The sequence below is a fragment of the Antechinus flavipes genome, chromosome 1, assembly GCF_016432865.1.
Source record: "Antechinus flavipes isolate AdamAnt ecotype Samford, QLD, Australia chromosome 1, AdamAnt_v2, whole genome shotgun sequence".
Lineage (NCBI taxonomy): Eukaryota > Metazoa > Chordata > Mammalia > Dasyuromorphia > Dasyuridae > Antechinus > Antechinus flavipes.
The window spans coordinates 437,929,961-438,218,318 of NC_067398.1; the positions used below are offsets into that span (position 1 = coordinate 437,929,961).

The window sequence follows — 288,358 nt, forward strand, 5'->3', positions numbered from 1 at the left end:
CCTGCTTCACTCTGAGTGTGTTGCTATGCAGACTCCCAGCTTAGAAGGTCTCCTACTTTGAACGTTCATGTACAGATATATTTTTTCAAATCTTGGTAGCCATAAACTGTACGCTCTGAAAATCAGGTTCAGTTATGAAGTCCAAAAGATCATTCAAATTCTTGACTGGTAACTATGATTTTGTGAATCCTATATTATTTTAAATGAGTAGAATAAGTTTGTAGCCTGAAATAGATTTGTTACAGAGAGGTTTTGGTAGTGATGTGTCTTGTAATGTGGTTCAAGCTAAAGGAGCAAGTACTTTTCTTGCTCTCTTTTTAAATTATGTATACTATCAAAGGAATATATATATGTGTGTGTGTGTGTGTGTAAAATATATTACATATGTGTTATTTACTTGTAATTTCCCTTGATGAATGTTGAAAAATCTGTTTTTTTTCTATGTTTTGAATTATTGAATCTCCAAATTTAAAAGATCACTAATATGATCTCCTCCCTTTAAATGTGAAAAAAAAAATCTGAAACCCAGAAAGATTCAATAATTCTACCATTTTAATGATAGTAAACAACAAAGGTGGGATTCCAATCCAGGTCCATGCTTTCCCCACTCTACTACTGTATAAATACTTCAAGATGCTACAAGGCAAATAGCAAGGAAGAATACTTCAAATTGGCTTTTCTTAAGGCACAGGTTAAATAATTAACCCCATCACAGAAAGTCCCTCATTGTGAATTTCCATAGTCTAACTAGTAGCTCTACAACTGGAAGAGGTATAAAATAACATGATAATATAATATATTTTTATAAAGCACTAACTCTGTGCCAGCTATTGGGGTAAGCATTTTTGCAAATGTTATCTTATTTGATTTTCACAATAATAGATAAAATTATTATCTCTGTTTTATAGATGACAAATTTGAAACAAAGAGAGGTTAAGTAAATGACTTGCCTAGAATCACACAGCTAGCAAATGTCTGAGACCACATTTGAATTTAGGCCTTCCTGACTCCAGACTCAGTTTTCTGTGCTACCTAGCTGCTTCTAAGGACATTAGACAGTCATTTTAATAAGTTGCAAAAAAAATGGAATGATGAAATCTTTCCATTGCATCTGATTTGGCCAGAGAGAGAGAGAGAGAGAAAGAGAGAGAGAGAGAGAGAGAGAGAGAGAGAGAGAGAGAGAGAGAGAGAGAGAGAGAGAGAGAAAGGGAGGAGGAGGGGAGTCTTAGATTACAAAAACTGAACGTATCCTATATTCTATAGTCACTATCTATTATCTTTGGATAAATTGTATACTTTGTGGTTTTTCTACAGAGAACATATATGTGTACTAATAAATGTATATGTGTTGTGTGTATAATAATAATATTCCTTTGATACTGTACATTATTTTAAAAGAGAATAAGAAAAGGACCTAGTCTTTTAGCATAAATGACATTACAACATACATTACTACCAAAAGAGAAAGAGAGCAAAAAAGAGAGGGAGAGAAAAAGGAAAAGAGAGAGAAAGGAAAGCAAAAGAGAGGCAGAGAGAGAGAGAGAGAGGATAGCATATATACATATATGTATATAGATATATGCATAGATAATAATATTCCTTTGATATTGTATATAATTTAAAGAAAGCAAAAAAAGAATCTGCTCTTTTAGCATGAAACACATTGTAACACATCAGTACCAAAAGAGAAGGGGGAGTGAGGGGAGAGAAAGAAAGACAGAGACAGAGAGAGACAGAGAGAGAGAGAAAGACAGAGGAAAGAGGCTTAAAACACAAAGTAAATGTATCCTATATTCTCTTGCAGTCACTATCGATCATATTTGGATAGATTACATACTTTGTAGATTTTCTACAGAGCATTTTTTATTCAGATCAGCTCTCTCTGACCACCAAGCATGTTTTTGCTCTGCTTCCCCTGCCACTCAGATGTTGTGTCCCCAAGGAATAGAAACTATTTAAATATTATCTTAAACAAATGAATTAGAAAGGCAAATCTCCTGGGAGGGAGATTAGATAAAGCATTCAAACTTAATAACTTTTTGAGTCTACTATTTGGGACTACATGAGAAAATGCAAAGAACACTAGGCAAATGAGACATTAGATCTGTCTGGGTTCTAGTTCAGATCTTAAATTAACTCAAGGGATTTTCAAGAGAGCTTGGGATAGTCTACCAATTTAATTAAAAAGGTTGGTAGGATGTTTAACCTATATCAGATTGTTTGCTGTTTTAGGAGGGAGAACCTAAAGGCAGAAGGATAAAAATCGTACAAAAATGAATGTTGAAAACCATATGTATTTGGAAAAACAAAATGCTATAGGAAAAAAAAAAAAACCATGGTGGGAGGAACACATGGTATCATGGGAACCAGTCAAGGGAATCTTTTGTATATGAAAAGCCCAGAGCCAGATGATGATGGTTTAAGATAATAAAAATCATGGGAAGAAGTTTTATTCAAACTCCAGTGTTAATAGAGTTTTATCAGAAAACTTTTGGTTTTTAGTTGACAATTTTTAAAATGTCTTCCTTAAATCCTAATTCTTGTAGGTTCATTAGTATTGAACCAATATTTTTTCTCATGTCTCAATTCTTTGATTATGCATTTTTAGACATATTAAACAATAACAACAGCAAAATCCTCAAGAAAAAATTAGTTCAAGGAAGTCTCTTTTATTTTTGTGAATCATAGTTTCATCATCTGAAAAAAAAAAAAAATGAGTGAGCCAATTCAGTAGTTCCCAAACTTCATCCAATACAAGTCCCCTTTTTAAGATAAAAATAATTATGACCACACACACCCCTAGGTACATGATAGGCTACGAAACCCTCATAATAGCTCCTTGGCTCTTCAGCCATTCAAAACTCTTAAATTGGGAAGGAAATAGACTCCATGATCTGTAAGGTGCCTTCCAGCTCTAACATTCTGTAATTTTATGGAGTAAACATACTTCTCTTTTTTTCTATATATGTGGAAAATAAAGGTAGAGAAGATAGTCTGTGCATGTGGTAAGGAAGAGGGATGACATCTGTACGGCTAGAGTGTTCCATAGCTGCCCTTACAATATCAGGAGAAATCAAGAAAGGCCTCTTTGTATTGGGTGGTTGAACATCTGGAAGGAATAAGAGAAGAACAGATTGGCCTGGCATGGATGGCTTACTATCTGTGTCACTGGAGAGAACTCCCAAATAAATAGATTACAGAACATTTAAGCAATATCAAACATAGTATGTCTTCCTCTTTTACAGTGTGCTCATATACACATGTGCATATGATATGGTATAGTTTCTAGGGAAAAATAGCAGTGATTTTGGGGTCCTCTGACCTTGGGGGGGCTTCTGGTCTAACAAATAAATCAGTAGTCCTACATCTTCTGGTTTTCAAAGTCTAATCTATTGGATTCTGACCACTCTTTAAGTCAGATAGCTTCTGGCTTCAGGAAACTCCCATACCCAATCTGCCTGATTCTGGAGACCACCCCTCAATTCATTGCTAATCAATAATCTGGTCAACTCCTAACCCGACCCTTAAGCCACAGAATTAGTATATCTATGATAGAAGCTGGATAAAATGACTCTCCTTGTTTCTGTTTTTTTACTGAATTCCCTTACAATTCAGTCCACTTGTAATGGCATTACAATTACTTTCAATAAACTTTGCCCCTTGAGTAGGAGACATATTCAAGCCCACAAATTCTTTTGAGACATCTCACGACACCAGTCTGGGACTCCAAACCTCAACACATATACATATGTATTACTCACTTAATATCTTATCTAGCTTCTGTTTCTTTTGAACTAGATCTATGATATCTATTGATATAGGAATCTCCTGTGTTATGTACACATAAAGAGAGAGAAAGATAGAAAAAGAGACAGAGACAAAGACAGAGAGACAGAGATAGAAAAGGAGACAGAGACAGAGACAAGATAATGGAAAGAACACTGTGTTTAAGTCTTTCCTCTGCTACTTATTACCTATGTGATTTTGGGCAAATAGTTTCAGTTTCCTCATATATAAAATAGAGATAACAGACTCCAAAATTCAATATAATTTGTAAAACTTAATATCCTACACCAACAGAAATAATTATCATTCTGTTTCTTAAGGCTACTTAGCTGTTATTCATTCATTTTCAGTCATGTTCTATTCTTTGTGAGCCCATTTGGGGTTTTCTTGGCAAAGATACTGCCATTTCCTTCTTCAAATTCATTTTACAAAAGGGGAAAATGAACTAAACTTGTCCAGCTGGCAAGTTTCTAATACTGGATTTGAATTCAGGCCCTCCTGGCCCACTAGTCACTGAGCCACCTAGCTACCTGACTTAGTATTTAGCCTTTTATTTATTATAAATCTAATAAGCAAAAGTTTTCTGATTGTGTTCATCTCAGAATGCAAATGAAAATGCTTTCTTTAACATTTAAATTTTACTTTGCTTGGATACTGAATATTTTAATAAAATGGAAAAAAATTAATTTTCTCAGCACTTTGGGAAAATTAAAATGCTACTCAAGTGATCTTTTTTGGTAGATTCATATGTGAACGGAATTTTTATTTATGTCTGCCACAGATAGTCTACCTGTAAATAAGGAAGGACAGAGTACTCTTTTATAACCATCATAAAGCACTTGTAATTCTTTAATGGTTTCTTTAAGAGAGAGCTGTTGTTTAGCATGTCTATCAGCAAACAGTTCCCTAGGGCACCAAGCGCTTTTGTCTGCTACATGTTGATCATATATTTTCCAGTCCTACCTAGGATGAAAGAAAAAAGAAATACATCCTTAAAACAATGACCCTTCTGCATCCATGCTCTACATTCCTCTCCCTTCACCCCCAACCTTTTTTCTGCTTTGAAATCCTTGTTGACATCTACTACCAGTAACCTCAGTAGCTGTCAGAAAGATGGCAGCTGCACAGAAGCCAATTCTGTGTCAGACCCCAATGACAGTCCTATGTCCCCAGGGGTCATACTGTAAATGTAAAATCTTCTCTTCTTGTAGTTCAAAGAAAGCTGATCCAATATAAAATTGTCAGAACATCTCGTTTGGAAATAACCTGATAGAGTGTGAAATGATGTTATTTTTTTCTATACAGAAATCCTTCAAGAGTATGAATCACTTTTATAGCTAGAAGCACAGAGTTCTAGATAGTGGTTGACTGGAAGAGAAGAGAAAATCCTATTAACATTAAATAATGCTTACCATATGTCAGACATTATGTAAAGCGCTTTACTAATATTATCTCTTTTGATCCTCACTAAGTGGTAATAAGTAGGTGTTGTTATTATCCTTATTTTATAGACTTAGAAACTGAGGAAAACAGAGGTTAAATGATTTGTTCAGGGTCACACAACTAGTAGGTGTCAGAAGCTATATTTGGATGTAGATCTTCTAATTCTAAGTCTACACTTCTATCTATCCATTGTGCCATCTCACTACCATAACTCCAAATTCAGTGGCCCTTTCCTTTTAGAAAGAAGAAATCATCCAGTCCAAATTCATCATCTTACAAGCAAGAAAAATTAAGCCCAGAAATTTTGTGACTTATTCAAGATCTCACAGCACATTTGTAGCAGAAACAGTAGAACGCATGTGTCCTGATTCCCAAAGAATTAGAAGTGACTGATACTTTAGCAGAGACTAGATTAGATTAGAAAAGTAGTAAGAATGAATTGTATTTCACAACGAAGCTGGCTTTTTTCCATCTGTTACTTATACGGGTTTTTCTCTTGCCCCAGCGTTGTAGAGTCAAACTATCAAAGGAGAAAAGTAACAGCATGTTATGTAAGTAGACACCATAGTTTCACATTCTCATCTCAGCTGCCAGTTTCCTGTTTCCCTTTGTCTTCTCTAGAAATAGCTTCCTATACTTACTACAAAGTTAAGTGAACTTAACTGTTCTTTCTGTTTCTAAGGATGTCTATAATTTCATCTGCAATTTTGGCAGGGTCTAAACTGATGATTTAGGGAAATTCTGGTGAAGCACCAATGCACAAATACAGATCTGTACCTCAGCTTTAACATAGTCTCTGGAGAGTTGCCTGGGACAGACACCAAGAGGTTAAATGACTGACATTACCATAAGCAGTGACAGGACTTCACCCAGGATTTCCTGACCATGAGCACAACCCTGCATCCATTAGGTAACATAGCCCCTTTTTGCCTACATCACAAGACAAGAAAAAAGTGGAATTAATTATGGCAGTACATTGCCAAATGAGATAATGTGTTAAAGTGATTTGCAAACCTTAAAGGATATGGCCTAGGGATTATACCTAAGGTTTCATTAGTATAAAGAATTCTCAGGTGAGGAAACTCCCTCCTCTGCAACTCATACTGGGCAGTTAAATGACTTGCCCAGGATAACACAATTTGCATGTCAGTCAACAAGCATTTATTAAGTCCATCCTACATAGCGGGTATAGTGCCAAGCACTGGCAATAGAAAGATAAGAATACAGTCCTGAGAGGGAGAGGGAGAAGGAGAACAAGAGGGAAAGGGAGAGGGAGAGAGGAGATCTACATCTAGATCTATTTGTAGGGAAAGAGAGTAAATAACATATAATCTGAAAGCAAAGGCCCTAGCAGTATGGAGAAACAGGAAAGGTCTCTATAAAAGGTGAGATTTAAAGGAAGACAGGAAGGACAGAAGATGGAGATGAGGAGAAACAACCAGGGAAGAGGCACAGACCTAAGCAATGGAATGTCTTGTGTAAGGAAAAACCAAGTAAAATAGTTTCTCTGGATTAGAGAGTTCATAAAGAATCAAGTATAAAAAGCCTGAAGGGGTAACAAGAGGCCAGGTTTGTGAAAGACTTTAAAAATTAAACAGAATAATATTTATTTAATCCTGAAGATAAGAGGGAGCCACTGAAATTTATTGAGTGTGGGGTATGGAGGAGAAAAATAATAGTGCACTTTAGTAAGCTCACTTTGGCAGCCAAGTAAAGGATGAATTGGAGAAGAACTTAAAACAGAGAGACCCAAAGGAAAATTAGTGCCATTGTCCAGAACTGGCTGAACCAGGCAAAAGCTCCATGAATGAAAGAAGGATTCATGCGAAAATAGAAATGACAAGATTTGTCAATAGACCAGATGTGTGAGGTAAATAAAAGGGAGGAGTTGAGGATGACACTGAAGTTGTGAGCCTGGGTGACTGTGTGAATAGGGGTGTCCTGATGACTTATAGGGAAATGGATAGAAGTTACAAGGAAAGATAATGAGTTCTGTTTGGGATGTGTTAAGGTTGAGAAGCCTACAGAATATCCAGTTTGAGATGTCCAATAGGCAAGTGGTGATATGAAACTGTAGGTCAAGAGAAATTATGATTACATAAATTGATCTGAAAATCTTCTGCAGAGAAATGATAATTGAACCCTAGGGAGTTAATGAGCTCACTAAATGCTGTAATATAGGAGGAAAAAAGAAGATGGTTCAGGACAGAGCCTTGGGGAATCCCACAGTTAGTGAGCATGACCTGAATTAAGATCTGGCAAGGGAATAAAGAAGTGGTCACACAGGGAGAAGGAAAAAATAGAAAAGAATAGTACCACAGAAGAGAGTACCCAGGAGAAGAGAGTGATTGACACTGTCAAAGCCTGCAGAGAGATGAAGGATGAGAATTGAGATGAAGCTACAAGAATTGGCAATTTTCAGTTGAATGACAAGATAGGAAACAAAAGTGGGAGATGAAGAAGGAAAGTAGAGGAAAGGGAGTGAAGATACCAATTACAGATGGCTTCCTCAGGGAGTTAGATATGAAAGGGCGGAGACATTTATGATAGATTTAGGGTTGCTTGGATCAAGTAAGGATTGTTTGTTTCCTAAGTTAGAGAAGATATGGAACTATTTGTGGATAGCAGAGAAAGCATCCAGGAGATAAGAAGAAACTGAAGAATTAGTGAGAGTATGTAAATAATAGAAGGGGTAATCTACCAGAGAAACTCAGATGGAATGCGATAAAGGATGCATGTAATGGAGTTTGTGCTGGCAAAGATAAGGGCTATCTTTTCATATGAGACAAGGGTAAAATACAACATAGTGGGGGAAGAAGTAGGGAGAAGAAAGAGCTCTTGTTAAATGACCTCAAGTTGTTTTTTTGTTTGTTTGTTTTTGTTTTTGTTTGTTTTTTCATCAAAAGATAAAGCAAAATTCTCAGCTAAGGGCATGAAGCAAAGTTTGAGAATGGATGAAAACATTTGAAGTAGCCATTCTGAGAAGGATAATAACTATATTAGGTAGATATAAAAGGATTGCCTTGCTGAAGTGAGGGCCCAGTTGAGATTGTCACATAAATATGTCAGAGGTGGTACTTGAATCCAGATATTCCTGGTTATAAGACTAACTCCTTTTTCCACTGCACCATTAAGCACACCTAAAAGTGCCATATAAATAAGTTATCATTATTATTTGACTTTTATTATTACTACCATAGCTTAAAGTTTTTTCATAAATTAAAGAGGTTTTATCATGCTCCCATGTCTTTGTCTCTTCAGATCCCTTCTTTTTCTCAAGGAGGATGATGGAGAGAAAAAAATCAAGTCACCCATTTAAATTCTCATTTGCTGACCTATAAGAAAATTCGGAGTGGGGATAAGGTGGGGGTCTCATGGCAGTGCCAGCTTGCTACGGAAGATGATAAAGGGCACTTGCATAATGGCTCTGACACTGAATGACTGACTAGATATTTCTCATCTCTAATTACTGTGATTCATTGGCTGTTAATTCTGACAGAAGACCAACACATCAGAGACAAAACTGAATAAATTAATTCTAGTTCTTCAAGCCTGAATTATTAACAAAGAAACTAATCTGATTGGGAGGAGGGAGAGAGGGAAAGCATTACAGCTGCACAATTTCATGTTGTAATCACTGCTGTTATCTTCTGGGGTTTATAGTCAATAGTTCTCTGAGAATTCTCTGTGCTGAGGACTGCATATTGATTTGGGGAAGAGTGAATGAGTTTCTAAATACATAAAGCATTTGGGGTACACTGAGAACAATTCACTTCCCTTTTTCTTTTCTTACTTATTCTTCTCCCATCAACTCTCATGTGACAGCAGTGGCTTATTTTTAGCTTTTTATTAAGACGTATTTATCAAGCAGACTACTTGTTTGTCAGTATAAATGTTTAAATAATTAAATCAGAAATAAGTTTCTCCAAAGTAAGAGTTGAATCTGATTCTAACATATATAAATTCTCAGCCATAATGAAGTAGTCATTCATGGGGAGACCCCCCCACTTAGAAAACAAATCTAAATGTATAATGGGTGTTTAAATTATTATTATAATTTGATAATAATAGCATAATTATATGCAAATATAATTATAATACAAATTATAAGTAAAATGTATACATATAAAATGTTAATATTATTTTTAATGGCAATATTTGAACTCATATGCATGGCTTTTCAGATAACAGAAACCTCAACATGAGTTTTGATTTTATAGTTGTGTATCTGCTTTGAAAGTATAGGTGTCCTTTCTCTTGATTCCTACTGTGGAATCTTCTGCCCCAGCTCTCATATGTGAGATTGAGGATGTCTGGCATTCGAATACTCTTTCAGGAGGGACTTATACTCTTCAAAAGAAGTCTTCTCTAAGAATTTGAAACTGGACCAAGATAGAAGCAGGAGAGGGTACCCCTGCATAGGGCCCCAGAAGAGTTACTTCCCGTTTTTTGCTCCCAGTCTCACTCACTATAGCAAGAACTGATGAACAGTCATTTCTAACTTCAGCCCTTTCTCTTCTAATTTAGGAAAGGCTAAATTGATTAAAATTCTATTCTATAAAGCTCACATGCAGTGTTCTTAATATTGGGCTTGAAAATAGCCTGAGTAAAATACTGGATAATTATCTGCTTACATTTATGTGGCCCATTACTTTGCAATACGAGATACTTTATATATAAGAATTTTGACATACAATCCTTACATACTTCACATGGGAAGTAGGTAGCAAAAATATCTAGTCCCCATCTTACAAAGCTCCCTCAGTCTAATAGCCAATAAGTGGCAGAGATGATAATGGAGGCCCAGATCTCCTGACTTCCAATTTAGAGCGTTTTCAGCCAGTATTACATTGCCTTGTAAGAGATCCTGGAATCTCAAATAGTCACCTATAGTCAATCTCAACTATCCTCAGGCAGATTGGCCTTATTTTGGCTTACCTAGCAAATCTTACTATCCAGGTCATTGACAATTAGGAAAAAAAAAAAAAACCCTCCTGTCCACCCATATAAATTTCTACCTTATGAAAAGGAAAGTCCAGTTTCTCCTATGAAGCTTTATTTAAGCATTTCAGCTTACAATCATCTCTCTTCCAAAGAATTCCTAGTTTTTCATTCAATGACTATTAAGAATTTACAATCTGCATTTACTATAAAAGCATTACTGGGTACTGAAGGGAACTACAAAAAACAAATGGATACAATCTCTGCTTTTGAAGAGATTTAGTATTTACTGAATATCCTTCTCTCTAAGTATTTAATCTTGTATTGTATTTAATTTTGCATATGAGCATATATTGTTACCCTAACTAAACTTCTTAACTAAAGTTCCTCAAAGGCAAGAATAATATTGTGTATTTTTTTGTCTGCTCCATGATGCTATGGACTTTTACATTGAATGAACAAATAAATCTCCAGGGAAAGCCTGAGAGAGAACAATCCTTTCATGAGAGAGTTATCCTTAATGTAGCACATGGGCTCTGAGACTTAATTTATCTCAATCCCCACTCTCCCTTATAGATAAAGTCCATAACACCTTCCTATTTCTTCTTTCCTTGGGATTCTGAGGGGCTGGGAAATGTTCTGATATTATTGTTCATGAGCTCCCATCTTATATATTTCCCCCTACATATCAATTGCTACTTAATATCTCCCCAATTTAATTTTTGACAATTAATATCAATTAGTGTTTATAAAGGAATATTTACTCAGAGGGAATCATGAGTACTTATATATAACAATATCACAGATAATATTCATCCTAGATAGGAATATCTTTGCCTCTCTCACTTCAGTCACTGAGAAGAGTGGGTTCAAACTTAAAATGGTTTTTATACAGAATCCCTCCCCCTCCTAATCCGCATCAAATTCACTTCTGGATGTAGGTGATAGACAAGTCACTCTCTTGATTGCAGGATACAATGTGTAGAAATCCAGAGCAATTCACTCCTGGATTTGGTCAAGCAGGCTTTTTACTAGATTCAACTACAATGGCTCCTAGAAGAATCTAACACTGATTATTGTTATTAGACACTAAAAACTAGTACATTCTTTTAAATTTTACCTCTGGTAATCAATTATCTAGAACTAGGAAATAATAATAAATACAGAAAGGCAAATGAAACAGTTGTGCTATGTGTTCAGGATCACATGGCTGTTGGGGATAGGGTAGAAAGGAGGTTACTCTCCTACCCAGAGGCCAACAATTGCTCTTCCCTTGTTGTGGTGTTTTTCTTCTTTAAAATATAATATGATGGTTCTCTCTGGGAGCAGGTTTCTTGGGGAGGTTTCTGGAGGCAGCCTTAGTATCAGTTCAGATCAATAATTACCCCAAACGCAGCCAGGTGCTAAAAGTTCTGATCTTTTATTGTCTCCAATATAGCCCGGTTAGTTTTCTTAGAGGCCTCTCTCTCTCTCCTTGGTTCTAAGAGCTCTTGCAGCTTTGTCCTTTGCTTCTGCCTCTGCTTTCTTCAGCCTCCAGCCAGCACCAAGGTGAAAGTTGTAATGAATCTTTCTTTTTTTTTTTTTTAAATAACTTTTTATTGATAGAACACATGCCAGGGTAATTTTTTACAGCATTATCCCTTGCATTCACTTCTGTTCCGATTTTTCCCCTTCCTCCCTCCACCCCCTCTCCCAGATGGCAAGCAGTCCTTTACATGTTGAATAGGTTACAGTATATCTTAGATACAATATATGTGTGCAGAACCGAACAGTTTTCTTGTTGCACAGGGAGAATTGAATTTAGAAGATAGAAATAACCCGGGAAGAAAAACAAAAATGCAAGCAGTTTATATTCATGTAATGAATCTTTCTTGCCTCCAAGAGAGGGCTTCTGGCTGAACTCACTTGACACTCCCCTCTCAATCTAATTCAGCTGGACTCCCTTGACTGGCTCAATGAATCTCTATTTATGCTCCTTCTCGGACAGAGTGGGATTATGGGTTTCCTCCCAGAGTGCTCTCTGGCCCTAAGAGCTTCTTGCTTATATGAGCTCTCTAAAGGTGTGAACACAAACATTATTTTTATCAGTTCTACTTAGTACCTTATTTCTTCTGGCCCATAACATCTCCTTGTAAGATCAGATCAATCATACTGAACCATGCTAAATTAGATAATTATTGTCTATATTAACTCTAATGACTTAACAGTTTGTAAAGATTCCAACACCTTATTCATAAGGGAAGAGACAGATTTCATTTGTTTGAGCATTTTATACACATATTCAAGTCCAGTTTAATAGCCAATTAAAAGACCTTTTTTTTTTTTCTCCAAAAACCCAATAAGTCAGCAGGGAAGTCAGAAAATGCCTACAATTAGTCTGAAACAAGGAAAGAAGGGGATCTTCCATCATGTGTTTCCAGAAGCAGACTCTCTAAATCTTCATGGGTATTGTCAGCAGGTTAGAATACTGAGAATGTTCTCAGTACTAGGAATTGGCCAATCTCTCCCTCACATTGATATGGAATCAATGAGTCACTGGGTTACTGAAGAGATTACATTGTGAACCTAAGGAAAAAAACAAAACTAAACTATCTTTTGACTCTTTTTTGTATTCCTAGGATTTAGCATGGGGTAAGCACTTTAAAAATGTTTGTTGACTTAATAAATGAAAGGCATTCCTTCCATCCTCCTGTATTAGAAGAATACAGTGTTTCCCCATTATTTGTTTTAAAGTAAAGACACATATCTAAATATTAATTTGAAGATCTGCTGATTTTCAGCCACTTCTTACCTATAATTGCTTCATTCTATCACTATTTTGGCACTATATAATATGACCCTCGTGAGAGATTGAGAAGTAGAACAGTGTAGGGGGCAAAATGCTCAACTTGAATCCAAGAAGACCTGGATCCAAATCCTATCTCAAGTACTTAATAAATGTGTGTGACCCAGGATAAGCCACTTAGGTTTCAAAATCTCTATTTATAAAACATGAGGTGTAGAGAGGGTGAAGGCTTGGGGGAAAGGGGTGAGCTTAATCATCCTTATGCCAAAAAAGCCATTTGGTCACATACAGCACCATCCTGGTTATAATTTCTACTTTAGGAATATTTCATATGAAAAAAAAGCACAACATTTCATTGACAAACAAATACAGGTTAGATACAAAAAACATCCATAGAAATGGCAAGTCCAGATTAGTATGAAACAGAGCTGTGTAGTCTCTACTGGATAGTTTTTTGATACATTTTTAATTGCCTGCTACATTATTATTGTTATTACTATATTACTGTGCTCTTTTCCCTCATAAATAAATCCTAGCAAAGTACATGTGGTCTGGAGACTGGAAGAAGGGAAAGAGGGACTAGATGCTGAGATCAGGATGTCCAGCTACAGTAACAGAGCTGCAGAAAAGGGACAGATAATTAGAGATCCTGGTCTGGCAAGTCTTTGAATTCAAGATGCCTGACTAGCTCAGTGACTGGATAGTCACATGAATCGGTAACTTACTTTCCATAGAAAATAGTGATTGTTAAAATTATTCATGAAGAATCTGATCTGACCTATAAATAAGAAGACTTTCAGGCAAATAAAAGGATTTTACTTTATACTTTTTAGAGCACCTTCTTCATAATCCTCCAAAAAAGGAAAGTATTATTATTCCCATTTTGTAGAAAAGGAAATTATGGGATAGAGAAGTAGATTTCCTAAATTCATATGATATGAAAAACAGAGCCAGGATTTAAATCCACATCACCTCTCTCTATATTTTTTCTGCTACACTGTAGTTGATTTTTAAGAACTCTCTATTTTTTATCTTTCCAATACCAGAAACTAATAGATGCTTTATACAAAATAAGTGCCTAATAAATGTCTGTTAAGTTGATTTAAATTGAATAAATAATTCATTGTTTGGTAGGAGGAATATCTATCCGAGTCCCCTTTCATTTAGGCTAATATAATTATTTTTCCTTAAAAGGTATTAAAACCTTCCTGAGATTGTAAGTAGCTCAAAGACAAAAACTCTTGCCACAGGTATTGTTTCCTGGTCACCTGAGCACAAATTAAGCAAAAGAAAATTCAGCTTCTCCTTCATGCTTGATCTACAGATCATCAGGGAAAGTGAATTCAACTAGAGCAGCACAGTGTCTTCAATGAATATGATTGTTGAATATCTTTCTCCTTCTGTCATTAGATAAATCTTTTGCTAACTGTCATTTTCTATGAGTATTTTATTTCATTTTAGTATTAAACCTAAACTATCAAGAAACTGGCTTAAGTCCTTCCTTTTCCATAATATTGGCCTTCTTGCCCCTTTGCAGACCCTTTATTTCATTTGGAAGATTCCTCCCTTATCTCCTTTCTGTAATATATAGTCTCTCAAATTTCTGTTTCATTCTCTTTTTCCTCAGTGCAGCTTTCCCATACTCAATCTACCTTCTAAAAGCCACTGTAATCAGGTATAATAGACCATCTTCTTTCCCTCTATTATAGACTATGTAGTATACACACATTGGCCTTTTGTCAGGAATGTATCTGTCATGTATTTATTTGCATCACTCTTTTTTTTCTCACATTAGATAGTAAATTTCTTTAAGAACACTCCTATAAACAATAGATGATCATACCTTGTATCATGCTCAGCACTGACCATTTTTATCCTATTCCAAGCTGCCACTAGAATATAATTATGAAGAAATATCTACCTGTGGAATTTTAGATCTCAGAAACCTGAAAGCTGAATAATGTAGTTAAGAAAGCACCGAGTAATAGAAAGAGAGAACTTGGATTTTAGGCTACATTCATGCTCCAATGTGAGTATATATCGTATTTATTATCTTCTCTGTTAGAAGATAAGATTCTCAAGGACTATTTGATGTATGTCTTTATTTCCCTAATACTTAGCACAGTATCTGGACACACAGTAGCAATTAATGTTTATTGATTGACAGATAGATGAATGGATTTCATTAATGTGAATAGATAGATAGATAGATGTAAATAAATAGATAGCAGGCTTTATAAAATGTATACGTGTGTGTGTGTGTGTGTGTGTGTGTGTGTGTGTGTGTATCAATCACCAGGGTACATCATAACGCCTCATCACCTCATCTTATGAGAGCTTTGTCTATGATCTTTACTAAGTCCTCCAAGAAAGAATGTTTTCAACACACCAAAAGATTTTACCCATGTCTGTATGATTGTGTGACCCCTAGTGAAATGTTCAGTTCCTTTAGCTGTTATTGTTCATCCTCAGTGCATGATCAACCAGTTTCTTTTCCTGGTCCTATATATCTTTAACATATCATTTTCACAAATTCTTTTGGAAAATCCTTGTAGACAACATGTTGTAGCTTTCATCTACTCTTTTGGGTGTCCTGCAATTTGAATTCTTCTGAACTTGTGACATTTTAAAATTCATAAACATACAACATCACTGATGGCTTTTTAGTGTTTATATCTATTTATATAACATACATAAAAATGTTTATTTCATTTGTACATATAACATATATCAATAAAATATATTTAATTTCTAAATTAAAATATATATGCTACATATGAATAAACTATGTTTTTTTATTTTATTCATAAACAACTTGTAATCATAAAAAGTGTTATGTAATTTCCTAAATGTAATCCAATCTGTCTCCTCAAGGTCCTTTCAGTGACCTAGATCATTAACCAGCTACAGTACCTGTCCAAGATATAAATACTGATGAAATAACTCAATGATTACTAAATTGGTAATCATGGGCCAACCAGTTCAACTCTCTGGGAGCTCTCATCTGTGAAATGAAAGATCAGACAGAATAGAAGAGAAGAGCTGAAAGAGATTTTAGAGTTTATCTACTTCAACCCCACCTTCATTTTTAGACAAGGACTGCATAGTCTGAAGGAGTGAAGTGATTATATCACAGCCACATAGCTAGTTAGTGGTAGTCAGCATTAGGACCCAAATCTATAAATTGCCAAAAAAAGTTAAGTAAGCATAATGAATCAAATGCTAGATTTGGATTCAGGAAGTCCTATGTTCTAATTATCTATCCACCACTCTTATACCCATGTGGTATCATGGGCCAGTCACTTAACATGTCTCATCCTTAGTTTCTTCATTTGTAAAATGGTTTTGTTATGAAGATTAAATAGGATAACACAAGGTAAAATTAGTATGCTTTATAAATGCTAAGTATTATTCTTACTTTTCCACTATACCATGATTTCGCCAAATCACAAATCATAGAATATGAGTGAAAAGCACAAGGAAACTAAAGGAAAAGCTTAACCAGCTCCAAAAATCTCCTCTACAATATCTGACAATTAGCTATTTGGCCTCTGCAATGGAATCTCCTGGCCTTCTTGAGCTTTTAGAAAAGCCTTACTTATTAGGAAGTGATTTCTTCTATCAAACTTAAATCTACCTCTACAGCTCCTAGTTCTCACCTAAGGTACCAAGAAGAACAAGTCTAGTCCCTGGTCAACATGACAATCCTTCAGGCAATTGAAAATATCTATAGTGGCTTCCCTAAATCTTTCCTTCTCCTTGCTAAATGCCTCCAATTTCTTCAATCCCTCCTCATCCTGTAGATCTTACCCTAATCCTTTCTTCTGCCCCTAGAAAATGTCTTTTCTAAAATGTAACACATAACACCTAACAAAATATCTGAGACTCGGTCTACAGCAAGCAGAATAGATGAGAGTAAGTCTGTAATTTCTTGCTTTACATAATCTGCTTCCTGTATCTATTTGCCATCAAATCCTGAATCAGATATTTATTAGCTATGTGACTCTCAGTAAGTCATCAACCTCAGTTTCCTCATCTTTAAAAGGAATTAATTCATTATTATTATTATTATTATTATTATAGCTTTTTATTGATAGAACATTTGCCTGGGTAATTTTTCAGTACTGAGCCTTGCACTCACTTCTGTTCCAACTTTTCCCCTCCTTTCCCCCCACCACCTCCCCTAGATTACAGGCAATCTCATACATGTTAAACATGTTAAAGTATATCTTAAATACAATATATGTGTACATATTTATACAGTTCTCTTGTTGCACAAGAAAAATCAGATATAAAAAGGTAAAAATAACCTGGGAAGAAAAACAAAAATGCAAGCAGTCCACACTCATTTCCCAGTGTTCTTTCACTGCATATAGCTGATTGTGTTCATCACTGATCAATCACTGAATTGGATCTTTCATTGCCGAAAATAGTCACTTCCATCAGAATTGATTCTCATATAGTGTTGTGTTGAAGTGTATAATGATCTCCTGGTTGTGCTCATTTCACTCAGCATCAGTTCGTGTAAGTCTCTCCAAGCCTCTCTGTATTCATCCTGCTGGTCATTTCTTACAAAACAATTTCCATAACATTCATATACCATAATTTACTTAGCCAATCTTCAATTGGTAGGCATCCATTCAATTTCCAGTTTCTAACCACTATGAAAAGGGCTGCCACAAACATAAAATGGAGTTAATAACACCAGTGAGTTAATAACTCATAAGATTAGCATGAAAATCAAATGAGACAACACATGTAAAGTGCTTTGCATATTAATGTTGGCTATTGTGCTAGCTATTTCACTGCAACCTATTATTGAATTAACTTAGTCTTCTATTTCACATTGTTGACTCATTTCAAACTTACCATCAACAGAATCTTCAGATCATGTGAATCATCACTCTATCTCTTCTCTTTTAAACCAAAAATGGAACCGAATATTTAACATGTCATCTTATTAAAGTCAATCATAGTGTTATAGATTTAGAGCTTAAGATAAGCTAGTTCAACTCCTATATTTAATTAATAAGGTTTTCATGATACTTTTCTTACCCTTCTCCTATCATCTGACCACTACTTCTCAGTCTTCTTCCTTGAATCTTCATCCATGTCATGTCCACTAACTGTGCGCATATCCCAGACTTTGTCCTGGGCCCTCTTCTCTTTTCTCTCTCCATTCTTTTATGTGATAGTCTCAATAGCTCCTATTATGAGAGATTAACCAATGAGCCAAACCTTATGAGCCTTCTCATTGTGCCTTGTTGATACAATTCCTACATGGATTTTGGTGCAGCCATAGACATCTCATAACCAGTTGTGGTCTAATATATACATAGTAAAAAAGCTTTTCTTAAATTGCCTGTATCTGTATATTTAGAAAACTTGAGATGCTGTCTTCCTTCATAATAATGTTCCTGAGAGAGAAGACAGAGAGAGAAGAAACAAGCTGTGTAAAGAGAAGTCTCAAGCCTTCATCATTCAAAATATATTGCAAGTTATGGTCTGTGAATATAAGTGTTAGATTCTTTAGATGAAGGAGATTAGAGATTACCATCTTGTGAGATTCAAAAAATCAGGAAACTGAGCCACCATATGATTTGGGAATAGATTCCATGTTGGGAAACCAGATGGTCCAGGTTTAGGGCTCCCAGGAGCAAAGAATACTCCTTGGGACCAAGCCAAGCAATAGCTGAGACTTGCATTTTCCAGCAACTTTTCCAGAATCTTGATGGAAATAATAATGCTGTGTAAAAAGTGTATTGTCTGATTTGACTCTTTTAAGAAGCAAGGGGAAGAATGTATCTCCAAAGTGTAGGAGGTTGAAATAGTTGTATTGAACAATGTTTAAAATAAGCATCCCTTTGTGAAAGCAAATTGATATTCATCGCTTAACTGAAATTGGGTATTAATCTCTGTAGATTAACAGTGGTAGGACTACACCGGAAAGAGGAATCAGCCAATAACATTAAAGAAAAACACTAGAACCTCTTAGAAGGACTCTATAATCCTGAGGGGGGAAAGTAACCTGTATTGCTCTGGGAGAATGAGAGTAAAGTACTTACTAAACTCCCCTGGGCTTCATTATCAGTTTTATACAGATGATTCCCCCAATTTATCACTCCTGCCTTCATTTCTCCCCTGAGCTCCAGTCTAGCATCACAAACTGCCTATTAAACATTTTGAATTGGATATCCTGTAAGCATCTGAAACTCCACATATCTAAAATTAAACTCATTATCTGTCTCTTACAAACCCACTCCTCTTTAGAACTCCCTTTTTACTTAGGGGTCACCATTTTCTTTCTAGTCATCCAGATTCATAATATTGGTATCACCTTTAAGTCTTTACTCTCCATCATCCCATATAATCAATTGTTAAATTTCTGTGGCTATCATCTCTTGTTTCTATCTCTTTCTCATGCTGCTGCCACCCCAGCCTAGGTATATTGCAATAACCTGCTAATTTGATCTATGTCTTATCTCTCTCCATTTCAACACACAAGCACCATAGTGATTTTCCTAAACATTGTACATACATGTTATATACATACTTTCTCTCACCATATAGACACTCAGTGAACTCCAATGGTTACCTATTATTTCTGAGATAGATATCTCCTGAATTTGGCCTTCAAAGCTCTTTATCATCATCTCCCTTCTTACTTTCTCATTCTACTTTGATTCTCCCCCATACTCTTTAGAGATCACACACTCCATCTCCCATCCTTTGTGCTGTTCTCAATGACTGGAAGGCTCTACTGACCACCTTTTGTCTCTTCAAGTTCAGTTCAAGAACCATTTCTAGATCCACCCAGCTACTTGTGTCTTTACTTCCAAGCTTTAACAAAGGGATATTTACTTTGAACAAATGGAAAAAATATGAGCACAAACATTTTCTCCCTAACCCCAACACTTTGGGAATACCTATGGCTTGTATATGCACATTTTATCTCCTCTTTAAAATGTAAGCTCTTTGGGTACAGAGATTCTCATCATTTTTATCATTTTATTTTCAGTCTTCTCATACCTTACTCTAACATATATTCTTCAATCCATTGACACCAACCACCTGGCTATCCATGAAGGCATTCTATCTCTAGATAAGTTCCAGGCATTTTCTCTGACTGTCCCTAAGCTGGGATCTCCCTCCTTTGTTCCAACTACTGATTCTCCTAACTTCCTTAATATCTCATGTAAAATCCCATCTTCTACAGAGAGCCTTGCCCATTTCCTCTTAATTCTAGTGTTTCCTCTCTGTTCTTTATTTCCTATTTATCCTTGGTTTACTTTGTATATATTTGTTTGCATGTTGTCTCCCCCATTCTCCTTGAGATTCCTTGAAGTCTGAAAAAGTCTTTTGCCTCTTTTTGTATCCTAGTACTTAGTCCAGTGCCTGGCCCATAGTAGTTGCTTAATAAATGTTGATTGATTGATTGAAAGTTCCTGGAACATAGTAATTTCTTAATATTGGTTGTTGCTTTTTTTTTTTTTCCTTAGGAAACTGTATCCCAAAGAAATGAAGAGATGAAGTGATTTGCTCAAGGTGGTTGTTGTTTGTCTTTCATTCTTAATGAGGACCATGACATCAGGGAGATGATACCATGACATGCAGCAAATTGGATTTAAGTGAAGGAGGGCTTTGCACAGTCATCTGCCTCACTTTTCCCTCCAGAGCCATCTGGATTCAGTGGCAAGCTATAGAACAGGATGACTGGAGATGGTCCAGGATGCAGAAGAAGACCTTTAAGGTTACTAATGAATGGCAGAACCTGGATTGAAACACAAGGCCTATATTCTTCACACTTTCCATATTTACCTCTCTTCACAAAGGAAATACTGTACCAACCTTTGAATTTTTTTTTTCCTGACCATTATCCAATATAGAAATTTCATGTCATCTCTAGACTTTTATAAGTTCAGGATTTCAAATCATTGTTAAAAAAAAATTGCTAAATATTACAAAGCAAAAGACAGCCACCTGGCCACTCCACTTAACATATGTTTCTTTTCTAAAAATATTTTTTAAATTGAAGCTTTTTATTTTCTAAACATATTCATGGATAATTTTTCGACAGTGACCCTTGCAAAACCTTGTGTTCTAATTTTCTCTCCTCTTACCCCCACCCCCTCCTCTAAATGGCAAATAATCCAATATATATTAAACATGGTAAAAAATAAACATATTTCCAAATTGAGAGTTGTCCATTATTTCTGCTAGTTTCCAGTCCTGTGCACCAATATAGAACAGGTACTACAATGGAGTTATGAGGGGGAAAAATGTTTGGGGGGAGGGGAGGATCAGACCCTGCAATTTTGTGTTATGTGACAGCAATCATTAACAATCTGTGAAGCTAAACTTCAGGGTCAGTGCTGAGTATTTTTAATGTTTGGGCATATTCATTCTCTTTTTTTTTCTTTTTTGCCCACAATCTAATTTAGAGTTTGGCCCAATTTCTTTTAGACTACAGTCTGAGTTTGTTAATTTGCCCAATTAGAATAACATAATGTGCATTTGTGCACATAATACAACAGCAGAATACACAAGATATAGTAATTCAGGTTCTTTTGTCACAGAAAGAACAATCATAGAGTATAAAAGTAGATGTTGTAATTCTAATCTGGGTCTTGGGCACCTTGCCACACACACATCATGGCCAGTTTTCCTTTTACTGTAATGTATTTTGTTTCTTCGTGTCTGTGAAATGATACTATGCAGCTCTCTGCAGATTTCCCAGTTAGGGATGAGCTAACTGTGTAGTTGAATATTAGAAGCAATAAAAGAGAACCCAAGCTCTTTTCCCTCTGGCTCTGGCATTGCATACACACTATGTCTAAAGGAACTGTAGATAAGGAAAATAATGGAGTGGGGTTAGGTGAGTGAGTGCATCTACAGGAAGGAGATTAAGAAAAATAGTCTGGGGGGAAGAGGTCTGAGTACAGATAAAGGGATAGAATTACTTTCACTATGGTCCATTTCTTTATTAAGTACATCTCTTGATCACCCAAAGACAAAAGGAAAAAAAAAAGTGAGCCTGTTGTTCATTGAAAGAGAATTGCTGCATCAAATGACTATTGTTTGGTGACAGTGAAGATGAAGAAATGTCTGTGGTATTTCTACACCAGAACTATACCAGAGAAAAATGGGACTTCTTTATACAAAGTTGAATACTTTTTTCTCCATCAGCTCAGTTTACACTGACAATTTAGGGTTTTTGATGTGACACTTGTCACCTTACCTTTTGTTGTGAAACTTCAGAGTTACTTTCCCTAAATCTACTGAGAAACAGCATATCAGTTAACCAGTGCCTGCTCCAAATAAACCTTTTTTTTAAAAGGCTACAATGGTTCAGCTGGTCACCATTGGTCAATGAGCCTAAAATGCCTAGGTTACTCCCTCCCTCCCCCACTAAACCTAAAATGGGATGAGGGCACAAAACCTGCTTTGATTAACTCTGATGAAATGGAATCTTGCTCAACATATGAAAATATGAAATCCTCTGTCTTTTTAACTCAGAGACCCATCAGGGTTCTGCTCTCCCAGTGCCCACTGCATTTTTAGATTCATATACTATATATACTATGATCACATAATTTGTTACATACAGAAAAGAAAATAGGCCATCTTCTATGGAAATATTCACTTCCAACCATCTTTCAACACTCTGCCCCTTCTCCTGCCTCCTCATCCTTTAGATATAACTGGCTATATATACATCTGAGATATGAAATAAGAATGGGAAGAGGAGTATTTAATTGGGATCAAATTTCATATTATGTTAAGTCAGATTTTCTCATTTTACAAGTGAAGATACTAAATAACTTGTCCAAAGTCACTCTGGCAGGAAATATCAATGGTGGGATTTGAATCCAGCTCTGATTCCAAAGTCCAATTTCCTCTCCACTATACTCTGCTGCCAGTGAGTAAGACTCACAGACTAAAAGGAAAATCAGCTTCTCAGATTCCTAAGACAAATGAAATTCAGAATAGTTGATAGGTACATTCCTGAGAGATATATTCTTTTTCTCTGTTTTAGAATCAGATCTTCTCCAATTATTCCTCAACTATATTATACTGACTTTTAGTTATTTTTATGGAACCTGACCAGTATCTGTATTATCCATTATTTTAGAATTACAATCTTCAGTAAAATTCCAATCTTCAGAAGCAAAGGGAGGCAAAAAGGGAGACTGTAGAAATATGATCCCCTTATCCTACTGAGTTACTTCTGATCTCAACAAGGACAAAAGTGGGTGAGGCAATAAATTTACCATGTCACGATCATCAAAAACTGCTCTTCTACTCTCTTTCTCCATGAATCATCTTCTTCAGTACAGAGGAAAACAATTAGATTAGAAAAATAGGTAAATAAGGGTCTCAGTTGTACTAAGCTAAGGATTTCCCACTTCTCATCTTATCAAAAACCTTTCCTAATTAAAATGTGTGTATGCTATAAATGTTCAGGAAGAGAGGTTACAGGGAACCATAATATGGAAGTAGCAAACCATAGTGAAAAGTTTTCTGAATTCAGAAGTCAAAGAACTTTGAAATCTAGGTCTGCCTTCTATTAGCTGTATAATGTTGGGCAAATTACTTAATCTTTCTAGGTCTCAATTTGCTAACCTATAAAATCAAATTAAATAAAGTGTTTTTTTTTTTCCTTCTTGCTTCAAATCATTTTCTCTTTTTTTAATCAGCCATTTTCTCTCTCTTTTTTTCTATTTCATAACATTTTGGTTTGTTTATTTTTTGTTGATCTCCAATGATAAATAGCTCCTAAAAGTCAGCATCAATTGAGCAACTGTGATCCAACTATATGGAAAAAGCATGTCACGATGGACAAATACCAACTGCTAATACTCCTACTCCAAATTTGTATTTATTTTGCATATATTTTGTATATATTATAGATAACTCAAATTGTGCATGTTATACATGCTAACTCTCCCTTTATAATCTAAGCTCCATGGAAGCAAGAATAGATTTATTTTTCTTCTTATATCTTCAATGTCTAGCATGCCAGGCTTATGAGAAATATACAATAAATTCTTGCTTGTTTGATTAATAAAATAAAAATTAATGCATTTATATAGCCATAAGGCAAACTCAGTGGGAGAAACGTTTGCCTACTGTGTTTTAACCACCCTTTAAATGTCATCTCAAATACTACTTCCTCAATAAAGTTTCTGAACTCCTTGGCATTTTAGAAGCAACTGGTGATACATTAGTCACAGTTCTGGACCTGCAGTGAGGAGTATCAAAGTTCAACTATAGCCTCAGACAATTAGTAGTTCAATGACTCTGGACAAGACATTTAGCCTCAGTTTGCTCAACTACAAAATAGGAATAATAATTGCATCTACTTTTCAGAGTTATTGTGAAAAATCAAATGACATAATTGTAAAAGGGCTTAGCCCAATACCTGGCACATGGTAGATATAAAAGATATGCTTATTCCCTTCCCTCATTGGACAATAGACTTTACATATTTCTTTATTTATGCATCCCTCTAGGACAATCATGTAATAGTGTGTCATAAAATAATATGTATTTACCTTTTATTTTCCTATGAAAATGCAGACTTCACCAGGACAGGAATTGTTTCTTATCATCCATAATACCTTAGAATGCTGTTCTGCATACAGTCAAAGTATATAATAAATGATTGATGGTGACTAAGTGAGTGAGAATGAATGAAAATCATTCCACAAATACATAGCAACCTGGTCCCTCATGACAATCCAATATCAGCAAAGTCATCAGCAATGTGACTGGCTGCTATAGGATTTTCTGGAATGCCCAGAAGATAATGTTTCCATTATTTACTGGTACCTAACTAGTTATCTTACCTAGTCATCATCTTGTTTGTACTAGTTTTGAAAGAAAATCTTTAAGGGTAAACGCTGTTGTTGGGGAATTTTCTATCTATTATACAGTTTTAATTACTACAGGTGTTAGAAATAAGCTTTTCTTCTGCAGCCAATTATTCTAGTGATTCTTCAGCTTAGACAGGCCTGCACACATGCAAAATAAAAGCTGAATCAGAATGGAATGGGATGTTTTGACAAAAGTATTTAGCCAAAGGTTGGGCTGCTATTATAAAGCATATGAGCATATCAAGTGATTTATGAATGGCTGAAGCAGTAGCAGCACAGCCTTGAATTACAATGAGGAGAGCAAGCTAGCCATTAAAAATGTAGACTGGTTAATAAAATTGCATTTGATTAGAGGAAGATTTGGGGATCATCCCTAATGGATAATGGATAATGGTTTTAATGCAGACAGGTTTTGATTTTGATTTATAGTACCCACCCTTCATATGAGTCTCAAAATTCAAATAAGCAATTGTCAGATGTTCTTATATATAGTCTTATCAGGCTGATCCTGATTTAATAAATGGGCTTTGTATTATTCCTGAAGGAAAGACATTTTAGATTTTGTTGAATAAGGAAAAAGCAAAATTCCCCAAAATCTGTATCTTTTTAAATAAAACACTAGCCTACAATCTGAAAAATCCTTAAGTATAGCTGTTTTAAAATTCTTTGGAATCCTGTCGGAAACAGTTCCTGTGACACAAAAATCAAAATGAATAAAATCTGAACTAGCAGAGATGCCACTTATCATTATTAAAAAACCAAAAATGGAAAAAAAAGTCTCCAAATTTAATTTGTTCCTAATGTGTTGACATATTTAGGAGCACAGAGTTAGAGTTAAATTGATATCAAATACTAATGAGTCTAAACCCTTCATTATTAGAGATGAGGAAGTGACCCCTATGTTACAATAGTAGTAAGCTTCAGAAGTATAATTCGAATACAGGTCTTCTGACTTCAGATTCAGAGTTTTCTATGAATGATGTCATAGTGAATTTATGAAGGGACCAGGGTCCACTCACATGCCATCACCCTAGTTCAGGTCCCCATCACTTCTGATACTTCAACCTGGACTAATGAAATAGCATTTTAGTTAGACTTTCTAGCTTTTAATCTCCCACCCCATGCATGTCGAACTGTTTTTTCTCAAAAGAAAGGTCTGAATATGTAACTCTCCTCCTCAAGAAGTTGTAATGATTCCCCTTGCCACTGTTAAAATGTAAATAGTTTAAAACCCAAGCTGTATTCAAAATATCATTCCAAATTGATTTCATGTTACTTTTCTTCACACATTCTCTATCATTACAAACAAATCTAATTGCTCTTCCCCAAGCATGGCATACTATCCCCTGCCTTCATGCCTAGACACAAGGGTTAAGCTCCCTGCTTCTTCACTGCAGACTCAAGAATCCCCAGTTTCTTTTTTGACTTTATTCATTCATTCATTCATTTATTTAAAACTTTTTTTCAAAAACATATGCAGGATAATTTTTCGACATTGACCCTTCCAAAACTTTGTGTTCTAATTCTCTCCCCCTTCTCCTCATACCCTCCCCTAGATGGCAAATAATCCAATATATGTTAAACATGGGAAAATATATGTTAAATCCAACATATGTATACATATTTATATAATTATTTTGCTGCCCAAGAAAAATCAGATCAAAAAGGAAAAAAGTGAGAAAGAAAATAAAATGCAAGCAAACAACAACAAAAAGTGAAGATGCTATGTTGTGATCCATTATACACTTTGCAGCCAGAAGTGACAAAAGTCTATATAGTGAGTTAAAAGAAGATCATGAGCTTCTTGTTGCCAAAGTTAGACATAAATTGAAGGAAAACCATCAGACCACATAGGCATGACCTAATTTATATCCCTAATGAATATGAAATAAAGGTGACAAATAGATTTAAGAGATTAGATCTGGTAGAGACCTAAAGAACTATGGATAACAACAACTCGATACTGTACAGACAGCAGCAATAACAACAATAACAACAAATCATAAAGTAAAAGAAGAGCAAAAAACCAAAATGATTAACAAGGTTTTCCAAACAATTGAGGAAAGAAAGAAAGCAAGAGAAAGGAGAGAATGAAAGATAATCAATTGAATGATGAATTTCAAAATATAGCAAGGAGACAGTTTTCTTAAATGACAAATGCAAACCAATAGAATAAAACAAAACTATATGGAAGACAAGAGATCTCTTCAAGGAAATTAGAGATACCAAGGGAATATTTCATGCAAAATGGACGTAACAAAAGATAAAAATGGTAGGATTTAATAGAAATATAAGAGAGTAAGAAGGGGCAAAAATATACAGAAGAATTATACAAGAAAGATCTTAACATCATCAATAAATACAATGTTCTGAAGTCAGACATCCTGTAAAAAGAAATCTAAGAAACAAAAAGACAGATGACAGAATTGTACCTAAGCTATTTAAATCTTAAAAGGTGAGGTTATTAAAGTGCTTCACACAATATGGCAGCAAATCTGTAAAATTTAACAGTGGCCACTGGATTGAAAAAGATCAGTTTAGGTCCTAATATTAAAGAAGCCCAATGCCAAAGACTGTTCAAATTACTGAGCCTTTGCCAGAAAGTTTATACTTAAGATTCTGCAAGGTAGTCTGCAACAATATGTGATTCCAGAATTTTGAGAAGAACAGGAAGGATTTTTTTTAAATAATGGTTTTTTTTTTAATTTTCAAAATACATGCAAAGATAATTTTCAATGTTTACTCTTACAAAACCTTGTGTTCCAAATTTTTCTCCCTCCTCCACTAGGCAGCAAGTAAACCAATATATGTTAAACATGTGCAATTTTATACATATTTCTACATTTATCATGCTACACAAGAAAAATCAGATTTAAAAAAAAGAGCAAAAGAAAGGGAAAAAAGCAAGCAAACAATAACAAAAAAGGTGAAAAAAACTGTTGTGATCCATATCCAGTCTCTAAAGTCCTCTTTTGGATGCAGATAATCTCTCCATCATAAGCCTATTGGAACTGGCCTGAATCACCTCATTGTTAAAAAGAATCAAGCTCATCACAGTTGGTCATCACATAATCTTGTTTCTAAGGAATAATGTTCTCTTGGTTTTACAAACTTCACTTAGCATCAATTCATGTAAATCTCTATTGAAAATAGAAATCTGAGCAGGATGGCTTTTGAAGAGGCAGAGGAACTAGAGACCAAATTGTCAACATTTCTTGGATTATGGAGAAAGCAAAGGAGTTCCAGAAAAAAAAAAAAAATCTACTTCTGCTTTATTGACTACACTAAACCCTTTGTGTGGATCAAAATAAAATGTGTCAAGTATTCAAAGAGTACCAGATCATCTTGTCTCCTGAACAATCTTTATGCAGGTCAAGAAACAACAGTTAGAACTGAATATGGAACAATTGATTGTTTTAAGATTAGGAAAGGAATACAATTAGACCATATATCCTCACTACTATGGACATCCCTGGAAAGAATATTGCCAAAGTATCCACTTCCATTTTAGCTTGTAGCCTTTTCGAGTTATAGAGTTTACTATCAGTGAGGTAAGTTGCTGTCTTTGATTCTATGTTTGTCATCATTGAAGGCATTTGGCAACATGCCTGAAAACATCATGCTAAAAAGTATGGGAGCAAGCACAAAGCCTTGTATCACTCCATTGGATACTGAAGTCCTTTTCTCAAACTAAATTGTCAAGCATTCTAACTCTACTGCAGAGAGCACAATTCCTTGAGCTGGTCACATTATTTGAATGCCAAATGTATGTATGCTTGCCAAAAAGATTATTTTTATAAAGAATTCACACAGGGCAACCACTCACAAGGTGATGATACAAGGACACTCTCAAGTCTCTCTTAAGAACCTTAGAAGTGGTTGTATTATGTAGGAGACACTAGCACAGGATTGTCCAGCATAGCGTGCCTTTAATCCTTAATTCTAATGCCTTCTCTATTATTTCTTATTTATTCTCTATAAAGATTGTATATTTGATTGCATGTTGTCTCCCCTATTAATTGGAAGTTTCTTGAGGATGGGCATTGTTTTTTGAATCTTTCTATCCCCAACACATAGTCCATGCTTAATAAATGTGAATGAGGCAATTATACCATTAGATTAATTTGGAACTGGTTGAAAGACCAGAACCAAAGAATAACAATTAGTAGTACATTAAAACGTGTCAAGACTTCCCCAAAATGATGCCACACAGATCTGAGAGAGCCCTGTACTAACATTAAAAAAAATATATGACAAGAATTAATGACAAAGATGGTATGCTTTTTGTAATTGACATGAAGCTGGTAATGATGGTTAAAGAAATTATATATAAGAATTAGGATTTGAGTGATTGACAAACTAGAGCATTAGGATGAACAGAATGCAATGGATAATTATAAAGTCTTGTAATTGTATTAAAAAAAAAACAACTTCGTGATAAAAAAATGAAGATAGTGTACAAACAAAACAAATGCAGACAAGCTTAGAAGGGAAACAATAAACTGGGAAAACATTTTTACAATCAAAGGTTCTGATAAAGTCCTCATTTCCAAATATATAGAGAATTGACTCTAATTTATAAGAAATCAAACCATTCTCCAATTGATAAATGGTCAAAGGATATGAACAGACAATTCTCAGACAAAGAAATTGAAACTATTTATAGACATATGAAAATATGCTCCAAATCATTATTAATCAGAGAAATGCAAATTAAGACAATTCTGAGATACCACTACACACCTGTCAGATTGGCTAGAGTGACAGGGAAAGATAATGTGGAATGTTGGAGGGGATGTGGGAAAACAGGGCCACTGATACATTGTTGGTGGAATTGTGAACACATCCAGCCATTCTGGAGAGCAATTTGGAACTATGCTCAAAAAGCTATCAAACTGTGCATACCCTTTGATCCAGCAGTATTTCTACTGGGCTTATACTCCAAAGAGATACTAAAGAAGGGAAAGGGACCTGTATGTGCCAAAATGTTTGTGGCAGCCCTGTTTGTAGTGGCGAGAAGCTGGAAAATGAAAGGATGCCCATCAATTGGAGAATGGTTGAGTAAATTGTGGTATATGAACGTTATGGAATATTATTGCTCTGTAAGGAATGACCAGCAGGATGAATACAGAGAGGACTGGCGAGACTTACATGAACTGATGCTAAGTGAAATGAGCAGAACCAGGAGATCATTATTTACCTCAACAATGATACTGTTTGAGGATGTATTCTGATGGAAGTGGATCTCTTCGATAAAGAGAGCTAATTCAGTTTCAATTGATCAAAGATGGGCAGAAGCAGCTACACCCAAAGAAAGAACACTGGGAGATGAATATAAACTGCTTGCATTCTTGTTTTTCTTCCCGGATTATTTATACCTTCTGAATTCAATTCTCCCTGTGCAACAAGAAAACTGTTCGGTTCTGCACACGTATATTGTATCCAGGATATACTGTAACCTATTCAACATGTAAAGGATTGCTTGCCATCTGGGGGAGGGGGTGGAGGGAGGGAGGGGAAAAATCGGAACAGAAGTGAATGCAAGGGATAATGTTGTAAAAAATTACCCTGGCATGGGTTCTGTCAATAAAAAGTTATTTAAAATAAATAAATAAACAAACAAATAAATAAATAAATAAATAAATGAAAGTTCAGAGATGCTCATTTAAAAAAATGAAGAAGATAGGACATGATTAGATTTCAACTTAATCTGAAAAAAGATATGTAAGTTTTATTAGACTGTGAGCTCAAAATGAATCATCAGGGTAGCATTAGATTTTTTCTGCTTCATTCCAGAGATCAGAAACAGGAGTAAATAAGGAAAACTTGCTGAGAAGTAAATTTAGGATTGATGCCAAGAAAAGTTCCCTAACTATTACAGTAGAATAAAGAAACCAAGTAATTATTCTAAGGCAACAATTTATTTAGTAATGCATGTGATTGCAGAAATAAACCCAAACCAAGGTCTTTAGTAGTTTAGGAAAAAGGACTTTGGTTTTTACATAATGTAAAAATTCTCCTAGCTCTTTTTGATTCCAGGCAAGAGTCATAGTTAACAGTCAAACACACAACAAAGTTCTACATTATTCACAGGGTATCATAGCCAGGCTCAGAATTAACAAGGTAGAACTTTTCCTGTTCAGAAAGAAAAATAGTACAAAAGAGAAACTGAGTCAAGAGGCGTCTATTTTTACCTATGCAAGATTGTGTCCTCAACTCTCCCAGACACAGACATCCATCTATAAACTTATTAGATTGCACTTCCTTTGAGCACCACATATCATTCCTCTTGAATAGCTTACTGGCATTTCAGACCACTGTATCTAAAATAAAAAATTAAAACAAATCAAATTATAATTCCATGAGAATTTACCTCAAATAGATAACTTTCAATGATTAAATCTTAGGGCTGGGTTATTCTTCTTATGTTGCAATATATGTGATAATGAGCACATATAAGAATATTTTATTTTTATTTGTCCTTCATTAATAACTTCAGAATAATTATATTCTGGAATTTCACAAATACAGTGAATACATTATGGTTGACTCCAAATCCTAGAAAAATGTTGACTATAGTAAGTTTCCAATCTGTATTGAGAATTTATCCTTAAGGCAAAACTGAAATCTTTGAATCTAATATGGCTCAAAAATGTAAATCCAATTCAGACTATTTATTAGAGGCGCAATTTTGTACTTTTTAAAAATAAATGGTAGGCAAATGATCTATCAGATAAAACTCTGGGTTGTTTTTTTTTTTTTTTTTACTATAAGCAGACTCAAATTTTTTCACTTTGGCTGGGAGTTGATTCTAGATTCTCAAATTTTATCATGCACTGTCAACAGAGCTAATAAGATCTTGTGAACTCAACCAAGCAGAAAGTGCCAAGATACTTCACAGAAAAGGATAACTTGAAGAACACTTTGCTATTTTCTCTCAACAGTAAATTGTTGTTGTTCTTGTTGTTGTTACTACCCATTTAAAGTAAATATACCCTTCATTAAATACTTAAAAGTTTTCAAACATTTTTATCACATTCTTTTAACAACTCAATTCACAATCTAACAGCATCCAAATTAAGAGAGAAGTTCCTTTTCTAACAGCATTTTTGATATAATGGTTTCCCAAATTTCGTGATATAAGAAAATAATTAGAAACACAATAATAATATACACAATATTATGTACTTAAAACATTAGACTTATTACATGTACTTCAATTCAGTCCAAATTATTTTAAATTAAAAACTATTCATTTCATCATTTTTGACATTCTGTATTGATCACATTCAAGAATATTTATATTTATTAACATTTATATAGTGTTCTCCACTAACTATTTTACAATCATGTGATTTTCACAACAATAATGAGAGATAGGTGCTATTATTATTATGCCATTTATAAAAAAAGGATAAAGAGGTAAACAGAGGCAGAGTAAGTTGTTTAAAGGCATACAGAGTTTATAATAGGTTCTAATTATCCTAATAGGAAATGAGTCTCACTGTAAATAGTATCACATTATGATTTCATTTCTTTTTTTTAAAATATTTTATTTTATTTTATTTTATAATAACTTTATATTGACAGAATCCATGCCAGGGTAATATTTTTTTTTTTTACAACATTATCCCTTGCACTCGTTTCTGTTCCGATTTTTCCCTTCCCTCCCTCCACCCCCTCCCCTAGATGGCAAGCAGTCCTATATATGTTAGATATGTTGCAGTATATCCTAGATACAATATATGTTTGCAGAACTGAACAGTTCTCTTGTTGCACAGGGAGAATTGGATTCAGAATGATTTCATTTCAAAACAAAATTTCAACCAAATCAAATATATATTCATAATTATTAGTGGTAGTATTTAAATCTCAATTTCCTCAAAGATTCTGCCAGAATTTAAAATGTCAGCCTCTACTGTTTTCAGTTAGTTTATGTTCAGACAGAAAAAAAAAAAAGTTCATGGTGGTACTCACACCTTCCCATAACTTTTCTTTCTTTTACTTTAAAATCATTCAGTGTTTCAATTTCCATCTGGATAAACCTAATCCTACCTGGCTATATTTCTCTAATCTTTATTTCCCAAGCATATATCTGACTATAGATATAGGAATAATCTTCACTCCACTGAATTATCCTCTACAATTTGGCACAGGTTTTTATTATACAAAATTAATGGAAAAGCAAAACCAATTAATTATAAAACATTGCTTTTAGGATGCAAAAAAATTTACAAACACAGTCTATTCTAATATGTTTTGATAATTTTGCTTCTAGCTTACCTAAACAGTTCAATTCTGTTATATCATTGCAGAATAAATACAGTAGTAACACAAAATAATGTCCCAAATTAAATTTTATTTACTCTGTAGCTGTTCCATGATGTAAACAAGCTTCTCTCTTTTCATAGTCAAGGAAGAGTTAACAATAGATAGTTCTTAAAAACTGAAAACAGTTTTTTTTCCTTTTCTCTAATCAGTAAAATGTCTTTCTTTCCTTGTACTAAAATAATAAATCTATCCCCTTCCAGGATAAAAAATAATAAAAGGTCTAAATACTCTTTTCATGTAAATTTTACAGAGTTTGATTTTTATTTTTCTTAAAACAATTCTATAGTTTGTCCCAAAACTCATTAAAAACACTTCAGCATTTACAGAAATATTCAAACCTCAATATGAAAATTCACAGCAAAGTCATTTTAGTCCATTAATTAAGATCTATTTAAATTTATAATATTTTAGATCCCTGAAGACTGGGAACAAAGATTCTTTGCCTTCTTATCTGTTTCTTGTCTGACTCTCCAACTTGACTAGAGTTAAAAATGTAGAGAGAGGATATTTTTCTGAAAATTTTGAAAGTTCCTCAGAAAGTTTTCTCTTTTTGCACTTTTTTCTTTATTTTATCAGGCCACATAATATTACAAGACAAATACATAGAAGCTAAGTTTTACATCTTATCTTCCACTGAAAGTTTTTTTAAAAGTCTGTGAGAAAAGTCCCTGTTTGATATGATTGATAATTGGGAGAGCTATTTTGAAATGAGAAGTTCTGTAAACCATCTGGAGAAAGACCTTTACATATAAAGAAAAGACTATTCTAATCCACAAGAAAACATAAGAGGCAATGGAATAATGTATTCCAAAGAGCAATGGAACTCAGCAGGAGCCCAGGTAATCTATCCTACAAATCTGAACTTAACCATACATGAAAATAGATGAACATTCATTGCCATTAGGACTAGGAGAATTGAGTCACTTGAATCTCTGACCACTTTACATACCAGTGTGTCATAAATTCCAGGTGCATTATCTTGATCCTTGCTAGGATAATTTCCCCTCTGTTTGAGTATTGCCCCTCACCTCACTATCTCCTGTCCTCAACTTTCTTATCTTAACCCCTATCCTGTCAGGACTAAGTTATGATCCTTTCCTGGAATTATTGCTTATCCAATTACCCAGTGACCTTGTCCCCCCATATCTGTCTTTGATTCCTCTATAAGATTGTATACTCAGGTTACGTATTCTGTTTGCAAACCTAAGTAGCTAAAACCCTATATAAGTTCCCTCCCTCAATTCCTCAGGACCGGAATGATTTTGGGACATGAGTCCCATCTGGTCTGCTAATCTAAAACTCTCCACATTAAAAGATTAAAAATCAATGTTTGTCTTGCCTCAGTTTCTCTGGCATTATACCTTTCTTTCTTTCCCATACCTTCCCTCTGTCCACGTAGCAGTGATTCTCAAACTTTTGTTTTCAATATCTTTATCCTATTAAAAATTATTGAGGATATCTCCAAAGCATTTTTGTTTATCTGGATTATATTTATAGACATTTACCATATTGGAAATAAAAACTATTTTTGAATTTGTAGACCCTCTAAAAGGGTTTCAGGGATTCCCAGGATTCTCTAGACCATACTTTGAGAACCACTGACATAGGGTATCTTACCCTTATCTGAAGATGCTCCAGCCAAAGTAAAATAAAGTTTGATCATTGAAAGCTCTGAAGATATCTTGGGGATTAACCAATAGGTTTCTTTTTTAAGGATCATGCCTTAAACCTAAGTCAATCTGATTCTCATTGATTGGCCAACAAACGGTACCAGGCCCTACTGTGTCTTTGTGTAGGCCCTCAGTTGGCTCAGAGTAAACTTAAATAATAGTTGTTTCTGTTTCAGCCAGATACTCAGAGAGTTTTCCCCTCCCAGAATGGGTTTTTGTTTGTTTGTTTATTTGTTTTTTTGCTGACTAAAACTAGTCATTCTTTTCCTTAATTCTTACTTAGTCTTAGTCACCTAAAACTGAGACCTATTAAAGATGTTAGCTTAAAAAGGCCAAGATTTCCTATAGCATGTAAGCCATCTCCAGTCATTCTGATCTATATCTTGCCACTGGACACAGATGGTTCTGGAGAAGAAAGTGAATCTGGTGATTTTGCATAGCCCACTATCACTTAAATTCAACTCAATTGTACCTCATAGTATCACCTCCCTGATGTCATAGTTCTCTGAGGACTAGTGACAAACAACAAGGAGATGGAGTGAAGGCAGAAATTTAGTAGAGGTAAAGTGAAGTGATGGACAGAAGGTATTGTTCACAAATTCTGGCAATAACCTAGAAAATCAATGTTTACTTTTTTTTTTGTACTACACTATACTACAATATGGGAAGTTACGTGAAATGGGAAAAAGGGAATAGGGAATAGAAAGAAGTGTGTGATATGCTGAGGTCAAAGACTAGCACAACTAACAAACACAACTCAGGAAAGCTAGCACTGAGAGGAGGGTAACCTGTGATCTTGGAAAGAAAAGAACCTACACGTAAGTGGGTGAAGAAGAGGGAAGAAGGATTGAAAAATGGAGAGTGGGAGGAAAGAAGCCTTTTGGTCATAAGGCTCCTATGATGGTAAGGCTCCTGCACAAGGAGATGGAGACCTCAAATCGAGTGTGATCTAGGAGATTTGGTACTTGAAAAATTTGCTCCTCCTGGGGGCAGGAGGTGGGGAGAGTTGGAACTTTTATGGATAATTGATACCTGGTGAAGTGGAAGAGCATGAACAAAGGGAGGAGATTTCCAGGCACTGTATTTTGCCTTTCTTTGTATTCCTAGAACTTAGCACAAAACTTAGCCTGACACATAGTAGTCACTTAATATTGATTGACTTACTATATGGCATGGTCTCTGATTTCTTTACCATTTTAGTCACTCCCCTCTAGGTAAACTAATTTATCAATGTTCTTCTTATGTATTTAATAACCAAGAAATATAGGAAAATGTTTTTTTCTTTTTTGTTCTTTCTTTTTCTCTTCCTTTTTTTTTTCTTTTTTAACAATTTCCATAACTATTTCCAAACAATTAGATAAACATTTATTAAGTGCCTACTGTGTTTAGGAAACTGGGAAATGCCAAATTTGCATAAAAATACCTGACATTTATAAGTTCTTTAACTTTCACATAAAGTTTGATTTGTATTATTTCTTCTGAATCTCACAGCTACCTTATGAAATAGATATTTAGTTTTATTTTACAGATGGTGAAACTAGAGATTGAAGATTAATCCATGGACACATAGCTAGTAAATGTTGGAGGAAGGATTTGAATCCAGGTCTTCCTGGTTTCTTAATTTAGAGTTGCTGAACTTTCTAAAAAATTTGATAACTATATTTCAATATAATTGTTATCCTATATGTTTCCTTTTATTTTAATACTTTAAAATATTGGTCTGAAAATTCTTAGGCTTCATCAGACTACCAGATGAATTCATGACATACAAAAAATGTGTGAATCCCAAAACTAAAGATGGGTTACAAAACTATCAAGTAAATAGAATAAGAGATGATACTTTACATTTTAAACATAAGAAACAGTGTGAGCCAAAGCATCCAGATAGTAAAGGACTGCTTATATTTGTAGGTTATTTGACAAGGATTAAGTCTTTACTTTATACAGAGTACTGTGCTAGATACTAGGAAAGTTTACCTTCTAATGAAGAACCCAATTGGTTGGAGTATGACTCCCAGATTTGTATACCTAATCTGAGTTTCTCTCCTGAGCTCTAAATTGTTAAAATTTCATAAGCCAAATTCTCTAATATCATCTTAACATAAGATGATGTAGCCCCATAAAGAGTTCAACCCTTTTTCAAATCCTTGATTTTTTCCAGATCAAAAAGAGTGTATCTTCTCCTTTGTTGATATGAAGAGTCAAACTCTTCAATAACAGAGTATGCATTTATCAAATCATATATAACCTGTCCTTCTTTTTTAGCTTTAACTGGTTTCTTTTGTAATTGTGTCATTGGCTGCTTCATAGGTGGTGTTGATTGTATTACTGCCCCTCCCTCTCCTCCTTCTCCCTTGACCCATGAAGGACTAATTGAGGGGAGGTGGGGTTCATGACATGGGGAATGCCCCAATGGCTCCTGCTGTGAAGTACCACACTCCTTAATTTCAACAGAATTATACTTAACTCCATCCTTGTCTAATTCTTCATCCTTTTCACCTAGTTTGTCAGTATCCTCCCCCTCCTGTTCTTTCTTCTTTTTTCTTATTCTAAATACTTATATAATTCCTTAAAGCCAGTTGTATTAAGTTATATGTATAAAATGTTTCTTTAGGAATTGAATCAAGGCCATTATTATGATTGTAATATTCACTTAGTTGCTTTCCTACTAGTTTCCACTCCTCTGGATCTAGTTGTTTTTCTTTTGAGAACCAAGGAGATATGTATTGTAATGTTTCTAAAAGTTCAATGATCTGCTCCCAAGGGTTACAATCAAACCCTGTTTTTTAAAATCAGTTTAACTAAGCTTTCAACACATTTTCCTTGAGATGGAAAAGGTTCCTTTCTAAACATTTATCCCATTTCATCCGAAACATTAGTTTAGCTCTTAACAAAGTTTCCTTCTTGTCGGTTTTTGTACTCACCCTAATTTCTGGGTCATAAATATAGGTCCTTAGTCCCATGTATAGACGCCAAAATGTAGTGTTCTTGATTGATTTTCTGGAGGTCTTGGAGCAGCCTTGCTGTTCCTTGCTAGGCTCAAGAGCCTAACTCTTGTTTCAGCAGAGTAATCACCACGAGAATAGCCAGGTATTAAAGTCCAATTCTTTATTATCTCCTTCACAGTCTAGTTTCCTTGTCTGGAGCTGGGCTAACTTTCTTAGAGGCTTTCAGGAATCTTGGTTTCAGTGGAGAAGCTAAGTAGGACAGGCCTGCCACCATGGTAGTATGAAATGGAGTGAATGAATCTGGCTCTGAGTCTGAGGGCTTGTGCTTCAGACTCCAGCCACTACAAAGGTGGATGATGGAATGAATCTGTCTCTCAGACCCACCCTGGCTGAGTATCCATTCATCATACTGAGTATAAGCCAATCATATCACTAGGGAACCATTATTTATTGTAAAATTAAATCAATCATACTGAACTAGAGAACTGTTAATCACTATTAATGCTAAACTAGATAACCATTGTCTCATCAATTCCACTGAGTTAACACCTTGTAAGAATCCTTGTTTCAAATACAGAGTTCTGGCCCATAACAATCACCAACTTCCTACTAGACATTTTGGACTAGATGTCCTGTAGACATCTCAAATTCAACAAGGCTGTGTGAACTGTGTTCTCAAAAACAAAACTTATTACTTGTCCTCTTTCACCCCTAACCTATTCTTCTTACAGACTTCCCTATTTCTATAAATAACTACCATTCATTCAGTGTAACCCTCAGCTCCTCATTCTCCCTCAGACCACATAGAGGATCAGTTGTTAAATCTTGCTATTTCTACCTCTGAAACATATTTTGCATATTTCCTTCTCTACTTAATCATCTTTGACTTGATTTGTTAAAATAGATTTCAAATTAATCGCCTACTTTTTCTCTCTTTCCTGTGGAATCTATTCTCCAAATGGCTTCCAGAGAGACATAAATGAGTAAATAAAAAGCATTTAACTGTTTACTTTTGCCAGAAACTGTGCTAAGCACCAGAGATACAAATGAAAATGTGAAGATCACCCATGCCCTTAAGTAGCCTTCATTCTAACAGGAAGAAATAAGCCATATATAGGAATAGAGGTTAGAGAAGGGTATTTTGGTTTGCAAAATTATTGGCTAGTGAATAGAGCAGTAGCAGAATAGAATAAAGTACTCTTTCTACTAGGAAGTACAGGATTGATTTGATCATAGCTCCAGAACTAGAAAACAAATGAATTTGGAAGGCGAATGTTGAAAACTATCTTTGCATGTATTTGGAAAAATAAAAAGCTATTGTTTTTAAAAATCTCTTTTAGGATAAAGATGGTGTCCCTAGCACTTAGCATAAAGTCTGGCAAATAATAGGCACTTAATGAATGTCTACTAAAATCCCAGCCTGTGATGGGGTTTGACCTTCTGCCTCCTCTGGACTCTATCACTTCCTATACCATATCATAAACTGTTATTCTAATGAAAGCACATTATCTCTCTTCTTTTGATCATTATCACCAAATTTTACCTTTCAAGGAGAAGATCCACCAGATGAAAGAGATCTTTTTTGGTTGGTGCAGAGGAGGTATCAACCAGGGTTTGAACAGATTGATGGCAACCATCTGAGACCTGCTGGCAAACATCCAGTTCTAGCACTCTCTGACAGAAGATAACCCTGATGGGAATGGAGACTGGAGCATCCAGAATCCCAGTGATAAGCTGTATAATTATGTTCATGATGTTTTTCAGTTGTAAATCTAATAGTTCCCTAAAATAAAAAAGTACATACTACAAAACAAACAAACAAACAAAAAAGCCTACTGATTGATTAAAGTTATGAATACCTAAAAAAATGCAGTTGGAAAAGGGTGTGGAGGGTAAGCATACACTGGCAAGTCAGCTAACAAGAATGACCAAGGTGAATATCAACATGAGACATTGATCATAATAGCAGCTGCAGGGCAAGAAAAGTTCCAGGACTGAAAGGGTTAAATCCACCAGGACAGTTTCTGGTCCAAATAAGAAAGCTGGCCAAGAAAAATGGCAAGTGAGAGTGTCACATATCCCATTCCATCTGCCCTCTCTGCTTTTTTCACTGAGTCTCCCATATTCAGAATTTCACTAACATCTCACTTCCTACATTTTTTCTTCAAGGCTCAACCATCACTTTCTGCAAAAGACTTTCCTGATTTTCCCTCAGCTGCTAGTGCTTTCTTCTTTAAAATCATCTTATACTTATTTTGCATTCTTAAAACGAACCTACACATGTCCATTTTGTCTCCCCCAATAGGAAGCAATCTGTCCAAGGATAGAAACCTTTACACTTTTGCCTTTGGATCCTTGCCAACTAACATAGTATTTGACACAGAATAGGAATTAATAATTGCTTGTCAATTGTTGATTAAATGAGGTAGCCTAGTGAAAGCTTAGTAGGCACCAATGATATAGCTGATGCAGACACCAGATGATGGTGGGCACCAACCAAAAATTGAGGTTTGGTCATGTGAAGAATTCATAGTGGCCATTTCTCTTTGGCAAAAAGTAGATTTATATCGGGGAATAAAATGAAGACAAAATGAAGGGATGCAATAGACACCAGGAATAGTAAATATGAAACAGAATTGGGAGAGCATAGAAAAGGGTTTTACCAGGAGAAAAGGAGTATCCCATGAGGTTGTAGCATGTCCTTAGTTGGAAGGCTAAATCCTAAAAGAATTAGCTGTAAGGAGGAAAAATAGGGATGAGAAATAAAGTAGAGTTAGGAGAGATATTGTAATGCTGGAGAAACTGAGGCATGATAGAGATTAGAGAGATTTTAACGTTTTATTTAAAAGGGAGAGATGGGAACAAATGGATTCATGGTTTGATCCCAGGGCTGAAAGAGACTATCTTCTCCAAGAATCCAGCCTCGAATGTCAGATACAAGATTCTTTTACAGGGTAACAAGAATGATGACATAATGGGGATAGACACCTGGGATAGGGATGACATAATGGAGGAAGGCACCTGGGATGACATAATAGAGGGAGGTATTGGAGATGGGGAGAGACTCCTGATATTCTAAAGATGTCTAAGATATAAGACTTTTATCCTATCAAATATTCTAATGATTAAGAGGGAATAGTTATAACCAGAGAGAGTAACTGAGGTAGGACAATTAGGGAAACTGGGTCAGGAGAATTAGGGAAACTGAATCAGGACAATAAATGGGAACTGTGGCAGAATAATATCACGTGGCAAGGGGAGGGACAGAGTGCCGTGGCAGACTGACCCAAAGAAGGACAGTGGCCAAAAGTAAAATTATAGGGGGAATTTAACCTCAGGGACATAACTGAGATTTTTGACAGGACATAGCTAGGACATAATGACAAAGCATACATCGGTCTTTGCCCTCAAGAAGCCCATATTCTACTGGAGGAATATAAAAAACATAGTCAATTGGTAATAAATATCTATTAAGTGTCCACAAAGTGTAGGCACAGTGTGTTGGCTCTTAGGGAATAGGCAAAAGACAATGCCTGTGTACCAAGGACTCATCTAAAAAGGAAAAATAACACATGCAAAGACATTGAAAAGAGATAGGAAGAGGGTCCCCAACTATGATGAAGTCTTAAATTCAGAGGAGTGCCACTAGATTGGAAATGAAGAGATGACTGAACCCTTAAGTGGGAGGTTCTGGGAACTCCTCTCTATCTTCAGTAATCAGAGGGAGGGAAGAGCCTCAGAAGCTGGAGTCCTGAGGAGGTGTGAGTTCTGACTGTCGTGTTCAGGCAAGGTGAAGATGAAATCCAGAGGAATATACTATTTTGAGAAATAAATAAGGAAGGATCTCTGAAGTAATCTAGGGATTCTGCTGGGCATCTAGGTGGCTCACTGGAAATGGAAAAGACCCTGATGCTAAAAAAGATTTAAGGCAAAAGAAGGGCATGGCAGAAGATGAGATGAATAGATAGTATAATAGAAACAAGGAACATAAACTTGGACAGACTGAGAGACAGTGAGAGACAGAAGACCTGGCATACCATAATCCCTGGAGGTTATAAAAAGTAGGACACAACCAAGTGATTGAACAACAGAGATTCTCCTAAGTGAAGAGGAGGAGAGAAAGCATTCAAGATATGGGAAAACGTGTAAAGGCACCAAAATGAATGATGAAATGTGAGATGTAAGGTACAGTTAGCAAGCCAGATTAAGGCAAATTTAGACTATAAGAAGAGAGTGCTAGAAAGCAAGGCTGGAAAGCAACATGGTTTCATATTGTGCAGTCTCAAATACCAATTTAAAGATTTTGTATTTTATCTTAGAAATAGAAATTTATTTTTTTTTAAATATAGGTTTAAGGGTGCCAGGTAAGATTTCAGTGAAAACTGACTCTTACTGAGGCTAAAAGAAACAGACATTGAAGACAGCAAAGCCTTTAGAGGAAAAATATATATTCTCCACCCTAGGAGGGTGGGACTGAGAATAACTCAATTGCAAATGAATCCAGTTTGACAGGAGTATGCCTCCAGGCCATAAACTGCATTCACACCTTAGTCTTCAACTATTCATCTACATAAGATTCCCAAAGGAAGTGAAAATGACTAAATTAAAAGGAATAACCCTAAGGCAAAATGGAGTGGTTGAAGAGAGAAGGGTGTTTTGAGGGAAGGAAAATTTGTTGAAAGGAGAGGCAAGTCTCTCTTTTCTTGCCAAAAGATGACAAATAACTTCAGAGCTGAGATGAGAGTTAAAAAAAAAAAAAAATTCTGACTCCCTAAACCTCAGTTAGTCATTGCTCTAGCTGAAAGAGTCTAGAAACTCTTAGCTGAAGACAGAACTGTACCAGCTCTGTTAAACCCTGCCAGACCAGATGGTTACTGAAGATGGAAAAGACTGCAACTGCCCATTGAAGAACTAACAGCCCAGGAGACCTGAAGATGAACATGTCTGCAGGCACATCTTGCTCTGAGAAGATCTCAGCCAGGCTCATCCACCTGATGAGTAGGAGCTTAATACTGTTGATCCAGTCTTGAAACAGACTGACCCCTCCAACCTTTAGGATAAGAATGGAAAGAGAAAGTGAAATTGAAGAGTAGAAGAAAGATTTTTTTTTCCTTTTAGTAAAATTCATGAACTTAACATTAAGGAAAGGGAGATAATAATGATTCATGAGAGAGAAGATCTTACCCAAGACCAATTACCTCTAATCACTGACATACATAAACATTATTAAAGGGATTTTTGCAACATTTTGTTAAGACTTACTGATTTCATCAGTGTAGTGATGTAAACTGTCTCCCTGACCTTTCGGGAGAAAGGGATCGAAAGCCCTGCTGTAAACTGTGTTCCCAGTAATATTTGAGGGAAGGGTGGTCCTGGATCTCAAACCCTCCTGGCCTCTGGGAGGGCCCCCACCTATTCATTGGGGAAACTCCCAGATAAGTAATCTCATTCAATTGGAAATCTCAGCTTGGGACGTGATCAAGGCTCTCTATTGAATTGAAAATTAGTCCCTATCTCAGAACAGCAAAAAAACTCAATAAAATCGAATGATATGTTCCCAGACTTTTGCAAAAGTCCTAACAGGATTTTGCCCACTGAAAAAGCTATTTCTTAGTGTAATAAACCTATTCTTGCCACAAACCTCAAGCCTGTATTCACTGGATTTTGCGAATTCTTTTGCGAAGTCTGCGGACCAGCCAGGGGATGCCCTTGCTGTCAGGGGATCTCTCAACCCTCATTTCTCAAACCTCAACATAGGGACCTTTCCAACTGGGAAACTCCTCATACCAAAGTAAAGCAAAACCTATTCTGTAACGCATAGCCTTTTGTACACGTACTGAGATGTTAAAGAATTTGTTCAGAGGCAGAACTGAAGCCAGGTATTCTTGAATCAGAGATCAGCTTTCCATTCATTACCTTATGCTGCTTCTCTCCTCAAGGGTAGATGGGGATGGAAGATGAGGGATGGGGAAGGGGGGAGGGGGGGGAACCGTAGTCTGACCATAGAATTTTCAGGTATAAATATGAAATGGATGGCATGTTATAAGATTTTCTTACACTCGTGACCTAGGAACAGCAGTTTATTCAGAAAACATTTGTCATAGATCTACCATGTGAAAGACATTATGCTGCTGTTAAGGGGAATATAATCCAATCATCATTATCACACACAAATAATTTTCTTATAAAGGAGAACGAGAGAACACAAAGATGAGAAATCTGAGGAAGGACTTTTCTTCACTCCACTTTCCAAATGCAGTCAATCCTTCAAGATTTAGCAAAATTCTCTCCTCCAAGGAACCTTCCCAAATTATTTCATTTTACTGTAATCTCTCATTCTTTGATTTCCCATAGCAATGATTGACTATATCACTTTCAGCTGAGGAAATTCAACAATGTTTAATGATTAAATATCATTAATATCTTCAGGACACTATTAGTAAAGATGAAGCTGGGGAGAGTACAATGTCCATTTCAGAAATGAAGGAAGAGATTTCACTCCAAAAAAAATTTTTTTAAAGTAGTACAAGATGATAAATGGAGATAATAGTTTATTTGGCAGGAATATAAAGCAGGATAGGAAAGTTTATGAATAGGCCTGGTAAAATTTTAAAGCTCTGCAAACTGGTGATGAGAATCAATGTGCATATATAAATAAATACATGTATATTTACTATTTACTTCTGTAAAGATTCTCTATTGTGTACAAGATTGAATTCTCTGTTACTCCAGGTTCTTTATAATCAGTCATATATGCTAGCTTTCAAAGTTTATTGCATGTTACTGTGGAATTGTGTATAGCAGCCAGACCACTTTCTTCACTTTGATCCAAGCATGTCTTAATCATTCATTCTCAAGTTAGAGGCTTTCCTTATATAATTCTCAGACTTGGAATGGATTCTGCCTTTCTCTATGCCTTTTAAATCCCATTGATCCTTTAGGGCCTTCCTTAATTCACCATCTGTGAAACTTTCCCAAGTTACTGCATTCCAGGGGTGATCTCTATGTAAAAACTTAGTGTAGCACTTACTATCCATATCATGACTTCCAGTTTTTAAATGTAGAATTTTGAAATCAAAGGACTTTCAAAATCATATTTTCCAACTCCAGGGAGTTAAGAACTGAACTGGTTAGAAGCAAGCATGTTTAATGTGCATGCTTGGAAAGTTCAAGGGAGAATTCACCAATTGGAGGAGGAAGAAGTCGAGAAAATAAAGTAGTCTGAAATATTATACTTTTCTTTCCAAAATAAACTAAAAATATAGGTAAAGATGAGGATATATATATATAAAAGAGTGTGGGGGACAGAGTACTAGACCTCCCCTTACCCAAATTGACTTCTCAGAGGTGTCTCCTGGTACAAACAGAAATCTCTTAATTGTTTCTTGCAAGAAGTGGGGCCATCGCACTAACTGGGCAGTCCAGCAAGCTATGGCACAGTACAGAAGAAGCTGGGTATATATAGCCAAAAAACCATGGGACCCCCTCCTGATTTTCTGCCATTTCTGCTTATATTCATTTCTATATTTTCCTTAAAAATTGTCCTATATTATGGTCTAATAATAATAATAAGTTAACATTTATATAGCTCTTACCATATGTCAGATACTGTGCTACTAAGTACTTTACCATTATTATTTTATTTAAACCTTGCAACAGCCCTGGAAGGTAGAGCTATTATTATACCCATTTTACAACTAAGAAAACTGATTATAATCTAAATTAAATGTCTTGCTCTGGATCAGAGAGCTAATATGTGAGGTCAGATTTGGACTCAATTATTCCTGACTCTAAACTCAGAATTCTCTCAGCAGCTGGCTGATTTCTAATTTATTCTTCCAATGTTATTGGATGAATAATCCTGGATTTAAAAAAGACACTAGAAGAGTAAGATGAAGAGTTGATTATCTTCCCTATATCTGAGAAGGTTGTATGCGCCAAATGGATACAAAGCAGAAGATCCCCATTTCCTCTGTCCCTAGTTTCTAAGAATTCCTAGTCCTTGCTTTTTTGTAGATAGGAAAGTGATTAGCTAATATAGAGTTAAATATGTCTCTCCTAAGGAAATATAAAAGAAACTATAAAAGAAAATAAATAATCTGGTAGATTAGTCTACTATTTTTCTTCTCTCCTTTCTCCCTCAATTCTTCTTGTCCTCAATCTGGGATGTGCCCCTTTGAGAGATAAAGTTCCAGAGTAACACAGTATTTCAGAATAAACTGATGCATGGAATTAATATTAGGAAAAATAGAAGAAGGGATAATGAAAAGGTGGGGGAATAAAGAAAGAGAATTTGTTTAGAAGAATGGGACTTACTATTTTTAAGTGGCATAATCAATATTTACTCTATCAGTAGTTTCTGATCAAAATTCTAAACTTTCATCCATATGCTCTGGGGCATGATTTTGAATAGCATATATTCTGAGCTGAGTTAGGCTAGTGATATTGTTATTTATTTCTATTTCTAAGTTTAAAACAAAGCCAAATACTTAGTCACTGTAATGACTGATTTGGGGCCTGGAGAAGATATTAGGAAGCCTTGCAATAGAGAGGTCAGATGACTATGTGTGAGGAATTATGTGCCATCCTTGTATCACCTGTCATAATTGTTTTTTGTGGTTACAAGGGAGATGCTCAGAGCATTATGACTGGGTTGGCTACAACATCCAGTCTGAGTTTCTGGATTTCTGGGATCCCAAGAGTCATGCTGTTGGGCCACATCAGAAACTCTGCTCCTTGTACTTTGAAAACAAAAAATAAGACAAAACAAATGAGTCTTTAGCGTATAGGAAATAATTGTGATGAAGCAAAAAGCATCAGGAAACTTACTTTAACAAAAATAAAAATATTTCTAAATTACAATTGTCTTAAGAAAATTTTGTGCCAAACCCCCCAACTTTAATAGTCCATTTAGAACAATATTTCCTCTTTCCCCTGTACCACCATGCCTTTAAAAAAATTAGAACAGTGTTGCTTGGAAATTAGAAGACTTACTGATATCATGCTAGTTGTCCTCAAGCATTAAAAAAGCTTTTATGTTAAAAAAAAAAAAAAGGATTAGATATGATCTAATTGACTACAGAGTGAACAACTAAAATAAGTAAGTGGAAGTTACAGAAAGGAAAACTTGCTAACAGTCAGAATAGCCAAATGTGCAATAGGCCACCTTAGGAAAGTAGGTTTCTTTCTGGAGGTCTTCAAGCAAAGGCTGAACACTACTTGTCGACCATATCGTAGAATTTTTTTTGGCATGTTGTATTTTTCTATTCAGTCATTTAGACAAATGACTTTGATTTAACACTTGCCCACAGTTTTGCTGTATTAAAGCCTAAGAGTAGTCTTACAATCCATGAGACTTTATAAAAGGGGAAGGGCCCTGAAGATTGTCTTCTCACTGCCCACCTCAAGTTATATGCACAGAGAAAGAGACCTAGGTCTTTGACTCTTTTTTTTTTTTTTTTTTTTTTTTTTTTCCATTTTTTCTCTTCAAGGTACAGGGAGTGAGTCTCTGATATGGCCAAATAGCATGACCCATGGGTACCCAGGAATCCAAGAAATCAGACTGGATGTTGTAGCCAGGTCAGCCATTATGCCTTGAGGACCATGGATCTGAAACATCAGCTCAGCAGAAGTCAATATTGTCAGCCTCGGAGTCAAATGTTGTAGGAAGAGTGCTATTTGGGACTGACCCACATTGTCAGCCTAATCTTCATTTAATTTCTAAGGACTCAGATGGTATAGAAAAATTATGGCCCTGAAGAATTAGGGGGATAAAAATAGTAGTAGTAATGTTAATAACTATATATATATATATATATATATTTCAGAGAGAGAAAGATACTTTAAGATTTGCAAAGTACTTTACAAATAACTCTTTTTTTCCTCATGACCATCCTATTTCTTTGAAACAAATTAGGCTTTTGAAGAAGCTAATCTGTATGTCACCAATGCTGTTGATAGAGTTCTGAACTGATCCAACCATTCTAGAAAGTAATTTGGATCCATGCCCAAAGGGCTATAAAATTGTGCATATCCTTTGATCCAGTAATATCACTACTAGGTCTGTGAGACACAAAGAGATTTTTTTTTAAAAGGAGGAGAGGTTGGGGGGGTTGAAGGAAAGAATCTATTTGTACAAAAATATTTATAGCAGCTCTTTTTGTGAAATTGAGGGGATGCCATCAATTGGGAAATGGCTGAACAAGTTGTAGTATGTGATTGCAATGGAATATTACTCTGTTAAAAAAAATAAATATGATGAGCAGTATGGTTATATAAAACTCTAAAAAGACTTACATGGATTTATGCAAAGTGAAATGAGCAGAACCAGGAGACCATTGTATATATTAACAGCAATATTATACCATGATCAACTGTGAATGACAACTACTTTCAGCAGTACAATGATCCAAGAAAATTCTTAAAGACTCATGATGAAAAATGCTATCCACCTCCAGAGAAAAGAATTGATGGAAGTTTAATACAGTTCAAAGCATACTATTTTTCATTTTATTTATTTATTTGTGGGTTTTTTCCTTTGGGTCTGTGTTTTCTTTCACAACATGACTAATATGGTAAGATGTTTGCATGATTGAACATGTATAACATCAAATTGCTTACTGTTGGTATGGGGAAAAGTTGAAGGGAGAAAATTCGGAATTCAAAAACAAAAATGAATGTTAAAAATTGTCTTTACATGTTATGGGGGAAAATATATACATATACATATATGTGTGTTTAAATATATATATATGTATGCATATGTATATATACATATACATATGCTTTTTTTTTAAGAAACAGCTCATTTGATATTAAATGGCTGGATGGAATTGGGGTACCATCTATGAGCCTCTCAGTAGGGAAAAACAATCTATGGAGAATTGTGCCAAAAGCAGGAAAAAAAAAAAAGAACTTCTACCCTCAAACCAAATTATTGGTCCCTGAGAATCATGAGGAAGTAAAATATAAAATATTGCCTGAAAGATGTCTTGTGCAACTTTTATGTTCCTTCATGGTTTGTAGCAGGTAAAAACTGGTTTTGTAGCTAACTTCTTTTGCTTTCTACATCCTAAATATTGCTATTTTTGAGTTTCCCTTTGAAGTAAATGAAAACTCTGCAGATTAAAGCATTAAGCAAGGAGAAAAGCAACCTTTTAATATTTAAAAGTAAATAAGGAAAGCTTTTACAGACTACAGAAATGAAAATTGTGGGGTATTTCAGTTATTCTGAAGTAATTTACCCCACAACAAGAGAATCAATTGTTTTGAAAAATCAAAGAATACACAAATAAATGTTCAATAAACTTATATTACTAGAAAAAATTGTGATTATAGGAATTACCTTTACCAAAATAGATTATGACCTATCTACAATCTTGTAGGGTTGTCCAAGGGGGTGCAAAAGCTCTAAGAAGTTAAATGTCTTTTCTAGGAGTAGCCAGGCAATGAAAAATAGAGATGAGATCTGAATCCAGGTCTCCCTAATTCCAAATCCTTTTATCCACTCTACCAGATTGTTTCCTTACTTAATAAGAATTTAATACTAATTTAATTGAATTAAATTATTCTAGTAGCATTGTACTTTGCCTCTATAAATCTTGATTATGTAACATAAATATAACTCCCATATCTTCTATTCTTTAATTAAAAGTTGGCAATCACCCATAACTCATTAATCATTTCTCTAAATCACAGGCATTCAACCTCTTCAGTATTAGGATACCCTTTTAAATGTCAAAAAACTTCCAGGCTCCCACAGTTTAGTATTGTACTATTAATATCCATTTACAAAACGCATAATAACAAAAAGCTATTAACAATTCTATAAGGTTTTTCATTCTGTTAATCACATCAGCACCTAGAAATATTTTGAAAAAAAGCTGAGAGGATGGAAAGCTGTCTTGGGTTTAAGCCCTGCTTCTAACACATACAGGCTATGGGATCCTGGACAAATCATTTAATATCTCAGTATTCCCTTGACAATTCTCAGTTAAGTTTCAGAATAGCTGCCAATTTGCATTTCCTCTGCAGATGAGGGGAGAGAAGAGAGAGAGGAAATAAGCATGTATATAGTTCCTACTATAAACCAGGAACTGTACTAAGCACTTTACAAATATTATTTCTTTTTTTTTTTTAAATTGTTTTATTTTTTCCTGGTTATACATGTACATTCATTTTTTCATTCATTTTTAAAAATTCACATTTCTTTATGAATAATAATTGGGAGATAAAAATCAAAATAAGAGGGAAAAATCACAAGAGAAAAAAAACAGAATAAAAAGAAAAAAAATGAACATAGCATGTATTGATTTACATTCTGTCTCCATAATTCTTTCTCTGGATGCAGATGGCATTTTCTATCCAAAGTTTATTGGGATTGCTTTGAATTACTGAACCACTGAGAAGAACCAAGTCTTTCATAGTTGATTATTGTACAATTTTGTTGTTACTGTGTACTATGTATTCTTGGTTCTACTTGTTTCATGTAAATCTTTCCAGGCCTTTCTAAAGTCAGATTGTTCGTATTTTTTATAGACTCATAATATTCCATTAGCTTCATATACTATAACTTACTCAGCCACTCCCCAATTGATGGGCATCTACTCATTTTCCAATTCTTTACTACCATAAAAAAGAGGTATCAGAAATATTTTTGCACATGTGGGTTCTTTTCCCTCCTTTTTGACTTTTTGGGGATACAGAACATTATTATCTCATCTTAATAAGATAATAGAGGCAAAAGATAGAATTCTGAGCTTGGACTCAGAAAAATCTATTTTCAAATCCAACCCAAACACTTATTAACTGTACCACCCTGAACAAGTCACTTAATCTTTGCCTATCTCAGTTTCCTCAACTATGAAAATGAAGAAAATAACAGTACTTATCTTCCAGAATTATATTGATTAAATAAGATGGAAAAATAAAATCACAGATAAGATTTTTAAAAATCCATATAGGGGATGAAATATTACCTCTTGAAGATAGTTACATTTTTTAGTTTTCACAAATTCAGAAGTCTGTCTAAAATATTTCTCAAGTCCATTTTTAGTTCAATTTCTCAATAAAGTATCTTGATTCAAAGCATGTATCTTTCAATTATGTACAAGTTTGTTCATTTTTTCTAACTTCTTTATATTGATGAAAATAAATTAAACACTTCCCAGAAGTGCTTTTCAAATTATTGTTCAAAGTTTATTAGTAACTTCCAAAGAGTTTGTACTTAAAATTTTCTACAGAAAAAAATCCAATATACTATTCTAAATACTGGGATTAAATTATTTTTAAAATAATACTCCATGTTCTTTAGAAGCTTAAAATTCAGTATGGATTAGGGAAGGAGACTTAATAATAACAATAATAATAATAGCTAGCATTTATATAGTGCTTTAAGGTTTGCAAAGCACTTTATAGTGTCATCTCATCAGATTTTCACAACCACCTGTGAGGTAAATTCTATTTTTACCCTCATTTTACAAATGGGGAAACTGAGGCAGAAAGCCTTTTTTTTTTTTTTTTTTTTTTTTTTTTTTTTTTAGCATCTTACCCAAAATCATACAACTAGAATCTTTCTGAGCCTGGATTTCAATTTAAATCTTCTAACACCAATCTATCCATTGCACCATGTAACTGTCTCAATATGACATAAATCCAGTATTTATTGACTATTTACTGTGTGCTAAACTTTGGGGATAGAAAATAAAAATGAGACGGTCATTGATTTCAAAATATTTACCTCCCAATGAGAAAAACAACCCGTATATGGCCTGGGAAATTGGAAAGTTCATTGAGTTAACATACTTTTTCCAGAGGCAAGGTAGTGGTGATTTGATTATCTTTCTGAATTCTGAAGGGATGTTAAGAAATCCAGGCTCTCAGGGCCTGGCCAGCTGAGTAAAGATCAGGTCAGAGAAAAGTGACTTAATTCCTTCCAGGAATATAATGGTTCATTTTAGAGAGTAGAATAACAACAGAAGCATTAGGGACAAGGACTTTTTACCTTGGCAGCAGGAATTGGGGCAATTTCACTGGTTCCACTCCTCCCTCTCTACTCTTACTAAGTGGATTTAACATGGCTTATTCAACAATCAAAGGAACTGGCACTAGCTGCCTGTGAAATAAGTTAAATTCCCTCCTCTCAACTATATTTCCTCTTGCCCAAAATGCTAAGTTTTGAAGATTAGGACTATTTTTCATAGTAGGCAATCAGCAATTTCTTATGGGATGTTTGAATTGGGACAACTGGTCACAGTCAAGTTATAAGAATATGATCGACTCAAAACATGAATGGATTGCCTTGAGAAACTATTGAGCTTCCTTTCATTGAAAGTCCTCAAGATGATTTCAGAAAGGCCTGGAGATACTTACATGAACTGATGGTAAATGAAGTGAGTAGAATCAAGGAAACATTGTACACAACAAACAAAATTATGTGATGATCATCTTTGATGAACTTGGCTCTTTTCAACAATGAGGTGATTAAGACCAATTCCAATAGACTTGTGATGGAGAGAGTGCATCAAGAGAGAGAACATATCAAGAGACTGAATGTGGATCACAACATAGTATTTTCACCTTTTTTATTGTTGTTTGCTTGCTTTTTTTCTTTCTAATTTTTTTGATCTGATTTTTCTTGTGCAATATTATAAATGTAAAAATATGTTTAGAAGAACTGTACATGTTTAACCTATATTGGATTACTTATCTCTACTAGGGGAAGGAGTTAGGGAGAAGGGAGGGAGAAAAATTTGGAACACAAGTTTTTGCAAGCGTGAATGTTGAAAGCTATTTTTGCATGTATTTTGAAAAATAAAAAGCTATTACAAAATGTTTTTAAAAATAGAAAGAAAGAAAGTCCTCAAGCAGAGGCCCCTTGTCAACATCCTGAAGAAGAAAATTCTACATGGGATGAGAGATTGTACTAGATGAATTCAAAGTCATTTTCAACTCTATGATTCTTCAGTAGAATAAAAGAATAAGAGGTTTAAGCTACACCCAATAAAGAACTCTGGGAGATGACTATGAACCACTACATAGAATTCTCAATCCCTCTATTTTTGTCTGCCTGCATTTTTGATTTCCTTCACAGGCTAATTGCACACTATTTCAAAGTCCGATTCTTTTTGTACAGTAAAATAACTATTTGGACATGTATACTTATATTGCATTTAACTTACACTTTAACATATTTAACATGTATTAGTCTAACTGCCATCTCGGGGAAGGGTGGGAGGAAGGAGGGGAAAAATTGAAAGAAAAGGTTTTGCAATTGTCAATGCTGAAAAAGTACCCATGCATATATCTTGTAAGTAAAAAGCCATAATAAAAAAATAATAAAAAGTTTGTATTCAGAGGGCTCAGATTCAAATTTGGGGTTATAGCTGTGGCCAAATCACTTTATGCTTTTGGGTTTCAATTTCCTCATTTGTAACATGAGGGGTTCAACTAAATGACTTCCAAAGTTCCTTGTAGTTCTCGTAGTACTGTCTATAATATGAGTTTAAATATGGTTTGTGGCTTGTCTCATTGCTTTCTAACCCTGCATGTGCTCAGACAAATAGCTCTGTTCTTTATCATTCTATCCATGCTTTTAAACCCCTGGAATTTTAGAATGTAAACTCCTACACAACAGGCACACTGTTGGATTATCTCCCTGGCCCCCTTACTTTTCATGAGAGTTGGCCGGAAAGTAGTGTGTGAGCTCGTTTCTTAATCATTACCAGCTGCTCAACTGTCTATGTATTCCCTGTAATCTCACAGATAGACTTTCTATGGCAGTAACTCAGAATGACTCCACCATGGTTGATGAATACAGGTCCATTTGAGAAACCTGCTTTTGCTTACCCACAATCAATGTGTGTGGGCTCCTCAAAAGAATGTATTTCTCATAGTCTCTGACAACAACTCCTGAAAAGAAGATCTAAAATAGTTTGAAGAATTCTTGGGATCAGGGAAAAGCTTTCTAAGGTGTCTGCTCTGGAGGGAAAAGGCTGCTTTGGGATGTGTGTGTTGCATGTTGTACATCCATGAGGATGTAGATCCAAGTGTGAATCCATGTGTTTCTGCCAGAAGTGAGAAACTGCAATGGGATATGGGACTTTTCAAAATGGGAATTCTAGATAAGAAATATTAAAACTTCAGGATATTAGGCTACTTGAAGGTTTAAGCGAAAGTCTAACAAATCAATAGTCATGAATCTGCATTTTCCACTAATGAGCAGTTTAAATAACCTTACGAGCAATTTAGTTTTCTCCCATTTAATTTTTCTCACATATAAAAAGGAGAATGCTAACGTGACGCAGGGGGATAGGATGAAAGAAGTTACATTTTAATTTATGAATATATAATTTGTTTTTCCTCAGCTGTCTGTAATTTCAATTTATTATTATAAATATTATTAATTATTATGAAATAATGTCTTTTTCTGACTTGGTTAAATGAGTGGAACTAATGCAGCATGAGAAGATATCAATTGCTCTTGTTAGGATGCCTAAGATGGCAGCAGAAGTTCTTGCAGCTTTAGGGCTGAGGAAAGATGTAGTAGACAAATAAATCCCTGGCATCTGGGCTTCATTCCTCTAGTCATCTCTCATGAGTAAGAATGGTACAGAATAATGCTTTGACTTCTACCTAGGAAAATGGGGTAAAGGAGAGAGGAGAAAGGAAATTAAAGAAGGAATTGGCAATAGACACAGAATCCCCTAGTTATGGCTTACTTTTTCCTGCACAGAATACTTTGATGATATGAATCTCTATTACACTGTTTGTCCCTATTTCAATGGAACCCTGCTTCCCTAACCCCTCTCTTTCCCGCCCTTCATAAAATAATATAATTTCTAGAACCACTTTCAAAATTTAAGATGGTTTAAAAATGGTTTGATAAAGTTCAGACCCCTGACATCCACTCTTAGACAAAACAGATTTGACCTGAACTCTCAGGACAACCTTAGAAGCTTACCAATAATTCTGGAAGCTAATGAGAATTAACCCGAGGTCCGATCATATCACTAAGGCCTAAAACTAACAAACTCAAACAACCTACATGAATACCGACTTGCAAAACCGGAGTATTCTTTGGAACCTCTATGTGATCTCTATGAGCAAAAGATGAGTCCTATTTGTCCAGGTAGCCACTGGACACATACACTGCTAAGAGTTGCAAGGATAGTGGCAGATAGCTTCCATCGACAAGGACAATACCAGATGATAAGACCAAATAAGTCAGAGATTGCTGCTACCTGATATCAAGAATCTGAGCAGAAGGCTCATCTCTTGGTATATGGTCTCTCTGAATCAAGTAACAGCCTTTCACATTAATGTTTGCCAAGTTACTTAATCTACTGGGAGCCTGAATCAATCAATTCCTTGGGGAATTCATTACTAAGGGGTATGAAATAATCAATCTGCAGTTATTTATTGAGTCTATTATATGCTCAGCACAGGGCTAAATAAGCTTTCATGTTTCCAATCAACACAGGAAAAGATTTAAAGGTCTTTAAAAATTATTCCTGTGGTCCAGCAAAAGTAATAAGCATTCCCTAAAATAAAGTATACCAGGAGATGGGCTAGTGAAAGCATATATAGCACTTAGATAGAACTCTCTTTGTGGACTATGGAATACAACTCCTTTTGTGGATTTTGGAGTACAGGTATTATGTTTCTTATTTACTTATATGACAAAGAGAGACTTTTCTGATTGGTCACTGAATCAGAACTGGATATATATACACATACATACAATAGCAAAATTCATTAACCAAATAGATCTCTCTTTTTTGTGATCAAGGAAAGACAAAGTATAAGCCTTTGAGCAAGGAAAAAGGCTCTAGATTTTTATTTCCTATCTGCTAGAAGGTATCCAAGACAATGTGCCCTCTAATAGGAAAATGTATTTAAAAGTGAACTTGGGGACAGAAGCTTTATAGCAACCACTTTAACTCTGAACCTACTATTTTCAGGGGCAGAGATGATATAGGAGAGAATATGGCCCCGGATTAGATTTCTGTTCTTGTTTTACCTTCTCAACGATTATTTCTTTGTAAAAAATAAATAGTTTTTCATTGGCTAAATGATAATGGGTGGGACTAATCACTGGGTGAATCAATGATTTAAGATAACTATAACTGATAGTGGAAAAAATACAATAACAGGGAAAAAAAATAACTTGAGCCAATAGCTTTAAGTAAAGATATCCCCTCCTCCCCCCCCCCCCCCTTCAAGTTTAATTCTAGATTACTAAGGGAGAAGATGTAGCTAGCCCTCTAGAGATCTTATTTGACAGTACATGTAGGAATTGGGATAAGAACCTTTAGATTCATAGTCAGTAAAGCAATCACTGTATCTATTTAGATATGTACCTAATAATTTCTGATATGTTTAGAGGATTCATACCTATAGTGTTTGACATGAGCTAAAGAGCCCTAAGTTCAAATTCTATCCCTTGGCACTGATTTTGTAACCATAGGCAAATCATTTAACTTTTCTGGGCTAAAGTTTCTTTATCTGAAATATTTTAAATAGATGATAAACTTTCATTTGCCAAATAAATGTCATATAATATTTAATTAGAAAAGCTATCTTGTGCATCCTGTTGCCTTCTTCTAAAATGATTTGTTATATAGGGAACTGAGTCAAATTTATAAAAATAAGAGCCATTCACCTACTGATAAATGGTCAAAAGATATGAACAGGCAGAATTCAGAAGTAATCAAAGTTATTTATAATCATATGAAAAAATAATTTAAATCATGATTGATGAGAGAAATGCAACTTAGAACAATTCTGAGGTAGTACCTCATACCTATTAGAAACGACAAATGCCACAGGGGATCTAACTATTCTAAAGAACAATTTGGAACTATGTCCAAAGGAATATAAAACTGTATATAGCTGATTTAGCAATACCACTACTATGTCTGTAGCCCAAAGACATTAAAGATTGTATACTCTAGGAACCGTCTAAACTAGATAACAGATTCATGGGCCTGTTTTCTTAAGCAAGCAGGTTTTACATATCTGGAAATGTTAAACTATAACCAAAGATTGAAATTCCTCTTTTTTTTTTTTTATTCATTCATTTACTTATTGGGCAAGGTATTCTGTGAGGACCTTAAAAATATACACAAATAACTGCAATATAATACGGCTTGTGATACATGAAAATTAGTACAACAGGCAAGTACTATATAAGGGTACAAAGCATGATCAGGGAAGTCTTCATGAAGGAGATGAGAATAGAGCTGAATATTGAAAAATGGAAATGGAAAATTGGGATCATTGAAATTTGGAGAATGGAATGAGCAAATTACAAAATTAGGAAAAGATAAAGTATGTTTAGTCATTCATGAGTAATCCAGTTTGGCTGGATCAAATGTTTTATGTAGGAGTGTAACAAAAGACAGGTCTTGCTTGTTTGTCATTAATTTCAAATTTTGAAAATATGTTTCCATTGAAATGTATAATTTTACCTTTTCTAGAAAACATTTTCATGCTCCAACATTTTTATTGTAAATATAGACAAAACAATTTTTTGTGGATTTTCCTATTAATTTTAATAATAGATATCCTTTTACTGGACTGATTGTCAGACAAATCTGAAAGTCAAGGTATTCTATAAGGAAACCGCAGGGTGATGCATCAAAGGATTGACTTGGATAAAGAATATCTGAGTTTGAAGCCCACCTCTCTTTGACTAGCTGGGTAACCATGTCATGTCATTTAATAGCTCTGAGTTTCAGTTTTCTCATCCATAAAGTTGGCACACAGTATGTACCTCAAAGGTTATTTTGAGGCTCAAATAAGATAATCAACTAGCAATTTATTAAGTACCTACCATGTGTCAGAAACTATAGTAAATACTGGAAATATAAAGGACAAAGAAAGTCCTTGATATCACTGAGTTCACAGTCTAATGGAGGAAACAACATGCAAACTATGTACAAATAAGATATAGAAAGAATAAATTGGGGGTAATCTCAGAGAAAAAGTGCTAAGATTAAAAACTGGGCAAAGATTTTTATAAAAGATAGGACTTCAGCCTGAGACTCAAAGGAATTTGAGAGAAAGAGATGAGGAAGAATAAAATTCCAGGAATGGGGAGCAGCCAATGAAAATGCCAAGAACTGGGAAATGGAAGTATAGCAAGAAGGCCAGTGCATCTATATCACAAAGTTTGTGGAGAAGTGTAAGATGTAAAATTACTGGGAAAATGGCAAAAGGTCAAGTCATGACGAGGTTTAAAAACCAGAGGATTTAATCTTTGATCCCAGAGATGATAAAAGGCCACTGGATTTTATTGAATAGGAAGAGATGATATGGTCAGATAGGAAGATTAAATAGACTAGTTAATGGAGAATGGATGACTGACATGGGAAAAATTTGAGATAGGTAGATAAAACAGCTTTCCCATACAATATTTCAGGTATAAGGTGATGAGAGCTTGTACCACATAGTGTCATAAGAGAGAAAGGAATCTTGTACTAAGAGATTTTTCATAAGTCTGGTCATCTGATTAGATATAGGGTAAATCTTCACCTTATAGATGTCATTATTATTGTTATTCAGTTGTTTCCAACTCTTTTTGACCCCATTTGAAGGTTTTCTGGCATATACTGGAGTGGTTTGCCATTTCTTTCTCTAACTCATTTTACAGATGAGGAAACTGAGGCAAACAAGGTTAAGTGACTTGGTGAGAATCATACATCTATTAATTGTCTAAGGTCACATTTGAACTCAGGTCTTCCTGACTCTAAACCCAGAGTTCTATCTGTACCCCCTAGATGCCCATATAGATGTTGTCTATGATTATTATCAGAATCACACTTTGAGATAGTGATTTGAAATATGTACCAGGAAAGACTGCAATTCTGAGATGCTATTATTGGTTCCATCTACCAAAATGCTAATTTTCTGGCACTACTACCATTTGTATATGTAAACCAAAAGAATCTTGCTTTGTTCTTTTATAGCCAAGAGAAATTATGTTCCCATGGCTTCAGACAGTTGTTATGACTTTTTCTGACTTCTGCCACTTATATATTAGGCTCCTTCAGATTATTACCAATATCAACATCTGGCTCTGCTTGCTTTCCTGTCAAATGAAGTGCTTCAATTTCCTCTATTTCTTCAGTAACAGGAAATACCATTTGTGCTTTGGTGGGATTTAGGATTAAACATTTCTGAAAGCAACTGTTGTTTTTATAAGACATCTTGAAGTGATGATTTATTTTGTATGCTCTTTTGCCTGTAAATTCTTCTCTCCATCTGAACTGAACCAACCCCCACTCTCCACCCCCGGCCTTCACATCCTGCCATTAGATTGCTCTGTTTTTGTTTCTTCCATCCAGTCCTATTTCATAAGTAACTAATTTATATAAGGCATCCTACTGGGTGAAAAATCATCTCTAACACCCAAATGCCAATGGTTTCTGGCTACTGTTCATCTGGGACAGGAGGTATTGTCAAGTATATAGGAGAGACCAGCTAGCCTCTCAAATCATATTATTATTACTTCTCTTTTCCCTAATAGTTATGTTCCATTTGTTAAAAATGACTCTGTTCAAGTAAGAATTTAATGGTCATTGATTTGAGTTGATGATCTTTCTATGTGAAGGCAAAAATATAATGATTAGGGGACAATATGATGGAGTTCAAAGAGTATGGGATTCACGATCATAGGAGTTAGATTCAAATCCTGCCATTACTACTCATATAAACTTCTCTGGGGTTCAGTTCCCTTATCTAAAAAATAAGGGGTGGGGTTGGCTTAATCAGTGAATCAATAACAATTCATTAAATGACTTCTATATGACAATACAGGGCTGTGTTGATAATACAAAAAGAAGTAAATCGCTGCCCTCAAGAAGTTCACAATCTAATAAGGGAGACAAGAAACAAAAACATATTCAAAGCAATCTATATATAGGATAAATAGGAAACAATTAAAGAGGGAAGGCACTAAAACTAGGAGGGATTGAGTAAGACTTTCTGTAGAAGATGGGATTTCCTTTTTGGCTTAAAGGAAGCCAGGGAGGGAAGCCGGTAGACAAGGATGAAAAGGTAGAACATTTTAGGCTTGGCAGACAGCCAGAGGAAAATGTTTGGAGCTGAGACAAGGAATGCAGGGTTCATGGAACAGTGTCACTGTCTCAAAGAGAATATAGTGAAGAGTAAGGTGTAAGAAAACCAGAAAAGTAGGAGCAGGCTAGCTTATGAAAGGATCTGAACGCCAAGCAGACAGAGCATTTTTGTATTTGTTTTTGAAGGCAATAGGGAACCACTGAAGTTTATTGAGTGTGGGGGGAGGGAATAAAAAGTAATATAATCAGATCTGTGCTTTAGGAAATCTTTAGTGTTTGAATAGAGGATGCATTGGAGTAGGGAGAGGCAGGCAGACCTATGCAGCAGACTGTTGGAATAATTCAGACATAACAAGATGAGAATCTGCACCTTAGTCATAGCAATGTCAGAAAAAAAAGAAGAGGATCTGTTTGAGAGGTATTGCGAAGATAAAATCAAGAGGCTTTAGCTACAGATTAGATATTGGGGAGTTAGAGATAATGAAGAGTCCAAGATGACTCCTAAATTGCAAGCTTGAGACACTTAAGAGATGGTATTGCCCTTTCCAGTAATAATAGGGAAAGTATATATGAGAGGGGAATTGGGTTTAGAAAGAAAGATAATGGGCTTCATTTTGGACTTATTAAGTTCAACATGTCTACTAGTCATCCAGTTCCAATTGGAGATGAAAGATTAAAGGTCAGCTTTAATTGAGAAATTGGGGAAGGAAAGGTAGATTTGAAAATCATTAGCATAAATTTGGAACTGTGCTCAAAAAGTTATCAAACTGTGCATACTCTTTGATCTAGCAGTGTTTCTACTGGGCTTATACCCCAAAGAGATACTAAAGAAGGGAAAGGGACCTGTATGGGCCAAAATGTTTGTGGCAGCCCTGTTTGTAGTGGCCAGAAACTGGAAATTGAGTAGATGCCCATCAATTGGAGAATGGCTGGGTAAACTGTGGAATATGATTGTTATGGAATATTATTGTTCGGTAAGAAATAACCAGCAGGATGAATACAGAGAGGCTTGAAGAGACTTACACGAACTGATGTTGAGTGAAATGAGCAGGACCAGAAGATCATTATATACTTCAACAACAATACTATATGATGATCAATTCTGATGTACGTGGCCATCTTCAGCAATGAGATGAACCAAATCAATTCTAATAACTGAACCAAGTACACCCAGTGAAAGAACTCTGGAGATGACTATGAACTAATAACATAAAATTCCCAATCCCTCTATTTTTGCCTGCCTTCATTTTTTATTTCCTTCACAGGCTAACAGTACACTATTTCAAAGTCTGATTCTTTTTGTACAGCAAAATAACTGTTAGGACATGTATGCTTATATTGTATTTAATTTATACTTTAACATATTTAACATGTATTGGTCAACCTTCTATCTGGGGGAGGAGGTGGAGGGAAAGAGGGGAACAATTGGAACAAAATATTTGGCATTTGTTAATGCTGAAAAATTACCCATACATATAACTTGTAAATAAAAAGCTATAATAATAAAAAAGAAAGAAAGAAAGAAAAAAAGAAAAGCAAAATAAATAAATTTTTAAAAAAAGTTTGATTAAAAAAAAAAAAAGAAAAGAAAATCATCAGCATAAGGATGGTAATTAAATCAAAGGGAGTTAATGAGATGACCAAGTGAAATAGTATAGAGGAAGAAGAGGGCTCAGAACAGAATCCAATTATAGGACATGATAGGGAAGAGATCCAAAAAAGGCAACTTAGAAGGAGTGGTCAGAAAAATGAAAGGAGAACCAGAAGATAGTAGTGTCCTGAAAATTTTAATGTGAAGAGTATCAAGGAAGAGAAGATGAAAAAAGAGATCAAGGAGAATGAGAATTAAGAAAAGGTCATTGGATTTTACCTTTAAGATTTTTGTCCTCTAATTTTGGGGAGGTTGTTTCTAGAAAAAGAACTGGTTACTATTTATATACTATTTAAAATTTATATTTTATATATAATAAAATTCTTCCTTCTTACAAGTACACTGTAGTGATGGATATTACATATATTATTTCTACTCATATGGTTGCTATTATTCTAGTTATAAAATAAGATAATTTATAGAAAGCATTCTGAAATGAATGTATCAATTATTGATATTATTATTAGTTATGACAATAATGCTCACTGCTGAATACAAACATAGAAATTCTGTCTTCCATTATTCAGTATATCAATAAGCATTTATCAGGCATGTCGTTAGGCACTGTGTTAAGTGCTGGGTATACAAATATAAAGAATAAAACTGCTTCCTACTCTCAAGGAGTTAACAATCTAATGGAAAAGGTTACACCAAGAAATGTCCCAATTTTCAAAAAGACACCAGTATTTTTTTCAGAGAGTAATAATAGGATTTTGAACTGGAAGGAACCTTAGACATTTCCAAATCCTTTCATCCTTAGCCCATTCTCTCTCTGTCATATTAAGGGACATTTTCTGAAAAGTAGGTAATAAAAGGAGGAAGGCTCTAGATGATCATGTCCAGGAAAATATCTATTTACAGGCATACTCATTTTATTGTGCTTTTCTTTATTGCATTTCTCAGGTATTGAGTTTTGTTTGTTTGTTTGTTTTTAGCAAATTGAAGGTTTGTGATAATCCTGTGTGGAGCCAATTTCTTGGCACAACTTTCTCAACAGCAAGGGCTCACATAATATCTCTGTCACATTCTTATAATTCTCACAATATTCCAAATATTTTCATCATTATTATATGTTATGACAATCTATGATCAGTAATCTTTGATATTAAATTATTTTGGGAGTACACACACATATAAGGCAGCAAACTTAATCAATAAATAAGTGTGTTCTGATTGTTCCATAAAGCAGTTATTCCCCATCTCTATTTCTCTCCTAAGGCCTCCCTATTTCCTGAGACACAACAATATTGAAATTAGGTTATTTAATAACCCTACAATGGTCTCTAAGTATTCAAGTGAAAAGAGTCCACTGATATGATAAGCTTCATTTTAGTGTTATTTTAAGAAATTGCTACTACCATCCCAGTTTTCAGCAGCCATCATACTGATCACTCAGCAGCCATCAACATTGAGGCAAGATACTCCATCTGCAAAAGAGCTATGATTCATTGAAGCAGATGATGGTTAGCATGTTTTAGCAATGAATTATTTTTAAAAAAAAAACATGCAATTTAAAATTATATTTAATTAAGGAACGTATATTTTTATTTGTTTTTTAATGTAAATACTATGGCATACAATAGACTACAGCATAGTGTAAACATAACTATTACATAGACTGAGAACCAAATAATTCATGTGACTAGATTTATTGTGATATTCATCTTATTACGTAGTCTGGAACCAAACTTGCCATATCTATGAAACATGACTATACTTTTAAGAGGCATAAGGAGGTAGAAGAAAGAAATGAGTAAGCAACATAGAAAAGTCACAACTGTCTTTATTTCTAAAGATCAGTGGCACAAAAATATGGCATGTTACTGGAAGAATAATGTCAATCATATTAATATTTAGAATGAGTGAAGGCAAAGAAAAGTATGAACAACTAAAAAAGGATAAAGAGGAGATTCAAAGAATGGGACATTTCTCAGGTGAATGGGATGATTATAATGGATAATAGATAATTCAATTCAATAAACTTTTATCAAGCACCTACTATGTGACAGTTCTAGGCAGATAGTTGATGCAATGAATAGAACACTATACATGGAGTCAGAATGATCAGAGTTCAAATCTGACCTCAAACCCTTACTAGCTGTGTGAATTTAATTATGTCACTTAACCTCTATATGACAGTTCCTCATCTATAAAATGGGGACATACTGGAGAATGAAATTGCAGACCATTTCAGCATCTTTGACAACAAAACACTATGAAAAAAAGTCCATGAGGTTGTATGGACATGACTCAACAATAGCAGCAGCAGCAAAATGTGCTAAGTAAAGCTAAAACAAAGAAAAACAGTTCCTCCACTAGAGGACCTTACCATCTATTGGGAGGAGACAATATATAAAAGAAAGGGAAAAGGGAAAAGGGGAATGATGTTACATGGTGTCAAAACCCTGTAGTTTTATTGATAAAAGTGGAAAGTTACCTAGAAAGTTGAGATCCTAAGCCATCTGTAAAGAAAGGTTTTAGGAGTTTAGTATTCCATCCTCTACCCAACCCCCCAATCAGAGGAAAAAGGAGATGAGAAACTATTGAATGTCAAAAACTGAGTCAATCAGCATGGTGAGATTTGAAGTGATCAGCTTATCCTGGGTGAGACATGATGTTTCATGGATAAATAAACAGATGAATCAGAGTGGCTACACTTTTTTTGCAGCTGCTTTTCCCCCTGTCAAATAGAAGTATGTTTGGAATGGAAAAGACAGAACAAAGTAGCTAATAATAGTGTTAATATCCAAGATAAATAAGGAGAAACACAGCACTGGCTGTCCTTTATGAGTTCAAGTCACTGGTCCAGATGAACTCCATTCTAGGCTACTGAAAGACCTTGAAGATATGTTGACTGAGTTGTTTTCAATAATCTTTGGAAAATTATATGGAATGAAAGAAATACTCCAGAGTCAAAGAAGGGCAGATATTCTATATAAATGAAAGAATGAAGTTTCCTAAATGTAGCATTGATATGCTTCTTTGATTTCTAGTAAAGCTGCAAAATGAATTACTAATGAGCTAGTTAGTGAATGACTAGAAAAGGAAGCATTATTCACAAAGATAAATGTGGCTTCATTAAAAATAAGTCACTGAAAGCTTTTAGGTCCCCTGCCTGAGAAGTCCCTAAGATCCTGGAATAATATAATACTCACTATCCCCAGAAAGCAGTCAGAAGACCAACCCAGACATTCTCTGTAGTGAAGAGCCCAACCCTAACCTAAAGCTTGAAAGGAACAACTAACCTGGAAGGATGAGCAAACCAAAAAAAAAAAAAAAGAATGCCATACAAAGCTATTATGATGACAGGGACATTAAAGACAAATCTCAAAGAATAAAATAATCCCCAAAATAGCTTATGAGCAAAACAAACAGTTTGGATACAAATTACCTAGAGTTACCGAAATAGATAAAGCAAGAGGTTTTTGTTTGTTTTTGTTTTGTTTTGCTGTTATGTAAAGTTTTTTTTATTAAAAAAAATAAGAATGTTTGAGGGGGAGAGGAATGGAAAAGAACTGAAAGCTATGGAAGAAAGGATTGGAAAGGGAATCTCAAAAGGTTCAAGACTTTGCCCAAGCAATAAACTACCTTAAAAAATGGAATGAACATTTCAAGAGAATGACAATAAGAAATATTAAAGTCAAAAGACTTAAAAATAGAAGAAAATGTAAAGCCTTTCCTAGCAAATCAACCAACCTGGAAAATAGATCTATAATGCCTAGAAAGCATAACCAAACAAAAGAACTTAAACATCTTAAGGAAAAAATTGCCCAAATCTTTTAGAATCAAAGGAGAAAGTGGAAATAGGAAAAAAAAAAAAGTCATTTCCTGAAAGAAATTTTAAAACGAAAACTCCTAGGAGAATTATAACCAAATTTCAGAGTTTTGAGACAAAGACAAAAACAATTGAAACATCCCAAAACAAAGAATTCAAGTACCAAGGAGCTACAAATCAGGATCATATAATATTTTAATAGTCACCATCAAAAAAAAAAAAAAAAAAGAGTGAACAGTTTATAATTTAGAGGACAAAGGATATAGGCTTATCCAAAAAGAACAACTTAACCAGAAAAACCGAGCATAATACAATTTTAATGAAATATAAGGGCTTTAAATCTTCCTGATGAAAAGACCAGAGCTGCATAGACATTTTCAAATTCATAAACAGGAGTCAAAAGAAATTTAATAAAAGAAAATATACTTATTTTCTAGTTCAAGGGAGATGACCATTGTATCCCCTCTGAACATTATCATCATCAGGCACCACAAGAATCTAATTAGAATACCTGGAAGTGGTGATCTTAAGAACAGAAAAGGAGGGGAAGAGGAAAGTGGGAAGGAGAGAAGAAGGATGGAGAAAATTATTTCAGGTAGTGAAGGTGCTGAGCTTTGAACTTTATTTTCATCTGTTTTGGTCAAAGGAAGAAAGAGTACACATACTTGGTTAGGTACAGAAATATATTATGGAGAAAATTATTTCAGGTAGTGAAGGTGCTGAGCTTTGAACTTTATTTTCATCTGTTTTGGTCAAAGGAAGAAAGAGTACACATACTTGGTTAGGTACAGAAATATATTTCACTAAACAAGGAAAAAGGAGGGAAAGGGGACAAAAGCAAGAGTAGAATATGTGGTAAAAGAGATTAACTAAGAAATTATTCCTAAGAAAAACAAACTAAGAATACATAAAAATATTTAGAGCAATCTTTTTGTGGGTTTTGTGGGGTTGTTTTGTGTGGCAAAGAACTAAAATTGGAGGGAATACCCATTACTCAGGAAATGACTGAACAAGTTATATAAATGTGATGAAATACTGTTATGTCATAAAAACAATGGAGACAATTTCAGAGAAATTTGGGATGAACTTGTATGTATTGATGCACAATGCAGAATGAAGTGAGCAGAAATTTATGTAATGACAATATTATAAAGACAAATATTTTTGTAAGACTTTGGAATTTTAATCAGTCTAATTCCAGATTACTCATGTTCCTGATAGGACTTAGAGTGCAGATGGAGCCATATTTCTTTTGGACATGGAGAATGAGGGAGTTTGTTTTCCTTGACTACAAATGTTTGTAACAAGTATTTTGTTTTTCTTTCCTACTTAGAGAGGGGGAGGTAGAAGGGAGAAAAGGTAAGGTTTTGCTGACTGAAAAAAAAATTAATTACAGAAAATCTAATATTAGATTTTTAAAAACAAGATTGATAGATCTTATAACTCAGTTAAATGATATAGACTACTTTGCTTTCAGTTCTGTATGTGACTAAATTTCTTAAGTTACTTTTGTGAATAAAATGAGGAAATCTTAACTAAGTAATAGGATAGTCAAACATATTAAGGCACTGGTTGAATAGCTAAACTCAAGAAGTAGTCAATAATAGTGTGATGTCACCTTGGAAATAGTCTCATATGGAGTAGCCCAGGAATGTGTGCTTGGCCATATGCCAAAATAATATTTTTTATCAGTGACTTGGATAAATGCACAGATGGAATGCTAGTCAAATTTTAAGAAGATATAGAGCTGGAAAGAATAGCCAAAACATTGGATGACATGGTCAGCTTTGAAAAAAATCTGGAATCTGATTCTTAGAAAAGATCTTCTGTGTTCCCCGAATTACCTTACCCAATATTCTATTATAGTTTTTTAAAGCAATCTTCAGGAATTGGTATGCAATGCAGAACCATAATTGTCTTTAGAATTTTCCTCATGTTTAGGAAGACTCCTAAGAAAATCTCAGTATTCCCTAATCCTAAGGAACCCTTTCTCTGAATGGGGAGGGTAGAAGGAAGACATCAGATATGTTCTCCCAGATCCTCTTTTTAAGGAGAGGGCCCAGGGCAGTCACTTGTCATTTCTCACCAGGTTATAATTCTTCATCATGTCTCTGTGCCAAGTAATCTCCCTATCTTTTTCAGCTCCTTTTTTTATTTGTTATCTTTCTTTATATCCCAGTACTCAGAAAATTGCCTGGACACAATAGGCAGCTAAAGGTTTATTATTGACCGTTGACTATTATTTATTGACTAATATAGGATTTAATAAGGATAAATGCAAAGTCTCCATAGGTTTCACAAGTCCAAGTTGGAGTAGGAGTATAGATAGACAGCAATTTATATGAAAGAAATTGTAGGTTTTTAAAGGACTTTTCGAAGACTGTTCAATAGAAATGAACAGCATGATATGGCCATTTAAAAAGTAATGATATCTACTTGGTTTGTATCCCAAAAAGATCCAAAAAAAAGAAAAAAGGACATATTTGTACGAAAATATTTATGGCAACTCTTTTTATGGTGGCAAAGAATAGTAATTTGAGAATATGCCCATCAATCAGGGAATGGCTGAACAAGCTGTGATGTATGAATGTAATGGAATATTGTTGTGCTATAAGAAATAATGAGCAGGATGCTTTCAGAAAAACCTGGAAAGATTTATATAAACTAATGCTGAATGAAATGAGCAGAACCAGAACACTTACACAGTAATATCAATATTGTACCATGACAACTGTGAATGACTTGACTGTTCTTAGCCATTCAATGATTCAAGAAAATTAAAAAGGACACATGATGAAAAATGTTATCCTCTTGCAGGGAAAAAAGTGATGGAATCTAAATGCAGATTAAAGTATTCTATTTTTCAATTGTGTGTGTGTGTATGTTTGTTCATGTGTATATGTAAATGATTTCTTGGTTGATGTTTTCTTCTGCAACATGGCTAACATGGAAATATGTTTTGTATGATTATATATGTATAATTATATCAAATTGTTGTCTCAGGGAAGGGAAGGAAAAGAAAGGAGGAAAGGAAAGAATTTGGAACTCAAAATTCTTAAAGAATGAATGTTAAAATTGTTTTTACTTGCAATTAGGAAGGAAATAAAATATTCTGTGAGAGAGAGAGAAGGGAGAGAAAAGAAAAAAAAAGGAAGGAAGGAAAGAAGAAAAGAAAAAAAGGAAGGAAGGAAGGAAGGAAGGAAGGAAGGAAGAAAGGAAGGAAGGAAAAAAGGAAGGAAGGAAAGAAAAAGAAAGCCATCTAGTCCAATCCCTTCATTTTCTAGATTATGCAACTGTGGTCTAAAGTAGGAAGATACTATGCCCTAAGGTATACCCAGAGTAAGTAGCAGAGCCAGAATGTGACTTGACCTCAATCTAGTGAATCTGTTTTACTACTTTACCTCCCTTCATGCTATCTCAGGATTAGCTGATGGTAAAGGGAATGTTTAACTTTGCGGGAAGAAGACTAGAGGTACATGACAGGCTAACATTAAGTGTTTGATGAGCTGTGGGGCATAATTAATTTGTTCTGTTTGGCCCCAGAGAGCAGAAGCAATAGGTAGAATTTTGCAAGAAAAACTCCTTAACAGTTAACAATTATGCAAAAATGAAATGAGTTGGTTTGGGAGTAGTGAATTCCTTTTTCACAGAAAGTTTTCAAAGGTTGAATGACTGGTTGTTATATATGTTATATTCAGGTACAAATATACCTGATTTGGCTTCCTAGGTCCCTTCTGCTTCAGATTCTTTGATTTTTTGGTGATTCAAAGATGCTAGCACCCACTAGCATTCTCACTCAAATCTCCTTCTCCATCAGCTTCTTTACCTCAATCTCAGCACTTTTCTCACTCCCTGATCTTTTCCCATCTGCTACTTAGGACTACAAATGGTGTTTGATTAACAGAGCATAGCATTTTCTCTGATTACCATTTAAAGGACAAGTTTATATTAATGGTGTTATTGTGTGAAATGGCAAAACTAGAAGAATTAAAATTGAATTTAAAAAGAACTCTCCCCACAGCTTCAGGAGAAATATTCCCTTTCCACTACTTCTTTTTAAAAAGAAACTTCATATTTCAAGAATCCATGATTTTAGTGACTGGCCATTACCTCCATTCATGCAAATTGCCAACCTTTACTATTTTAGTAGCTATTCTTTATGAGTTGTTAGGGCCACAAACATTAATCCCCTGCTAACCAAGTGATAAGACTCTCTTCCCTAAACTAGAATATCAGAGGGATCAAATTCAGGGCTTACAAAAACTCCAATGTGCCTAGAGAAAACTCCAGAGTGTAGCTTGAAACAGATTTAAAATGGTTTACACAGCCATGTCAAACTGGAAACAGATCCCTGCCAGATGCATATTGACTTAGAAAACCACAATTTAAGATTATGTTCTATTGTATTTTTATTTATTTTGTTAAATGTTTCCCAATAACAATTCAATCTCATTCCAGGCCTCAGAGAGGCAACTTGTTTGACATTCCTGGTCTGCAAGAGATATACCAGATACCAGGTAGTGTAGGATTTAACCCTTTCAATTCTTGAATTCCCATCTTGGAATCTTGATTGGGGAATGCTTCATTTCTAGCCAACCCCAGCCATACTTCAGTTCCAAGACAGAGACATTTTTGCCTCACTGTATATACTCATTTCCCTCCATCTTGCTTTCCAGTTTTCAAATTATAATCAAATCAATATAGTTTCCTTCACTATGCTGGCAATTTTTCAAACCAAGTTACTCATTTTAAAAAACTTTCTCCACTAGAATACAAGCTCAATAAAGGCAAGGACTTCCTGGCTTTTGAATTTTTATACCCAATGTTTAACACACTTTTTAGTGCATTGTAAACTGTGAGAACTATTTCACTCTTCCATGTAGACATGCATTTGTTGTTGCACCTATTTTCAAAACCTTCCAAAGGTGGGAGTATACTGGTATCTTTAATAACTCACCTTCAGACCACGATGAAATACTGATATAGGGTTTTCACAAAAAAAATCTTTTAAAATGGATGTGGGAGAGATCTTATTCTGAACATTCCTATCTTGAATGATGGCAAGACATATGGGGTTAATAGGGCAATGGACAAGGGCAATTTTCACACTTTAATCTGCAGTACAAAGGTACCACCTCTTTCCACTTTTACAATTGCTCTATCCCAGCAACTATAATTTTTTTCTCTCTGTTGGAGGCTCCTGAACTGTCAGGTTCTGAAGCCCTGATTTTTCATTTCAGTGCACTATATGGTCACAGAACATTAGGAAGCTTTACCTTGATCTCTCCAAAATGCCTTCTCCACATGCCATCCTCCCAAGGGAGTACCAACAACTGAATCTTGACAGAGAAGGAAAGCACTCCTTCCTACCCTTTTAAAAACTAGAACCAAGAATGCTTTATACTAAAAACAGTAGCATACTTCAAATTATAAATTTTAACTTTAAATAGCCTCTTGATATACCCCTATTGCCAGATACCAGTTAGAAAATCCCTGAAGATGTTATGAAACAAAAATTAGAAGCCTATGAGGTTGGGTGGGGCATGTGATTTCATTAGTATGAAAAGCTCCAAAATGAAGAAATTACCTCCACAAATGTTAGTCAGCATCTTTTCTTCATTTCATCATCTTATTGCCTAGACATACTGAGAGTATGTGGGTAGATGAAACATATATAAAATTTTTAAAAAATTCCTATGAGTTCATTAGTTTCTATTGCATTATATTTTGGTACTGATAGATTCCCCATATATACATAGGACAGTCTTGTGGTACAGTGGATCGAGCTCAGGTCCTTGAGTCAGGAATACTTGATTCAAATGTAACCATAGAAATTTAATTTGCCTCAGTTTCCTCATCTGTAAAATGAACTGGAGAAGAAAAGAGCAAACTATCTTTATCAAGAAAATCCCATGAGGTCATGAAAGGTCAGACACAATTGAAATAATGAACAACAAATAAACCAACAGTTCCCAACTTAGAAATATTTGACCTAAGAATAATTCATACATATACATATATATTTACATACATGTATGTATGTATGTGTGTATTATATATATGTGTGTGTCAAAAGTCTTTATTAAGTAGGTTGTTTTTTTTTGTTTTTTGAACTGCTGACACTTGAGTCCAAATCCATCCTTAACTTTACTATCTACCAAGACTGCTTTTCCCAAAGGTGCTGCCACCAGAGCTCTTTACCTGATTCAAATTTATTTATCCACCTCCCTGCCACTGGAAGCTTCTTCCAATATAACCTGGAAGCCAGAGCCAGTATTTATAAAAAGAACTTGAGATGGAGATGAGGCTTAAAGTTTTTGTGGGATAGTGCGTGTCCATCATTAATAACCATATTTTTATAGGAAAGTGCAGTCCAATTAGTCACTTTACAAATAAATTTTTAGAATACAAGCCATTCATAAATTGTAGGCTGTATTCGTATAAGAGGAATTGTGTTTTCTGCCTGTTTCAAAGAATTATCTCTTAAAGATTAAAGATCACATTTTTTTCAGGCATAGCTTTCACTCTAAGCTCAAATGAAAATAGAATTTGAATAATTTTTTTCCCTAAAAAACAAGTTGAAACTATAATTTTAAATGCCTTTACATATTTACGAATTTTCTTTCTGAACCTTCTCCTCCCATATCTGTTTTTGGATCTCTTCATATGTTCAGTAAAAAATGGCCTCAGTAAAAAATGGGCATAGAACTCAGAGATTTTCAGATGAAAGAAAATTTCTAAGTGAAAAGCCTGCACAAATTATATAACTAACAATTTCAAAGAAAAATAGTGGGATAAATACTTTTAAATTTAGTAATAATTCTACCATTCTCTGCTGAAATTAAAAAAGTTTAATATGAATCCATCTTTTATTTGGCCTTTATTGAATAGTCATGGAACAGTAAATGAAGACACAACACATGGATAATTGAAAACATCACAAACAAGACTTTTAAAGAATTGAATACAAGTAGAATCCCAATTTAAGAAATAAACCTGCTTTGCAACTTATAAGGAATACAGACCAGAGGGAAAACTGTGGATATTATCCCTGCCTCTCTGTAGCGTAAACTTATAATAATCATAATAAGAAAAATATATTCATAATAACAGCTTTCATCTCTACAGTGTTTCATGGTTACAAAGCACTTTCACACACATTAGATTCAACTGCACTCTAAGGCAAAAGGTGAATGAGTTAATACCGGTATTTTGCAGATAATAAAACTGAAGATCAAAGAGGTCGTGGAATCACAAATAGATTCAGAACTGGAAAGGTTCTTTGAGGTCATTGAGTCCAATTAATTACCTCATTTTACAGATGAGGAAAGGGAGTCTCACAGAGGTTAAATTATTTGCTCAAGGTCACATTGGTAGAAGACCCAATATTTGAATCTGAGTCTTCAGGCACCAAATTCAGAGCACTAGTATTCACTTCAAGATCACATGGATAAGTAGGCCACGACTGTCTCCAGAAGTTCCAGATATAGGACTAGATAAAATTTTAGTGATCTTGAAAGGGCTCAGTTGAGATAGCTAGATAATGCCATGGACAGAGTGTTGGGTTTAGAATAAGGAAGACTCATTTTCCTGAGTTCAAATCTGCCTCAGACACTTATTAGCTGTGTGACTCTGGACAAATTACTTAACTCTGTTTGTTTCAGTTTCCTCATCAGTGAAATGAGCTAGAGAAGGAAATGATAAACCACTCCAATAACTTTGCCAAGAATACTCCAAATGGAATCAAGAATGAACCAAAAAATACCTCATTTTACAAATGAAGAAACTGTAACACAAATATGTTAGATGATTTTCCCAGAATAGGAAAAAAGGTAGCCAAGATTTAGAGTACTATAACATAAGCAGCAATTTTTAGAGTTGTCCCTTTTCTGGATGTGATCAAACTTCAAAACAATCTATAATGTATTTTGTGAGTTTAGTGTCCATGATATTGGTTTAAAATGTAATTACACTAGGCTGCCATAATTATGTTTTATATAATTTGAGGCTGGTATTCCTGAATTTTAATATTCAATTTAATTTAATTAAACCAACATTTGCTAAATGCATTTATTTTTATGACACTGTTGGTACTGAGAACCTTGAGAAAAGAAACTATGTGCTGCAGTGGAAAAAAACATATTTGGTATCCACAAGTTCTAGGTTTAAATCCCAATTCTTCCACTTGTTTTTCTATTAGTACATCCTTGGGCAAATCACTAGACCTCATTTTCCTCAACTATAAAATCAGAGGGTTGGACTAGATGACTTTTAAATTCTCTGTAATCCTATGATTATTGTTCCTACCATCCAGTAATTTACACTCTACTAGGGAAGGAGATATTATGTAAACAGATCAGTAAAATGGTCTAGGGTGAATAGGTAAAAGGAGGCTTTGAAGATAGGGAAAACATTTTCAGTTGGGACAATAAGGGAAAGTTTCATGGAGAGGGATTTTATCAGCAGATTGATTGGAGATCTTGGATGTCCCCTCTAGATTCTGAAGAAGGAAATGTTTTGTAAATTCTAGAAGACTATACAATGGGAGTTAATTTATTTGATATCAATTGTTTCTATATTATTTCTGCTAGGTAATGGGCCTCACAGGTATTTTTTGGGTCTAGCCTGGGAAGCTAGCCATCACTTAATTTTTTTTTTCTCATTTCTTTTTTCCCCTCACTTAATGGTATATTTTTTTGGCATTGCCTTTGTATGCAAAGACAGTTTTCAACATTCAATCTATAAAGATTTTGCATTCCAAACTGTTCTCCCTTCTTCCTTTTCCTCTTAAATCAGCAATCTGACATGTCATACCAACATATTAATCATTTTTCCATATTAGTAATATTTCAAAAGAAAAATCAAAACAAAAGGGAAAACCATGAAAAAGAAAAAAAAAAGTGAAAATAGTGTACTTTGATCTGCATTCACACTCCACAGTTCTTTCTCTGAATGTATATACTATTTTCCACCACAAGTCTTTTGGAATAATCTTGGATTATTGTAGTGATGTAAAGAGCCAAATCTGTCATCATTGGTCTTTTCACAACATTTTTTATTGTGTACAATGGTCATCTGGTTCTGTATACTTCCCTCAGCATCAGTTCCTGTAAATCTTTTCAGTTTTTTCTGAAATCTGCTTGTTCACTATTTCTTATAGCAGAATAGTATCCCCTTACAATTATATACACAGCATGCTCAGCGAATCCCCAATTGATGAGTATCCCCTCTATTTCCAATTCTTTGCCATCTCAAAAGGAACTGCTATAAATATTTTTGTACGTAAGGGTCTTTCCCCCTTATTTTAATGATCTCTTTGGGATTCATTCCTAGTAGTGATATTTGCCATCACTTTAAACGTATTTTTCTGGGAAAAAAATGTAAACAAAAGAACTTTGGGACGTAGTCTTGGGTGGAAGGTGTCTTCCAGCAGGGCTCGGATCTTCCACAGCACCCCGCCCTCTAGCCTCCTTTCCCTCCCTCCTCCCTCCCTCCTCCGCTCCGTGACGTGCCGCAATGGCCTCTATCACAGGCTCTGGGGGAACATGCGCACTGCCGCCACTTGTTTCTCTGCTAGCCCGAGCTCGCCGCCGCTCTAGTCAGTCTCCGCTGTGCGGGTCAGCGTGCGGACTGCGAGGGCTGCAGTGCCCCCTCGGGAATGTGACTGACCCGTGCCTGGGAAGCTTGGCGGCTTGGCTGTGCGTCTTCCACACCTCTACCTGTCCTCTTCTCCCTTTCCTTTAAAAAAGAAGGAAAGAAAGAAAAGAAAACCCAGCAAGTTCCATCAGACACACTCCAGAGGCTCCCCTTAACCGTGCAGCTTCTTTGCGAGGCAGCGGCGGCGGCACCAGTAGGAGTCGCCGGGAGCTGCTCCGGGTCGCGCGCCGGTCCGGCGGAGCCCCCAAGCCCTAGCCGCCGCTTGCCGCCCCACTGTAGGCTGTGACTCCGGAGCCCTTGCCCCAAGCCGAGGCTTAGTGCGGACCGCGCCAGCCGTCTTCTTCTACCATCTCCAGTACAACCACTGTCTCCTCCTGCGCTCCTGCTCCAGCTTCTGCTCCGATACAGCCGGGCTGGGCTGAGGCCAGGCTCCGCAATCCCAGCTGCCACCCTCGAGCCTAGGCTGGGGCCGCTGCTGCAGCCAAAGGCTGCTGGATCCCAGTAAGTTGAATACAGTTTTTCTGAAGTTGAATAAGGGGGCGGGAGACTGGGGGAGAAGAAACTAAGAAGCTGTGCTGATTTTGCATTAGCGTTTGTTTTTGAAAGGGGGGTGGGAGGGACGGGCGGAGAGAATTGTGATGGGTGCTTGGAATTGGCTTGTGGCCCCCCTCTCTCCTCTCCAGCAGTGTTTCTGCGCTTAGCTGCAGCTTGGGGCTGAGGGGTGGAAAGCGAGCCCCTTCCTTCAGGCTTCCCATGGAAAGGGGGTAGGGTGTCGGGTGACTGGTTGGAGTGGGTGGGCTACTTACTGCGTGACCACCCCAGAACCTTTGACGAAGGCACCAGTTGGAAGCGTGCTTCGGGAGGACAGGTGCTCTGATGGTATTTTGCCTCTTGCTAACCGCACATTCCAAACATCTTGAGTATGTGGGTTTGTGTGTGTGTATGTGAGTGTGTGTGTCCTAGGCTGATGTTGTGTCTCATGTCAAGTCTGCACTGGAGTTAATTCTGCGGGTTTCCGTCAGGCTAGGACTGCAATAGACCCATGTCTTTTGCGTGAAGAGAGCCAAGAGGAAAAGCTGTTTTTTTCCAGGTCACTGGTCTGCATATCTATCTCAGTTCTCAGTACTGAGGGGCAGAAGTTAGCGTTCCTGCAATCGGGAACAGAACCCTTTGGGGGAAAATAGATTTACATACAAACCCTGCACTTTACGTTGGAGATGGCTTAGGAAGAAATATTAAATGAAGAAGCAGCTCTAGACACATGTTTTCGTTATCTTTGGAAATGCAGGGGAAATTGACAAAGGGCAAGGATTCAAATTAAGAGGACTCAATGACTTTACCTTAGCTGTCATTTTTTATGTAAGAACAGTGAAGTCGCTCTGAGCGCGTGTAATAACTCCATCTCTCACTGCAGTGTCTGCAGCTTTGGGGCTCCCTTCTATTTGGTTAACATCCAACTTCATCAGTATTTAATGCAAATGCTGACATGCTATAGGAACCTGCAGTTTGAATCACAGAGCACTTTTCAAATTGAAAAGCCTTCTCTTAATAGAATAGCACAGAAGGAAGAGCTGAGTCTATTTTTCAAAACACAAGCACAAGGAATCAGATGCATAAATCACTTTTGAAAATCAGATAGATGCATTAAGTACATAGCCTGTGGTAGCCTGCCTTTGAAGACGGTCCCTTATGTTGTTGTTGTTGTTGTTGTTTTGCAAAAAGTGAAAAACATACTTGCCAGACAGTTGTTGAGCCTGAAAGTTAAGTGTACTGATGGGCCTAATTAACTTAATAAACAGAGAGAATGATTTATAGGTAACTGAACTGTACTACTCTGAAGGATAGAACTCTTTAACCTTTCTTTCTCATCAGTTCTCCAGAGGATTTCTTTTAAACATAGCAATTTATCATTGTTGGTGTTTAATTCTTGAGTTGATTAAATTTATAAGAGAAATAGATTTTGAGATTCAGTATTACTATGAAATTATTAGACAGTGACTGGAAAAAGATTAAAGAAACTATTTTAGTATGTATCTGATGTAGAAGGCATACTGTGCAGAACTGATCTCATTCCAATGTCAGAATTTTTTTCTTAATTTGGACTTAAGATAAAAGGAATTAATTTCATTATAAGCCTAGGTAGGTGCTAAGACACATTCATCTCAGAGAAAAGTATATTTAAAGTATTTCATCACACAAAACTCTTGTTCTGGATTCTGTGTATGCACGTTATTTAATAGTGTAAATTTTCCTAATACCTTAAGGCAAATTATCAATTTCTTTTTTTTTTTTTAATAAAGCATGAAATACGTTATTTTAAAAAGTGTTATTGACCCTGGCAATTTATTTGAAAATATCCTGGGCTCTCTTTTAAATATCTACTTAATTTACTTTCTTAAGATATTTAATATTAATGGAGTGTAAGGACTTGTAGTGTATGATAGAGTATATCCTTTTTAAATTAAAAAATTACATGTGTGAGTATCACAGTTCTAGGAAATGTGTTTATAAATGGAATATGTTTTGAGCCGTTGAGACTGGTGGTCATTCAGAGATAGCGAGAATTGTTGAGCAAATTGTTATTTTTCCTTTGTAGGCATCGATATTTTCTCCACCTTTCTAGATACAGCCCCACGCCACAAAAATCCATCAAATTTACCCATCTAACTTAAAATTATTTCTAATACATAATCCTATTTTTTTGTATGTTGCATTATAGAGTTAGTTAAGTAAGAATTATTTCTCCTTCACATAAAGTAACAATCTGTCACATTTTATTTGCACTCTAATGTTTCTTCGAGAATGTATAATTCTCTTGCTATATTTTGCTAAAAGCCTTCATCCTCTAGTAAACTTCATTAAGCAGTCTTCTAGATTCAGGTTGAAAATGAGTTATGTGTATACTGCTTGTAATGTGTATCTAAAACTATCTCCAGGACACCAATAGTTAATGAAGACTACATCTTCATTCACTGAGCCTGGACTCAATAGTTGAATTACTTCAGTTGTGTCTGATTGTTTGTGACCCCATTTGGAGTTTTCTCAGCAAAGATACTGAAGTGGTTTGTGGTTTCCTTCTTCAGCTCATTTTTACAAATGAGGAACTGAGGCAAACAGTTGAGAAAACTGAGGCCAATAGGCTAATACATATTTGTTTCTTTCCTTCTACTGACATAAGGACAGGGCCAATTGAGTCTGCCTTATTCATTAAGATATTCTACCAAATAGAATCAAGGCATCCTAAGCCTATGTTTATCTTCATATTCCTAGAAAAAACATGGTCTTTACCTTCAAGGAGCTTACAATCTACTATTTCAGGAGATAAAAGAAAAGTAAATGTCACTTTCTCAGCACAGTGGATGGAGTGCTGAAGGGCACTCCTTTTCCTGAGTTCAGTTTGGCCTCAGACATTTACTAATTGTGTGACCCTGAGCAAGTCACTTAACTCTGTTTGCCTCAGTTTCTTCAACTGTAAATTGAGCTGGAGAAGGAAATGGAAAACTATTCCAATATCTCTGCCAAACTGCTGTTCTCCTCTTCCCCGAATACAAATAGCGGACATGGCTGAAAAAAAACTGACAACAAAAAATATCATACCTTTTGAAGGTAGATGAGATTGCCTTTAGTGGACAGAAATCATCAAAAACTTTGTGAAGGTAGCATTTGACCTGGGTTTCAAGGACTGACTGATTTTGTCAAGCAGAAAAAGGAGAGTGTCATGAGTCAAATGAATAACAGCATAAGTGAAGATCGGAATTAAGAAAATGTAAGGGGTATAACCTAACATGTCTGAAAGATAGGATACATATAGGAAATAAGTAGAGATTAATTATGCAATATAACTTGGAAGGGCCTTGGAATTAAATGTTTTTGTGAAGAGCAATGACCTGACCAGGCCCATGCTTTAAGAAAAATAACATGGAAATGGTTTAGTGGAGAGCCCAATGGAGATGGTTGCAGTAGTCCTGGAGAGATACAGTGAGAGCTGTGAGATTGGAAGGGAGAGATTTGCCAGATGATTCCCTGACTGGATGGGTATGGATAGAGAGGGAAAAGCTGAGGATTTTGAGTCTGAGTACTGAGAATGATTATGATGTTACCAGAAACAGGGAAGTGGAACAAGGGTGGAAAAGCCTTTTTGATGGGAGAAGATAACAAAGTCATTTTTGCATATATTTACCTTGAGGTCTTGAGATATCCAGATGATGGGCAATTGAAAATGAAGGAGCTTCACAGAGAGATATGAGATAACACAGATTTAGGGTTTCATTCATATAAGAATGATAATTAAGGTCATGAGAATTGAGAGTTTGGAAAAAAGGTGAAATTGTATTTAATTCAGTATGTATTTAAGCGCCTAATATGTGTTAGACATTGTAGTTAGTAGCTCTTAGAGATTCAAAAACAAAATCATTCCTTCCCTCATGAAACTTATTTGCACATCGATATTACATATAACAAGTACAAAATAGTTTTGAGATGGAAGGGATGAGAAGCGCTATTGGGGGTATCCTAGGGGGAAGCAGCCCTTGACAGAAAATATATGGGGCAACTAGATAGTACAGTGGTTAGATAATGCACAAGGCCTGGAGTCAAGAAGATCTGAGTTTAAATTGGACCTCAGATACCTACGAGTAATATGATTGAAGGCAAATCATTTAATCCCTATCTGCCTTTTGTGTAAAATGGGGATGCACTGGAGAAGGAATTGCTAAATACTCTGGTATATTTGCCAAGAAGAAAGCACTAACATCTCAGGGATATTAAGAAAAGCTTCAGATAGGCTCTGGAACTGATCTCTCAAGTCCTATCTGAGAAGGGAGAGCATTCTAGGAAAGCTGGCTAAGAACAGTTTTGGGAATGACTAAACTTATGGGCTAGAAGGAGGAAGAGGAGCCAGTGAAAGACAGTAGAGAAATCCAATAAAAATGAAGGTACCATAAGGACATCTAGATAGTGCAGAGGATAGAATACCCACCTTGGAGTCAGAAAGACCTGAGTTCCAATGTGGCCGCAGTCACTTATTAGCTGTGAAACCATGGGTAGGTCACTGTTATGGGTCAGAACAAGGTACTAAATGGAATAGAGGAGACAATGTTTAAATCTAGTTTAGAATTGATTTAATCCTATGACAAATAATGGTTTCCCAGTGATATAATGATTGGTGTGTACTCAGTCACAGCATATAAGCAAGAAGCTCTCAGGGCCAAAGAGCACTCTGGGAGATACAGAAGCCCACTCTTGGAGGTGGAGTCAGATTCATTCCATCTTCCACCTTTGTGCTGGCTGGAGACTGAAGGACAAACCTTTGGAGACATTCGGTGGGAGCTCTTAGAACCAAGAAGAGAGATAGGTCTCTAAGAAAGCCAACTGGGCCCAAGGAAAGAGAAAGACTTGGAAGGAGAAAATAAACTTTTGGATTTTATCAGCTGGCTGTATTTGAAGTGATTATTACTCTGAACTGAAACTAAGGCTGCCTCTGAAAACCTACCTCCCCGAGAAACCTGCTCCCCAAAAGAACCATCATATATTATATAAAAGAAGAAGAACACTACAGGTCACAACCCCAATTGCCTCCATAAAAATAAAAATAAAAAAAAGAAAGGAAAAAAAATCAAGGTAATATGGTTCCAGGGAAGTCTAAAAGAAAGAGTTTTAAGAAGGGAATGGTTCATCCCCTTGTCATTGAAAGGGTGATGATGAGGACCTAGAAAAGGCTGTTGGATTTAGGTGTAAGATATCAGTCAAATAGTGGAACAAAAGAAGCCAGAATGCAAAGGTTTAAGAAATAAGACTCCTGAAGTGTGAAAGAGTGATTGATATATATATAAAATGGGTAAGTAACATTAAAGAAAGTTTGTTTTTCCTAGTTACAAATTATCCAGAGTAGGATGAATATGCACCTAGAAGCACAGGGTAGAGATCTGCCACCTAGCATACGGGGCCCAGACAAATTGGGGGAAAAAAAAAGAGTTATGGAAAATTTTCTGAATTTCCTTTGACTAAAGAAAGTCAAAAGTCTTCTGGTCTGTAAAGTCTTGAGATACCTTAATTCTCTAAAATCATCACTTTTGGTGACTTTGCTGTCAAGGAAGACCTAGTCCTTTTAAATGCATAATTTATATATTTCAAAACATTTTTAGTTTATTATCTCACCTTACCTTAACAGTATAACCCTATAAGTTATCCTTGAATAAGTGGTTTTATCTTTATTTTGCAAATTAAAAATCAGAACAGAGATAAGTGATGGCACCTCTAGGGCTGATTCTGAGGGAAGCCAGGAAGAACTCGGGCAAAGTCCTGTCTACTATCTACCATCTTGACTCTGTGGTGATGATACATCTAAAATTAAGTAGCTGATTAGGGACAGAGCTGGCTGTAGAATTTGGTACCAATGAAACCTGAGTGAGTAAACTTAGGTCATTTTCTTTTCTATAAAATGGAGATAATATCTACCCACAGGATTATTGTGAGAATCAAATTATATAATTTATATGAATCACTTTGCAAAAACTTAGAGCACTATGTTAAGTACTTTACAGCCTAGTGACCAGACAAACAGGAAATTTGGGTTTTGGATGTTGCTGTGTTGGGCAATGGAAGACAAGTTGATTAGAGAAGTTTAGTGATTGCAGAGCTTGGACTGTGTATCTCTATGTCTTAAGCAAGTTCTGAAAATCACTCTCCTAACCTTCCCCATTTCTGTAGTGTTTTAATGGCTAATAGTTTTAAAAAAGGAATTTTTCAGCCTTCATTATAACACATTTGACTTGATTAACAACAAATTTATAAATGCAATGAACATGAAATTTATTGTTATTAATTTTTTTACTCATAAATTTTCTTTTACCTTCTCCTCACCCTTAACCTCCTTTATTTTTATATAGAGTGTCTTAAACTGTTGCCCACTTTGTGTACCACTAGATCCAACTCCGGATGGTAATATGACAAGTTTCCTGTCTACAAACAGCAGTTGGTACCCACTGTACAAAAACTTAATATCTACATCTTTTGGGGGAAGAAGATAATAAGATTAGGAGGCCCAACCAACTTAAAAAAGGAAACCACATGCTAGTTTTGTGAAACAGGAAATATAAATCCTTCAAATGATAGTAGAGCCATAGGGTATTTATCTTTATGAGAGCAAATGTTTGCCTCATGGTAATATATTTGTAAAGGAAATGAGAAATATGGAAATCTGATTTTTCTTAGATGATTAAAACAGTTTTATTTTAAAACTTTTTAAAAAGTCAATAATAAATATTGAGAAAATCACTTTTCCCCTCACTCTGTTCTTCCTTTGCTTCAGAGAATAGCATGTTATTAACAACAAAGTCATCTGTCATTTCCAAGGAGAATATCTTTTTTTAAAGAAAATTTAATGTATAAATCTGAAAGAATGATCAATGATGATCATTTGTTTTCTCTTTTCTGTATTCTCCCAATCTCCCCCATTTCTAATTCCCATCTCAACAATAATCACTAAAGGATTTAAAAAGCCTTGTTATAAACCTCTCCAAAATATATATTCTAATTTTTTTCTCCTAATATCTAATGACTGACAAAATATGTTGATTTTAGTGACATTGCATTTAGACGTCTTAATGGCATCTTCATTTTATGGGAACTCTTTGATAATGTTGTTTTAAATAATCCAAAGTTGTAAATGAATTAAGTTCAGAGAATTGAACTTTAGATGTGGTATTTAAGGCATGTTAAATAAACATTTAAGGTGTTTTATATGAGTTGGACTAAAAGTAAATTCTTTCTGAAACCCTTTCAGTGCTATAAAGGGACCAATTCTTTTTTTTTTTTCAATAATAATAATAATAATAATAATAATAATAATAAGCTTTTTATTTTTCAAAATACATGCAAAGATAGTTTTTAGCATTCATCCCTGCAAAACTTGTGTTCCAAATTTTTATCCCTCCTTCCTCTCTCTCCCCTCCCCTAGACAGCAAGCAATCCAATATAGGTTAAACATGTGCAATTTTTCTATATACATTTCCACATTTATCATTCTATACAAGAAAAATAAGATCAAAAAGAAAAAAAAAATGAGGGGCAGCTAGGTGGCATAGTGGATAGAACAACAGTCTTGAAGTCAGGAGGACCTGAGTTCAAATGTGGCTGCAGACACTTTTAACACTTCCTGACTGTGTGACTCTGGGCAAGTCACTTAACTCCAATTGCCTCAGCAAAAAAAAAAAAAAGAGAGAGAGAGAGAGAGGAGGGGGTGGGGGGAACAAGTAAATAACATAAAAGTTGAAAAAACTGTGATCTACATTCAGTCCCCATAGTCCTCACTCTAAAGGCAGATGGCTCTCCACCACAGGTCCATTGGAATAGGCCTGAATTACCTCATTGTTGAAGAGAGCCACGTTCATCAGAATTGATCATTGTATACAATGATCTCCTGGTCCTACTCATTTCACTCAGCATCAGTTCATGTAAGTCTCTCCAGGTCTCTGAAATCATCCTGCTGATCATTTCTTACAGAACAATAATATTTCATAATAGTCATATATCACAATTTATTCAGCCATTCTCCAATTGATGGGCATCCACTAAAGTTTCCAGTTCCTTGCCATTACAAAAAGAGTGCCACAAACATTTTTGTATATGTGAGTCCCGTTTCCCTTTTTTAGTATCTCTTTGGGATACAGACTCAGTAGAGACACTGCTGGATCAAAAGGTATGCACATCTTGATAGCCCTTTGAGCATAGTTCCAAATTGCTCTCCAGAATGGCTGGATCCGTTCATAGTTCCACCAATGATGTATCAGTGTCCCAGTTTTCCCACATCCCCTCCAACATTCATCATTGTCTTTTCCTGTCATCTTAGACAATCTGAGAGGTGTACAGTGGTATCTCAGGGTTGTCTTAAATTGCATTTCTCTGATCAATAGTGATTTAGAGCAGTTTTTCATATGATTAGAAATGGGACCAATTCTTTTTAAAAGAAAGTTTCTGAGTATTAAATTGCCAACTTTTTATTTTCATTCTCCCCTCTTGCCTTTCATCTGTTGTTTCATGACCTACTTGCCATACCTAGTGTTCTTTTGCATTTGACTGGCACCTTCCTTTTAGTTTGCTTAAAATGTCAAAGGGAGAATTACCACTGACATTTATACCAATTTAATTAATTTGTATCAAAGTAAGACCCAACTTTGCTTGAAATAAACTTCATTGATTTGTGTGGTATGTGTACTGCACACCATAAGAGGTACAACATGTTTTGTTTTGTTTTTTCATTTTGGTCTACTCTTTCTTGCTCAACCCAACAAAGATGGAAATATGTTTTAAAAGATTGTACATGTGCAACTTTTTCATATTGCTTTCTTTCTTGGGGAGAAGAGAGATAAGTAAAAGAGGAAGACAAATTTGGAATTAAATCTTACAAAAATGAATGTTGAAAACTCTCTTTACATATATTGGGAAGAATAAAATATTATTGAGAAAACAAACAAACAAAAAAGAACATGAGAGCTGGAAGAAATCTTGAAGGACATCTTGTTGAACTTCACATTTTACAAAGAAGGAAAATGACCTAAAAAGTCAATGTAAACTGCCTAAGTAACACAGTATGACAAAGTGATAGGATTCTGTCTTCATTACATAATTAACTCTTGAATTGGGTCTGAAGTGACTTTATTGATAAAATGAGGGAGTTGAATTTGATAATCTTTCAACCCTTCCAGTTCTAAGTTACATGATGCTAAGAGTCAGATGCTGAATTCATATCCATATCTTCTTACTCCAAATCAATTATTCTTTCAACCAAAGCATACATTGCTTTCTAGCAATTAGAGCTCTCCAAAAATAGTTATCATCTGGGTAGGAGTCAGTTTATTTGTGGGCAGCTAGGTAAATGCCCACTTGTTGGGTAGGTATTTATGCAGGAAGTAGGGTTGGATGAGAAGTTTTTTCCAATTCTGAGGCTCTGGGCTTCCTTTTGCAAGCTCTTTAAGAATAGGGACTGTTTTATCTTCCTCTGTATCCCTAGCATTTAGCACAGTGTCTTAGGCACTTAATAAGGGTTTATTGAATGATTATTTGATTGCTCCTGGCATCTTAGCTAAAAGCCATGGGAAAAACAATCACAACTAAACTAAAACAGGTCATTAAGATAGTTGGATGACTGACACAGGAAACAGCTGATAGTTTGTACAATTAGTAGCTGTGATTTGAGGTGTATGAGAGAGATCAGGAAATAATAGCTTTAAATGAAAATAAATTTACTTGAAAGCCAAGCAAAAAAAAGAATATGAATATGAAGTAAGTAGGAGCAGTTGGAGAGAGGTAAATTTGAAGACCTAGAAAGATAGCAAAAGAAGAATTTTAGAAATCATGATTTTGGTGTCCGTATAGATTATGCAGTCCTATTAAGACCAGCATTAGAAAAATTATTTATCATTATGTATGACATTATAATTATATAATGAAATTGTAAATTGTGGGATTTTGTTTTTTCCTTGATGATGGTGGAAATTACTAGAGATAGGAGAAAAACAAGAAGACCACCTGGAGCCTCACTCAGCAACAGATGGCCTGTGGCTTTTGAATATACTGAATAAAATCTTTAATGTCATAGCATTTGTGTAGCATCTCTAAAAGGGACTTCATGAATGGTTGTTTAAAAATATGATTTTTATCACAATTATTAAAATGAATAAGCTTTGATTTTGCTATCTGGGATATCCAAATAGCCATAAAGTAGTTATAAAATGGTGATTTTTGTTGTATAGTAACCAATCATTGCTGTATGACTACATCATTACTCTTTTAAGACAAAGAAATTACGATTACTTTTATGAACTATGCACATATACATAGAGAGGATGAAGGTAAAATTTTGTATATGTGGTGGGGGGTTTTGTTGTTTTTACTGGTCAAGTTAAAATACCATATTTTAGAAATTAAGTGTTGGCAAGGATTCAAATACCAGTATTGTGCAACAAGTCATTTATGCAAATATCAGTGATTACATTTCTATAGCACTCATCCACACATTTACACAAGTAATTGTTGGTAAGTTTACTATAATAAGAAGTCTTAGGTATTCAGAAATATTGCCTCTTTACATGCAAAGTTTAAAAAAATCACTTTGATTTATAAGCCAAGTGAATAAAATAATCATGAAAAAATGTGATGGAATAACTTTATGTTCCTTTAGATACGTTACCTAGATTAATGAGTCTGGAGGGAGTATAATGGAAGTAGTAGGACTTGATACTTGATACTGATTTGAAAAGGATTGGGAAGTGACATGGAAGCCTGGTTTTAGGTAAAGACAAAATAAAAGCTTTCAGAGTCCAGGTCCCCAGCAATAGGATCTAGGTAGTTAAGTGGGAGGGTGTTGAGGACTGGATGGAGGCAGTAGGATCTGGAAATGGTAGGGTTTCCCATCAATGTAGGTAATCCCTTCAATGACGCTGATCTCTACCCATCCATGATGTTAGTATAACTCTTGCCTAAGTCCTGTCATAAATCTGCCACTAAGAATCCACTCAATATTCTTCAGGCCTTTCTCTAGTTCTTTTGACATTGTAGGGATACCAATGGATATTTAAAAGCAGGTATAGCATTCCTACAAGTCACTGCATGGGAGAGTCTGGAGGGAGCATTACAGGCAAGACAAACCACCATTTCCATTATCTTGGACACCCATCTTCTCTTAAACTGTGATGGATACAAACCATCAAAACCATTCAAAATTGAAATATCGATTTTTCCATTTCAGTATCTACAACATTTTGGCGCACAACTCATTGGGAAATGCAAGCTGATAAACACTCCTACAGTAACTACAATCACATCTGTTAAGACTGAGAAAAGAGAATTCTTGTCACAAAAGTCTGCATTATCAAATGTTCAACATTAGAAACTTAGATGATTTTATCAGTGGAAATGACATTAAAGAAGAGGTATTGACGTGTGGTTTGCCAATGAGTTATAAGAAAAATGACTTGTTTCCATCTGACTGGCAAATGAGATTTTCCATATATGTTATCACCCCATTTAGAACAGGTTCTCTGAATGTAGGGACAGTTCTATTTTATTGTTTAGATCTTTAGACTTGGTACAATGCTTTACATATAGTAAGCAATTAATACATGCTTCATTCATTCATTTATTTACTTAGTATGGGCAAGACCTGATTGTCAAAAGTGGAGAGAATTCCAAAGCTGGAGTCAAGAATACTCATCTTCGTGTGTTCAAATCTGGCTTCAGACATTTATTATCTGTCACTTCACTTTGTTTGCCTTGAATTTTTTTCATCTGTAAAATGAACTGGAAAAAGAAATGATAAATCACTCAAGTATCTTTGCTAAGCAAACCCCCAAAAGGTTCACAAAAAATCAGACATGACTAAAATAACTAAACAATAACATTTGTGCCCTTTATCATTCATTCTTAGTATGACTGCTTAATCTTTCTTCTCACTTTAGTATTTTTTAAAAACATAAATCTTCAGTATTTTACAAACTGTGTAAGCATTATGATTATGATTTTTGTGACATGGGAGAGTTTATAACACCATTCTTGGAGTGATTTTTTAATTGCTGAAATGGATGGTCTAGTGAACAATCTGTCATATTTGTCCCTCTTAAATTATTCTTCTCTATAAGGTTAATGATGTAGCTCACTTTCTTTCCTTTCCTTTCCTATCTGTATAATCATCTAGGTAACTATCTTTCTATCCATCATTTTATGAATAAACCTAAAAAACATTTGGAAAGCTAAAGAATTATGGTTTTAAGCAATATGCAATAAATGAGTTCCAAATCTCACCATAGAAACCATATGTATGTATGTATCTATAGAGAGATATAAAATCAATATAAATTAAGATATGTAAAAGTCAAAGAGAAGTTTCTTAATTGAACAATTGTTTTTATCTTCTAAATTATAATACCCTTAAAGTAGACTGAAGTATCTTCATTATGTCAGATCCTTTGTATGAATAAATATTAATAAATTAATGAAATCATAGCTATATTTATGAATACTCTTGAAAAATATGGTCTACAATGGCATATTCCAGAAGGTGATTAGGAAGCTTGTCAAATGAGTATTTCCAGAGGAAAGCAATTTCTAAGATGTTGCATGTGTTAATGCTTATCCCTAAATCTCAATTTCAGGCTTCACAAAGCCAATTTTGCATTTTACTTTCAGAAAGAATATTGAATATAGGTGTCTTTGGACATGGATGTTTCTTCCTGGCTCAATCTTTTGTCCTTGTTGCTTTTGTTTAGAAAACACAACAAATGAAATTAATTTATTACCTAACTCCTTGATTATTCCAATAACCTGAAAAGAGAATCCTGACAAAAGTGAATTGTCAGTCCCCTCTTCCCTTGTTTTATACATGCGACTAGATTACAGATTGATCTTTTTAAAATATGTTTTGGTATTAGATCATTCTGCTAAGCAAAAATCTTCAGTTCTACCTTGTTGTCTGTAGCCTCTTGAGAATCACATCAAGGCCATCCATGACCTACTTCCCTTTCCAGCTATATCTGACATTATCCACAAGAACCATGTACTCTAGCCAAGATGATGTGCTTATTCCTCACCCCAAGATATATTAAATTTATCTTCCTAAAATGCAGGTCTGACCCTGCCATCCTTCTTCCACATGTCTCCCTGTTACCTCTGGGAGCAAATATAAAATCCTCTTTGGTGTTCAAAATCCTATATAACTTCTTCCTCTTCCCCCTTCCAGTATTCTTAACTCATCATAACAGTGACAATGGGCTCTTTGCTGTTCCTCAAACAAAACCTTCCTTCTGATTCTGGACATTTTTACTGATTATTCTCTCCTCATCTTTGCCTATCAGCTTCTCTGACTTTGTCCAAGCCCTACCTTGTTCAGGAAACCTTTCTCAATCCCCTTTAATTCTACTGTCTTCTTTTTGTTGATTATTTCCAACTTATTCTCAATAGTTTGTTTATATTTTCTGCATATTGTCTTCCTATTAAACTGAGCTTCTTGAAATCAGGAACTGACTGTCTCTTGTTTTTCTTCATATTCTCTGAACTTAACACAGTGCCTAGAACATAATAGGGACTTGATACATGTTAATTGACTGCCTACAGTATTTATTCCTTCTTCTGGACATTTTATAAATTGTTCCTTCCTTTTGGAAGACTCTTAGCATTCAAAGTTTGCAAAATTTGTCCAACTGAAATTCCACCTTTTCCCTAAAGCATTATAATAGGAAGATTGAACTTGGATTATGCCTTCGAGTTCATATAAACCAATCATATTTTAGTGGTCAAAACACTTAGGCTTTAAGATATTAAGACATTTAAGAAGTTAAATGACTTACCCAAGAACACAAGATTGGATGTCACAAGATTGGGGTTCAAATCCTGTAGAGTAAATTTAACTACCTGGAAGTCATTTTCACTTTCTGAGACTGTTTGCTTATCACTAAAATGAGGAAGCCCATCTTTCTCTAAATCCTATAATCTTGTTATAGCAGAATTGGGACTAGAATCTCCATTTCCCCAATCACAAAATTCAGGACTGTCCCCTGAATCACTTCAGCCCACCTTTTTCTTTTTAATCTATAGCACTTGTTGTTTGCTGTCACCAAATATACTATCACTTGACTTTTAAGAATGACACAAGTTCAAATTTGGCCTTAGATGCTTATTGCTATATGACTCTGAGTAAAGTCTTAGTCCCTGTTTTGAGGTACCTCAGTTTCCTCCTCTGTACAATAATAATAATAATAATAGTACCTACATCATAGAATTGTTGTGAAGATCAAATGAGATAGTACTTATAAAACTGCATACTTTAAAGCATTATCAAAATACTAGTTGTTGTTATCACCAAGCATCACTTGATGCTTCAGGGTTACTGTGGGATGCTGGGATGCTGGCAATTCAGGCCTTGAGGGCCTGTGGTCCAGCTCAGGTGGCTGCTTGCTCCCAATTGAGGAGTATGGCTCTCATGAGCCAGTACACTTAGTACTTCCTAGCTGTGTGACTCCGGGCAAGTCACTTGATCCCAATTGTTCAGCAAAAACAAAAACAAAAACCCACAAAGAAAAGCCATGATGAGGGCAGGATGGCTGCAGGAAATGATTTGGATTCGTACAATATACTAGCCCCAAAAGCAGCTAAGGAGAAGCCCAACCTGGTCCCTTCCATCACTGCCAAGTGAACAGTGGGCTGTATCTGTGAAGAAGACAACAGTTCAGTCATCTGATTCTGGCTTCATGAAGGTGAGACTCCACATTCCCTAACTGTGAAACCATTTTAAACTGGAACTCCACCAGATGAGACACTGAGCCACTGGATTGGCTTACTTAAGATGAGTTGTAATGTTTTCTTCTCTCCAATAAAATATTAACTATTTTCATTAAACAAACAAAAAACCCTCATAAATTCACTTTTTTTTTTTTTTTTTTTTTTTGGCTTTTCTTTGTGGGTTTTTGTTTTTGTTTTTGCTGAACAATTGGGATCAAGTGACTTGCCCGGAGTCACACAGCTAGGAAGTACTAAGTGTCTGAGGCCAGGCTGGTGCTCTATCCACTGTGTCCCTAGCTGCCCTGCCATAGCTTTTTAATTTGACTATAAGTTCTTCCTCGTCATGGACAGGGGCATATAGGGTAGCACAGTAGATAGAAAGATTCAATTTCATGAGTTCAAATTTGACCTCTGTGATTCTGGGCAAGTCACTTACCCCTGTTTGCCTCTATTTCCTCATCTATAAAATGAGCTAGAGAAGGAAATAGCAGTCCACTATCTTTGCCAAGAAAATTCTAAATGAGGTTACAAAGAATTGAATAACTGCAATGATTTAACAACAACAAAATACATGAGCAGCCTTACTCAGTGTGGTTTAGTGGAAGATTCATGAAATTTGGAATCAGAAGACTTTGATTTGAACTCTGTGACTGAGCAAGTTCTGAGCTTTTTAAACCTATTTCTTCAACTAATAAAATATCGTTAATGATAGATACTTGCTCAGTTTTCCTTACAAGTTTGTAGGTGTTCGATGAGTATTTGTTGAGTGAATGATGTAAATTTTCTATTTCTATATTTTTTTTCCTGTTAAAAGAAGGGCCAGAAGAATTGGGCAGAGTTGTATCTAGAGTTTCATTGGTGAAGATAATTCTAGGTAAAGAAAATTTCTTTATCCATGAAAATCAACTGTTCTACAATACATAATCTACATAGTTGCCTTGGAGCACTTGGAAATTAAATGATTTGCCCAGAATTACACAGCCAAATTCTATGATCAATTAACTAGCCTTAATTAATGCCTTTTATGTGCCAGGCACTTGCTAGGCATTGGGAACATAGATAAAAGTGAAATATTTCTATCATCAAGTTTACAATCTATAGAACCACAGATTTTCAGCTAGAAGGGAACTTCAGAGACCATCTAGTCCAAATCCATCATTTTGCAGATGAAGAAACTGAATCCCTGGCAAGATTTAAATCATTGTCCTCTGACAGCTTGGTGGCACAATAGATAAAGCCCTGGAATCAGAAGGACCTAAGTTGAACTCCAACTCGACACAATAGCTTTTTAATCCTAAACAAATCATTTAACCTCTGTCTTCCTCACTGTTTTCATCTGCAAAATGGGAATAATAAATAGTACCTACTTCTAAGGGTTATTGTAAGGATCAAATGGCATCACATTCTTAAAGCTATTTGCAAACTTCAAAGGTTCTATTTATGCTTGTTTTTATTTATTATTATTATTACTAATCCTCTGACTCACTTTCTACTGTTATATGTTTAATAAAGATAATACCACACAAACAAAAAACAAAACTATATAAAAACATATGCTATAATTTCATAAAATTAATGGATTTATGTAGAAGATGGGGGCTGAACTGAGTCTTGAAGGACCCAATGAATTGACCTTGGACACTTAACCCTGTTTGCCTCTGTTTCCTTATCTGTAAGCTGGAGAGAGAAATGGCAAACTATTTTAGTTTGCCAAGAAAATCCCATAAAGAATGGGTAGACAAAAATGACTAAACAACAATTCACTATTGTTAACAAGATGAATTTTATAGTATGATGCCATTTAAAATCTTCCAATCTGACCTCAGTACAAAAAGTCTCATTTCTTTCTTTTTGTCTCATTTCCTTACATTTATTTTATATATCTAGTTATAAAATAAAAACAGATTAATCATTCAATGTACATTTCAGTGCCAGTTTACATATATAAGAAAATTATGAGAAACAAGACGGTATGTGTCATATAAATCCATTGTGTTTCACAGATTTTTACATATACTTTTTTATATTGGAGAAACTTAACCAATGAATTGAAGATTTATTGGGCTGCCAGATGTCCCATGTATCTTTGTTTCAGCCAAATGCAAATATGCTAATCCATGACATGTTGTTAGCATTCTGTTGACTTGATTTGACATTACTGCACTGCTTACTACCAAGGTAGATAATTAAACTGCATTTCACACTCATCTTTGCAAGAAAAGTGATTTCATTATCAGGTGCTATATATCTTCATTTTTTAAAAATGCAAACCTTCAGATTTGTTCATCTTTTCATGTTTACAATTCGTATTTTTCAGATGTTTTTAATTTCAATAGACAATATGATACAACTGGATAATCATAATCAATAATTTTTAATATTAGAATATTCAATATTATAAGAATTATTCTTAAGAATATTAAGAGATGATTAAAAGAACTACTTATGACTACTATGCATGTTCTTTTTTCTTTTCCTTTCAGTGAATTTCATATTTCCTGCTTCATATTTAGTTCTGAGCCTGTCAAAATTCAAATCTGCAGCTTTTTTTTTTTTTTTCTTCTGGTTGATATGTACAAGGCAGGCTCATGTTCTCATCCATGCTAATTCATTCACTGTTTTATTTTCATCTGCCACTAAAGATTGTGACACATATAAATTATAGCTTTTTCTTTAAGACAGCAAATTAATTTAAAATATTAAGAAAGAATTGATACTGCTTTTATGTATTATTTATAGATCCTGTTAGAACAACATTAGCAAAAGCTTTCCAGATATATTTATCTAAGGCAAAGTCTAAAATGAAAAAAAAAATTCAGATGATCACAGAATCATGGAATTAGGACTAGAGGGAACCTTAGATATCATCTGATTCAACTCTCTCGTTTTATATTTGAGACAATGAGATCACAGACCTTAAAAGAGTTTTGCCAAAAGACATATAAGTGGCAGATTCCAACTCTTGAGCTCCAGCTCAAAATGGTACTTATTCCTTCCTTTGCATTATTCTACTACCATTTCCCAGTTACATTTTTTTCAACATTCATTTAAAAAAATCTTTGAGTTCCAAATTCTCTCACCTCTCCCCCACCCATTAAGATGGCAAACAATATGGTATCAATTTTACATTCCACTGTCTCTTGAAGATGATTTCTTTACATGTTCTCCCCGCCTCACTTTTTTTCTGCTGGATTTTAGAATAAATTTGCCCAGGGTCAACATTTATGGTTTTATTTTTGCATGGCTTATTTTTACGTTATAGCTATGGCTAACGTGCAATTGAAATAAGAACTTTTAGTGCCTGACTTAAAAAGTGTTTTTGGGCAGTTGAGATGAAAACAGCCTTCAAGGAATTATGCTGGGTAGTTTAGAAAAGGACTGCCGTGGAGCCTCAGTGACTAAGAATAAAACAAAGCACCATGGCATAAAACTCCCATTTAGTTGAATGGTTTCTTTCTACCACAGTTTTTAACCTTTCAGATTGGCTGACTTATTTGTTAATAGTAGCATGCCAGCACCTGAATTTATTATAGAATTTTTAATAAATAATAATATTTCTAAAATTGTTGTTCTCTACAGTGTTTATAATAAACAGCTCTGGGCTGACAGTGAGCATTCTTCTCTCATACTGTTTTATAGCCACAGGCCATTTGGCATTTGGATATTCTTCTTATGTATTTTCACAGCATCACATATCCTGAAAACAGTCAGCCCTGGATTAGAATAAACCCTCTGCTTCCACATTTAGTTGAGTATTGAGAAATTTTTCCTTTTCTGCTTCTTTTCTTCCCCTTCTTCCTCTACTGTAATTCAGTTTCTGGTTGTCAGGACCTCAAGTCTGATGTACTAGGCAGCTAGTACAAAAGGCTTTCCTTTTATAGATGGTTGTGTTAGCTCTAGGGAGTAATAACTTCAATAGCAATGTATAAAATGTGCCCATATCACTGTTGCCTGTCTTAGATTGCAAATAATCATATGGCAAGAATGGTATCTGTTTCACTCAACTTGTGCCTTACCCAGCATATAGTGTAGTGGGAGAGACAGATGAATTCTTGATAAGAGGTTTGATGATGATAAAATAAACATGGCTTTAGTTCTGATCTAATAGACATACTCTGACACAGGGATGGATTTGGAAAGGATAATAGCTCTCTGGCCAGATGTAAAACCAAGCTATTTGTAGATAAAATTAACCCAGTCCCTTGAGAACAAAAGAGATGAGTTGATATTTATCTTCATCCATTTTGGTTGGAAATAATCTCAGAAAAGAAGCAGAGGTAGAGGCCTCTCATAAGTTGTTCTCTGGGGTTTTATGAAGAATGCAGAAATTAAAAAGTCAACTTTCTAATGAGTTAAAATATAATCGATTTTAAAAATTCATTCTCTACATATGTATTGAGTATATAAGGTATGCTATTTGTTATATAAAATGTATAATACATACATGCATTTTATATATAATATAAGCATGTATATCTATACTTGTATATTATATATGTAAATATATACATATATATATATATATACTCATATATATATGTATATATGAAACACCATTCAATTTTTTTGTCTTAACTGTACTATAAGCACTATCTATTTTTGGTTACCCATGCTTCTGTTATCATTTAAGTTTAAAAAAATGTTTAAAAGTAGATTTTGGGGTGGAGAGGAAAGAAATACATATTAGACTTCTTTTGGGGTAATTTTCACCTTTACTTCAATAAATATTTATTAAAAACCTATTATTGCAATAGATTCTGGAGATTAAAAAAAATAAGTTTAGCTAAGACAAAATCTCCTTACAAATATTTTCATCTTTCTTTATTCACAATGTTTAAGATAGGACTATACCTTGAACTAATGTAGTCTCATGATTCTACTTATGAGACTGAGAGATGGTTTAGAATACTAGGTAGAAAGGCTGATTTGGATTTAAGGAAAGTTAGATGCATATCCTACTTCTAACAATTATTAGCTGTTACGTGCTTTAGGGGTTTCTCACTTTTCTGGTGTTCATATTTGTGAAGGAAAGGGAAAAAAATAAAACAAAATAAATATTTATACAACTCTGTAACAGGCACTAGATACTATAAAGATATTATCTCATTTGATTCTCACAACAACCCTGGCATCTCATTTTACTATTGATTAACAATAAAACATTACAAAATAATTAAATAACAATAAAAAATTTAAAAAACAATAAAATTAACAATAATTGAATAACACATTAAACAGCTTGCCCAGAGTTACAGTGTCTGAAGCTGAATTTGAACTCAGATTTTCCTGACTCCAGTCCCAGCATCCCATCTAGCTGTCTACCAGACATGTGTTTTATGCCTTAGAAGAACAACTGCCATTTATATATCCCTTTATAGTTTGCAAAGTACTTTGTAATCTCAAAATAATCTTCTGAAGTAGGTACTCAAGGCATTATTCCCATTTTATAAATTAAGACAACTGGAGCTCAAAAGCCAAGCGACTGTTAAAGATGATTCAAACATTAAGTTTCAGAGGTAGTTTCAGAGTAGCTCAAGAACATCCAGAGAACTTCATATCAAATTTCAGCTGAAACAGAGAATGATAAATGGTTACTCATCCCTTTTGATCTCAAAGGACAAGGGTAATTTTACTCATAAATAACTTATTTTTACCTCTGGCCAGAGAGTAATTTATCTTTTCCAAATCTCTACTTGTCTGTTTGGCTGTTAAATCAAAACTCAAAAAAAATTTTTTTTCATCTACTGCCAAATCCAGAGCTCTTTCCACTACAACACCAATCCAAATCTAAACAGGAATCCCTTTGATAAATATACTGGACAAGAGTCATCCAGTCTTTGTTTTAATATCTCTTGTGAGGGTGAACCTACTAGATAACCTGTCGCTATACAATCATAGAAACATCAGTCATTCTTCTGGGATTTTTGTGCCTTGTTATATTGCCAGGATAGTTCTGGCCAGTGAAGTTCTCTTCCACCATCCTCCTACACATCCTCTTAAATAACAGACTTATATGTGTAAAAAACCACAATGTTCATCTATTTCCTACCAGAATAAGAATATCTTCGATTCCAGCTCTGGCAGGGTAGCTAAGTGGCAAAGAGAATAGTTTATATCTTGCCTCTAATACTTAGTAGCTGTATGACCTGGGATATCACTTCATTTTTATGAATAGAGCACCTTCCCTGGAGTCAAGAAGAATTGAATTCAAATATTACTGTATGACTCTGGGCAAGTTACTTAATTTTGCTTGTCTAAATTTCTTTAAAATGAACTGAAGAAAGAAATGGCAAAGCGAGTGTTTTTGCTAAGAGTACCCCCACTATGGACATTCATGAATATAATTTCTTCTACTAATATATATACTTTCTTGATCTGCTAATTTGTTGTTGTATATTTTGAATAATCCCTGATGTTCTGCTGGGCACATGACAATATTCTCTTTTGTTTTGCCTTATTTTGTTTTATATTTCTTTTTTGGTTTTCTTCTTCTTCTTCTTCTTCTTCTTCTTCTTTTTTTTTTTTTTTTACTGTTTTTTCAGATAAAATAAATTTTAAAAATAAGAGTACTCCAAAATGGGGTCACAAAGAGTTAGACATGATTAAAATAACTCAAAAATAACAAAAGCCTCGGTTTCCCCATCTTTAAAATTGAATTAATAATGGTACCTACTTTGTCTGGTTGTTGTGATGATCAAACTAGATAGCATAGGTAAAATGCTTTGCAACAGATAAAGGGTTGTATAAAGTAGTTATTATAGCTATTATGTAGTTTCTGCCTGAAAATCTCTAATAATGGAAGCCTTCTGTCATTTTTTTTTCATAACTCCAATTGTTAGAAAGTGTTCCCTTTGTATTGAGTTAAAATCTGCCTCTCATTTGCTCCTTGCTCTGCCCACAGGAGTCAAACATAAGTCTCCGCCCTATTCATGTAGCATCACTTCAAATATTAGTTTTTGTCTCCCCATGAGACTTCTTCAGTTTAAACATCCCTTGTTTCTTTAATAGGATGGTCCCCAGGCCTCTCTCATCTTTTTATCACCCTTCACTGGATGAGTCTCTTTTGCTGGCTCTCACAAGACATTACATCTGTATTCCCCATGCTTTGGCTGAATTCCATACTTTGGAAGACACTTCTTTCTCACCTCTGCTTCTTGGAATCCCTAATTTCCTTTAAAACTCAGATCAAGAGCCACCTTATCTCCGTAGCTCTTCTTGATCTCTCCTAGCTGCTAGTAATCCCAAACAATTTTGTATTTCAGCGACTAATAAATGCTTGCTGACTGTGTATAACTATATGCACACATCTTTGTTAGATTATTAGCTTTTTAAGGCAGGGACTGGTTCAATTTATCTTTGTATTCCTGGCACTTATTTCAGGGTCTGGCATTTAGTAGGTAATGCATAAATGCTTGTTCATTGATTGGTTAGACAGGGTTACTGTATAGAAGAGCTGGGTTAATAACTGAGGAGACAAGTATTTAAGAATTAGTGGATGGCTAAGCTCTATATTCATATAACCCAAGATGTGCTGAATTAGTGCTAATAGTCCTGCATTGTGATTTCAGTAAGCTTTCTTAGTGTTAATTTTGCAAACCCATTTCCGCTCTTACTCTAAACTTATACCTAGCATTAGCCCATAATTCCCCAGCGCTACCTGGAAAAATCAGAGTAAAGCAAAAATAAAGGAATAAATAAATGGATAAAGTACATTTTTGTCTCAGGTACCTCTCATCTTGGCTTTTCTGCCTATTCAGCTACACATCTGGGTTCTGGAAGTTCCAGTCCTTTTATACATAACTGCTTCTTTCCCAGGTTTTCTGACTGTTCTCTGATTTACTTCCAGATATCCTACAATCATAGTATCAATTCCTTCTCTTCAATGACTCTCACTTCTCTGCAACACAGTTTTGGAGAATTAAGTTTCTTGCTAGATAGATTCAAGATTTCATAGGATAATAGATTTAAAGCTGTAAGGCATTTTAAGGATCTGTCCAATACTTTAACTTTATAAATGAGGAAACTGAGACTCATAGATGTTAAATGACTTAATTATAGTCACACAGGAGCCACAGCTAGGATTTGAATTCAGATCTTCCAACTCCAAATTCATAACTCTTTCCACTTTACTGTACTACTTTCTTTACTTATCTCCTTTTAGAATATAGTTTCTCAAGTTTGCAAAACCTGTCTTTAGGAAATTCTCTACTTCTTAAAAAGCTGACTCATTAGGTATCTTAACCAATCAGTCTCGACCATCTCCTTTTAACCTTTCATTGTCTGAAGCTGGCTTTTGTCTCAGTACATAATTAGTTACCTTGACTGAAAATTCTCCTCCTGTACCCTTCCCTTCTCTGGTAGAATGAAGCAACACATTTCTCTAATTACTAAATATTTTAAAAATCAAATATATCAAAATAATTAAATAGATACTTTAAGAAATTTTACTGAATTTATCTATTGTCTTAGGTGCTTTCTACTGGAGATAGAGAAGAAATAAAATGAAACCAGCCTAGTCTATAAGTGTGGAGAGGGAGAGCAGAGGGGGAGAGGGAGAGAAAAAAGGAGAGAAGGAAGAAGAGAGAGAGAGGAAGGAAAAGAGGGAAGGAGAGCGAGGGAGAGAGAGAGAAAGACAGAGAGAGATGAATCAGTAGATCCTGGAGAAAGACCCATCTTTCTGGGTTCAAATCTGTTCTCAGATACTTATTAGCCATGTGACCCTAGGCAAGCCAACTTAACCCTGCGTGCTTCAGTTTTCTCCATCTGTAAAATGAGCCAGTCTTACTTGTGACTCCAAAAATCCATAGCATGTTTAGGCCACCTGGTAAAACTATTTCAGCAAGTAGGCTAAACCAGGTTGAGGGTAACCCCTAAACTTCAGCTCTCAGACCCATTGATGAGTTAGGAGGATATCTACCCAAGTATGTGAAGATTTCTTCTGTCAGAATGGGTGGATGGAAACAATTGTTTCGTTAAGTCAGATGAAGCAGGTTCCATGGAACATACTTAGAGCTTGGTCAGACATTGAAGACGCCCAAGTCATCCATTGCATCCCAGGCCATCGCCCGCCATCTTGACTTTTGTCTTGACATTGGAATTCAAAGACTCTGGAAGAGAGAGGACTTTGTTTTACTCTACTTCCCTTAAATCCAACTCGTGCATGAGTCAAGACATCTCTCCATGATGTCATTGGTCCTCCTCCAAAACAAAGGATGAACAACAACAGTGAAATGAACTGGAGAAGGAAATGGCAAACTACTCCAGTATTTTTGCCAAGAAAGCTCCAAATGGGGTAATAAAGAGTTGGGCACGACTGAAACGGCTGAACAGCAACACACAGATGAGTGAATAAAAGTATACACAATGATACAAAGAAATTTCAAGAAGTAGAGAGTTCTAACATTTGGGAAAATCTGCAAAGGCTTCCTGTGGGAGACAAACTGTGCTGTAGTGCTAAGGATTCTTAGTGGCTGAATCATTCAACCCACACATGGGATGTGGGGAAAGAATAAAAAGGAAACTACCTGTGCAAAAGCATCAAAGCAAGAGAGAGAAATAGCTAATAAGTCTCTCTGAAGGAATATGCAAGTAGGATGTGAATAACCATGGAAAGGACAGTTACAGAAATTTATCTAGTCAACTAGCATTCATTAAGCACCTACTGTGTACCATGCATTGCTTTAAGCACAGGAACTTTAAAAATTCCTTTTTTTTTCCATTTACTTTTTTCTTTTCGGCTATTTAGTTGATATGGCTTTTATAGGTTTCTATTCATTTCCATTGTCACTCTCTTCTATCTATATCCAACCCATGACAAAAAACTTTATAATGGAGATATGTTCATAGTACTAGCTAAATGATTATAATTTTCTTCAGAATTTAAATCTGATATGTTTTTTGCAGCCCAACATTTCTGTCCTTATCCCCATTGCCCATTTCCAACAAAAGTCTTTCCCCCTACTTTTCTGCTCATTAGCATCCTTTCATCAGCCAGACTAAAAATACTTTTTAAGGTTTCAAAGGGGAAGTTTTCAATAAAATGAAATATCCCCTGTCCCCAGGACAGGTGGATTACTTGACCTTGTACAATTGCTATGGAGGACAAAATTTTACAGCAGGAATAGGAAGAGTGATTAGGGACTCCAGTGAACTCTTAACAGATGTGTGGTTTTCTTTTATTCAGAGTACATCCTATATGTCCCTGAATTCTCATCCTGAACATTAAAGAATTCTGAAGCTGGGCAAAGATTCATTTGGCTGGCCTCTTAACAAGATTCTTTCCCATAGTCTTTATGCAGTCAAAACTCCCCATCCCTTCAATGAGTTGTGCCTACAGGGCTGTTGGATTGGATCCATTGTTAGCTTCTGAAGGAACTGAAAAGAGGAATAATAATACAAGTGATTTAAAAATAAGGTCTCGCAAGTCTAAAGAGTATGTTGCTTTAGTACCCAGACAGATTTTGTTCTTAAAGACAATTGTTTTATTTTTGTTAGTTGTTAGGAAACATATTACAGCTCTTTTTATTAAAAAAAATTCCTTATGTGAACTACTTTGGGTATTAGTAAGTAGTTAGTCACTAAACACTTGGGCTATGCATGGTACATGTTGTACCTTATTGTGTACACAGACATATCTTACTCTAAGGAAGTCTAATAGGTGAAAGTCTCAGTGCATAAAAATGTTCTTTATAACTATAAAATGCTATGTAAATATTAGTCATTACACAAAATATTTTAGGACTGCTCTTGATTCTTCAAAATGATTCACAATAGGAGTCCTTTTAATAACAGATTTCCCTCCATACACTTAAAATATGATTCATTTTCCAAAAATTCTGCTTAAGTGCCAGGTTTCCAGGAGCACAGCTTGGGCATAAATTAACCTTGCAATTTGCCAAGCTTACATATGTGACAAACTGTCAGATCCAGCATGTCATCCTGATGGGTCAGATTAGGGGTCGTTTAAGAGCAAGAGACTACATAGATACCCAGAGACAGGTAAGGCAATCTTACTAGGACCATTCATTGGGTGGATCCAAGCAAGCAATTAGGTCCCTAGCAAATGGATTAGTTGACTGAATTAGTAGCTCAGCCTTTGACAAGGAATGAAATTAGTATCAGGAAAGTTGAGAAAAAGGTAAAAAAGGGATCCAGTTAGAAGAAATGAAATTCATACATTAGGTTCATAATATAGATCAGTTGTTTGACTTAATAATCAATATCATCACACCTATAAACTAAACTTCCTTGTTAAGATATTGATTTAAGGGATGTACAAAATACAGCTTTTAGACCTGGGCCCTTCAGAACCTTTGTTTTTATGGACAAAGAAATACCAGTTATGCATAGTATTGGATATATCTCAAGCTGTATCTCTAAATACAAACCAGTTGCTGTAGTTTTTGAGAAACTGAATTAATTCAAATAGCTGATTACTAACTAGTTATTATATTTTAAAAATAGAGTTGCCTAGCTGAATTCAAGTATTTTTTATTTTTTCTGCTCAGATGGTTTATATATGAAGAGAGCTGAAAACTTAAGTTTGACCACCTGAGCTATCATTTATCATAAAATGATAATATACCAAAAATAAAGTATCATGATGCCCTACATCAAAGCTTCTTAAATTGTGGGCTGTAACAGTGAGGATCATGAAAAACCTGACAACAGCGAAAGGTGTCAAATATTCCACCAATATTTAATTCTTCATGTAAAAGTAAACAAACACATCCATCTCATTAGTATGCAAATTTGTTTTTATCTTTAATAAATGTTAAAATTATATAAAATTTTTAAATAAATTTCTTTATAATTTATTATCAGTAAATGTTTGATTTGTATGCCTATTTTATATATCTGTATACCTAGATTTGAATAAAAAATTCTTGAGCAAAAAGAAATCACAAGTGGAAAAAGTTTAAGAAGCTCTGCTCTAGATAAATGTAAGTAGTGGTTGTGTTATCATTGATAATTTTGTGTTCATGATTCTCCTCAGCAGAAGCTTTTTGAGGGCAGGGACTGCTGTTTGTTTGTATTGGATGTTCATTTCCTCAGTGCTTGTCAAAGTGCCTTGCCATGTGAATGGTATGAATGAATGCATGCTGAATTGAATTTAATTGAACATGAGGTGGGAAAGGTAAGATTCAAGTCCCAGTTGAACTGAAATATCAGACAGACTCCAGTTACTCAAATTAGATTAAAAACAAAATGGGATGACTATTCATGCTGAATTGATACTGAGTCAGTAATGCACTTACTAGTCTGATTAACTTGGGGGTTCTTATTCCTCATGCTTGGGTTGGTGGATTGATCCCAGGGTCCTTGGCAAAGCTGGACTTCTAAGTAGGTTTTAACAGTTCCAATTTTCAAGGTTAAAGGAATGTAGGAAAAGGGAACTAAGCAATTTGTTATTCACACAAATTTTCTAGCCTGCTGTTAAAACTTGCCCTTTTTTAAAAAAAAACTTATTTTTCTATTCTCAGCATAAATTGCTGGGCAGCCAAGGCATGAGCAAATAAGCTACCTTCAGCACTTTAAACCAATGTCAAATAGTGGAAGAATTTCAAGACAAAAGATCTGATCTTTTCATGTCAAACTAGTAGCGCTCCTTCCCTCCCTATCATATATATATATATATATATATTCATTTTTGTGTTTTTTAATGTATGGATGTATATATGTGTGTATATGTATATATTTATATACATATAGTCTTCCTTCTAAGATACTTGAGATAAAGAAGTCTGGTTTTCATTTTTATTTCATTTCAATTTTTTAATTTATAGTTATAGTTGTTTATTTATTTATTTATAGCCTAGCTGTATGTGTGTAAATAGCTCTGTTGACCTTATGTAAATCCTGGAAACCATTCAGGTCCCTCCTTGAGTGAGAAACAGAATTAAAAAGACTACCTCAGTGAAAACTAGTTCTGCTGCCTTTCAGATCACAAAAATAAAAGCCTCAAAACTCTAAATGTTTCACAAATGTCTTGTGATGTGTTTGGGTTTTTTTGTTCCATTTCCACGAGGACACAAGGATACTATATAAAGGCTAGAAATAGCCTTCTTGTAGGGAATGTCTTAAACTATAGCTGATTTTGAATCACAAGTGGTGATTCTCTGGATGTGGGCAGTTTTGGCACATGGCCACCTTCATTATTAATTCAAGCGTCTATCATAGTGCCTTACAGAGACTTCAGTAACAAGGACCTGTGATTTCAGCTGCATGGGTATTTCCTCCACCCATGGCGCTTACAACTTCTCCATATCATAGTTAGTGGATAGATGGCATAGTCAATAAACAATCATAACCTGTTGGCCAGCCTTCTCATGCTGAGTTGATCATTCCTTATTCTATTGTTAATCCTATTTTCAAATTTTGTTTAGTTTGGCTCATACTTCCAGATATGAATAGCCTTCAAGATCTCTGTATTGCAGATTAGATTTTAAATTCAATTCCACAACTATTTATTAAGTTCTTCTATGAACAAGGCACTGTGCTAATAACTGGAGATGGGAACAGGAAGGACAAAAACGTAGATTTTCCTCATATAAGTCCCTTTGTTGAAGAGGCTTTTGTAGAAAAAATTTTTAAAGAAAACTTTTTGTAATCTTACCTTACTAAAATGTGTCAAGCTGAGACCATATCTAACCACAATAAAGCATTTATTTATTCCTTACTAATAGTATAGTGTCTTAAATACATTATTATGTATTTTTAATTCTTAGCACATTACATTCTGTAACTTTCCTTTAAATAGCAGCAATGAATATATAGACATTAGAATCCATAAATAGATAAATTATTTATTTTGTGTAATTAAATACTAGGCATTCTGCTAAGCTTTAAGGATACAAATAGAAGCAATCTAGATAGTTCGTGCCTTCAGGGAACTTACTTTCTCTGGGGAAGAAGGGAGGACATTTAAAGGGCAGATAGAGACCTAGTTCCAGGCAGAATGAGGTTCACCTATGAAGGTGTGGTAAGGAAAAGTGGGGTGAGGTGAGGCCCCAGGAATGGACAGTGCAGATGATGACCCCAGTGTAGACAGAATGATGAGGAGGTAATTAAGGGAGGATTAAAGCTTCTGAGACTGAAGTTTTTCTGGGCATCTTTCCCTCTAACCATACAATTTCGTAAAGTATAATAATGAGATGCTATGATATCTTTTGCTAATACCTATTCCAATGGTGGTAGTGGAAAGTACACTTGTCTGGGAGTCACAAGGTCTAGGACAGTCTCCTTCTTGATATGGACTTACTTCAGTTTCCCATAGATAATATCTCAAAGATCCCTTCTAGCTCTTTCATTTTATGTACTTGAACATTTTATAGAGTTGCCCCAAGCAAGTCTATTCTGAAAAATAGTAACTTTTCTTTACTATAGCTTTTCAAGTGGAGGGTTATTTGTTTATTTATTTTTTAAAGATCATAAATGAAATTCTTGGTTAAGTGTAAGTTAAGTGTAAGAACTAAAGGTGACTGCTGAAGTCTCTGAGATCCTGTGATAGTGAATCTAATTTTGATAAGCGGAAATTTTTCCTTATCAATTCAATTCCTTGTGTTTTATATTTTAAGTTCATTTCTTCTTGGTCTGTCTTCAAAGAATAAGGAAGAACTTGATCACTATATTCTGTGAAAAAAGCCCTTCATATCTTAAAGATATAAAACCACTTCCTGTCTTCTTTTTTTCCATTTTTAGTAATCTCAGCGAGATTTTTTTTCCTGACCCTTGAAATATATTTTGGTCTTCTAAATATGCTCTGTTTCTCAAATCCCTAGATTTTTGGAGTCAAAAGATTTGATCCATCTATACATTCTATTTTATCCCTGAAATGAATTAATGTTCAGGAATGTATATATACTTTAAATGAGAGACAGTATCAGGTCTTCATTGCCTTTCATCTAGATTATTGCAATAGTCTCTTAATCCATTTCCAGCCTCCTGGCTCTCACCATTCAAGTACAACCTAAGTATTGCTGCCAAAATAATTTTCCTTAAGCACAAATCTGTCAATGTGACTCTCCTATGCAGTCAACTTCAGTGTCTTCTTGTTGCCCCTGTGATAAAATATAAGCCCTTCTACTTTCAAAACTCTTCACAATCTATATTTGGCGTACCTTTACCTCCATCATTCTGTCATTCAATCAAACTGGGCTTCTCTTCTTTTCTCATACAGGATGATCCATCACTCGCTTCTCCATAGCTATCTATGTCCCTGGCTGTCCCACATTTCTGCAATGATTTCCTTTTTATAGAGTCAACTCTCAGACACCATTTTCTTTTCTTTTTTTTAATTAAAGTTTTTTATTTTCAAAACATATGCATGGATAATTTTTCAACATTAAGCCTTGCAAAATCTTGTCAAACACTATTTTCTTGAAAAGTCTTCTGGTTCTCCTCAACTGTTAGCAGTCTTTCTCTTTTCTCAACTTCTTTGTGTTTAATTAATTTGTATATATTTCCATTTGTTTATTATTATTTTAGATAAATATATAAATGCATTTTTTCTTCATTAGAATGCAGATTCCCAAATAGGGACTGTTTCATTTGTACTTTTCCCCAGCACATAGTTAGGGTCTTAATAAATACTTGTTGATTGATTGTTGTTGGATAGTTCATATATGACCAGCATAGCATAATAGGCCTTGGAATCAGGAAGACATAGATTCAAATACCCTTTTGGAAGGAAAGTAGCTATTTGTCATTGGGAGAATAAATTAAAAATGGCGATATATAAATGTAACAGAATGTTACTGTAACTTACAAAATGATGAATATGATAAATACAGAGGTATGGAAAGACTTACATGAATTGGTATAAAGTAAAGTAAACTGAACCAGGAAAACAATATAGATGATGACTACAAGAAAGTAAATAGAAACAACAGAATCATTGAAAGTGAATATGGTGAGATTATAATGGCCAAACTTGGCTCCAAAGAAATATAAAAAAGCTTTTCTCTCAATCTTTTTTTAGAGGTAGAGAATTAAGACTTCATTTAAAATCAGATTGGGGGGGGGGGCAGGGAAGGAAAGGATATGTTGTTTTTTTCTCCTGCTTTTCTTATATTCTTTGTTTAAAAGGATGGCTTTTGGGGAAGGGGAAGGGAAATAAATACATTGGGAAGTGTGTAAAAAGAAAGTATGTCAACAAAAACGAAGGAAGGAAGGAAGACAAGCAAGCAAGTAAGGAAAAAAGGGAAAGCATTGAGGGAATCCCTTTTCTAAAGTCTAACATTGTATTCTGCTGTACAATTTTCAGGCTTTTTCTTTTAACAATTGAATTGTGTATCTTCCTCTTTCTTTATATTCCTAGAAAAATCTTAAAAAAGAAAAAAGATCTTTCCAATTCTCATCTTGTCTTTTACCCAATTTTAGTTTAAGATTACCAGTAGACCTAGAAACCAAAGTTTTATTTCATGCAGAAAATTGGAATGCTTTCAAGTGCCATGAATCATTTATTTCTTAAGTGGTTCTTAAATTGTTGGTGGCTAAAAGGATGTTAAAGTAGAAGAACTGAATTTAAAAGTATCACAGTAATCAGAAGATTTTATTTAAATCTTGGCTTAAGAACACATTTGTTTAAAATACCTACTTTCCGTTAGTGTGAATGTAGTTTCTGTTGAGGTTACATCCTTTCTTTTTTGTTGTCATATTTATTGACATGATCTTCCACACCTCTCTTAATATTTTCATTTTAAATTTTATCTCCTTGATCTAGCCAATAATATTAAAAAGAGAAGCAGTTTTGTAAAACTTATATGGAGAAAAAAAGGGGAAAGGGGCAGGACATTTCACACCCATCTCATATATTCTGCAGTATTCTTCATTATGAACACATATATAAATTATGATCACATAAATATATAACCTAGATGACACAATGGATAGAGTATCTGATCTAGAGCTAAGAATTCCTTTTCCTAAATTCAAATGCTTCTTCAGTTAACTTCTTAGCTATGTGATTCTAAACAAATTATTAAACCTTGTTTGCCTCAGTTTCTTCATTTGTAAAAAAGCTGGAGAATAGCAAACCATTCTAGTATTCTAGTATTTCTGCCAAGAAGAATCAGGAATGACTGAAAAATGATGACTACAAATCAAATCCGGGACATTCCAGCTTTGGATCTAACACTAAATACCAGTGCATCTTTGAAAGTTACTTACCCACCCTGGGCAAAGTTTTTCATCTGTAAAATGAAAGTTTTGTTGATCTTTCACTTCCCTTCCAGGGTTAAGATTCTCTTGCTCTGGTTAGACATCCTCTCTTGACAGTTAATCAGTAATGAGAGGATAATCTGCTTGTCCAAAAATGTGAATGGAGAAGTGGAGAATCAATGAAAAGAACATTTTTTTTCTTCTTCATTATTCTTCTGGACACACTGTAATGCATTGTTACTGGCTTTTGTTGTTGTTCAGTCATGAAGGATTCTTTCACAACCCCATTTGGGCTTTTCTTGGCAAAGATACTAGAATACTTTGCCATTTCCTTTAGCAGTTCATTTTACAGGTAAGGAAACTGAGCCACAGAGTAAATGACTTGCTCCACAGCTAGTAAGTGTCCAAAGCCAGATTTGAATCCAGGGTTTTCTGATATTCGGCCCAGTACTCTCTTCACTGAGCCTAATTACCCTACTGTCATTGTCTACACTGAAACAAACTTTTCTGAGGTGATTAAAGTGTCACAGAAGATAAGAGAGAATTAATTTTGAAACTGTTATTTTTTTTTTCAACTTTTTATTGACAGAACCCATGCCAGGGTAATTTTTTACAGCATTATCCCTTGCACTCTCTTCTGTTCCGATTTTTCCCCTCCCTCCCTCCACTCCTTCTCCCAGATTTACATGTTAAATAGGTATACAGTATATCCTAGATACAATATATGTATGCAGAACCGAACAGTTCTCTTGTTGCACAGGTTGAATTGGATTCAGAAGGTATAAATAATCCGGGAAGAAAAACAAAAATGCAAGCAGTTTATATTCATTTCCCAGTGTTCTTTCTTTGGGTGTAGCTGCTTCTGTCCATCCTTGATCAACTGAAACTGAGTTAGGTCTCTTTATCGAAGAGGTCCACTTCCATCAGAATATATCCTCAAACAGTATCTTTGAGGTATATAATGATCTCCTGGTTCTGCTCGTTTCACTTAGCATCAGTTCATGTAAGTCTCGCCAGTTCTCTCTGTATTCATCCTGCTGGTCATTCCTTACAGAACAATAATATTCCATAACGTTCATATACCACAATTTGAAATTGTTCCTACTGACAAATGTAGATTCCACAATAACTATGAAAGTCTGCTTCTCTAGTCAGGCTATTTTATGTCATCATTTCCTAGTGAAACATTTACTTAGATTAGTTTCAGATATTTAATGAAAATGTCATTAGAAATGGCATGAAGTTTCCTCAGTCGTGCTCTAGAGAGTCTTAAGGAGGAATGATCATTCTCATACGATTCTACATGGAGTGGTAGAAGGAACAGTTCCTCTGGGCCAAAACTCCCTCATTTTGCAGATCAGAAAATTCAGAGCCAAAGTTTATTTGACTTGCCCGAGCTGACACAAATAGTAATTATTAGACTTCTACTTCTCTCTCCGGTTTCAACTCCTGAGAACAAAAATGTCCATCCCAGGTTAAACTCATCACCTCTAATATTATAACCTTGCTGTTTAACTCAAGCCTTGACTGACCATCTCTCAGCCTCCTCTGATTAAATTGATTATATTGTTTGGAAGGCTGAAGGGAAGAGTAACAAACTTCTACCAATGTCTTCCTTTATAGAGAGCACAAACTACATCTTTGCACTCACTGCCTGGTTTCAACTCCAAGGAACAAGATGTCTTAGTACTAGGACTGGCACATAAAAGACACTTAATGTTTATTGGATATAATTGGTAGGAATTGAATTCAAGTGTTCTGACAATTTTTTTTAAACTTGTGTGAAACTTTGCATTTATCTTTATTAAATCACATATTAGTTCATAAATAATAGTCAATGGTCAGTAAACATTTATTAAGTGACTACTGCATTTTATAGAAATCATTGCAATCTAATGCTCTTTCCTTGTACTATGTGCATCATTCATATTAGTCATAGAGGTAGTACAGGAAAATTTGAGTTCAAATCTGACCTCGAACACTTACTAGCTCTGTAATCCTGGGCAAGTCACACAATCTGATTCATTTCAGTATTTTCATCTGTAAAATGGTCTAGACAAGGAAATGGCAAATAATTCTAGTATCTTTGCCAAGAAAACCTCAAATGGGATCATGAAGAGTCAGACAAGACTGAACAACTTTGCCTTGGTGATGTATATGTATGTGCACATGTGTATGTATATATACAGATAGACGTAGATATATAGATATCATATTTCAATTTAATTGGTTTCCTTTGTAAACTTTAAAAACAATATTCTTAGAAGACTATATTATGAATTGAGATTATGAACTTTCTTTATAATAAACAAAAAAAGGTTAGGAATCCTTACAAATATTTCTTTCTTTAAAAAAAAAATTCCACCTGGATTGCTTCTTACTTAGCCACTAGCCAATTGCCTTGTCACTCCTGATCTGCTTGCAGTCCAGAAAACCCACCTTGGTCAGCTCTGACGAGGACCCTGCAATCAGTTCTGTTATTTATCCACAGCTGTTATTGGATAAAGTGCTATTAGGTCAGGGAATTCTGTGATCATTTTGTGTGTTGTGCTGTTTGTCATTAATTGTGTGTTCTACTATTAGATTAGTTTCTTATTCTCTGAAAATGTTTTTCATCAGTATACATTATTAAAATACTCATTCATGAACAATTATTTATGTTGATACAGTAAAACAACAACTACCCACAAGAAAAAGAAATTGATAAATGGAGAATGTAGCTGAATTATGAGAGCATCTCAGGATCACATATGCCCCTGATGTAACCAAACCCTGAACTTACCAACTAATGATGGCAGAACACAGAAAATGATGATAGGATTCTCTGATCTTAGGAAAAGGCACACTGCCAAATGATAATCTCATAGAATTAAAATAATTTTAGTATATAGAACCTTATTTATCAGAAGACCTAGGTTTGATGTCAGGGCATCAAATTTTGGCCAGATTGTCTCTATTGCCTTTGTCAAATTAGAGATTGAAGCTTGATATTGAAATGCTAGTGGGAAAAAATGAATATGCAAGATATGCACTATCTCAAAAGACTGTCCTCTCATTCTCCTGAGGAGAATGGAAAACATTTAAAAATGATTGTTCATCAGTTCTCTTTCTGGAGGTGATACCATTTTTCATCATGGGGCCTTTGGGAATTATCTTAGACCATTGTCTCAATCAGAATAGCTAAGTCTTTCACTGAAACCACCCTGCTCCTCATTTCTTATAACACAATAGTATTCCATCACAATCATATGCCATAACTTGTTCAGCATTCCCCAGTTGATGGGCATCTCCTCAATTTCCCATTCTTTGCCATCACAAAAAGAGCTGCTATAAATATCTTTGTATAAAAAGGTTCTTTCCTCTTTTAAAAAATCTCTTTGGGATATAGATCTAATAGATACTATTAGCTTTTCAAATGACCCTATCATGCTGTTCATTTCTATTGAGCTTTCAATACTCTAAAACTCCATAATTGCTTTCGTACAAATTGCTGTCTCCCCACACACCTACTCTGTATTGGACTTTTGAAGTGGATTTTTTAAAACTTGTGTAAAACTTTGCATTTATCCTTATTAAATCCCATATTAGTTAATAAATAATAGTCAATGGTCAATAAATATTTAAGTGACTACTGCATTCCATCACAATTATATATCACAGTTTATTCAGCCATTCCCCAATTGACAGGTATCCCCTCAATTTTTAATTCTCTGCCACCACAAAAAGAATTTCTATAAGTATTTTGGTGCGCAAAGGTCTTTTCCCCTTTTATTTAATCTCTTTGGGATCCCAGACTAGTAGTTGGTAGTATTGCTGGGTCAAGGGTATGAACAGTTGTATATCCTTTTGGGCATAGTTCCCAGTTGTTCTTTAGAATCGTTGGACTACTTCCCCAATACAGAATTTAGTGTCCCAGTTTTCATATAGCCTTTCTAATGTTTGTACCTGTTACATTAACTAACCTGACAGGTAATAAGATGGTACCTCAGAATTGTGTTTTCATTTCTCTAATCAGTACTGATTTAGAGCACTTTTTCATGTGACTGTTGAAAGCTTTGATTTCTTTTCTGAAAACTGGTCTTTGGATCATTGATCAATTGGGGAATGCCTTTTTAAAAAAATAAATTTGACTCAGTTCCCTATATAGTTGAGAAATGAGATTTTTATCAGAAATTTGCTGCAAAAAAATTCTCCACCAGTTTTCTGTTTCCCTTCTAATCTTGGCTATATTAGTTTTGTTTGTGCAAATGCTTTTTAATTTATTATAATAACGATTACCTATTTTACTTCCCATAATCCTCTCTATCTCTTGTTTGGTCTTAAACTCTTAACTTATTCATTGAGCTGACATTTTTCCATGCTCCCCTAATTTACTTATGATATCACTCTTTATATCTAAATTTGTTATTCATTTTGACCTTATCTTGGTATATGATGTGAATGTTAGTCTAAACCTAATTTCAACCAAACTGCTTTTTGGTTTTCCCAGCAATTTTTGTCAGATGTTGAGTTTTTTACTGCAAAATTTTGGATCTTTGGGTTTATCAAACACCAGATTACTGTAGTAATTTATTACTGTGTATTTTATACAAATCTATAACTCTGATCCACCACTCTTATTTTTTATCCAGTACCAGATTAATTTGATAATTATCATTTTGTAATTTAATTTGAAGTCTGTAACTGTCAGGGCTGACTTCAATTTTTTTTTTCATTGATTCCCTTGATATTCTTGACTTTTTTTTCTTCCAGATGAATTTTGTTACAATTTTTTCGAGTTCTACAAAATAATTCTTTGATAGCTTGATTGATATGGCACTGAAAAAACAAATTAATTTAGATAGAATGATCATTTTTATTATATTGACTAAGCCTATCCATGTGCATAATTAATATTTTTCTAATTGTTTAGATCTGTCTTTATTTGTGTAAAGTGTTCCTATAGTTCTTCTGTTTGTCTAGGTAGATAGATTTCACAAATATATTTTCTACATTTATTTCAAATAGGATTTTCCTAATTCTCTCTGCTCTGGTAATATATAGAAATGCAGATGAAATGTGGATTTATGTGGGTTCCTGTCTTGCATTAAAGAAAAAATATTCTTCTAATGAAGTGAATTAGCACTGGAATGAGTAAGACTCCATTCTTCAGCTTCTGGAAGACAGTCTGAAAGACTGAGGCTGGAAATTAAAAACGGTGCTTATTTTCCCAAAGAGTAAATTTCAGAGAGAAATTTTTATACATTCCAAACAGTACAAAGCCTTATCAGTTAACATAACAGCTTGTAGAGTAAAGCCAGATGCAAAATGTAGTCAAAGGAAGGGAACATCAAAGAAGATGCAGCTGGTTCATTCCAAATTATTTTGGGCCTTCAAGGCCAAGCATATTCATTTAAAAAAAAAAAAAAAGGAGACCTCATAGGCTTAAAATAGCATTAGGATTTCCCATAGTTACTGCCTCCTCAAACTAAAGCTTGCTGCTCAATTAAGAATTTGAAATTTTTATATCCTTATAATTTGTTGCAGAATTGATACTTTGTATGTAAGTATCAGACTACATTTTTCCCCTTTGAATTTATTCTTATTAGATTCAGCCCAATTCTCTGGTCTTTTTAGATCCTTTGGAACCTGCTTCTATCTCCCAGCTTGTTAACTATTCCACCAATATGTTTGATGAGTGTAACATGAGACCAAACAGATTCCTTAAGGTTTTCTACTAGAGACCTCCTGTCCTGTTGATACTAAATCATTATTGGAGTCTAACTATTCAGTTATTTCTGAATCTATTTGAATGTAAACTACTTCAACTACAGAACCAGCCTTATTTCTGCATTTGTATTCCGTGATATTATGTTTGTATTCCAAAGCACAGTGCCATGGTAGATGCTTAATAAATGCTTGTTGAATGATTTCAGACTCCTAATTTAGATCAGCATTTTCCTTGGCCTCTACAGATTCTTTATCTTTGTTTTCTCCTCCACTGATTTAATCTTGTTGCTGTACAAGGGACTTTCAAAAGTCTTGTGTAGCTCCATAATTCAAAAGTGTTCATTTCTTCTTTCTCTGCTTGCCAGGAAATAATGGGACCAGTTGCCATTTTATTTTTTAATGTTAAGTTTTGAGCTGGCTGTTATATTCTCCTCTCATTAAGTGACTTCTTAATTCCTTTTTACTTTCTGCCATCACATTGGTATTTTCTGCATATTTTTAACTCCAATAGCATTTCCTATGTTATACTCTGCATATAAGTTAAATATACAAGGTAACAATATTATTGTACTCTTTTTCCAATCTTAAATCAATCAGTTTTTCCATGTTTGGTTCTAACTATTGCTTCTTGCTTTGCATACAGGTTCTTCAGGAGACAAATAAGATGATCTGTTATTCCCATCCCCCCACCCCACCCCCCTTTTTTTTTTAAATTAAAGCTTTTTATTTTCAAAATATATGCATGGATAATTTTTCAACATTAACCCTTGCAAAACCTTATGTTCTGATTTCCACCCTTCCCCCACCCCCTCCCCTAGATGGCAAGTAATCCAAACATATATAGAAATATATGTTAAATCCAATATGTACATACATATTTATACAGTCATCTTGCTGCACAAGAAAAATCAAGTCAAACAGTATCCCATCCTTTTAAGGATGCATTTTGTTGTGATCCACACAATCTTTAGTGTAGTCAGTGAAACACAATTGGACTTTTTTTGGGAATTCCTTGCTTTTTCCATAATCCCGTGAATATTGAAAATTTGGTCTCTAACCAGCATGCAAGTATGGTAATTTTTGGTTCATAAACCTAGCTTGTTGAATTTTAAGCATAATTTTGCTGGTGTATGAAACAAGAGCAATTGTTTGGTAATCTGAAACTTCTTAGCATGGCTCTTCTTTAGGATTGGGATATAAACTCTTCTTTTTTAATCCAGTGGATACTGTTGAGTTTTCCAAATTTGCTGACATTGAATACAGCATCATTCTTTAGGGCCTCAAGTAGCTCAAGTGGAATTCTGTTACCTCCATTAGTCTTTTTATTAGCCATGCTTTTTAAGGCCCCCTTGACTTCATTTTGTAGGATGTCTGGCGCAAGATCAATAATCATACTGTTGTGGTTATCAATGATGTTCAGATCTCTCTTGGTTAGTTCTATTCTATTTTATGTCTTTTATCATGCCCATTTTGGCATGAGATATTCCCTTGATATCTCTGATTTTCTTGATAATCTGTAGATTTTGTGGCTTCTTTTTAAGGAGGGAAAATCAGCATACATTGAGAAACCATTTTTCTTTATGGCAAAAATTTAAATGTCACACATTCTTTGTAAGTCATCACCAAATTACTCAGGTTGTCCACATGTGCTGGAAATGCATTCTTGGTTGTAGAGTCTCTGCTCACCCCCTTAGTGCCTCATTAGCATCCATACAACTAGACTCCTTTTTTTGTCGAGTTTGCTACTCTCATCTTACTCAGTATTTGTTACTTTGTCTTATTTGTTTTGCCTGTTCCAGCTTTTCTTTTGCTCCTTTTCAGTGTCCTTCTGGATATTATCTTCCTCACTCTTCATGGTCCTCTGTTTGCATTTTCTTTCTCCCCCTCAAATTCATTCAAGTTTCTATAACCCAAAATCCAATTTCAAATCTTTCTTTAAAATTCCAAAGTCTTTCAAATCATCATCCCAATTTTTAAAAAAATTCTTCTAATTTTAGTTCAAGCCTTCCTCTTTTGTTCCTTTTCCTATACAAACTTCTCTGTAGGAAACTAGAATTCTTTGATCATATATAAAGACACGCTTATATATACATACACACAAACATCTATTCTTTTCTTGTGAATAGTTAGACATTTATCTTGTTAACTAGTTTTTAAGCCCATTTTATAAATGTAGACATTTTAAAAGTTTCATTTATATCAAATGATTTCTTTATGGGTGAGGGAAGGGTACCACATAGACAATTACTTCATGCTATTTAAATTAAAAAGAAAAAAACAACAACAAAAAAAAAACTTTAGCAAAAGGGCTTCCAGGAACTGGAACTCCTACATATATTCTATAATTGAGTTCACTTTGCCCTAGATCTTCTAGTGCCAGTAGAAAAATATGCCAAAAGCTTTTTGGGAAATGTTGATATGAACTAAATCAACTATATTACTATAATCAATACCTTACCCCAATAGCTAACTAAGTCTAAATTATTAATTGACATCAATTTATAATTGTGGTGGTAAGCCTAACACTGGGCTGTGTAATACTAAAAAAGACATCAGCCCCTTAAGGTTAACTTTAAGGTGCTGAGGGGACTTTGTAGCCAGCCTCTGGGGACCCAGTCTGCCAGCATAAATGGAAGTTTGGGATAATTGCCTTAGAGCATGTGCTACAACTTCTGTTTTTGATAATCAAGAATGGTTCTTGGCTTTATCACTTTCTTAGCTTACCTTTAACTTTGAATTGAGAATAGGCCTTTGAAGAAAAAATCTTCTAGCTATTTCACAGTGTGCTTTTGGTGAATTATTTATGACTTGGATCATAGATATTTCCTTTCCAGATTGCATCTAGTGTAATAGAATGGTATGATTTGCCTTAAATTGTCAGCCTTATATTCACTGTTTTTCTTACTATGATTTACCTCCTTTTGCCCAATCTTAGCTTAAAAAAAAAAAGAATACTAGCATGATTTATTTTTTTACTTGCAGATGATCTTGAGATGCAGCTCTTGAGAATGGCATACAACAACTGAGGTACAATTTTCTTTGCATTGGTTTCAATCTATTTCAGTAATTGTCTCTCTTTTAAGTTAAAATTAAATGTACATAAAATTTGTCTTTATGATTCATTTTTAAAGGATGTTGAATTATTTGAAACAATATGTAGTTATTATATTTTAAAATTATATATTTGAAAAGTAAGCTGTATTATAATAAGTTTCATGTATGGCCTCTTTTGTTCTATGTATATGGAAATGTTTATTTGGTATTTGTGAAATTGGAAGTTTTTTAAATATTCTTTTTTAAGCTATTGATTATATTTTTCCTGTACCCATGACCATTTTGTTGGTCCTTTTCTACCTCCTTCATCATCTTCTCTTCCTCCTACCTCAAGCCTTTTCCTTCTGACTTTTTGTCTTTTCTCTCTACTTTCTTATGTGATTTTTCACAGTGCCTGGCTCATAGTCGGAATTTAATAAATGTTTATTAATTGATTGGTGCTATTTTCCAGTCTTACCCGGTTAGCAGTTTTAAGCAGATGACTCCCTAACCCACATTTCCAGTTTATGACTCATTTTTGTGGAAGTCTTTACTTATGTTCTTATTTTAAGAGAGCTTTTACTTTTAAGTCTCTAAGGAAAATACATCATGGTAACATTTCAATAAAGAAAACTAAAATACAAATTACTCTCAGATATGACTTATTTATTAAACATAAAAATTTAAAGAGGTTTTATGTAATTTTAAACATCCCTTCTGTAATTACTGTGCATTCCCTAGTGAAATGAAGATAGATTCCCAAGTGGATATCCATCTATTTGAACTTTTCAGTATATAAATTTAAGATAATTATTTTTCAAATAAAGTAATGAATTGATACATCCTTAATGTCAATGAAATGTGAATTTTGCCAATACTTGTTTTGAATATTAATAGACAAGTGATATTCAGTCATATGCTAAATTGAAAACACTTATTGAAGGCATTTAAAAGCTAATCTATTCTCTTAAACTGTCAATCTTGTTTTAGAAAATGAATGAAAAGATATGTAGTATGTCTAATATGCAAATATACAGTAAGTCATTCAGGACTGTAAAGAAAAATATCCATTATGTAGAGTTATAATATATAATTGATATATAGTTGATCTGATAAGCAACAGAGAGAAAAAAAATTGCATGATTAAATAAAGTTCTGAGTTTAAAATCAAATTATGTCTCAAATTGTTTGCTCTTCTATATAGCATTCTCCAGGGCCACATTAGAATAGCATTTAAATTAGAGATTCTTAATCTAAGGTTGAAAAACTTTAACATTTTTTTAAATAATTGTGTTTCAGTTTTGTTGGTTTCCTTTATAATCTAATATGTTGTATTTTATATATTTAAAAACATTCTGAGAAGGTGTCAATAAGTTTTGCCAAACTGCCAAAGGAGTCCATGACCCAAAAAAGTCTAAGAATGGATAAAAATGAATTAGTCTTGTATTCTCTTAATTTGAATGCCAGACTACTTTTATTTATGCAATTTTTTATTGCTTTAAGGCAGACGGTTTGACTTGGGCTCTCTTCCAAGAACTAGTCTCAACCATTTCCCTCAACCCTTCCTAATTATTCCACTTGAAAAATCCAATTAGAAGTCATAGCCATTGTCACTAAATTTACTGTGGATTTAATTTAAGTGCTTGAAAATCAGAGGGGGAAAAGGACTGGATTTGGAGTCAATCAGTTAAACATATAAGTGCTTACTATATCCCTGGTACTATGCTAACCTCTGGGAATTAAAATAAAAGCATTGTTCTGTGCTTAAGGTGCATACATTCTAATGGGAGAAGACTATACGTGAAAGGAAGCTGAAAAGGGAATAATCTGGGGAGAAATGAATTCATTCCTAATCTGGGAACTTTCCTTAAAATAGAGTTTCTGACTGAGGGGATGTCCATCAGTTGGAAATGACTGAGTAAGTTATAATATATGAATGTTAGGAAATATTATTTTTTAATAAGAAACAATCAGCAGGATTATTTCAGAAAAGCCTAGAAAGACTTACATGAACTGATGCTAAGTTAATTGAATAGATCAACCAAGAGAACATTATATATAGCAAGATTATGTGATGATCAACTGTGCACATATATTTTTATAATAGCTTTTTATTTTCAAAATATATGCAAAGATAGTTTTCAATATTCACTTTTTCAAAATCTTGTATTCCAAATTTTTTCTCCCTCTCTTTCCGCTGTCCCCTTCCCTTAGGCAGCAATTAATCCAATATATGTTAAACATATGCAATTTGTCCATACGTATTTCCACAATTATCATGCTATACAAGAAAAACGAGATCAAAAGGGAAAAAATAAGAAAGGAAACAAAATGCAAACACAAAAAATTGAAAATACTATGTTGTGATCTACATTCAGTCCTCTTAGCCCTCTGTTCAAATGCAGATGGCTCTCTCCAACACAAATCTATGGAAACTGGCCTGAATCACCTCATTGTTGAAAAGACTCACATCCATCAGAATTGATCATAGCATATTCTTGCTGCTGCTGCAAAACCTTCCTGGTCTCACTCACTTCACTCAAATCAGTTCATGCAAGTCTCTCCACTCAGTTTCCAGTTCTTTGCCACTACAAAAAGAACTGCTACAAACATTTTCACACATGTGGATCCTCTCTTTTTTAATGATCTCTTTGGGATAGAGACCGTATCCAGTAGAGACCTTGCGGGATCAAAGAATATGCACAGTTTTATAGTCTGTTGAGCATAGTTCCAAATCACTCTTCAGTATGGTTGAATTAGTTTACAATTCCACCAACAAGGTATTAGTCACCCCGTTTTCCCACATCCCCTCCAACATTTATCATTATCATTTCCTGTCATCTTAGCCAATCTTAGAGATGTGTAATGATACCTCAAAATTGTCTTAGTTTTTCCATATATTTTGAATATAAAAAGCTATTATTAAAAAAGTTGGAGTTTTTGAAAGGAACCATCCAAATATGAAGAAAAGTATGGCTCAAATTACTTCAGTGCAAGGATGGGCCAGAGTGAACTTCTAGGGTGAAGAGGCTGCTGTGATCTTTGATTTAAGGCCAGAGAGTTGGGAATGGAGTCTGTAGAGAACTTGAGGTTGAATCTCAGCTTTGATATTTGCTCTGTTGACTTTAAACAAATCACTTTATCTTTTTGGATTTGAGTTTTTTCATCACAAAATGAGTAAATTAAACTAGATAATCTTTTCAACTCTAAATCTATGATCCCATGAAGTGGATCTAATAAAAATGTTTTTATTAATAAAAGATTAATTTTGTTATTTAATTTTGGAACGTATCTGGCTTTAGAAATCCAAAGTTATAAAAACTATACATTGTCATTATCATCATCACAAAGCACTTTACATATCTCATCTCATTTTGCCTTCACAACAATCTTGGGAAGTAGGTGCTAGTATTATTCCCATTTTATTAGTGAGAAAATTGAGACATATTTAAATGACTTGGTCAGAGTTACACAGCTGGTAGGAATGAGGTCAAATACAAATATAAATCCTTTTACCTCCAGATTATCAGCATTTTGTCCATTAATTTTTGTGAGTTGTTTCAGAAAAGACTACTTTTATACTGTTTGTTATGATGAATTTTCAAAGTAAATGAAAGAATCACATCAGAATCTGAGGCTATCATATGTGAATATACCAGGATATTTTTTCTAGCTAGGTCATAGTAACTTGCAAGAGCAGATTATTAAATTTTCATTATAAATATTTACATCTCAGAAATTGGCAAAGGCTATAAGTCAAGGCTTGTTTTATTTTGTTGATTGTCTAGAATTAAGAAAGTTAGGGAGGAAATCTTAGAATTGCAGATTAAACTAAAAAATGTGTCATATATAATTTTTTTTTGCACAGAGACCTAGTAGTTAAATATTTACCAGCATATCCTTGGAGCTTGGAGTTTGAGGAGTTAAGCCATAAGATGAATTCTACCAAGAAGTACATACTTCAAAGTACACATGTTGCTAAAATATTTGTTCATATTAGGGACAGAATCCTGATTTCAATCATGGAGCAGAAACCAGCAACTTTCCTTCACTATAGAATATAACACATTTGTGACCTTAAGGCATCAAGGAGTGATATTTATTCCTTCTACTCTTGTTCTGTTCAGTCAGATCTAATTTTTCATGCTTTCATTTTGAGATTCTCTTGGTAAAGATATTGAAGTAGTTTGCCATTTCCTTTTTCAACTCATTTTACAGAAGAGGAAACTGAGGGAACAGGGTTAAATGACTATCCCAGGGTCACACAGTTAGTCAGTATTTAAGGCAGGATTTGAACTCAGTTCTTCCTAACTCCAAGGCTGTCACTCTATCTACTGCACCATTTCTGCCTCTCTCATTTCTTTTATTTATTGACTCATAACTTTTTGACTTCTCTGCAGTCTTTGACATAATGAATTGCTCTTCTCTCCTGCATACTCTTTCCATTTTAATGTTTTCATGACATTGCTATTTTCTAATTCTCCTCATACTCATCTGTCCTGTTTAGTTTCCTTTGGTTATCCCTGAGGCTCTGTTCTAGACTTGACTTTTTCTCTATTCTGGCTCCCTTGATGAGCTTTCTTAGATTCATGAGCTTTCTTTGGTTCAATTGTCTGTTTGCAGGTCTATTTAGTCCTAACTTTTCTCCTTAGCTCCAGTCTTAAATCAACAACTTCCTCTTAGACATCTTGAATTAGATGTCCCAGTCATCTTTAAATTAACACATTCCAAAATAAATTTCATTATGGTCTTCTACCTTGCCTTCCCTCTTTCTAATTTCTTTATTTCTAATTTCTGATTATTTTAAATAATATTTTATTTTTTTCCTAAATACATGTTAAAACAGTTTTTGACATAAAGTTTTGAGTTCCATATGCCTCTCTCCCTTTCCTCCCCCTTTCCTGAGACAGTAAGCAATGAGATATGTTATACATATACAATCATATAAAATATTTTCATATTAATCATTTTGTACAAGAGAGAAAGAAAAGGTATAATTTGGTCAGCATTCAGAGGAGACTGATAGCATCTTTCATTATAGTCCTTTGGAATTGTCTTAGATAATTTTATTGCTAAGAATAGCTAAGTCATTCACAATTCTGCATTGTACTAATGTTGTTACTGTGTACAGCATTCATACTAATTTTGTTATTGTGTACAGCATTCTCCTAGTTCTGCTCACTTCACTTTACATTGGTTTATGTAAGTTCTTCCAGGTTTTTCTGAACTCATCCTGCTTATCATGTTTATTATAGAACAATAATATTCCATCACAATCACATATCATAGCTTGTTCAGCCATTCTCTGATTGATGGGCATCCATCCAATTTCCAGTTATTTGCCACTGTAAAAAGAACAGTTGTACACATTTTTGTACATAGGGGTCCTTTTCTGTTTTTTATGATCTCTTTGGAATACAAAATTTCTAGAACTGTCAATCATAGCAAAACAGGAGGTTTTGATTTACCCTGATTTTCTAAAAGGGTGATAGCACTCACCAAATATTAGTCATTATTTCTGTACTTAAAGCTACCAGTGAATTACCCTATTGAATTCAGGTCAAGGTGGTGACATTAAGGTCATGTGTAATCTGAAAAATAAATAGATGGGCTGATTCATGTGAGAATAAACTAACAGCCTGAATTAGCACTCGTGGGAATCAAGCAGAAGTTCTCCAGAATAAATATTTTTTTTAATGGATGATTTGCAGAAAGAGTTGGTAGATAAGAATCACTTAAGCAGAAGGTTTTTGGATGAGTTCATTGGAAGGATGAGTTCTCACAGTGTGATTACGGGTTAAGCTCAGTAAAATGGCAATCAGTTCTGGCTTTGTTTGATCACTTGATAGATTTAGACTGAGTTTCCACACAAACAAAATCCATAATTTTGGAGGCTGAAATAAAAATTGAAGTTTGAGAAATCTAAATTTTTCATACCAAGTTATAATTACAGTTTGGATTCAGTTTCTTATTCCATAAAATAAAGTTTGCTACCCATTAGGATAGTCATGAAAAAAAAATGAGTTGAATTGAGGAAACAACATAGGAATTTTGTGTAAATAGAAAGAAGATCAAAGCATGGCTATAGAATGAGTTGGATTTTCTTCATAAGCAATTATGGAATTACACAATCCCTTTTGACAGTGTTAAAGACTCTTTCAAAGATAGGATTTAAATGAGTACAATTTAAGAGGCATATTTTCATACGTTGGCAATTTTGTTACTTTATAAAGTTTTTTGTCAATGAAATATTTAGCATCTTAGATTCTTAGAGTCCATCTAGTCCTACTTTTTCATTTCCAGGTGTTTTGAAGAAACAGTAGGGAGGATTCTGGGAAGATGGTAGAGTAAGTTGATAAATTTCAACCTCTCCAGATTTCCCTCATAAACAACAAATTTGTGTCTCAGGTGAACATAGATTGATGAAAAATCAAGAAGACTTGGAACAAAATAGAGGTCCTCTTAGAAGGTCTGAGAATCCAAGATGATGTGAAGGAAGTTCCCAGGCCAGAGATTAACCCATGTGAAATGTAAACACTCCCAGGTTAATTTCATAGAAACATCAAGTGGGGACCCTAGGGGTGAGCTGGATGTGGCTGGAGCTTCAGCAGGAACCACAGAGAAACTTTCACCTTCTGATTGTGTGAGGAGTCTGGGGTCTGAGTCAGGGAACCCTGAGGGAACCTCAGCTGATAAAGAAGGCCAGGTTCAGCTGGGCTGCAGAGACAGGGCCTTGGGTGAGAAGGAACCAGCACACCTGGTGAGTGCAGGGCGAGGGGGGGTGGCAGGAGGTCAGGGATGCTGCTGGCAGGAGGGGGAAGATATGGAATTCCAGATCAGAGAGCAGAGCTGAAGTGAAGTTAGAGGTACCTCCCAATCTATGATTAGGGGTGCTTATACTGATACCTCTTATTAAAAAAAAAAAAAACAGCAAAGAAGAAAGAACCCAATCATAGAAACTTACTATAGGAACTGGGAAGATAGGGTTCATCTCCAGAGGACACTGAAGTAAAAAAAGCTTCTACTCCAAAGAGTAATGTTAAATGGCTTCCTGCCCAAAGAGAATTTGTAGAAGAACTCAAAAAATAATTTAAAAATCAAATGAGAGACATTGAGGAAAAGTTAAAAATAATAATAATAAAATAAAAAGCATCCAAAAAAATAAGATTATAAAAAAAAGTTAACCAACTAGAATAGGAGATACAAAGTCTCAAAGATTAAAATAACTCCTTGCAAATTAGAATTGGGTAAGAAGAAGCCAGTGAAACTATAAGAGCTCAAGAAATAACAAAAAAGATTATAAAAGACTGAACAGAATATGAAACATGAAAAACAACAGATCTGGAGAATAATCAAGAAAAGAAAATATAAAAATTATTGAACTATCTGAAAAGTTTCATGACCAAAAAAATGCAATAGTGCAGGAAATACTCCAAGAGAATTGTCCTGGAGTGATAGAACATGAGGGAAAAGTAGAAATAGAAAAAATCCAATGATCATTATTTCAACAAGATCCTTTGTGGAAAACACATAGGAATATTATTGCCAAATTTAAATAACCCCAGATCAAAGAGAAAATTTTGCAAGAAACAAGAAAAAAAAATTCAAACATGCTGGAGCTACAATTAGAATTCTGTACGACTTTAGCAGCCACAATAAAAGACCTCAGGTTCTGGTATCATATCAACCAACAACCTGCAACCAATAACAATCGGCCTGTGGCCAAAAATATCATAACCAGCAAAATTATCCATAATACTGAATGAGAAAAATGGACATTAAAAGAACTTGCTGATTTTGAGGATTTTTTGTCAACCAAACTCGAACTCAGTAAAAAATTTAATGTAAAGGAACCAAGGAATCAAATGGACAGATTGTGTTTCACATGAGAAATGTACATCATGTTTATGATTGACATTAGCAATAGGGTAGTTCAAAAGAAAGATTGGGGCAGAATTATGTTAAAAGTAGTAATTATATTATACAAATGAGATACAGAGGAAGAATAGACTCAGAGATATTAAAGGGTGGGAAGGGATGGTAGTTCTGAAAATCTACTCACATTGGGAATTGGTTAATTAGGCAACACTACAATGAAGGGTATAGCACCCTCCAAAATTTATAAGGAAGTGAGGGGGGGAGTGCTAGGCAGACAAGGAAGCAAAAGGTAAGGGAAGAAGATCATGGATGGGGAGAGATTTGTGTGTGTGTGTGTGTGTGTGTGTGTGTGTGTGTATCTACATATTTATATATAAATATATCCTTTAACTATAGCCTGTTTGGGGGAGGTGAGAGCGATGAAGGGAGAAAAAGAATAAAGTATAAAAAATGTACAGCAGACAACAAAAGAACAATTTACAAGGAAGTAAAGATGGACTCGTGAATATAATTTCTTCTATTAACATATACTATATATATTATATATATATACACACATATGTTAGGCATGACACTGTTCTCTTTTGTTTTATATTCTTTTCTGTTTTTCTTTTTTTTTCTTATTCTGTTTTTAAATAAATAAAAGAAGAAAAAAAGATTAAAAAAAAACAACAAAAAAAAAAAAACTGAAGAACAAAGAAATCTGAAGTTCAGAGTATTAATAGTTTCCAATATTTTCAATGGGTAGTGACCATCTATTACAAATCATAAACCAGAAGACCTAAATTTTAAAGAAAGAGTGATCTGGTAATATATTAGGAGGAATTTCCTCATATTAGCTAATTCTTAACTTCTCAGATTGTTTCTACTGAAAGGTGCACTAGATGACCTTTTCCTTCCCTGCCTATGAGTTAAGTAGAACGCTTACCATATTTTTTTTTGCCAGATTAATCAGAATTTGCGGCATTAAAATGCAGTAGTGACTGGTTTGTTTTCTCTAATAAATGCAATGTATTTAATAGACAGGTCTAGAAAAGGTCCTGAAACATTTGTAAACTAAATCGACCCAGTCCAAAACTAATCTTTGGTGATGATTCCCCCCCCCCACCACCAAGATTGAGAGATTTCAAATATTGCCAGTATACATAAGCTTATCCTATTGTTAGTAACTCTACCTTATTACTACAATATAATATTGACACAAACAGTACAAAATATTATATGATACAAATCATACGGAAGTCTTACTGCTGGCCAACAAAACCAAAGTCTAGACTCTGTGGAGACTACCTTTTGAGGGAGCTAGAGCTGGGCCAGTGCCATAAGGCAGAAATAGGACTATTTGATCAATGGTTGTTTTTTTTTTTTTTTTCAAATAAAGAGAAAATATTGATGTCCTCATGTAATCTCATGCAGTCTGCTTTTGTTTGCTGATTCCCTTGTGTCAAGAACTACCACTGAGTTTTCTGTTTTTACACCAGGATTTAGAATGGTTTTTCAATAAGTTAAGAGATCATTTCTGATTTATGTTTAGGAATACAAAATGGACTCTCTTGTTATTCTAGTAATGGGTTTAGTTGGTCCCATAATACAATATATCTTCTTCATTTTTGTAATAGCTTTCTAAGTAGATATTTCATTTTCCATGTTTGCTTGTCACTGCGCTGATTGTTTTCTTTCCAGGAATTTTTTTCTGCTGACTTGACTGTGATTCAAGCTGTTTGATTAAAATGAATTCTGCTAAATTTCCAGAATGGTGTGCTTTCTGCATTTCAGAGAACAAGAATGTATGTATATAAAGCAAATTAAATCTGGAGTTTTGAGCTTGCTTCTTATTTGAAAGTTTATTTAAAAGCTGTACATTTGAGCCCTCCCTTAGGTGAATAGTGAAATGCATATGATCATGAATTTAGAGTTAATGGATCACTTCCTATTGGAAGAATGAGAAATTGGATGAATGTGTACATGTTGTAGAAAGGAAGTAACAATAACATTAATAGATGATAGCTAGCATTTATTAAAAAAAAACAACTTAAAGTTTGCAAAGCTCCTTACATACATTATCTCTTACTACCATTATCAGCCCTATTTTATAAAGAAATCGAGACTGAAAGAGATTAAATGACAAGAGTTGTATAATTAGGAAATGTCTAAGACAGAATTTTAATATAGGCTTTCCTGATTCAAAGTCCATCATTCTATCCACTACTTCATCTGCCTGACCTAATTATCAGTTTGGGAGATGGACCAGCTGATTACTTAGGTCCCTTTCTGCTATAAGAATTTTTTATTCTAATTTGCAATTTCAGTTGGTGGCAAATGTTAGCTATTTTTTTTCCTAGCAAGCTCCTAACAAATTAGTGTTCCTTATGGGTTAAAATGTGTCTTATGCTTTACAAGATTATTCCAATTTACATAGTTATTGGTTTCTACTATCCACTGGAAGGTTCAGTTGGAATTTCCTTTTTCTTTTTACTCATTTGACACCACAGTTGATAGATTATGACACCACAGTCCCTTTTCAGTTTTATCAAAGAATTTTTATTGAAAGCCTTTGACTTTACCAAATGATTTGGGTTATAATTTAATTTACTTTGATTTATTTCAATTATTCCTAGCTTAAGACTTTGAGATCCCAATTTTCAGTTCCTTGAAGAACTAACTAAAAGTGAATTATGTAATAATGGTACCATGTGTACCTGAAAGTTTTTGAAATTTGACTCTTCATAAAGAGTTAATTTAGTGGATAACATTTTTACATGTGTGCGTGTACACACACACACACACACACACACACACGAGATAAAGGACAATTCTTTTAAAAGAGCCTATCAGAGGTACCTTGTTCTTCTTTTAAAATCTAAAACCTTACTTTGAAAGGAAACAGATGCCTTAAGGATGACAGGTGAAAAGGCTATAAACGTCAATCTGATTATGACACCACAGTCCCTTTTCAGTTACATCAAAGAATTTTTATTGAAAGCCTTTGACTTTACCAAATGATTTGGGACATAATTTAATTTACTTTGATTTATTTCAATTATTCCTAGCTTAGGACTTTGAGACCCCAATTTTCATTTCCTTGAAGAACTAACTGAAATCGAATTATGTAATAATAGTACCATGTGTACCTGATAGTTTTTGAAATTTAACTCTTCATAAAGAGTTAATTTAGTGGATAACACTAAATTTGTACACACACACACACACACACACACACACACATACGATAAAGGACAATTCTGTACAAAGATCCTATCAGAGGTACCTTATTCTTCTTTTAAAATCTAAAACCTTACCTTGAAAGGAAACAGATGCCTTCAGGATGACAGGCGAAAAGGCTATAAACTTCAATCTGAACCCTAAGCCCCAGAAAGTGGTAGTAAAACAAGCTACATAAAGAAAATCTTAAAGCCCCGGTCTTTGTTCCTTCCTGAAAATGTCTGGAACCAAGAAGCTAACTAACATTATTAGATGGTTATTTTGGGCAGATAAGTAAATCTGATTACTTGCAAGGTGGTAATTTCCTTGTGGAGTAAATGTCATAAAACTGTTTATAGGTTTATTCTCAAGGATTTGAAATTCATTTAGTGAAGAATTTTTGCTGATATCTTGGCAGTATCCACGGCAGGGAAAAGCAAAATGCAGTTTTCTTTTCATTCTTAGCCTTGGTACCATGTGTAAAAAGAAAGGAAAGTGACCTGCTTGTGGTTTTTTATCTTGGGGTTTAGCTAAGTAGCCTGAAAACATGGTTTCAGAGTCAGACTGTAGGATGTTCAATGCCATTACAGCATGAAAATTCAGAAAGAGACAGAATGGTATTTGTCATAATGGCATGACCTTAGCTGAACAATGATTAGTTCTGCTCTATTTGAATGGACTCTGTGATTGGAACAAAACTGTTGTTGGTGTTTGAAAGTTAATTTTCCTAGCAGTAGTAAAATAAATAAAATACATTTTATAATACATTATTTTAATGCCTCATCTCATTTAGTACTTATAATAACCTTGTGTATTATTCAAGTTATTTGACATCTGCAAGACTCAATGACCTCATCTGCAAAGCAAGGATATTAATAATTACCTACCTCACAGAGTTGTTGTGAGTATCAAATGAAATAGGTTAAAGTGCTTTAAAAACTTTTAAGTACAACATAAATTTTTATTAGCTAAATATTAATAGGAAATTTTCATTAGGTGTTTTTGAACTTTAAGGACTTTAAAAAATTATTATTATTTTCATTGCTAGGTAGTATATTCGATAGAACACTGGATCTGAAGTCAAAAAGATCTGAGGTCAAATTTGTCCTAATTGCATGACCCTAGGCAAGTAACTTAATATTTGTGTGCCTCATTTTACTGACTTGTAGGTTAGATAATAGTAGCACTTATCTCCCAAGATTGTCTTAAAGATATTTGTAAAGTGCTTTGTAAACTTATAAATAGCAAATAATTGTCACTTATCATCATGATCTTTCTTTGTGTAATATTGATTTTTTTTTCAAGCTGGTTAAATCTAGGCAAATCTCAGTTTCTTTATTTAAAAAATAGAGACAAAAATACCAACGTATGATTTACCTTACTGATGTGAGCTCTGATACTATGGGGAAAATTTGGATGGCCTTCAGGAAGATACGTTATCTAAAACCAAAATTTTTTGTCCATGACTTCATTTTGAGGGGAGAAGTAGGAGTGAATTATTCCTTTTTTAAATTTAAATGAGACTACCAAATTCTGTAGAACTGGATACCAGAATACCACCAGACATTCTGGACCCCAGAATAGGGATAGCCTACTAAAGACCTACATGACATGCCTACAAAAGGAGCAGGTAGTAAGGCTCTGACCTCAGGCATAGGCAGGACACATGGAAAAGAAAGGAAGGGGCTAAAAAGACAAAGCTACACATTCTGCTAACCCCTCTGCTAGGGAGTTACATACCTTCCTCTTTCTCATCAGTTTTACTTGCTGCAATAGCCAGCACTTATATAATACTTTAAGGTTACAAAACACTGCACATTTTCTCATATGATCCTTAAAATCACTTTGTGGGCTAGGGACCACTATTACCCTTGTTTTACAGATGAGGAAACTGAGGAAGGAGAGATGTTAAGTGATTTGTCTGGAATGGTACAGCTATTACTTTAACTTGGATCTTCCTAACTTTGTCAGGGTACACTGAATTGTAAATTAAAGCTTCTTAAACTTTGGATTGCAACCCCATGTAGAATCTCATAACTCAGAGTGGATGTTGCAAAATTATGATTTATTATCAGTAAATGTTTGATTTATATACCTATTCTATATACTTACATACCTGAGGCAAATAAATACATAGATAATAAATAATTTATTTAGATGATTTTTTTTTGTTTTTATTTTAATATTGTTTTGATTAGGTAAAAGAGACCATTCTTTGTCCCAGTGGCTACTTAGCCTTAATCATATAATGGGTTTTGCCTCAGTCAGATTGACACCTTTCAAACATGTCAGCTTAAAAAAGTTATATGTGATAGCACTAGCCTTTGGAGCATGCTTAGATTGCCTATTCATTCATTAAAATTGGATAGCAATTGAGGTAAAGAATGGCCTCTTTCACTCATTGAAGATTTAAGCTTAAAAAGGACAGGGTCTCCCATTGCATCCAGGGCCATCTTCAGGTCTGATCTATATCTGCCACTGGACCCAGATGGTTCTAGAGGGGAAAGTGAGGCGGGTGACCTTGTACAGCCCAAATCCAATTCACTTTCATGTCATGACATCACCTCCCTGATGTCATGGTCTTCTTTAAGAACAAAGGACAATCGGCAACAACAACATCCAAGGTTGTATAAAAATTTCTTGGGTGAAAAAATTTAAGAAGCCATCAAACTGCCTAGATATCTGTGTTATAACATAAGGATGTTCTCTCATTTTGAAAAAGGTGCCTGCAATGGCATCTGGAGCACTTTGATTTGAGGCCTAAAAAAGGGTAGCCACAGACATTTGTGCATGTGAGACTTCATACATAAGTATTAAGAAAGGAGGAAGCTTTTTAGACAGCTCTCTTTGAAAGCATGTTTTCTGTTAAACTGTATATGTGACTCTCAAATGGTCAGCTTACAGGTTAAGTTTTCTTTCTTTCTGTGGGAGAGAGAAAGAAAAACAGCTTTGATTTATAATGGTATGGGAGGGGAGGGAATATCAAAGAGGTGTCTTGGTCACTATTGGGAGTTTTTTCTCCTGAGCAAGGAAAATAAGTAGTTTTCTTCTTGATTTTCATAAGAGTTAGTGAAAAATAATTTGATTTAAATTAAATTGAATAACTCAAAATAAGTTTAAAATACTTACTTTACAAATGTGACATCTTTAATACAGGATTTGAAGATATTTGCAGTTGTGTACACTGATTTTTTTTTTTTTTTAGTGGACATGAAATTAGAGCTTCCTTGATATGCCAACCATTGTTCTACATTAGGGGACATTCATGCCCTGAAGTTCCCCCAAAACTGGCCCAAAGATGTACATTAACCACTTTTACCTGTCATAGTTTAATAATTAGTAGTTTTATTATGTAGTTTCCATCTTGGGTTATAATCTAAAGATTTGTTTCTGAATCTAAAAATGCATTTTTCCCACAAAAACAATACAAATCGTGATTGTTTAGTCTGTGTAATACTATAATAACAAACCGCCATTTGTAGCACTATTTCCATCACAGGGAACTAGATATTTAAGCTGGAAATGTCAAAATTGGAAAGATGATTGAGAAGTAGGGGGGTGGGTTGGGGTGGGATTTTGGGGCAACTTCTTTAGTTGCAAGCATGTAATGGTCCTTGTGTTCTGGAGCAAGGACTCTGCTGGGTGAACCCTGGTTAGGCAGGTCTAAAATAAAGAAAAGGAGATGGGAATAAGGAATAAGGTGGAAGAGGGGTGGAGCTTGGAAGTTAAGGTCAGTGAATAAACAAGAAGAGGGCATTGCTGTTTCTGACAGAGGTAGTTGTTGTTTGTGTTCCTGAAGAAAACCTTAACATCAGGAAGATGATGCCATGAGATGCAAGTGAATGGGATTTAAATGAGGAAGAGCTATGCAAAGTTAGCTGCCTCATGTTCCCTCCAAACACCTGCATCCAATGGCCAGATCAGGAGGACTGGAGATGGCCCTAGATGGAGAGGGAGGTCTTGGCTTTTTTAAGATAAGGTCTTTAACTAGTCTCAGTTTGCCTGAGAGAACGCCTAATAAGTGATTAAAGCAAGATAAGAAATGAAGCAAAGAATGACCTCTTTTACCTAGTCAGAAATGGTGGTTGAAAGAGCATTTCCCCTCCCTACCCAAAATGGATTAAAATTGGAAGAAAAGTGAAAGAGGTCAGAAGGATGGATGGAACAGTAAAAGCAAGGGAAGAGAAGGAAAAGGAATGGACAAGTAAAATCTCCATTAGATATGGCAAAATAAGTTCTCATCACCATTCCTAGTTGTCTCTTGGTATATAAAACTATATATTGTCTGACATTGAAGTTGGTGACTACCTGTACTCTTTACTTTCTGCTCTTTATCAATGACTTAGATAAAGGCATAGTTGATATGCTTGTCAAATTTGCGATTGGCACAAAGCTGGGAAGGATAACTAATTCTTTGAATGATAAAATCTAAAATGATCGTGATAGGCTAGAACAATGGACTGAATTTTTTAAAAGATTTTTTTTAAAGCTTTTTATTTTCAAAACATATGCATAGGTAATTTTCAACATTCACTCCTGCAAAACTCTGTGTTCCAATTTTTTTCTCCCTCTCAACCCACTCCTTCCCTTAGACAACAAATAATCCAATATGTTAAACATGTGCAGTTCTTCTATATATATTTCCACAGTTATCATGATGCCCAAGAAAACTCAAATCAAAAAGGAAAAAATGAGAAAGAAAACAAAATGCAAGCCAACTACAACAACAGCAAAAAAATGAAAATGTTATGTTGTGATCCACACTCAATCCCCACAGTTATCCCTCTGGGTGCAGATGGCTCTCTTCATCTCAAGTCCATTGGAACTGTCCCGAATCACCTTACTGTTGAAAAGAGCCATGGAATGGACTGAATTTGATAATATAAAAATTAGTATGGGTGAAAAACCATAAAGTCCTAACAAGATTAAAAAAAAATAAGCCCCCACTTCTCAAGTATAAAATAGAGGAGGCATAATAAGACAGTATTTTACCAAAAAAAAAAAAAAAGTGTTAGGACTTTAGTGGACTTTAGCAACTATGAATCAGCCTTAAGCTGTGAGAAGAATCATGGTATCCAGAATGATAGTGGTGGTTGTCCCACTTAATTTGGTCCTGGAAAGACCACTTCTGAAGAATTGTGTTCAGTTCTCTGTGCCATATTAACAAACTTGAATGCATTCAAAGTGACGAAAATGGTGAAAGGGCTGTAAATTATGACATGTGAGGATAATTTAAAGAATCTGGAAGTTGTTTAGCTTATGTATATATATGGAGATGTGGTAGTATCTAAAGAATTGTCAGGTGGAAGAGAAATTTGGCTTATTTTCCTCCAGAAGCGGAATTAGAAGTAATGGGAGAAAATTGCAGAGGGACAGTTAGTGCAGCAAACTGTATTTATATTAAAATCCAGTATTAAGGGTATGACATTTATAAAATAAGTAAGCCACTTAATTTAATTCCTTTATATAAGGAAAATTTATCCCAAAGTAGGACAAAATGCACAGAAAAGATAATGTTTCCTCCCTTACTTGGAATCTTCAAGATTTTTATCTTATTGAGAATGTTGTCAAGGGAATTCTTTTGTCAGGTGTGGAGTGAAATAGATGGTCTCTGAAGTACTTTCCAAGTCTATTATCATATGATTATATTAATGAAATTAAGAAGATAGTAAATCTGCTGGATTCTTTCTCCACATATCTTCAACTATTAACATTAACACCATGTCTCATGTCTAGGAAGGCATTTATAGAAGTAAATTGTCAACTCTAGTTCTTCAAAAGCTTAGCACTATCCTTTAACCAGCCTATTATTACCCACCTCTCATTTCTATTGTCTTTTCTAGTCTTAATATCCTTTATAGTATGACCAGATTATCTGCATCTTCTCCTAATAATGTCCTTCTGTAGTCTAAAGAATATTGAATTTTGAATCCAGAGTGTTTTGTTTGCATTTTTGCTTTGCCACTTTATGATCAAGTCTTGTTAAGTGTCTATTGTGTTATACATAGTGTATACAACATAGGCACTAGGAGTATTAAAAAATTTAGATAATTACCTTTGGTTTCGTGGTGCTTAAAACTGAATTGAAGATAAGACTGATTCTCAATATGGCATGATAAGTACATGAGAATCGATGTAAAGAATGTTTTTGAGGTCTGAGAAAGGAAAGTGTCAACAGCAGGGATGTGGAATTGGAGTTAGGTTTTAAAGGATGGATAGCAATCCAACAGGGTAAGGGGAGGAAATTCCAGGGATTAAAAATAACATACAAAAAAGCCATAATAGCTCCTAATTTAGTTATTACAAAGTAGCATTAAATATAGGAAGGAGGAAAGGTTAACAAAAACATTTATTTTTAAAACAAAGAGGGAATTAAAAAAAAAAGATTCAAATGTGTCATTAAAAATTCTTTATTTGAAGAAATATGTGAAGCCGACCTTTTTGTTTGAACCCAACATCCTGGAGGATATGAATTATATCTTTTTAATTTGATGTGTAATTGCTTGCAGCATAGTGCCATCTGTACTTGGATGCTTAATACCTTTTATGTACCATTAATGATGTTGGGGAATAAAGTAAGAGTCAGTCTGGCTTTCATTCACTGGACATCTGGTTTGCATTCTACGGCTAAATATTTATTAATACTTCCATCTGCAAAGCATGTGTGAATTTTTCAAATCTCTTATAGCATCAAAAATAGCCCTTATTTTTCAAGGTATAGAGACTAAACACTGTTTTAATGGGATTTTAGGTGTGTGTACACATTTATACACACACACATATATATATGAACACACATATATACATGTATATAATCATAAAGTCATTGAAATTTAAAGCTAAAAGGGAGGTCATCTGGCTTTCACTTTTTCATCTTTCAGAATAAGTAAAATTTAGTGATTTGCTCAAGTTTGCTCATACAAACTGTCAGAGTTGAACTTTGGACTGAGGTCTTTTGAATTAAAGCCAGTTGTTCTTTCCACACCCCACAAAAATAATAATGGCTAACAATTATGTAGAGCTTTAAGACTTCCAGTACATGTTAGGTATATTATTTCCTTTAATATGCATCATAAATCTGAATTAGGTTGTATAGGTATGGAAACCAGGGCTCAAAGAAATTTACTTGTTTAAAATCGTAGAATGTAAAGGAAAATCCAAGACTGAGTCCCATTCCCTTTCCATATTGTTATAGCTGCCCTTTCAACTGTAATAACCATAAATAAAAATTCACTGTTGTAGGGTTTAGAATTTCAGTAGCTGAAATGAAAGTTCCAGCTTTGTAGGACTTTGAACTATACATAATAAATCCTAAAAACTGCAGACATGAAATGGTAAATCATTGGATGATTAATGTTCATATAAATCCACATTGTTTTGGGTATGTGTGTGTATACATACATATATGTATATATATATGTGTGTGTGTATGTATACACACACACACACACACACACATATATATACTTAAGCACACTTTATTTCATCATATTTAGGTCAGTTTGAAAGAGCTGCTTCACATTTTTCTTGAAACATAAGCAGTATTTAAAAACAAAACTAAATAAACAGGTGATATTGGTGTTTGAAGTTTTTGTTGATAGTTTTCATTTTGTTTTGATTTTACTCATCCATCTATTAAGGGAAAAAAATATGATCTTGTCATAATATAACACACCTGTCTGAGTCATAGGCAAAGAATTTTAATGTTTTGTGGCACTCCGTGTCTTATTTTTTGTTTGCCATCAAGTTGTATTCTTAGACCATCTGCACTGTACACAAAATCCCATAATCATTTATTTATTTTCCTCAGTACCTCTTTGTGGTAAAAAGCGCTAACAGTTTGTCACATTTACATGATTATTGTTATTATAACAATTGTAATAGCAGCAATTCACATTTTTATAGCATTTTAAATTTGTAAAGTAGTTCTTTCCCCATAACCTTGTGAAAATGATAGGGAAAGTATTATTTTCCCTATTTTACAGATAAGTGACTTATCTATAGATGTCACACAGCTAACATGGTGTGTGTGTGTATGTGTGTGTGTGTGTGTGTGTGTGTGTATGTATGTTTGTATGTGTGTGTGTTTTGTTTTGTTTTGTTTTATTTTATTTTATTTTTTTTTGGGGGGGGTAATTTGAATTGCTTTACAGGCAATTCAATATCCTGACTCAAGATCCTATAATTTTTCTATTGTGTTATACAGCCCTCTGGTATTATTCCTGTGAAATATATTTTTGAAGGGACAAATACGATTATTCCCAAATTTTTAGCTGGCTAAGTTATATCTTAAGTTGTAAATTGATTGTAAATAAAGGAAATTATTTGAAACTGTTTTGCACAGTTGCATGCTAACATACAGAATAAATAGGTGAATGCTTACAAAAAATGCTTATAAAAATAAAAATCTCCAGATTAATGGAAGTAGACTAAGAACCAATATCAGAAAAAGAAATTGAATGAGACATAAGTGAACTGCCAAAGAAAAGAAATACCAGGAAGATGTATTCACAAATAAATTCTGTCTATACTCAAAAAAGGAATTAATCTGATCCTACATAAACTATTTGCAATAAGAAAAGAAGACACCCTTCTAATCTCTGTGATATAATTATGATTTTAATATCTAAACTAATGATGGACAAAGCAAAAACCATAAACCAATATCACTAATAAAAAATGTTGACATTAGTTTTAAATATAATATTAACAAGTAGTTAAACAACATGTTAGAAAAATTATGCAATTGTGCCAGTTTGAATTTATACCAGGAATTCCAGGTTAATTCTAATACTCATTTCTATTAAAATTCAAGTAATCATAGCAATAAAAGAAATGTTCTGTTTGGACAAAATTCAACATTCATTTCTAATCAAAACAAAAAACAACAATAACAGCACTCTAAGAATCATAGGAATAAATGACTTTTTTTCCCCCTCTTTGGCGTTCAGCATTCTTTATAACCACCCACCATGTATTCTTTGATGCAGTGTTATTTTGCTCTTCTTTGAACTAGACACTTCCTTGAACTAGACTCTCAAACAGTAGCAATGGAGAAAATTAAGAAGACTTTCCAGTAAGATCAGCGGTAAAGCAAGGATGAATCTTATCATCAATGCTGTTTAACGTAATAACAGAAATGCTAGATATAGTAGTAAGATAACAAAAAGAAACAGAGGGAATATTAATAGGCAAAGAGAAAACAAAACAATTACTTTGTGAAGATGATAGTGTATTTAGAGAAATCTAGTGTTGATTAAAACTAATAAAAATAAAAACTTTTGCAAAAATGTGCTATATAGGATAAGTCCACATCGATCAAAAGTATTCCTATATGTAACTAACAAAACTCAGAAGGGTGAGAAAGATAAATTTTATTCAAAATAATTACAGAAATTACCTAATGTTTGGAAGTAAGTGTATCTTCCAAGAGAAAAAATGAGCTAAATAACATGGAGAAACATTCATTATCCGTGCATAGGTTGATCCAATATAGTAAAAATTATAATACTATGAAAATTAATTTAATTTAATAATAATTTAATTAATTAAAATTATTTAATTATTTAAGCTGTAGCAATCATATCTGGAGGAAGAAAATTCAAAATGTTAATGGGGAGAAATGATAAGAAAGGGAAATTATTAGTATCAGATCTGGAATTTTACTACGAACAATTATCCATTAAAATGATTTGTACCTGTTTTACAATTTTTTTTGACATCAGCTCTTAATTTTTTTTATTTCAAAATATATTTATTTTCAAAACATATACATGGGTAATTTTCAACATTCACCCCTACAAAAAAAAACCCTGTGTTCTAATTTTTTTGCCTTCCTCCCTTTACTCCCTTCCCCAATCAGCAAAAGATCTAATATGTACTAAACAGGTACAATTCATCTATACATGTTTTCACAATTATCATGCTGCACAATAAAAATGGTATCAAAAAGGGGGGAAATGGGTAAGAAAACAAAATGCAAGCAAACAACAACAAAAAGAGTGAAAATGCTATGTTGTGATTCACATTCAGTTCCCACAGTTCTCTGTCTGGGTGCAGATGCCTCTCTTCATCACAAGAACATTGGAATTGATCTGAATCACTTCATTGTTTAAGAGAGCCACGTCCAATCAGGATTGATCATTGTATAATTTTGCTGTTGCCATTTATAATGATCTCCTGGTTCTGCTTATTTCCTTCAGCATCAGTTCATGTAAGTCTCTCCAGGCTTCTCTAAAATCATCCTGCTGTTCATTTCTTATAGAACCATAATATTCCATAACATTCATATATCATAACTAGTTCAGCCATTCTCCAACTGATGGGCATCCACTCAGTTTTCAGTTTCTTGACACTATAAAAAGGGCTGCTACAAACATTTTTGCACATGTGGGATCTGTTTGTTTTTTTTAAAGAAAAAGATTGATCAGTGGAACTGATTATGCTTACAAAAATATAAAAGCAAATAAACATGGTAATGTACAATTTGATAAACCCAAATACTACATTACTGGAAAAAAGACTCACTATTTGACAAAAACTATTATAAAAACTATATAACAATCTGGCAAAAATTAAGTTTCGACTAACAGGTCACATCACATACCTAGATAACCTCCAAATACATATGTCACTTATATATGAAAAATTATAAAGACATTAAGGAGCTAGGAAAAAATTTGGAAAATGACAAATGTTAGGGGGGGAGGAAAACAACTACATTGGTGCACTGTTGGTGGAACTATACATTGACTCAGCCATTCTGGAAAGCAATTTGGAACCATGCCCAGAACATATGCTTTGCTTCATCTATACTACTACTAGACTTCTACCCCCAAAAAATCGGGAGAAAGAGGAAAAAGATATATACGTACAATATTTTTAGTAACTCTTTTCATAATAGCCAACAATTGAAACAGGATATTACTGTCCCATGAGAAATGATGACATGGACAATTTGAAAGGAATTTATTAACTGATATAGAGCTGGGAGAATAGTTTCTACAATGACACCAACATTATAGGGAAAAAACCCCACCTTTGAAAGACTTTAGAATTATCAATATAAAATATTCTACTAACTGTAATGAATTTAAAATACCAAAAGAAGCATAGTTTTTGGACATGGTTAATGTGGGAATTAGTTTTGCCAGAATATGTGAATGCATTTTGAGATTTTCTTAAATTTGCCTAATAATATAATAGCCTGCCACTATTCTAAGCACCTTATAATTATTATCTATGGAGAAAAGGTAGTGGGAGGGACAGATTTTTAAAAGTTCTTGTTAAATTATTATTAATAAAAAAAATTTTAAGCTAAGTTTTGAAGTCATGTAATAAGGGGATGTCCTATTTCTTATCTGCTGTTGTTTTATTATCTGAAACAAACACAGGGGTCATTGGAGTTTTAATTACTAAAGTTTTCATTAAACCAAGATACAACTCATGTTTATGGGTTTTCATAATCACTTACCAGACTTTTTTCATGATTGTCACCCAAGTCAGTTATTTATCACTTATAGTTGGAATATTTTTTCCAGTTGGACTAAGCTGATTACTCATTCAAGTTCAGCATAGAAATGACATAGTATTATATTTGTATCATTTCAAGCTATTAAAACCAGTGTTTAACTATCGACTGATCTGTAATATGTTAACATCTATGAGGGTGATGTTTATAAAGATGTTGTTTTAGACACAATTCAAATTGTAATAAATATGTTCTATTCTTATCTCCCTTAATAAAATGAACATATGATAATAGTTTCTTTATATCTTTGGGTAGAAATATTTGGCATGCCTAGTATTTTATAAAATGTTTAAGATAATGAATGAGAAGAAAAAAAATCTAAATGTGTTGGTATTCCTTTCCTATTTCACATGTAAGTGTTTGTGAAAGACTATGTTAAGTTGGTGCAGTGAATAGAGCACTGGATCTAGAGAATGAATCTTCCTCATTTTCCTGAGTTCAAATGTGGCCTCAAACACTTTGTAGATGGGCAAACCACTTTACGTAATTTTCCTCAGTTTCCTCATCTGTAAAAATGACCTGGAGAAGGAAATGGCAAACCACTTTAGTATCTTTGGCAAGAAAATCCCAAATGGGATCACGAAGAGTCAGACATGACTGAAACGACTGAACAATAACTGAACAACAAGGTTGATAGAAATCTGACTTCTAAGTCAGAAAAACCTTGGTTCAAATACTGTCTCTGACTTGATTTACTATATGACCCTGAGCAAGTCAATTAACCTCTCATCTGCTCTATGTTACTCTGTCAGCAACAGAACTAGTAGTAAGAAGCATATCAATAGGAGTTTTCTTTATCAAGTTCCTTTCCTATCTGTTCTATGGTTATATATTCAATAACAACAAAAAAAGTACACTTAATTTATTTCTTTTTCAATTTCAACAGCATTTTATTTTTCCAGTTACTTGTAAAGATAGTTTTCAATTTTCATTTCTGTAAGATTTTGAGTTCCAAAATTTTTTCTCCCTCTCCCTTGCCTTACCTCTTCCCAAGACAGCAAGCAATAAGCAATTCAAAATAGGTTATACATGTACAATCATTTTAAACGTATTTCCATGTTGTACTCGGTTTATTTAAAAGGCAGCCCAAATCCTAAATTGATTATGCCCAAGTCCTTTTTATTCTTCATGTAGTATCACATAGAGCTGCTACTGTTTTTAGTTTTATTAAATTAATTGTGGTACAAAAGCAAAGATGGTAGCAGTTGTATAAGTGTGTACTCATGGAGTGATTTGGCAGGCAGTTAAGTTTTAAATGTTTTTATACCACTATGGATTTTTTTGTTTATTTTTGCATCTACATGCTATAACAGTTAAGTTAAACTTAAATGTGAAATCGGTATGAACTTTAAAAAAAATGCATCTGTATGCTATAATAAAAATTTATCTCTGCATGGAAATCTGCTTGCTGAATTTTGGGCACTGAATTATATAAAAGATTTTAACTTGTCACTGCACTGGGTGAAGGGACAGAAGAATTAAAAGAATTCTAACCTACTTTGTATTCCATCCATGTGGTTGTTTCAGGGAAGGTTAGAATGTATTTTTAGAAAGCCATGTTGGATACCCTTTGTGAAATATCTAGAGTTGTATTCAATGCCCTTTTGAACAGATGGGGCCAAAGAAGATTCCTGTTGTTCCTTGGGTCCTCAGTGTGTACCCAGCATATTTACTGGGTTACCAAGCCACTCAGTCTCTTTCAGAGACCAGTAAAAAAATATGGCTGCTCTAAGTGAAATAAATCTTGCACATGATTCCCCAAATCATCCTGCTTCTAGGATGCTTGATTTTTAAAATTATATTTTCACATATAATCTTTTTTCTTTCCTTTTTTCCAGAACTAACCTAAGTTATTTTGGATATTTCATTTTCCAGATCTGTTCAGTTCTAACAAAATGAATGAATGAATAAGGTCTGGTGTGATTGACCCAGGCATTTGTTTAGAAATTAAGCTATCTTATTATATCTCTGAGGTTTGGGGGAAGAAGGTTTGAGGTGATAAATTTAAGAATGTGAAACAAGCAAACAGGAACTGGGGAAGTTTCATTTAAACTACATAGAAAATGGAACATCCCTCTTTCCAAGGCTACCCCACGTTGATCATGAGTAGGATGCAATTGTGGAAGTGCTTTGGGGCTTTTCGACAAACTGGGTCTAGAACCAGGAAAGGGAAGGAAGTGTAAAAAGCAGAAATAACTGGGGTAAAGCCTATTTTACACCAAACTATTTCATCACATACCACTCCATAAGACTAAAAATAAGTTTTACAGCCAAAAATTCCACTAATTAGAAGCTAATTCTGTTTTAAAAAGATAAATTCTAGGAATGTGAACTTTGAATTATGCCTTCTATAATGTGAATTAGTTTAGATTACTTTTCTCTAATACATAACAGATTAGCTAAGTTGCAGGGAAGAAAACTTTTGATTTTTGGATTGGCAGTGACTCAAGATAGGGTGTATGACAGCATAAGGACATTTAAATTCCTGAAATCTTGCTTCTGACAATTGTTACTTTGAGCAACACATTTAACTTCTGTGCCTCATTTTCCTCATCCAAAATATGAAATGTCTGGGCTTAAACTATGGGTCATGACCCCATATGGGATAGAATAAGTGAATGTGGGGGGTTATGAAAAATTTGGCAACAGTAAAAAGTTTCTAAATGTTCTATGTCCTACAGTATCAGACATTCTAATATTCCATCAATTAATTCTGTGTGTAAAAATAAACAAGCATATCCATCTCATTAGTATGCAGATGTGTTTTTTTTAATAAGTGGTAAAATTATATGTATGCCAAAGAATTGTTTTAAAATAAATTTCTTCATGATTACTATCTGTAAATGTTTGATTTGCAAACCCATTTTATATACAGATTTGCATAAAAATTCAGGCTTGCATAAAAATTTCTAGGGTAAAAGAGGTTGAAGTAAGTGGAACATTTTTAAGAAGCCCTAGGGCTATGTGATCTTTAAGGTCCTTTCAGATTCTAAATCTTATTATTTTGTTTGGAAATGGAAGGGGATATGTAAGAGTCCTAAAAGTAAATTTGGATTATTTTGAAATTCTATTGCAGGAAAGGCTGAATGGGAAAATAAATATTTATGGCTGTTCATCCTTCCATTTCCACCTCCACTCTCGCTATTATTATTTCTCCATACTTCCTTTCATAGCTCCTAGCTTTCTTCCATAGCCAACTTCCAATGTCCTTTCTCTTCAAATCTTTCTCCATTTCATCCCCTCCATGGTGGTGCCCTCCATGACTACCACCATCCTAGATATCTAATTACTATTCAATGAAATGTCCCTGGTGATTCTTTTCAAATGTAGGTGAATATTATTTTAATCCTTTCTGTACCCAAATACCCCTTACTGTTTCTCATTGTTAATTAAAAGTAAAAATCCTTAGAAATTCATAAAGGGTGCTTGCTCCTAGGATCGAGGGGAGAGAAACTGTCAAAATACATTCTGTTTCATAGAAGGCAAGAGAGTGAGGGAAGAAACCTGGCTCTGAAGTAACAGGTGGTGACAGCATAAGGGAAAATTGGCAGGTTAACCCTTGTATTATTCAATAGATGAGTACTGATATTTTTCCTAGGAGGGGAGACACAATACCCATCTTCCTTTCAATTGAGTTGATACCCTTTTGAATAGGAGTTCTTGACCTTTTTTTGTATTGTGAACTTCTTTGGCAATCTGATAAAGCCTATGAACCCCTTCTTACAATAATGTTTTAAAAGGCATAAAATTAAATATGGCATTTTAAAAGAAAATAAATTTCATTGAGATATATTTTATGTATGTATATATACATAAATGTACATGTATATGTATATATCCTATTCGAGGTCATTTGTCCCCTGAAATTTGTCTGGGCAGCGGTGGTTTATGGACCCCAGAATAATACCATATTCATAATACTATAGAATCTACACTGGGTATAAGTTTCTATTACAATTTGTTTCCAAAGTTCTTGTTTGGGATGCCAAAAGCTACATCTCTGCCCACTATAGCCCCATCAATAGGATAGGGGACTACTCCAATTATTCCGCCTCATTAATTAAAATCGAGTATATTTCTAGTTCCAACAATTCACATTTTTCCAACTCTTTGATTTTTGGATCACTGGAGGTAAATCACAGAGCCTAGGGCAGAGGTTCTAGATGAACAGTCCCTGAAGTGAAGCAAGAACAAGTTTTCCCAGTTAGCATCAGCAACAAGCATTTATTAATGGCACCCTACTGGGTGTTGTTCCAAACTCTACCTTCAGGAAGCTTATATTCTTTGAAGTTAACAGTCAACTCAGAAACCAGTTTCTAGAGCACAAAGCAAATTGATGTTAAAGACTGCCTGTGTGTATATTTGTAAATCAGAAGCTGTCTGTATTAGTGAGCTTCTTGCCAATTTTTTTTTTATTTTTGAAAGAACATGACTTTATTTTTTACATTTTAAAAAAATTTTATAATAACTTTTTATTGACAGATTTTTACATCGTTTTAAGAAAAACTTCTCTGTCTGTGCTTTTACAGTATTGTTTAGAAACAGCAATAAAAACTGTTGATTTATAGAAGTATACTTTTTTACTTAAAAAAAATCCATACTAATTGTTATATATTTTTGACTCATTAAGCTATTGTATGTGTATATAGGAGAGGAATGGAAGTATGTCATCATGTCTTTTATTTTGTACAGTACAAGAATTAGTAGAATCATTATCACGTGTGGGGATTATTTTTCCAAAACAAAGAATTAGAGTTGCTATTGGAAAATGGAAAATTAAACTGTTATAGACAGTGGAACTTTTTTTTTTAAATAGGAAACCCATTTGAAAGAAATCTGGTGTGTCCCAAGACAGAAGGATAAAATAACAATTGAGTGTGATAAATGCATGAACAGATATAAAAAGTATTAATAGGGATGGATTTTTAAATCCTTATGTAATTATTTAATTAATAATTTTAGTTATCACAAGGGAAAGTTTAAAGTTTGGTAAAATGGCCAGGCAGAGAATATAAGGATGGGGCAGCCATAAGTACACCTCTGTATTATGGTGATAATAGCTCTATGTAGCAGGGCACCTCAAACTCCTCCAACACAACAAAAGAAAGGAGACAATATAATTATTAAACAGTCAGAACAACAAGAGCAGCAATGTGCTGGTAAATTTTTAACAACTAACTCTCTGCAGTAGATAAAGTGAACAATACATCTTAGTAGCATTTTTTCTAATACTTTCAGTCTAGACAGTCAACATAAATTAATCCCTGATTTGTGGTATTTGTTATAAGTTTCAGAGGTATTAAGTATTCATATTGAAAATTTAACTATCTAATAATAGTTGGCTCTAGCACATTCCTAGATAGCAGTCTTGCTTAGGAAAGACTGATTAGTTTCTCATTTCTAATAACATAAGATTAGTCCCCCAAAGCATGAAATATGAAATGTACTATTCAGTTTTCAAAAAAGATCAAGTTAAAAAGCGTACCTAAATCTGAGGCAGTCTGCCACAATTGAGACTTGGCCTAAAAAGCCAGAGATATTTTTGAGCTATCATAGCCACATTTAATAATTATAGCTCATATTTTCCATTATACTTTCCCCAAGACAATCCTAGTACAGGGTGTTCATCTGCTCAAATGGATCTGTGATATCATTTGGAGGGCTCCTTCCAATAAGGAAATTTGTCCCAAGTGAGTTTTGCCCATGTATTCTCCAAGTTTGCCACAAAGGAATACAACGAACATGTTAAAATCCTTCCATGATTTCCTTCAATATCACTGAGGCCTTAGTGATCAGGGAAGACTAGCATCTTCATCTGCTCATTCAGCACTGGTGTCTACCTGGCACTCAGTTAGTTATCCCTTATGGCTCCAGAAAGCTAGGGAAAGGGAAAAAGGAAGAAGTATGCCTGTGGGCACACAGTTAATTATCAGAGCAAGAATCAAACCCCAAATTGTTGACTCTCAAGTTCCCCACTCTCCATTACCCAGTGTTGCTTCTAAAATATTAATTATTTATACATTTGGCTTTTGAAACTTCGCTGATTATTTCTTCAAATATCTCATTATTATTATACATACAGATTGTTCTATGAATATTATAAGTAAATATTTCCATTTTTATCCATTAATGTTCATCTGCATGTGCAGCCACCATACGCCAATAAAACTGTTTTTGGTAGATAGGCCAAACTAGATTGAAGGTAACCCGCAGACCTCAAAACCATTGATGAATAAGGAAGGTGTCTACTCCCCCAAGCACCTGAAGATTCCAGGGCAGAATGGGTGGATAAGAATAATTTGTTCCAATGGCCATGAAAATTGCTGAAGCAAATAAATAAACAAACAAACAAATAAAAATTTTTTAAAAAGAAAAAGAAAGTTGCTGAAGTAGATACTGTGCAGCACTCAAAGCTTGGTCAGACATCACAGTCACCAAGGTCACCCATGGCATCCTGGGCCATCACCAGTTATATTGACTTTTTTTTTTTTTTTTTTGTCTTGTCAGTGAATTTCAATGACTCTGGAAAAAAGAGACTGAGGACTTTGTACAACTCTGCCTCACTTAAATCTAATTTATGTCAAAGTCAGGACATCATCCTGTGATGCCATTGGTCTTCTTCAACAATGAAGGATGAACAAGATTAGTGGATACTATGGCTCTCTGTTATCTATCCCTCAATAAGTAGCCCATCTTATTTTCTGGTCATACAATTACTTAATGATTCATTTATAGTTATTCTTTAGAGTTCCTTATTGATCATTTTTGTAGATGGGTCATATTTACCATGTACCTCTCCATTGTCCTCAGTTTGATACCCTTCTTAGTTCTTTGGAGGCAGTGACATCCTACAAGTCATATTTATAAGTGTTGAAAAGATTAGTGTCATAAAATATTAAAATATTAATGTTAAAAAGAAAGCTTTACTTTCATGGAAAGCTTGGGGTCAGTAAAATATGCTCTGCAGTATCTCAAAAGCAATTACATGGAGCAGCTAAGTGGCTCGTTGGATAGAGCACTGTCCCTGGATACAGGAGGACCTGAGTTCAAATCCAGCCTCAAATACTCACTATGTGACCTTAGGCAAGTCATTTAATCCCAATTGCATCCCTGATCCCAGTCCCAAAAAAGCAATCCCTTGTTTCACTTTTCTTTTAACTCTTGACTTAGCTAGTTCATTTGTATATCTATGTTTTCCTGAGCCTACATAGCATTGGACAAGCTCTATAGGGAATCTATTCAAGGCATATAATACTTGAATATGCATTCTTCATTCATTTGGTCTTTGCTGGATAGATGCATGGTACAAATATTATAATCCCCATTCCACGGAGAAAGAAACTCAGTTGAAGAAGGGAAAAGGGAAGAGTTATGCCTATGAACACACAGTTAAGTGTCAGAGTCAAGAATCAAACCCAGAATTGTTGACTCTCAAGTTCCCCATTTTCCATTACCCAGCGTTACTTCTAAAATATTAATTATTTATATATTTGGTTTTTGAAACTTCAATGTTTATTTCTTTAAATATCTCGTTACTATTACACATACATATTGTTCTATGAATATGATAAGTAGATATTCCTATTAATGTTCCTACTTAAATTTCAAAAGTAACCAGGTTAGGTTTAATGTTGGTGTTATTTATGCCAGAGTTTTAATCACATTTTCTCATGTAGCATTTATCAGTTCCACCCAATCAGGACAGTGACAGATTTTATCTTGTGTTTTCTATCCAGATGATGCCTTCCTTCTATTACAGATGAATACAATGTGAGCTTTGGCAAAGAGACTTCCAGGTAATTATGCAGCATTTTCTTTAAAGGCTGACTGGCTTTTAACCTAATCTTATATGCTGACATCAGTTATTGATGCTGAGACATTGACTTGGATTGGATTTAATTTTTTTTTTAAGATTACAGGCTGTTCCCAAAAGTCTTCATATAGATTTAAACTTTAATAAAGCTTTAATAGAGTAAAATTATCCTAAGACTTTAAGAATACCTTCTATGGGGTACTGTTTGTTACTTAACAGTTGTTTCTCAACTAAATCACAAGTATGTCAACAAAAAATGGCACATACCTTGAGACATCTATGTTATATTTTGCAGTAGGGGGAAATTTTCATTTGAAGATGATTAGCTTGTAATAAATCATATTATATTAATTATACTAATTATATTATAATAAATATAAACCAGTAATTGGGTAAATACTTCTTCCAAAAGTAAGGATTTTTTTGTATCTGCTTTAGGGTTTGGCTTCTCCAAACTTATAGTTCAAAATCTGTAATTCTGTGCTTCATGCTTTGATTTCAATTCTGAGCCAATAGATTTAATAAATGCTCCATGGTTTTTTAAGGAATTTTAAGGAAGCCACAAAGGACACAGAAAAAGTTTAGAAACTCAGAAATGCACAAAATATATGTATAATATTGTACAATATTGAGACTCTATAAAAAAGAAAAAAAGGAAAAAAAATCACACTTCTTCTCTAGTATGAAGGAAGGGCCAAAAAAACTTTATGTGGATTTTCTACACAGTTGGAGTGGGTGTGGGTTGGGCATACGCTTTACATTCCCAACTCCCCTCCAAAAAAATATGAAAAGGATAACTGCACTTTTTCCTTGTTTATAATTTCTCAGTTTATAGAAGATATTTTTTTATAAGATGCAACTTTCTTTTTCTTTGTGCTGTAAAATGCAGATTTTTCTGTTAGCCAGGGAGGATCTTGGCTTGGTGACAAATACTTCCCTTCCCCTCCATTCCATAGGGGGCAAAAATGATATGTGTCTCCATATCCAAAAGATTTTCCAGAATTTTTTGGAAAATGAAAGATAGCATAGGATATATTCTACTTCTGGAACCTGTAAAAATTTGACAATTAATTCCTTACTTTTGTCAGTATCCTCTCTGTAAGTCTTTCCGTTTTGTTACTGAAAACTCCCATTTCAACTGGAAAACAAAAATGTCCACTTAAAATTGGCCTGTCTCCAGCTGGTATCTTTGCTTCTCACTTTGAAGGCACTGAGAAATGGATTAGTATTCCAGGGAGTTCCTCTCTCAAGTACTCCACAGGCTTAACTTGAGCTTGTGAGATCAGATAAGACTTTCTCAAACTGCTATGAACCTTGACTCTGGTTAACATGCACAAGATAAAGCACTGTGGGGGTGCTTGGGGAATGATAGCAGGTTGCCAGTTTTTTTGAAGGGTGACAGACAAGGCCCTGGAAGCTGTGTGTTACAGCTGTGTCATTTTACATAGCACTTTCAAGGAAAGTTCCTCTGCCTTTCCCTCAGAGCCCCTCTGTATTTTCCTTTTTTCTCTTGAGAGCAGCCTAATAATATACAAAACAAACTCTAGCCAAGACTGTGACTCGGAAGCTTGTGAGGCTTGGTTAAATTGTGGGAATGTTTTTATTCAGGCAAATGCACTTTGCCTTCTAAACGAAATTATGAAACCACTGTTTTGAGAAGGATCTTGAAGGTCACATTATAATATAATGTGTGGTTTTGGAAAAGTGACAATTCCCTCAACTAAGTTAAAGGAGAATAAGATTTCAGAAAGGGAAGATTAAAAAGTGAAAAAGCTTCTGTTTTCGCTAATAGGTTAATGAAGAAAGAAATTAATTCAGCTCTTGTAACTTGGCTTCTATTTGTTTTTAATGCCTGCATTAAGTTACTGAGCCTTCATTGTGTATTAGATATACAACTTTTCAACTTGGGAATAGAGTATATATTCAAATAATATTGTTAACAAACCAGGATCATGGAAAGAATAGTTTAAAAAAAATATATATATATATATATATATATATATATATATACACAGACACATACGTATATATGTATTTATATGTTTATATTGGTTATAAAGTTATTACATTTATCTAGCCCAATTTAATTTGGATATGTATCAAATCTGATTTGGACTAACACATATATAGTTTCCTTCCCTTCAGTAACCTAAAAAAATTACAATGTATGTGGTAGAGGCAGGATTCTTGGATGGAGCAAGAGAGGTCTAATAAAATGAATAGAAAACATTGGGCAAAGAAGAGGCTAAGATGGGGTTGATTCTTGCAACATGACAGATATTTGTATTCCAGCATGACAACAAAGGCTGCCATAAAGATCTGTTCCTGTATTGAGTGGGAGATTGAACTTGACCTATAGGTTCCTTTTAACTCTCTATGATAGTATGTATTGACACGTTCTCAAAGAGGTTAATTGATGTCTCTCTGAAGAGTTTTAGGACCTGTTGTTACTACTGTGGTATATTCTTTTTGGAAAAAAGTTTAATTGTAATTATAGATATAATCATATTAAATAAATATAATCATACATCATATTATTTGGTCCAATTTAAAAAAAATTTTTTGTTACATTTCTAATTCTAAGCTGTCTCCTTTCCTCCCTCCCAACCCACACTAGAGAAGACCAGCATATATATATATATATATATATATATATATAAAAAACCATATTAACACACACTTCTTTATATCAATTCTTTCTTTAAAAATGGAAAGCATCTTCCTTCATAGGTCTTTTGTAGTTGATTTGAATATTCATATTACTAGAATAACTTAGTCACTCACAGTTACTCTTCAAACAATATTGCTGTTACTATATACAACATTCTCTTGATTCTTGATTATTTTTTGTAAGTCTTTCCATGTTTTTCTAAAATCAACCTATTCATCATATCTTACAGTGCAAAGCTGAGTAACCCCTTGTAACTTTCACAACATGGCCATTTTAAATACATTATCTATCTTTGTCCAGCTAAAAACACAAGACTAACAGAATATATCACTAAAATTACACTGACTCTGAAGTTTCGAGGCCCTGAGTTCAAAGCAGATTTAGTGATTTTACCACTTACTGACACATATATGCCATTTAGCAGTATTGTATCCACTTTCCTGATTTTCTTCCCAGTAGGCATCTTTGCCTACTCAGAACAACAATAAATCTGTTCTTGTCATGATTTATGTTCAATATGAAGTTAGGTCTTCCTGTTCAATTCCACAAGTATTTTAAAAATATTTAACAAGAGCACTGTTCATGGAATTAGGAAACAAAAGAACTTAGTCTAATATGAATATAATATAAAATTATAAGGAAGAGGAAGGGAATGAGCATTTATTAAATACTTACTATGTGCTGGGCACTGTAGTAAGTGTTTTACAAATATAATCTCATTGAGCATAACTGAGATGCAGATAAAGTACTATATATATCTTGGAAAGGAAAAGATAGAGAGGTCAGAATGTTTTATGGGAGTAGAAATTTTCATTTTATTTATTTGTTTGTTTTTGACTGAGGCAATAGGGGTTCTAGGATCACACAAACAGGAAGTATTAAGTATCTGAAGCCAGATTTGAATTCAGATCCTCCTGACTTCAGGGCTAGTGCCCTCTATCCACTGCACCACCTAGCTGCCCCAAAAGTAGAATTTGAACCAGTTCAACAATTGAGCCAGCAGAGTACAAAAATATAAAGCATGTATAGGAGATGGCAGCAAGTAGATCAGTTTCACTGCAATATGAAGAATATTGAAAATTCATGTGAGATGAGACTTTAAAGATAAGATTATATCAAATTATGGAAGCCCTTGAATGCCAGGTTAAGGAATCTGGACTTTCCTCAAGTATGATTCTGAGATTCTATAACTGTTTTCTAATAGTCCTTTCTTCTTTAGCACTTCTTCATCACTCTTGATTTTAATTTGAAAAAATAGGGAGTCAGTGTCATAGATTTAGAGCTGGAAAGTAGATTAAAAAGCCCAACCTGCTCATTTTTCAGATAAGGAAACTGGTCCAAAGCTGTCAGTTACTTGCCCAAGAAGTAGTAAGTGGAAGAGATGAAAAATCCAGCTCCCCTGTCTCTTCCTGCTGCAACATAGAAAAGGATGTTGTTTAGTTTTCAATGGTGTACAACTCTTCATGACCCCATTTGGGATTTAAAAATATTAAAGTAGTTTCCTTTTTCTTCTCCAGTTCACTTTATAGATAAGGAAAGTGAAGCAAGCAGGGTTAAGTGAATTGTCCAGGGTCACATAGTGAGGACATTTTTGACGCCAGATTTGAAGTCAGGAAGGTGAGTTTTCCTGACTCTGGATAGGGCACTCTTTGCACTATGGTGCCCCCTTAACTGCCATGAATAACAGAAGAATGACATGATCTCATCTGCCCAAAAAGTGGGGGGAGGGAGGAAAGAACACGGGGGCAGCAAGACTAGTTAGGAGGATACCAGCAGGTTTTCTGTTGTTTTATGTTCTGCTTATGTAGTACTTTTATGAAAAAATAGATCTAAGACTATAAGACTTCGGCATTTAGACTATAATATGTTCATTATACTTCCAAATCCTTAATAACTTTGAGTCACCTGCATCTACAAAAACTAAATCCAGGAACTTCATTTTACATAAACTTGGTTCCCAGAAATAAAATACAAGTTAACTCAACTCTCTCCTGTTATTCTCAATATTAGATTTACTCTCGTATTGGCTCCATGGTGAATTCAATACATATACATGTCATGTGCACCCATTTAAAAAATTTACAAATCTCACATGTTCAAGACCTAAGTGACCCAAACCTATTAAACTCCATCATGTAATTGCTTTTCTGGTTTTGAAAGGAAGGAGTACATCTGGCATGAATTTTCACATTCTTTTTACACTGAGAATCTTGTAAAATAGGGCAGTGTCCTTTAATTAAATCTGCCCTTTAAGTTGTTAAGGAATTCCTTTTTCCCCTGCAGGAGTAACTTTTTCCTCTTGGGATCTTAGTGTACTATTTCAGAAGCATTCTTGGTTGCCCTTTGAGGTCACAGTTCTACTGAATTCAGCTGCTTATCCTCCCTTATCCTGCCTTTTAACAGCCTGCCTTTTGTTTGTCACTTTAGGCAGAAGGACTAACTCTATAAAACCAGAAAAGTCTACCTTCTTCATTCGCATTGTCTTTCTATATGGGGAGGAAATATTGTATGTTTCTAGCAATATTCAGAGATACTAAAATTTAACCCAGATAGAGCCTATGGTTTAGAGATCACTTTTGCTTTTATCTTAACTTTTTAAAATTTGGTTCAATTCAGTAAGCATTATTAAGCACCTATTATGTGCATAACATTGAACTTTGTGCTAGATATACAAAATATAAAAAGGAAATAATCCCTGTCTCTAGGAACATAGCATCACACAGCGGTATTTCTGAGCTTCTGGGGCATGTTTATTATTATTTAACCCAATATACCTATTAAACAATACTCCAGGGATGAATGTATCTATTTTTTCCTACTTATATATGATTATTTCATTGAGTGGTATCACAGAAAGGCAGAGTTATTGGATTCAGAGTAAAGAACCTTTGAAGGTACTTCCTAGTTATGTTACAAAGATAAGTCATGATACCTAAGCATTACATTCCAGTTATTAAAATATTGATGTTCCATGATGATTTTATTTATGTATACATATATATGTGTACATGTATGTATGTGTACACAAACATATGGCTTACAGGAAAGTATAAGCATGCCCCAAAGTACACGATTCTCTATTTCCCCTTGTTATTTTCACTGATACTCTTTTAAACTATGCTTTGGGCTAATAAAGATTATATTTGGTTTTCATTGCCTAGTCTTATTTGCAAATAATTCTAATTACATTAAACTGTTAAGAACATTCTGTGATAGCTTCCATATTCCCCAAATTCCAAGATTATAAATTGAAGAGAGAGTGCCAATCTCCATTTGTAGGGAAATTCTCTCACTGGAAGTTCCATCTGCTGATGAAATCAAAGATCTGCTCCAAAGGAAAAAAAATGTGTCAGGGGAAGATGACCAAGATGAAGAGTATACTTAAAACTTCTCAGATCTTTAAAGGAGATCTCTATATTTCTCCCAGGGAAAAAAAATACAACCTGTTATAAAATCAGGATATCTGATGAGATAACATGTACATTCTAGACAGCCAAACAAATCCAACAAATTAATGTATCTCTTACAAAGATACGGGTAACAAAAATAGTGGACTGAATTATCTGAATAGCTGAATGAAAATTGAATAAAATTCATTCTTAATTTTAACTAGCTCTAGAAAGAACAGCAAGAGCTCAGACCTTCTGCAGTAGTTTTGCAATCAGAAGGTTACTGCAGGCCATGTTAGAACTTAGCAACTGTGTTGATTGTGAAAATAGATTTAGATTGCACCAAAGTCGAAGGTGATGGCAGAGCCTACTGAAGTCATTCAAACTTTCTACTTTTGTCTCATTTTTGATCTCTAGCTCTCAGAGCAAAGAGAGATATTTTCAGAATAAGACAGTGGTTTGATTTTATAAGTCAGTCATTTGTAATAGCCACAAGCTTTATAGCCCCAATGTGCCTTGAAATAAGGTCAAGCATAACAAGTAAAAAAAAATATCTCATAGCATGCTTTCTATGTTGCAAATATTATGTAAAAACTTCTCAAAGAGTCATCAACTGAGTGCTGTGTACTCAGTCCAAGTCTTTATATTTCACAGAAAAATGCTCATATTCTGAAGATCCAGAGTGGCAAAATAATAGAATGTTGGCCACTCTCAAATAACCTTAAGTAAAATTTATTGGGAAAACAAATAACTTAGTTTTGTACTTAATATTGCTTAGTACTTAGGAGATAAGTCACACAGTCGAAATATAATGCATGCTAGATGTATATTGATTTTTTTTTCTTTTAGATCAATGTTTCCCTAGAGCATAGTATTACTTATTCATAAATCAGAGATGATGCTTGACAGGGAGTTACAGCAGTGTAAATCTGTGGTCTAGATACAATAAGACCTAATGTAAGAATCCCAGAAATCGATGGTCTTTTGCTAAAGAGCAACATCTTAATCCTGAACAAATGCATTTACTGTGTCTCACTATTAAAAAAGAGAATTTTCCTATATAGTGAAATTCAGTTTTCTTGGGGAAGATGTGGTTTCCATCCTCCTTTTCAAATGATTTGAAAGCACTGTTTAAATGGGAAGCTAATAAAACAAAACTGTCAGTAAAGCAGCAAGTTGGCTATAATCACCACTATGCGGACCATTAGCTCAGATCCCATGTTGATAACCACTCTGTCAACTTGTCTCCCAAAGGATATAGTAGGCCTCTTATCTGTTTTCTATGTCTTTGCTGATTAGTGTGTCATTTGATAATGTGTATAACTGAATGTAAAGTTGAAAGCTGTCACTACATGACTGATGGGAGATCTTAGGCTATTTGTACAGACGCTCAGAATTGGGACAGATCTGAGTTCATCAAGCATAACCTGATAATCCTGTGCATAAATTCTTTCCATAAGGCAGCTAAGTAATATATTAGATAAAGCTTTGAGACTGAAGTCAGGAAAACCCGAGTTCAAATTTGACTTTAGAAAGTAACTAACTGTATGACTCTGGGCTAGTCATTTTATCTCTGCTTCCTTCAACTATAAAATGGAAATAAAAGAGTACTTACTTGTCAAGACTGTTGTGAAGATCAAATAAGATAATTGTGAAATATTTCGCTTAGTGCCTGATACATAATTTGTTTTGATTGTTCTTTGTTCAGTTGTGTTCAATGCTTTGTGGATCCATTTGGAGTTATCTTAGTCATTTGTTATTTCCTTCTTCAACTCAAGGATTTCCCAGAGATATTTCAGAACTAGAACAATAGATTTTGGTTACTGATTTTTTTGGATGTGTGAGGGAGAGGAGGAAGATGGATTTGAAGAAAATTTCCAAACTTAGAAACTGAAAAGAGAAAGTGGGACCAATAGTTTGGAAGGGGCAGTGATAAGTTTACTTTTAGATGTGCACAATCTGATGGGCTGGAAGGATATCTAAGTGGAGATATTCAGCAGCAAGTTGGGAATTTAGATTAAAAACTTGGGAAAGAAGTTTGGATCTAAGAATACAGATTTTGGACCTAGAGATAATATCTGAAATTGTGTGAGATTTTCTAGGGTGAATTTAGAAGGCAGTATGAAGCTCCAAAATCATGGCCTTAAGAGGGCTAGTCAGAAGAAAGAGAACCAGTAAGTTGCCACATAACAAAAGCTAAGAGAAGACTATGGAGGAGAGGAATAGTAGCTCCTTTCTACCTTTCTAATCTTCTTATATTTTATCCTGCCTCTTTGAATTCCATGTTTCTTGTTTCAACCACATTTAACTCTGGTCTCCTCATCAGGTCTCCTTATGTTGGCAATAACTCTCTTCTCCATTCCTGCAATGTATCCTCCTTACTTCTGCTTTCCAAATCTCTTTTCCCACCTCCCCTCACACTCTGTTGCTTAGACTTCCTTTTCCCAAACTACCTCTACTCTGTATTTTGTTTGCACTTATTTATTTGCAGGTTGTCACTCCCATTAGAATGTAAATTTCTTGAAGGCAGGATTGGTTCTTGCCATAATTTGTATCCCTAATACTTAGCACAATGCTGGCTTATAGTTAAGACTTACGTGCTATCAATCAATCTTAAAGTGCTATATAAATGCCAACCATAATTATTGTTCCTTTTTAGGAGTGTATGTTCTTAGAAATCATCTTGTTTTCTTATGACTGCAGCCTTGACTGATTAATGACAATGAGTGTCAAATGCTTTAGAGAAGTATTAAATGACATTGGAAGGATAATTTTAATAGGGTTTTAGAATGGAAGCTAGATTGCAAAGAGTCATTTTTATATATGAGTGCTAGAAAAGTGAGATAGGAAGGGTAGAATATATTTTTTAAATTGCCTTTTTTAAAATATCCTAATCATTTTCCCATCACCCTCAAATAAGAGCTTCTCCATATATCTCATACCAAAAAAATCCCAGAGTATTTGCATTGGGCAACACATTCCACATTCTGTACCTATACTATCTCTAATGAGGGGAGGAATCTTTTTTTGCATGTGTTTTTTATTATTTAAGCTTTTTTTATTTTCAAAACATATGCATAGATAATTTGCAGCAATCACCTTTGCGAAACCTTGTGTTCCAAGGAAACTTTACTCCCCCCAAATGTCAAGTAATCAAATGTGTGTAAACATGTGCACTTCTGCACAAGAAAAATCGGATGAAAAAGGAAAACAAATGAGAAAGAAAACAAAATGCAAGCAAACCACAACAAAAAAATAGTGAAAATACTATGTTGTGATCCACATTGAGTTCCACAATCTTCTCCCTGGGTGTGGCTGGCTCTCTTCATCACAAAATCACAAAAACTGGCCTGAATCATCTTGTTAGAGCCATGTCCATCAGAATTGATCATTATATAATTTTGCTACTGCCATGTACAGTAATCTTCTGGTTCTTTCACTTCACTTAGCATCAGTTCATATAAGTTTCTCCAGACCTCTCTGAAATCATCCTGCTGATTGTTTCTTAGAGAACAATAATATTACATAACATTTTTCAGCCATTTTCCAACTGATGGGCATCCACCCAGTTTCCCATTTCTTGCCACTACAAAAAGAGATGCCATAAACAGTTTTATACATGTGGATCCCTTTCCCTCCTTTATGATCTCTTTGGGATACAGGCCTAGAAGAAAAACTGCTGGATCAAAGGGTATATACTTTTTTTAATCCTTTGGGCATAATTCCAAATTTCTCTCCAGAATAGTTGGATTAGTTCACAACTCCATTAACACTGTAATAATGTCCCAGTTTTTCCACATTCCTTCGAACATTTATCATTATCTTTTCCCGTCATTTTAGCCAATCTAAGAGGTGTATAGTGGTACCCCAGAATTGTTCTAATTGGCATTTCTCTGATCAATAGTGATTTGGAGCACCTTTTCATATGACTAGAAATGGTTTCCGTTTTTTCATTTGAAAATTGTTCATATCCTTTGACCATTTATCAATTGGAGAATTGCTTGAATTCTTATAAATTGGAGTCAATTCTCTGTATATTTTAGATATTAGATCTTTATCAGAACCCTTGATTGTTAACATTTTTACCAGTTTATTGCTTCCCTTCTGATGTTGTCTGCATTGGTTTTATTTGTACAAAAACTTTTTAACTTAATATAATCAAAATTACCCATTTTGCATTCTATAATATACTCCAGTTCTTTGACCACAAATTCTGGAAGGAATCTTTTTCAAAGGATTATAAATTAAAAGCAAGAAAAAACCTCAGGGGTATCAAGTCCAACTCCCTAATTTTACACAGAAAAGAGGGATAAAATGGATTGCATAAATAGTGTCTGAGGCACTATTTGAATCTACATCTTTACCATCATGTTCAACATCAAAATCAGTATACTGCAATCTCCAGAACTAAGGTTATTCATTGCAATTGATCTGATTCCAAGTCTTTAAATAGCATTTTCATTTATATCACATTAGTAATTATGTATATTGTTTTTTAGACTAATCTTGTTAAAAGTTTAACATGATATGGCTAATATGGAAATGTTTCTCATGATTTCACATGTATAATTGATATATTGCTTGCTTTCTCAAGGGGTAAGGGAGGGAGAAAATTTGGAACTCAACTTAAAAAAGAAAGTAATGGTCAAAATAATTAGTACAATTTTGGAAAAGTAAAAAGTTAAAATGAAATAAAAATTTGACATAGAACTAACACAGTTATCATAGAAAAGAACACTGGTCTGCAATCAGAACTTTGGTTCAAATCATGGCTCAAGTTCTTACTGTGTGACTTTGAGCAAGTTATTTAAGCTGTCTCAACCTCAGTTTCCTTATCTGTAATTTCCATAGTTTCTTCCTGTTTTAAATCTGACCTTTTGGAAGAAAAAAGGAGATGGAATGTTAGATGAGGAAGTAGTTGGGTTGAGGGAAAGATGTTGGCAGGGTTTTTTAAAGTTTCTTTAAGTTTTTTTTGCAGGTAATAAAGGAAGGAGAGCAAGGGAAAGGTGGCAATTATAAGAAAACAAGATGACGTGTAAAAACATACATTTATAAAAAATTATATAATTTTTGACAGTATTTTTTGTAATTACAGTAGTTATTGCTGGTATTTATATAGCACTTTATGATGCACATATTATCCTTACAATAAATCCACTTTGGGGAAGATATGCTATAAAAGTATTATTGGGACAACTGGGTGATGGACCTGAAACCTAAAACATTCACCTTCCTGAGTTCAAATCTGGCCTCATATATTTACTAACTGTGTGATCCTGGGCAATTCACTTAACCTTATTTCCCTAATTTTCCTCATCTCTAAAATGAGCTGGAGAAGGAAATGGCAAACCACTCCAGTATCTTCTCCAAACAAACAAACAAACAAAAAACCCAGAGGTCATAAAGAATCAAATGTGATTGGAAAACAACTGAACAACAATATAAGTATTATTATCCTTATTTTATGGTGAGAAAACTGAGAGTCAAAGAAGTTATTTGACTTACACAGACGGTAAATCATTTCAGCTCCTCTCTTGACCCTCAAGTTCGACACTTTTCCAATTATATCAGGTAATAATGATGAGTAGTTTTGAGGAAGAGGAGGCCATATTTTCCTCTGAGGATAAAGAAAAAGATGGAAAAATAGGAGAAGATTCTGAGTAGTTTGGTGAGGAGAGGGTGGGAGCCAATGATCTTGATTTCTGTAAAAAAGATCATCTACTTCAAAGAGTTGAATGAAAACAATCACTTATGGAAGTCAGTAAAAATTAATAGGATGATGAGACAGTAGGGGTCTAGGTCCACACATACTTATGGGATCAGTCAGTAGAATATTTATTCAGCACAGCTTTGTTTCTGTGACTTTGTCCACAGTAGTATTCCATAGACCACAGGGATTAAGTTTCTGTGTTTCATATACAAATAGATACATACCTAAACACAACTCACGTGTATGTGCATCCTGTTCCTTCATTAGCTTTTCATTATTCTACCTCCACCTTTGGACACAGGTGATTATCTAAATTATACCAAAACAATTCTTAGGCAATAGAAAACACATTTCTAGAATCCTTAACTGAGCACATTCATCAGAGGTGACATTGCAATCTTTATTTCTACTTTTGATCTGGATATATCGGAAAAATGATGACAGTGGGGACAATCAAAGCTGATACTCCATGACAAGCTATAGCATAACTACTCTTGGGACTAAACCTTGTATCTTTTCCTTTTCCTTTTTTATTAAGATCATAACTTCCTTGAGGCAGACTATATCTTTTCTTTTTCCTTGTATCACCAGTGACCAGCAACATAGTTTGTACACTGTAGGTGCTTGATAAATATTTATTGAATGAATCGGAGTACATGGCAGAGCTTGACTAATGCCTATAGACCCATGAGGCAAGTAGTTCTTGAGGATTCCTTTTCCCTATTCTCATTGCATCCTCTTAGACTTTTGTCTTGTTTCCATATCCAGGGCAAGTAGGTTTTATCCTTTGGATTTTTGAGCCTTAAGTGGGAAATCTACAGTGAATGATTGAAAAAAAAATTTTTTTAAATAAAGCATTTTATTTTCAAAACATATGCGTAAGACAGTTTTCAACATTCCCTCTTGAAAAACTTGTGTTTCAAATTCTTTTCTCCCTTCCTTCATCTCTTCCCCTAGATGGCAAGCAATTCAGTGTATGTTAAACATATGTAATTCTTCTATACATATTTCCACAACTATCATGCTGCACAAGAAAAATCAGATTAAAAAGGAAGAAAATGAGAAAGAAAGCAAAATGCAAGCAAACTACAACAAAAAAGGCGAGAATACTATGTTGTGATCCACACTTATTCCCCCCAGGCCTCTCTCTGGGTGCAGATGGCTCTCCATCCCAAGACCATTGGAACTGGGCTGAATTGCCTTGCCATTGAAAAGAGCCATGTCTATCAGAACCGATCATCCTATAATCTTGTTGCTGTATACAGTATTCTTTTGGTTCTACTCATTCAGTGAATGATTTTTAATACTACATTAGTGAAATATAACACCTACATAAGTATTTATTTATATACATACACGTGTGTGTGTGTGAGTGTGATATATATTTATACACACATATATAAAAAGCTAATTAATGAACAGGATATTATGATATTCAACAAGACTTCCATACTACTTGCTCTTTTTTTTTTTTTTTTTCAAATTTACTACTTCAACTGTTTTTATATTTCAGAATGTTGGGTGACATTTTCTGTAAAGCACCACTATAAAATCTTTTTTTTTTTTTTTTTTTTTTTTTTAGTTTGACAGTAATTGGGATGAGTAGCTTTCTTTGCTCGTCTGATCAAAACACAGCTCTGGAAGTCTGTTGACAATGCAAAAAATCCAAGGAGTATATTTCAAGCTTGTTAATGTATTTCCAGACATAATTATTAACCAAAGAAGAATATCCATTTTCAAGATCATTATTAAGCATGGAGAAGTGCTATTCTTGGGATCATCATGTGTGAAAAGGCAGAAATCATTATTCATTACACAGAGGCTAATGAACGCAAAGGATTAGAATTAAATTGTGACCTCTGCTTTTGACTTAAAGCTGTAAACATCTTGGTTACTCTTGAGGAACATAAAGACAGTTAATAGTATCATTTTCCAAATAGATTACTTGAGAATTAAAATTCCATTAAAAAATTTTGTGTTATAATAAAACAAATGCCTAGATCAAAGACCCTCAGCCACTGGGTAAATGTTATCTGTACTAATCCTTTTACATTTCAAAGCTAATTTATCTATACTTTAGTCTTCTGTATTTATTAACAGCAGAATTCATAATGAATGAGGGAAAAAAAATTGGATTGTTATTCTGAGTTCTACTACTTCTACCACTTTCTAGCTATCTGGGTGAGTCATATAGCCTCTATGGGCCTCAGTTTCCTCATCTATATAAAACAGAAACAAACAAAAAAGGTTTTGTTTTAAATAATTTATTAACTTTCCATCCAACTCTAAGATTTTATTCTGAGAAAAGATTATAATGCATTTGTCATATATGTGATCTTTGGACAAAATAGAAAGGATGGTAATTTTGTATTCTAGTTTGATCTCTAAATGAGACCCTGAATGAAGACTGTCAAATTTTAAAATATTAATGATAAGTAGCTACAAATTGACATCATAAATCAGGTGTCTCTCCTCAATATAGATTCATGTCAGAAAAGTACAAGTTTTTTTGTATTCAGCCTTTCAGCACACCTAAATTCTACCTTCCAAGAAGTATCTCCAGGTAGGAGATGAAACACTTAATTCTTGACCTATCTGATATATCTAGAAAGAGATAATGATATATCTGCCTTGTTGATTACATTGACTCTTGGTGTGTGGTAAAAGGATTTTTTCATTTGGAGGAAGATGAAAGGGAACAGTCCAGAGAAGTTAAGTATGGTCTAGCATAAGGAAGTCAGATTCAGAAACAAAGGATCTGAGCTCAAATTCTGGCTACTATAGGGCAAATCATTGATTTCCTCATCTGCAAATTAAAAGGGTTTGATTAGCTAGATAATCTTTAGGGGCCCTTCTACTTCTGAAGGCAATAGTGTTCCACAAGGATACAAATATGATCAATAATAATAATTGTTATTATTAATACTGATACTTATTAAGTAAATGAATATATAATTATCTAAGGTTTACAAAGCATTTTGTATATAAAATCTTATTCAGTCTTCGTAAAAACCCTATTAGATTAGTATTTATTATCCCATGGGATAGCTAAGAAGAGAAGTGAATAGAGCATGGAGCTTATAGTCAGAAAAAATCTGAGTTCAAATCTAATCTGAGAGATTTATTACTATGTGACCATGAGCAAGCCACTTAACCTTGTTTGCCTTAATTTCTTTATGTATAAAATGAGCTAGAAACAAATGGCAGGAGGAATCAGAAACGACTGAAAATGACTAAGCAAGAACAGCTCTTTCCCTAAGAATTAGGGAGAGAATGGTAGGCAATAGCAGATAAGTCCTTCTGGTTCATTGTCTCCCAAAGATTCTCATTAAAACTATTAGTTTTTTGTGAAGATCCTTTAACAGATTTTAAGAGGATTAGGGAATATCTGGGGTGTTTTTTGTTGTTGTTGCTATTGTCTTAAATTCTCTTTATCCTTCTCTCACTAACCTCTCTTTAGGATGGTTTTATAAAAAATGTTTCCATATTAATTATGTTGTAAAAAAAAATAAAGGCTAAAAGAAAAAAATGAAAAAAAAATAAGGTGAAAATAGCATGTTTTAATCTTCAATGACACTCCATCAGTTCTTTCTCTGCATGTGGATAGCTCGTATAATGCTGTCTCCACATGTATAGTGTTCTAGCTTTGTACACTTCACTTTGTATCAGTTCATGTAAACCTTTCCAGGTTTTCCTGAAATCTGCTTGCTGCTCATTATAGGACAATAGTGTTCCTTCATAATCATATACCACAACATGTCTGGTCATCATTCATTTGGTGGTCATTCTTTCAATTTCCAATTCTTTGCTATCATAGAAAAATGCTATAAATATTTTTGGACATGTAGGTCCTAGAAAATTCTTTTAATATGAATTTAGGCATTGAAATTAGAATAATAAAACTTATCCACCAGCCCCTGGTATGTTGGTAGGTTTGATCAAATAATATTATTTAGATTAGAGCAAGTTGCTGGTTTCTCTAGATATGACTTGAGTGTTGCCTTTTCCTTGTTAGGTAGTATGCAGAAAATGCTAGACTTGTCATCTAAAAACTTGAAGGTTCAAGTCTCAAATATGTTACTTACCAGATGTGTTATCTTGGTCAGGCCTCTTAACCACTCATCCATGGTTTTTTCATCAGTAAAAGTCTACACTACCCATTTTATAGGAATTTTGAGGGAATCAAAAGCTAGTGAATATAATGGCCCTCACAGTTATTAGGGTACTTTCTCCTCAAACTACCCTGTATTCCTTTTGAAAATGTTCTGAATATTTTAGTTATGGATGTCTTCCAAATGATCATTTAGGCTCTTTAAGAGCAAGAATTCTTTCATTTTTGTGTTTTTATCCCTGGTGCTTAGCACATAAGTAGCATTTAATAAACACTTGTCCTATACATAAAAATAATCTGAAAAGATATTCTTTTCTGATATATATATATATAGTGTCCAAAATATGTAATATTGTACATTTAATACTTCAAAGTATGTTTTGCAGATTTTTTTTGCATTTACAAGTGAAGTCAGGGTTTAGCAAGTCCTCCAAACTGTAAAAAGACCAGTGATAGATTATATCTTTTGTCCAGAGACCATCCTCAGTACATTCAGAGAGAGTTTTTAATGAGAACTTTGATTCCAGAAACTCATGAAAGTTCTCTGTTGAGGCATAAGGGGAAGAGTGGTCAGTCAGGAGGCTTTTCACGTTGTAATCTTGGCTTTTTCAAAGTATTTAATAAGTTTTAATAATATTGAAGCCAACAAGGTAGATTCTTCACTAATTCTTTCAAATCACTACTAATACAATAAATTATCACCTTGATTTACTAAATGCAGGCCTGCAGGAGTAGCTATGTCTTCATTTATATCAAGGAGCACATAATATAAACTCCTTCCTCTTATTCAGTTATCTTTCATTATGGTTATATTCTTTCTAATTGGTAAACAAATTTTCTTCGATTTATATTTACTTCTCATAGTCATAATGAGGGTGAAATGAGTTTTATCACAAGATTCTCTTTTACCCCTCAAAAGATCCTCGTTTTCTGTAAAACAAATGTTTTGAAGGTTTTATTTGCTATTACTCATGAATCTAGCATATATATATATATAAGCTTATGCCTTTCAAGATGAGAAAAAATATTTTCTCTTCAACATTCTATGTGATAGATATCAAATTTTCATCAATGTTTTATGATATCTTATGAGTTCTTATGAAGGAGTTCTTCCTCAGTGTTTAAAAGTGTCTTGAAATTCATAGTACTCAAGGTTTAAAACAGGTTTGTTTTTCAATATATAAGAATAAAAAGCTGATATGTTTTATTTTAATATGTTTATAATGTGTTTTATTATTTCTATAAAAATTAGAATTCACTTTTCTTTTACTTAAATGAATGTTTTTGCTATTTTTCAGTTATGAATAAGCAGAAATATTTTTACTTGAGCAATTTTTTTTCATTCATTGGATATTAAGCATTTAAATTTTAATTGAAAAATATCAATATTTTAATTTATATTTTGTTTCAAGTTAAATGATCATTTTATTTTTGTTAATATTTGTTTACATTCACCCATTTGCTTAGCTTCTAAAATAGATGCTAGATGCTTGATTGAGAGGTATTATCATAGTCTGGAAAGAGCATTGACCTAATAAATCAGAAAACCTGGGTTCTAATCCTCCATCTGCCACTAACTGATTTTGGGTGAACCATTTAGTTTTCTGGTCCTTAGTTCCCTTAGTCTATAAAGTAAAGGTGCTATTCCCTGACAGATTTCTTGAGGATCTACTCATGAAGAAGATGGAAGGATTAGAATAACTCTGCTTGGCTTTAGGTTTAGGTTTAGGTTTAGGAAAAAACAAATGTACCCAAATTCACATTCTGTATGTTTGAGGCAGCTCTAATGCCAGCACTCTCTTTGTTCATCAGGTTTGATGTTAGGAAGAAATAAGGTGCTCACAGGCTCATTGAAGATTTAACAAAAGGAGATTTACTTTGCCCTGATATAGCAAGAATATAGAATAAGAACACGGTGGCACTTAGCTTTTCAGGACACACAGACACACAGGTTTATCTTCATATGGAAATGTATATTTAGGTCATTAATTTAGACGATTTACTTGATGATTTGAATGATATTTATAAATCCACCAAAAGAGATCCTCACTGCATATGAGTAGAACTTTTTAAGCCCTTAGGTTACCAGAATTTGTCAAGGAAACAAAGGTCAATTGCAGTTCCAGAATTATTTCTTCTTTTAGAGAAAACTAAACCGTGTGATAAGAAGAAAGGAAAACGGTTGCACTTCACTGACATTGTAGGGAAGTGCTGGTAAATATTAGTCCTATCATACTATATAATAGTACAAACATTTACTGTATACAGATAAATAGAAATTTGGCTTATGACAGAAGGCTTTTGATATTAACTGCTTTGGAAATTAGATTAGAGTGTATATCACATAAAACACATGCTCAGATATGCTGTAAATTTAATGACAGGGCTCTGCTGAAATGAGTTCTTGTGGTTTGTGAGCAAGAAAATCAATCTGTATATGCTGTTTCATTTTCTTTTCTACCTAACTCAGTATGCAATTAAATTTAGTCTGAAAGGTCACAGTGTATAGTCGACATTGACCTCACTCTAATCCTGATTGTGATGGTACCAGTAATAATAGCTTATCAAATCAGTCTTCAGTTGTAACTCTAAGTTGTTTAAGAACTTATATTATCTCCAATACATACATACATACATATATATATATATACATATATATATATGTGTGTGTGTGTGTGTGTGTGTGTGTTGTGTGTGTGTGTGTGTGTGTGTGTGTAGAAAGGCATAGACTAGATGAGAAAATAAACTGTAGGCATAAAACCTTAGAACTTTAGAAATCACCTCAATTTTGGTCTCAAAGCCAAATACCTGTTTGTTTTTAGTTTATAGCACTAAAGTACTTTATGATTTCCCAAATGTTATATAATCTACTCTCTTCCTCCTATTCATTTTCCAGCTTAGATTCATGAACATTCTCAGTGTCTATCCAGGGTATATGTACTGATCTGACTATCTCTATGAGGTGTTCATAAACTGCATATCATAGTTTACCCGGTAGATATTCATCATCCACATGGTTTTTCCTCTATGGATAATTATAGTAAACTTGTGCAAGTGATTATGAATCTCATTTAGGAAGCTACAGTAATCTGGTTTTTGTTCAGTTGTTTCAGTCCAACTCTTCATGAGCCCATTTTTGTTGTTTTTGACAAAGATACTGGAGTGGCTTGTTTGTTATTGCCTTCTCCAGCTCATTTTACAGATGAGGAAACTGAGATAAACAGGGTTAAGTGATTTGCTTAGGCTCCAAGTGTCTCAGACCAAATTTTGAACCCAGGTTTTCCTGATGCTGGGCCCAGTGCTCTATCTATTGTACCATCTACATTCCCAAAATAGTCTGGGGTTAGATATACAAGTGTCCTTCACAAACAGGATTTTTTGGAGTATTTTAAGATCTATAGGAAATCCTTTTCAATTTTGATTCTGTATAATACATCCTTTATGACAAGGAAAATACCTTTCAAGAGGAATATGTGTCTGTTTTATGCCTGGCTTGATATTAATAATCAGAGGATTATCAAATAAAGTTTGTTGTCTTTTAGGAAATTTTCTATGATTTTTAACATGAATAGGGAATATATTGCTTGTGGGAGAAAAGCATTTAAATATTTTTATCTGCTGAAATATAGTTTTGGGAATTTTTTAAATAGTTAAGTAACAAATATAAACAAACCTTTTAGTCATTTGACTATAAACATATAGTTTTCTGCACTGTTTTTAAGTCTTCCAGTTCATCTAAGACACCTCCTATTATATGGGTAGATTATTCTTAAAGATTGATAGATGGGAGTATAGGCAGACAGCTTATCTCCATAAAACAAACCCATCTTTTAAATACCAATAATCCTCTGATGATACTATGATTCACAAGATATAATAATCTGCAAGTATCAAGATTGCAGATCACTTCAGGGCATTGTAGATAAATTTGGTAGGTATGAAGACAGCATTTTATCAGGGAAGCATTTTGCAGAAATGTAAAAGATGTCATCAAAAAATATATCCAGATAAAGTGATGGAGTCATCATGGAAGACTAATCAGAGTTCAGTATGGATAATCTATATGCTTCATTGGTATCCCTCCATATAATGTCAAGTTATGCTCCTGGCATAGAGGTGAACTTGCGGTGAAGGATTTAAAGGGTGACATAGGTTCAAGTAACAACAAATGAGAGGTATAGTTAGGTTGTGCCTAATGCTGTTGAAGGGGCTGCTCCACATCAATGATATTACATATAAATCCAAGTGTTTTATAACTAATCTGCTCCCACTTTGTTGTTCACTCTTTCTATAGTCGCGTCCATAACATACTTTTCTAATCTTCATTCTTAAAATTTTTTCCATTACTTTCTTAAATCTAAATAATCAATAGAGCAACCCTGATTTATAATGTTTGCCAATATCCAAAATGTAAATATCCACACCTACCACAGAACTTCATACATAACAGTCATTTTTCAGTTGTGTCCAACTCTCTAACCCCATTTGGGATTTTCTCTGCAAAGATTTCTTTCCCCAACTCATTTAACAGATGGGAAAACTGAGGCAAATAGGTATTAAGTGACTTGTCCAGTCCCACAGCTAGTGTCTGAGGCTAGATTTAGACTCAGAAAATGAAGCTTCCTGACTACAGACCCAGAGCTGCTTAGCTGCCTGTAGTTCCCACTGTTTCCACTACTACTATTTAAATCTTTGCTTTTCATAGATTCTTTAAATCTAAATTTTGTTTCAACAAAGGAACAGACCTTCAGACTCTATGTTGAAGATCTCAACCTAGTACCTGGCACAAAATAAACCTTAAATAAATGCTCACTCACCAAATGACAGCTTTATTTATAGGTTTTTGAACAGAAGGATAAATCACCTGGTTGTACCTAATATATCCCAGTAGTTCCTCCTTTATCTCAAGGATCAATTATAAACTCCTTTGATATTTAAACCCTTCAAAACATAGTCTCATTCTTCCTTTAGAGCCTTAATATTTATTATTCTCCTCCACACTTCATTCAGTTTAAGTTCGCTGTTTCTTAGACAGAAATTGGGCAGCTAGGTGGCTCAATAGATAGAGCACTGGGCTGGGAGTCAGGAGGACCTGAGTTCAAATACAGTCTCATAAAACTTTATGACACTAGGCAAACCACTTAAACCTGTTGGATTTAATCCACTAGAAAAGAAATGGCCAATATCCTTGCCAAGAAGATCCCACAGACAGTGTCATGAAAAGTTACACATGACTAAACAATATACAGAAAACTCCATCTCCTGCCTATCACCTTGCAAGGAAGTTCTCCCTCTTCCTCTCTACCTTTAGGAAATCCCTATTTTTCTACAAGGCTTAAACAACAGCTTCTACCGGAGTCTTTCTTGGTTCCCCTAGTGACTAATACCTCCTTCCTCTGTTAGTTTGTATTTGCTTTTTATGTATTTTGTACATATGTACATATATGTGTTGTGACTTCTGTTAGAATGTATATATCTTGAAAGTAGAGACAGTTTCATTTGAGTTTTTGTATTCTAAGAACCTGACACAGGGTAGACACTTAGTATATCCAGCTTATGAATCTAGTAATTAATCATACATTTCTCAAGCACCTAAAAGTGCTTTGGTAGGCAACAGAGAAATCCAAAGATGATATTTTTTTCTTTTTGTTTTATTTTCTATCCTGAGACTGCAAAATACTGTAGGAGATGGGATTATTATAGAATAGGAGAAAATGTGGCCCTCATGCAAAATAGTTTACATATGTAACATCCCATATTCTCATTTCTTATTTTTCCTTATGTTGTCACCTCATTGAGGAGATTCCCTCCAGGAATTTATAATTTAAATCTTACATTACATACTACCTCTCACAGTCCTTGAGATAATTTTGTCCACCTAATAGATATTTAATCAGTACTTGTTGAATGGATTTGGAAATATGTCCAGAGACCATGTACATAAATTAGAAACTTTTTTAAGTGCCAGGGTCATTATATTGCTTTATTGTATTTTACAGTTTTGGAAACATATTACTCCAATGTGCTGATGGATTTATGATCCCAGTAATGTATGTATAGTCTCCAATGATGCTGGTCACAACTTATCCATATCCTGATTAAATAAGTCTTGTCCATGTGATCATAGTAACTCCCCACAGAGTAAACTCTGCAAAGGGGGTTCACCAATCATCCTTTGTGCAAATACCTGTGTAGCATACATGTTGTTTGTGGTCAGTCTTCAGTTTTACTACAGGGACATGCTACATTTTCCCCAGTGATACATTTAGGCCGTTTCTCCTGCATAATTACTCGAGTGCAGTGGGTTATAGCTTACCTATGCCCACTCTGCAGTGCTCCATGTTTTTTGAGGGAGCCTCAGTTTTTATTCTTTGGAACTTCCATGACTCACAGTTATATAACGTGACTGTTTCAGAAGGGGAATGTGGTTAAGAACACCTCCAATTCTTCATATTTGTCTTCCCCCTCTTCCAACATACCTTGCTTTTTTGAGGCAATAGCCTTTGTAATCTATTGTCTGTTTCTATAATGTTTCACAAATTAGTTTATATCTTTTTTTGGAGAGGCAGTCAGGGGTAAGTGACTTATCTAGGGTCACACAGCAAGTAAGAATCAATTATCTGAGATCAGGTTTGAATTCAGATCCTCCTGACTCTAGAACTTGTACTCTATATACTCTACACTTAGCTGCCCCCATGAATTTATATTCTAAAGCATTACTGACAGCTGCTTGGCAAGGAAACCAAGTGTTATATGGCTAAGGAGGTTTTGGGGGACCATGCCCCCTCCCCTCCCACACTTATTAACTTTGCTTTAAATTTTTTATGAAATGGGGAGAGAACCTTAACTTTATCAAGGTCCAAATTTTTAGTATCAATAGCTTGTCCATCTCTATATAAATATATATAATGCCTTAAGTTTTTCAAAGTACTTCACATATGTAATTGTTTCATTTGTGCTTCACAGTAATATGGTGTTGTGGTATTATTAATAGTCTTATTTTATAGATGAGGAAACAGAAGCTGAGAGGAATTTAGTAACTTGTCAAGGGTAACATGATTAGTAAGAATTGGAGGCAGAATTGGAACTCAGTTCTTTCTGACCCCAGCGCTGTCCATTATACCACTTGATTATCTGGTTGCTATAGTGGATAGAAAGTTGACCCCAGAGGTAAAAAGCCCTAGGTTCAGTTCTTACAGATAGTGACTGTGTGACTCTGGATGAGTCATTTAATTTCTTGGGTCCCAGGCTCTTCACCAGGACCTGAAGTTGCAGAGAAGATGCCGATCTGCCTTAATGGAAAAAAAAATCTCACCCATAGGTCTCTATGGTCAATGAAATTACAGATTTATTCCCCTGCTTTTACCATCCCACCATCAAATCCTAGCTTAGAATATTCCTCTCATCTGATCTAGATCTTGATTGATGTGGAAGGAAACTTTAGTGAAGCAGATTTGATTTCTTATAAAGTTTATAAGGGGGTCCTCAAACTATGGCCCGCAGGCCAGATGCAGCAACTGAGGACATTTATCCCCCTCACCCAGGGCTATGAAGTTTTTTATTTAAAGGCCCACAAAACAGTTTTTGTTTTTACTATAGTCCGACCCTCCAACAGTCTGAGGGACAGTGAACTGGCCCCCTATTTAAAAAGTTTGAGGACCCCTGTAATATAAACTAAAAGCAAAAAATCCCCAAAAAACAAATCACCACCACCAACAACAACAAACCTAACAATCAGAGCAATCCAGAAATTGATTAAGTCACTCAGGAATTAGAGAGCTCTGTCACTAACACCATTCCAACAGATCATCTTTTAAGATGGGGGCAGTGTAGTGTAGTGGGAAGAACCCTGGTTCCTGAGTCAGGTGACCTGGATTCAAATCCCAATTCTGATACTTAATTATCTGTATGGCTTAACCACCTGTAAGCCCCTCCTTAGGCTTCTATTTCTTTATCTATAAAACAAAAGGGTTGGACCAGATAGCTTCTATTTAGGTTCCTCTAGAGTTAGGGATGCTGTGAATGCCAGACAATTTATATACTTTCAGTATTTATATTTATATACTTTGATTATTTTTATTAGATGGTCTTTAATATCTCTTCTCCTTCTGAGATTTTGAGCTTAGTTTAACAGGATTTGGGTATAAAATAATGATGCTATAAAATGGCATTGATCATGGGCATGATAAACAGATTTTTCCAATATTCCCATCTGTTGAGTCTCCTCTCTTGCTTGACATACTGTTTTGAGCGTGTATTAGGTGGATGAAAGAGGAGACACCACAGTTTAAGAACTGATCTGAATTGTCTCCTATTCCTTGAATTCTTTATCTACCTTGTCCATGGGTTCTCACAATCAGATACACACACACACACATACATACATACACACACACATACATATACATATATATGTATATGTATGTGTGTGTGCATACATATATATATAGATATATTTATATATAGTATATAGTAGAAGTTATCCTACTTCTTGCCTTCTAGCTTAAGTCTCCTATCCATACAGCCTGCCTCTTCTTTTATTCAATTTTCTTCCTCTAGAACTGTTTATGGCAACTTCCTTTAAAGGTAGCACTGCTTCTGCCATCAGAGACCACTTCAAAGCCAATTTTTACATCAAAGAACGTGACTACCCTGGTGCATATAGGACAGACTAGAAAAAAATACTGATGTCCAACAGCAATATATATTTATCCTATCTGGTTAATAAGAGTTTCTTAGAGTCTTCTTATTATTCTTATTATTATATCTTTCCTTTATTTTTATTTTGTAGAATAAAACAAACATTTGCACATGATTGCATATGAAATTGCAAGTCTGTTATGTACAACTTGCTATTCCTTATATAATGAAATTATCATGTAAATTTCTTTCTTTTTCTCTCTCCCCCCAAAAAAGAACTCATTTGGAGTCTTTTAAAAACCTATAGTATGACAATACTATTTCAAAAACCCACCTCAATGTAAGATTAAGTAGAATTTTATTTGGGTTTAATATTAAATTTTCTGAACCAACTCAATATTAATTGAAATTGGCTTTGAAACTCCTATGTGTGAACAAGCTGAAACTCTAGCAAGTAGGTTTTAAATTAAGGCCTTTTTGACTCCAAGTGCAGCAATCTACACACTATACCACCTAAGCCATCTGATTAGGTCAGTATTTTGCTATTATATTTAGAAGTACTTCTATATATACTATATAATATACTATATATATGTATATATATATACACACTATATATAAACTGTCACTTATTTATCTTTTATTTTAATTTGGTATTGTTTCTGACTTTTAACTAACTGATGATTGCATACAGACAATTGATTCTCAAATGATTTTCATTTTAGCAATTAATTGTTTAAAGATATCAGGATTCAGTGTATGGATATATGCACCAGACCCAGAGAAAACTATCCTAGAAGAGACACAGAATTGGAAATATTGAGAGATTTATTTTCAAAATCTCTAAGAAGGAGAGAGAAATTACTTGATAATAGATAATAATGTTGGGGGAAGAGCAGTTGAGAAAATTTAATAACTGTCAATCCACAAGATCTTCCCTATATATCTGTCACAGATATCCTTGATAATTTCTGCAGTAAACTACATCTTTATAACCACATTATCAGGTATCACAAAACTACTAGGTCTGTTCAGCAAGATCCATGACCATTCAAGAACAAAGAAAAAAAGTCCACAGAGATAAAAACAAATGAATAATGAATGTCTGCTGTCAAAATCTAGAGATATGATTATTTGAGAGGTTCATTGAATTAGTCAATCAGTACATATATCTTGATTAGAAATTAAAATGGATAACAAGCTCGTTCCAGAATTTAATAGGAAGACTATAGCAAGTTCTTTTTGCATCAAGGAATTTATTGCAGCATTTTCAATAATGTCATACAACTCCCTGACACATATGCCATAAGCATCTTTTTTACACTGAAGTGCTTGATATACATTATATTATTTGACATATCCAAATTTATTCAGTAATAGATTTCTGTTATTCCTTGAATCGGAATTTCTAAGGATTTCAGTTTTGTTTTTCAGGGGGGGAAATGACACAATTTTATTCAAATTAGAAAGAAAAAAGTGTTTGAAAAATCAATAAGCACTTTACTTATAAGCCAATCTATGACTGGATAGAGTGGGATTCCATTGTGTCTGCTTGTATTGACATAGTATAAATTGCTTGTGAAAAGTGGCTTCTTTTACCCAGAATTAAATTGCTTTTTTGAAGTAGCTGTTAATGTAGACATAAATAAAATTTTGCTGTGGAAAGGGAAGTAGTATTATCTTTCTGCAGCATACTTTTATGTCACACATTTTTTTAAATTACAGGTTCTCTCCTTATTGAAATCTGATTATCACTACATGTGGAGTTCAATATAGACCATACTTCTTTAAAACTGATAGTTAAGTATAATTAGCCAAGACAAATTACAGTGAGAACCCTGCAAACATATCAAAAATCTCTGAAGCCAGTGTACCAAGGTACAATTAGAAAACAGCCATTTCTCATATAAACACATACATACAAATTACAGCTCTCTTAAACTGGCTTCCCACTACTTACAAAATAAAGTTCAAGCTCCTTAAGCCTGGCATTTAAGGTCCTCCTGAATTTATTCTTAATGTCTGTTTACAACCTTATTTCTCCAAAAAGTAGTTTGTAAATTATTAAGCTCTTAATGTTACTTCTGTTCTTCAGAAACTCTACTCCAATCAAATCAATGATCCCTTGAATTTGCCTTGAGGATTCATTCCTTCCAATCTTCCTTGATAACTTTTAACCTTCCTTATAATTAATCTAATTTTTAAAGTCCAGTTCATGTTTGTTTCCTGCATGAAACCTTTCTTGATTTCACTCTCCTTCTTTCCCATTCTCATTTTCATCATAGCACTGATCAATACTACTTGAATGCACTTAAAACATAATTAAATATCTTCGTGTTTTGTGTTTCTGCCTTAGCTCTCTATTAGACTGCATGCTCTACAAAGATAGAGATTTTATTGTCCCCAATTGTTGTAACCCCCCAGCATTTAGCATACAATAGGCTTCTCACAAGTTGTTGTTTCTGTTGATTAATTTTGGACATTTTGCTTTAGAATTCCAAGTTTCCTTCAAGGATCAGCTCACAAGAAGGCTTTGCTGATTTCCCCCAGGACCTTTTCACCCCTAAGTGCCTTGTACTTGTTTTGAACAAAAATATTTTGTATCTACAAAATATATGTTTGTTTCTTTTTATTTCTTGTCCATTTTCTCAATAATTTGGCTGTCTTTCCTGGAAGTTTTAACTTTTTTCTCCCAAAACTTCTCCTGTCCCCAGGGCCTACTATTTTCTGATTGGTATGTCTGCTTCACATGACCCCATTTCAGGCTGATCCCAGTCACATTTACTTCGTTCCCTAATCCCCAGGCCATCTGCTTGATAAATTAACTGGTTTAATTTTGCTGCTTAGAACTTAATCTCTCCTTCTTCTTTCTATCTCCTCACCCCCAAATACCCAGTGTTCTTTAATGTATAATTATTTCCATCTATTATAATATAATCTCTTTGGAGATGAGGGCTCTCTTTTACTAATGTATTTGTAGTCCCTATACTTAGTACAATCAATCAACAAACATTTATTGTATACTTAGCTCCTGCCAGGCACTATGCTATGGACACTAGAGATTGAAAGAAAAAAAAAAGGGAAAAAAGTCCTTGTTTTAGGGAAACTTATATCCCTATGAAAGGAAACAATATGTCATACAAGAAACATAAGGTTAGAAATTACGAATTTAATAATAGCTTCTTGTTGTTATTCAGTAGTTTTCAATTATGTTGGATTCTTCATGACTCCATTTGGGGTTTTCTTAGCAAAGATATTAGAGTAAGTAGCTTCCCATTGCTTTTTCCAGCTCATTTTATAGATGGGGAAACTGAGGTGGATAGAGTCATCTATCTATGAAATATATGGGCCTAGATTTGAACTGAGGGATATGAATCTTCCTGTCTCTAGGTCTAGCACTCAACCCATTGCAGCATCCAGTTTAACTTGTACTGAAATCGGATTCTCTGATATCTACAGAATTCCTTCTGTACTACTAGGCTAGTGATGTGTCAGAAAAGGAAATGAAGTTAGTCTTGTACAACTTATTCTTAATGAACCTCCATTAAGGTTTTAATGAACTTCCATTAGGGGTTCATTAGGTTAGAAGTACTTTGAAAGATGTAGTGAATTTACTTCTGATGAAGGTAGGGATCAGTAAGCACCAGGAGCCAAATTCCAGTATGTAGGGTCTCTAAACATTCATCTGCAGCCATTATTCTGGCACATTGCCTTGTCTACCAGTATCTGTGAAAAAGACAGAAAGTTTGTATTTATGATAAAGGAAAAAAGTAAGACATATACAAGGAACATACAAAGAATTGGCCCAGCATTGTTCTTCTCAGCCATTTCCTTAACACCATCAATAGTGAGCTTTGTTATCTCTGAAAAAAAATAATGTGGATTTGGGATTTGTTAAAACCCAAATAAAGGAAACTATCCCATTTGCTGCTAGAAAACTTTCCACTGGGGACTAATTTCATCTCATTCCATTGCATCTGACAAATTAGTAAAAGAAAGTTTTAAGTGGCCAATTTCTTTTTTAATGTAATTGTATTTTTCCAATTAACTAGTGTTATTTTCTCTTTTGCCCCTTTTCATTTTGTACCCAGGCTAATTAAAAAAGGAAACCAGTATAGCAAATATATGCAATATATAATATGTGGACTAAAAACATAACTAATTTCTACACTGGCCATGAACAAAAATGTATGCTTCATTCTACATTTCATATTCATCACCGGTTTGACAGAAGGTAGTGCACGTTCTTCTTTTTTGTTATTGTTCAGTCATGTTGGACTTTTCATACTCTGTGAACCAGGAGGCTTTCTTGGCAAAGAAACTGGACTAGTTTTCGGCAAAGGGGAAGTGACATGCCCAGGGTCACATAACTAGTCAATGTCTGAAATCACATTTGAACTCAGGTTTTCCTGAGTGCAGACCCAGTGCTCTATGTACTGTGCCATATAGCTGCCCCATGCTTTCCTCTTAGTTCTCTGGAATCATGAATTATCATTGCATAAATGTTCTCCTAATTGTATTCACTTCAGTCTGCATCAGTTCATAGAAGTCTCTCTAGTCTCTTTTGAAACATTATTTCGTATGACACAATAATTTTCTATTTTATTCACTTACCATAATTTATTAAGCCATTCACTTAGTTTCTATTTTTCTTACTATGAATAAAACCATTATAAATATTTTTGTTCATATGCTTTGATTTATTTGGAGTATAAGCCTCATAGTAGTTTGGTTGGATCAAAGAGAATACATAGTTCATTCTGAGTTACTTGTTATTTTTTTGATGTATTTTGTTAAATAATTCCCAATTATTTATATGTGTGTGTGTGTATGTGTGTATACATACATGTATATATATGTATTTTTTTTAATTGAGGTCCATTTTGTCTCTCTTTGGCCCTTGAGAAGGCAAGCAATATATTGAATATACATTTGAAATCATGTAAAACATTTTCATGTTAGCAGTCTTGCAAAAGAAAACACACACACACACACACACACACACACACACACACACACACAAGAAAGTAAGAAAAGCATGCTTTCAATCATTACTCACCATTCATCAGATCTTTGTCTGGAGCATTTTTCATGTTGGAACCTTTGGAATTGTCTTGGATTTTTGTCTTGAGTAGCCAAGTATTTTTTAGTTGATCATTGTAGTTTCTTATTTCAAAGTTCTGTTGTTTCATTGACTCTTCTATTTGCTTCTCTGAATCTTCAGTTTTCTTATCTATAAAATCTGTCTAAGATAACAGGAAAAGATAATGATGAATGTTAGAGGGAATGTGGGAAAATTGGGACACTAATACATTGTTGGTGGAGTTGATCCAACCATTCTAGAGAGCAATATGGAACTATGCCCAAAGGGCTATCAAACTGTGCATACTCTTTGATCCAGCACTCTTCTGCTGGGACATAAAAAGAGATCATAAAAAAGGGAAAAGGACCCACATGTGCAAAAAATGTTTGTGCCAGCCCTTTTTGTAGCGGCAAGGGACTGGAAACTGAGTGGATCCTCATCAATTGGAGAATGCCTGAATAAATTGTGGTATATGAATGTTATGGAATATTATTGTTCTGTAAGAAATGACCAGCAAGATGAATACAGAGAGGTTTGAAGAGACTTACATGAACTGATGCTGAGTGAAATGAGCAGGACCGGGAGATCATTGTACACAGCAAAAAGATTATATGATGATCAGTTCTGACAGACATGGCTCTTTTCAGCAGTGAGATGAGTCAGGCCAGTTCCAATAGTCTTGTGATGAAGAGAGCCATCTGCACCCAGAGAGAGGCCTGGGGTGACTGAATGTGGACCACAATATAGTGTTTTCACTTTTTTTGTTGTTGTTTGCTTGCTTTTGTTTTCCTTCTAGTTTTTTCCCCTTTTTGATCTGATTTTTCTTGTACAGCATGATATTTGTGGAATGTAGAGAAGAACTGTACAAGTTTAATATATATTGGATTACCTGCCATCTAGGGGAGGGAATGGGGGAAGGGAGAGAGAAAAATTTGGAACACAAGGTTTTGCAAGGGTGAGTGTTGAAAACTATCTATGCATATATTTTGAAAATAAAAACTTGAATAAAAAAGAAAAAAAAGCAATATTTGTACCATGATTCATGAGATTATATATGTAAGGTAGAATGGTGTATGTATGATAGCACATACCTTCAAAGATCTTAATTAGTTAGGGCCAAAGATCCTTGTGGTCTAGATAAAAGCTTCTTAAATTGTGGCTTGTGACTGAATGTGAGAGTCAGAAAATTGTGTTTTATTATCAGTAAATGTTTGATTTGTGTGTCTGTTTTATGTACCTATATACCTGGAGTCATGTATAAATTTCTCAAATGAAAAAAGATTGCATGGAAAGTTTAAGAAGCCCTCATCTAAATGAAGAACTTCACGTTTTTTCTTCTTATTTAATGTAATTTTCCCCCAAATTTCATGTAAAGAGAGTTTTCAACATAAATTTGAAACTCAGAATCTTATAAAAATTATTCTTTTTATTTCCCTCCCCTCTCCTTCCTTTCCTAAACAGCAAACAAATATGATATTGGTTATATATATATATACACATACACACACATATATATATATATGTAATGCACACACACATATATATGTGAAAAAATATATATGGATAAATACATACATATATACACACATATATAATATTTTCATATTAGTCATCTTGTGAAAGAATAATTAAAATAAGAGGAAAAAACCATAAGAAACAAAAAAAATTTCAAATGAAAACAGTATGCTTTAATCTGCATTCAGTCGCCATAGTTCTTTGTCTGGATGTGTATAGCATTTTCTATGATAAATCTTTTGGAATTGTCTTGGATCATTATATTGCTGAGAAAAGCTAAGTCTATCATAATTGATCATCATACAATATTGCTGTTAAAGTGTATAATAAGACCTTAAATGTTTGTTGTTGAAGTGTCACCTTTTATATAAAGTCTTTCCTAACCTGCATTTGTTCTAAATGCTAATGCCCTCCAAACTACCATGAATTTATTTAACTACATTGTGTTTTTTCTGTTATATTTATATGTTATCTTCTCCATTAGATTGTAAGTTTCTTGAAAATAGAAATTATTTCCTTTTTTATTTGTATCACTAGTACCTAGTACAGTACCTGGCACATAGTTGGCATTTAAATATTTGTTGATTGTATTAATGCCAGAAAAATTATTTACAGGTAACTCACCTGTTCATTCATACGAAAGTTTTGTCTATTACATAATGAGATTTTAATCTATAAATGTAATTATTTTTTTGAGAAGAGGAAGCATGTGTTGCCTCTGATATAAACAGTTATCCCTTCAACATTGCTACTCTCCCCATCAGTTTCAATATATTGTTCAGCTGAAGAAATTAAATAGGAGTGATGATCAACTGTGATAGACTTAGTTCTTCTCAGCAATATAGTGATCCAAGACTTGGATCTAATGGACTTAGGTTAGAAAATAGCAATCGCATCCAGAAAGAGACTGAATGCAGAATGAAATATACTATTTTCACATTTTTTGGTTGTTTTTTTCCTCATGCTTTTTTCCCTTTTTGTTCTGATTTTTCTTTCACAATATGATTAATATGAAAATGTGTTTTTTTAAAAAGAAATTAAGTGGGAATTTGTGAGAAATTTTGCAGAAGCTGCAGATGACACAGGAAGACCAATGGACAAACCAAAGCCTATGACCAAATAATTAGCCCAAATTTTACAATAAACACCTCATGAAAGAAAAAAAAAAAATCAGACTTCTTCACTATGAAGGAAGGGCCAAAAAATCTCATGCAGATTTTCCAAAATTGGTGGTGGGGGTGTGGGAAAAGGGGAAGGGAAGGGTACTGAGTCTTTGACCCAGCAATGTAGTTGGGATAAGTGGCTGTGTGACCTGGGACAAGACACTTAATGTTTAAGTAATATTAATGCTTTAGGTAATGTTTTAAGGCTGCAACTTGCAGAGAAGTTGCCTATCTGTACCGGTAAAGGGAATTTCCTCAAAGGGGAGTTCTTTATACCAACGAAATCACAAGTCCATTCTGTGTTTCCTATGTAGGAAATGAGAAAATTCATTTTCCTGTTTCCTACTTATTATTTACTTATACATAGAATACTTCTTAATTGTCTTGAGACTGAAGTAGAAAAACCGGGACCATAGTTGTCACCCATGAAAGGTGTTAATGTTATAAGATATGCAAGAGTCATTTAGTGCCAGATGCCCAAAGTACTAAATACACAAATTCTCTTGAAGAAAAAAATCTGTTATTAAAAATGGACATATGAAGTCATATTAACATGAGCATATGTAGTAATGTGTCTGGTGCAACAGCTCCCAAGATATCTAGCTAATTTTCCTTTCTCATTACCAATACAAATAGAGTTGTTTTCTCTTCTAAAGATTGTATCTTTAGACTTTAGCCTTACTGCCAAGTTTTACTCTGTGACAAAGTTAAATGTTGAAATACACAATTTTATTACAAGAAAAGCGACTCAGTGCATTCCAAGTGATATGCAGACTGAGTCAATTACATATATACAATCTGGCCCAGGTTCATAAATGATTTTGCCAATTGTTTCCTGTCTTACTTCCTAGTTCAAATCAGACTTGAAATTTTTCTGGCTTCTGAGAAAATCTTTCCTATTGGGTTTCAGGGGCTATCCTTTAAATTTCTGTTTAAAACTATTCTGCTCAATTTAGGGACTTCTCTGGATTTTTTTTTTTTTTTTGAATCAGGTTTCCTTCTTCCTAGGAAGATAGTCCCCAGGCTTCCATCTCCCCATTTTCATTTCTATTCCAAAGCTTCTTCCTATGTTTGCTGTTTTTTAAAAGCCTCCAAATTGCCCTTAACTTTATTCTTTCAAGTGAAACACCAGACCTTCTATCTTATATTCCCAAGCCACATGTGCCTACACTGTATTATACCTCCCCATATGCATCTTCAAAATTTATATTAATATATCTAAAACTCAATTACTTGTTGATCTCTTCAACATAGTTAGATTAGGGCTACCAATTCATATATTATTTGTGAGCTAAGAGGAATTTTGCCCTAACATTACCTATCTTGCTTTTTACCACCCCCCTGAGGGTTTTATGCAGATTTCCTTACCTTGACTGCTTCTAAACCCCCAGTGTTAGTTACCATAGCAACACCTGTTGACTTCAGGAAAAAGAAAATGTTATAGAAACTGATGCTACCCCTGTTGTTCCCAGTGTATAATAGTCCAGTGGGTATTCAGGGAACCCTTCAATGCTTTTTCTTTCTAGTTCTGAAATCCATTTCCCTCTTTGGCATGGACTCATGCAGAAATTGCTTGATGATGTTGCAAGCTTATCGTGACTCAGTGTCATAAGTTTATCTCTTTCTGAATTGCTCATTTATAACAGTTTTAACAAAAAACATCTTTTGTCCATAGAGTCCAAAGTCTTTTTGCTTTCTTCTCTCCATGCTTTTCTTTTTCCATACTTCTTTTTCTCTCATACATTCCATTTTCTCTCTTCCTCCACCCCCACCTCGTCTGGGTTTTCCCTATCTCATAATCTCTAAGAACTTGAAAGATTTTCTTTTTACAGATGGGAAAATAGAGGCAGAGAGTAGAACATATAATAATTAGCTGAAGGTTTCCCAATTGTGCAATTCAGATCTTCCAGTTCTGAGTGTCTTGTCAGTGACCCTACAAAATAGAATTTAGAGTAAGAGGTTGAGTTTGAAATTTTTTATTTACTATTTGTGACTCTGAACAAATTACTTCTTTTATATGAGCCTCATATTCCTCATTTGCAAAATGAGGAGACTAGACAAGATAGTCTCCCAAAGACTCTTGGTCCCTATACACTATAAACATGAATAGTTAATTAGCTTTCTAGTGAGATAAAAGGCATTTCAAGGAAAGTGCAAATTGATCAGCACAAATCTATCTCTATCACTTCAAAAGGGAACTCAAATCACATGTCCTATTAATAGAGGATCAGTGTGATCAACTTTATTCCAAATGACAGTATATATTGATAGTAGCAGGACATACATTCCAGAGGACTGAACTGTTTTCCAGATTCGTTACCATTTTGAGGCTACTGCAGATGCCAAGATTTGCCTTTAAAAATTTTTTTAAGATCACTAAGGTTTCAAAAAACTTCAGGAATTATATTCTTAGGGTTTCTTTTATTTGAATAAATCCAAAACCTTCAGAAATCTTTCAACAAAATTTTTTTTATCTCCCTTCCCATTGCTTCTCCCTCCTCCTTTTAACTTTAAAGTTCTGTGTCTCATGTATTCTAATGCCTGATAATTTGGTGTTCTTCTCTTGACATTGGTATTAACACATGTTACAGACAATACCCATTCTCTAGAATTCTAGTTTTTCTAAAATTCTAGAAAGAATTTTGTGCTAAATCACACACTATTGCCCATCATAAGTTCTTTTGTTTATCATGTAATTGAATGAGGACGATGGGCTTTATTACAGTAATCTAATTGAGCAAAAATGTGTTGAAATCATATTATATTTGGGGTACTGTGCCAGGCTCTAAAGGTAGAAAAATGAAATAGTCTTTGAACTTGAAAAGCTTGTTCTAATGAAAGACGGAATACATCATAAGAAGATATAAGCATAACACAAGGTATGGAATAGAGGGAGTAAAGGAGAGATCAGACAGTATTCTAGGAATGTTGAAGGAGAATACCACTTGTATCTGGAAGGATAAAGACTATACAGAAGAGACAGCACTTGAATTGGTCCTTGATGTCCAAAGGAGTTATCTGCATAATGATAATTGAATACATGGGATTTGATAAGACTACCAAAGAAAATAATAGAAAAGAAAAATGAGAAAAGCAATTACCCCAGGACTAAATCTTGAGAATATTTTGGTGGTGGGAAGTGAATATTGGTTCCTCCAAAAAGAACGGCAGTGCAAGAACAGATAAAAGAAGAAGAAACTGATGTCATGGAAACCATGGCAGAAACAACTTTACAGGAAATGAATAAGATTATCCATGCAAGGTTAAGAAAGAAGAGAACTGAGAAAAGCAATTAGCCCCACTGATTGGGGTGAAAGGCTCAAAAAATAATCACAACTACGAAAAAATATTTGATGTTTTATTTTTAAAATACATGAAGAGAATAACATGGGAAGACTTTATATGAATTGATGCTGCTGCTATTCAGACTTATTGGATTTTTGATGACACCATTGGGAGGGTGTTTTCTTGGCAAGGATACTGGAGTGGTTTGTTATTTCCTTCTGAAGCTTATTTTGCAGATGAGGAAAATGAGGCAAAGTTAAGTGACTTGCACAGGATCACATAGCTTAGTATCTGAAGCTGTATTTGAATTCAAGATGTCTGACTCCAAGTTCAAAGTTCTGTCCACTGCATTACCTAATCACATATGAATGATGTAGATTGAGGTAAACAGAACTGGGGGAAAAAAACAATAATTATTACAGCAGTGTAAAGAACAAAAAAAAAAAGAAAGAAAGAAAAGAAAAGCTGGACACTGTATAATTGCAGGAGAAGAGTTGAAAAAAAAATTTTTTCACCCAGAGGCAGAGAAATTGTGGGTATGGGATATTAACGCATACTTGTCAGAAATAGTTGATGTGTTATGATGGTTTTGCTGACCTGCCTTTTTTTTTTCTATGTTCTTTGTTACAAAGAATGACTGGTTAGACTGGGGAACAAGAATAGATGTGTTCAGAAATTAAGGTGATGTTAAAACAAAAGATATCAATAAAAAAAAGATAGACAAGGGCAGCAATTCAGAGCTCAGCAGCAGCCTTTAGAAAAGCAATTTCAGTCAAGAGGCCTATTTGAAAGCCAGATTGCAAGAGGTGAAGCAGTGATTGAGTGGTGGGGAAATGAAGGCAGTAATTAGAGACTTGTTTTCTAGGAGTTTAGTAATGAAAAGAAGTAGAAAATTGTTACCAAAATTGTAACATAGATTGAGAGCAAGAAGGAAGCTGAGGAGTTACCTAGTTCAATTCCTTTATTTTTTATTGAAGGAAATAAGGTCCTGAGAGTGTGGGATTTGGTAAAATCATATAAGAAATAAGGAACAGAGCCAGGTTTCAAATCCTATAATTTTAACTGCAAATCAGTGTTTGTTCTACTTTATCCCAGTAGTGAGAAGGTATAATCATATTAAGGATTTTTGTTTACTTATTAGTTTTTTTTTTTTTTTAAGGATACTGAAGACTGAGGCAGATATATAGAAAATGGCAACAAAAAAAAATCACATACACTATGAGCTTTTAGACAAGAAAATGTTTTGAGGTTTAGATTAATGGAAATGAAGAAGGATGACCTTGATTTATTTGGCAGTTATTATTATCTACCTCACATCCCCTACTTTGTGCCACAGAGGACCCGCCTAGGGAATATCTTCATCAAAAATATATTCACATCAGTATTCTAGTTAAACTTGGCACCTCTCCTGTCCTACCTGTTGTTGCTTTGTCATTTTTTGGTCATGTACCTGTCTTCCTGATCTTTTTTGAGGTTTTCTTAGCAAAGATATTATAGTAGTTTGCCATTTCCTTCTCCAGCTCATTTTACTGATGAGGAAACTGAGGCAAACAAGATTAAGTGACTTGCCTAGGGTCACATAGCCATTGAGTGTCTGAGGCCTGATTTGAATTCAAGAATGCAAGCTAGAGGCTTGGCACTCTTCACCATGCCACAGGTTCTTCTCCAACCTTACCTATTATTATGCCTTGTAGGCTACTCAAGTATTGTGAAGTGACTTTATAGTATTATAATCCCCTTGTCTTCCCTCCAACTTACTTCATTCCCTCCCACAAGAACCTTTGAAAGCTAAGACCTCATCTAGCATCCTGGATGGGAAGAATAGCCATCATTTATATAGGATTTTGCATCCAGAAAAAGAACTAAGGAGACTGAATGTAAATCAACAAATGCTATGTCCATTTCTTTTTTCTGTTTTTTTTTTTTTTTAATCTCTCCCATGGTTTTTCCCTTTTGCTCTGATTTTTCTCTCCCAACATGATTCATAAAGCAATGTGTGTTAAAAATAAATAAACTTTAAAAATTTATATAGGGCTTTGTTTTGCAAGACATTTTACTTATGTTAAATAAATTGATCTTCAATGGTAATGGTTTCCTACTTCCAATCTACCCTCCACAAACTCCCCCTAACAAATCTCTAGATTTGTTATCCTGTAATGGAAACAAGGATATGGCTTTTCTTTTCATTTGATGAGTTAGGAATCACTCAGTGAAATGGAAGTCTATCAGGCTATGTCCTTAAGTCCTATCACCATATACCCTTCAGACCCCTGTGCAGTAAATACCATCTCACTCGCTAAGGCATCCTAAAGATCCTTGGGGCTTGCTATCTGCCTTTCTGTTGAACACTTTTATAGTTATGAGCTTCTTGTCTCATTTTTTTTTTGTTTTATTTGTATCTCTAGCAATTAGTACAGTGCTTCTCACATAGTCAACACTTAATAAATGCCTGTTCATTCATTCATTCATGTCTGTAGACACAAAGGGTGGTTATTATAGGCCAGGGGGAGAAGAGACAGTACTGCTGGTGACTCTTGGATCTTTTCTTCCATATCCATGGAGGGGACCTCATCAGTAAAGTCCTTTTTGAATGCATAACTAAGTACCTGAAAAATTGAATGCCCTAGTTATTACATCTGCCTCGTTTGTCTGCCTTGCCTAAAGCAGAGAAGTTTTCTCATTTTCTCCTTTACTGCCAATTCATTTTCAGTTAATTGTGCTAGTCAATTTAAATGTTTCCTGCTCTCTCTACTAAAGAGATCTTTTAAACATTGAGACCTTGCCTTTCAGAGATTTCTATCTATAGACTCTTGCTTTAAATTTGTCCAGACCTATCTAAGAAGACCAGTAGTCTATTTTTTTTTTTAGTAAAATAAGCCTGTATTATATTAAGAAGTGTAGTATTACTTCCAGCTGAAAAAGAAGATTGTGATATTTCTGCTCTGAGAGTTTTGATACATGTAACTGAGTATTTATCTACCAGAATTAGGATTTTAAGGCTACTTGAGCCCTCTGCTTACAGTCTCCAGGGACTACTCTCCTTCTATTCCACTTTTCCTTAAGACAATATATCCTTCACTGTGTTCCTTTAAGAACAGTTGAGAAAAAGCAAATAGTGTTGAACTTCAGGGAAAGATAAATGTGTTATGTGTGAAAGATACTTAAGTTTGTTATGTGTCAGAAAAAGTGTCAACATACTATTCTCCTTGCCTTAGACAAATCGATAATAATTTCATAATATGAATGAATGAACAAAATATATTTATATAATATAAATATAATAAGATTATATATATAACCTTAGTGCTGATGATCTGAAGAAAAAAATTCTCTTTATATAAAGGATTATTCTTTTCATCACACTTGATCATTTGGAAGAGGAATTTCAAAAGGAATTGTTTTCCTAGTCCCATAGAAATGATGTCCTTGCCCTGATACTATTTTTTTTTAAATCCAACTTTCATCTTTATTTCCTTGTCTTTATTTTAGTTTTTCTTTTCTACAGCTTCACTCTGGCATCACAGTTAAATATTCTTTCTTTTTTTTTTGCCTGCTGCCTTCCCCCTTCCTCCCTACCCTTCCACCTCCACCCCCACCCCTGTTTTCTGTCTTTCTCTGTCCTTAGTGGGGAAAATGAAAATTCAGAAAATGCCGTTCTCTTAATGGACTGTTGCTTTGGCAGGCATCCGGGATTTCAGCTGTTAGATTCAGTGAAAAATGAAGCAGAAGACATCAGATGGTGTGAAGACTAGTACTGTTAATACAGAAAATCCCAGGAAGGCTGAGAGTGAGAGTCGAGGCAGCTGGGGTTAGAAAAGATAAGACACAGCTGGAAGAAATGTAGAGAGGAAACTAAAGGCAGACAATAAACGAGAGATGGTCCCAGATGGGGTTTATCAAGTGGAGAAATATAGACATAGAAAAGCAAGACTTGGGAGTGCCCAGGAGGAATGGGAAATAGACTTCAAAATCTTTTCTTTATAGATCATACAAAATTCATTTAACTATAGAGAATCTAGTATAGGCTGGAAGGCAGGGACTCAGGTTCAAATCTCAGCTTTATCATTTAAGAGCTATGTATCTTGAGCAATTCACTAAAGAATAGAGGTAATAAAATTTTGCCAAGGTCATGTAGTTATTGTAAGACTAATAAACATGAATGTGAATATCAACTATAAAAGAGCAAATGGACATTGCTGGATCTGTGAAGTTATCAATGAGCATTCTTTTTTTATTGTATATTTAAAGTAACTGGTCCATGACTTCTGGCAAAGTTAGAGTGACCTTGTAGCAGATATGTTCTAGTAGATATCTTTTTCAGGTAAGCATTGGATTAGATAACCCAGAGGTCCCTTACAATTCTCATTCTATGATTATGTAATTCTGTAAACACTTTGTGGGGTCCATACAATGTGTTAGGGACCTCTCTCTGGATCTCTTGACATTACCTGGATAGATATGGTCAGTCTGAAAATCACATTATTTATCCTTCCTTCTCACCATTTTTTTCTTTCATCTCTTTGTTTTTTTTTTTTTTTTTTTAACCCACTTCTCAACATGGAAACTGCTGTTGTCCCTGCAGCCTTCTCATTCTGGATGATCCCTCTACCCCTGCAGAGAGAGAGATCAGTCTCTCCTGATTCCTCAGTTCCTTCCAGAACCTCCATTTTGAAAAAGTGCCCAAGCAAAACCATGCTGATTCTACTTCTCACCTGGCTCTGCTCCTGACTGTCCAGACTTCTCTATCATGACCCATTGTGGACCCTTTTCAGCTGCCTTTCTTGTGTAATCTTCTCTCATTTAAATGTAAGCTCCTTGACACGCTATATTACTTTTTGCTTGAATTTGCATTCTTAGCAGTTTGCACAGTGCCTAGTCCATAGTAAACTCTTCATAAATGCTTGCTGATTTGTTCATTTGATATCTCAAAAGTACTATGTTATAATTAAATATTGTATTACAATCATAATAATACAGTTAGATAATTGTATTATTAATATTTTAATATCATTTTCTTGCAGGATTTTTATATGAATATTTTTTTACATGGGAAATTTTGATATTTTGAGGTTATTCTCTACCTTTTTTAGATTTTTTTTTGGTTTATTATTGATTTATTTATTTCCCCCAGTTACATTTAAAACCATTTTTTACATTTTTTTTTTAAACTTTTGAGTTCCAGATTCTCTCCCTTATCCCCACTCTCAGCCTCCATTAAGAAATCATATATGAAGTTATACAAAAACATTTCCATAGAAATCATGTTGTGAAAGAAAACATAGATCGATCTCCCACCCCGATTAAAAAGAACTGTCAAGAAAAGTAAAGTTAAAAAAAAAGAGAGAGTATGATTCAATCTGTATTCAGACATAATCACTTTCTTCTCTGGGTAGGGGTGGGATTTTTCATCATAAGTCCTTCATAGTAGTCTTGGATCATTGTACTGCTGAGAATAACAGTCATTACAGCTACTATTTAGCTGTTTTTTAAAAATTATACCAAGAATAGAAAATATGGATATGGCTTTAGATCTGGAAAGAATAATGCCTATAGAGTCAAAAAACTTAGATTCAAGTCCCACCACTCCAAAGCCTGTCTGAGCCTTGATTTCTCATCTATAAACTGAGATCACTAGACCAGATGGCCTTCAAGGTCACTACTTGCTCTACCTCTATGTAGCCATGTTCCTTCCCAGAACTGTGAAAAGGGCACTGGACTTAGAGTTAGTAGTAACTAGGTTTGAGTGTCATCTCTTACTATCTATAGGAATGTGGATAAGTCATTTAAATCTTCTCAGTTTTCCATCTGTAATATAATAATTTCTCTCATACTTAATTCAAGGCTTTTGTGAGGAACAAATGAGATAATGCATATAAAGCACCTTGTAAAATTTAGAAAGCTATCTAAATGTTTGTTGTCATATATTAGTTTATTATATGTTGAAAGAGTAGGGAAAATGTAATGGGGTGAGGCTTGAGTTGATGCACTGAGGTCCCAAGCACATGAGGCTAACTAGTAATTGGACCATACTCTATTAATATACAAGCTTGGAGATAGAATGGCCCCCACCCACTCTGTGTAATTCCTGATGTGTTGTATAGGAAATGACGATTTTGGTGGGTGGAAGCAGGGGAATGGAAAAGGAAGGGGAAGGAGAGACTGCTAGCATTGCCATTGCACCAGCTCTTCAGTTCAGATCTCTCTCTCTGCTAGCTGGCTTCCTGTCGCAGCTGCCCATATTGCTATCACAATCTTTCTTCACCTCTTCACTTCAATAAAGATTGAAGATTTTTCCCTTAACCTGAATTCCTGACTCCGGCTGATTTTAAATACACAGTCATTACAGGAAAAGACTTAAACATGTAATTTTCAATGGTAAAATATTCATTACAAAATGTCAGTTTAATATCATGTAAATTGTGGCATTTCAGTAATCCAATAACATATTATATCTATTAATACCTTGCAATAAGTTTTTTCCTTTGGCCAAATGGCCTCACCTCTCTGTATCTCAATTTTTTCATTTATACAATTAGACATTTGAACTCAAGTGTCTTGTATTGCTTCTTTCTCTTAAAAGTCCATAATGCTCAACAACTTCTGAGGAAGGAAAGGAATAAACATCTCCATGGCATCGACTGTGTTGTATGTACTATACAAAAGCACTTTTTTCTTTTTTACACAAATATCATCTCATTTGATTCCCCCAATCACCCTCCAAATAAGTGCTATTTTAATCCCCATTCTGCAATTTAAGGAAATTGAGGCTGATAGAAGTTAAGTGACAAATAGTAGGTGTCTAAGACTAGGTTTGAATTCAGGTATTCTTGACCAGTTCCTTTACTCTTATCTATCCCACCAATAAAGATTGTGGTATTTCAGAGGTGGGACTGTGGAGCAGAAAGGATTTGTATTTTTAAATACTGGCTTTGACATTTAACCTTACAGCATTTTTTTAAACCTCAGTTTTTTATTATGTAGAATGAGATTAGCAATTTTTAAAAATATTCCCTGTCTCATAGGTTTGTTGTGAAGCAAGAGCTTTATAAATTTTAAAGAAAAGAAGAACTGGACCTATGATTTCATTAGTACAGGGAACACCACCTAGTAAGGAAACTTTATTCCTACAGGTTAGCATCTTCTCTTCAATTTATCATCTTAATCTACAGGATTTCTGGAGCCCTAAAAATGAAATACCTTGCCATGGGTCATGCATTCAGTATCAGAGGCAGGATCTGAACTCTGCTGTTTCTGGCTTGGAGGCCAGCTTTTTACCTACTGTACCACACTCCACAAACTAGAAAGCATCATTTAAAAATAAATATTTGTACCTTAGAGCCTACAACTGGCATTCACCAGTAAAAGAGAAAAAAAAGTTAAATCATTTCAGCATTCTTTTCTCCATGATTAAAAGAAAATGTCTTCTGATAATGATACTTATTTTTGGTAAATGTGCACATTAGGGACAAATCTCCCATTTTTCATAGAATTCAGACAATTTTTATGAAGCTTTCCATTAATATGAAGATCTTATTAATATTGATTTTGAAGATGGGTTGTGGAACATAGGGGGAATTTAACAAAGACTTTATGTGATGAGTGAAAAAGGAATGTCTTGTATAGGGGCAAATGTCCAGTGCTTGGTATCTCTACTGCTCATGAAAGACCTTGAGACAGAAGCTTCAGAGAAAATGCTACAATTATTGCTTCCTTGAATGGGCTGATAAGCCATTATAACAGCCTATCAGATTGACATAATAATGGAGAATCAGATCTGAAAGGGGAGCTAGGAAAGGTCATTCAGAATAATATTGGATATTGGACATGGAATCAGGGGTTTGTATTTTAACTCCAGCTCTGACATGAATCTATGTGAATTTGAGCAAATCACAATTACATGAACGAAAGCTTCCTTATATGTAAAATGGGGGTGATAGTACTTTCCATACCTGCCAGTAAAAGGAAGACATAGTGAATAGAAAGCTGCCTTGGGCGTCAGGACTACCTGGTCTTATTTGATACTTAGGGGTTGTATTGGTTAAACCCAGGGAAGTTATTTAATCGCAAATGCCTTAGGTCATTCTATTAAGACTCTGGAATTGAACCACAATTGCTGATCTCTGCGATTGCAGAATTTTTTCATCAGGAATTTCCTGCACCAGGTCCAGACTTCCCACCCTCATCTTCTCATCCCTAACTTCCACCTCCCTGTAGGTAGTGAAATAAGAGTCTTTTAAGCAGGAAAACACTATAGATATAGAAGCTATTTGTTATTTTCCCAAACTATATTTGAAACATTCCAAAAAGCAGTAGTTAGTTAAGGTGGTGATGGGTGGTCCCATTTAGAATATGAGCTATTTAAGTGATGGTTTAGTACTCAGCTCCAGTACCATCTTCTGAAGGGAGACTTTCCTGATCTCGTTCACCTTACCTTGCTTTCTCTAACTGCTAACCTAGGGCTAGCCAGGTGCAAATGATTTAAGTGCCTGGCTTGAGTTCAAATCCTATCTCACACACTTACTGTCTGTGTGATCCTGAGCAAGTCACTTTATTTATGTTTGCTTCAGTTTCCTCAATTGTAAAGTTAGGATAACAACATCTATCTTCCAGAATTGTTGTAATGATCAAATGGGATAATATCTGTAAAGCACTGAGCACAATGCACGATACATGGTAGGTTCTATGTAAATGTTAGTAGTATTAATAGTAGCAGCAGTAGTCGTAATAACAGTAATAGTAATAGTAGTAGTAGTAGTAGATCTGTGTGTGTGTGTGTATATATATATATATACTATTTCTTACAATAGAATGTAAATCCTCTGAGAACAGGGAATTTTTTATCTTTTATCTTTCTATCCCCAATGCTTAACAGAATGTCTGGGACATGGTATTAAGCATTTGATAAATATTTATTGAGTGACTCATGGCAATTAAAATAAACATGTATTTACAGAATAATTTCCCTTCTACTCTAAAAAGTATATTAAAATGTAGGTCCCAATTTTCATTGCTAGAATTTGCAAAATTACAGAAATGTACAAAATTGTTTCCATGGAAATCCAAATAATTGGACTCAACAATTCACTGGTGTCATGAAACTAATTACTAAGTTTTGTGATCAGTTTTCATACCAGGATCACAACTTAAGAGAATATGCATACTATTAAAACATTATTTTAAACACCAACTAATCAGGTTTGACATTTCAAAAAAAAATGTCTATTACTTTAAATCTCTCATACTTTTTTAGTGTAGCAATTTGATTTAGATAATCAAATTTTGTTCATTTTTCTGACCAATTCACAATAGCTCCTGGTCATGACAGTATGGGGAAAATGGCATAGTCGTGGGGGCTATAGTTTTAATTCTTATCTAAATGCATTTGAATATCAAAGGTTGAGGAAAAGGTTGATTTGAAATCTAATGAAAGGGTAGGAAATAGTATGAAAAAGGTTCTTGTCTGCCAAGCCCTTCATACAGTGAAAATGAAACTCTACTCAGTTTGCTTTGATTGACAGCTAAAGGATCAGGAGAGTACTGAGTAGAGGGTAGCCTATGATTGCATGTCTTGTTCAGATCATTTTTCTGATTTATTAAAAAATGAAAATAATAACATAGCCAAATAGTGGCAAACCAAAGGTAGCAGCTCCCACTTGAAGAGTGTCAGCGATACAGTAGATGAGCCTTCAGATAATATAATATGTTCACTCCAGTGTGAGAAAAATATAAAATCTTATAAATGATAATATTGATGCTTAGAGAATATCTACATATTTAATAGTTTTGCTTTAATGCATCCATAATTTCACAAATATGAGTTTTCTTTACCCTGACATATATTACAGTTACAGCTTATATACATAATTCTTCACATCTTCTATATATTATCTTTACACTATCTCTCCAGTATGCTAGAGGCTTCCTCTCATTCTTTTAATGTTTAATTTACATCAGAGGTTCTCAAGATTTTTGTGGGTGTCATGGAGTCCTTGAGCAATCTGGTGAAGCCTGTGGTAATTTTAAGAGTCATATTCCTCAATGCATAAAATAAAATACACAAGATTATAGAAGAAACCAAATATATTGAAATATAGTTAAACTATTTTAAAAGTTCACAAAGCTCCACTCCCAATTTATATATTTAATATTTACAAAAGTCAAAATCAGTAAATGGTCTTTATAATTCCATTTTTGAGGCACCAATGTTTCTCAAAGATAAGTTAACTCCTTCAGTCTCTCATGGGAAAGAAATTCTCAGCCTTTTATCTCTGTACCTCATATTGTTTCTCTCTAGCTATGATAGTCTCTAGAACAAAAATTTAAATTAATTTAATTACAAAAATGTATATACACATATGTATATGTTTATACATATACACACATTCATTCATTTATAATAGGCACCTAGATGATACAGTTCCAGGCTTATGGTCAAGAAGACTTATTTTTCTGAGTTCAAATCTGGCCTCAGATACTTACTAGCTTTATGACTCTGGGCAAATCACTTAACCCTGTTTGTCTCAGTTTCTTCATTTGTAAAATGTTCTGGAGAAGGAAATGGCAAATGATTCCAGTTTCTTTGCCAAGAAAACCTCAAATGGACTCAAAGAATCAGCACAATTGAAATGACTGAATAACAAATTTATACCGAAAATAATCAAATTAGGATGTAATATCCTTCATAATATGGACTGTTTCTCATACATATTTGTACAGCCAGGGCAATACCTCTCACACATCATGTACTCAATAAAGTTTGAATGAACAGTGTACAGCAAAAGTAATAATGGCAGCATGTTCTTATCCCACAGGGTGAAGAGGAGGGTTAGTATAGTGACTGACAGCTATGTTGTACAGTACAGAAAGTAAAGAAAGAAACTCTAATTTCTTTTTTCTACTTTTCAGACTTAAGGGGCATTTGCAGAGTAACTTAGGGAGTGATGGATTTATTTCTAAGGACAGAGCTGAGAAGGTCTATACTCTCTTTAATTGGAATATGTTGTTTAATGGTTTATTAGTGCATTTTGTTTTTTTCACACTGAAGCTACTTCCTACTAATGTCTTTAGTAATATTGTTTATTTAAAAGAAATTGGCTGATACTGTGATTTATTAGCTTTCTGCACTCTTAATCCCCAATTCTTTTCTGAAAGTTGTAGGGTATATTGTAATATCAGTCATCTGAAATTAATATTGATCATTGCCTTTATCATTTTTTGTTTTATCCATAATTGTAGTCATTATATACTGTTCTTCTGGTTCTATTATGTTCTTTCATTTTTTTTATTTTTTTTTTTTTGGTATTTAAAGGAATATATAAATCAGAACTATAGTTTCCTATCCTGAATGCTTTTGAGGCTATTTTCCTACTTGTATTTCAGAGTAATTTTTAAAAGTCCACATCAAGTTCTTTCTACCTCTTTCTACTTCAGAACCCAATTTCAAATTTTTATATAATTGTTTTAGAGCACTTTCTCTCATATGTCATACATTTGTCATACAAAGGTAAATATCAGGTCTTGATTAAATAAAATTAAGAATTATGATATTATTTAGTTGTTTTTTAAGTCATCTCTGATTCTCTGTGACCCTGTTAACATAGAGATCACAGAATGGTTTGCCATTTCCTTTTCTAGCTCATTTTACAGATGAGGAAGATGAGGCAAGCAGGGTTAAGTGACTTGCTCAGCATCACACAACTAGGAAGTGTCTGAGGCCAGATTGAATTTATGAAAAAGAGTTTTCCTAATCCAGGCCCAGCACTCTTATCCACTGTGCCACCTAGCTATCCAATTAAGAATTAATTTAGTTCAAATTGTTTTAAATATACATCTGCAAATTTGTATACTTTTGGGTTGCTATGTAATTTTTCTTAATTTGGGAGGAAAAGCTCCATACCCAGTATTGAACTCAGGCTTACAAATATTTCTAATTTTGAAATAGTTTTTCTTCCTTTCTCGAGCCTCACTTACCCCTCTAAAGTTCCCTCCTTTCTTGTAATCTCAAAAGGACAGAATCTTTCTTTCAGTAACATTTTTACAGGTCATTTGAGGATTTTGAACTGTTTTCCTGTGTGTTAAATATTCTCATCATATTTCTTTAAGATAAACATGTTTTTCATTTCTCTATTGAATGAGTTGTAATTGTATTACAATATTCTGGTCAGCTGGGACAGAAGAATTGGTAGCCCAAGCTTCCCATTCCTAATTGTTTATGTCTGGCCAGATCAAAGTGAGAAGGGTGGAGGTACAGATGAAACTCCAGAGATACTCTCCCTTCTTCTCTACTTTTTTTATTTTCATAGATATGATTGGAAGCTAAAAACAGGGACTCTGGAATGCAGGTGATAATTGTGTTGCTGATGCAAGCTAGCATAATGCCAAATTGGAGACTTGGACAGTTGCTGTAACCTCTCCATGCAGGGCTGCCAGGAGAAACACAGAGAGCGCTTGGGAGCCAGCTGGGCATTAGTGAGAACAGTGGGAAATCAGTTAAGATTCCTTGCTTGCAACTGCATGCCTTCTGCAGACACTCACTGAATGGAAGGGCAGTGTTTGGTATAATCATAAAAATGGCATTTATCTTACTTCTCTCTTTTTCTTTACTCATTTTGGAATAAACCATCCATGTTTTATTTCTGAGGATTCAAATTGACATATATGTGATAAACCAAATTATCTATTAAATTTCCTTCCTAAATTCCCATGTTTCTGATACTTTTTTTTTAGATAGGATAGAAATTAAATGCTTATTTTGCACCCATTCTTATGCTCACTTAATATACTGTTTTCATGAAATGGGAGGGGTCTTCACAAATCATCTCATCCAGTTTTTCAGCTCTGCTCCCACTACAATTTTTTTTTTTTTTTACAACATCCTTGACTAGAGGTCAGTAAATTTCTGAACACTTCTGGGTGGGGATCTCATTACACTGCAAACCTATTCTAATTTTAGATAACTCTAGAGGTGGTCTTCCTTATATTGAGCTAAAATCTGTTTCCCTATAATTTCCACCCCATAGACCTAGTTCTGCTCTGTGAAGCTACATAGCTAATTCTTCTCCCTTTTCCACATGAGAGCCCTTCATATATTTGACAATTTTAACCACGCTCCCTGTTATGAGATAACGTGTGTGGTTTCTTAAAGGGCTTTGTAAACCTTAAGGTGTTGTAGAAATGTCAGATATTTTCACATTTACCAGGAAAATTGTGATATAATGGAAAATGTTTACATTCAGTTCCTTAAAAATCTGTTCTTTTAAGTTCCCAAAGTTTAATGATAATTTCAAGAATAATTTTTGGAGTAGTCAAGTTCAGTCATATTGAATGCCTTTTTGCTAACCCAGAAAAAATGTAGCCACTTTTTTCCATTTTCCCCTAGGTGACATGGTTCTGGGTCTCTTCCTTTCTAGAAGTATGCCACATAGACTGGCAAAGTAAAAATGGCAAAAATAGATAGATTTGTCATCAGGAAAGATATAGCTTTCAGTTCCAACTCTGACACTTAGCTCTGTGGCCATAGATAAGTCAGTTCAATTTATCCAAGCCTCAGTTTTTTCATCTGTAAATGGAGATGGGAATACCTCTAGAATTTATCTCACAGGCATCAGGTTCAAGCGAGAAATTTTGTATAAATTCTTTGCAAAATTTAACACATTATATAAATTATTAGCCACTATTCCTCTTAAATTGTGAAAATAAGGATTTTATTGCATGGGGTCTGAGAAGTGGAATTTCAGTGCAGAGTAGTTTTATAAATATTCTTTGGTTTTGAAAATTGTCTCTGGACCACCTGCCTATTTCTAATTAGGGCAGGTAAGCCTATTTATCAAGGATTATAGATGATGAGACCATAGATTTAGATTTAGAGAAAATCTTGGAATTCATCTACACCAGAAATATCAAATCTGGGGGTAATACCAGATTATAGCCAGAACCATATTAAAATGTAATTGGAAAATATTTAATAAAATAAATTTTAAAAAGAATAGATTTTAGGTAATGTTAACATGTGGCTTTCTACATCAATATGCAGCTGCTAGAATCCTTGTGTATAGTTTAATGGCTCCATTTCTCTCTGAGCTCAATGTCACTGCTCTAGGCCAACACTGTTTTGTAGAGGAAGAAACTGAAGCCAGAATGCTTTAAGTGTCTTTCCCAAAACAGGTTATAGACAGAAGAACCAAGATTTAAATCCATGTCCTCTTATTCCAAAGTCATTTCTCCCCCTATTCCATGATGGCTCTCTGAAGGTACTATTTGTACACTTTTTTAGATACATTTTAGAATGTTAATGCCTTGGTGATGCTTACTAGAATAATATGAAATGGATTTTAGAGGTATTGAGGGTGATTTTATTGGTATAGAGAATTCCTGGTGTGGAAATTCCATCTGCTGAAACATCAACAATTCTCTCATTTATGGAGTTAGTTATCTGAAGCTCTGAAATATTAAATAATATACCCAGGGTTGAACAACTGGTATGTCAGGGATAGGACCCAGGAATTACTGACTTCAAGCTAAACTTTCTATTGAAAAAGGATTATTACTCTTTTAAAAAAATCATTCTTTGTAATTTATCCTGTCTAATAATGAATTTAATTACAATTTATTCCAATAGAATTGTTAAGATTGTTAATATTTTCTTGTCAATAAGATTATTAAGATTTTTAAAGTCTTTTCTTGTACATTTATATAGTTAGTACAATTTAGATCATTCTTTTGTGAACAGTTGATTGATACATAATGTCAATGTCTCTTCCTTCTGGATCAGAGAAGTAATAAGAGATGACTTCCTTAGGGCAGAGCCTTCAAAAACTTAGCAACAATTGCATATGCTTGAGAACATTTGGATTATCCCTATTAGCCTGAGAGGGGTCAGTGTCACACTTGGGAACTCTGAGGAGGCAGAACTCTGAGAAAGACACTGTTATAAAAATGTGGACAAGTCATGCACATTCTTCCATGATTAGGCTGTCAGCGCAGACATTGTTTCTATTTTAGTGAAGTAGGATCTTCTAAGTTTAGTGGCTAAATTGAAGAAAAAAGTACGTGCTGTGTCCAGGTCATCAAGGACAGGAGAGCCTTGGTTAATAATATCCAATACCATAAAAAGATTCATGAATGTGTGAAACATTTAAAAAATTCAATTTTCTTATTCCATGAAAAGATTGGTTAAGAAAGACTTCCATTGTCTTCTGGAAAATGCACTATGAAATATTTATTCTGAAAGATCAAGACTATGATTTCCTGTTAGGAAAAATGATTATATATGATGTAATATATGTATGCATATATGTGTGAGAGAGTGTTTGTGTTTATCACATGGATATGTAAATATGTATATCTATTCTGGAAATAAACTAAACAACAGGCAAAACTGTCAGCCTTGTTTGCTGAGTTTTAGATGTGTGTCTTCAGGCATTTTCTGTACATGAATCATGAGCTTTAGTGCAAAAGGAAGCTCAGGAAAAGCAACTGAATTTATCGTCAACCTCAAAAAATAATGAATTTGCTGCCAATATTTTAAAACAGGTTGCTGTGTCATTTCTCAGAAGTTTCCCCGTTGGTTGGTATTAAGTTTGTTGCTGGAAGCTGTTGGGATTTTTTTATTTTTGTTTTGTTTTTTTTTAAGTCTTGAAATAACATCTGATGAAACTCCTTTCGTCTCTGTTGGTAGATGTTTGTTCACATACCCACGCTCATATTGTAACACAAAATTTATGAGCCAATTTAAAAGAAAATATACTTGTCAACTTTTTATGTTTAGAACTCAATGTATATTTGTTATTATCTATTCTTTAGATTTACAGAATGGGGTTTCAATTTAGCAAAAGTAAAGTGGTGTTTTTTCAATCACTCTTCATCCTAGTTAGACTGTTGGGGGTGGGAGAATTGGTTGGGGAGGGCTGTACATTAGAGGAGCATTTTGTGATACTATTCATTCTCCATTCTGACAGAGAAGACATTGTTTGCTCACTGTAATGGACTTGGCAGGAATTTGTGCTGTGCATACAGAATCAGAAACTGTTAGACTAGAGAAGAATCTCCAAATTCTAAGCAATGAATAAACTGAGATTTTTTAAAAGTGTTTTTAATAGTTTCTTATTTCTGCACCTTCATAATGAGGTGGCGAAACATTTTTCCTCTTAAATAATACTTTCCTCTATACTGCATTATGTTTATCTTACATGAAAAATATGACTATGATAGTAATATAGTTATATAAAAATAGGGACTAGAAATCTAAAGTCTCAGAGTTTGAAATAAAAACGATAATACTGGAACTGCTAAAATTAGACTATTTAATTTGACATGTCTTTCATTCCATTATTTTCTGTCTCAGTTACTAGCTCTTTGTCCTCGAACAAGTTAGTTTATCTCTCTGCTGTATTTTCTTTATCTATATTATAATAATATATTTCATAACAGTGGTGAGGTCAATGAGATCATGTTGTGTTAGCTATATGCCAGGGACTATGCTAAGCTCCAGGGATGCAGAAAAAGGCAAAACAAACCCCTCTTTAAAGGAGCTCACAGAAAAAATGTGGAAATACCTACCTACGTACAAGCAAGATATATATATATGATGATGAATAGTGAGAGAATTTCATGCATGGAGGAAAACTAATGAAAATGCTTAGATCTGGGCAATGGTGTCTTGTGCAAGGAACAGCAAGGAGACCATGGATTACAGAGTATGTGGGGATAAGTAAAATATAAGAATACTAGGTAGGGAGGAAGGGGCTAAGTTTTAAAAGGCTTTTAAAAGCCAAACAGAGTTTCATATTTGATCTTGAGGGCAGTAGGGAAACACTGGAGTTGACTGAATATAGAGGTGACATGGTCAGGCTTGAATTTTAAGGAGATCAGTTTGACTGCTAACTGTGCAAGAGGAACGGGAGTAGGGAAAGACTTGAGACAAGGAGACAAAGCAGTAATAGGTATTGGGGATGACAGAGCAAGTGAGGGTTTTTGAGAATGGGAGACACATTGAGGTGTTTAAGAGGGACAGTCTGCTAGAGAAGATAAAATGGAATAAAATCACTTATCCAAATAGAGGGGTTTTTCTTGGAAAAAGTATCACCTCTTCTTATGGGCTATATAAAGGAGGAAATGATATAAGATAAAGAGAGAAGGAGGTTTTTTAAATGGATATCCTCAACTTTTTCAGTGAAACATGAAGCAAAGTTCTCAGCTAAGAGGATGGAAGGAGGTCACCAATGGGAGATTTGGGTAAGGATGGAATGGTTTATAATAGCCACTGTGGTAATAGCATGAGAGAATACACATCCATTGCTTCAACAGCTCTAAAATCAATGGTTAGTTCAATTCTCAAACTTAGAAATTCGAGCCAAAAATTGTATACCAGACTCTAGTGGAGGATACTAAGAAAATTTGTTACCTTCTATGTTCTTGTTGCCTCATAACTAGAATGTAAGTTCTCCTGGCATAGGGATTATTTCAATATTCATATTTATATATGTACTTAACATAATGCCTAGAACATAGTAGATACTTCATATAATGTTTGTTGATTGACTGAGTTGGAAAGTCTACCTATGGAAAGAAGAAAGTATCTTCTTTGCTACAGAACAGTATTGATGGGCCAATTAGCATTCATTAACTTTGGGCTTCATTCCAGTAACTTTTCTAAGGCGTAAGGATGCAAAGAAAGGGAAAAGACATTCACTGTCCTTGCAGAGGTCACAATCTAATAGGAACCATGTACTCTTGGAATTCTTCTCAAGTGAAAGAACTGTATTGAATCCCTCCAAAGACTGGTAGTTTCAAATTCAAATTTTATGGGGTTCTTTGTTTTTGTTTTTTTGTTGTTGTTGTTGTTGTTTATTTCAGAGTTTACATCTATTTGCACCATTACCTTATAAATCTTTTTAATTTCTTTTTTAAAAGATGTCCTGGTTTTATTAGATTGTAGAAGCAGAAAAGTAAATGTGATACTCATCTAAACAGAAATAGCCAACTACATATGATGGGGCTATGGTTTCAAAGAACTCCAAGGACCCCTGCCTTGGTCTACTGCACTATACTTTCTTACATATAGGCAATTCCCAGTTTAATAAGTTTTCTATGTGAGTTGTTTGTTTAGATCTTCCTACATATTTTTTGCTGAAACAATGTTGTTTAGTAATTAGCTTCTAATTACTATGGGATTCTATTTAAACCACAGGATAGCTAAAATATATGGGCATACCACACATAATGTCATTAGTTGGTTTTACAAAAATTCAACTTTAGGGGAAACTTCATGGTGATATTAGTTATAATTGGGAACTATATCCTTATGTTGCTTATAAAACTGGATTGTAAGGAATGAAAATTAATCTATATAAAGACCAGAAACTATGTGAGAGGAAATTGTAAAGAGTATATTAAACTGATAAACAAAAAACACTTTTTATACAAATAAACAGATCTAAATATCCTGTTTAGTTATTTTAAGTTAAAATTTTCTTGTAGGAATAAAGTCTATGTAGCCAAGAACAGAAGAAATGCAGAAAATTAGGGGAAAACTTTCATAGACAATTTCTCAGTAGGGTATAATTAGGTTGAAATATTGCTGTGGTATAGGATTTGATAACGGGTTGATTTAGAAAACCATGGAAAGATTTAGATTTATGAAGGAAGATGCTATCCAACTTCAGAGAAACAGATGATAGAAGGAAATAAGCATAGTAGTTTTATATGTGTGTATGAGTATATGTGTATGTTTATATATGTACATATGTGTATACATGTATGTTTATATGGATCTATATCTGCATATAGACATGCATCTATATCTATGCTTAATTGTAGCCCTCTTTAAGGAGGGAAGAAAAGAAAAAAAATATGGTTATGTACTATTGTGTACATAACCATATTTTTTTTTTCTTTTCTCATTTTGTATTTAAGTTTAAAATAAATTTACCAAAAAAAAAAAAAAAAAAAAAGAAGAAGAAAAAGAAATAGAATAGGAGGAAGAGGATATTAAACTGGACTAGAATAGGTAGGGTTAAGCTACTTAGATACAATAACAAATCCAAGGTATGAAAATCTAAGATAGGTAATGCTTGTTTTTCCTACCATGAAGTGTTCTCATGAAGAAAATCTTTTCAAGTTTATAGAGTGTTATATTAACAAGTGTAGTTATTCATTTTATATAGTAGAGGGGATCCTGTAATTTTTAGGATGACTAATCAGTACTGAAGAATCAGGGATTTTCTTTGGATATCAGGGCCCAGAAGAAGAAGGGAAACTAGGATTATTGGGGGGGGGGGGGGGGAAGGGATATATATATATCCACAAAAAATTGGCCAGATCAGTGAAGAGAAACTATTGTGATTGGGACTTCTTCTGGGGCTGGGAAAGGCATCTCTATTTTTTAATAAATTTGTTTATTTAAAACTAAATACAAAGTAATTTAAAAACATAGAAAAAGAAAAACAGAAAAAGGAAAATAAAGCAAAATAAAACATTGTTGTGTTCCCAGCAGAACATCAAGGACAAATCAAAATATATGATAATTTGCATTTCAAGAAAGCATATATAATAACAGAAGACATTATGTTTACAACTGTCCATTTTTTTCTTTGACTCTTTATAAGTTATTCTTTTGCTTTCTGATAGACACGTTTTACTTTATTCTTTTTTTTCCCCCTTTCATCCCTCACCTCCTTCTTCAAGTAGACTTCAGTTAAGGAAGGATATACAGATATATAAACATACATATATATATATATATATATATATATATATATATATATATACACACATACAAACATATCCATGAGATTATACACAACACATACGTACACATATATACATATACATTTTACTACATATATATCTAAAACAAGATTAATATGGCTGATACAATATAATTTCTCTCTTGATTGAATCTTTAAGTCTGACTTTGTCTGAAATTATTAGCTCTACTTGGTTTTTTTTTTTAATAAATTCTACTCCTGATCCTTGTTATTGTGCTTTTGTATATCTTTTATTTCCTATCCCTGCTAAATTTCCTAGTTTAGTTCTACTTAACAAGCTTTGCTCTTACTTAACCTCCCCCCTATTCATATAGCCTTCCTTTATCTTCTCCTCTCCCTCTTTCTTTCCTTCTTTATTCTATTCCCATTAATCTACACATCTTATCCCATCCCCATTAATTAAAACATCCTCCTATATCTCACCTTATTCTATGCCATCTTTTCCCTACTGCTTTATTCCTAGGAAAGGCATTTATAAAAAATGAATGGTTAAAGAGGTCAGAAATATCATAAAAGGAGAAGAATGAGATTTCTTGTCAGAAATGCCATAACTTCTCATTGAAGATGTTGCTGAGTTTGAAGTAGTTATTCATTCTCAAGGAGGACCAAAATAACATCACCATGTTAGAGTCAAGATACAGTATGTCCAACTATGGCTGATCAGACCATTGTGAGTTTGGAAGGCTCTTCCAAAAGCCAGTTACAAATAATCCACATGGTCTTTTGGAGTGGAGATGTCTCTAAATTTGCACATCTTACATTTCTTTTGAGCTTCTCCAATTCTGCTTTGCTCAAAAAAGCATGGAACCTTCTTTAGTACAAGAACACCATGCTGGGCAGTCCTTTGTCAGTGTCTCTCATGACATGCAATTGATTCCAGAGTTCTTCATAGAGACCTTGAGAATGAGGTAGAGATGAAAACTCATGAATTTGGATGCTTTTTCTCCAAGAATAAAATTATGTTGGCTGTAGCTGAGCAGTATATGACCTACTGCTCCAGAGCAGCAGTATCAAATTCAAATAGAAATGGGGGCCACTAAAGTATATATAAGGATCCCCGCAGGTTACATATTAACTTGGAAAATCATATATACTTATATATTCCTTTAAAAATGAATTATTTATATTTTTAAATATTTCGCAAAGGCATTTTAATCTGGTTCAGATCTCACCCAGAGGTGTTATGAAATGCATGCTGCCTACTGTGTGTAGACTGTTTGATACCCTTGCTCCAGAGGACCTAGAGGAATAGGAGAATGCTGAACCCTGGTGAATAATTTCTAAAAATGATAATAGATCATTTGTCAGCAGCATCTCTCATAAATCAATCTACTTTCTTCTTCAAGGTACTAGAGAGGATACTATAAATAATAGGTCAGCAACTGAATTTATAGAAATTGAACTAAACCCAAATACCTAGTTGCCAAAATGCCATGACTCACAAAATGTACTAAGTGCTGTACTAATTTTTCTTTTCTTTTCCTTTGGGCTTAAAAGCAGTTGAGTGTGAGGAGGTATTTTGATGCCTCCTTTCTTTTTTTTTTTTTTTTTTTTTTTTTTTTGGTGAAAGGAGCTGTTACTGACAGGCTAGGCTAATGTGAACTTCTGTCTAATATATTTGGGAAAGAACATTTCATAGTCATAGATTAGAGGGACCTTTTGAATCATTTGATCTAACTCACACATTTTACCAGTAAAACTGAGACCAAGAGAATTTAAGTGACTCGCCTGGTCACTAAGATGGGAAATGTCAGGGCTAAAATTTGAAATCTGTTCTTCTGACTCCAAATCTGGTGTTTTAGTCACAGAATCTGCTGCTTCATACTCTAATGTTTCATTTACACAGGTGACCCAGGGCCCCCAGGGGCTATGCCAGTGGACTGTAAGCATAATGATGTTTACTGTAGATTGTAAGCATAATAATGTAATCTTATGACCTTGAGCTCCAACTTCTCTCTCAAAAAAAGAGATCAGCTATTGCTCTCAATCTCAGAGATCTTGTGGATATACCTTGGCCTGAGCTGAGCTAGTTTTAGATGGTATGGCAAAGGAATAGAGAGCTCCCAACATAGGGGATAGTATGACACTATGATGCAAAGATTCTTTTTAGTTTTTAACATTCACTTTAGAAAGATTTTGAATTCTAATTTTCTTCTTTCTCCCTTCCTTCTCCACTCACCAAGACAATAAGCAATCTGATATAGGTTATACATGAACAATCACTTTAAACATATTTTCATTTTAGTTATGTTGTGAAAGAAAAACCAGAATAAACTGGAAAACCACGAGGAAAAAAAAAGTGAAAATAGTATACTTTGATTTTCATTCAATTCTTTTCCTCGAGGATGGCATTTTCCATCCAATCTATTGAATTGTTTTAGGTCAGTGTATTGTTGAGAAAAATTAAGTCTATAATAGTTGATCATCATACAGTCTTGCTATTACTTTATACAATGTTCTCTAGTTCTATTCACTTCACTCAGCATTAGTTCATGTAAATTTTTCCAGACTTTTCTGAAATCAACCTGTTTATCATTTCTTATTGAACAATAATATTCCATTACATTTAAATACTGCAACTATTTCAGCCATTCTCCGATTGATAGGCATCCACTCAATTTCCAATTCCTTGCCACCACAAAAAGAGCTACTACAAACATTTTTACCCATATGGATCCTTTTCCCTCTTTTATGATCTCTTTAGGATACAGAGCCAGCAGTTAGATTTCCAGGAATCTTTTAACTTGGGGAATAAATTATATCTCTTCATTATAATTAGTTTTCTTTTCAATACTATGTATTTTATTTTATGCATTTGAAAATATCTTTAGGCTTCATTTTACTGCCATAAGGGTTCATGACATAAAATGGTTAAGAACTCCTGCTTTAATGATATTTTTTAAAAAATCAGCAACATATTTTGTATGCCAGATTATTTTCCCAAGTAGGTATTTCCAAAATTGAGTGGATGCCCATCAGTTGGAGAATGTCTGAATAAGTTATGGTAAATGAATGTTACAGAATATTATGGTTCTATAAGAAACAATCAGCAGGATGATTTCAAAGATATCTAGAGAGACTTCCATGAACTGATGCTAAGTGAAGTGAGTAGAACCAAGAGAACATTGTCATAGCAACAACAAGAATATGCAGTGATCAACTGATGAACTTGGTTTCTTCAGAAATGAGAGGATTCAGACCAATTCCAGTAGACCTGTGATGGAAAGAGCCATCTGTATCCAAAGAAAGGACCATGAGGATTGAATGTGGATCACAACATAGAATTTACAAATTTGTTATTTTTCCTTTTGATCCAATTTTTCTTGTACAGCATGATAAATGTGGAAATATGTATAGAAGAATTGTACATTTTTAACATACTAGATTTCTTGCTATCTAGGAGAGGGGAGTGGGGCAAAAAGAAGGAGAAAAATTTGCAACACAGGGTTTTGCAAAGAAGATTGTTGAAATCTAACTTTCCATGTATTTTGAAAATTAAAGGCTATTATTAATTTTTTAAGACTACTATTCCTTGTATACAGGTGTGGTCGTGTTATTCCTCCACTTAAAACCTTTCTGTAGTCCTCTATTACTTACTGAATAAAGTCTAAAGTTATCCTGGAAGACTAGCATTTTACATGTATCCAACAAAATCTGAAAAAATTCACTGCTCAGTTCAAAATCAGAGTATGTTCATGGTCCATGGAAGACTAAGGAATTTCTTTACATGATTCCAACAATCTTCCTAATCTCCAATTGTCCCACATTTACTATCAGTAGCACTTTTTTTCTCAGCCATTTCAAAGACCATGAGTAACCGGGCACCCAATACCATGTCCTCCCATCTTTGTGCCTAATAACCCAGTCAGACAAGAAATGTCATTGTTTTGATGTCTTATTTTTAACCTTTGCTCATGTCATCCCTTATGTTGCCCTTTCCACCTGTCTTGGTCTTTTAAAATCCATCAAGATCCAGGCTAAATATCCCTTTCTCCATGAAATCTATCTTGTTCTACCCAGTCAGGAATGATTGATTTTTTTCTTCCTCAAACTGTGCAGCTCACTTAATATTTCACATCTTTGTACCCTTTATGAATAGTGTCTATTGATTCTATTCACCATTTATTACATACTTTAAAAGAAAAGCTGGTTGTATATAATAGAGATTTGTACTTTCATGTACAATCCTCTTTTTCTGTTTTACTTTATATACTGAAGTGCTCATTTTATTTGGTATTAAGTTCAGGATTTTTTTTTTTTTAATTTAAGAATCTTTTCATTATTACAGCTATCCTAGTTACTACATAGCCAGTGCATGTTTTCCTATTTCTCATGCCCTAAACTTCATGACTGCAGAGAACATGCCTTAGTTATCATTATAACTTATCCATTGCTGCATCCAATGTTTCAAGTACGTTAGTATTTTAAGAATATATGATTTCAGTATTGACAGGAAGAATTTGTGTACTTCTGAAACTATAGAAGTTTATTCTAATTATGACAGCAATAGCATTATGTCAACTATATCAAACCAAATGATGGCAAAACTTCAGCAAACTGGGCTATCCTATTTTTACTACAATCTGCAGATAGCTTCAATCTTGTAGCATCAAAAAAGTGAAATATAAGGATCATGAAGATCTCTCAGTTCATTATTATTGTGGAGGACATGTCAGAAACAACACTATTTTCCCAATTGTCTTCAATCATTATATAACATTATTTATAAACATTTGATTTAATATGGAATTATCTTCATCCTGAGAGAAAATTATCATAGGCATCCTTCCACTGATGCAGGTTATATTCATGCTATGACTAAATTGAGGGCAGTCAGATAGTATAGTGCATAGAGCACTGAGCTTAGCATCAGAAAAACTCATCTTTCTGAATTCAAATCCTACTTCAGATACTTACTGTGTGACTCTGGGCAAGTCACTTAACATTGTTTGTCTCAGCTAAAAAAGGAATTGGCAAACCACGCCAGAATCTTTGCCAAGAAAACTCAAAAAAGAGGTTACAAAGAGAGGACATAACTGAAATGAACCAACAACAACATGATTTAGTAGATAGTCTTCAAAAGACACTGTCACTTGATTGTACATGTATAATCTATATTAGATTGCTTGTTATCTTGGGAAGAAGGGAGGAAAGAGGGGGGGGGGAAATTGAAGTTCAAAATCTTGAAAAAATAAATTTTGAAAGCTATTTTTACATGTAATTGGAAAAATAAAATATATGATTACAAAAGTGACTGTCACCATAAAACAAAACAAACAAATTAAAAAAAAATCAACAACAACAACAAAATCAACCAAAATAGGCCTCTCCAAATGTAATAAGCTGGCCCTGGAACTTTAGATGTATAGTTGTCCCATACTTTGTAAGTAATAGATAAGTTATGAGAGGCAATATATATAGTGAATAAAGAGCTGGTTTGAAGTCAGAAAGAGTAGAATCAAGTCCCATTTTTGGTGTGTGTGTATATATATATACACACACACACACACACCCCAATGGGATGATCCCTGGCAAGACACACAATCTTCAGTTTCTCAGTCAGTAGTCTAAGATCTAAGTTGCAAAAGAGGCTATTTTGCATTGCTAGAGGTAGTCACATTTGCACCCCAAAAAATCTAATATAAATGATGACTGAATGTCTCACATATAGAATGAAACAATCTCTCAATTCCCTGAGAGATAGAAGCTCTGTTCTCTTAAGTTTATTATAAGAGACAAGGACTGAGGATGTTAGCCATAGGGTTAGGACCAGGTTAGGTATAAGAGAGATAAAAGACCAGCATGCTTCAAGAGACCTAACCTTCTGTTTTTCCATTTGCTACTACTATACATCCTCCCCTAGGTCTGCCCTGGTTCAGGGAGAGAAATGAAGTTCAGGAAGCCAAAGTCACAAGCAGCAATTTGATCTGTAGAGGAAAGAGATGACATGGGACCTAGTATCTTGTAAAGTAGATAATATTGAGGACCAATAATGTACTATTTGAACAGATTAAATGATAAAACACATATCTCCCTCTTTACTGAGTCAACATCATCTTAGTATCTAGTTTCCTATCCTTAGTATCCTTAGCAATCTGCGAAAAATGATGATGTATCACATTTTCCTCTCATGCTTATCTTGCACATTGTGAGAATTTCATTGTATCTTATATTCTTTTTCTATCATGCTAGATATATTAGCAAAATGTTTTCTTTCTTAAAATCCTATCTATAATCTAGTGGCATTTATATTCTAAGCATTACCCTATTTTATAATAAGACTTGTATGTGGAGTACCTATTTTTCTTATTCGATTCCATTTTCTTGGACTTTCCATTTATTTCTACACAGTGTGCATAGACACTGGGGCATTAATCCTGTCATCCTCACTGATATGTTTGTTAAATTATGACTACTAACTTTACTCTTGGCCATTCCTGGAAGCAAACAAACATTTATTTTGATTTTTCTCACACTGATTATATTTAATTCTAACAATCCTAATCTGTTTTTAGGTTATTTAAATCAGCATGGCATTTCCCAGTGATATTGCTTTGCTTTGCTGCACATTTCACTGCTTTAAGCCCATTAATGCTGTTACATAGTAAAAAAGAAAAGCATAAAATAATCTGTACTTGAGGCTTTAAGGGAAAGTGTGTATATATATATATATATGAAGAATTCTTTCCATCTAGCTAATTGTATATAAGTTTAAAAATTTCCAGGTGAATTGGCTTTGACATTAAAATTTTGGGGGAAAAAAAACAACATTTCATATTAGAATATGAATTCCAAAGAGCTTTTTGACAACTTGCATGACATTGCTACTGTTTGGATTTTGTTATTTGTTATAGAGCATCAGGCAGAATGAAATATTTGGTGCCTCTCAAAGAAATGCAACTGCTTAACATATCCTTTTCTAGCCTAACAATTCATTCAGAATAAAAATGAGTCAACCTTATTACAAATGTATTTTATACAAATATTGGCAGGAAGCCAATATTTACACTTGTAAAAATAAATAATAAAACTATTTTCAACATTATTGAGTTTCTCTAAGCAACTGTCTTCTAGATTCTGCCTTCCACTTTCCCACATGCTGTTGTGCTTTCTCACTTCATAGTCTTATTGGTCCATCCTGAAATTAGATAACTTATCGATTGCTCCTTTTTTCTTCTATTAGCATTATCTTCTTAACATACCTTTCATTGATGAACAGCGTTAGATTCATAATCCAAACACTGTGGCTACTGACTAATGACTGAAGTCATAGAGCTAGTATGAGAATTTATAGACTTTTCTCCATACATTCTCTAAATACTAGAGGAAGGAATCTACTACTACCAAAGCAGTCTTGCTTTTCACTCCATTAGCAAAGTGAAGAACAAAGCACAAACACTAGTTCGAATTATTTGGTAAATATAATCAGTACTTTTTAAATGCAGCAAATGTACACAATTGACTCCTATTCTGTGTGGGTTTCTATAAATCCACTAATAAGAGTATTAGAGAATTGATGGTTATTCCTCTAAATCAAAATTAAAATAATACTACCACGTAGAATCTTTTAAGAAACATCATCTTTTGTATGACCAAGAACAGTCATCTGTATGCTGTAGACCTGGCTCTCATTTTCTTGAGAATACATAAGCATATAAGATAGTGTAGAATTTTTTAAATGCATCTTAACACCTAAATTTACTATAAGTAAGTGCTACCAAGTGCATGATAGGACACTACCACTCAGGCTGTAATTGATTTCCTTGTTATTTATTCATTTATGGGTAATTTGTGGATTACATCCTAATATAAAAGATGGGTGGGCTGTCCTCTCAATTTTTTTTTTGTCAAGGCAATCAGAATTAAATGATTCCTCATGGTCATATAGCTAGTAAGTATCAAGTTTCTAAGGCTGGGTTTAAACTCAAATCCTCCTGACCCTACCTCCAGGACTCTATCCACTGAGCCACCTAGCTGCCTCCTCCTCAAATTTAATGTCAAAACCAAGAATAATTCACATGGAAATTTTGCAGCTTATTATATACAGTTAGTTAGATGGAAAGAATTCTTCTATCTAGATATATTTTCTCTTAAAGCCACGACCAGAATTATTTTATACTTTTCTTCTTTGCTTTGTAACTTAGATAGCAGTGGTGATCAAGATCGGCATCTTTAACTAAAGCCAAATTTTCCAAATAGGACATGATTATCAGAGAACTTATTGGCATGTGTTATTAGGACTAGTCTATTATTATCTTTTTTTAAATTGCTAAATGCATTTCTTGGCATAATTAAAGAGAAGAGACATGAGTAAATTAATTCCCTGAACCTTTCCATTACCACCTGAAACTTTAGGTGTAATTTGCTAATTGGTCAGTATTTTTTTTTTTTACTCTTAATTCCCTCAGTATTCTCTAGTCATCATTTTTAACAGCAAGCTCACAGAATTTGTGACATATTAAAGATACATTTAAGTCACATTTTAATATCAATCTTCAGTTCATCTTATTGTGGGATCTAGAATATTCTTTATAGCAACTAGAGTAGAAATGTAGATTTTTCTTATATCATTTATCCCAAGTTATCCTAGAATTGATCAGAATTGTTAGCCTGAAATGTGCCAGCTTTTTCTTAGCTGGAGTTACCAAAACTATTCCATCTATTTTTCAGGAAAAAATAGCATTTCTAGAAAGATCCTGGATAAATTAGGACCAGGTGTCTTACTGGCAAGAATTTGTATTTGTAATTTAGTTGGAGAAAAGTCTGGTTTCAGATCAGTAGAGTAGTAGCATTTGTAAAGGAAATGAAAGAGAATACAGAAATGTTTTTGTGTTGTAATGAATGATATGCATCACATAGTTTTAACATTAAAAAATTATTCATCTTTTTTTTCAGCACACTTGAATGATTGGATTCTATCAAAGGAAGAATTGCATGACATCATCTTTCCAAAACAATACTGTGGGCAGGTGAGAGTCCCATATATTAATAAAATGATAGCAGTTGTTACGCTGTCATCTGTGGTAAATCTTTGGTGAACATATGAACATGGTAAAACATGAACATTAAAAAAAAAAGTATGACAAATCAAATCAGCAAACATTTATTAAGCACCTGCTATGTGCCAGGTACTGTTCTAAGTTCTGGGAATACAAAGAAAGGAACCCAAAAAAATCCCTCCCCTTCCAAAACAAATAAAAGTCCTTGATGTCAGAGAGCTCATAGTCCAGTGAGAGAAATAACATGAAAACAATTAATACAAGTAAGATATATACTGAATAAACTGAAGATAAACACAGAGGGAAAGAACTAAGGTAAAGGAAGCCTGGGAAAGACTTCTTGATTTATATGAAACTATTAATAAAATGTTATTCCAAGTAAATTCGCTTTGAAAAATGAACATTTCATGCTAATTAGTTTTTTATATCATGATGCATTATGGTAACAATGTAATGCATTTATTAATAGTTAATAGAATCTGTAGTAATTTAAGTGATATTTTAATTTTGTCCATAATAAAAGTTTATATGTCTAAATTGGACCTTACTAAATGCTATGTAGGGAAGCCAAATGTTGACTTTGAAATCATTCATCTGTTTGCATTTCCTCAATTTATTTTAAACCTACTTTTGTCCAGAAGAAGAGAGTCCATGTTGATTATTTCATCCCTGAATTTGCATTACAGTTATAGCAAAGGAAGAAAATGTGTGATATGTAAGCCTGCCTTTTACATTCAGTTTAATAACAATGACCTTTCCTGACAGTGACCTGAAGCAGAATAATCTAAGAGCCATGTGCCTTGATGGGGAGGAAGAAATATTTTAGGATATGAGCTTTTTATAGTCTCTTCTTAGTAATTAGTAATTCACCAATTGTGAAGTCTGAGTAGAAGTAAAAAAAAAAAAAAAAAAAAAGATTGTAGGCTTGGTGAAGTAAAAAATATGAAGAAGAAAATTTAAAGTAGAAGAAGTTGTATTTCCAGCAACATGGTAGGAAGTTCTTTGCCCTAAATTTCCATCTCACAAATGCTGAGTTAGATTTGGTAGTTATTCTAAAAGTTGTTCAGGATGAAAATCAGCGTCCATGTAGTGATGCTCTGCCTTAATTTGCTACAAGCAATGCTGTCATATCTACTTAAATTCTTAGATGGATTCATGAGTTCAGTGGGATTGGTATTCCCTCCACTATGCAGATGGCAATTCCTCCCAGCCTTATATCCAGTGCAATTATTATGCACGTATTTCTTTTAATCTTTTAAAGAGACTCCACTGAATATTTTGAAGTCCATTTTCTAGTCCTTTTACTCTTTATGGAACTGATGGAGTACTTGGGACTTGTCCCATTTTTAAAGTAGCTTGGTGCAGTGGATAGAATATTGGGCTTGGAGTTAGGAAGATTTTCAGTAAGTCTCTTGATTCCTTCATCCCTTCAGTTATTAGCCTTCTCTCACTTTAAATTAGTTTACATTTGGTATTTACTTACTTTTGCATATGTACATAAATTTTGTGCATATGTACCCTGTCACTTCCCATAAAATGTTAGCTCCAATGATAGAGTGCGTTTTGGGCTGTTTTTTTTTTTAAATAGTATTTTTTCCCATTTACTAATCAAGACAATTTTTAGCATTCATTTTTACAAGACTGAGTTCCAATTTTTCTCTTCCCTATTCCTTTTTCCTAAATGGTAGGGAATTTTAAATCAATTATATATGTGCTATCATGTAAAACATTTCCATATTAATCACAATTGCAAAAAAAAGAAACAGATCAAAAGGAAAAACACACATGAAAAAGAATAAAGTGAAGAAAGTATGGTTCGAGATCTGCATTCAGAGACCATGAGTTCTTTAAATGTATGTAGTTGGCATTTTTTTCATTATTATTTTGTATTTGTCTTATATCATTATGTTGCTGAGAAAAACTGAGTCATTCATACTTGTTCATCACACAGTGTTGCTAATAATGTGTACAATGTTTTTCTGGTTCTGCTCATTTCACTTTGTATCAGTTAATGCAAGCCTTTCCAAGTTTTGCTGAAATCTGCCTGTTTATCATTCTTATTGCACAGTATTATTCCATTATATTTATATACTACAATTTGTTCAGCCATGTCTACTTCTTTTGTATCCCCTCAATTTCTAATATTTTACTACCATGAAAAAGGCTGCCATATATATTTTTGTATATTTAAGTCTTTCCCCCTTTTTTGTTATCTCTTTAAGATGCAGAACTAGTAATGGTAGTACAGATATGCACAGTTTGGTGGCCTTTGAGCCATAGGGCCAAATTGCTTTCCAGAATATTTCATTTTCTTCAACATTTATTTTTTTTTTCCTTTTTGTCATATGAAACAATATGAAGATAGGAAGTGGTACTGGTACCTCAGAATTGTTTTTATATGCATTTCTCTAATCAAAAGTGATTTAGAACACTTTTCCATATGCCTATATTTAGCTTTAATTTCTTCATCTGAAAATTGCCTGTTTATATCCTTTGACCATTTATCAATTGAGGAATGGTTTATATTCTTATGAATTTGACTCAATTTTGAGAAATCAGGCCATTATCTGAGACACTTGCTGTAAAGATTGTTTTTTCAGCTTTATGCTTTTCTTCTAATCTTGGTTACATTGGTTTTGTTTTTATAAAAAAAAATTTTTTTAATGTAATATAATCAAAATTATTCATCTTATATTTTGTATAGCTCTCTATTTATTATTTAATTGTGAACCTGTAACTCAATTAACTTCTCCTTTAAGAATTTGGATGCTATATAATTGGTGTATATATGTTTATTATGTTACTATTATTTTATTGATACCTTTTAATTAGGTCTATTTTTGCTTTTGCTTTGTCTGAGATCATGCTTGCTAACTCTGCTTTTTTTTTTCTTCTATGGAAGCATAATGAATTCTGCTACAGCCCCTTAACTTCTCTGCTTTAAAGTGTGTTTCTTGTAAACAATATGTTGTAGGATTTTGGTTTATGATCCCCTCTACTATCCACTTCCATTTTATGAGAGAGACCATCCCATTCACATTTGCATTTATGATTACTGTGTATTTCTTTCCATCCTGTTTTTCCTCCTGTTTGTCCTCTCTCTCCCTCATCCTTTTGCTCCTTGACAATGTTTTGCTTCTAAGCATACCAACTATTGGAGGAAAAAAAACAAAAAAAAATCACATTTTTAAAAAAAGATGTCCCACAAATTTCCCTTTTCAAAACAACTCATAAAATAATTACTTGATTTTATTATCCAAAACAAGAAACAAATTGCTATTTTCATCAAACTTTTTAGTTATAAAATTAATGTTACTATTCAAAATCTATTTTCAGAGTTTGTCAAATGTTATAAATTCTTCCCCTGTTGAATAGAGAGGTAAAATAAGAATGGAGAAAGTAGAAAGAAGCTTACATTTCATGACTTTTAGCCTGGTCAAGTATGTAATTTGTTAAGATCAAAATATATAATTTGTTAGAACTGACCAAGTTTGGCAACAGTTACAATAATCTGTCTTTGCTGCAGAGAAAATAAAATATATCTGATGAGTAGAGATGATCAACTAAAGAGATGAAACTAAACACAGAAAAATAATGTATTTCAATTTAAATGTCAGAAGCTTTTTTAGTACATAAGAATTATTTTTAAAGATTTTTATAACCATATGAGGAATGATATTTATAAATTCTTATTGATTTCATTTAGTGCCCTGTCATCATTATTCTCTGAGAATTAGCCAAACTGTACTGAATGCTAACTGTATAGAATAACAAATTCTTGTATAAATTTCTGGTATTACCTTTTGATTTCATTAAAAGAGACTATATTTTCTTTCTCTTGGGAAATATGGCTACTAAGATATATCTGAATAGTAATGTCAACTGGAAAAAAAGAGACTAAAGGAAAATAGCTAGCTGTTTTCAAATAATATTTTATTATTTCTTTACAATGGAATTTGCTAAAATGCTTTATGTAGAAAGCTCTCTATCCTATTTTCTCCATGTAGAGAGCCAGAATTCTGGAGAAGTATACTTGAAACAAGATGTTAATTCAGTGGAATTGATGAGATAATGGTTCTCTAGTGAACATATACTTAGTACTTAGCACGGTGATGGAATGGTTCTCTAGTTTACACACACTCAGTATACTGTAATGCTGTAATTATAATCGGGTATTTAAATTGGGGACAAAGTCAGACTCAGAGGGAGACTGGTTGAGACTGGCAGACTGGCAGACTGCTGAATGAGAGTGGGTCAGACTGAGACTGGATCAGACTATGACCGACACAGACTGTGTAAGAAACAGTAAAGACATTGGACTCTATTCTTGTCCATCCTAGTGGTGACTATCCACCTGAGACTAAGGTCCTTCTGGGGCACCTCCAGAAAGCTGGCCTGAACATTACAGTTTTATAAAACACTGAGATTTGAAAGATTGAGATGAAGTAAAAAAATTCCTTTACAATCCATTTGGGGAGATATAATGCTTGTAGAATCATGGGATTCTTGGTCTACAAGGGATCTTAGAAAATTATCTCATCTAACTATCTATAGTATTAGACTGTATATTGTTTTATCCCCTTCACACCTTCACCATGATATCAAAGCTTGCATAAAAGCATACAAATACTTGTCATAGTCCTTTGCTAGATATCGTAGCATATCACTGAATTTAAAGTTCAAAGAGAATTTTAGAAGTAACTTAATTCTTTGTTTTATAGAAAACTAAGACCCAGAGGGTCTAAGATAATAATATCTTAGAAAATAGATAAGGATTACATAAATAGAAAATGAGATAAGGATTACAAAAGCTGTTTAAAATGCATAGTAATTTATTTTGGAAGTTAGAGTTCTAGAAAATTGTGTGAATATAATCTAGTACTTTATCTAATGAAGAAAAAAATTGAATTAGAAGGATGAACAGAACTTGGACAGTGTCAAGGGTCAGAGCCTAGATGTAGGAAAACAGGCAGCAACCCAACTGAATTCTTCCAATATTCTCCTCCAAACTACTTTTAAAATAGCTCCTTAGATCAAATTTTGAAGCAACAGAAGCAATGAGAGTTCAAGGTGAATATTTTTTCAGTCTAAGATAACTTAAGAAGTCAGCAGGAGAGGTCTGTGACATTAGAGTAGGAATGGACCTAGAGTGGAATAGGAGCACCAGCATGGTCCTTGGAAAAACAGAATTGGCCTAACAATAAAAGAGGCACAAAAATTTACTGAAGAAAATAATTTCTTAAAAATTAGAATTATACAAGTGAAAACTAATATGAGGCATCAAGAAACAATAAAACAAAGTCACAAGAATATAGTAGAAAAATATGAAGTATACAGAAAAAAATAGTAGAAAATGTCAAATAACTTACCAGAAAAATGACTTTCTTGGAAAATAGATCAAAGAGACACAATTTTAAAATTATTGGACTATCTGAAAGCCAGGATAAAAAAAAAATATCCTAGCCATCATCTTTCAATAAATTATCAAGGAAAACTGCCCCAATACTTCAGATCCAAAGGGTGAAATAGAAATTGAAAGAATTTGCTGTTCCCAAAATTCCCAGGAATATTAATCAAATTCCAAAACTCTCAGGACAAGAAGAAAATATTTCAAGTAGCAAGAAAAAAAACAATTAAGATTATCATGGAGCCATAGTCAGGATCACAAGAGACTTAACAACCATGTATTAGAGAATTGGAGAGCTTAGAATCTGATCTGATATCCCAGAAGGCAAAGGAACTAGGTTTCCACCAATAGCAACTTCCCAGCAAAATTCACTATAATCTTTCAGGGGGGGAAATGAATATCTAATGAAATAGACTTTCAAGCATACCTGATGAAAAGAGCTGAATAGAAAATGTGACTTAAATATGATATTCTAACACAAGACTGGATGGATACATCAAAAAGCAAACATGAAAGAGTAGTCAAAATAGAAAGCTCTTATTAATTATTAGAGCATTTAAGAATCTACATAGATAGAGGGCATGTGTAAATCAATTATGTTGTGATGATTTAAAAGGGAAAAAAGGGTGAAAAAGAGAGATCTTATCCAATAGGAAAATAAGTATAGAAGGGGACGCAGGGGATACAAGATATGGGGGAAAGGGAAAAAGGGAAGATAACAAAGGGGAGGGCAGATTAAGGAAAGCAGTGGTCAGAAGCAAAACTGACTTTTGAAAGGGGGTAACATAAAAAGAGAGAGAGAATGGTAATCAAAAGAAAATAGAATGGAAGGAAACACACAACAATCATAACTGTGGATGTAAATGAGAGAACTAACTTATAAAATGGAAACAGGTAACAGAATAGATTAGAAACAAGAATCCAATTATTTGTTTGTATACAAGAGACACACTTGAAACACAAAAATAGTTAAAATCTTAAAGCAGAATCTGTTATACTTAAGCTAAAGTAAAAAAGGCAGCGTTAGCAATCCTGATCTTAGAGAAAGCAAATGCAAAAATAGACCTAATATTAAAAAATAAACTTCCAAATACCTGCTGTTAAAAGATACTACCATAGACAATGAATGTGATCATAAAAAAAAAAAATTACAGCAAAAATTTCCTTTAATAAAGGCCCCAGTTTTCAAATATAAATATTGTTTAGTCAAATTTATAAAACTAAGAAAATAAATAATAATAAATTATTATTTATATATTATATATCATAAATAATAAATAAAAATAAGAAAATAAGAAAAAATTAAAAATATAAATTGCTGCTCAGTGATTAAAAAGATTGCATTTATAATCCTACCCTTATGATCATACAGAAAATGAGGTGTTGAAAAAAAATCTAATGGAATTAGATCAGGTGACAAAGGTAACCAAGCAGGAAGACCTCCTTTTGATTTGAAGATGTGTCAAAAAATGTTGAACAGGAAATGTAAAAAGACAGAGTACTCTGGATTACTAAAATTAAAATTCAAAATTTATAATTCCAAATTCAGAAATCTAAGTAGATAAAAATTTAAATTATTAACTTTTCACGTGTTTTTTAAGTTTATTATCTTGATAATTCTGAAGCTATTAAAGATTAAAAATGGCACCAAGATTTTTGGGATACTTTGTGTATATACAATATGTGATTTATTGTCTATAAAATTAATGCTGTGATAATAGTTTATCTTTCTAAAAATATATATTTTTGAAGAGTGATATATTGTATTCTGTAGAACAACAGTACCCAAAGAGTGGACCAGGGACCTCTGATAGTCTTTGAGACCCTTTGAAGAAATCAGGGAGGTCAGAACTATTTTCACTCTGTCTACAACATTTATTAAGGTCTTACTTACTTTGTGTGCTAAGTATTTTGCTAAGTATGTTCTGAGAAATAGAAGTAAAAAATAAAAGCAGTCCCTGCCTCAAGGAGCTTACATTCTAGTGGGAAGATAATATACAAAAGAGCTGTTAGGGTGGTGTAAAGAATAAGTGTCTGAGGTAGTCAAATAGAGAAAACTCGATGTTTAAGATTATAAGAATTCTGAGACTAAAACATGTGAGACCACAGCAATACCCATTCTAACAATGTAGGTCTCACTCTTTCTTGTCATTTATTAGATGGTTTTTAATATTTGTTGTGACAAAAAGTTTATTACTCTGCAATCAACCTGGTAATGAACTGCTATGAACTTAATTATACTGGTCCTTAAAGAACAAAGATACAGAACCATTATGAATATCAACTCTATTCTGAGTGATTAACTATCTATGTATATGAATATGAATGTATTTATACCAGTCCTAATAAACAACTGTTAATCAGTATGTCTTCCCAGACTAAACCATGGTTCAGTACCTGTCCATTGCGAGTTTAGATTTAGATCATAGGTTGGCAAATTGCCAGTGGGCCAAATCCAATTCACCACCTGTTTTTGAATAGCCTGACATCTAAGGAAGGTTTTTGCATTTTTAAATGATTAAAAACAAAAGAATTTTGTTTTATAATGCATGAAAATTATATGAAGTTGAAGTTTCACTGTTCATAAATATATATTTTTATGGGAACACAGCCAAATTTATTTCTTTTTGGCATATGTAGTATACAGGGAGGACCAACCCCCCCTTTGGGTTTCCATCCTTCACTCAGCTCTCATAAACAATATTGTAGGGCAGATAAGTGGCTCAGTGGATAGAGTATCAGACCTACAAACAGAAAAACTGATCTTTCTGATTTTAAACCTGGCCTTAGACACTTACTAGTTAAGTGACCCTAGGCTTAACCCTGTTTGTCTAAGTTTCCTCACATGTAAAATGAGATGAAAAAAGAAATGGAAAATCACTCCAGTATCTTTGCCAAGAAAACTCCAAATGAAATCACAGAATTGAACACTACTGAAAAATTACTGAACTAAAAGAATATTTTGTTTGGAATAAAAAGTTTTATCAGCATGCAAATAAATAGCATCTACTATGTGGGGGGCAGAATGATTTAGTGGAAAGAGCACTGGTCTTGAAGTCATTTAGAGAGACTTGGATTCAACTTTGCTCCTTCATCTATTATAACAAGGAGCCATTTAATCTCTTGAAGACTCAATTTGTTCATCTATAAAATGGTATAAAATACCTTTTTAACAGGGTTCTCGGAAGAAAAATGTTTTACAAATTGTAAAGTGTCATAAATGTGAGTAATTATGTTTTTTTACAATTATATTGATGTCACTGTATTATCAAGAGAAATTAAATTGCTTTCTAATAATAGTAATGAGGTCCTGGGTATCCAGGTGGTCTTTACCAATGAAAGCCTGAATCACCGCATACAATCTGAAAGACTAGCTACTCTCTGACTCCTTTGTTGAAGTGGATTTTTGATTACAGTCTAACCCCAGGTGGAGGACTCTGGAAACTCCAACACTTTACTATATCCTATTAGAAATCCAAATTTAATATCCAATCTCCAAGTTATAATACCCTTAAGAAAGGACTTTAGCTCACTAACTTACCAACTTCTCTTGCAATTTAGCTCACTCTTAGCAGCATAATGAAATCTTTGCCCCTTGATTTGGAGTTCTGTGCCTACAGATTCTTTTGAGCTCACTCATGAAACTGGCCTGAACCCCAATATACATTGGGGGTATCACCCGAAACATCACCAGTAATAGCAACCACAAATTACATTTATATGTATGTGTTTTGTTTGTTTATGTGTGTGTGTGTGTGTGTCTATGTATATATATATGTATGTATATATATATATATATACTTGTTTGTATAAATTTTTTTCTCCTCAATTGGATATAAACTTCTTGAAGGCAGGGGCTATTTTGTGGTTTTGTTTTTTTTCCCTTCTTATCTCTGGTACTTAGCACACTGCTTAGCATATAGAAAGCATTTAATAAATATTTGTGATTGATTATTATTGCTTCAATTGATGAAATATTTGTCTTGATTTTAGAGTTACTTTTTCTATAGTTTTTTTCTATTTTTATATGAGGAGTTAAAACTATACCTATCTACCCATAAACAAAGACTTGTATTGTTGTCCTTTTGTTTCAAGAGTTATTCTGCCATTGTTTAAAACAACTTTTAAAAATAGGCACAAACAAATTTAAGTGGTTGACATACTAAAATTCTAGTAGGGAAGTAGGGATGATTTTTTTTTTTTTTTTTGCCAACCTATGACAACATTAGAAAAGTGTTCTTGGATCCACTGGAATTAATGATAGGGTTATTTCCTCACCTGTGAAGTATTCATTCCTCCAACTAACTGATCTGGCTCTTTGACAAGCATTTAATCCTTCTATGACCTTCATCCATCTGAAGAGCCCTTTGTAACCTCTATCTTCCTGCAACTCCACCCTGTGAATGTCAAATAAACAGTCTTATCTCCCTTCCTGTCAGCTGCCTCATCTTAGACTGTCTCCTTCCTTGGTTTTTAAGTGCCTGAACAGGATTCTCAGAAAACTTTCCTGAGGAGATTGGGTTGTTGGTCTTTCCCCCATTGCATCACAAAAAGGTATTCCACAACAGAACAGAAAAAAAAGGATTTAAAATATAGGTTTGTATGTAATGCTACCTTCTTAGAGAATGCATCAGTGTTTGAAGCATGAAAAGAAGGACAGTCTCCCCCAGAAAAGGACAGAAACTGCTAAAAAACAGACTTAATGAACCTTTCTTTTTACAGAAAAATCTAGTAACAAATAGTTTCTAAATTGTCCAAATGTCAGTAGAAATATTTGACACAGAGAATCAAATATGCCAGTCTAAACAGTGGGGTTCAGAATATACCTTATTTTATTGCCTAGACCTTATCCTTTTTTTATTCACTTCCAAATTTTCTAATTATAGGATCATCAGGAGTGTGTGTGCATGCATGACTGTATATGTATGTTCCACTTTATGTATTGCCTATTGTCTGAGTCTCAGAGACTTTCGTTTTGGATCTGTTCCATTGCACATAGATGGGCAAAATTTAGTGCCACTTAAATGAACAGAGAATACGAATATCACTATTGTATTAACATCATTGGATGGTTTAAGTAATAGCATGATATGTTGACTATAGAGTCAGGAACTATGAGCCCAGAAACCTGAGAGTCTTCTCCCCAGATTAGATTTTTTTTTTGACTAGGTAAAAGAGGCTCTTCTTTTCCCAGTTCTTTCCCAGCCTTAATCATTGAATAGACAGTGCCTCCGTCAAACTGAGACTTATAAAGTTTAAAAAGACCAACGTCTCCCACTGCAAGCAGAGCCATGTTCAGTTATCCTGATCTGTATCTGGCCACTGTATACAGATAGCTCAGGAGGGGAAAGCAAGGCAGGTAAGCTTGTACAGCCTTCTCTCACCTAAATCCAGTTTTCTTGCATGTCATGACATCACCTCCCTGATAAAGTTGTCCTCTTTGAGAACAAAGGACAAATAACAACAGGAGGTCACTTAACCTTTTGAATTTCTGTTCCTTATTTGGATCTTTTTTCAATCTCCATTTTAGCTATGAAATTTCATGGCTTTAAAGGTGTTATAAGATGTACCATACTATATATAAAATGTTTTTGTTCTTGAGAAATTTTAATTTTTGAAAGAAAATCTGATCTTATGTGGAGCAAGAAAACTCGTTAATTAAAGGATCCTTATGATGAATGCCTTAGTTAATCAAATAACCATCTCCCACTTATCCTGTTTTGTGGAAACATAATTTACTACATTGAATTTATTTATAATGAGGTACATTTTTATCCTGCAACTCTTGGAGCTTCATGCTTCAATGAAAGTTGTGATATTCTCAGCTAATGTTGTTTTATAATCTTGATACTGATTACTATTTTTCATTTAAATTTAATAAAACTCTAATTAGCCATTTTGTTAAAGAAAAAAAGCTGATCCAGATGTCAGTTCATAAATATATATGTTTGGGGCAGAATATATCTAACAGACATCAAAGCATCATTTATAAGTATAATTGACATATAAATACATAACTTTATAACTTTCTATTTTGTGACACCAAAATTCTGAAACAGACAATTCTCTCATTGTTTATATGGTTATGTGATTTGGTCCAATGAATATCTTATATCATACTCATATATAATTATAGACCCATCATTTGTCAGTGTAGTTGAAAGATAAGAGAAGGGCTATGGAAAAATTAAATATTTGCGAAGGAACTGGATTAGATGTTTAGGAGAATGAATACTTCACAGGTGTTGGAATAAGCTCATCATTGATTCCATTAAATATCAGAACATTTTCCTAAATGTGTTATATACGACAGTGGTTTCCATATCTGGTGTGTGTGTTTTTGTTTTTTTTTGTTTTGTTTTGTTTTGTTTTGTTTTTGCCTATTCTAATAATCTTATACATGGAGGTAAAAATTAGCAGCAAGAAGATCCTAAAATGTAAACAGTCCACCAGAAATACATGGATGTTCTTTACAAGTGCAGCACGAGACTGAAAATGAGTCCCAAATGGATGACAGCAGAGTGGCCAATGAGTTTTGTGTGGTATGGCAAGCTGACCAGAGGCTGCCTAAAATAAAAGAAAAAACAAAAACAGAATAAATTCCTCAAGGTGGATTTATAAACAAGTGAAATAGTTCTTCCTGAGCAATGACACTGGTCCAGTTACAAGCCTGAGAGGCAGCCACAATTGTAAATCAACAATGTAGATAATTGTTAATGTCAAGTTTTTTGTCACAATTGTGTACAGACGTAAATTTACCATCAGTAGCTTTAGTCTCATTCACAAGAAACAACATATACTGTTTTATATCTCGTATCTTTCTTAGTAAGGCAAATATTTCTGTTGTAAGCAACAAATAAAAACAATGGAAATACAAAATAGCCCGAAGGGTAAAGGTAAATTATTATTGCCATTATAATGTTATATTGATTTCTATTATGTCTTTTATTCTGGAGCACTTGACAAATTGATATCTAACAAATATGCCTCCCTTTAGCACTGACATGCAACTAAAAATAGGAATTGAGCCTGTAACCAGCAAATTGTCATATTATTTTACTGTTTTTATATAGCTAGATATATGCTATAGACAATCATCAAAATATATATTATTTAACATTTTATATTTGAAAGCATCTTTAAAAATTATATGAGACATCTCAGCATTGATATAGTCATCTGTGCTTTATTGACAATTCTATGAGATATTCAGAAATTAAGAATAATTTAGATGGATTTCTAACTTTATCAGTGTGGTTACTTTCTCTGCTGACACAGATAATAACACCCCCCCTATGCTTTCTTATCCTGTTTTTATCTTCTTCATGTCTTCCATAAATCTTCCAGAGAATCCACCCAACATGTGGGGTGCTTCCTTTGATTCTTTTAATATCTCAAGTGTTACTAATATAACACTTGGTCTGGCCATCTGTCATGTCTAATTCTTGATGCATGATCAGCCCACATAATTTTCTCTTCATATATATCTTTGATGTTTAAAAAAGTATTTTTACTGAAGAACACCTTTTTATATGCCTGCTTATACCTAGAAAATTCAAGAGAAGGTCAGGACAGACTAGAAATCAGATTTAAGAAAGAATACTAGAAAAAACCATGGGCTCTAGCACAACAAAAAAATAGATTACTGATTTTTGAAAGAAGGTATATATACTACAATATGAAGTGTTTGTTTCTGAAAGGAAGATGGAAGAAAAGTGTTCAAGAATTGTGTGACTAAGAAAACAAATAGGTGAAATAATAAATGTAGTAGAGGTAAATGTAGGGTGGCTCCAACATGTGAAATGTTTAGATAAAGAGACATAGTCTATCTAAAGTCACATGACATGTTTCTAAATATCACATCAGCCTACAAATCTTTTCCCTTTTTCTCCCCAAACCTAGAGACAGCTTAATGGATAGAGCTTAAGTCTAGAGTCAGAGTGACCTGAGTTCAAATCCAACCTCAGACACTAAGTAGCTGTGTTACTTAAGTTACTTAACCTCTGTTTACCTCAGTTTTTTCAACTGCAAAATGGGGAAAGTAACAGCATTTATTTCTCAGGGTCATGAATATCCAATGAGATGGATAAATGATGGACAGAAACAGCTACACCCAAAGAAGGAATACTGGGAAATGAATGTGAACTATTTGATTTTTGATTTTCTTCCCGAGTTATTTTTACCTTCTGAATCCAATTCTCCCTGTGCAGCGGGAGAACTGTTCGGTTCTGCAAATATGTATTGTATCTAGGATATACTGCAACATATTTAACATATATAGGACTGCTTGCCATCTTGGGGGGGGGGGAGGAGGGAGGGAGGGGAAAAAACGAAACATAAGTGATTGCAAGGGATAATGCTGTGTAAAAATTATCCTGGCATGGATTCTGTCAATACAAAGTTATTATTAAATAAAATTAATTTTAAAAAAATGAATATCCAATGAGAACTCCTAGCAAATAAGAGATATTTAAATACTCATTCCCTTTTCCTTTGCCCCATATACCTTCTTACTTACTTCTGCTATCAAATCCAAAACAACAACAACAACAACAAAAAAAAAAAACAATTTAACAAGTATAGGAATATGGGAATCTTTTTACAATATGGGAAGCATAGTTAGATATCAAATTGTCTGGGGACAAGTGAAATATTTTATTAAGTTCCAAATTTAAAATGCATCAGTATAGAAGCTGAAAAATGCTTATGTATGTATGTTTCTTGCTCTTTAGTTGTTTTGTGTAGTATCTGACTCTTTGTGACTACTGTAGAGGTTTTCTTGGCAAGGATACTGTAGTTTCCTTTTCTGGTTCATTTTACAGATGAGGAAACCAAGGTATACAGGGTTGAGTGGCTTTTCCAGCATCATATAGTTTGTAAGTGTCTGAGACTTGGTTTGAACTCAAATCAGCCTGATTCTAAGCATGTATCTGTTCTACCTGGCAGCCCTTATGCTTATTTAGGAATCTCTAAAACAAGAGAGGTAATAGTCCCACTGTCCTCTGCTCCAGTCAGCCCATATCTAGAGTACTGTGTTTGGTTCAGGGAACCACATTTTAGGACAAATGTCTTTAATTTGGGGGTAGCCATGATGGTAAAGGTCCTCCAAATCATGCTGTATGAGATAAGCTGACCCAACTGCAAATAGGTGAAGGTGAGAAAACTTGAAATGAGGACGTGAAAGAGACACATTTGATTTGTGTCAGATGGTATGACTAGGACCAAAGGGATCAAATTTCAGAGAAAAAAATTCAAGTTTGATATAAAGAAAAACTCCATATTATCTGAAACTGTAAAATGGAATAGATTTCTTAAATTTTGTTTTCACTGGAAGTCTTCTTAGCAAAAAATAGTTAACAGCTTCTCAAGGGTATCAGAAAGTACCATATTTTTCAATAGCTTTTTTTCTATTGTTGTTTGATTAAAAAAAAAAAAATACCATTTGTAAACTTCTCCATTCTTTAGAAATCTGTGTCAAGAAATCTTGAAAAGGGATACCTAGGTGCCTTTAAATTTGTCACTTCTCATAAAGATTTCTTCCAACCATATTAGTGGCTTCATTTTTTCTAAAATGTTATTACTAATTCCATATATAGTACATCAAGTATTAACATGGTGGACCAAATGCAGTGGTTATACTATCATTGCCAGATCACTACAAAATATCTGACAAATTTCCTCCCTACCTGTTTTCCTTCCAAGGCCCATCAAAAATGTCCTTGATTTTGGTCACAGATTTAGCTTGTTCTCTTGTGAACTGTTGTTTTGTATTTGGCGTGTCAGTATTACAATCATAATTGTAGGCCATCTTCCTCTAATTTTTGGCAGCGAAGCTTGCACTCGATGCTGACATTGGCTGCCATGTTCTTTTATTATTCAAAAAGATTGTGTTTACTGATTAAGATGGTTTTGTGGACTCTTTTAGCTTCCTTATTTTGATAATTGTTTTATATCAATTAAATTTCTCTAAGAGATTGTGAGAGCCTTGTACCCAGTTTCCCTTTTTCAGAATAAACAACATATTTAAACATGTAAGTTTGGAACTACAAAAGCCAAATTTATTGTCTTTTCCCCCAATCTAAACTTTCTTTTGATTTGGTATTCAGTATTGTTCTGACCTTTTCCCTGATTTGAGGATCATCTGATTATACACACTTTACTCTGAAAATATAGTTGCATTGATTTTGTCTGTTAAGTCAAAACAATTTTTTATGGGATTTTTTGGTGCTCACAATGTCCAGTGTCATTCTGATTTTCTTCTTCAAATAATCATGATGTGGCAGAAATGAAACTTCTGAATAATACACAATCCTTTATCTACTTTTGTTTCTTAATCTATAACCATATTTTTCTTTTTTTCTTTTCTTTTTTTCTTTTATTTTATAATAACTTTTTATTGACAGAACCCATGCCAGGGTAATTTTTTACATTATCCCTTGCACTCACTTCTGTTCCAATTTTTCCTCTCCTTCCCTCTACCCCCTCCCCTAGATGGCAAGCAGTTCTATATATGTTAAATATGTTATAACCATATTTTTCAATATAATTTTCATTATCTTTTCTTTATATTGAGATCATAAGACATAGGCCTTGGGGATATCATCAAATGTTTCAAGAGTGGGAAAGGACTACATAATTAGTCTATTATATTTTGTATTGCTGTCCATTTCATTTATGACCAAACATTTTTCATCTAATGGATTCTCTTGGGTTTTAAATAGTCTTTCATTAAGTCTCTTTTCAACCCTTCTATTCTAATAATTTTTTGTCTAACTTTTTGCTCAAAATAAATAAATAGCCTGATTTCAATATATACAAAAAATTTTAAGCCTGGAAGGATAGCCCTGATTATTTAGAAAGATATTTTCAAAGTCATGTTAAAAAAAGTTGAAAAATATTTTATTCCTAATTTTGAGAATTTGATTGTTGAAAAAAAAATAATTACATAACCACCATAAATAATTGCTTATAGAAAAAATTGGAATGAAGCCATTTGCTATGTATTATTTAAACCAGTAAGCAGAGAACAAAGACTAATCTTTCTCTTCCCAATGGCAATTAGATTAAAGAGCTGGATTTACTGATTGTCATTGACTCATTTGATATTCAAAATATGATTTTTTTTCTTGCAAAAATCTACTCTCAATAATTAGCAAAACTACTTGTCTCACAATGATTTTAGAAGAATTTTTTTGAGGTCTTTCTTAATAGTTACATGAGAAATAATTAAATGGTTAATCTCACAGGATTCAATTCTACTTTTATATTTCCCACATTATTCATTAGGGATGTTTAATGGATGTCTAGACAGTGTATTAATAACATTTTAGGCAAATTAATGTCTAGTTTCACACATGAAGTGTGAAATGTTCAATTTTATTAGGAGTATTTGAAATATGTTGTTTTACTCTTTGAAAATTGGTAGAAATGTTACTTTTTCCCCCAAAAAAAGCCATCTCATGCACTATTAAACACAATTACAGTGACATGAAGGTAGGAATTTTATGCACTAATGGGCATAATAATTTTGATCTAAAATGTTGGGCTTTTTAAACACTAGATTACTTTATCCTTTCAATTACTTTTCTCATGTAATAAACTTTTAAAACATTTCTATGTATAGCTAACATAGCTAAGAATAACTAATTGTCTAAGTGCTGGCACCCATAATACTCAATAATTTTAGTTGCTGATAATAGATTGATCACAGTTTAGTAACAGAATCATAGAATTTGAGAATTAGAGACTCATAGGCTAACTAGTCAAAACTTTAAAAGAAACTCCACAATTTTACATTACACTTCTATAAACAATCCTCAAAAACTTTCCTTAAAGATCCTGAATAAAAAACATTAGAAATGTATCCTTCCGATTAGAAGAAATACTATACCAATATACCCCAAAACATTCTGCCCAGTGTCCTTCAGAGTTTGTAGGAGATGTATATTGATATTAGAAAGCTGATATTAGATTAGATTATGATATTAGGATGTTGAACTCTTAGACTTAAAAGGTATCTTAGAGAATAAATCTACCTGAAACGTGTCCTTCTCTCTACAACATCCTGTCTAAATCACCACTTTGTTCTGTTTGAACATCTCCAGAGAAGTGAGCTCATTACTTATCAAAAATTAGGTTTCATCTCTTTTTAGTATTGGTTATTAGGAATTTCTTCATTCTTTTGAGGAAGAGCCAGTAACAAGCTGAAGCCTGTCCAGAAAAAGCTGACCATGCTAATAAAAAAAAAAAAAAATTTAAACTGTTGTCCAAAGATAAATTGAAGGAGCCAGAAAAACTTACCTTTGAGAAGATATGGCATAGAGGTCAATTATTTTGAACCATAACCTGATCTATAATATAATAATGAACTATAATATAATTTGATCTATAACCTTTTTTTCAGAGTTCATAAATGGGGGTAAACATTTAAATCTAAGAAAGAATCCTGAGGGAGAATACCTGCTTTTCATAAGCTGTGAAAATTTTCTAAATTGTTCATTAGCATTCATCTTATAAGGTCTTATCTGATCAATTGTCAGGTCATTTTAAGAAAAAAAAAATACAGTTTTTGAAGATTCTTTTCCAAGGGCCATAGATTGACTCTTACTGCCCTTAGCCACAGGAATAGAATATAGAATTACATTTTTTTGTTGCAGAATAGAAACAGGATAATAAATATAGTTACTATGACTTAATCAAATTTAAAAAGTTGAAAGAACTGAAGTTGAATTTAGTTGAATATTTGTTGATATAAATGAATATAAAATTTTTTGAGCCTATACGCCAGTGAACAAGATTTTGTATAAAGCCAGGATTTGACTAATGATTTCACTGTTACAAGAAACTCCAGGGTTATGAAGGCCTTTCTACAAGTGCAATTTGGCACCTTTTCTTCAACTTACAGTCTTAAAGATTTGCCTTATACTCTAAGAAGTTAATAACTTTCCCAGGTCACACAGCCAATATGTGTCAGACAGAACTTGAATCCAGGTGTTCTTCAAGGCTTATCCAGTGGGCTACATGCCTCTCAAGTTCTATATACCAATATAATATTGCTATATTTTTCCTGAAGAAAAATAGAAGAACATAGAATATAAGTGATAAAGTAGATGAAATTTGGAAGTGATCAAGTAGTTGAGAAAGAAATTTACCAAAAATTGTAACAACCATAGTAGATGCTTTAATGGTAACACATAGAAGAGTCATTAGGTTTTTATTAAAAGGATGTGTAAATAGTAAGCTGTCACAATTTATATAAAGAAAACCAATTATTTTCTACATTGTATATTAATGTATTCTAATTCTAATGTATAATAATTCTAAAATGTATATTAATATTAGCTGACAAGTATATCTCTAAGGTTTATAAAGTACTACACAATCCTCCCAACATTACTCTAAGATTACCTTACAAATGTCCCTATTTTGCAGATAAGGAAACTGAAGCTTAACAGAAGTTATGATGTGTTCAGCATCACACAATTAGCAATTATCAGTGGCAGAATTTGAACCCAATACTCTGCTAACTCCAACTTTATCATTTTCCCACTATATCACATTGAGGACAGATGTCTCTGTAAATAGTCTGATTTCTTTGATGAAATATGGAAACTACCCTCAAATAGTCTATAATATTATTTTTAAAAAATGTTAGAGTTTTTTGAGGCTCAGGGACTTTCCTATCCTTAAAAAAATTGATAATATCATTGTCATTTCTTCAAGCTATTATTCTATAACTCTTTCTTTCATAGCCAAATTTCTTGAAACAGTCATCTATACTTTATGCCTTTTATTTCCTCAGATCTCATTCACTTCTCAATTTCTTGTAATCTGAAAGATTTTACTGAAAGGCTACCATCTCCAAGATTACCAATAAAAGACAGGAATAGGTACAGTGGAAAGAGAACAGGATTTGGCGGGAATGGACCTGGGTATAAATTCTATTTATGCAGAATCCATTCAAACCCTCTCAAGCCTTTATGTGTGTAAGCAAAATGATGAAGTTGGAGTAAACGACTTCTAAGATCCTTTATCATTCTAAGTCTGCTATTCTGTGATCTCTCAAATGCTAAATTCAATGGTTTTTATTTTTTCATTCCTTGTTTCACTTTTCTGCTCTGCAATTTTGACATTCTTCCATTTCCCCTGTTCCTCCTTGATTAGTTGGCACTGTTTTCTCTTGGTTCTGCTCCTAACATTCTGCTTTAACTTCTCCCTGTCATTACCTACAGTCCCCCTCTGAAAAAGACATTTTGTTCTGGCTCTTAGAGCCTCTTCTTTCTCTGCTTCTTTCTTTGGTGATTTGTTTAGCTCCTTTAGGTTTGATTGTCTTCTTTATGTTACTATTGGTTTGTTTTCACAGCTTATTCACAAATTATATTTGACTCTCTGTAACGCCATTCAGACTTTTCATAGCAAAGATATTAGAGTAGTTTGCCATTTCTTTCCCCAGCTCATTTTACAAATGAGAAACTGAGATAAACAGAGTTAAGTGATTTGTCCAAGGTCATAAGCTGGTAAGTATCTGAGATCAAATTGGAATTCAGGTCCTCCTGACTCCAGGACCAATGCACCACTTAACTGCCTTATTATCTCTTTTTATACAATTTTATATGTTATACATCAACCCTAATCTCCCTCCTGAATCTGAGTCCCATCTTACTAATTGCCTTTTGGATATCTGCACTTATCTATCCATTAGATGGCTCAAACTCAACTCGTATTTTCTCCAATACCCATAGTTCCTTTAAACTTTCTATTTTTGACAGTACCACCATTCTTCTGGTCTCCCACATTCACAACTTTAGAGTGAGTCATCATTGATTTTTCCTTTTCCTTCAACTCTCACATCAATCAGTTGCCAAGCCTTATTGATCCTACCTCTACAACATCCCATACGCATCCATTCTCTTATCTACTCATACAGCTTCTGTCTCAGTTCAGACCTTCATTACCTCTTACCCTGTCTGTTGTAATATTCTCCTAATTTGTTCTCAATCTTTTTCCTCTCTACTTCCTCCTCTACTTTCTGTAACTTTGCTATTAAACACAGTTTTACCTCAAAAGTCTTGAATAACATTCTTTTATTACAAATTATAAATCTCCAACCTTTAAAGTTTTATTTCAAAATTAATCTTCTTCATGAAATCTCCTTTTCCATCTAACCAGGCTAATAGGTCCCCAATGCATGACATTCCAACAACTGTTTTTGCATAAGGACTCCTAAACACCTGGAAAATAACTTCCTTTCCCTCTCTGCCTAATAGAGTTCTTTGCTTTCTTCAAAGTAAGTTAAATGGCTTTTCCCATTATTATGGGGCCTATTGATCTTTCTGATTCCCTACCCGTCTCTAGTTTTAGAACTCTCTTCCCTACAGGATTGCTCTATATTACTTTATATGGACTGTACATTAACTCATGCTTTTTATATATATTTTTGTCTTTGTAGCATATCCCTAGTGCCTATATCAGTTTCTGATACATTGTGTATGTACTTAATAAATGGCTTAAGAATTGATATAAAATCAAAATAATATTATTGGTATATTTTTTCCAGTATTGCTATGTGGCATTAGAAGGTCAGATTCAGGGGAAAAAAAAAAAAGAATAGAAGTAAGGAAGTGATAGTTGTGTGTGTATTTTTTTTCATAGGAAAATCTGTAAATGTTCAATTAATTTTAAAAACAAACTAATAATCCACCCATGGGGGGGGGGGATGTTAAGTGAATAGGCTAGACTAGATGACTTCCAACTATAAATCACTGAGTTTACAATTTTAAGTTTAGCAAATTATTGGTTATTAGTAATATAAACATGTCAGATAGAAGGAGAAGCAGCTCTTCAGTGGTGAGAGCACAGGACTCAGGGATAGGAAACAAGTTCAAATATTGTTCTTTTTTTGTATCCCTAGCGTCTTGCATTGAGCCTCTTGCATATATGGACTAGTAACTTAGCTCCCCTCAGCTTTAGTTTCTTCATCTGGTAAAAATAAGGGGGTTGGACCAGATGCTTCTAATGCCTTTTCCAGTTCTAGATTCTATAAACTTTAATAAATGCTTGTCAATGGATTAAATACACGAACAAATCATTTAAATTCTGTGTCTCACAACTCACATTCAAAAAGAGAGGGATTTTCATTATCTCTAAGATTCTTTAAATTCTTGGAATCATCAAGGTAGAAAATATATTTGGGGACAGAGTGTGTTCATCTTGATGTCTCTGACAACATGTCAGTGGTTGAGCCTTTATGGTAACTCTGAGACTATGTGAATGTGGCTGAAAAGAAAAATTTGCAACAACAGCCATTTCCAGTGTGCACATGGAAAAATATTCTTTGAATTCATTAGACATATTCAGGACAGTACTCAGCTTGAAACAATATCATTCCAAGGACATTGCTCTTACATAAAACCTATTTAGCTTTTGCATCCAACCATACATCTTATCTAAGTCTAATGAAGGGTATTTTGAACAATGACTTTTTAATGCAATGTAATATCTAACAAAAAGTGGAAAATTGACTTAGATTTTTTGATCCTTGGGATTCAAGTAGAAATGGCTTTCATTTGGTTCAAAAAATACATGGAAGAGGAAACTCATTCTAAATGTCATTTATAAAATTATTTAATATTAATAGTCAAAGTTTAGTGGAATCCAAAAACTTTAATATAATATAATAGAAATCCTGAAAAACAGATAATTTCATGCTGGATAAGCAGTAGGAGGGATTTAATATAAATACGTGATGAAATTGGTATAGAATCAAATATAAAAAAATTGAGAATAATTAGTAAGGCAAAAATTGGGATTCTAAACCTAATTTCCCTTAGCTTATGAAATCATCAAGGAATATTAATCATGTTTCATAAGTTTCATGAGTTTGAAAGAATCTGAGTTTTCAAATGAAATTAGCCTTCTTTATAGTTGTCATCTATAATTAGTTTCATAAATTATAAACGTCAAAGGGAACTCAAAGTCTAATCTCACCCAAATTGCTTATCTAGAGATATATTTTTCTAGTTTTCAATTATATTATATTTTAAATTTCCAGAAATTCCTCTAGAGAAAAGAGTAGCACAGGTATTTACATATATGGGGTCTATCTGTTATAGCAACATAATTAAATGATTACGTAAGCTTGAACATAAATATGTAATAAGGCCTACTGGCCTCAAGGCATTCATTTATTCTGTGAATATATATATATATATATATGTATACACACACACACACACACACACACACACACACACACACACATATATATATATATAGAGAGAGAGAGAGAGAGAGAGAGAGAGAGAGAGAGAAACAACACCATAAGAAAAAAATTAGTTTTACAAGAAAAATGTATAAAAGGGAAAGAAGTGCCTGGGTGGCAGAATTTAGACTATAAAAGTACAAAATAGGGTTTCTTATCCTTCTGACAATCCCCATCCCTCTTCTTCATCACTCTTCCCTTCGAGGATAAATAGAATACCTCATGTGGGATTGGCTATTAACAATATCCAGTTGTTCAGATTCCCTGCTATCTTTCATTCATGATTTTTGAAAAACTTATTTACCCTCTCAGGGTCTCAGTTTTCTCATCAATAAAATGGAAGACAAGTGAAGTAAATGGGAACATTGTATAAGTAAGTCATTCTCCTAATTCTGGTCACTTCCCTCTGCATCAGTTCATACAACTCTATCCAGCTTTTTCTGAAACAATACCCTTTATCATTTCTTATAATGCAATCGTATTACATCACATTTATATAAAATAATTTAGTCAACCATTCTCCAGTTGATAACCACCAACTCCAGTTCCCCCATATCTAATTGCTTGCCACTACAAAAAACAAAAACAAAAAAAAATTATGTATATTTTTATGCAATATTAGCTTTTGTTTTGTTTAGGACTAGTTAGTCTCCTCCTCAGTCTATTCCCCCTCTTTGTCCTCCTTCTACCTTCTCCCCTTTCTCTTTCCATGTTGAGTGAAATGTATTGCACATATGTATTCTTTTCTCTTTTGACCAATTCAAATGAGACTGAGGTTCAGGTATCATTTACTCCTCCACTCTTTTCCTGTGGCTTGTATGCAGCTTCTATTTGAAACGTCTTAATTATGGGAAGTAATTTCCCCTAACTTAATTTTCTCTTTCCCTCTTCCCTCCTCTTGCTCCCTTTTTCCATTCTCTTAAGTTCATCAAGATATAACAGAATCACTCCCAGATCTTCTGGTTAAATAGATTCCCTCTCTGACTTTTGATGATGATAATAGCATTCAGAGAGGACATGTATATCATCTCTCCATATCAGAAAGTAAAGTTAATCCTTGCTTAATCCTTTTGATTATTTATTAATGTTTTCCTTTTTATGTTTCCCTTGCCTCCTTTGTTTGAACTTCAAAGTTTCTCTGTAGCTCTGCTCATTTCTTCAAGAATGCTTGGCAATCCTCTATTTCATTAAAGGTTTCTATTCCCCCTGTAAGATTAATACTTAGTTTTGCTGGGTACACTATTCTTAGCAGTAAGCCTATATCTTTACCTTCTGGAATATTTAAGCCCTCCATTTCTTGATAGCAATAACTGCTAAATCGTGTGATCCAAACAGTGGCTCCTCAGTATTTGAGTTCTTTCTTTCTGAAAACTTTCAATATTTTTCTGTAGTTCTGGAAATTCTGGATTTTGATTGATGTTCTTGGGTGTTTTCATTTTGAGATTTGTTTCAAATTTCTTTCCAGGGGATTCTTTATTTCCATTTTGGCTTCTGGTTGTAAAATATGTAGGCAATTTTCTTTTGTTATTTCTTGAAACATGATGTCTTAACTTTTTTTGTCATGACTTTCAGGAGTCCAGCAATTTATAAATTATCTCTCCTTAGTCTATATTGTGAAGAATGTTAAATTCTATTTTTTCAGTCTTTTGACTACAATTTGCTATTTCTTATTGTTTCATAAAGCTTTTATTTAATACATTATAATTTTCAGGAACTAGCTTTTATACTCCTTGTTCCAAACTATTAATTCTCTTTCTAATTTTTTCTTTCATATCTTTCATTTCTTTTGCAATTTTCTTTTCCATTTTTTCCTTTCATTTGTAAAAACATTTTAATTCTTTAAAAAAACAAAACTCTTCCTTCATCTCTACTTGAACTTATATCACCATCTGTGTTTTTCCTTGAACCTTTGCTTGTAGGGGCTTTAGAAGTATTTTCTTCTTGATTTGTATTTTGAACTTCCATTACCATGATATCTTTTTATGGTGGAATTTGTTTGCTCATTCTTCCAGCCTTAGTACTTATAGTATCTTCCTCAAAAAAATAGTAAGAAAAGTACTTTGTAAAAGTTCAAATACTCTAGAAAGATGAGAATGTTTAAAAACATAATACTTTTTCTTAATTAAAAAAAAAAAGCATTGTGTCAAAACAAACACCTGGATTTGCTTAGTAACTATGTATATTTAAGTTGATTTCAATGCATAAAAGGGTCCAAGTATTCATTTAGTTTAGTTTGTCCTCAGCTCATGAAAGCATTGTAATCTGAGGTTAAATGATTTGCCCAAATTCAAATAGATAGTAAATAACAGGCCTGGGATTCAAATGCAGGTTTTCTTACTTAAATCCCAGCACTCTTCACAATGCACTACAGTCTAATTTGCATACTAGGTACAATCCCTATGTTGTATAGTGGTGAAAGTGGCCAAACTCACAATATTCATGATACTTTTTAGTCTGGGTCAACAGCTTAACGGTGAGATCATATTATAGGTACAGCTATCTTTGGGGTATTTTTTAAGCAGCAATCATTCCTTTATCCTGATATTAACTATCTGCCTTAGCAGACAAGTAAGTTAGACATCTTAATGTCTTCTGACATCCGAAAGGAAGGTTGGAAGAAGATTATTTAGTGTGTTCTGTTTATTTACCCATAAATTAAAATCACTGTACATTTTAAGAGCTACATTTTAAGAGAAAATGTTCTTCAGGAATCTATTGCATCTCTTCCCTCTAGAACGTCACAGAACTCTGTGGGAAAAGGTTAGATTTGTTCTGCCTGGTAGACCCAGTGGATAGAAGTTATTGGGAGGCAGATTTCAATTCAATACAAGAAAATATTCTCTACCAATAAGAATTGTCTAGAAATGGAATGGATTGCCTGAGGAAATACTGAGTTCCAAGTAAATTGGAAGGCTTCAAGCAGGAATGGATATTGTTTTTGATCAGGCATTGGATTAGATGATATCTAATTTCCTTCCCACCTCTTACATTCTACAGTTTGATGGAGAAATAAAGAAGCTAGGTTTAATTTCTCTCTAGCCAATATGCAACTGCCAGGAATGCAATTGATTTTTTTTTCTAGGTTATCAGAATTGATTACTATTACTGCCCTCTAATGTTAAAGGGCTGGTCACTGTTCTTAACAAACATCTCATTGGTTTGTCCTCATCAGATTTTCCCTTAAATTAAGAAAATCCTCTTCTTGTAATACAAATCTATTGCTCACATGTTGAATGAAAGGCTTCTGTCTGATCAGTATCCATTATTGTGGAGAACACTGTGAGTTATTTCCTTTTGTAAACATGAGTCTATCTGAAAGAATATGTTAGCCATTTTATTAAGCTTCAAGAAAGAAGTTGAGACTGAAATTTGCTTAGAGGAAGAGTCCCAAAGTGGGAAACTAGTCTTAATTATGTATTAGAGAAAAGACTCAAACCCAGATCCTCTATTTTCAAAGCCAACATTTGTTCTATTTCCAAAATTGCATTTCTCATTCTTTTAGGGCACTAGATTTAGATATGCTTAAAAGGTACCCTAGAAGTTCAACCCCCACCAAAAAAACATTTCTTTATGTCATTTAACATCTCTCTCCACTTCCCCCTCCCTATTTACCATAAGACTGTTACTACAAGTTTAAGAAATCTTTGGCTAATATTTCCCCATTATTTATATTGAGTAATTTTTTAAAAATTATTTCTGTTCTTTTCACTAAGTGTCTTTTCCCTCCTCAAAAAACAGATTGGGGATTCTTTAAAGTTATTTTGATTGTTTATCGAAACCTAGAGGACAAGACTTGCAATAAATAGAATGTTTGTAGTTCAACAAAGCATAAAATGGCATGAGTTTTTTTTTTTTTAATTTTTTGTTTCTAGCCAATGAATGGGGATTAGGAGGCATCAAAATCCAATAGTAAATCTCTGGAGCTATCAAGGAAAACAAAACAACAAAAAAAAAACACCTGCATTTAATTTTTTATTGGTAATTAAAAGAAAAAAAAATACGTTCACCTGCTTAATTCCTGTGGCTCAGTTTCTCCTCCAGCAAGAGCAAAGAGATTAAGGTAGTAGTTATATTTAGTACCATTTGAAAGAAATTTAGTCTAAATAAACTATCCTGTACTTACCCACCCACCTATTTCACAGGAATAGTACGGAGGTTGTGATGGTGGCTGTAAAGCATTCTTAATCCATTTGAAGCAAGGCATGTGGTAGTAGTACATTATTAATGTGTTATTATAAATGTATAGTGGTGTTATTTATGGTTGGATGGCCAGAAGATACTAAGCATTCTTCTTTTAGCCTTCTTTTCTGGCAGCAGAAAATACTAAGATCTATACCTCATTTGTTTGCTAAGGCAATTAGTTAATATTAGGATAAAGGCATTATGGCTACTTAAAAATTCCCAAAAGACAGCTCTATCTGTAACATGATCTCACCTTTCTGATCTTGACCCAGACAGACTAAACATCACCTTGATGTCATTGAGTACTGTGGATTTCACCCATTTTCACCATGTTATCATATAGGGCAGCATGCGTAGTTTGCAAATTAGATTGTAAAACATTAGAAAGAGCATTTGAAATCAGAGGCCCTGGATTTGAATACCAAACCTGAAGCTTATTACTTCTATGAATGGGAGCAAATCACTTAACTTCAGATTACAATGGTTTCATAAATTGAGATTAAATGAATGTTATTGTTTAATCATTTCAATTTTGTCCTACTCTTTGGGATTCCATTTGGGGTTCTCTTGGCAAAGATACTATAGTAATTTGCCATTTCCTTCTCCTCCATTTACAGATGAGGAAACTGAGACTAATAAGTGTTTGAGACTAGATTTGAATCTAGGTCTTCCTGACTCCAGGTCCACTGCTGTATATACTGTGCCACATAGTTGTCCCAGAATTGAGTGAATACATGGATCCTTTATACATTGAAGTAACTTAAATGTAAATGGTTACTAAACAAGTGGAGATATGTTTTTGACATTCAGTACTTTTTCTAAGGAAACATTTTTTTAAACTGTTACACTTTTAACTATTCTCAACTTTCTAGAGTATTTTCACTTTTACAAAGCACTTTTTTGCCTTGTGATACAATTATTACAAGTATTAAGATCTTATTTTGCCAAAATAAATAAGTGAAATCTGAGTAATAACAATAACAGCTAACAGTTTTATAGCACTTTAAGGTTTGCAAAGCACTTTACACATTTTAACTGATTTAATCCTCACAATAACCCGGGGAGGATTACTTTTGACACAAACTGATTTTGTAACCCTATATAACATGTAACCTCTCAATTACTGCCTCTACTCTTTACTTGCAGTACAATTAGGTCTATATAGAGAATTTTCTTCACTGGGAATTCCTCACATCCAAAATAAATAAACATCAAAACATTAGCAGCATAATTCCAATGGAAATATATTATGTCTTTGGTGATATAAATCCTAAACAAGGGGCAGCTAGGTGGCGCAGTGGATAGAGCACCAGCCCTGAAGTCAGGAGGACCTGAGTTCAAATGTGATCTCAGACACTGTCTAGCTGTGTGACCCTGGGCAAGTCACTTAACCCCAATTGCCTAAAAAATAAATAAATAAATAAATCCTAAACAAAGGGCTAAGGGTTGGAGGAGGAAGAATGTAGGAAAGAATTGAGCTTTTGCTTTCAAGTTAAAGATACACAAATGGATCTATGATCTCATTGATTTGGATGTTCCTTCCACAAATTACAAATCCATCCTGTGTCACTCTGGTCTATATTCTCAAACAGATTTGCCACAGGTGTTCCTCATATTCTCCTGTATTCTTGAAGATATCAATGGAATATCTAAATTGGTTGTTATTCCTTAATTTTGTATTTGTCCAAATATTCTTTTTTCTGCATGTTTCATTAATGATATTCTTTACTCTGAGTCTTCTTTAAAAGTCCTTAATTGTTATGTTGCATTACCATCTCATATTCATTACATCCCTCTTCATTGCTCTCTGGGTGAGTAAGTCTGTAAATATTTATTAAACACATATTGTGTTCCAGACACCATGTTAAGCTCTTAGGTGACACTCATTTTCAGTTCTTTGGCTATTAGTATAATGCCATAACTTAAATATCATAATACTATTAGAATATTGTTGATAAGATGAACTTTTGTTTCCAAGACTTTTGAGGCCATTAAAGGAACTTTGCAATTTCTCAAAAGTGATTTAGCTCATTATCTTCCTTCTTTTTAGTTTTGGATCTATCTCATTCTTTTGTACAATTGGTCAAAGATACTCATACACACAAAGATACACATATAAACACATATACATATACATGAATGAGCTTTATAAGTCTATTTAACTGCATGTCATAGTTAAGTCAGCAAACATTCTTTGTCCACATGATTGTTATTGTATAGTTAATCCAAATTCTTTTAAATTTCTATAGTTTGCTTTTATGAGAATCTGTAGATTTGCAAAGCTTGATTCAACTACCGCAGATTCACTGGAACACAGAAGCATCTGGAGCAATTTGCTACGTATGGGGAATCCCTCTTCAATTTCGATTCTCTTATGGATCTCTATGACAACAGCAGACACCTTTAGAAAACACATGTCATATACAGAAAGGAGATATGCTGGAGATGACAAAATTTTGAAGGAACTGAAGAATCAATTCATTAGACTTATTGAGGAAAGGAAGATACTAAAGGCATTAAAAAAAAAAAAAAGAAAACTCAAACCTTACTCAATGGTGAAAAATCCTCACTACCAACATAAGATTGATTAGTCAGGTGCATTGATATTAGTAGAAAATAGACAGGTTTTCACAAGCAGGTTGCCATAGTAGATCACATCTTTAGCATCACACAGTGGGGGGCAGGGTTAGTAGGAGGAAGGGAGAGAGAAGAGAGAGAGAGAGAGAGAGAGAGAGAGAGAGAGAGAGAGAGAGAGAGAGAGAGAGAGAGAGAAGAGAGAGAAGAGAGACAGACAGAGACGGAGACAGAGAGGGAGAGAGAGACACCAAGAGAGAGAGCACGTACTTATGCTTGCTTGTTGATTATTTTTTAAGAGTATTTGATTTGGAGTAGTAAAACACTGCCTTTAAAAATACTGTTCTAACAAGGTGTCTCCCATGTAGGTATCAAAATTATTTAAGATCCTATAAATGATTAACAAAGAAGAGAACTTTTTTCGGTGATCCCATGATTATAAATATCAAGCAGGACATAAACCAAGCAGTTGTATTCTTGTGAAAGATATTTGGCACTGTCAAGTCAAGGATGAAAAGAAATTTATTAACAATACCAAATAAGGGAACTTTAATACCTAGGTTTCTTGCCTTTAATTTTTGAAACAGACAAAAAACAAAGTGACAAATAGATCCCATGTATTTGTAATTTACTTATTTAAAAGCAATAAACTAAAAGAAGAGAATTTAATCCTTTTCTATGATGTGGTTTAGAAATAACTTTAAGAAAGACAACAAAAAGAATCTACTTTCCTATTTTCCTACAGTAGATCAATAGGTTCGGGATGGTACAAAATGTAATCAGGTTACACTGACAGACTGAGCTGAGGATTAATGACTTGCTACTCACTCCATGGCTCTTTCCTTCTCTCCTCACAGTAAATCATGCTTTTGAATTCCCTCTCATTTTGTCCTCCTTGTCATGGTGCTTTCCAGATCCCTTTTCTCATCTTCATTAAAGTAAAACCATTCCAAGAGAAAAATATTAAACTACTTTTACAGTAATAAGGGATAAGCAGGACTAGAGCAAAGATTTTATTAGTATAGGGAACTCCAGTGTGAGGAAACTCCCTCCTCCAATGAAGTATGGCACTTTCTCTGCAAGTTATAGTCTTGTACTTAGCTTGTAGGGATAAATGACTTGCCTGGAGTCACATAGCCAGCTCTTCCTGACTCTGAAGCTTGCTCTTTATTTACTATGCACACATCCTTTCTAGAGTGAAAGCTCCAGTTATTTCAATAGCTATTGAAATTGAACCCTATCAATAGGATTTCATCTTAGTGTCCATTACCTTTTTAGACCCTTTCCTGTTCCAGATGTGGGGTTCATCTTGGTAATAAACTATTATTTCTAAAGAGGTAATAAAAGTGAACTTTATGCTTACTTTGTAATGGTAATCCATCTATCTTGGCAATATGCTGGATTATCCTTTAAGCAATTACAAATAGTTAAATAGTATTAATTTTTATTATGCTTTTTAATTTAAGGAGTGGCAGCTTGTACAGAGTGAAGAGTAATGAAACTGCAAGCAGAATTGGGCTTTAAATCCTGCCTCTTATCTCATGTGATCATGAGTAAGTTATTTAACTTCAGTGAGCCTCTGTTTTCCCATCTCTAGAATCTGTGAGATACTTTTAAGTCCATCAGGTTTTTGAGGACCAAATGAGATAATACATGTGAAGTGCTTTATAAGCCTTGCAAGATTATATCCATTTCTGCTACTATTTGGCTGGGGAAATCAAAACCAAAAATTTCCTCTAATGCTGTCAAGTGTGGGAGGTGTGAGGATTTCTCCTCTAGTGCTAAAACTACTAACAAATCAGTTTAAGTTCTAGACATCAATTAAAGATGTTCAGTAGTTGAGATAATTTCATTTCAGTTACTCTAAAATGCTGAAAAGAATCCCAAACACTCCTAAAAGGCGCCCCACTCTATAAAACTATTACACTAGGGAACTGATGAGAAGTTGGTCTATTTCTGAAGCTATCACACTTATTTTTTGTAGTAAATGGTTTGAGAAATTAATGCAAATTTCCCATCCCTTGCAAATGACCTCAAGAGTATTTGGAGAAACATACCATCAACTTTAGGTCCACCAAGCCAGTGACTACACCTGCTACTTCCCTGGCTCCATCATTATGGGATGGTGATCCCTTTTCAATTAAAAGTAGAATCAGACAGCTGTTATGAGGGAGGGATGGCTGTTCTCAACCCTTCTGATTCAGAAGGGTTAAAGTGCTTGTGTCTAGCTATAATGCTTCTATTTAGTCTGCTTTGCAGAAATGGGCTGAATAGTAATTATAGTGTACATCACTGGAAAGCGAAGTCACTGACCTGTTCTTTCAAACTTTTTCTTCGTTGTTTTTTCTCTCCCTTCTCTTTGTTGTAAATCTTGATTGCTGATAGTTTAAAGTAATGAAGGAAATTAAAATGCCAGCTACAAGGAATAAGAACAAATCATCTCTTATTATCTGGCTGGCTGACTTGGAGCAGGGGAAAGTGGGCTTATGCTGACACCATGTGGTCAAAGTTGATACATTCCCATTTTAGATTAGAATACTCATAGATAATCTCGTTTAAATTCTCTTTTGGGTAGAATCATGAAATAGATGGAAGAAATCTCCTATCTATAATTCCAGTCTGCTGCCTAAATTACTCAAATAGATGTTTACTCTAACCAGAAAAATTTCCTAGGGAAGGAATCCCTAAGGGCCTAAGATAAGTGAATATAAAGACCAAAAAAAAAAAAAAAAAAAAAGCCCTTCCTTCAATGAGCTCACCTTCTATTAAGGGAGCCAATATAAACATGTAAAATATAGACTATATGTGCAGAATAAATTATAAGTAAGTGCGAGGTAGTTAAATAAAAAAGTTGAGTAGATCATTAGCATTTAGGAGATAGCTAAAGACTTTTTAAAATAATAGCTTTTTATTTTCAAAATATATGCAAAGATAGTTTTCAACATTTATCCTTGCAAAACCCTGTGTTCCAGATTTTTCTCCCTCTTTTCCCCCATCCCCTCCCCTAGACAACAAGTAATCTAATATATGTCAAATGTGTAATTTTCCTATACATATTTCCACATTTATCATGCCGCATAAGAAAAATCAGATCAAAAAGGGGGAAAAAATGAGAAAGAAAAAAAAGCAAGCAAACAACAACAAAAAAGGTGAAAATACTATGTTGTGATCCACATTCAGTCCCCACAGTTCTCCTTCTGGGTGCAGATGGCTCTCTCCATCACAAGACCATTGGAACTGGCTTGAATCATCTCATTGTTGAAAAGAGCCACATCTATCAGAGTAGATCATGTCATAATCTTGTTGCTGTGCACAATGTTCTCTTGGTTCTACTTATTGAAAGATTTTATAAAGAAAATAGTGGTTGAATTTTGAAAGCTTGGAGAACCGATTAATAATGATTATAGAGGTCTGATGATTAAGCATGATATCATGGTGGACTTATGGTATAGAGTGAAATATCTATCTTTCAAACATAGTAATTCAGGAATTTGTTTTTTTCCTTTATTGTTGGAAAAGTTTTGTTTTTCTTTTTTTAATGGGGGAATGAGAAAGAGGAGAAAATTATTTTTGTTCATTAAAAAATACAATTAAGTTTTTAAACAATAAAGTATTACTTAAGCTGAATCTTAAGGAAGTAAAAGGAAGATAAGTACATTACAGTAGGTGCTATTACCAATATCACTGACCTATTCTTGATATTTAACATGGATTCTATTACTATGGTCATAGACATTCAAGTTAATTTTTTTTAAAAGACCTTAGAAATCAATTAATCCAAGTCTATTACTTTATAGATAAGAAAACTGAAGTTATTATTTTTTTTAATCACCGATGAGATTTGACTTCAAGTTCTCTGATTCCCAATCATGTGATCTTTTCCCATCCTTCCTTCAGACCCCAATGTAGACTACCCAAGCATTTGAGCCCAAGTTTTGACAATAGCGATGCTCCCTTTGTTAGACCATTGGTCCCGTTTCCAGCCTACCTCCTCACCCCCACCATGATTCACTTGTAACCATCCTTGTAACCATATGACCTGACAACTGCCTTTGTAGGTGCTACAACCTCCAACTCATCAGCTACAGCCATTGAAGATCCAGAAAAAGAAAGTTTTTAGCCCTGAAAAATGACTTAAATGTCAGAAATGATTAAGATTTTATTACTGGAAATAATAGGAAAGAAGGTACATAAGTATCTGCTTTGCTTCTATACCCTAAGAAATATGGAACATTTTCTTCATATAACATGCAAATGTTCAAGTTAAAACTTCCTAGATGTCTTTAAACATAGAAATGTGGTTTAGCAGAGATCTTTGGAAATAGTAAGCATTTACTAAATGCTTTTGAATTAATTCATTTATAAAGAATGAGAAAGGTATATATTTTCTTTTTTTTTCTTTCATAGACATTAACACCAAAAGAGATCAAGCTTTTATTGTATTCATAACTATGCTACACAGTTCATTTATACATTTAGGAAAGTGAGGATATTATAGTAAAAGAAATATTCCAAATCACACATATATGTGACATTTATATTTACACACATATATGTGTGTGTATGTGTGTGTATATATATGTATATATGTTTGTGTGTGTATGTATTTACATATGGTTGAACTGTAGGGAAGCATCATGTGATTTTGAATAGAGAACTATCCACAGAATCAAGAAGGCCTGGGTTAAATCTTGCTTCGATAGGTTATGTGACCCTGGACAAGTCACTTAATCTCAGTGCACCAGGCCAGTTAATCAGAGTATAATTTACAGAGAAGGTATTGTTCATCATTCCTAGAAAAAAATGCCTCCCTGAGAGCTTCCAGTACTGGTAAAAGCAAAGATTTTTTTTTTCTTTTTAAAGACAATAAAAATAGAAGACTTTAAAGTATTATTGTTTCAATCAAATAGTTTCCATTTGTGTCATAGATCACTTTGATAGTCTGGGAAAGCCCAAAAGTTACTTGTCAGAATAATGGCTTATGGGCAATGACAACTTCATTTGGAGATAAATTTTTTTCCCCATCCAAGTTGATAGATCTCCTAAAATCTACCTTATAGGTTAAAAAATTTTTAGAGAAGTATACAAGAAGAGAGGTTCAAAGTGCTATGTTAAACATCATAAGGTTATGTCAAATTTAGGATCACTTGGGTCATTAATCTTAAGGGTCATTAAGTTCTCCCCCCTCTTTGTAGTAAAGAGGAAATTTTGAGGTGCAGAGAAATGAAATAAAGACAGGATTAAATCTAGATCTTCCTTCTCAAAGTTCAGCATATTTTCAAAAATACTACATTGCTTTCACAATCATCACAGATTGGTTTCAACTCAGCAGACACATATTAATTGCCTTCTCCACTACCGTTACAATGCTAATTACTAGAGATACAAATATTTAAAAATAGATCTCCTGCCTTAAAGAATTTGCAGTTTAATTACATCTAGTTGCCTCAGTGGATAAAGTGGCCAACTTGGAGTTAGGAAGATATGAGTTCAAATTATGCTAGCTCTGTGGCCCTGAATAAGTCAATTAAACTTTCAGCTTCCCCTACCTTTTCTATCAAATAAGTATAATAATGCCATCCAGCTCATAGATTGGTTGTGAATAATATGTGTCAAAGTGGGGAGAGTGAATAAGCATATATTAAAATCCCTATAATATGCCAGGCACTATTCTAAATATTTTTACAGATATATCTCATTTGATCCTTACAACAAATGTAAGAGATAGATGTTATTATTCTCATTTTAGACTTGTTCAGGCTCACACAACTAGCAAGTATATGAAATCAAACTTAAAGTTATATAAATGATGGTCATTAATTGGGCGGTACAAGTATACAAATATGATGCAAAGTGGAATAAGTTATAGGATCAAAAAAGATCAAGACAAAGTGTTCTAGGACAATTTGAGAAGAAAAAAAAAAAAAAACAATTTCTTATAGGGTTGGGAGTGGAAACCCTGGAAGTCTCTTTATCAGAGGTGACCTTGAAAGATTAGAAACACAGTAAGACTCAACAACTTTTCTTCTCATGAATGGGAATCATACCACCTATTTGAGCTAAGAATATCACTATCCCTAGCCTGTCAAAAAAAAAATTGAAATCTATTCCTTTTTTTGGGTGAGAATCCACCAATTTTTTTTTTAAAGCAGGACATTAATTTGAAAGATACAGTTTAAAAAAAAAAAAAAACTCAAACTTTAGTCTATGCTGCCTAACACAGGAAGCACTTTACATATACTAGTTTATTGATTGACCAGGATACTCAGGAGAGCATCCTGAATAATCTGAAAGAATTAGATCTTGCAAAATATCCAACTCACCAGGCCAGAATATTTAAGAACTGTATTCCTTAGGTACTATTAAACCTGTTCTATAGTGAGTATGTCCTTGACATTTCCAAAAGGCACATGGTTTCAATTTTTATTATCTTTTATTGTCTCTTTTGATTCAGTCCAACAAAAAAAAATTTTTTTTTTAATTAAACACTCAATAGGTGCCAGGTCCTGTGATTCAAAATAAAATTTTGCCCTCAAGGAGCTTATATTTTCCCCAAATACATATCTTTCTACTTTTTATATTACTACTAGGAATTAAGTTAGAAAAGAAGAATCTCCTTGAGAGTAGGGATTGCATGAATGTTTTGTATTTGTATCTCCAGAGGTTAGAATAGAACTTGGTTGGGGGGGGGGGTGTATGGAGGTATGTGTGGAGGGTGGGGGATGGTTTGGGTGTGGATGTAGTATCCCTTTAATAAATGTTGGCGGATGGCTTGGCCATCTTGGCAAAAGAAACTTCTCAATAAGAGCTTTATAACCCTCAGAACCCTGTCTTGGGCACTCCACACTGCTGAAACACTCCAGAATTAGATTCTAAATAGGTATTTAATTTGATTCTAAAACTATCATGTTGCTTGGTAACTTCATTAATACTAATAGTTCCTAATGGCTGATAGTGATGCAGATGAAACATTCATTCAAACAGTCAGCAGAGTACCTACATCCCAGAACAGTTAGAAGTCCAAAGTTTTCCTCTGGGATTATTCCAATAAGCCAAACAGTTAAGGGCTTCTTTCCTAAGTATTTTGTAGTCCCTCGTTTCTGATTATTGCTTTCCAGTTTTTCCATCAACTCATAATTTCACTTGATTTTCTATACATTACTGTGTGCGATGGAGGTATCCATAAGCACTTAATTTTTATTGGTTAGAGCTCACATGATAGCAATTCATAATTTTATATTTTTGTTTACAAAGTTCTTCTTTTCACAATAATGCTGTCAGGGCTGTAGTGCAAACATTATACCTATTTTATAGATAAGAAAACTTAGGCTTGAAGGTAGTAGTAACTTGCCCCAGTTACATAGGATTCTTCCAGGTGTACAGGCTGTAAGTTCATTCATTCATTCAAACTGTTGTGAATTAATTTTATCCTGTTTCCAAGGTGAAAGATAATTAATCTCTCTAGCAGCATAATAAAAGTTATAGTGGATTGATGTATGCATATAACTGTAGATATATATGCAAATACACATACATATGAATTTACACACACACACACACACACACACACACACACACACACACACCACTAATTGGTACAGCATAACAGTGAGAGAAAGATCCTATTTTTCATTCCTAGGAAGCAAGAAGAGAAGTGTGTTATATTAACACAAAACATAATCATGCAGAATTGAGCTCTGTTTTAACAGAGAAGGTTGTTCAATTATATCTTTTATAGACCCTTAAAGAATATAGTAATATTGATTCAAAGACCTGATTAGAAAAACTGAACTGTCCCATCTATTGTTATTTTCTCAAATCCTCTTTACAGATAAAAAGTAATATTTAAGAGGTTTTGGGAAGTGTTTTTTGGTCTTTAGCCCCAAGTATTCAAATATAAGTGATAGTGTTTAATCTAGAAAAACTGAACCTAATTAAAATCTCTTGGTAGGAAAATGCTTTTTCTTCCAGTTTAATGTTCTGCTATAAGCATTTCAGGTAACTATATAATATTAGCAGTTAGGGATGAATAGATTGAGGTGAGATTTACCTTCAATCAACCATACAATTGATTTCTGCAAATCGTGGCTGCCATTTTGAAGCAAAATTTCCATAGTAAGGTTTTGATTCTTATCCTAAAACTATCATACTTAAGTTCTAATACTATTTAAAAGTCATATGTCATAGAATGAGCAACTCAAATATTTCTAAATCAAGTGTTCACATAGTATAATAATCAACGAATGTTCAGTCTTTTTTTAGCTTGGTCTTTTAAAATGCCCATAAATATTAAGATATTGGGGGGTAAGTAAGTGGTATAGTGGATAGAGCACCCAACCTGGAATCAGGAAGAATCCTCTTCCTTAGTTCAAATCTGGCCTCACTGTCCTAAACAAGTCATCCCTATTTGCCTCAGTTTACTCATCTGTAGCTGGAGAAGGACATGACAAACCCCTCCGGTATTTTTGCCAAGAAAACCCCAAATAGGGTCATGAAGATTACATTATTATTGAAAAATAACTAAACAAAAAATTTAGATATTTGCACATGTGAATTTGTAGTTTCATATCAGAGATATTAGTTTTTAATTATTTCCTTTTGTTAGTTAAAAATGAGTTTCAATTTATGACTGTGTCAAATTACTATATTTTAGGGACACTAGATGGTGCAGTGGATAGAGCACCAGCCCTGAAGGCAGGAAGACCTGAGTTCATCTGGCCTCAGACACTGTGTGACCCTGGGCAAGTCACTTAACCCCACTTGCCTCAGGGGGAAAAATTATATATTTTAAGAAGATGCCTTTCCATCATGTGCTTGTCTCTTGAGCTAACCTCTTCTTGGTATAGAGGATCAAACTGATAGTCCCTTTCATTCCTGTCTCGTTGGCTAGCCTCTGCCTTCTTGCAGAGCATCTTCCCACCCTTGCCTGCAGTGGGCAGAGAGACTTTATGCTATCCTACTCCCACCCCTGTTTCCCAGACTGGCATGTCTGTGTGGAAAGAAGAGAAGTGCCCTTGCATCAGTTCCACTGATCAGCTCCCTGTCCTGAACTGCCTAAGACTGTGACAAGATTCTACCCTGTCTCAGTGATGTTGATAGCCTCTCCTAACCCATTTGTCAAATGATTAACAAACTGCTACCCATTCACATCCTCCCAGTTCCAGTGATTCTGAACCCACAGCTGTCATTTTTCAAACCTCATTCTCCTCCCACGCCCTTATTACTACCTTAGTAGAACCTCTCACTGACATTGTCCCACTCTAAAGTTTCCTAACATTCCACTGGACTCTGAAATGCTTGCTCAATGGGCAACAAAGTTGCTTTCATCTTAAACATTTTCTTTTCCTATTTCTTTCTTCTTCTGACTTTGAGTCTGGTGCCCTCCTCATGACACGGTCTCCTTGATCAGACTTTCTGGTACTGGTTGGTTGTATTGTTACTCATTCCTCCTCACTCATTGGGGGAGATGGAGAAGTTGGAATTCTCTTTACACCCTATCACCTCTTCCAGCCTCATCTTTTAGCACCCTTACTCACTCAGTAATCTGTCCTCCTTTAAAATTCTCTCAATTCATATGACCCTTTTAACAACAACAACAAAAAAGCTTCCAAATCTTTAGGACACCTTCTTATTTCAGTGAGTTGAATGCATGGCTCAAAGAACTTTCCTCCTCCCCAACTTTATACAAGGAGACTTCAACATATATATTGATATTCCCTTAAGCACCCTAAACTTACTCATTTCATGTAACCTACTCTTCCACCACAACTAAGATATCCACGGATGCTCTTGAACATATCATCACTTATAAATAGACTATTTCCATGTTTATGAACTTAAGTTCCCTTATTTTATCAAAATCTCTCATTATTTTACCTTTCCTTGTGCCTTACAATCCCAAACCCTATTCTTTGTCCCATGTTCTCCAATTCTTCCACTCATAGTTCTTTCCCAAGGTTATACCTTCCACTCTCCATACACTGACTACACTTTTATCCTTCCTTGTCTTGACCCATTGGTGAATCAGTTCAACTCTATTTTTTCTCTTGAATCTCGTCACCATTTTCTGTTACCAGTCTTACTCCCTCAAGCTTCAACTCTACCCAATTCCCACAATCTACTGTTTTTGCTTCTATACACATGTTGCTGAATGAAGCTGGAGAAAATCAGAAAATGATGTTAACTGGATCCACTACAAATTTATTATATAATCTCAACTGGATCTTCATTGCAGCAAGAGGATCTGTTTATACCTTCCTAATTAACTCAGTATCCCCATCAACACAGTGGCTATTTCAAATGTCTCCATCCTAATTCAAACATTCCATAACTCCCCCTTCCATTATCTTTTCAGCTGAGACTTTTATTTGATATTTCCCTGAAAAAAGTGAGGCTATTTACTAATATCTTTCTTTTCTTTCATCTCACATTAACCAGATGCTTTCTCTTACCATCTCTGCCTTCAGTCCTGTCTCACAAAAAGAAGTGGCAATTCTCTTTGCCATAGCAAGCCCAATCTACATGCATGAGTGATTGGATTCTAAGCCATCTTCTCCAACAGACTGTCCCCCCTCCTCACCCTCACCTCACTTATCTTCATTATCTCCTTGCTGCTGGATGCTTCCCTGTTACTTATAAATATGCTCGTGGAAATCCTTGATTCATCTATTTTAACTAGAGTCCTGTATCTCTCCTCACCTTTATGATCAAACTCATTAAGAAAACCTTCTACAACTGGTGCCTCCATCTCCTTTTGTCTTCTTAATTCTATAATCTGGTTTTTACCTTTTTATTCAACAGAAACTGCCTTTTCCAAAGTTACAAATGATCTCTTAACTGTTGAATCTAATGGCTTTTTCTCAATTCTCATTCTTCTTGATTATGACACTGTTGTTCATCCTCTTCTCCTTGATACACTTCTCTGTAAGTTTCTATAACATTACTCCTTTCTGGTTTCCCTCTTACCTCTCTGGTTATTCCTTCTCAGTATTCTTTGTTGGATTTTCTGTCATACTAAGAGTGTCCCTGTCTCTGCCCATCTTCTGCATTTCTTCAATGCTATTTCACATAGTGAGTTCATCAGCTCACAGGGATTCAATTATCTCTATGCTAATGATTCTCAAATGTACTCATCCAGCTCTAATCTCCCTCCTGACTAACTGTCTCATATCTCCCGCTGATTTTGTGATATCTCAACTGGATATTCCAGAAACATCTTAATCTCAACATGTCCAGAACTGAACCCATTATTTCCCCCAAAACTCTGTCCTGTTCTTAGCATCCCTATTGTTGTTGAGGATATCACTGTGCTCCTAATCACCCAACCTCACAACTTAAGTGACATTCTTTACATCTCATTCTCTCCTATCCATATGAAATCTGTTGACAAGTTCTGTCAATTTTATCTTTCTGATATCTCTTTTATATACTGCCCTCTTCTTTCTTCGGTGCAGGCTCTCACCTCCTCGCATCTCTCCCAGAGCCAATCTATCCTCTCAGCTGTAAATCCACAGTGATTACTTTTATGCCATTTTGGTCTCAAACATCATTCTCTGGTCATGGGTTACATGCTGCAACCAGTTTATGCCTGCCACACATCTTTTTACTGCCCTTTGAATAATTTGTTAGTTTGATTTCTCTGAAATTTTGATGTTCTATGATTCATACCTTTGAAGAATTGGTAAGAGAATGCTGATGCAAAAGAGATAGAACTTTGTAGCAATGGACATGGAATAGTGTCTTTCATGGGATCATTTCCCCCAACAATCCATTTGTGCCATTTCCCAAACATAATTTGGTAGATTTTTCTTATCCTACTCAGTTCTTTCTTATCCTATTCACTTCTTTACAATGCATGCTCAAATTGTAAATAGTGGTGGATTAAATCAATAAGATATTCATTTTGCTGAACATCATAATCTGGAAACTCTCTGTTTTTCATCCATTTTGTTTTGTCATATAGAAGATTAAACTTCCCCAGTGATGACTGTTTCTCCTCTCCTGAGCCTAATGTAATTCATATGACATATGAGAGAGATAAGGCTCTTTTGTGGACTTAACAATAGAGTCCTTTTTTTTTTAACTGCTTAAAAGTTTACACAATATTCCTTCTAGTACCAAATTATTATATTCTGATAGATGTGATACATATTGTCTTCATGTGGACAAAAATTTTATGCAAATTTAAGAACATAAAAAAAGAAATTCATTTATTTTATACCCAGTAAGCATTCTGAGGTATGGAATAGAAGAAAGTTAAGATCACTGGGGAGAAAATTGTGGGACAGCAAACTGTACACATTGGAAAAGCTATATTGAATGATTCTTTCTTTCTCTGAATCAAGAAAAATTTGAAATTTTATCATGATAGAACTTTTGAGTCACTAATATTAATTTTTATAGCAGACTTAAGGAATTAGTTTTCTGTTAATATTCACCTTTAAATAAAATATTATTCTGTAGTCAACACGGAAGTTACTACTTTCTATTCCCCAAAGTAGGTTATTCTCAAGGGTGTTTTAATCAAGCATGAACTGTAATTGGTGGATTCTGGAGCTAAATTTAATGTCAGATTTCCCCAAAAAACCTTCTCATTCCAGAAAGAGCTATCATTTCTGCTGCTGATGTCTGAATGTTTGGAAGAGTAATCACTCAACCCTGCTGGTACCAGTTTCTGAGACCATCATGGGACCTGAAGGTAGCCTTCTACATAGTGGACAGGTGCACATCATCATCTGGGGGAGTTTGGCAGCTGTTGCAACTTTCCTACTCATTACGTTCCTCATCTTTCTGTGCTCCAGTTGTGAAAGGTAAAACTTAGACGAGCAAAGTTTTGCTGAAACTTAAACATATCATTGTTTATTTTAGCTATTGCTACACAACTCAGACAGCAGAGGCTCCTGTGTATTAAAATTAATCCCATTTGCTTTCAGCTATAATGATGATGAGTCCATTTTCTGTTTCAATGAAGATTAAGCCATTGTTTTAACACTTTTGACAACAGTTCACACATCTGTGTGTTTGAAGATTTTCTGAATGCAATTATTTGGCTATTCATTTAACCTGATACTTGTGAAGATATCTTATCTTCACTTGAGTGTTGATATTTTGAAATCTGGATATTGTGTGAATTAAAGTGACAACTTTCAGAGTCGTAGTTCATTGTAGAATTTGGTACTTAATAACTATTTTTTGACTTTTGAACTTTTACTTATTAGAGAAGCATTAATATTAATTGTCAGAACAGTTGCCTTAAAGACAGAAGATTATTTTGGAAAACCAGAACCTCAGTTAGTGAATACATTTCAGAAGTAGAATTTTTTTTTAATGAAAAGAAAGACATCCTCACTTCAGTGTAGACAACACAGTTATGTTAACTAGAAATTTTATGTCACTGATACCATGGAAATCAAAGCCATTCTGCATACAGTCTCTCTAGAACAAGATTCACTGACTTAAAATTAATGTTGGGAAGTAGGGGGGTGAAAATCTTGTTTTACTCAATCTTGGGCAGAATCTATCTAATAAAAGGCACCCAAGTACTGACTATTAGCCCTCTGGGACTAAAAGCAGACTTCTTAGAAGTGAGTTTGGAGTAGAAGAAGCTTGAGGGCATGTTTTTCTGTTAGGAAGTTCGTTTTTTGTAATAATTTTACCTCCCATTAGGTGTCACTCTTCCCTTACAGATTGCATGTGGTAATTCTGCTTCTCAAAGATTGCCCATTTTCTGATCCAAACCAATCCAAGGGAATTCTATTGTCTTTCAAAAGTGGGTACCATAGATTGGAAAAAGTATGAAACACCCTGAGTGCACATAACATTGCCCAGTAGCCCAGTAGATAAATATGTTTATTTATCTAAATTCCCTTGTAGTACTTGTAGTACTTGATTTTTCCAGCAAAAACTTTCTCGCTGAAGCAAATGGGAGGGTAAGGAAACCATTTATGTACTTCAGACCAATTATCAATATATGTGAGATTATAAATTACTGAGAATGTGCTGATTTGTATTGGTAAGAGTTCCCTTATACTCATTGTCCCTTTATCAGTGAAATCACAGTTCTGATGCCTTACCCTGTCTCTATATGTCTCACACATGCATGTATATTGTCACATACATGTACACACATGTGTGTACATGTACGTGTGTGTGTGTGGTTTTTATGCCTATGATTCCTGTTCATACATTTTGGTTTAATACATTGTGTTTCAATGCAATGTATTTCAGGCAACAACTTCTTCAGGCATGAAGTGAAAAGTTTTCTGTTAGTTGACCAAAAATATTTGCATAGATCTTTTTATTATCTTATTGAACTTCCCTCCAGCAGATGAGGAGATATGATTCATGGCATAATCTGACTATCCCTTCTTCCTTTGGAAGCAGTCAATTTTTTTAAATGAAAGAAATAGATTTTATCAAGAATTAAAGCAGTATTTTCTAAACCCTAGTGAACTAAGCATATAAAGTACAGTATGTTTAATTCTTAGGTCTATGTCTATATAAATATGGAATGTCACTAAAAGTTCATTTTTTAATTTTCAGAGAAAAGAAGCCAAAACAACAAAATGGTGACCATGAGAACCTGATGAATGTGGTAAGGGTCTGATTTCTTTCTTTTTTTTTTTTTTTAAACAGTTGTACATTTTAACATGTTTCCACATGCCCAGGGCCAGAAGGAAGCCAGGCAGGATGCCTAAAATCAGCTTTGCCTCAGCTATTCTTTGTCCTTTGGGTTAGGTTTCAGGGAAACCATCTGAAAAAGCTTAGTCCCTACCATTTTATGCCCATGTTGTTAGCCTAGTAATGTGGAAATCAATAGAAGAATTTCCCATAATCACATGATTGTCATTGCCCAGCTTTGGGAGTGTTTAAATTTTCTTGAATTTGTGGCAGCTCTGTATTCTTTAGAGCTTCTGCTAATCCTACTCCCATTGTTAAGTGGATAGCTCAAGGGACTTGGCTTCTAACAGTCTATGTATAGGACTATGCCCTTTTGCATGAACCTTGCCTGCTCCTCCAAGCCTTGGCCCCAGAGACCCATTGTTTTGATTGGTCTCAAGAGACTGGCATATGTCACTTGAATAGCAGCAGCTCTAGGGAGTTTAAAACCTTGCCTTAGGTTATATCTGCCTCCAGAAATTTCCCTCAATGGAAATGTACCTGAGAATGACTCCAGGGAATTTGGGATCATCTTAGAGGAAATTTGAAAGTTTATGTTAGTGATGGTACAATGTTATGCTGGAAAATACTCTCATAATCTTCCTGCTTTGGAACTACTTTATTCAGTCAGCCTAGAGCCAAGTTTGTCTGAAAGGTTAGAATCTTAAAGATATTGCTTTTGAGAGTATTCTCCCCAATAGAAATTGGTACTTAACTGGTGAAAGAGACTAAGGAGGTTTGGTAAATAAAAGTAAATGCACATATTGTATTTATTAGCAAAAGTTATTGGGAAGTCAGCAAACATTTATTAAATGCCTCCTATATGTCCTAAGCACTGGAAACACAAAGAAAGCAAAAAGAGAACCCACTCTTAAGGAGTACAGTCTAAAGGGAGAGACAATAAACAAACAAGATCTATACAGGATAAATCTGACCCCTATATCCTTCAGAACCTACCCAAAAGACCTCATAGTAAAATGTATTTTCAAAAAGAATGAGTCCTCAACTTAGAGAAACAGAATATTAGTGTTGGAAGAACCAAAATAACCCAAAGCTAAATAGGAGTCACTTCTGCATTGAAACTGTCAACCTCTACCAGAATCAGATTAAATATAGTTGGCAAAAGTTAAACAAAATAAATAAAAATGCAATATAGATAATGTTCATTTGTGATTTTCTAAGCTGATATATGGCCAGGCCACATCTCTTTAAAAAAGTGATTATATACCATTTCCTTGAAAGATCTCACCTTCTCAAAAAAAATGTGCAATTTTTCAAGACAACCTATTTTACTTTTGAATGACTCTAAATGTCAGGAAGTTCAGGGTTGTTTTTGTTTTGTTTATTTTGGTTTTCCTTTATATCCACCATAAAGCCATCCCTCTGAAACTACCCCTCATTGTCATTACCTCTGTTTGCTTTTTCAGGTCAAGTAGACAATTCCAATGCTTTTTCCACATGACAGCCTTTTAAATACTAGAAGACAGTTGTCAAGCTCCCACCCTTAATACACACACACACACACACACACACACACCCCACACTGCTTTAGGCCAAAACCATAATTAAAGCAGGATGACTGGAACTTTGCCTTCCTTCTGTTGATGATCTCCAATTTCTCTTGGATATATCTTCTTTTCATAGAGTTGTCTGCATGCTGTCTCCCCCATTAGACTTTGGGGATTATCATGTAGAGATAATCATACACCCAAATAAATCAGCAATTCCATACCTCTTATAGTAGTCCATTTGAAAAGGATTTTTTCTTATCTTATAAGATGTATAGTATAAGATAGGAATAGAGGGGAAAAGGGAGATTGAATAATTCACATCATTCATAGTAGTAACACAAATTGTCATGTGGGCAAATTAGAATATGGGATTTTTTACTTCTGATAATTTTATACTGATATTTGGAATGTGGAGCAGAAGGGAAACAGCATGATTTTTAAAGGAAATGCTTTCAATGTTGACAGCTTTGTTTTGACTTGTAAATTGCTTAACTTTACTATAGAGGTAATTGAAACAGAGATACACTCCTGCCAATTAGTTACCTTCCTGATTATAATCATATACTATAGCTAAATTGTCTCTAACCACAATTTTAAACAAAATTTAATCATATTATAGCCATATATTATAACATTTTAATTAAATTTGCCAAGCATTATAATGTATGAGGAGGCTGACTACTCCTAAAAAATAAAATAAAGTAAAATGGAGAAAAATAAAGTGATCCTGAAAGGTCAGTTTTACTTTCAGATGTCCCATTTACCCGTATTTATATGTGTTCTTGAGAATAAGTAAGATTTAGAATGCAAGTTCTTTGCCATCAGGGACTGATTTTGCTTTTTATTTGTATCCCAAGCACTTATCAAAGTGTCTGGCACATGAATGGATGAATGAAATGAGCATTCTTTAAGCACTTACTATGTGCCAAACACTGTGGTAAGGGGTGGGAGTCTAAAAATTTGAGACAGCTCTCCTCTCAAGAAGCTGACACCCTAATTGAAAGAGACAACAGATAAAAGGAAGTTCAGTTGCAGAATAGACAGAAAACCCTGTTAAGTCCTAATGGGCAATGGCTGGGCAGGTGACAAGGCTCAGGGATCCTTACATTGCAGAATAGGTCAGATAACTATGTTTTTGTATAGAATGTCTAGAAGATGGATGAATGATAAAAGTTAGTGGTCTTCCATCTCTTTGGATGGAATAGAGTATATCACTCCCATCTTGCATAAAAAGTTTAAACAACCAAGTAGCCTAGAGGATTCTGACTCTCAGGATTAGGGAAGGGGACAAAGGTCCCCCTCTCACCCATCTCTCTCACGCACCTTTCCCACCCTCTTAGTCTAATATCTTTTCCCTTCATCTCCTAGGACTTGTGTCCTCTAGAAAGCCCAGGTAAGTTCTGGGTAGTCTTCTGGGAAAGTGATGAAGCCTAAGTAATAAATAAAGATTTGCTCCTTCCCTCCCTCTTCTTCCTATTTTTCTCTCTTTCTTTCTTTCTCTTTTTTTCTTTGTTCCTTGCACTACTCCCAACAATTTATTTATTTATAACCTTCTTTTCTTTTTAAATTTTGAGTTCCCTCCCTCTCTCCCTCCAATTCATTTCTCCCACACACATAGAAAAGGCAAATAATATAATATTAATTATATCTGTGAAATAATGTAAAGCATATTTCCATATAGGAGAGAGAGACAGAGACAGAGAGAGAGAGAATGAAAATGAATTATACTTCAGTTTGCACTCAGGGTTCATTAGTTCTCTCTCTGGAGGTAGATGGCATTTTTTCATTATGAGTCATTTGGAATTGTCTTGGATCATTGTATTAATCAGAGTTGCTAAGTCTTTCACAGTTGATCGTCATTCCAACATTGCTGTTACCTAACACAATGATTATTCGGTTTCTCACTTCATTTTGCATCAGTTTATATATGTCTTGCCGTCTTTTTCTGCAACCATCCCCCTCCTCTTTTCTTATAACACATTAGCACTCCATTTCAATCATATGCCACAATTTGTTCAGCCATCCTATAACTGATGAGCATCTTTGATTTCTAATTTTTTGCCATCACAAAAAGAGCTGCTATAAATATTTTTGTACATATAGGTGCTTTAGTTTTTTCTTGGATCTCTTTAGGGTATAAACCTAATGGTGGTATTGCTAAATTAATGGGTATGCACAATTTTGTAGCCCTTTAGGTACAGTGCCCGATTGTTTTTAACAATGGCTGGACCAGTTCACTATTCTACAAACAATTCATTAATGTAACCACAAAAAGAGCTTCTACAGGCATTTTTGCACATAAAAGTCCATTTCACTTCTTTATGCCCTTTGGGCATAGTTCCAAATTGCTCTCCAGAATGGTTGGATCAGTTCACAATTCCATCAACAATGTTATCAGTGCCCCAGTTTTCCCACATCCCTTCAAAAATTTATCATTATCTTTTCCTGTCATCTTAACCAATCTGAGAAGTGTGAGGTGGTACCACAGAGTTGTTTTAATTTGCATTTTTCTAATCAATAGTGATTTGGACCACTTTTTCATATGACTATAAATGGCCTTAATTTCTTCACCTGAAAATTGTCTGTTCATATCCTTTGATCATTTATCAACTGGGGACATTTTGAACTTTATGTTAAAGTTGGGCTCTGATCAACTAGGGTGGGAGGCATTATTCCAAAGTTTATAATGAAAATTTTCAGTGCTTCCAATGTGGAGTTATCTTGTGAGAGGTATGTATAGTCACTGCTTTCCTGATCTAGCCTCTGATTTTTACCCAAGAAGCTCCTTACGTCCTCAGCTTCTTTGTGACCAATCACAAGTGCTCCTCTCTATTCTAGAACTACAACTGCTTAAATCAGTACCAGCTGCACCCGGTACCAGCATAGAGTGTCCTGTAATTTCTTTCTGATCAGTTGTCCAACCCCCTTTACCATCTCTGATCTGAGAGTTCCCAAAGTTTCTGTCACAATCTCCTTCAAGGCCCACCACTGATGTTCCCATCCAACTCCAGACTTGTGTCCACCTCATTGTTACAGACCTTTCTTCTGTATTTTCTAAGTTGTCTTTGACTAGAAAAATACCTGCCTTCAACCTTTTGTTGGTTCTACAACTCCAAAATTTGATTTAAGGCATTTTTTAAATAGTATTTTACTTTTCCAATTACATATAAAAATAGTTTTCAACATTCGTTTTTTAAATAAGATTTTGAATTCTATGTTTTTCTCTCTCTATCTCTTCCCTCCCCTTTCCCCAAACAGCAAGCAACCTGATATAGATTTTGAAGTATTTATTTTCAAATCGTTAGAAGGGTAATGTTGGGAGAGTTCATCTGGGGCCCAGCTCTACTTTGCTGTCTTCAGAACATAATTTCCTATTGCTACATGTTTCACATGAGGGTATTTTTTAAATCACTTTGGTTTAACTCCTGTTACAACATAATATATTTTTTAACTGTTAAATGTTCGTTTTTTTTACAGCCTTCAGATAAGGAGATGTTCAGCCATTCAGTTACTAGTCTGGGTACTGAACTTCCTGCCAGCAGTGAACAAAATGGGGGCCTTACCAATGGAGACAGTAAGTTCTGCTGAGCTTTTCAATATGTAAAAATCCTATCCTACATACTTGATCATGTTCAAAACTTAATGAATATCCAGAAACTTAAATATAGTTTTAAATTTAGCTTCTATCAGTTTATTCACTTTTAGAACCAGTTTTGTAATGTCAATCTGATTGAATTGCAGTTATTTTCTTCTGGCTCAAATTTTTTTTTTTTTGGTTCTATGGTTCCAAGTTATAACTTGCTTCCTTTTATAATATAATCTGAATTAGCTGTGTACTTATCATATAAAAGGTTCTTAATAAATGTTTGTTTGACTGAATTAGGTACATAATAATCCTCATTGAAGTTTTATTGGAGCTAGAAGATAAACATCTGAAAACATCTTCCAACTTTTGTTAAGTCTAAAAACTTAGAATACAGGTGGTATTTTATTTTTAAAAAGCTAGAGTTACTGGTCCATAGCATTATACTTCATAAAGATAATTTTTCATGTAAAAATATTGGTTTAGTACTTTGCCTTACAACATTAACAATTCATTGGCCAACTAGAATTTAGAATTCAGACTTCATACCTTCTTATCAGGATTGACATGAAGGGGTAGGAAAGAACTACAAAAAAAGGAGAGAGAGAGAAATATATATGCTCCACCTTTATGCTCATGGATGATAGTACTTCTAATATAGTCTTGTTGATCATAAACATGCTTTCAGAAATTTGTATTTGATCACAAATGATGACAATTTCTGTACCAAAATAATCTGGTGTTCTGCTTGGGTCCATTATTTACCCTTCAAAGAGCTTCTCATCCAAAGATTGTCATTGATTATCCTACCTCACCTGAAAGGACCAGTGGAGTCAGTGAACATACAAAGAGGAAATTGCTCAGTAGGGATTAAAATAAGTATCATTATTTTTCCCACAAGAGGCACAAAAGGTGATTTTTGGGGGGTCTCTGGAAAAACAAGTGTATATATACACACTGAAGTATAGTAACAGCTAGGTACCATTTGTAATGAAAGGCATGTGAGACTATTTGTAATACAGTGAAGGAATATTCTTTTGAGACAAATTGTATCCCTTTTTTGGTGGAGTAGCATTGGAAATAAAAATTAAGTTTTGTTGAAGAAATTAATTTGAAACCTAAAGTCATCATGGGTGAAGTTATTACAACTAAGTAGCTTTACTAAATTGCTAACAGTTTAATTTTGAGAGATATGCTAGTTTATTTCCTTCCAAATTATGAGTAAAATAATAAGAATCCTTAGTCTATAGTCATGTCTCTATAATTTTCTCCTTCAAGTCAAAGAAGATGAAGTATTGTGATTTTTCCTCGCTTAACAGTATAGTAAATCACACAGAGTAATGTTTTAGAGGTAATTGAATCTCTTTAATTCTTTTTTTCTTCTCCTACTATTCTTGTAGTTCTTTCAGAAGACAGTACTATGACATGCATGCAACATTATGAAGAAGTACAAACTTCTATTTCTGACCTGTTGGATTCTCAGGATAGTACAGGAAAGTCAGCAAAATGTCATCAAAGTCGAGAATTACCTAGAATTCCTCCTAATGATACTTTGGATACTATTCTTACCACAAGAAATGTGGAGAATGACCAGGGTCTTGGAATGGAAGGACCATATGAAGTTCTCAAAGATAGTTCCTCCCAGGAAAACATGGTGGAAGATTGTCTGTATGAAACTGTGAAGGAAATAAAAGAAGTAGGAACATTAGCCAATCTTGAAAAGGGCCAAAGTGGAAGACCAAATTCTGTAACTGCTTTTAAAGAGATTCAGGGCCCTCAGGTCTTGAATAAAATTGAGTCTGCAGAATATGCCTCTGTGGACCGAAATAAAAAAAGTCGACACAGTGTCAATGCAGAAAGTATTCTTGGAAATTCCGTGGATGTAGAGGAAGAAGCCCCACCACCTGTCCCTGTAAAACTCCTTGATGAGAATGAAAATGTACAGAATAAAGCAGATGGGGAGACAGCAAATAAAGGGGCCACAGAGAGCACTGGCCAAATCAACAAGGTAAGCTGATTCTTTTCTCATATTCTTAGAGTATAAAAAAGGGCAAAAATTATTTGTGTGCAAAATTGACCACCAACTTTAGTGAGAGCGCCTTTTAAAAATTTTATTCCAGATACATATCATGTAATACCAATGGAGGCTTACATTCTACATGTCTTCAGGGAAATTGCTCTGTAAATGTTCATACTACTTGAATGATGAAAGCTTTTTACTGACTTCTAGGATTAGGATTTTTTCTTCTCACATTACTGCAGTGATAACTTATTTTTATAAAGAATCTCAGAACCTTTTTTGGTTATTATCCAATTTTCACATTGTGAAATCTTAGAGGTGGTAAAACAGAAGTAGAGATTATTTGCTTGAGGGTTAAAAGGCCACAGAATATTATATAATCTTCCTAAACCTCATATAAGTCATGTTTTATTCTTAGGATTTGTGTCAATCCCATGATGCAAATTTTTTACATAAGTAAATTTCATGTGAAGTGGAGGATTTTTTTCATTATGAAAATGTTAACAATAATAATAAATGAAATTATTTTTTTAAATGAAGTTTTACAAAGCACAGAATCACAAAGTATCATATTTGGAGGGGAGCCCAAAAGTCCAATTCGGATTTACAGCAAGAATCACTTCTCCATTCTCTCTAACAAGTAGTTGTTTAGCTCTGCTGGATTAATATAAAGTCAATTATACCAACAGCTCAAGAAATAAAAATGGGAAAATCCAAAAACATCAGTCCCCATGATCAAAGTCCCTACAAAGGTATTCACAAATTTTATGTCAACACATATATTCCTATTTCGGATAACCAAATGAAGCAAATCCTAGTAGAAACTATCACCAGGCATACTAGTTTGAATTGGTAACATGATGAAAGAAGAGAAGACTGGATTTGAAATGAAAAAATCTGGGTTTCAGTCCAGCTCCAACACTCACCAGCTGAGCAGCTTTAGCCAAACCAAATGATTTCATCTCTGTGATTTTGTTTTAAAAAAAAAAGTAATCATCATAAATTGCATCACCTACCTCACAGGGCTGCCATGATTTAAAAAAATCTTTAAGCTGCTATATGTGGGTTTTGCTATTATTCTTTTAGTACAAATAAAAAATAAACCTCATTTTCTGCTTCATGAGCAATAAAGGCTTGTTAACAGAAGGACCAAAATTTAAGAGAAATAATTTTAGCTTCACTATTAAAAACTCAGATTTGTAAAAGGATTAGTCATAAAATTACCAAGGTAAATAGGACTTCAGAAGTCATCCAATACAAGCCATACCTGAATAAAAATACTCTGGCTCACTGTGATATTAAATTTGCATTCATTTATTCATAATTTATAATATATAAGGCAGAAGGCTAGGTATTATGAAATATAAAGGCCTAAATGACTGACTGAAATAAAACAGTCCCTGCCCTCCAAGAACTTATATTTGGTTAGGGAAACACAATTAAATGTAATACAAAGACAACTAAAGAGGGAGAGCTTTTGAGAACTGAGGAAATTAAATAAGAGTTCATGGAGTAGACCAGTGATATATGACTTGAAACTTTGAAAGAAGATAAGAGATGAAGAGAGGATGTATTCCAGATATGGGGAATGGCTTGTATAAACTCGTGAAGATTTTAAATGAAATATGAAGTTCAGACAACAGTTATTACTTCAATTTGGATAGAAGCCAGGGTTCATGAAAAGAGTATAGCATGAGATAAAGCTGGAGAGATAGGTAGGGGACAAATTGCAGAAATATTTAAATGCCAGGTTAAGGAAGACAGTTAGTAGGGGTATGTGACATATTCAGACTTGTGATTTAGATAGCCACATCAAGGGAGATTGGATCCAGACTGAAAGAAGGGAGACCAATTTAGAGTCTATTATGCTAGTCTGGGGGACAAAAGCTTGAATCAGAATGTTGGCTATATGAGTAGAGAGAAACAAAATTTGAAAGATGCTATGGAACTGGAATCAATAAGACTTGTTTAGGTATTAAATACTCAATGTAAGAGAGAGGGAAAGGTCAAGGCTGATTCTCAAAGTTATAAATCAGGATAACTGCCCTTAACAGAAATAGGCAGGTGGGAACTAATAGCAAATTTAAGGGGAAAGTCATGAGTTCTCTTTTGTATATACTGAGTTTAAAATGCTTCATATATGTGATTTCTCCAGGAGGATTATTGACATTGTATAACACAAGTTTGGAAGATCTGTTAGGGTTAGTATTCGATCTGGATGTCATCTGATACAGAAGCTGATGAGATAACCAAGAGATTAATTGTTGAGAGAGATGAGAAAATGGAAACCATGGACACTCTTCTGAGGGAATATCCTCAATGAGCATGAAAAAGCTATGGAGAACAGAGTTTTTCTGAATTCAAATCTATACTCAAACATTTACTGGCTGTGAGATTCTGGGCAAGTCACTTAACTCTATGTGCCTCAGTTTCCTATTCTGTAAAATGAGCTGGAAATTGCAAACCATTCCAGTATCTTTGCCAAGAAAACCCCAAATGACACTAGATGTCATTTGCAAAGAAATAGCCTTGTCTGGGAGCAGATGAGATATCCAAAACAGTGATTGTTGAGAGAGATGAAAACAGTGGAGATGGAGGGAGGGCATACAGAACAAAACCCTGGGAACACCCTGAGTGACAGGAGAGTGACAATAATCCACTGTAGAAGGAGAAATGATCAAACGATTGGGAAAAGAACCAGAAGAAATTTGTGTCATATAAACCATCAAAGGACAGGAAGAGAGGCGTTGTAAATACTATCTTGTAATCACTCATAACCTTACTGTCCACAAAGAGCAACCAGTTAGCCTTAAAAAATCTCCAGTGATTACCACTTTTATACAACTCTAATGGTGAGGGAGTTTTTCCTTATATGAAGTAAAAATTAGCATTAGAGTTAAATTCACATAGCTAGTAAGTATGAGGATTTGAAGTCAGAAAAAATGAGTCTTCCTGACTTCAGACCTGGCACTCTCTGTAGCTTCCATCCTTTATTTTAAAGTCTGTGAGTTCTATTCTTTCTACCATGAGACACTTTTTCTCTCTTTGCCCTTTTTGCTGTTCCTTGCACTTGATATTCCCATCTTCCAGTTCAGAGCAGTTTCACTGATTATCCCCCATTCTTGGAGAATTCTCTCTTTTTATTACTACTTCCTGATATACTTGGCTTCTTTCAAGCCTCAATCAACTAAAGTCTCACCTTCTACAGCAAGATTTTCACAATCATCCTTAATCTTTATGCCTTCCCTTGAAGACTACCCCCCAATTCAACTTGTATGTATGTATATATATTTATCTTATATGTATCTGTGTATGTGTTTTTTGTTTGCACATAGTTCTTCACATGTTGTCTACTTCTTTGGACTATGAGATCCTTGACAGCAGGTATTATTTTTTACTTTTCTTCTTACACTAAGAACTTAACACATTGCCTATTACATTTTCGTTGCTTTCCCGTTATGTCCAACTCTTTGTGATCTTACTTGGAATTTTCTTGGCAAAGATATTAGAGTGGTTTGCCATTTCTTTCTCCATCTCATTTTCTAGATGAGGAAATTGAGGCAAACAGGATTAAGGGATTTGATCAGGCTCATAGAACCAGTAAGTGTCTGAGAGCAGATTTGAAAATGGAAGAGGAGTTTTCCTAATTCCAGACATGGCAGTTTATCACTGAGCCACCTAGTACAAGTAGGCATTTACTAAATGCTATTTGATTGACTGATTTATAGCCATTCATATACTAGACCTTCAGATTCTCTTCTTTTCCAAACTTAATAGTTCCACTTCCTTCAACTTATATAAGTTTAATGCCTATCCTAGGGTTTTACCTATATAGAGCTTGTGGTTCACTAACAACTCAATCAATAAGCATTCCTATTCCAACTTTTTCATATGAATTGCTTTCTAGCCCATTATCCTCATCTTCTACTTCTGTAACTGAATTTTTTTAAACCAAGCATGGCATTTTGCATTTAGGAAGGAAGTAGGGTGAAACCATGAAAGCATTTCCTTTTTCATATTTTAATATAAGGCATGGTCGTCAGAAATTAACTCCATAGGAATTAGTGGAAGGTAAAGTCAGACTGTAGCCAAAGGAATGCATTAGATTCCAGCAAAGTCCTTTTTCACTTTGCTTGACCTCTGGAGAATTGCTTTGTTTAATTGTTTGGAAAAATTATGTTGTGAATATCAATTTTTCAAGCAAAAAAATTCTTGGCATATAAAAATAATGAAGTTTGTTTTTTTATTCTTCTTAACATCCCAAATTCAAAAAGCAAAAATAAATCTAAAACCCCACAATCCTAAAAAATAGAGCACACTAAGACAGTTAAAGCCTTTTATTGATAGTATTCAGCTGGTAAAAGGGTTAATGAAATGAACCAATTGCTATTAAACAGTAGCCTAGACTTCACTTCATATATATATTAGAACAAATTAGAGTAATAAACCTTGCAACCCAAATTGGTTTTACATAGAAACATATAATATGAGTAAGCAACTAGGTGTGATATCTCCACATAGTAACAATTCATACTTTAAGTCTTCTACATTTTTTGGTTAATTTTAAAATGGTAAGGATATGGTCCTGCAAAAGACTTGAGGAAGCGAATGGGAACAAGCCACAGAACAAAAGACTTTATGTTTCCTGTTAATACTAATGTTAATAGTAATCCCTTGAAAAAGGACACTTTTGACTTGTGTATTGATTACATAAGAAAGATTTGGTATTGATTAGAGAGTAGGCAGATGGCTAAGTAATTACTGATAGTCTCTCAATTACCTTTTTTTTTGTTAGCGGGGGAGATTTGCAGTGGAATTTTTCTAGTCTAGCAAAGCCTGATGGCTAAATATCCCATGAAATAATGTTTCTTATTGCCTGTTGGCATACAATAAATCCCATTTAGCCAATTCATTTCTTTGCTTCTCCAAGGAGTACCTGTGAGCCAGACTTCCATTTACCTACAACTTCATCCTTTCTTCTGGCTTTGTTTACAGCAAGAATATCAAGATTGATATGACAGCTGCTTTAGCAATATGCCCACTTCTTGGTCATTGGACAAGTATCTCACATTTAGAGTATCAACCATCAAATTAAATTCTATCAATGTGTGATTCTTAGCACCTGCTACCCGCTTTTCTGTAACTTTGCCTGTGTTAATATAGAAGTAGTAACAGAACACACACAGTACTGGGCCATTCTTTTTCTTTGTTTTGGAGTTTCTGTGGCCAAAAAAATTCATTACAAAGCAGCCTTCCTCTTATTACTGCTCCTCTTTCTACTTAGCAAGACTCGTCCTATAAAGAAAGACTTCATCTACTCCTGAGGTCATACTTAACCCTTTGTAACATGATATATTCCATTAACTAAATCAATAATCAAAACAAAGACACATAGGTGTCTGCTATATGTCAGGCACTGTGCTAAGCACTGGGGATACAAAAAGATGCAAAAGACCATCTGTGCTTATACTGTGGAGGAATGAGGAAGAGAACATATAAATAAATATGTACGAAACAAGCTACACGCAGAATAAATAGGAAAGAGGGAAAGCAATAGAATGAAGAGGGGGTTAGGGAAATCTTCCTGTAGAAGGCAGGATTCTAGTGAGATGTCAAGGAAGTCAGGAAGGCCGATAATCAGAGCAGATGAGCATTCTAGAGACAGCCAGAAATGTCCAAAGCCAAGAGTTTCAGTGTCTCCTTTGTGGAACAGTTAGGAGGCCACTGTTGTTGGATTGAAGAATACAGGTTGGGGAGTAAGAAGAATGGGAAGAAGCAAGGTTTTGAAGGTTTTTGAATGTCAAACAGAACATTTTTTATTTGCTTCTGGAGGCTATAGGAAGTTTATTAAGTGGGAGAATTTATTGTGTATGTATTTGGACTTACACTTCAGTGAAATCCTTTTGGTGGCTGAATGAATAATGTAGTAGAGTGGAGAAAGACAAGGTAGGTAGATTCACCAGAAGTCTGTTGTAATACTCCAGGTATGGGGTGATGAGGGTGAATGATGGAAGTGAACATAGGGGTGGGGAAGCAGAGGATAAAAAGGAGTCCAGGATGATTCCTAGGTTATGAACCTAAGAGATTGGGAAGAGGGTGTTTCCCTAAGGAAAGGAAAAGTTTAAGATCTCTAATGAGAAAGAACCCACCACTAGGATTCTTTACAATTTGCACCCATTGCTTCTGGTTCTACAAAACAAGGACAAGTAGATTAAGGCTAATCTCTCTTCAATATGACAACTCTTCGCTTACTTAAAAACAAATCTATCTTCCCAAACTCTTCTCCAAGCTAATCCCCAATTCTTTCAAAAACCAGTCCTCACACAGTCTCCAGTCTTCTCATTGTTCTATCATTATTGCCCTCTTCTGAATGTGCCTCTGTGGTCTGTCTTAAAACACGGTACTCAGAAATGGACACTGTATTCCATATGCATTATGACAAGAACAGAAGCCCTTTGTGCTCTTTTTGTGTTGCCTTTTTGACTTTCATACAGGTATTTTGATTCATGTTAAGTTTTTAATCCCTAAAATCTATCTATAATCAATATTTGTGAAGTACTTCCTCTGGGCCAGGCACTAAAACCTCCCTTTTTCCCCAAAGAAGTTCTGTCCCTCATCATGTATTTTTGAAAATAGATTTTTTTAACCCAAGTATATAACTTTATTTTTTCCCTATTAAATTTCATTTTATTCAATTTGCCCCATTATTCTTCCTATTGAGATATTTTTTCAATTCTGATGCAAGCAGCATCCATTGTGTTACCTGTCCTTCCCTATTTTATATCATTTTAAGGTATTATAAGCATACTAATTCTGTGTTCATGTCATTGATAAAAGTGATGAACAGCCCAGGGTCAAGGGGTCTTTAAAGGGAGTGAAATAGCATCATTAAATCACAATTGGCTTTTTCCAGGAGAAAAAAGAAGAGAAAGTGGGTATACTGAGAATAATTGTAAACACAAACTCAAATTCATTATGTTCTTGCTTTTGCAAGAAACTTAAAAAAAATCTTTCCTAATCATCCATACCAAGAAATTTTTTCCTTTGTATTTAATTTTCCACATATCCATTGAATAGACACACATGTATGATACTCTGTCTTCAGAGACTGTGAATTGACTGAAATGGTTAAGGCTCTGAAGAATTAATCAGATGATGACAGATGCAGTCCCCCAAGTGCCACAGAAAAGGTGTTCATCTAATTAAAATGTCTTCAGAATCAAAGTCTTTCTAAGCTACAGCTTTATCATATCGTCCCAATGTTCATCTCTAAGTACATGCATAATGCATTGAAACACAGGCCTGACCCATTCTGGAGCCTTGTATTCACGTTGTAGCCAAAAATGGTAATTGATTTTTAGGCTGTCTTTTAAAACATGAACTGCTGTATGTTGTTAGCCATTATCTGATAAATTTTATTTTTCCAGGCAATACAAACTGCAGTTCATTTAGTAACTCTGATTTTAATTGTGCAAATCAAAAAGTACTCTGTTGTGACAGGACCTAATTTTTAGGTGGCTTTTTAGTCACTTCTTGAAATAATATAAAAATTATTTTTCTTTCATCTCTTTTTTCATCTTTTTTATTTTTGCCCCAACCTCATTAAATTCATTAGATGATGTTTTTTTTTTGACAAAATTCCATAAAATATATGAACATTACATTCTTGCTTTGCTTTTGTCTTCACTCATATCAACACGATATATCCATATGCTGGCATATGCCGCATAGTATTGTACCAAACAATGTCTTTTTATACATTCTCATTTGAACCTCAAAATAACCTGCAGAAATAGGTAGCATTGTGAGTGTTATTCCATTGATAGAGTAAGAAACCGAGTCTCAGGGTCAATTGGTTTGCCCAAGATGGCAATGACCCTATAGTACTAACTGCCTCAGGTAACCCCAAAATTCTCTCATCTTCTCTCTCTCTTCCCCCACATAGAGTAAAGTAATACTTGCATGATTGATTTGATTTTTATGATCTTTGACTCTCTCTTCCTTGATATTCTTATCAGTCAAGTGTGGATGATAATACTTGTATTACATAGAACAGGAGGTTGTTGTGAGTATTTTTTGACAATATTTGACAATATTTATTGAGTACTTTGTAAACTGAAATGTGCAATAAACTAAAGGTTAACTATTATGAAAATAATATAATTAAAATATTAAAATAATTTAATAAAAATAACTAACTTATTTAAAGTAAAATGCAATGTATTGGTCTTCTCTTACACAGCAAGACACATGGATGGAGATCAAACAAAATAGTTTGATATATATTAGTGTGAAAATCTAGTAGTCTTTCCTACCCTATAAATAGAAAAGAATTCTCCTTTTGTTTACAGTTGCCATTTTGGGGGTTGCTTCTTCTCCTTCAATGTTTATTATACTCAAAGCCTCTGTTTAATAACTAGCCCATTCCTCTTTCTTAGTTGTTGTTCAGTCTTTTCAGTCATGTCCAAATCTTTGTGACCCCATTTGGGGCTTTCTTGGCAAAGATACTTGAATGGTTTACCCTTTCTTTCCCTGGCTCATTTTACAGATGTGAAACTGAGGCAAACAGTTTTAAGTGTCTCGCCCAGGGTCACACAGCTAGTAAAAATCTGAAGACAGATTTGAACTCTGGAAGATAAATCTTCTTGGCTTCAGGCCTCACATTTTATCCATTATACCATGTAGGTGTCCCAGGCTTCACCTGCAAACTAGTCCACGCTATAAAATATAGAATGAAATTTCTATTCAGCCCACCCAGATGAGACTTGTGATACTTGGTTGTCTTTTAGAAGAGGACTTCTTAAACTTTTTCCATGCATGACCCCTTTTTGTGTGAACCCAGTTATACTGGTATATAAGATAGTTATAGAAATCAAACATTTAGTTATAATAAAAATATAATAAATCATAAACAATTCTTTGGTACTATATATGTGTATGTGTGTATATATATATATATATAAAATAAAATGTCATTTATTAAAGATGAAAACAAATTTGCATAGTAATGACATGAATATACTTGTTTATTTTTATATAAAGAAATCTTGGCAAAATATTTGATACTGTTTGCTGTTGCCAAATTATTCACAATCCCCAATCAGGAGTTGTGACCTATAGTTTAAGAAGCTTTGGTCTGGAACAATCCAGCCCTATTCATGAGTCAAATATTCCTAATATATCAACATATGGTCCCTCACAGTGTGGTCACATTTCATACTCAGACAAGATGATTTCTATATCCATGGAATTAGGAAAAGATTCCAAAAGGCTTGACAATTTTCTTGAATCAAAGAAGCTAGTAATGCAAATACTACATTTTTAAAAGAAGACATGATGATTTTCCTGAATTGAAGGTGCTGATATGTAAATTCCATAAGATTATTAAAGAAGTACTATATTTTTAAAAGGTTATCCCATTCAGCTACACTTATCATGATGTAATTGAAACAGTATCCTCCCTAATTTAGTGGATTATTTTAACTCATTATTATATAAAAATATGAAGAAGATTTTACTAGGTATCATCTCAGCAGATTAATTAATAGGTCAAAGAGTTGCTGAAGTGCACAGTTTCTTTACATCACTTTATATTGAAAGTTACTATTCAGGATCAAGTTATCAAACCCAATCCCAAAGCCTTATGGTAGCTTATCTGGAAAGCTGTTAATAATGTGAAAAGAATTTTTATGAGCAAAATATCCCATTGCTTATGCAAATGGAAGACTGAATCCTAAGTTTCACAGTATTTCGTCTTGATATGTATTTGTTCTTTTTAACAGAGACTTAGTTCGCTGTCTTACAAGTCTCGAGAGGAAGACCCGACTCTTACAGAAGAGGAGGTAGGTTTCTGCAACCATTCATTCCACAAATGTGTTAGATACCTAATGGGAACCAAACCCTGTTTGAAGCTTTAAGCAGCAAAAAGCCCTAGACATTACCTTACACCTCATGAAAGATTAGCATAAAACAGCTTTACTAATTATAAATCCCTGTGACAGACAAGTACCTACTCTCACCAAGTAAATGCCTTGTAAAATTTTTTTTTATCTACTATAGGCAAATACCATCTTAAGCATGCTAATAGGAATATGATTTTGGCGTTGAACATTTTATCCTGACCAGAAGTGACTGATAAGTAACAAGATAAAAAAGAATTAAGGAAAGAGGAATGAGATTTCTGGTAGGAAAAGAGTAACGTCAAAGACTCAGCCTTGAAGGCAGGCTTTGGAAAGGATCGATATATTCAAATATAGCCAAAATATCAAACATGCTGCCCATGTTGTGGCCCAGCAAGTCAGTACTAGATTAAAATTTAATTAGGAAATATTTAACAAAATAAATAAAATGCAGTAGAACATGGTTTATGTTATGATTTTCTCAGTCAGTACTGCAGAGATCCTTATGTATGAGTTAGTACTGTTTCTCTCTGAGTTTGACACTGCTGCTCTAAAGAATGGTCTAGAGGGAGTCAGGCAGAAAACTAGAGATTATCAGTAGTTGTATGACCACGTGTTGTAATATTATATGGAGCATTTTTGTTCACAGAAGATTAGTTGATTGACAAGATATAATCCTCTCATTTTTCCACCAACAAAACTTAAGCCCAAAAGGTTAAATGATGTGTTAGGTACTAGCAGAACAAGGGTTACAATCAGAGGACTAGTCTAAATCCCAGAATTGGAAGGAACTGCAGAGATGGTCCAGAACAAGCATGCCTTCTATAATTTACCCCAGAAGTGATCATCAGACTTTTCCATGAAGATCCTCCATAGAAAAGGTCTTTGTGACTTCTAAAGGCAACTCTAATTTGCTTTTTCTTTATAACAAATCTACATTTTCTTTCTTGCAAATTCTCATCTTTTTTAGTTCTTCCCTCTGGGGTACAACAAACAAATATAATCCTCTTGCAAATGACAGCCCATATAAATGATAACTGAATCATGGGAGTTCATGACATCATTATGAGAGAGAATGCAGGAAAAAAAAGAGATAGATGAATGTCTTCGGCAAATTCCCAAGCTTATGACAAGGTTGAATAACATAAATCACATGAAGGAATATTCAATCAATAAACATTTATTAAACACCTACTGAGTGTCAGATATTGTGCTAATAGCAGTTTTCTCCTCTAAATTGTATCCCCTCAGTTGATAACATTACAGAAGGAGAGAGCTAGAAAAGGATTGATAACATTACAGAAGGAAAGATCTAGAAAAGTGATTTTATCACAATAAGGTCTGTCTTAAACTGTTATCCATCTTTCTTCTTGATTTTATTTGACAGCCTTTATTCACATGTGCCCTCAACCTAACACCATTCACTCCACTTTCAAATCAGTTCATTGGTACAGCTTCTGGAGGAAAAGCACAGGCTTAGTAGTCGTAAGTTTGGGAGGGGATGTAGTAGAAGAACTGTAGGAGATGCTACTCCCACTCCCCACTTGATGTGTAATGATACAACACCAGCTGAACCAACAAGAAAAGAGATCTGGTGATGGAATTGTCTACATTGTAGAATGTATAAGGCAGGAGTCGTTGAGGTCAGGGAGAGAAGTTTCTACTGAGAAAGGACTGAAAAAAAGTAAAAGGGATAACTTCCTCACTGAGCCTCTTAGCTCTTGCTGCTGCTGTTTTATGTATAATAAAGCATTTGAAAAGTTGAACATAGAGAAAAAAACAAAAATATAAAGCTAAATAGTAATTCATAATAGAAGGAATATAATTATTAGAAAAGATATGACTAAAAAGAACTGAGACAGCAAATGAAAGAGGGAAAGGGAAACATATTAAGGATTTCTTCCTATAAAATGTATTCTAATATATAAACAAAATGTTTTTCTCCTGGCTTGGCTGAGCCAATGACATTTAAACCCAACCTTGTGCCAGTGGAAGTTTGGCATGCTAGAAAATTAAATACTCAACTCTCTCCAAAAAAGGTGGAAGAATTAACAGTTTTGCTAAAGCAAAGCTTTTTTAACTATATCTTGTGACCCATACAAGGTTGTGTAACTGAATAGGGAGGTCGCAAAATTATGATTTATTATTAGTAAATGTTTGATTTGTGTACCTATTTTATATACCTACATACCCAAAATCATGTAAAAATTTCTCAGGTGAAAAGGATCACAAGTGGAAAAAGTTTTAAAAGTCCTGCTTTCAAGGAACATCCATAGAGATCCAATAATCCTACCTGCCAAAATAATTTTCCTAATCTAATCATGTTTCTCTCCCGCTTAGAATATTCCAATATCTATTTCAGTGGGCATGAGGGATCTAATCCCATGAATTCACCCAAAAACATTTTTATGTATAACGTAATTAATAGAATCCCAGATTTTCAGTCGAACCCATACCTGATAGTATTCCCCTCCAAAACAAACCCCAAATTTTAGTCCGAAATCTTCAGTAAGGAGAAATCTACTCCCTTTGAAAGTTACCTGTTGCATTTTTTGTTCATTCTAATTGCTAAGAGGTTTTTTCTTTATATTAAACCTAATTTTTCCTCTTTCAACTTCCTTCCCATTGCTGCTCATTCTCTTTGGGGTCAGAACATTTGATAGTCATTCAGTTACATGAGTTAAATATGCCCAGTTTTTTCAGTTGATCCTCATAGGTCTTGAAGCATCTTCTTTCTTCTTTTCTGGCTGCTTTCTCATTTAACAGTGCCTTTAAATGTGGTACCCAAAACCAGACATATTACCTTTTACCTATATATTCTTAGACAATGCCCCCCCCACTAATCTATCACAGTTTTGAGTCATATGTAGACAATAAAACTTTCATATACTTTTTATATGAATAGCCATCTTGCAATTCAAGTGAATTTTATATTTCCACCTGTAAAATGAGAATAATAATACTTGCACTACCCAAATTATAGGATTGTTGTAAAGGAACATACCTTGTAAGTAATAGCACTTTCTTCCAAGATTCTCAAAGATATTGTTCTATTATAATTCTTACTCTTCAGAAAAAATAATAAATGTAAAACATTTGCTAACTTTAAGTGATATATAAATATTAGTTGTTATTTTAAGAGCAAAATATCCTACAGATTTGTCGTGTTGATTTTTTTTTGGGGGGGGTGGAATGGGAGTGAGATAAAGGTGGAGAAAATCATATCAAATCATAAGATATGGGAAATGTAAGGGACCTTAGAGTTCATTTAATCTAATCTCTGCATTTTATAGATGAAGCAGTAGACCCAGACAGGTAAAAAGAATTGCCAGGTCACACAAATAGTTATGAATTTTATAAATTCATTCCTAGATTTCTAAGACACTTATACACTAGGTAGACAAGGAGTTTAGAGGCAACACCCCTTTTAGAAATGAACAGAGTTTATGCCAGTGACCAATAAAGAAATAGCAAATCTGCATTAAGAAGACTCTTAGACCAGCTGGAAATTTGTAGATTTGTGGAGGGGAAGAAAATATCCCTTGGCAATTGGGAAGCTGAGCATCTGTCAGAAAAACATGCTCATTTCTTTCCTAGATTTTGTGAAATGGATGAATTACTATGTCAAAAAAGAATGCCAGGTAATCAAGGGTATTTTGACTTGTGTCCAACCATGACTCATAATACCTGAAGCAATTTTTAATCAGTACAGACCATCCATTCCCTTGTTATCAAAGGAAATTAAGTTACTGTTGATATTCATGGTAGACAAGGCTGAGGATGTGATTGAGTATGTTTTCTTGGATGGCTGCCTGCTATTACCATAGGGAATTTCCTGGATATGTATATCTTTCTAGGAGTGCCAGAGACACACAGATAATTCTTTAAACCAGGGACCTCAAACTACGGTCCGCGGGCCAGATGCAGCAGCTGAGAGCAGTTATCCCCCTCACCCGGGGCTATGAAGTTTCTTTATTTAAAGGCCCACAAAACAAAGTTTTTGTTTTTACTATAGTCTGGTCCTCCAACAGTCTGAGGGACAGTGAACTGGCCCCCTATTTAAAAAGTTTGAGGACCCCTGCTTTAAACTATATAGCATAAAACTTTTGAAATCAAATGAAAAGAAATCAACACAAAATACTAATTTCTAACATTTGTATGGTGCTTACAATGGGCCAGATACAGTGCTAATTGCTTTACAATTATTATCGTATTTAATCCTCAAAACAACACTGGGAGGTAGATGCTATTGTTATCCCTATTTTACAGATGGAAAAACTGAGGCAAATAGAAGTTAAGTGACCTGCATATAATGATAGAGCTAAATGTCACGGACTGAATTTTAATTCAAGCCTTCCTGACTCTGGGCCCAGAACTCCTATTTACCTATGATCTCTATCAGCTGTCTCCAAAATGATACAAGCCATAAAATAGTGGATATTGTTTGCTCTTTCTTGTCTATGATTTAATAATATTATTATGCTTGTTTTTTCTTATAATTATAGTTAAAGACTATAGAGATCATTTAGATAGTAGTGATGTTCAGTCATCTCAGTCATATCTTATTCTTCATGACCCAGACACTTAATAGCAGTGTGATTCTGGATCCTGGACCACAACTTAATTCTGTTTGATAGAATGAACTGGCAAAGGAAATAATAAACTATTTCAGTATCCTTGCTAAAAAAACAAACAAACAAAAAACCACCTCATGTATAATATGGGCCACAGTATTATAATGATATAAATGAACAACTGAACACAACATATATAGGTGTATATTGTATGTCTCCCGTTTAGATATGTAAATTCTATGCCATATTGCCTGTAGCAAGAGAAAAAATTGTGTTTGTTAAATAAGTTTCCTTGTTTAAAGATTTTTTTAGTTAGGTCCCACATCTGAAGTAATTGATTTTAGAAATATTTTATCAATTCTGGACATTTGCAGTTTATTGTCAAAAAGAAGAAAGTAATGAAAAAGACTGTGAGGTTGGAAATTGTTGGACTGGGTCCTGCCATTCATCCATTCTGTGACTTTGGATGTCATTTAATCTCTTTAAATCTCAATTTCATCTTCTATATAAAACAGCATTAATTCAGCACTTGCCTTACATTATTTTAAGGCTACAATAAGAATGAAAATGTTTGGTAATCTTAAATCATTCATATTTGTAATAACTATATAAATCACTACATATTGTTGTTATCTAAAACCTCTCCAAAAAAACTGTGGGAGAGAGGGTGGAAAGGATGACTGATTTGGAGACAATGAAACTGGGTTCTAATTCCAACTCAGATACTTTCTGCCTTTCTGATCCTAATTCACTAAACTTGTATGAGCCCCAGTTTGCCCATCTGTAAGATTTGGAAGTTAAATTAGATAGCTTCTAAGGTCCCTTCCAATTCTAAATTCATTATCAATCATCTAATGATACAATATCCCTCACAATTTAAACTCCCTTTTAATTTAAGAAAACCTATAATTTAGTTAATAGTTTTCTTGCTGACAATAATTCACAAGTTATATTATCCATAAATATTTTTTTCTTTTGTGAAAATAACTCTATGCATGTAAAAACCTTGTTGTTTTTTTTTTAATGGAAAAAAGTCTAAATGAAAAAGTATTCTAGTCACAGGAATTCTCACTATGGCATAGTAAAAGAAGGCAGGAGAAAGGGAGACCAGAATCTGAAGTTCAGGCTCAGTACTGGTAGGTTTTTACTGTTTGAACTAGAGAAAATCATTTTATGTCTCTGGGCCTTAAATTGGACTAGATGACCTTTAAAGTCTGTCTCCCCCCCCCACCTTCTATCCCCAGCTCTAACATTCTGTAATTTTATGATACTATAAACACTTGACTTATTAAAATTATATGCATCCTTGAATGCATGCATGCATCCTATTGTTATATAATTATAGGTCCTAACATCACCACTACTACTTCTTCCCACAAAAAAATTGAAAGGAATGCCGTTGCATCAAAGTTAGTTTTCATCTAAAGCCAGAGAGAACAAGAAGTATTTCATGAACCATTCTCTGCCCCACTGCCATGTCTCAGGCAACCCAGCATTAATGTGGGAGCAGGGGGGAGGAAAACATAAAAGAGGAACATATTTCCAGTATCTCTAAATTCTTGCCATGTCCACGATGGTGGCAAAGGGAGAAGTGTTCTTGTCAATTTTACATTCTCTCCTTAATAAAGTCATAAAATCATATTAGATCCCCAAGTTAGCCCATCAAATTCTATTTAGTCCATAATACACTTAAAACACTTTAACATTTGATATAATGCTTTGTCCTGCTATTTCCCTTTCATTATGAGTTAAATAGAATTTTGTGGGCTGAACCAGGAACCCAATATCCACCATTTATGACATATTTTTTATGGGAAAATGCATTCAGAATTCCAAACAGCTGACTTAAAAATGAAGTTTTGGGGCACGACCTCTTTCTGAGGTCTGAGGCTTGCCTACATTATTGCCCAAAATATATTTTCCATTTATTCCAACAAATATCTTTCCAAGAAAATGTTTTTCTGTCATTGTGAAATGTTTCTGCCTACAATAGAAAGATTTATATATCACATTATACTAAATATATGATACCATGAAAGGCAGTGGAATTACCACTTAGAGCACTGGACAGAAAGAGCTGGGCTCAAATGCTCTCTATTCTTACGAGCCATGTGACCACAGGCAAATCACTCTGAGTCTTAGTTTCTGCTTCTGTAAAATAAGGATAAAACACCTGTTGTGCATATTTCACAAATCTGCTAGAAATATAAAATGAGGTAATATTCCATAAAGCAGTGTAAAGCATTCTATTAAGAACAGACACCATTACTACCTCAATTTCTACATTTAGATTCTCATTTGGGATGGATAAATCTTCAAGTTAATTTGCTAATAGTTTTTAAAATGACTTTAGGACTTATCAAAAGATTAACCACTGTTCCCTAGATTTATATTTATAGCAACATCAAATGTATATGTGGTTATGTAGGTTCGTAGGAATTTTCAATTATATTCTGTAACCTTCAATTTCTTAAACTGTGGTTGGTGACATCATATGGAGTCTTGTAAGTGAATGTGGGAGTCACAGAATTATAATTTATCATTAGTAAATGTTAAATTTGTATATCTATTTTATGTATCTATATACCTAGTCATATAAAAATTTCTTGGATGAAACGGGGTCGTTAGTGGAAAAAATTTAAGAAGCCCTGTTTGTCATACTTTATAGATCTGAAAACTGAGAATAGGAGAAGTTAAGATCACTTAGCTAGTTAGTAATGCTGGAGCTATAATCTAGCTTTCTATTGCAGTTCAGTATTCTTTTTTTATACAACATAGATGTGTACATATCTATACACACACAACTCATTCTGTTATTGATTTAACAATAGCACATTGGACATTGGTGTGATTCTCTCATTTTCAGCATAAACCCCAATACCAGAATCACTCCCACAAGGTCTTTAAAATGGAATTAGTTAAATAGTATAATAGGAATACACTAATGGTAACAACAGAGTCCGAAGTGTTCTATATATTGTTACCTATAATGTGCTAGGCACTGAGAACACAAATACAAAAATCAAGTATTATCTACCTTCAGTGTTCTACATTCTTACTGGGAGAAAGAGATGAATACAGTTTAGAAAGATAAAGTAATATGAAGTCATTTTAAGAGAGAGCAAGCAAGAGGGTTAGAAAGGTGCCCAAGACTGGAATGAGCAAGATATGAATTCTAGACTTGTCAAAACCATCTTTGCAAAGGAACAAAAATAGGAATGAATGTTTTCTGTGGGAAACAGCTAGCAGGCTAGTTTCATTGCAACCAAAGTCTAAGAAGAGGAATAATTGGACGTAATATTAAAAAATCAAGGGCAACTAGATGGAACATGCATAGAGCTGGAGGCTCCTGGAGACAGGAGGACCTGAATTCAAATCAAAATTTGACCTGAGTCAAAAGGACCTCAGATATTTAAGACTTACTAGCTGTGTGACCCTGAGCAGGTCACTTAACCCTAATTGCCTCAGCAAAAGAAAAAAAAAATACTACAAGACTATTGAAAAATTAGTTATATAGATGACTTTAAATGCCAGGTTAAGGAGTTAAAATTTAGTCCTGTCATCAATAGCTTGTTCTGAAAATCAAATGAGATAATATTTGTAAAACATTTAGCATAGTGCATGCACATAATAAGTGGTTAATAAATACTTGTTCCTTCCCACCCTCCTCAGGAATCACCTGAGCTACTTTATTCCTTTGTTAACTTAATTAAGGACAAACCAAAAAAAAAAAAAAATAGACCCAATAGAAGAAGCATATCTTGAAAATATGTAAATAATAAGAATAATAAAAGCTAACATTTATATAGCACTTTCAATGTATCAGACACCGTGCTAATAACTTGACAATTGTCATCTCATTCCCTGAATAGATGGTATTATTATCCCCATTTTGCAGTTGAGGAAACTGAGGCAAACAGAAATTAAGGGACTTGCCCATGATCACAATCAGTAAGTTTCTGAGGCCATATTTGACGTAAGGTCTTCCTGATTCGGGGTCCAGAGCTCTAGTCACTGTCCTTAAATGTGCTTAAGCACCCATAGATGAACCCACAGTTCATTAAAAGGTACTATGAGGGAGGACTGGGAGAAAAGACATACAAAAGCAGTTGATGATTCAAATGATGATTTCTTTTCTAGATTTCTGCAATGTACTCATCTGTAAGTAAGCCAGGACAGACTCTGAAAGTGCCAGAATCCACTTACTCCTGTATTCAAGAGGTAGCTCCAAAGAGATCACCATCATCTGGCAATGATCTCTATGCTACAGTACGGGACTTTGAGAAAAACCCAAACATCAACTTGCCTCCCCCAGGAGTCAATTCAAATGGGGAGCCAGAGCCTGATTACGAAGCGATACAGTCATTAAACAAGGATGAAGAAAAGACGGTGTCAATGGCCAATGGTAACCACATCACTTTTCCAAAAGAAAATGACTATGAGAGTATTGGGGACTTACAACAGAACAAAGATATCACCAGACTTTAATGCGAAGACAAAATTTTTTTAACATTATACTATCAGCAGTTTGGAAATGTGTCTCTATTTGAAGAAAAACAAAAGGTCATAATAAATCACAAAATATGTGTTGCTTTAGAGAACTGAAAACAATGGAGGGGCAGTGACCATTTTCCAACCTTCTCAAGCAATAAGGTACACACAGATATGCATTCACACATATATAATAAAAATAGACAAACGTTTCATCCTCCTCCCTAAAATGGTTCATTTCCTCTTGCAGTGAAGATAAAAATGTTGGCGGTTCCCAAGGATGTCCAATATTTTTAAATGAACCATATTCACTATAATGTATAGCACTTGCCTAAAATACTGCCTTTCAGAAGAGCCAGTTGTTCATTGTTTTTGCTACCTGCTGAAAAATTTTAAATGTGTGGCTGTTTTTCTTCTCACCTTCAAACTGAACAACTCATTCCAAGGATTTTCTCCCCTAAAGTTCAGGATTTTTACTCCAGTTTAGACCTATTTGAACTACGACTAATGTGTTTGCCATCCCAATCTTCAGTGCTCTTCAGGGAGTTGCTTATTCAGCAGCTGGGGATTCAAACTCCAGCACGCAAATAGGAGATTTTCTGTGAGTCTCTTCAGAGTTTTGTCACTTCCTATGTTGGCACTCCACTAGTGGCTTACAACAAAAGTACTTGAATTCAGTTTTAGATGCTTTATTTTATTTTTCTAGTCAAAAACTTTTTTCAGTATTTTAAGAAGTTTCAGAATTTTTTCAGTGTTTTAAGAATGTTATGGTACTTAAAGAATTCTTTTTAATTAGCCGGGAACTCATTATTTCAAACAGAGAGCCTTAATCTTTATGTTTGGACACAGACCACATATTTGGACAGTGGCCACACTGTCTGGCTCTGAAGGGCTGGGAATATGAATGTGTGTTTCAAAGTACCTTTTCTGTCCATGTTATAAGAGTATTGACTGGCTTGAGTAAGTCATTCTCAGAAATTAATCTAGATTCAATAGAGCGTTTGTAAGCATTTATTTTTAGTATGTAAATATCTAAAGCATTTTGGTTTGTGCCTAGCTCCTAAAGAATATCAGAAATTATGTAAATGAATTATTTCCATTTTATGAGTCATTTATAATCTTCAAAAAGAACAAAAACTCAGAAAGCATATAGTCTAGTTAATTACAGGTAATTTTTTTTTTTTTTAACCTTACTCCAAACACATATGTAAGAGTTGAGATTTTTAAAGATTCAACTTTTCAAATGGTACATTGAGCTGCTGGTCAGAATCACCTTAGTAAATAAATAATTAAATAAGTGTATTTTGCTCATCGGTACTAATACTTTGAGGTACAAAATTGTAGAAATACTTGGTTGAAACAATTGCACAGCAGATAAGGAATCTTCCTACCAATTGTCACTATTCCTAGTAGGTGCTTATTTGTTATTTCTTTCAGGTTATTACAGTTCAATGATTATGCTGCCTACACTAACAGATTTTAATGAGCAACTAGGCATTTCCTACTTTTCGTGTCAACTTGGAGCCAGTTGTCACAATTCAAGGAAGAACCCGTTCTGGTCCAAGCTGGTTTTACATGTACCCACTCAGATCTTACAAAATGACCATTCAAAGATTTCCTTTCCTAATTCAAGAAGAAATCTCATGATTGGTATCATTGTGAAGGGTGATTTACAGTCATTGGAAAACTGCAGGTTCTTCTGACCACTAGAAAAGGAGGAAATTATTCTGTATTGTTATTGATAACTGTCACCCTTTTGGTTTCATAATGTGTGCTATTTTTCTCCTCTCTGTAACAATGAAAGTTATTGAGAGGCTAATACTGCTTGAAAAAATATGTAGTTTCATGGATGTGCTTTCCAGCAAGTGGAATCATTTCTTTGATTCTATGACTGTTCTATACATTTAGTTAAATTTACAATTCTGAACTAAGACTTAACTTCATAGGGGGATTAGCTGATTAGCTAATCAAGAATAGGTTTTATATCTTCAGAAACCAGATCTCCTGCTAAGACATTAGGGGTACAACAATAGACTTAGCAAGAGAGTAAACTAGCCCAAATTACATTTCCATAGTACAGGATAAATGGCAGCATTCCTAGAGAGCCAATGCTGTTGAGTAATTGAAAATATCTTTACTGTATCCAAATATCTGTGACCACAAGTCATGACTTAAGTACTTCATAGTTAATGAATTAGGAACTTAAAAAGGCCCATCAGTTCTTGTATAGGTTATAGGGTCTCCATTCAATGTATGTAAATCGTAATTATCACATATTCCTGGCCAGCTAGACAGTTCCACAAATAATGGACTAACTTATCACCTCTTGGACTCAAGAAGTTATTATTCTTCTCTAAAAGCATCTCTTAACAAGAGGAAGAATAATTTGATACTGAACCTGACAAAACTTTTAGAGAGAAACGCTTCTTTTTGCATTGGTTTTTTTTTTTCCCTAATAGCTTTCTTTTCTTCTTCTTTTTTTTTTTTTTTAATAATTCTTTATTGATAGAACGCATGCCAGGGTAATTTTTACAGCATTATCCCTTGCATTCATTTCTGTTCCGATTTTTCCCCTCCCTCCCTCCACCCCTTCCCCGAGATGGCAAGAGTCCTTTACATGTTGAATGGGTTGCAGTATATCCTAGATACAATATATGTGTGCAGAACCAAACAGTTTTCTTGTTGCACAGGGAGAATTGGATTCAGAAGGTCCTAATAGCTTTCAAAGATAGATTCTGTGTATCAGATCTGTAAGATATGCATTAAGCATCTCTTGATTTGGAGGACCCCTGACAGAGGGAGATGTAAGGTCTGTCAGTTAATTAACAGATTGTAAAAGAAGATTCAGAGAACCTGATTAAAAGTAACACACACACACACCTCCCCCCTTCTCCCCTCCACATACACTCTAAAAGATTGGATAATAGTACGATAATTTCTATTGAGAACAGGATAGAAAGAGGAGTTTGGCCGGATACTAGACCCAATTGTTGTTTGCTTTTATTGTTCCCTTTTGGACATTAAACAACAAATAAAATATTCATACCATTTTTCATACTTCTACTATAGTTGGGTGAAAATCTGGAAAAATTGGTCACTTCTACCTAATCCAACATTGTTAAAATTCAAATATACATGAAGAATCCCTTTTGCAAATCAGTTGTTATTTCTTTTTATGAATTATATTAGAGTTCTTTAGATATATGAGAGATCTGTCCAATTCTTCTGTATATCAGAATTACAACCTCACCTGGAAACGAGCCAATGATATTCTTCTGTCATTGTTATTGTTTAAACTGGATTTATTTTAAAATTCCAATTTAATTTTTTATTCCCATTATATTTTTTGAACAGAAGTGTTATCATAAAATGGGTTTAAAAATTTTCTAGGAACAAATTACAGCCTAGAGAAAAAAATAGCAATTTCCCCAAAAATTAATCTAATGTTTATTTTTACATCTCTTATCCTAATGCAAATTATGTCAATAGTTCTTTTAAAACATTTGAAAGTATAACTTTTCCTTAGGTGAAAGGTGATGATCACTATTTTAACTGCCTTGTCACAAAAATCCAAGGAACTATGTTTAATTAGGTGCTAAAATTAATGGTTGATTGTCAACACAAAGCAATATTGTCATTTTACTTTAATGTGTGACAGCATCTATTTATTCTAGAGAACATGTTTTCTTAATTTTTGTAATTCTGTGTATTTATGCTTTTTTTCAACTGGTATTTTACAAAGTGAAAGCACCAAGCACCTGGTTATCACTTACATATATCCTGGCACTCACTGAATGAGAAGCAGTCAGTAATGTGCCATCTGAATGTTCATCTGAGAGATCAGCTGAACTGTTGTCAGAGAAGCAAGATTGTAACATATTCTCTAACATATGGTGATTTAAAGGAAAAACTTTCTTAAGGAATTCTGACTCCTTAAACTTTTTTTTATATGAAAACATTCTAATTCTTCATTATCACCTACATCTTCTTAATTTTCCCTGCTACAGTATAATCCCCATTGAGAAGTTTTAATTGCTAGCTTACAAAAGTTTTTTTTTTTTTTTTCCCTTTCTGTGTCTGTGACATTCCTCAATGTCTCATTGAGAGAATGACAATGAAAATGTAAATAGATGTACTCCTCAGATATGTGTACAGTAGGAGATTTGGCCTATAACTTTAAAAAAAAAAAGGAGAAGGAAAAAAAGGTAAATGTGAGAAATGACAATGGAGCCAATGCATGGTGACTCCCCAGACAGCAACAGCCAATGAAAACATAGTAATCTTATTTCATTCTTTTTAGTTATTTCTGTGGTTCTAGACATGGAATCAGCAGGCAGTAAAATAATGTGTTGTTTTTTTTTTCAAAAGGATGTACTCCGAAATTGCAGCATGTCTGTAATTTCAAGACTTGTGCAATTCTAAGTCATTCACATCGAGACTGAAATGCAGTTTTGTAAATGAGTAAATGCCAAGATTTCCTTTCAGTGCTCCTTGTAATAGTCAGTCTCACTCAGTGTGGTATAGTGATACTGTTCTCAAACTGTTGATTTGTGCTGCTCTACCAGATTAGCATTGGCTGCTGAGAGCCCAGTAGGTACTGATGGTTATTTCCTGGATTTCTTGACAAGTTTATTGTACAATGCTTTGGGGAAATTGGGGGGTGTAGGGTTAAAATATAATGTTCAGTGTTAAGTGACTTATGTGAAAATAGGAACACGTCTATAAATATAGTATGGCCTTTATTTACAGTGAAACCCTAATTTTGCTGTAATATCTTCTTGTTTTGTACTGTAACTTTCTGTAAATGCTTTAAACCTCACTGTGCCATTAGATGGTTTGAACAAAATCTTCCCAATAGAATAACCCAAAGTGCTGAGATTAGAATGCTGAGAAAGCTGTCCAGAAAAACATGATAAACTGAAGTTAACCAGTCAGTATTAACAGAATACACTAAAGGGAAAAAAAGAACTAGGAGAAGAATATTCACATTTTGTAAATGTGCAAATGAACCTTCATTATCCCTGCCCTTCATTTTAACCAGGCACAGAGATTTGTAAAGTGCTTGATGACTTTTCCTAGTGTTTTTTTTTTTTTTTAAACCAGTCTCCCAGATCCCTTCAAAATCTCACAGGAAAAGAGATTTACAATCATGTAGTACTTCTCAGTTATGAGCCAATTTGGTTCTATCTTCTCTTAGTACAATTAGATTAGATTTTGCTTGCCAGTATACTGCTTGTGCACCGTGGGTATTTGTCAAAGATGTATTATGCTCTAGTTGTCTCATCACACAGTGTAATGTGTTCAAAAGGCTGGTAATTACCATTCCTCAGACTCCCGTGTTTCAAATCTACAGAAATAAAATGCTTCTATGTCACCTTTTAAATGATTGTGTAGGTTTTACACATTTTATGTTTCTGTGGGCCAGAAGTAGAACAAAACATAGTGATAGAGACAGATATACAAATAAGAATGTTTCTATTCTGTGTTCTTTATTCATGCATTTTTCTTCATCAGAGTTGATCATTAGAAAGTTATGTTCTTTTCTTCTATATGATTCCTACTGATTTTTAATGACTTCCCTTGAACAAAAAATAATTTGAGGTGCTTATGTGGTTCTTTCCTGAATATCTAAAAAAGTATTTATAATGTCAAAATTATGAAATGCTTAAAATAGTATAAAAATTTTATGGTGGAAGATGCCTATATCTCCTCCAGTGTTTTTATTATTCTTTTTGGCCCAATTTCTTTTACAGTAGCAGCCCTCTTCACAGTCACTCTTTTCAATCCTTTTTTCATAATTAGGACTCACCTACTACAGCTCCACTCAAAAGTTTTCAGCATTAGTCCCAGTGCCAAAATGTAAGGTCTTCACAAGCCAATGGTGAAATATTCCTTAGAGAACCAGGAAGAGTAAAGCACCCCTATAGCACTTGTTTCACTGAACCATATGTCGTCTGCCATTTAAAATGATGATAGCACTGGCCCTCCATCAGTATAATGAATTTTGAATTGCTTTTCCAATGTCATTCAGCCATTCAAGGTTCTTTACCTACTCTCTCTTATGAGAGACTGGTTGTCTATGGCTTTGAAAAAGAATTGTGCTGGGAATAGTTATGCTTCCACCTAAACACTTAAAAAATGCTTATTGAGTGACCAGTCTTTGAGAGATCAAACCCATAATCTTTACTTCATTGGCACTGTGACCTAACACTAGCACTGTATCAGGAAACCCTTTTTGCTCTCCAAAAGTTCCATGAGAGTCTGTCTTATTGACTGCTCTGTGGAAGATAAAATTCTTATTAATAGTATATTTGAACAACAGAATGGTGTCTTACATTAGCTCTCAAAACTTGGTTTGTATTGTCAACTAGTTCCCTCCTGGGTCTGGCAATTTCTGATCCTAAACTTCAAGGCAAATGTATCCAGAAGCACACTAACTTTAGCATTGTAAACATGATCCTTTTGTTCCTTTAGTTATTCACATGGGTTTACCAGGAAGAGAATACCTTCTCAAAAAAAAAAAAAAAAAGTAATTTACAGAGCTGCTGTATTTATAATTAATTGGGATTTATCCTCTTTTCCCTGTACCCACCTGTGCCCAAATGGCTTGAAATTGTTAATGTGTCTAACCAGGGAATGAGTAAAGAATTGGAGAGAAGTTGGCTGATTATATGCAAGCAATCTGACATTGAGAATTCAATTCTCCTAATTAGTGATTCAAATGTTTCAATAATATAATAGTTATGATTGCAATTTTCAATATGCACAATATTAGTTTGCATTTAATTGTTTTGCCTTTTCTATACCATAATAACTAATCACAATTCATAATTCATCTTGAGGATATAAACATTATTAAGCCCCTACTACATACCTGAAAGACTGTCAAATGTAAAAAATTTTCAGATGGAAAAAGTGTTCTAATTTATTACATTACATCTATTTCCTTTTTAAAAAAAAAAAACTCACCTATATGGTAATTATATAATCTAATATACTCTAAAGAATAATTAAAGCTCAAAGGAAGAAACTTTTTGACCCCTGCAGAATGCAAATTAAAACTTTGTGGGAGTGCTACCTATCTTAATGATTTGCTTTTCTTTTGTTAACTTCCCACTGTCATACACACATTCCCCCACCCCCATAGATTACAGATCTAAATCTATCTAAAAATAGTATCTAGTGCTTTCTTACTATGGAGTGATTCTTTTATCCTAGGTTGTCCCTCCTGAGAAGTAGCATTGCAGTAAAGGAGATCTCCCCGGAAAGCTGGCAACTCCCTTCACAAGATGAAAACAGTGATAAACCAAAAAGAGTTTGAACGTTTCTTA

General features: G+C 34.2%; 1 protein-coding gene and 1 long non-coding RNA gene across 2 annotated transcripts; both read left to right on the plus strand.

Moving 5' to 3' along the window:
* Positions 1–74,873: 74,873 nt before the first annotated feature.
* LOC127543727 (uncharacterized) lies at positions 74,874–213,153 on the plus strand. The gene is made up of 4 exons (XR_007949288.1): positions 74,874–75,443; positions 116,064–116,108; positions 146,460–146,519; positions 210,765–213,153. It is a non-coding gene; the product is annotated as an uncharacterized LOC127543727 (long non-coding RNA).
* A 39,744-nt stretch (positions 213,154–252,897) lies between these two features.
* On the plus strand, positions 252,898–286,410 carry PAG1 (phosphoprotein membrane anchor with glycosphingolipid microdomains 1). Its single transcript, XM_051969986.1, has 6 exons — positions 252,898–253,100; positions 254,833–254,884; positions 259,938–260,034; positions 261,444–262,051; positions 271,846–271,905; positions 280,677–286,410. The coding sequence occupies exons 1-6, from the start codon at positions 252,976–252,978 to the stop codon at positions 281,022–281,024; spliced, it is 1,290 nt and encodes a 429-aa protein (XP_051825946.1). The 5' UTR covers positions 252,898–252,975; the 3' UTR covers positions 281,025–286,410.
* The last annotated feature ends 1,948 nt before the right edge of the window (positions 286,411–288,358 follow it).

Excerpts from the sequence above, each read along its gene's own strand:
- PAG1 (XM_051969986.1), top strand. The coding sequence starts at position 252,976 with ATGGGACCTGAAGGTAGCCTTCTACATAGTGGACAGGTGCACATCATC. Across the intron at positions 254,885-259,937 it reads ATGAGAACCTGATGAATGTG|CCTTCAGATAAGGAGATGTT; the intron begins GTAAGGGTCTGA and ends TTTTTTTTACAG. Across the intron at positions 260,035-261,443 it reads GGGCCTTACCAATGGAGACA|TTCTTTCAGAAGACAGTACT; the intron begins GTAAGTTCTGCT and ends CTATTCTTGTAG.